At 41.0% G+C, this 272258-nt stretch overlaps 61 protein-coding genes, 1 non-coding gene and 1 pseudogene across 73 annotated transcripts; 32 read left to right on the top strand and 31 right to left on the bottom strand.

Moving 5' to 3' along the window:
- Positions 1-24747: 24747 nt before the first annotated feature.
- BDCG_17990 (uncharacterized protein) lies at positions 24748-25189 on the top strand. The gene has a single exon (XM_045427027.1). The coding sequence runs from the start codon at positions 24846-24848 to the stop codon at positions 24993-24995; it is 150 nt and encodes a 49-aa protein (XP_045282956.1). The 5' UTR covers positions 24748-24845; the 3' UTR covers positions 24996-25189.
- A 5081-nt stretch (positions 25190-30270) lies between these two features.
- Positions 30271-30501, top strand: BDCG_17989 (uncharacterized protein; the record flags this gene model as incomplete). The annotated part of the gene is made up of 1 exon (XM_045427026.1): positions 30271-30501. The coding sequence occupies one exon, from the start codon at positions 30271-30273 to the stop codon at positions 30499-30501; it is 231 nt and encodes a 76-aa protein (XP_045282955.1).
- Positions 30502-61393: 30892 nt separating this feature from the next.
- On the top strand, positions 61394-62549 carry BDCG_17988 (uncharacterized protein; the record flags this gene model as incomplete). Its single annotated transcript, XM_045427025.1, has 2 exons — positions 61394-61409; positions 62038-62549. 2 exons carry the CDS (start codon positions 61394-61396, stop codon positions 62547-62549), a joined length of 528 nt encoding a protein of 175 aa, XP_045282954.1.
- A 4239-nt stretch (positions 62550-66788) lies between these two features.
- On the top strand, positions 66789-66877 carry BDCG_17987 (annotated as a pseudogene). Its single transcript has one exon. The product of its transcript is annotated as a tRNA-OTHER (tRNA).
- A 26635-nt stretch (positions 66878-93512) lies between these two features.
- BDCG_09480 (uncharacterized protein) lies at positions 93513-94170 on the top strand (the record flags this gene model as incomplete). Its single annotated transcript, XM_045425274.1, has 3 exons — positions 93513-93802; positions 93862-93913; positions 93961-94170. The coding sequence occupies 3 exons, from the start codon at positions 93513-93515 to the stop codon at positions 94168-94170; spliced, it is 552 nt and encodes a 183-aa protein (XP_045273807.1).
- Positions 94171-94323: 153 nt separating this feature from the next.
- Positions 94324-99938, bottom strand: BDCG_09479 (viral A-type inclusion protein repeat protein). The gene is made up of 4 exons (XM_045425273.1): positions 99719-99938; positions 99192-99636; positions 96032-99125; positions 94324-95947 (listed from the first exon to the last, which is right to left on the bottom strand). Exons 1-4 carry the CDS (start codon positions 99725-99727, stop codon positions 95905-95907), a joined length of 3591 nt encoding a protein of 1196 aa, XP_045273806.1. The 5' UTR covers positions 99728-99938; the 3' UTR covers positions 94324-95904.
- Positions 99939-99941: 3 nt separating this feature from the next.
- On the bottom strand, positions 99942-102994 carry BDCG_09478 (uncharacterized protein). The gene is made up of 2 exons (XM_045425272.1): positions 102283-102994; positions 99942-102111 (listed from the first exon to the last, which is right to left on the bottom strand). Exons 1-2 carry the CDS (start codon positions 102326-102328, stop codon positions 100349-100351), a joined length of 1809 nt encoding a protein of 602 aa, XP_045273805.1. The 5' UTR covers positions 102329-102994; the 3' UTR covers positions 99942-100348.
- Positions 102995-103734: 740 nt separating this feature from the next.
- On the bottom strand, positions 103735-107468 carry BDCG_09477 (Ras-like GTP-binding protein RYL2). The gene is made up of 2 exons (XM_045425271.1): positions 106271-107468; positions 103735-106199 (listed from the first exon to the last, which is right to left on the bottom strand). The coding sequence occupies exons 1-2, from the start codon at positions 106314-106316 to the stop codon at positions 105334-105336; spliced, it is 912 nt and encodes a 303-aa protein (XP_045273804.1). The 5' UTR covers positions 106317-107468; the 3' UTR covers positions 103735-105333.
- A 79-nt stretch (positions 107469-107547) lies between these two features.
- BDCG_09476 (L-lactate dehydrogenase (cytochrome)) lies at positions 107548-109803 on the top strand. The gene is made up of 3 exons (XM_045425270.1): positions 107548-108080; positions 108153-108466; positions 108551-109803. Exons 1-3 carry the CDS (start codon positions 107954-107956, stop codon positions 109649-109651), a joined length of 1542 nt encoding a protein of 513 aa, XP_045273803.1. The 5' UTR covers positions 107548-107953; the 3' UTR covers positions 109652-109803.
- A 1-nt stretch (position 109804) lies between these two features.
- Positions 109805-113099, bottom strand: BDCG_09475 (phosphoric ester hydrolase). The gene has a single exon (XM_045425269.1). It carries the CDS (start codon positions 111126-111128, stop codon positions 109995-109997), a length of 1134 nt encoding a protein of 377 aa, XP_045273802.1. The 5' UTR covers positions 111129-113099; the 3' UTR covers positions 109805-109994.
- On the top strand, positions 109826-114395 carry BDCG_09474. 3 transcript variants are annotated; one of them, XM_045425268.1, is made up of 4 exons: positions 109829-111230; positions 111301-112516; positions 112592-112652; positions 112745-114395. In XM_045425268.1, exon 2 carries the CDS (start codon positions 111792-111794, stop codon positions 112401-112403), a length of 612 nt encoding a protein of 203 aa, XP_045282953.1. In that variant the 5' UTR covers positions 109829-111230; positions 111301-111791; the 3' UTR covers positions 112404-112516; positions 112592-112652; positions 112745-114395. The 3 variants fall into 3 exon arrangements, with proteins under 3 accessions (XP_045282952.1, XP_045282953.1, XP_045282951.1); XM_045425267.1 differs by having other exon boundaries at positions 109826-112516; XM_045425266.1 differs by having other exon boundaries at positions 109829-112516; positions 112592-112660.
- Positions 114396-114635: 240 nt separating this feature from the next.
- BDCG_09472 (CMGC/SRPK protein kinase) lies at positions 114636-119020 on the top strand. Its single transcript, XM_045425264.1, has 5 exons — positions 114636-115585; positions 115690-116513; positions 116583-116682; positions 116737-116968; positions 117047-119020. Exons 1-5 carry the CDS (start codon positions 115383-115385, stop codon positions 117500-117502), a joined length of 1815 nt encoding a protein of 604 aa, XP_045273800.1. The 5' UTR covers positions 114636-115382; the 3' UTR covers positions 117503-119020.
- Positions 114800-115083, bottom strand: BDCG_09473 (uncharacterized protein; the record flags this gene model as incomplete). The annotated part of the gene is made up of 1 exon (XM_045425265.1): positions 114800-115083. The coding sequence occupies one exon, from the start codon at positions 115081-115083 to the stop codon at positions 114865-114867; it is 219 nt and encodes a 72-aa protein (XP_045273801.1). The 3' UTR covers positions 114800-114864.
- On the bottom strand, positions 118511-121572 carry BDCG_09471 (pre-mRNA-splicing factor cwc26). Its single transcript, XM_045425263.1, has one exon. It carries the CDS (start codon positions 120398-120400, stop codon positions 119303-119305), a length of 1098 nt encoding a protein of 365 aa, XP_045273799.1. The 5' UTR covers positions 120401-121572; the 3' UTR covers positions 118511-119302.
- BDCG_09470 (methylated-DNA-protein-cysteine methyltransferase like protein) lies at positions 119039-121819 on the top strand. The gene is made up of 3 exons (XM_045425262.1): positions 119039-120740; positions 120951-121083; positions 121163-121819. Exons 1-3 carry the CDS (start codon positions 120626-120628, stop codon positions 121341-121343), a joined length of 429 nt encoding a protein of 142 aa, XP_045273798.1. The 5' UTR covers positions 119039-120625; the 3' UTR covers positions 121344-121819.
- Positions 121820-123130: 1311 nt separating this feature from the next.
- BDCG_09469 (uncharacterized protein) lies at positions 123131-123781 on the top strand (the record flags this gene model as incomplete). The annotated part of the gene is made up of 2 exons (XM_045425261.1): positions 123131-123318; positions 123388-123781. The coding sequence occupies 2 exons, from the start codon at positions 123131-123133 to the stop codon at positions 123779-123781; spliced, it is 582 nt and encodes a 193-aa protein (XP_045273797.1).
- Positions 123782-124235: 454 nt separating this feature from the next.
- On the bottom strand, positions 124236-127567 carry BDCG_09468. Of its 2 annotated transcripts, none has more exons than XM_045425259.1 (4): positions 127019-127567; positions 126870-126959; positions 125531-126766; positions 124236-125415 (listed from the first exon to the last, which is right to left on the bottom strand). In XM_045425259.1, the coding sequence occupies exons 1-4, from the start codon at positions 127248-127250 to the stop codon at positions 125384-125386; spliced, it is 1590 nt and encodes a 529-aa protein (XP_045282949.1). In that variant the 5' UTR covers positions 127251-127567; the 3' UTR covers positions 124236-125383. The 2 variants fall into 2 exon arrangements, with proteins under 2 accessions (XP_045282949.1, XP_045282950.1); XM_045425260.1 differs by having other exon boundaries at positions 125531-126757.
- BDCG_09467 (methionine permease) lies at positions 127458-129980 on the top strand. The gene is made up of 3 exons (XM_045425258.1): positions 127458-128860; positions 128939-129339; positions 129404-129980. Exons 1-3 carry the CDS (start codon positions 128060-128062, stop codon positions 129537-129539), a joined length of 1338 nt encoding a protein of 445 aa, XP_045273796.1. The 5' UTR covers positions 127458-128059; the 3' UTR covers positions 129540-129980.
- Positions 129594-132979, bottom strand: BDCG_09466 (C6 finger domain-containing protein). Its single transcript, XM_045425257.1, has 6 exons — positions 132425-132979; positions 131872-132343; positions 131545-131790; positions 131110-131489; positions 130899-131033; positions 129594-130835 (listed from the first exon to the last, which is right to left on the bottom strand). Exons 1-6 carry the CDS (start codon positions 132554-132556, stop codon positions 130098-130100), a joined length of 2103 nt encoding a protein of 700 aa, XP_045273795.1. The 5' UTR covers positions 132557-132979; the 3' UTR covers positions 129594-130097.
- Positions 132980-133030: 51 nt separating this feature from the next.
- On the top strand, positions 133031-133102 carry BDCG_17986. Its single transcript has one exon. It is a non-coding gene; the product is annotated as a tRNA-Met (tRNA).
- A 1271-nt stretch (positions 133103-134373) lies between these two features.
- BDCG_09465 (plasma membrane channel protein) lies at positions 134374-136783 on the bottom strand (the record flags this gene model as incomplete). The annotated part of the gene is made up of 3 exons (XM_045425256.1): positions 134374-136408; positions 136482-136635; positions 136699-136783. 3 exons carry the CDS (start codon positions 136781-136783, stop codon positions 134374-134376), a joined length of 2274 nt encoding a protein of 757 aa, XP_045273794.1.
- Positions 136784-137145: 362 nt separating this feature from the next.
- BDCG_09463 (nuclear envelope protein Brr6) lies at positions 137146-142343 on the bottom strand. Its single transcript, XM_045425255.1, has 3 exons — positions 142041-142343; positions 141077-141960; positions 137146-141010 (listed from the first exon to the last, which is right to left on the bottom strand). The coding sequence occupies exons 1-3, from the start codon at positions 142162-142164 to the stop codon at positions 140636-140638; spliced, it is 1383 nt and encodes a 460-aa protein (XP_045273793.1). The 5' UTR covers positions 142165-142343; the 3' UTR covers positions 137146-140635.
- Positions 142344-143268: 925 nt separating this feature from the next.
- Positions 143269-150123, top strand: BDCG_09462 (bZIP transcription factor). The gene is made up of 4 exons (XM_045425254.1): positions 143269-144622; positions 144703-144718; positions 144780-145132; positions 145225-150123. The coding sequence occupies exons 1-4, from the start codon at positions 144554-144556 to the stop codon at positions 145816-145818; spliced, it is 1032 nt and encodes a 343-aa protein (XP_045273792.1). The 5' UTR covers positions 143269-144553; the 3' UTR covers positions 145819-150123.
- On the bottom strand, positions 147127-150977 carry BDCG_09461 (chromatin remodeling complex subunit; the record flags this gene model as incomplete). Its single annotated transcript, XM_045425253.1, has 9 exons — positions 147127-147159; positions 147246-148058; positions 148147-149084; positions 149147-149467; positions 149553-149786; positions 150548-150632; positions 150703-150747; positions 150850-150906; positions 150975-150977. The coding sequence occupies 9 exons, from the start codon at positions 150975-150977 to the stop codon at positions 147127-147129; spliced, it is 2529 nt and encodes an 842-aa protein (XP_045273791.1).
- Positions 150978-151325: 348 nt separating this feature from the next.
- Positions 151326-151970, top strand: BDCG_09460 (chromatin-remodeling complex subunit ies6; the record flags this gene model as incomplete). The annotated part of the gene is made up of 1 exon (XM_045425252.1): positions 151326-151970. One exon carries the CDS (start codon positions 151326-151328, stop codon positions 151968-151970), a length of 645 nt encoding a protein of 214 aa, XP_045273790.1.
- Positions 151971-151990: 20 nt separating this feature from the next.
- BDCG_17985 (uncharacterized protein) lies at positions 151991-152280 on the top strand (the record flags this gene model as incomplete). Its single annotated transcript, XM_045427024.1, has 2 exons — positions 151991-152053; positions 152143-152280. 2 exons carry the CDS (start codon positions 151991-151993, stop codon positions 152278-152280), a joined length of 201 nt encoding a protein of 66 aa, XP_045282948.1.
- Positions 152281-153567: 1287 nt separating this feature from the next.
- On the top strand, positions 153568-154425 carry BDCG_09459 (Got1 family protein; the record flags this gene model as incomplete). The annotated part of the gene is made up of 3 exons (XM_045425251.1): positions 153568-153633; positions 153687-153713; positions 154117-154425. 3 exons carry the CDS (start codon positions 153568-153570, stop codon positions 154423-154425), a joined length of 402 nt encoding a protein of 133 aa, XP_045273789.1.
- A 901-nt stretch (positions 154426-155326) lies between these two features.
- Positions 155327-156190, bottom strand: BDCG_09458 (uncharacterized protein). Its single transcript, XM_045425250.1, has 2 exons — positions 155876-156190; positions 155327-155803 (listed from the first exon to the last, which is right to left on the bottom strand). The coding sequence occupies exons 1-2, from the start codon at positions 156008-156010 to the stop codon at positions 155690-155692; spliced, it is 249 nt and encodes an 82-aa protein (XP_045273788.1). The 5' UTR covers positions 156011-156190; the 3' UTR covers positions 155327-155689.
- Positions 156191-156492: 302 nt separating this feature from the next.
- BDCG_09457 (uncharacterized protein) lies at positions 156493-158350 on the bottom strand. Its single transcript, XM_045425249.1, has 6 exons — positions 158073-158350; positions 157877-157979; positions 157756-157768; positions 157558-157642; positions 157260-157415; positions 156493-157127 (listed from the first exon to the last, which is right to left on the bottom strand). Exons 2-6 carry the CDS (start codon positions 157914-157916, stop codon positions 156957-156959), a joined length of 465 nt encoding a protein of 154 aa, XP_045273787.1. The 5' UTR covers positions 157917-157979; positions 158073-158350; the 3' UTR covers positions 156493-156956.
- On the top strand, positions 158208-163571 carry BDCG_09455. 2 transcript variants are annotated; one of them, XM_045425247.1, is made up of 3 exons: positions 158208-158405; positions 158484-161672; positions 161739-163303. In XM_045425247.1, the coding sequence occupies exons 2-3, from the start codon at positions 160683-160685 to the stop codon at positions 163014-163016; spliced, it is 2268 nt and encodes a 755-aa protein (XP_045282947.1). In that variant the 5' UTR covers positions 158208-158405; positions 158484-160682; the 3' UTR covers positions 163017-163303. The 2 variants fall into 2 exon arrangements, with proteins under 2 accessions (XP_045282947.1, XP_045273785.1); XM_045425246.1 differs by adding an exon at positions 163474-163571 and having other exon boundaries at positions 158252-161672; positions 161739-163305.
- On the bottom strand, positions 158480-159770 carry BDCG_09456 (uncharacterized protein). Its single transcript, XM_045425248.1, has 2 exons — positions 159666-159770; positions 158480-159558 (listed from the first exon to the last, which is right to left on the bottom strand). Exon 2 carries the CDS (start codon positions 159297-159299, stop codon positions 158949-158951), a length of 351 nt encoding a protein of 116 aa, XP_045273786.1. The 5' UTR covers positions 159300-159558; positions 159666-159770; the 3' UTR covers positions 158480-158948.
- BDCG_09454 (activating signal cointegrator 1 complex subunit 3) lies at positions 163225-170039 on the bottom strand. The gene has a single exon (XM_045425245.1). The coding sequence runs from the start codon at positions 169754-169756 to the stop codon at positions 163682-163684; it is 6075 nt and encodes a 2024-aa protein (XP_045273784.1). The 5' UTR covers positions 169757-170039; the 3' UTR covers positions 163225-163681.
- Positions 170040-170366: 327 nt separating this feature from the next.
- On the top strand, positions 170367-171283 carry BDCG_09453 (palmitoyltransferase YKT6; the record flags this gene model as incomplete). Its single annotated transcript, XM_045425244.1, has 3 exons — positions 170367-170399; positions 170473-170588; positions 170683-171283. 3 exons carry the CDS (start codon positions 170367-170369, stop codon positions 171281-171283), a joined length of 750 nt encoding a protein of 249 aa, XP_045273783.1.
- A 629-nt stretch (positions 171284-171912) lies between these two features.
- BDCG_09452 (WD domain-containing protein) lies at positions 171913-177103 on the bottom strand (the record flags this gene model as incomplete). The annotated part of the gene is made up of 7 exons (XM_045425243.1): positions 171913-172695; positions 172872-173912; positions 173975-174884; positions 175074-175639; positions 175718-175992; positions 176045-176488; positions 176662-177103. 7 exons carry the CDS (start codon positions 177101-177103, stop codon positions 171913-171915), a joined length of 4461 nt encoding a protein of 1486 aa, XP_045273782.1.
- A 5820-nt stretch (positions 177104-182923) lies between these two features.
- On the bottom strand, positions 182924-188851 carry BDCG_09450 (lysophospholipase NTE1). The gene is made up of 2 exons (XM_045425242.1): positions 188036-188851; positions 182924-187944 (listed from the first exon to the last, which is right to left on the bottom strand). The coding sequence occupies exons 1-2, from the start codon at positions 188506-188508 to the stop codon at positions 183660-183662; spliced, it is 4758 nt and encodes a 1585-aa protein (XP_045273781.1). The 5' UTR covers positions 188509-188851; the 3' UTR covers positions 182924-183659.
- On the top strand, positions 188189-189020 carry BDCG_17984 (uncharacterized protein). The gene is made up of 2 exons (XM_045427023.1): positions 188189-188824; positions 188933-189020. The coding sequence occupies exons 1-2, from the start codon at positions 188598-188600 to the stop codon at positions 188979-188981; spliced, it is 276 nt and encodes a 91-aa protein (XP_045282946.1). The 5' UTR covers positions 188189-188597; the 3' UTR covers positions 188982-189020.
- Positions 189021-190685: 1665 nt separating this feature from the next.
- Positions 190686-191510, top strand: BDCG_17983 (uncharacterized protein; the record flags this gene model as incomplete). The annotated part of the gene is made up of 1 exon (XM_045427022.1): positions 190686-191510. One exon carries the CDS (start codon positions 190686-190688, stop codon positions 191508-191510), a length of 825 nt encoding a protein of 274 aa, XP_045282945.1.
- Positions 191511-191825: 315 nt separating this feature from the next.
- Positions 191826-192167, top strand: BDCG_17982 (uncharacterized protein; the record flags this gene model as incomplete). Its single annotated transcript, XM_045427021.1, has 1 exon — positions 191826-192167. The coding sequence occupies one exon, from the start codon at positions 191826-191828 to the stop codon at positions 192165-192167; it is 342 nt and encodes a 113-aa protein (XP_045282944.1).
- A 582-nt stretch (positions 192168-192749) lies between these two features.
- On the top strand, positions 192750-194756 carry BDCG_17981 (uncharacterized protein). Its single transcript, XM_045427020.1, has one exon. The coding sequence runs from the start codon at positions 193568-193570 to the stop codon at positions 194234-194236; it is 669 nt and encodes a 222-aa protein (XP_045282943.1). The 5' UTR covers positions 192750-193567; the 3' UTR covers positions 194237-194756.
- Positions 194223-197327, bottom strand: BDCG_09448 (IMP-specific 5'-nucleotidase 1). The gene is made up of 8 exons (XM_045425241.1): positions 196726-197327; positions 196647-196657; positions 196537-196557; positions 196457-196471; positions 196182-196329; positions 195305-196099; positions 195076-195215; positions 194223-194991 (listed from the first exon to the last, which is right to left on the bottom strand). The coding sequence occupies exons 1-8, from the start codon at positions 196748-196750 to the stop codon at positions 194893-194895; spliced, it is 1254 nt and encodes a 417-aa protein (XP_045273780.1). The 5' UTR covers positions 196751-197327; the 3' UTR covers positions 194223-194892.
- A 79-nt stretch (positions 197328-197406) lies between these two features.
- BDCG_09447 (RNA polymerase II mediator complex component SRB4) lies at positions 197407-200261 on the bottom strand. Its single transcript, XM_045425240.1, has 3 exons — positions 199732-200261; positions 199272-199657; positions 197407-199204 (listed from the first exon to the last, which is right to left on the bottom strand). The coding sequence occupies exons 1-3, from the start codon at positions 200106-200108 to the stop codon at positions 197793-197795; spliced, it is 2175 nt and encodes a 724-aa protein (XP_045273779.1). The 5' UTR covers positions 200109-200261; the 3' UTR covers positions 197407-197792.
- A 12-nt stretch (positions 200262-200273) lies between these two features.
- BDCG_09446 (6-phosphofructokinase) lies at positions 200274-203642 on the top strand. Its single transcript, XM_045425239.1, has 4 exons — positions 200274-200346; positions 200413-201566; positions 201647-202105; positions 202178-203642. The coding sequence occupies exons 2-4, from the start codon at positions 200814-200816 to the stop codon at positions 203384-203386; spliced, it is 2421 nt and encodes an 806-aa protein (XP_045273778.1). The 5' UTR covers positions 200274-200346; positions 200413-200813; the 3' UTR covers positions 203387-203642.
- Positions 203643-204141: 499 nt separating this feature from the next.
- On the top strand, positions 204142-207935 carry BDCG_09445 (mannan endo-1,6-alpha-mannosidase). 3 transcript variants are annotated; one of them, XM_045425236.1, is made up of 6 exons: positions 204148-204609; positions 204682-204981; positions 205089-205792; positions 205937-206544; positions 206834-207149; positions 207339-207935. In XM_045425236.1, the coding sequence occupies exons 2-4, from the start codon at positions 204858-204860 to the stop codon at positions 206513-206515; spliced, it is 1407 nt and encodes a 468-aa protein (XP_045273777.1). In that variant the 5' UTR covers positions 204148-204609; positions 204682-204857; the 3' UTR covers positions 206516-206544; positions 206834-207149; positions 207339-207935. The 3 variants fall into 3 exon arrangements, with proteins under 3 accessions (XP_045282942.1, XP_045273777.1, XP_045282941.1); XM_045425238.1 differs by lacking the exons at positions 206834-207149; positions 207339-207935 and adding an exon at positions 206676-206822 and having other exon boundaries at positions 204142-204981; XM_045425237.1 differs by lacking the exons at positions 206834-207149; positions 207339-207935 and having other exon boundaries at positions 204148-204981; positions 205937-206831.
- On the bottom strand, positions 207143-209855 carry BDCG_09444 (uncharacterized protein). The gene is made up of 5 exons (XM_045425235.1): positions 209392-209855; positions 208416-209291; positions 208227-208327; positions 208010-208132; positions 207143-207901 (listed from the first exon to the last, which is right to left on the bottom strand). The coding sequence occupies exons 2-5, from the start codon at positions 208560-208562 to the stop codon at positions 207763-207765; spliced, it is 510 nt and encodes a 169-aa protein (XP_045273776.1). The 5' UTR covers positions 208563-209291; positions 209392-209855; the 3' UTR covers positions 207143-207762.
- On the top strand, positions 209723-212726 carry BDCG_09442 (NmrA family transcriptional regulator). The gene is made up of 3 exons (XM_045425234.1): positions 209723-210999; positions 211112-211523; positions 211599-212726. Exons 1-3 carry the CDS (start codon positions 210826-210828, stop codon positions 211928-211930), a joined length of 918 nt encoding a protein of 305 aa, XP_045273775.1. The 5' UTR covers positions 209723-210825; the 3' UTR covers positions 211931-212726.
- BDCG_09441 (oxidoreductase) lies at positions 211962-213776 on the bottom strand. The gene is made up of 2 exons (XM_045425233.1): positions 213032-213776; positions 211962-212894 (listed from the first exon to the last, which is right to left on the bottom strand). Exons 1-2 carry the CDS (start codon positions 213431-213433, stop codon positions 212175-212177), a joined length of 1122 nt encoding a protein of 373 aa, XP_045273774.1. The 5' UTR covers positions 213434-213776; the 3' UTR covers positions 211962-212174.
- Positions 213777-214496: 720 nt separating this feature from the next.
- Positions 214497-215963, bottom strand: BDCG_09440 (FAD binding domain-containing protein; the record flags this gene model as incomplete). Its single annotated transcript, XM_045425232.1, has 3 exons — positions 214497-215156; positions 215227-215472; positions 215583-215963. 3 exons carry the CDS (start codon positions 215961-215963, stop codon positions 214497-214499), a joined length of 1287 nt encoding a protein of 428 aa, XP_045273773.1.
- A 186-nt stretch (positions 215964-216149) lies between these two features.
- On the bottom strand, positions 216150-218703 carry BDCG_09439. Of its 3 annotated transcripts, XM_045425229.1 has the most exons (4): positions 218269-218703; positions 216791-218215; positions 216246-216681; positions 216150-216169 (listed from the first exon to the last, which is right to left on the bottom strand). In XM_045425229.1, the coding sequence occupies exons 2-3, from the start codon at positions 217327-217329 to the stop codon at positions 216561-216563; spliced, it is 660 nt and encodes a 219-aa protein (XP_045282938.1). In that variant the 5' UTR covers positions 217330-218215; positions 218269-218703; the 3' UTR covers positions 216150-216169; positions 216246-216560. The 3 variants fall into 3 exon arrangements, with proteins under 3 accessions (XP_045282938.1, XP_045282939.1, XP_045282940.1); XM_045425230.1 differs by having other exon boundaries at positions 216246-218215; XM_045425231.1 differs by having other exon boundaries at positions 216246-218211.
- BDCG_09438 (salicylate hydroxylase) lies at positions 218119-219620 on the top strand (the record flags this gene model as incomplete). Its single annotated transcript, XM_045425228.1, has 5 exons — positions 218119-218163; positions 218229-218487; positions 218578-218822; positions 218996-219154; positions 219183-219620. 5 exons carry the CDS (start codon positions 218119-218121, stop codon positions 219618-219620), a joined length of 1146 nt encoding a protein of 381 aa, XP_045273772.1.
- A 364-nt stretch (positions 219621-219984) lies between these two features.
- Positions 219985-221540, bottom strand: BDCG_09437 (uncharacterized protein; the record flags this gene model as incomplete). The annotated part of the gene is made up of 3 exons (XM_045425227.1): positions 219985-220678; positions 220720-221222; positions 221493-221540. The coding sequence occupies 3 exons, from the start codon at positions 221538-221540 to the stop codon at positions 220021-220023; spliced, it is 1209 nt and encodes a 402-aa protein (XP_045273771.1). The 3' UTR covers positions 219985-220020.
- A 135-nt stretch (positions 221541-221675) lies between these two features.
- Positions 221676-223904, top strand: BDCG_09436 (uncharacterized protein; the record flags this gene model as incomplete). The annotated part of the gene is made up of 2 exons (XM_045425226.1): positions 221676-222791; positions 223046-223904. The coding sequence occupies exons 1-2, from the start codon at positions 222019-222021 to the stop codon at positions 223902-223904; spliced, it is 1632 nt and encodes a 543-aa protein (XP_045273770.1). The 5' UTR covers positions 221676-222018.
- A 273-nt stretch (positions 223905-224177) lies between these two features.
- On the bottom strand, positions 224178-226717 carry BDCG_09435 (sterol 24-C-methyltransferase). Its single transcript, XM_045425225.1, has 4 exons — positions 226157-226717; positions 226069-226103; positions 224596-225943; positions 224178-224523 (listed from the first exon to the last, which is right to left on the bottom strand). The coding sequence occupies exons 1-3, from the start codon at positions 226358-226360 to the stop codon at positions 225040-225042; spliced, it is 1143 nt and encodes a 380-aa protein (XP_045273769.1). The 5' UTR covers positions 226361-226717; the 3' UTR covers positions 224178-224523; positions 224596-225039.
- A 303-nt stretch (positions 226718-227020) lies between these two features.
- Positions 227021-229487, top strand: BDCG_09434 (pre-mRNA-splicing factor slt11). Its single transcript, XM_045425224.1, has one exon. The coding sequence runs from the start codon at positions 227107-227109 to the stop codon at positions 228316-228318; it is 1212 nt and encodes a 403-aa protein (XP_045273768.1). The 5' UTR covers positions 227021-227106; the 3' UTR covers positions 228319-229487.
- Positions 227025-229564, bottom strand: BDCG_09433 (mitochondrial zinc maintenance protein 1, mitochondrial). Its single transcript, XM_045425223.1, has 3 exons — positions 229297-229564; positions 229037-229219; positions 227025-228869 (listed from the first exon to the last, which is right to left on the bottom strand). Exons 1-3 carry the CDS (start codon positions 229370-229372, stop codon positions 228754-228756), a joined length of 375 nt encoding a protein of 124 aa, XP_045273767.1. The 5' UTR covers positions 229373-229564; the 3' UTR covers positions 227025-228753.
- BDCG_09432 (DnaJ like subfamily C member 2) lies at positions 229494-232118 on the top strand. The gene is made up of 3 exons (XM_045425222.1): positions 229494-229910; positions 230005-230145; positions 230209-232118. Exons 1-3 carry the CDS (start codon positions 229758-229760, stop codon positions 231250-231252), a joined length of 1338 nt encoding a protein of 445 aa, XP_045273766.1. The 5' UTR covers positions 229494-229757; the 3' UTR covers positions 231253-232118.
- Positions 232119-233805: 1687 nt separating this feature from the next.
- BDCG_09430 (uncharacterized protein) lies at positions 233806-234111 on the top strand (the record flags this gene model as incomplete). The annotated part of the gene is made up of 1 exon (XM_045425221.1): positions 233806-234111. One exon carries the CDS (start codon positions 233806-233808, stop codon positions 234109-234111), a length of 306 nt encoding a protein of 101 aa, XP_045273765.1.
- A 356-nt stretch (positions 234112-234467) lies between these two features.
- Positions 234468-239043, top strand: BDCG_09429 (choline-sulfatase). Of its 3 annotated transcripts, none has more exons than XM_045425220.1 (3): positions 234468-235627; positions 235703-237394; positions 237739-239043. In XM_045425220.1, the coding sequence occupies exons 1-2, from the start codon at positions 235214-235216 to the stop codon at positions 237083-237085; spliced, it is 1797 nt and encodes a 598-aa protein (XP_045282937.1). In that variant the 5' UTR covers positions 234468-235213; the 3' UTR covers positions 237086-237394; positions 237739-239043. The 3 variants fall into 3 exon arrangements, with proteins under 3 accessions (XP_045282937.1, XP_045282936.1, XP_045273764.1); XM_045425219.1 differs by having other exon boundaries at positions 237734-239043; XM_045425218.1 differs by having other exon boundaries at positions 235703-239043.
- Positions 238115-243310, bottom strand: BDCG_17980 (uncharacterized protein; the record flags this gene model as incomplete). Its single annotated transcript, XM_045427019.1, has 7 exons — positions 238115-239054; positions 239123-239829; positions 239895-240265; positions 240328-240596; positions 240667-240990; positions 241701-242904; positions 242989-243310. 7 exons carry the CDS (start codon positions 243308-243310, stop codon positions 238277-238279), a joined length of 3975 nt encoding a protein of 1324 aa, XP_045282935.1. The 3' UTR covers positions 238115-238276.
- Positions 243311-244092: 782 nt separating this feature from the next.
- BDCG_09426 (glycine dehydrogenase) lies at positions 244093-248573 on the bottom strand. The gene is made up of 2 exons (XM_045425217.1): positions 244974-248573; positions 244093-244888 (listed from the first exon to the last, which is right to left on the bottom strand). The coding sequence occupies exons 1-2, from the start codon at positions 248137-248139 to the stop codon at positions 244830-244832; spliced, it is 3225 nt and encodes a 1074-aa protein (XP_045273763.1). The 5' UTR covers positions 248140-248573; the 3' UTR covers positions 244093-244829.
- Positions 248574-249282: 709 nt separating this feature from the next.
- On the bottom strand, positions 249283-249908 carry BDCG_09425 (uncharacterized protein; the record flags this gene model as incomplete). Its single annotated transcript, XM_045425216.1, has 4 exons — positions 249283-249314; positions 249427-249513; positions 249637-249751; positions 249828-249908. 4 exons carry the CDS (start codon positions 249906-249908, stop codon positions 249283-249285), a joined length of 315 nt encoding a protein of 104 aa, XP_045273762.1.
- A 335-nt stretch (positions 249909-250243) lies between these two features.
- Positions 250244-253571, bottom strand: BDCG_09424 (hydantoinase; the record flags this gene model as incomplete). Its single annotated transcript, XM_045425215.1, has 5 exons — positions 250244-250451; positions 250517-250593; positions 250659-251049; positions 251150-251324; positions 251405-253571. 5 exons carry the CDS (start codon positions 253569-253571, stop codon positions 250244-250246), a joined length of 3018 nt encoding a protein of 1005 aa, XP_045273761.1.
- Positions 253572-253870: 299 nt separating this feature from the next.
- BDCG_09423 (uncharacterized protein) lies at positions 253871-255903 on the top strand. The gene is made up of 3 exons (XM_045425214.1): positions 253871-253903; positions 254060-255041; positions 255162-255903. The coding sequence occupies exons 2-3, from the start codon at positions 254239-254241 to the stop codon at positions 255685-255687; spliced, it is 1329 nt and encodes a 442-aa protein (XP_045273760.1). The 5' UTR covers positions 253871-253903; positions 254060-254238; the 3' UTR covers positions 255688-255903.
- On the bottom strand, positions 255742-258471 carry BDCG_09422 (aromatic-L-amino-acid decarboxylase). Its single transcript, XM_045425213.1, has 3 exons — positions 258147-258471; positions 257112-258057; positions 255742-256848 (listed from the first exon to the last, which is right to left on the bottom strand). Exons 1-3 carry the CDS (start codon positions 258193-258195, stop codon positions 256203-256205), a joined length of 1641 nt encoding a protein of 546 aa, XP_045273759.1. The 5' UTR covers positions 258196-258471; the 3' UTR covers positions 255742-256202.
- Between the last annotated feature and the right edge of the window lie 13787 nt (positions 258472-272258).

The raw sequence follows: 272258 nt of genomic DNA, 5'->3' as shown, positions 1-272258 counted from the left end.
TACTTAACTTCTGAATTCTTCAAGAACTTTTATTATAACAGATGTCTTCTCTTTCTATTGAAGGTATTCTATCAGATTCACTCTTATCTCATCACTTGCAAGAGTCTCATCTCTACTTGTCTTCATATACTCAATCTCATGCTGAAGTCTTGTAATTTCAAGCCTCATACAAGTCTTCTCACTCACTGAGCTATTGTTATTCTGATCACTTAAGTCTCTCACATTATCTGACATTTCACTGATGCCTTTAACTGAGTCTTTATATATATTAAACTTATCAGACTGTTCTTCTGTGATGATTTTATCTGGCTTAAATGTCTCTGAAGCTGCCTTCTGATTTATTATTAATATTGACAGTGATCTGTGATCTTGCATTTACTGCTCTAGCATTTTCTCATTTCTTTGTCTTAAAGATATGTATTCTTTTGTTAAGTCAGATGTCTCTTCAGATCTTAGATTAATCATGAGTTCAATTAATTAATAAAAAACATCTAGACACATGTAATAATACATGGAGATATAGTTGACATGTTATTATAGTTATTCATTGCTTGCAAAAGAGCTTCATAATCTCTTGAAGAATAACATTGTTATGTTGTAATCTAACTACGCGAGTTACACTAAATAGGTTGAGGTGGCACGTGACTAGAGTAGGTGTAGTAATCACCAACATCTACCCTAGTCACGTGCTACCTCAACCTATTCATTTAGTGTAACTCGCGTAGTTAGATTATAACACAATACAATAATATTATTCTTCAAGAGGTTATAAAGCTCTCTATGCAATGAAAAGCTGCAAAATAATATGCAATTGACATCTTCACATGTTGTTACAAGCATGTCTAGATGATTTATTAAGTGATTGAACCTATGATTAATCTGAGATCTGAGGGGATGCCTGACTTAACAAAAGAATACATGTCTTCAAGACAGAGAAATGAGAAAACATCAGAGTAGTAAATGCAAGATCACAGATCACTGTTAATATTAATAATGAATTAAAAGACAGCTTCTGAGATGTTTGAGCTGAATGACATGATTATGAAAGAATAATCTGACAAGTTCAACAATGAATATAAAGACCTGGTTAAAGATATCAGTGAGATGTCAGACAATGCAGAGAGCTTAAGTGACTGAAATGACAATAGCTCAGTGAGTGAGAAGACTCACATAAGACTAGAAATTGCAAGACTTTAGCATGAGGTTGAGTGAATGAAGATCAGTAGAGATGACTCTGTAGATGATAAGATGAGAGCAGACCTGACAGAATACCTTCAATAGAAAGAAAAGATATCTGTTATAATGAAAGTTCTTGAAGAATTCAGAAGTTAAGTAAGACTCATCAAAAGATCAATAGTTCTCACTAAATTCATTAACTACTTAATGTAGAAAGAGGAAATTCTTTTAACTGCAGAACAGTCTGAAACTGATGATATTCTTGAAGATAATAATCTTGATAAAAATATTACTATAAATATATAACATTTCTGAAAAGAATACAATCTTTGATTATATAATTATATATAGTCTGCAATTGTTCTGCAGATCAAGACTCATTTCACTATATCTAAGAAGTTCAAATTATCAGCTTATACTCTATAAACTATCATAGAAAATAACTTTTCTAAGAGACCTGCTATATGCAGAACTTGTTTATTTAAAGAGCTTATTAAAATGATTTTCAAAAGCAAAGAATCTGATAGAGCTTTCATTGAATGATTAATTATCATCAGAACTGATTATATCTGCCTGAGATATAAGATTGAAGATGTTATGTTTTTTGATAGATTACTGACAGAAGTCAATAGAGGTTAAGCATTCTTCATAAAGAATAGAATGAACCAGATCAATAAGAACAATTCAAGACCTTTAGAAGAAGACTTCATGAGATTATACTGTGACATACTTCTATGCCTTTCTACTGCGGAAAATAGTAGTACTGAATCCATGAAAAATCCCGCGAATAACGCCTAAGACAAGGATAAGAAAGACAAGAACACTGAATTCAAATCTGAACATAGAGATAATGATGTGAAGATCTGCTATCATTGTCAAAAGATTGATCATATTCAGACTGACTGTTGAAAGAAATACTCTGAGAAACATTCTTCAAACTTCAATACAAATAGAAACAAGAATAAAGATAAGAATGCAGAGAATATGAGTACTGCTTCTATTTACAATGTCATGAAGCAAGTATTTTGTATTAAGAAAAAGACCTATACAAGTGATCAGATAGAAAAAGATATCTGAATTCTAGACTCTGAATTGAGTACTCATGTCACATCTCACAGAGATCTTGTTGTGACAAAACCTCAGAAGATGAAAGTAATGTTGAAAATGACAGATGAAACAGTGATTTCTGCTGCAGTTATAGAAGATATGAAGATTTCAGTAAAAGAAATGAATATGCTGTTAAATAATGTCTGCTATGTTCTGAAGTTAGAAGTGAATCTCATGAGTATGAGTAAGCTTGTATATCAGGGTTATATCTATAAGCAGTTAATATATGAGAATAATCATACTATGTTGATTATATCTTCTGACTGTATATTCTCATTTACAGCAAGATTAAATGAGAATGATATCTATGAGATGAAAAGGCTGATTACATACAGAGACTTGATCCGAACTTACAATGATGCAATGACATTAAAAGCTAGAACATCTAAATTCTGTGAATATTGCAAAAATGGTGACAGACTCACATCTAGAGATGAGAATTATTGATCAACAAGCTTTACTATTCTGTAAAGTCTGTGTTCAGGCAAAAATGACATGTCCAACCTTCACACCTATGACATGAGCTGTCAAGCCGGCAATGAGATTCTTCATCAATCTGGCAGGGGGTGGAAAAACACTTTTCAATGGGAATGACACCCTCACTAGAAGGGGTGTAAGTTATTGATTGAGTATAACAGACAATGCAACCTGTTATATGACACCGAGTTGATGGATGATGAAAAAGTGAAAATATGCTCACACCTATGAGTTGACAATAAGGGAGCAATCAATCTAGCAAAGGGGGAATCCTTAATGCGAAGGTCGCGTCACATTGAGATTAGATATCATATTCTCTGTGATTTGGTTGAAAAAAGGGGAAATCATGATGGAACATGTTGGTTCTACAGTGAACATAGCTGACAGGCTCACCAAGCCACTGGCAAAGCCTGCATTTGAAGAATTTGTCAAGAGGATTGGCATTCAGGAAATTGAGAAGAAGGAATGATTGAATGGTAATGATGATATGACGGATCAATGGATTTTGCATGTATTTCTTGATTTTTATGGTTATTGCCGTACAGACGCCTTTCCTAATGAGGAAATCAGGGTCCGATTGATGTAATTAATTATTATTGCATTTTTGAAAGATTTGAGGATGGGGGAGGCCCCGGGTGGCGGCTTATTATAGGCCACGGTGTAGCAAGGGGGGGTGTTGGTGATTACTACACCTACCCTAGTCACGTGCCACCCCAACCTATCCATTTAGTGTAACTCGCGTAGTTAGATTACAACACAATACAACAACGTTATCCTCCAAGACAATACAGTAGAGGGATCCTGCAGCGCCAAGTCGCATGAAATATTTAGTACGCACGGCCTTCCTATATAGGCATAGATGCCACGATTCGGCGCTGCTGTGGCATAGGCCTTGTAAATATTGTATTCATCTAATTGAAAACCTCTTGTATGCCGGGTAATGAATATAATAAATCTGTCACTGTAATAAGCAGCTGCAGCTGCCACTGCCACTGCTGCCGCCACTGCCGCTGCCGCCGCTTGTACAGTTATTTTGAACTCCAATAATAATAATAAAAATGAGGTCTTTCATATTGATATCAGCCGCCTGTGCCATACACCCATTTTGATTTCAATCTTGAAAATATAAGAGCTTGATGGCAATAATGATGATGGTATGGCAATTGTGAATACAAATCAGAGGAATAGATAACATGAATAGAGAAAGGTCTATGTGTAGATGAACTTAATGATCAATCTGCCTTACAACAATAATATGAGATATGAGGCTAACTTGATGATGAAGCATCAATTATTATAACTAACTGAATAAGAAAGGCTGTACAGCACTAATTACATATGCATACTACATATGAATTCATGCAGAAACATCGCACATACAGATTCATCTGTGTGATAGTGATGTTAATTAAAAACATCACTGAATGTTAATTTACATGATGTTAAACTATACAAGAAAGGTCATTACTGTGAAAGATATAGACTGACTGTGTGATCATATCTGAGATCAGAATCAGATTTTTTAATAGTTTCATTATCAATTCAACTGATCTCATTACACAGTTTTAACATTAGATAGTAATTTCATACTGTCTCAGTGAGACTTACTGTCTACTCTTATCACATTTTTTAAATAAGATCATAATTTTCACTTCTCAATTTAAATTATTTTTATAGCTTTAAATGACTTTAAATCTTATTTAAGTGTTATCAAAAAGCATTACTTTTTAAAAAATTAAAAATAGTCTAAAAGAAATCTTAAAATGTCTAAAAATAGTAACTTTATATCAAGAATGAGACTAAATAAGATTAAATAAAATTACTTTCTTATTTTTTTAAGTTATGATTTCATTTTAAGATTTGATATATAGTCACTTTACATGTTTTTTTAATAGTCAGTCTCAGTGAGATTTACATCAAGAAATGTATGAGATCAGATTAAATAAGATTAAACATGAAATTCATAATTTCAGCAGTCAGTTTAGAAAGATGCTTGCAGAATCTCTCTAGTAATAATCAGTTAGTAATTAACTTTCAACCTTTTATTCACTCAGCTCATCAATCAATCAAAGTATGTATAATCAATTAAATGAACAGATAAATTCATAGAGAATATAAAGAGATATTTTACAGAATTTTAAAATATATTAAGATAAAAATATTTAATAATTAATTTTAAATTAATTTTAAATTGATTTTGAATTGATTTTGAATTGATTATTAATTGATTATAGTAATAAATATAGATTCAATCTATATATTTAAGGAATTAATAATTGATTGAAAATCAGTTGATAATCAATTCAGTGTAAATTATATAAATACTTACTTTATTATTAAATTCAAGAATAATTTCAGTATTAAATTAAGTTTAAATTAATTTTAAATTAATTGTTAATAAATTATAGTAATAAAAATAAATTCAATCTGTATATTTGAGTAATTAATAATTAATTGAAAATCAGTTGATAATTAATTTAGTGTAAATTATATAAATACTTACTTTATTATTAAATTCAAGAATAATATCAGTATTAAATTAATTATTAATAAAATTAGTAAAGTCTTCTTTATATATAAAAGTTATAATAAGAGAAGAATTGTTTTACAATTAATTAAAAATTATTTTACAATTAATTAAGAATTGATTATAGAATTAATTATAGAATTAATGTAACAAGCTACATCTGATCAATTATATAGTCTATTTCATTACACTTCACAGATTTCTATCACTTTGATTCTCAGTCATTAATTTTCAGCTAAAAACCTATAGAATTTCTATTCTTCTGTCTTGAAGTTTCATTATATATATCACTGTGTACATATATAAATATTCACTCTGATCATTGATTCTCACACTTTCTCTTTCTTTTCTTCTGTCACGCCTCTGGCCGCGCCAAGGCCCCGCTGCGGTTTCACATAGCTCATTGCTTTCATGCAGATGATTTCATTCTGTCTGAACTGGTTTTCAACCACTCTATAACTAGACTGACTGTGTGACCGTGTCTGAGACCAGGATCAGAATTTTTGATAGTCTCATTGTCAATTCAACAGATCTCATTACACAGTTCTAACTAGACTAGCCGCCGGGATCATGAATTTCATATTTAGTCTCATTTGATCTGGTCTCATACATTTCTTAGCATGAATCCCGCTGGGACTAATCATTAAATAAACATGCAAAGTGACTATATATCAGATCTCAAAATGAAACCATGACTTGAAAAAAATGAGAAAGTGATCTCATTTGGTCTCATTTAGTCTCATTCTTAGCATAAAGTTACTATTTTTAGACATTTTAAGGTTTTTTTTAGACTATTTTTAATTTTTTAAAAAGTAACACTTTTTGATAACACTCAAATGAGATTTAAAGTTATTTAAAGCAATAAAAATAATTTAAATTGAGAAGTGAAAATCATGATTCTATTTGAAAAATGTGATAAGAGTAGACAGTAAGTCTCACTGAGACAGTATAAAACTACTATCTAATGTTAGAACTGTGTAATGGAATCTGTCAAATTGATAATGAGACTATCAAAAATTCTGGTTCTGGTCTCAGACACAGTTACACAGTCAGTCTAGTTCTAACATTAGATAGTAGTCTTATACTGTCTCAGTGAGACTTACTGTCTACTCTTATCACATTTTTCAAATGAGATCATGATTTTCACTTCTCAATTTAAATTATTTTATTGCTTTAAATAACTTTAAATCTCATTTGAGCATTATCAAAAAGTATTACTTTTTAAAAAATTAAAAATAGTCTAAAAAAAACCTTAAAATGTCTAAAAATAGTTACTTTTATGTTAAGAATGAGACTAGATGAGATCAAATGAGATCACTTTCTCATTTTTTTCAAGTCATGATTTCATTTTGAGATCTGATATATAGTTACTTTGTATGTTTATTTAATGATTAGTCTCAGCAGAATTCACATCAAGAAATGTATGAGACCAGATTAAATGAGACTAAATATGAAATTCATGATCTCAGCAGCCAGTCTATCTATAACATCATTTGAATATATCATAGAAAGATTTAATTGATGAATATAAAAACTCTGCTTCTATACAAGATCAGTAGATTACTCTTTCTTAGCAGTGAGATACTGCTGAGATATTACTTCAGTTATTCTTACTTATGAAATGAAAGAAGAGTATCAGCTTATTATCTATATAGAATAGCTAGATGCTGACTTCTTATTAAAGAAGTCAGTGATTCATTTTTTTCTCTACTGAAATATATACAAGAGTTACTGTATTTCTTATATAATCTTCTTAGTATACTAAGTATCATATCTGTGATATTCTCATAATAACTCTGTAGTCTACAAGCTCACTATTTAAGCAAGATAGTTAAGCTCATTTATACAGCTTTTTAAATAACTATCTCTATATAACACTGCTGACTAGTCATCACTTTAGTTCTATATATTATAATTTAAATCACTTGATCTGATTATAAGTTTGAATTAGTTAAGCTCTAATAGACTGATATAATCTTATATATTTATACTGAAACTGATCTAATCTCACTCTCTGAGAGAAACTCTATATTATTCTCTAGAGTATGTATATCTCTATTCTAACAGAAATTCAAGATTTCTGAACTCACTGTATACTTTGATATAAGTTCTTCAATCACTCTGTTATTATCATAGTCTCTACACATCTATATCTATTATAAAGATAGAGAGATTAAAGTCAGAGATTCTTCAAGATATAAGAGAAATATATTATCTGAATTTCACAGCTTTACTTATATTCTTGAATAGAAATTTCATTTTAATCTGAGTCAGTATAATACTTATAAGATATAAGTAATATATATTATCAATCTTCTTGAAGACATCTCTGTAACTACTTAAGTTATTAAAAAGAGAGAGCTTGAGTATACTGATACTATAATAACTTAAAAAGAATTCAAGAACTTTCTACTGAATTAAATTAAAGATTACTATAACTGTGATTTCACAGTAGTACAGTGATTCAAATTATTATATTAATAAGATGATAAGAATTCTTCTGATTTCAATGTAAGATTTGAAGAATATTGAGAGAAATTAACTGATAATTTAAATCAATTAAAAACACAGCTTTATCTTATAAAGCTGACTCACAAGGTGTGAATAATAATATTATAGTATCAGAGTTCATTAATTAATTACATTGAGCTTATTAATCTGACTTCTCAGATCTATTTAAATAATTAATTCTCTGAGAAAAAGATTAATAAGATCTCTTCTAAGTAATTAATAATGAGATCTAAATAATGCTATAACAGCTTCAGTGTAAAGAAAGTAAAGAAGAATTTTAAGTATTCTGATTCTTCACTCACTGTAAAGAAATACTAAAAAAGATTTGATAAAGATCTTTATTTTAACTGTGAAGTTGATAATCACTATATCAGTAATTATAAGAAGCTGAAGAAGAGAAGAAACTGAGAAGATATCTTTTTAAAGTTAACTTCTCTTCTGATAAATGTATTCATAAAAGATAAAGAAGAGAAAGAAATAAAGAATTAATAATTCTCATATCTCTGAGTTCATATTACAATCATAATATATACTCTGAAAGAGAAGATATCAGTGAGATATCTACTTAACTTTAGAGTAGATATTAACTTCATATTCTATTTCTTTTCTTTAATGAAGAGTTAAAAGAAGATAGATCTGTCAGATTATATGAAATTTACTAATAAAATGAAGTATCACTGTTTTGACATAATTCAAGTGAAGTATATAATCACAGACTTAGAAGAAATCTGTAAGAAGAGCAGTCTGCTTCTTTATATAGTTAATATCATAGATAAGAATGTTATTTTAGATCTTTTATAATTGAGAGAAAACAGTTCTCTCATTGACTGAGTCACTCAGATATAACAGTACTGTCTTACTAATAAAGAGATAGTGATAGAGAAATCTGAAGAGTTTTATTGAAAGAATCTTGAGAAAAAGATAAAGTTAATATACTATATAGTAGATAACTAAGACTTAAGAATAGATGAAGAAGTCATCACTCTCACTGCAAGATTAACAGCAGTATCTGATATTAAAGACAGATAAACATGATATCTTTTTACAGATTATAAAAATATCTTTTCACAAAGAGAAGCAGTAAAGTTTTCTAATATCAAGATATAATATAAGATTCATTTTAAAGATGATGTAACAGTACTGTATAAACTTCTTTACAACTTATCTATAAAGAAATTGAATGTTCTGTACAAATATCTTGAGAAAGCACAATCAAAGAACTGAATACACTTATTAAAGAGTTCAGCAGAGACATCTATACTCTTTGTATTTAAGAAGAATAATAGATTACATCTATGCATAGACTACAGAGGTCTTAATAAAATGATAATTAAGAATTACTATTTATTACTGTTGATTAATGAGATGATTGATTGATTATCTGAAGTAAAGATATTCTTAAAGATTGATATACAGAATATCTATCATAGAATCAGAGTTAATAAAGATAATATTTGAAATTGAATTCCTTATTCAGAATGAGCATCTCTGGAAGTCAGCAGTAGAATCTTTGTTAAACACAACAATTCTATCTGAAAGAGATGAAAAGTGGGACAAATTCATTCTTCATAATATTCCAGTTGAAATTTTTGACTGTGAAGAAGAAATGCTACTTCTCAAAAATGAATTGAAAGAATACAACTCTATTCAACTGAGAAAGGAGCCTGTATGACTAAATTCAATTGAGTTCAGACAAAGCAGGAGAAATGCCTCTGTTCTAGTATATATAAAAACACTTGAACAGTCAAAGATCTCTGAAGTAAGAGTAGCAGGTTTGAAAATGAGAGTTCATGAATACAAAGACTCAAGAATGAACCTCAAAGCTCAAACACAGTGTTCAAACTGTCAAAGATATGGACACTTTGCAATCTCATGTTTTAGAGACTCAAAATGTGCATTCTGTGCCAGAGATCACAAAACTAGTGAGCATAAATGTGAAACATGCTCAAAAAGAGGTGAAATTTGTCAACATACTCTGCTTAAGTGCTCTAATTGCAAAGAAAAACATGCATCTAGCTCAAAAGAATGTATGTTTGCTCCTAGAACTCAAAAGAACTGGAGAAAAGATGAAGCTCAAAGTCAATCTAGAACTGAAGAAAAGAGTCAAGCCAGTAAACTCACAACTGCAAGCTCAAAAAGAAGAAACTCTCAACTATCTAAGTCTTCAAACTCCAACTCTCCAGCTAAATGTAAACAGAACTTGAATCCTCAAACTTCTGTTAAGATTAGAGAATTGAGAAATGACTCTAGTAATAAACTAGATATAATGCAAGCAGTTGAGATTCCTACTTTTCAGAACAGTTATAATCTACTATCTGATGATAGTGATTAGATTCTACTCTACTCTCTTTTAGTATGAATATACAACAAAAACAACAAAAAAAGTTTAAAAACTCTTCAAAAATCACATTTATTCAAAATAATGTGGATAGAAACTCAAATTGTATTTATTCTTATCTTCAAATTGCATTTGAATAAAAAGTTGATTTTATACTGCTTCAGGAGCCGAATTTTGATGCTGAGCAAAAATATGTTATTTCTCATTCAAGCTACTACTGCTTTTTACCTCAAAAGTCTGAGATAAAGTCAAGAGTAGTGATCTATGGAAGAAAGAGATCAAGATATTAATTTAATCTAAGATTTGATATCATGTCTGACCCTGATATTCTGGTGAGTGATATTATAGATAAAGAAAATGAGTTTGATACTATACAGCTCATAAATATCTATAATGAAAAGTTATTGAAGAAAAATAACAATATCTGAACAATTGATAGAGAATTTCTGAACATAACTTCATCAAGAAACTCTATAATTGCAGGAGATTTCAATGCACATCATCCCTGATGAAATTCAGAATGCAAGAGAGCAGTGAGAGCTGATAATCTGATTGAATGAATCTTTGAGCATTCAATAGATTTGGTTAATAAGTCTGATCAACAAACATTCTTTAGAAAAGGCATGAAACAGAAGTCTATTATAGATCTAATCTTCATGTCATAAAATCTAATAGAAAGAAGACTTGTAAACTGATTTATTAATTCAAATGAGACATCAGAATCAGATCATGAGATTATTCAATTTGATATTGAACTGAGTGAAAAACAAATAAGTGAAAATCCTCTTCTCTCTAATCAGTATAACTTTGAAAAAGCTGATTGAAAAGCAGTTGAAGAAAGCATAAAACTGCTAAAATCTGAAAGACAGAATGAGCTATATTGAAATTCTGATCAAGATATCTCAAATGAAATGCTTGAGAATAGAGTGAAGCTTATTGCATCTATTATTCTAACAAGTGTTAGAGATAATATTTCAAAAAGAAAATCTTCTGAGTATTCAAAACCTTGATGAAATGAGAATATCTCATCTAAAAGGAAAGAATTAGCTACTGCTAGAAGAGATTGAAAAAATGATGTAATATCTGATAAAGAGTTCAAAGCTGTCAGAAATGAATATTTTTCAGATATCAAAAGAGCTAAAACAGACTGCTGGAATAAATTTCTTGAAGAAGCACAAGAAAAGGAAATTTTTAAAGCTTTTAACTATACTAAAACAAGAAGTGTAGCAAAACTTCCAGCCTTAGAATATGAGTTTCAGAATGAATCATATACAGCAAACTCTTTTAAGGAAAAATGTCAAGCTTTTATGAGAATTCTCTTTCAGAACTCATCAGACTCAGATTCAGATTCAGAGAAAGAGAATATATCACTTCTCAACTACATTGATGAAAATGACTGAGAATGGCCTGATCTTACATAAGATGAATTAGAGTCAGCTATCTTCTCAAGTTCTGTTAAAACTGCTGCAGGTCCTGATTCAATTAATCACTTGATTATTCAAAATACATATTCCTACTTAAAGAATGAATATTTTGAGCTCTTTTTCAATCTCTTGAAAAATGGATATCATTCTGAATGCTGGAGAGAAGCCACTGAAGTGATTCTTGCAAAACCTAATAGAAAAACTTCAATTCCTAAGTCATATAGAGTAATATCTCTATTGAACTGTTTAGAAAAGGTTTTAGAAAAGATAATAGCTACTCAACTATCTTTTATAAGCTCTATAGATGATTCTCTTTTATTCAGTGAACAAATGAAAGGTAGAAAACAGTGTTCTGCAATTGACACTGTTCTCTCAGTTGTTCATGATATTCAAATAGCAAAGTATGAGGGTCTGGTCTCAACTGCAGTTTTTATTGATATAAAGAGAGCATTTGATCATGTTTCAAAGTCAAAGTTAATTCAGACATTGAAGATATTAAAACTGCCACTTTCTCTAATAAAATGGATTAACTGTTTTATATCTAAAAGAATTATACAACTCTTCTTTGATGGAATGAAACAAGACAAGACTGAGATAAAAATAGAAGTACTACAGAGATCTTCAATCTCACTCATTTTATTTGCAATATACACTGCATATCTATTCAAAAATAGAAATATGAGAATAGTGTGATCTCTGAGTTATATGGATGATATTGGTCTAGTCTACAGCTCAAAAACTATTAAAGAGAATTTAAAAGTAATTGAAGAAGCTGCAAAGAAAATCTTTATTAGAGCAGATATCAATCAAATTCAATTTGATATGAATAAAACTGAGTTAATTCATTTCTTTTCTAGACTCAATGAGAAAGAACTATCTCTAACTCTTTTAAATAGAGAGATTAAACCCAGTGTAAATGTCAAATAATTAGAAGTATGGTTAAACTCCAAGTTGAATTTTAAATATCACATTCAACAAAGAACTGTCAAGGCAGAAAGACTATTGAACAACATAATTAGACTATCAAATCCAGAGAGAGGTCTATTCTTCCAGGCTATGAGACAGTTATATATAGCCTGTATTACATCAGTAGCTGATTATGAAGTTCAAGTTTAATGAAATAATCAAGAGAATTTCACTGAACTCTTTCAAAGTCTGTAAAACAGAGTCTTGAGAAGAATTCTGAGAGCATTCAAATCATCTTCTATTAAAGCAATGGAAATTGAAGCTTCAATTCCTCCTTCTGCTATTAGATTTGAAAAGGCCTGTATAAACTATGCTCTGAGAGTTGTAAAGATGAGCTCAAATCATATAATCAGAGAAAGAGTCTCTTCTTCATTTCCATCAATTAACTCTGAAAATGAACTGGATTGGAATAGATTTCTTGATTGAAATGAAAATAATTCTTCAAAGAAAATGCCTTCTCAACTGTACAGACTATGCTCTCTGATTAAAAATCAATTTTCTTCTTTAAATGTTAAAAAAGTTGATCATGAGAAGTTATCTCCCTGGAGAGAAAAGCTTGAATCTCTTATAGACTTACAAATAAGTGAACTATCAAAAGAGAAAGAATATGAACAGCATTTGAAGAGAATTTCTACAATCAATATAAAAGACTCTATTCTGGTTTATTCAGATAACTCAAAAAATGAGAACTTGAATAGATTAGACGCAGGCATTGCTTATACTGAAGATAATATTAATTTTATCTCAGATTTCTGAAATCTAGGCTCTGAATGTGAAGTCTTTGATGCTGAACTATTTGCAATAGTGAAAGCTTTCAAACTCATTGAAATAAAATCTCATAAAAGAGGAAATTGTTTGAAAGAGGCATGAATATTCTCTGATAGTCAAGCTGCTTTAAAAAGACTTAGAAATAGTCAGATTTATAATGATCAAATGAATCTTGAACTGATCTTAAACTCTGTTTTGAAAATTCAAAAGAGAAGAATATCAAAGCTGATAATTCATCTACACTGAGTTCCTACTCACATGAATATTCATGGTAATGAATTGGCTGATTCAGCTGTAAAAAAGAGTGCAGAATTAAGCAGATCTATTCAAAAAATTATGTCCTGGTCTTTTATAAAGAGAAAAATAAAAGAATCTTGTTTAGACAAGTGAAATGAAAGCTGGCAGAAACAAAAGAAGAGTATACATTATTCAAGATTTGAAACAAAACCCAAGTGGAAATCTTGTTCAATTAAATGTAAAAAGAAAATATTCTCATCTATAATACAGCTGAAACTAGGACATGGCTATTTCAAATCTTATATACAAAGATTTGATGATAGATTTGACTCAATAGAATGCTCATTCTGCAATACAAATGAGAATTCTGAGCATATTGTAATGCACTGTGCATTATACAATAGTCTCAGAGCCAGATTGAAAGAGAAGTATGATCTAAATCAATTAAATATGAGATTCTTATTCTCAACTGAGACAGGAATTAAATACTTAATAGACTTTCTATCAGAAACTCAAGCAGCTACAAGAAAATGGCTAAATTCAGAATTATCTGAGTATGAAGAGGAGAAAATTAATCAGATATAGTCTGTTAAAACAGCTATATACTCTCTTTTAATAATTTGTTTTGTTATAGTCTCTCTTTACTTTATCTTTTTCTTTATCTTTTTCTTTCAATTTCTTTCTATCTATTTATTTAATGTGTCTATCTTTGAGACTGTGTTCTTTTTCTCTTTTCTTTTGTCATGATATTGTCAAATGGTTTCAAAGTATCAAAAGATGTTAAAACACTGCAATTTGTAAACAGTTTTTGTATTCTGGGCTGGAATTTTCTGATTTTGCATATCTGAAATTGATGAATGTATAATAGTTAACTTTACAGACATAGAAAAAACCCTGAGAACTAAAGTTCTCAGGTAGATGTCATAGTCTCTGACTGCATACATCTATAATTGAAGAATAATAATAATAATAATAATAATATTTGAAAAACATCTTTTCATACTAAGTACAGTAATTTTGAATATCTTGTTTTATCTTTTGATCTTTGTAATACTTCAGTCATCTTTCAGATCTATATAAATAAGACACTGTAGAGTCTTGTTAATATCTTCTATATAGTATATCTGAATAATATTCTAATCTTCTTAAAAACAGAGAAAGAACATGACACTCATGTTCAAGAAGTGTTGAGTTACTTGAGACAGTATTAACTCTATATAAATACTGAAAAATACTCATTCTACATACAGAAGATTGATTTCTTAGATTATATTATTAAGATAAACAGCATTTCAATGAACAGAAGCTAAGTCTTTATTATTAAGAACTGACTAATGCTGCAGATGTATTATAAGATGCAGATATTTCTAGAATTTACAAATTTCTACAGATAATTCATCTATATATATTCACAGATTACTGTCTCTCTTACAGATCTGTTAAAGAGAAGTATGAAAGATAGAAAAACAGAACTGTTTATTCTCACTCAAGATATTATACAGATATTTACAGAATTGAAATAAGCTTTTACAGATATTATAATACTGAATCACTTTAACTCTAACTTACTCAGTCAGTGTGAGACTGATATATTCAGAAATAAAGTCTGTGAAATCTTTTCACAGTTAATATTAAAGATCTTTCAATGTTAAAAGAATCAGAGAATAATCACTTCTGAGAATACAGATAATAAAATATCTGTGAGAGAAGACTTTTTCATAGAATCTATAAGATACTATGAATGAAGATCAGTAATCTTCTTTTTCAAGAAGTTATCACTCACACAGAGAAGATATGATACTTATAATTAAGAGATATTAATAATTGTTGAATTCTTTAAGATCTGATAATATTATCTTCACAGTAGTAAGTACTCAGTGTAAGTTCTCACTGATTATATAAATCTATGTTACTTCTTGACAACAAAGAGCTTGACAGAATGTCAAGTTAGATAAGTGAAACTGCTTTCAGAGTATGATTTCTATATCTAATACTGTTTATATCAGCTTAATCTCACTGATACACTGTCTAGATAACTTAATTATAATATCATTGATATAGAGAAGAATTCTATAAAAGAATCTCTGCTATTACTGCAGAAGAAGTTAACTACAGAGAGTTAAGATTCTCTGAAGCTCACAAACAGCATCAGTAAGACAGCTGTATAACTTAGTATAGAAGATAAAAGAAAACCTGAGTCTCTGCAGAGAACTGATACTGAAGATTATAAGCTTCTTATATTATATCTTACTATCATTGAATTGATAGAGAATAAAACAGTCTATAATCTTTCAATCTGACTATTTTTGAAATTTATTAATAAGTTATAGAAGAGAGATGTCTCTACTGCAGCTTAAATTCAGAAATTGAAGAAGAAAGAATTCAGTTTAAACTTGAAAGAGACAGACTCTGAGCAGAGTAGTACTGCTAAGAAACTAAGTCACTGATAACTAGAAGAATATGAACTTCTACTACTGAATAATTCAGTCTTTATTTCTTATAGCAGAGCAGTGCATCAGAAGTTATTAAGAATTCATTATAATAATTCTCATACAGAGCACTTCAGATTAGAGAAGACTGAGAAGCTTCTAAAATATAAATATATTTAAGATAAGCTTCAGATAGATGTTAAAGAGTATATTAAGACTCATAATATCTGTTAAAGAATAAAGATTCTGCAGTATAAGTAATATAGTAAGTTAATATCACTATCTGTTTTAAAGAGTCTATAACAGAATCTATCAATGAATTTTATAGTTAATCTACTGAAGTTGACAAGAGTCAAAGAATATAACTCAATTTTGATTATTATTAATTACTTTATAAAGATAACTAAATATATTTCTACTTATAAAAAGATTAAAGCCTCTGAATTAACTGACCTGTTTTTAAATATCATTATTTATAATCACAGTACTCTGAAATCATTGATAATAGATTGAGAATCTCTCTTCATCAGCAAATACTGATCAGCTTTTTACTATCATCTTATAATAAGATATCTTCTCAGTATCATATTTCATTCACAGACAGATGATCAGACTGAATGTCAGAATTAGACACTAGAATAGCATCTTTAAGTGTTCTATTCATATTATCAGAATGATTGACTTAAATATCTTCTAACTACTGAATTCATATATAACAATGTAAAGAATGTAATCTTAAAGATATCTTCTTTCTATACTTGTTATGAATATAATTCTTCATTACTCAGTAACATCACAGATAACATTTCAAAGAGAGAGATAGACAGTTAGAATGTTAAACAGATACAGAGAACAGAGTACTTGTCAGTATCAGAAGTAAAAGTAAGATTGAAACTTTTGAATAAAATTCATAAGAAGGCAGTGAAAAGCATTCATTATATTCAGAAGTGACAGATAAAATACTATAATTGAAAACATCTTTCAATGAAGTTCTTAATAGAGAATCAAGTACTACTTTCAGCAAAGAATATCAAGATAATAAGACTGTGTAAGAAGCTCAGTGAGTAGTGACTAGAATCTTTCTCAGTAATAAGACTGATGAATAAGCAGATATATAAGTTGAAATTACTCACAGAATTGAAATCAATTCATTCTATTTTTCACATTTTCTATTTAAAGCTCTATAAGTAACATCTCAGAGCAGAGTCATCTTAGTCAGATAATATTAAGATTGAGAGTAATACTGAATATCTTGTGAAGAAAATATTAAACAAGTGAACATATTATAATAAGCTTTAATATCTTATTAAATAAAAAGATTATTCATTGTCAGAGAATTCATGAAAACTACTTGAGCATTTGAAAAATACTGAGAAAGAGATTGTAAGCTATAAGATAGCTAGTAGAGACTGTCTCATTACATATCAGAGATGTTGAGTAAGAAATACTGCTTAAAACTTCTCATTTTTCTCAAAGAGTTTTTTTAGAGATGATCTCACAGTGATGAGTCAGCATCTTGTGAATAGCACTCTTCTTCTATTTTCTCTCAAAGGGTTTTTTAGATGTTTAATGAGACTATACAAGTGTAAAATTCCTGAAGCAGTTAATAAGAAAAGAAAGAAATATTTGAAATCAATAAAAAAGATTAATATTATTGACTCACAGACTGCTGCTATTCTAATGAGGTCACAGTCTGCTGAAAAAGTAAAAAGAGAGACTAGAGCTTACTTATTAATAATCACATTCTCATCAAACTCATTCTTCACTGTTAAAGTCTTCAGTATTAACATCTTTATCTGCTGAGAAGTTAGTACTGCAGCACTGCAGAAGAGCATAAGAAATATATAAAATATTAACTTATTAACTTATAAAACATCTCAGTCATCTGCTTCAATTGAAGCAAGATTCTCTTTAATCAGTAATTAATCTTCACAGTACTTTTAACAGCAGTACTGACTGACTTCTTCTTAAGATTAGTTATTTTAAGATGTTTTTTTATCTCAGAGATTCACACTTTCATCTTCTTTTACAGATGAGTAAGAGAGATCTTCTCAGTCTTGACAGAATTTATCAATACTTAAAGCTCTGAGATTCTCACTCTGTACTACTGTGGTTCGGAAGAACGTACGACCGTCGGATAATAACGCGGCCGCTTCCGAACTACTAGCGTACGAGTGTAAAGAGGCCATAAGCGGCCGCTAATTAATTTAGTGTACAATATTACAATATATAAGAAGTCAGCATACACCTGTAATCATACACTGACTTAAGCAACCTTTGAATCACATCTGATAGCATGTCTAAAAACTGGTGAGAAGTGCAGGCTTCTTCAGAGTGTGATAATTCTATCTATGAAGCAATTCATAGTTATCATGCCAGTGTGGTTCTAGAACATCTCAAAAGATAGTGTATGAAGAGTGATGAGTAGAAAAGCATCTGATTGATGCTGCTTTGCTTGTTGAGGGAAAACTTCACATTCAGATAAATGCCACATATGAGACGCGAATGAATGAGATGTGAGAAAGAGAATGAAAGTAATGAATCAGATTCAAAGAAGTTCACTCTCTACTTAAAAGAAGAATAAAAAGAGAGAGGTAATCATCACTGAAGTCATACAATGACAACAGAAATCACATAATAATATAGTGATATAATGATAGACATTGTATAATCAATGAGAAATCACTGAAATGAATACCTTTTCTAGTCAATATGAACAACATTCTTCTCTGCTACTTGAACTGAAAGATATGCAGAACCTCTTAGAGAGTTTACTTAAAGCAGTAAGAAAAGCAGCTGAGATTACTGAACTGGAATTGAAGCTCTGTATATATATAAGAATTCTAAACAAGATCAAGGTCTTGTGTATGCAGTGACAGGCTGAGACAGAAGTCAAATAATAATTGATATTTGCTGCAGATCAAGTATTCACTATAAAGAGCTTCACTGACACAATCATCATTATCAATAAGAATAGAGAAAATCAGATCTTAGGCCTGCAGCAGAAGATCAAACATTTACATAGATAGATAACTATACTGAATCTGAAGATCTCATCACAATCATGAGAAGTTATCATAACTTCTCATGATCAACTTTTTCAACATTTAAAGAAGAAAATTGATTTTTAATCAGAGAGCATAGTCTGTACAGTTCAGAAGACATTTTCTTTGAAGAATTATTTTCATTCTAATCAAGAAATCTATTCCAATCCAGTTCATTTCCAGAGTTAATTGATGGAAATGAAGAAGAGACTCTTTCTCTGATTATATGATTTGAGCTCATCTTTACAACTCTCAGAGCATAGTTCATACAGGCCTTTTCAAATCTAATAGCAGAAGAAGGAATTGAAGCTTCAATTTTCATTGCTTTAATAGGAGATGATTTGAATGCTTTTAGAATTCTTCTCAAGGCTCTGTTTTGCAGACTTTGAAAGAGTTCAGTGAAATTCTCTTGATTATTTCATCAAACTTGAACTTCATAATCAGCTACTGATGTAATACAGGCTATACATAACTGTCTCATAGCCTGGAAGGATAGACCCCTCTCTGTATTTAATAGTCTGATTATGTTGTTCAATAGTCTTTCTGCCTTGACAGTTCTTTATTGAATGTGATATTTAAAATTCAACTTGGAGTTTAACCATACTTCTAATCATTTGACATTTACACTGAGTTTAATCTCTCTATTTAAAAGAGTTAGAGATAGTTCTTTCTCATTGAATCTAGAAAAGAAATGAATTAACTCAGTTTTATTCATATTAAATTGAATTTGATTGATATCTGCTCTAACAAAGATTTCCTTTGCAGCTTCTTCAATTACTTTCAAATTCTCTTTGATAGTTTTTGAGCTGTAGACTAGCCCAATATCATTCATATAACTCAGAGATTGCACTATTCTCATATTTCTATTTTTGAATAGATATGCAGTGTATATTACAAATAAAATAAGTGAGATTGAAGATCTCTGTGATACTTCTATTTTTATCTCAGTCTTGTCTTATTTCATTTCATCAAAGAAGAGTTGTATAATTCTTTTAGATATAAAACAGTTAACTCATTTTATTAGAGAAAGTGACAGTTTTAATATCTTCAATATCTGAATTAACTTTGACTTTGAAACATGATCAAATGCTTCTTTTATATCAATAAAAACTGCAGTTGAGACCAGACCCTCATACTTTGCTATTTGAATATTATAAACAACTGAGAGAACAGTGTCAATTGCAGAACACTGTTTTCTATCTCTCATTTATTCACTGAATAAAAGAGAATCATCTATAGAGCTTATAAAAGATAGTCAAGTAGCTATTATCTTTTCTAAAATCTTTTCTAAACAGTTCAATAGAGATATTACTCTATATGACTTAGAAATTGAAGTTTTTCTATTAGGTTTTATAAGAATCACTCCAGTGGCTTCTCTTCAGCATTCAGAATGATATTCATTTTTTAAGAGATTGAAAAAGAGCTCAAAATATTCATTCTTTAAGTAGAAATATGTATTTTAAATAATTAAGTGATTAATTGAATCAGGTCCTGCAGCAGTCTTAACTGAACTTGAGAAAATAGCTGACTCTAATTCATCTTGAGTAAGATCAGATCATTCCCAGTCATTTTCATCAATATAGTTAAGAAGTGATATATTCTCTTTCTCTAAATCTGAATCTGAATCTGGTGAGTTCTGAAAGAGAATTCTCATGAAAGCTTGACATTTTTTCTCAAAAGAGTTTGCTGTATATGATTCATTCTGAAACTCATATTCTAAGGCTGGAAGTTTTGCTACACTTCTTGTTTTAGTATAGTTAAAAGCTTTAAAAACTTCCTTCTCTTGTGCTTCTTCAAGAAATTTATTCCAGCAGTCTGTTTTAGCTTTTTTAATGTCTGAAAAATATTCATTTCTGACAGCTTTGAACTCTTCATCAGATATTACATCATTCTTCTAATCTCTTCTAGCAGTAACTAATTCTTTTCTTTTAGATGAGATATTCTCATTTCATCAAGGTTTTAAATACTCAGAAGATTTTCTTTTTGAAATATTATCTCTAACACTTGTTAGAATAATAGATGTAATAAGCTTCACTCTATTCTCAAGCATTTCATTTGAGATATCTTGACCAGAATTTCAATATAGCTCATTCTGTCTTTCAGATTTTAACAGTTTTATGCTTTCTTCAACTGCTTTTCAATCAGCTTTTTCAAAGTTATACTGATTAGAGAGAAGAGGATTTTCACTCATTTGTTTTTCACTCAGTTTAATATCAAATTGAATAATCTCATGATCTGATTCTGATGTCTTATTTGAATTAATAAACCAGTTTACAAGTCTTCTTTTCATTAGATTTTATGACATGAAGATTAGATCTATAATAGACTTCTATTTCATGTCTTTTCTAAAGAATGTTTGTTGATCAGACTTATTAATCAAATCTATTGAATGCTCAAAGATTCATTTAATCAGATTATCAGCTCTCACTGCTCTCTTGCATTCTGAATTTTATCAGAGATGATGTGCATTGAAATCTCCTGCAATTATAGAGTTTCTTGATGAAGTTATGTTCAGAAATCCTCTATCAATTATTCAGATATTGTTATTTTTCTTCAATGACTTTTCATTATAGATATTTATAAGCTGTATAGTATCAAACTCATTTTCTTTATCTATAATATCACCCACCAGAATATCAGAGTCAGACATGATATCAAATCTTAGATTAAATTGATATCTTGATCTCTTTCTTCCATAAATCACTACTCTTGACTTTATCTCAGACTTTTAAGATAAAAAGCAGTAGTAGCTTGAATGAGAAATGACATATTTTTGCTCAGTATCAAAATTCAGCTCCTGAAGCAGTATAAAATCAACTTTTTATTCAAATGCAATTTGAAGATAAGAATAAATACAATTTGAGTTTCTATTCACATTATTTTGAATAAATGTGATTTTTAAAGAGTTTTTAAACTTTTTTTGTTGTTTTTGTTGTATATTCATACTAAAAGAGAGTAGAGTAGAATCTAATCACTATTATCAGATAGTAGATTATAACTGTTCTGAAAAGTAGAAATCTCAACTGCTTGTATTATATCTAGTTTATTATCAGAGTCATTTCTCAATTCTCTAATCTTAACAGAAGTTTGAGAATTCAAATTCTGTTTACATTTAGCTGGAGAATTGAAGTTTGAAGACTTAGATAGTTAAGAGTTTCTTCTTTTTGAGCTTGCAGTTGTGAGTTTACTGACTTGACTCTTCTCTTCAATTCTAGATTGACTTTGAGCTTCATCTTTTCTTCAGTTCTTTTGAGTTCTAGAAGCAAACATACATTCTTTTGAGCTAGATGCATGTTTTTCTTTGCAATTAGAGCACTTAAGCAGAGTATATTGACAAATTTCATCTCTTTTTGAGCATGTTTCATATTTATGCTCACTAGTTTTGTGATCTCTGGCACAGAATGCATATTTTGAGTCTCTAAAACATGAGATTGTAAAGTGTTCATATCTTTGACAGTTTGAACACTGTGTTTGAGCTTTGAGGTTCATTCTTGAGTCTTTGTATTCATGAACTCTCATTTTCAAACCTGCTACTCTTACTTCAGAGATCTTTGACTGTTCAAGTGTTTTTATATATACTAGAACAGAGGCATTTCTCCTGCTTTGTCTGAACTCAATTGAATTTAGTCATACAGGCTTCTTTCTCAGTTGAATAGAGTTGTATTCTTTCAATTTATTTTTGAGAAGTAGTATTCCTTCTTCACAGTCAAAAATTTCAACTGGAATATTATAAAGAATGAATTTGTCCCACTTTTCATCTCTTTCAGATAGAATTGTTGTGTTTAACAAAGATTCTACTGCTGACTTTCAGAGATTCTCATTCTGAATAAGGAATTCAGCACTGAATTCAGGCATTGTAGTCAGAATAATGAAGTTTTCAAAGAATGATGACTCAATTGAAGCTATAACTGGTTTTTGAACTTCAATATCAGTCATCAACTGAGAAAAGAACTGCTGATTAATTTCATTTCTGATTCTGAAAATGAGATTTGAGTTTAGCTTGTTTCTTTGCAGAATGTCCTGGTTTGAGACTTTGAGAATAAGTCTTCTATTTCTGAAGATTTGAAAGTTTTTCTCTTTTTGCATTTTCTTTTCTACTTTTCTATAAATAGAGGCATGAGCAGTATTCTTCTCAGTTTTCTCAGGATTTTGAGCAGATTTTGAGACAGCAGGTTTAGAGACAGCAGATTCAGCTGCTTGATCATATGTTTTCTTCTAATTCAAAGAAGAAGAAGAAGTAGGAAAAAAGAAAGAAGAAGAGCAAGATGAAGAGTCAGTGATTGTACTAGGAATTTTCAAGGTTTTTTGAACTGTGTTTGAGATTTCAAGTTTGAACTTGATTATCTTCTGTAGTTGTCTAGCCTGAGTATGAAGAATTAACAGAACTTCTTCATTCATCTCACTCAGACACTGCTTTTCAAGAATCTTGCTTGCTTTTTCAAGTTTCTGTATTTCAAGAACTTGTTATTTCTCTATTTCTTCTTTCTTTCTTCTCTTCAGAATTTCAATCTCAGAAATAGCATTTGAGAAAGCATCTTTTTCCACATCAGCTGAGTGTATTTTTGAACTCATTGTTTTCACTCAATGAAAAGTTGGTCAGACTGTTTCAATTGAGATATTTCTAAGTCTGTTTTCAATTGAAAAGTTGGTCAGACTGTTTCAAAAGAAGAATAAAAGACTTTTGTGTATAAAATATCTGATTTTTTTCACACTAGTTCAGTAACTAGGTTAGATTTTTGAAGAGAATCTAATAAACTAAAATTGATTTTTAAGATAAATTAATAAAATCTTTACCATCTCTTTCTTGGGATATAGTGAGAAAAAGTATGATATCAATTGATAATAAATCAGATAATATGACAGTTTTTAAGAGAAAAACTGACAAAAAATAAATCAATTTTTTGCAGAGAAATTAATTAAAACTATTCAATTTTATTCTAAATCATTCAATTCTTCTCACACAACAAGTGTGCAACTCAAATCAGTTAATAAAGAGTGTAAAAAAGAATTAAGTATTAATGAAAGCTCTTCAGCCACTGAAAAAGTAATTCTTACTTAAAAGAATATGAAATTATAACAGAAAATAACTCTGTTTTTAATTCTTTGTAAGAATATTGTGTAAAACCCAGAGAAAAACACCTTACTTTTTCAAGAGAAGTAAAAAACTATTTCTAAGATCTTTTTTTTTGCATTAACTGCTGCAGAAGAATGAGATAGAAACTGCTAAGATATACACTACTATATACTCTCTATCAAGACTTTCCCTCTTCAGAGTCTTGATATTATAGAGAATATAAGTCTGTTTCTATATGATAATATAAATATTGCCAGCGAGATGTAGAGAAACTGGTTATTTATATCTCAAAATAGAAGACTTTGTCAATGATTATATCAATATAGAGTTAATTCTCAAATTCAATAGAAATCTAGTGTTGCTGTTCTCAATCTCTTGCAGAATCTATTGAATATTGAGATATTAAAACTAGATTTAATATATCTCACTGTGCAGGGATCAAAGGCTCAGTCAGACCTTGAGATATACTGATTTTATAGTTGTTGTGTCTGCCGATTATGTATTGAGTACAGTTGCTGAGGTATCTTTTTGTACTTTTCTGTTGGGGATGGGTCAGATTGAGAGGGGTGGTACAAGGGTGAGACTTGGTGTTAGTGTCTAGATACACTGAAGACAGACCGCGGAGGTTGCACTTCAGAAGTGGCTGTTGATTATGTGCTTGATATTATCGCCGAGGTATCTTTTTGTATTTTTCTGCCGGGGATGGGCCAGATTGGGAAGGGCGGTACGAGGGTGGGACTTGGCGTTGGTGTTTTGGAACATCAAAGATGGACAGGGTTTTCGCGGAGGTCGCTCCTCAGATATCTCCACAACTACAGATCGGGGATCTTCCAAAATCGAGAAGATTGGTGCATATGGCTAGGTCTCTTCACCTTACAATTTGTATGGCAATTTGGCCCGGGGTTGTGGTGTGGTAGGGGAGAATGGGGGATAATCCCACGCAGGAGTTCTGAACGACGTCTGGTTCACGTTTGGCTGGATAACTCCACCACCACACGGGGTATGCGGTCGGCGATGGGGTCAAAATGCTCGTATGATCGAGGGCTTTTCGATGGATCTATCGGCGGGTTCTTATTCGAAAAATCGAGCGAGTTCGTGGTGGAGCGGTTGACTTGCCCTCTGGTGAGTGATATTTGATAGATCTGCTTAATTCTGCACCCTTTTTTGCAGCTGAATCAGCCAATTCATTGCCATGAATATTCATATGAGCAGGAACTCAGTGCAGATGAATTATCAGCTTTGATGTTCTTCTCTTTTGAATTTTCAAAACAGAGTTTAAGATCAGTTCAAGATTCATTTGATCATTATGAATCTGACTATTTCTAAGTCTTTTTAAAGCAGCTTGACTATCAGAGAATATCCATGCCTCTTTCAAACAATTTCCTCTTTTATGAGATTTTATTTCAATGAGTTTGAAAGCTTTCACTATTGTAAATAGTTCAGCATCAAAGACTTCACATTCAGAGCCTAGATTTCAGAAATCTGAGATAAAATTAATATTATCTTCAGTATAAGCAATGCCTGTGTCTAATCTATTCAAGTTCTCATTTTTTGAGCCATCTGAATAAATCAGAATAGAGTCTTTTATATTGATTGTAGAAATTCTCTTCAAATACTGTTCATATTCTTTCTCTTTTGATAGTTCACTTATTTGTAAGTCTATAAGAGATTCAAGCTTTTCTCTCCAGAGAGATAACTTCTCATGATCAACTTTTTCAACATTTAAAGAAGAAAATTGATTTTTAATCAGAGAGCATAGTCTGTACAGTTGAGACGGCATTTTCTTTGAAGAATTATTTTCATTTCAATCAAGAAATCTATTCCAATCCAGTTCATTTCCAGAGTTAATTGGTGAAGTAAGAGAGTTAAAAAACTAGCAGAATCAGTGAGCTCAGAGACACTCACTGATATTCTATAAAAAGTCTTCAAAGTGAAAGAGATGTCTGTGTTAGATGATTCTCTGAATTCTGCAAATATAAAGAAGAAGCAGGCTTCTGAATAAGATGTGAGTAAGAATGATGAAGTGAATGCTCATCTCAATGTCTTAAGGCCTGAAATGTTAATGTATAAGAGATACTTGAATAAGAATTAAGAGATGACTGCAAAAGTGTTAGCAGATACAGAAGCTTCTATATAATATATTAATGATTATATAATCTGAAGATTGAAAGAGGTTCACTGAGTGAAGAATTCCTGTTGCATAAGATTATCTGATAACTGATATTTGATATCATCTGTAAGAGTAAGTGTTCCCTTGCACTTCAGAGAATGATCTTGCCATATTTGAGCATGAGAGCTGCAGAATGTGGAATACAATCTTATTCTCAGACTTGATTGATTTCAAAGATTCAATTCACAGATTCAATGATGTACATGTCATATGCAGTTGACTGATAGAAAGAAAACAGTTCATACAATTCTATTAACTGATATGAGAAGGATATTTCACATCTCTGATATAGAAGGATTAAATCTGCTTACATATTAACAAGTAAAGAGAACAATTTATAAGACCTCATCTGAAAGCATTCTGTATATTATATAGAATCTGAAAGTGAAGAAAACTAAGATAAAAGATATATAAGAGGACAAGTGTATGAAGAAGCTTCTGAAGAAGCATGAGAAGATCTTCTGAACAGATCTTTTACTGAAATTACTGCTGAAATGAGGATTTGTACATGAGATTAACACAGAGGACATAAAATCAGTCAATCAGAATACATACTCTCTGTCACAAATGTATCTTGAAGAACAGAAGTGTCAGATCACAGATCTTCTAGAATATAGTCTCATACAACTCTTATTAAGCATGTGAGGCTTTCCAGTTCTATTTGTGAAAAAGGCAGGTGAGAAGTGACAGATGTGTATTAATTATCAAGCACTTAATAAGCTTATAATCAAGAATGAATATTCACTGTCATGAATTTAATAACAGTTGAATACAGTTGAAAACATCTGATATCTATTGAAGATTGATCTTCTCTCAGAATACTGATAGATCTGTGTAGATGAACTGTCAGTTCTGTGAACTGTGTTTAATATGCAATGAGAGAAGTTTGAATTTCTGACAATGTCATTCAGTCTGATAAATGCATCTGTCATCTTTCAAATGATGATGAATATGATTCTTTATAAACAGAATGAAACCTTATGTCTTATATACCTTGATAACATTCTAGTCTTTTCAAACTTATATAATGAATATCTGAAGCATCTTAATGAAGTGCTTACAACTCTGACAGAGTATAAGCTCTATATCAAATTAATCAAGTGTGTGTTTGAAACATAAGAGTTGAAGTTCATAGAATATGTAGTAAGTGATGACTGTATACACCTCATTTCAGAGAAATTGAATATCATAGTAAATTGACTGCAGCTGAGAAATGTACATCATGTACAACAGTTTCTTAAGTTAATCTCATATTACTGCAGATTTATCAAGGATTTTGCATGAATATCAGTATCACTCTCAGATCTCTTAAGAGAAATGAATGCAAATCTGCAAAAGAAGAAGTTTCATTTAATTATCTGAAATGCTGCATGTGAAGAGGCCTTTCTCACACTGAGAAAATGTGTAACAATATTCTCAGTGCTTATTCAATCAGATTGTGATAAATCTTTCTACATCAAGATGAATGCATCTGAATAAGCTATCAGAGACACTCTTCTACAGATGAATAAGAATGACAAGCTGCATCTGATGATGTATGATGATAGAAAACTATCAGGCATTGAGCTCAATTACTCAGTGTATGAAAAGGAATTGCTAGTGATCAAGCACACACTGATGTTATGAGATAGATATATTAACAATAAGCATATGACTAGACTGACCGTGTGACCGTGTCTGAGACCAGGATCAAACTTTACAGTTGTCACATTGTCTAAAAGCATTACTTCTGGTCATAATTTGTGTTCATCACATTGATCTCAAATCCTGTTATTTCAAATATTAAAGATTTCAGATTCACTTTTCAAATAAAAATCTAGTCTCAGATAAAGAATATGTTTGAATTCTTAGTCACATTTTCATTCTGATCTCATTATTGAAAATGATATTAAATGAGATCATGAAATCATTTCTCACTTACATAATATTATAACATAGTGCTTATTTGTTGAAAATTCAACAGAGAGTATTATCAAATATCATTACTTTTCTGAATACAGATTATAATCAATATCATTTTAATTAAAAAAAAAATGTAAAATACAAAAAATAATAAAAAAACAAAAAATAAAACAACAAGAAAAAATCACAACAAAAAAAAAAAAAAAAAAAAAAAGAGAAAGAAAAAAAGAAGAGAAAGAAAAAAAGAGATAGAAAGAGAAAGAAAAATAAAAAAAAAAAGAAAAGAAAAAGAAAAAAACAAAAAATAAAAATAAAAAAAAATCAAGATTACAGAGCTGCAGTATTCTCAAAATACTCACTTCTCAGAGTCTTCACAATATTCATTACTAATTATATATCTCTCACAGTGAGAGTAACACAGCTGTGATGAGTCATTGTCTTAATATTATCTAATAAATAATCAGTATATATCTATATAAATGTGAATAATTAGAAAACATACACTCAAAAAGTGTGACCAGGGTGAACTCTGCTGTCACTTGAATGACATCAAGAGCAGAACACTGAAATCAATGATTTTTCTCATCAATTTCACAGACAAGGCGTGTGAAGATGATCTTGAGAAATATAAGATTCTCTGACTTCTGATAGAAACAGATCTCATGAAGAGACTCTATTTTCATCATATCAGAGACTGAGTGTTATCAAAAAGCATTACTTCAATACACATACACTTACTGCAATGATTCACTCTCTGCATATATAGCTGAGAATTGCAACTTTCTCACATCACACAGCTCTCCCTGAGATGCTGTCACTGATTTACAACTCACACAGTCTCTCAGTTCAGCACACACTGCGCATATGCAGCCCTGCATACTGAGACTGTGTTGGTCATTATGACCTGGCATAATACTTGCTTTTCACAGGTCATGTTTCATTTGATTGAGAGGAGAAGAGGACACAACTGCTGTTTTATTTGAAGAGGAATGAGTAATTGAATCTGTAGAAGATAATTTAATTTCTTCTGCATTTGAAATTTAATTAGTCTATACTCTTCAATTTGAGGATTTCTGAGAGTGTTTTAATAGTTTTCATATCAGCTTGAAATTAGTGATTGATTGAAGAAGAGAAAAGAGAGAAGAAAGAAATGAGAATAACTTATCTTTATAATATGAAAACAGAGAATTGCTGCAATCATTTATTCTAGTAATAAAGATCTGTTTTCTGCATGTATCTCTGATACAGATTATATAATAACTGTATATAAAGAATATCAACAGTGTATGTATTGAATGAAGATGATATTGCTATACAACACTGTAGCTGTTTCTGTACATCACTGAAAGCTGTTAATATTTTCTTTAAGTCTCTTTATATTTAATAAGTCAGTAATATATTTCAATGCACTTCTTCTTTCATCATCATCATCATCATCATTATCATCATCATCATTATCACTATCATCATCATTATTACTATTATCATTATCATCATCATCATCATTATCATCATTATTATATCATTTCTGGCCGTCTCTTCTGCCTTTATCTCTCTTCAATACTCACTGAAATCAATCATGTCATTTCTCTTCAAATATTCTGCAGTTCTGTGAACCACCAAGGCGCGTGAGCGCTGTCACAGATTGAAGAGAGAGGAGAAGAAGGTGTTCAAGTAAGAGAAGACAGATTGTAAGACACATTATGATACCTTAAAGAGGCTCTGTAAGAGAGTAGAATAATAACAATTTTAAATAACACTTCTGATAGATTTAGACTGAACTAAGTATAGAAATAATGCAGATGACACTGCCTGTAAGAGATTGAAGAAGAAGATAGTGAAGAGTCTCATGCAGCAGCAGTGAGACTAGAAGAAGTTCTGAGAATGATTTAAGATCAAGATGAAGAGAGAAAGAGAGAAGAAGAGTATTACTGTAAATAAGTAATGATAGAAAGAGATTGAGAGAGTGTTGAAGTAGAAGATAAAGAAGTCAAAACTGATAAGTTTTTTATTTATTAAGAGATAATGATTTTTGATAACACTTCTATTCTCTAATTGATTAGCAGGAGCTGGCAGAGAAGAAGAGAATTAAGGTCTTATTCAGGTCTTGAATACACTTCATGATTCAGAACATTGAGAAGACAGCTCTGCTCTCTGAGCATGTCAATCTGCTTACTGCTGAGATGGAACCTGAGACAGCAGATCAGAAAATGCAGGATTTTGAGATACAGGTTGATCTGACTGAAGAGAAGCAGCAGAAACCCTCTTCTGAGAAGATAGTGAAGAGAGATTTTAAGATGATTATCATCTCAGATGAGAAGGAGAAGAAGAAGAAGAAAAATAAGAAGTAAATTATGAAGAATAGTAAGAAGAATAAGAAAGAGAAGAAAGATAATGAGTAGAAAAAGTTTTTTTCTTTTTATATTAATTAGTTATAAGTTCATAATTATTAATAATTGAAATTAATTTTGAGTTTTTAAAAATTATTATACAAGTTGTAATCAAGTCAGGAACAATATATATATATATATATATATTTAACTATCATGATTCACAAATCACTATAATATATAAGTATCAACATTTTTTCAACATTGATATTCACAATATTAATATATTTTTAATGATATCATCTGATAACACAATTTAGTAACACTCTCTTTCACAATATTAATATATTTCAAGAAATATGACAGAGATTAATTAAGATTGTTTATTTACTTTTATACATCAATGATATTCAATCTGAGTTAGTACTAAAATTATAACTAAGCTAAGAAACAAGATTATTTTCTCTTATATTAATTCTTCTTACACACATCAGTGATCAGTTATTGAAAATAAATTATCATCTTTCTCAAATTATTATCATATCTTCTGAATTCACTTCTTTCACTTCTTTTACTTCTATTGAAGATTCACAAACTCTTCAAGAAATCACTGTGAATCATAAAGTCTATGTTATTTATAATTTAACACAGAATACTCTCTTTCAATCATGATAAATGATTACTTCATTCTTCATATCTGATTTCAGGTTACAAAATTTATGAAAAACTCAACACAAATATCAAGATGAACTATGAAATAATTATCAATAGATTACATTGCAGATTACTGAAGAGTTATCTCTCTGCTACAATTACTGTAACTTCATTCAGAAACATTCATTATAAACTGATCATAACTCTGAAGAAATTTTCTGACATCTGAAGTTATCAGAATGCAGATAATAAAAGAAAAATAATCAGAAAATTACTACTGAGCTGATAAGTTACTCTATCAGATAACAATTTTTGATAACACTAACTTTCTATTTTGAAGAAAATCATACAAAAACAACTCTGTATCAGTACTCTGATTTCACAGCTCTTATCTGATAAGTTCTGTGAATAATTACTTCACATGTGTATATCTCTGAATCTTTCTCTTTAATCAATTGAAAACCCTGAATTCTGAACACTTCTTCAAATACTTAATTCAAATCTTTATATTTCACATCAATCCTGTCTTCAGTTCAACCTTGAGACACACTACAAAGTCAATATACAATATCTAGAATCAGAGTTGAAGAATCATTGAAGAGTGTCTCTCACAGTGAATGTATGAACTAGTACAAATAATCTTGCATTTATGAGAGTTACATGTTATTACATTGATGAGAACTGAACTTATCAAGAGACATTAATTGAATTTGAATCATTGATCAGTAGTCATACTGAGAATTATATGACAGAGATATTAATAACTGTGATTAAAAATGACTATTGAGATATTAGTCTCAGTCTTCTTATAATTACAACTGACAATGCTGTAAATAACTACACTATGATGAAGAGCTTGAAGCAAAAATTGACTTTACATTTCTGAAATGATAAATAAGGTCATATTCTCTGCATTGCTCATGTGATTCTACTTGTGATGCAAACACTGATAAAGAATCTTAATATCAAGATGAAGAATAATGAGATGACTGATTCTTAGAATGAGAATGAGATAGAAGTGATTACTTAAGTAACTTTTGCATTCACTTTGCAAAAGATAATGTTTTTTGATAATACTTTTTAATATTGCTTTTTGATAACACTTTTTGATAATGCTACTATTAATTTTGAATAGATTGACTAATAATTTAAATATCATAGATTTGAAACATTGCTAATACAATTTGTACCTCTTCTAAACAACAACAACAATTTCATGATATTTAATAAACAAACAAATCAGTTACATCACTGAATATGATACAGAATGTTAGAATATAATGAAGTTCAATATATAAGATAACTGTTCAGACTCTTCAATTGTATCAGATGATTGATCATTGAGTGCAACACTCTGATCAGAAAAAGATTCAGATATTGAAACTTTCTGATATAAAGTGAACTCAGTTGAAATATGTGATTGATTTACTGTTTCAGTTTTATAAGATAATAAAGACAGTCTCAATCACTCATACATCAATGCTGCAGTTAGTCTGATGAGTGTATAACAGTTTATTTACTCATCTTGAGAAGTAGTTGAATCACTCAAAAAGAAATTCAGTCTGAGATGATGCTATAGTGCAGGCTATTGTTACTGTAAGAAATAAACTAATATATTACTACAGCAAAACAGAACAATCTTTTACAGAGTACTATACTATAGAAGCTCTACTAGATCTCTCTTATCAAGTTAATATCTACACTTCTCAAGATTGAATAGAGGAGGAATGAGACTTATATATCAAATTAGCCTGAGACTACTACAATATCAACTATCAGAGATTTGAACAAGCAGATGTTCAAGATGTGAAGACAGTGAAATATAATTCTCTAGTAAGTAACAATCTTTGATAATACTTCATATCACATAGAACTATAATACTAACTTTGAAACAGAACTTACATACATTGATTACAACTGAAAATCAGGCAAAACTACATGCTTGTAAAACTGAATTTGACTGCTATCTTCAAGATAATCTGATGAATTTACACATCAAATCAATTCTAGAGTTATGAAAAATTGTTGAGAGTACATATTCAACTGTTACACTGATGATGTGTGATATTGTGACAATTTCATTGACAGAGGTGAGAATGAAGTGAAAGTTCAACTCAAGTCAAGATATTTATCACTATCACTGAGAACAATTACAAGGAGAAACAATCAAGAAACTCATGATTGTAAAACATGGAATTATCAGACAGTTTAATACCTCTGATCACAGTATATCAGAGAAGTGTAGTTTTCATGAGAAAGTGAAGAATAAACTTGTACAAGAATGTATTTAGTTGTTTCATGAGCATTATCAATAATCATTACTAAATTCTGATTATATAAGCAATCACTGAATGAACTGAATGAGACTGATTTTGATCTTCAGTCTCAGTCTCATTCTGATTTTGAAAGAATGATCATCTTTCACAGTTTATCCTGGAAAATTACTCTTATTTCACTGTTCTTGAATTAAATCTGGTCATTTTTCACGCCATTTCTCTCAGAAATGGTTCATTTTCAGATTTTTTTGAGGCTTGGTCCTGGTGGGACTCACGCCAAGAAATGTATGAGACCAGATCAAATGGGACTAAATGTGAAATTCATGGTCCCGGCGGCCAGTCTACATATGACAATAGTGATCACAGATCATGAAAGCCTTGTCTATCTATAACTAATGATAAAATCTTTCAAATACTTAGCATGTTAGATCTCAGAGTTTCAAGTGTACAATCTTCATATTAAATACTGAAAGAGATCAGATGCTGTGATATCTGACATAATCAGTTATAGATCTGATTTCATGAATAAGAGTTCTACAAATCAGGTATAAGAAACATTCATGTTAAACATGCTGAGAAGATGCAAGGAATCAGAATGAGTGAATATCATGATCTCTTGCTTAAAGAATGACAAGATGTCAGATAATAAGCATCTCATGAAAGTAGTAGAAGAGATGCTTCTGAACTTCAAGCTGAGAAAATTGAAAAATAATGTTATGCTTTATCATGATCTAGAATACACAGAAGCTCTCTATCTAGAATCTTCATTCAGATATGACTTGATGACTCATATATACAAGGAATTTAATCACTTAGAAAGCTCTGAACTCATGAGTGTACTTGAATCAAGAGTATACTGACTAAGCATGACTGAGAACATTCAGATATACACTCACAAGTGCCTGAATCACCAGGTTGTGAAAGAATCTAAGAAAGGATTAGAATGTGAGAAAGTACAATATCAGATGAAGTATATAATACAACTGTTTAAACAATGAGAGATGAACCTCATAGACATATTACTGTGAATGTCAAATGAAAACTGATGAATAATCACTGCTATTGATTATACTACTGACTGACCAGTTGTGAAAGCAGTTTCAGAGATGACAGAGAAGATGATGATGAAGTTTCTACATAATGAGATCTATATTAACTATGAAATGCTGCATGAGATTCTAACTAATAATGCTGTGAATGTCATAGAAGAAGCAGTAAGGCATTTCATGAGTCAGTTACAGACAAGGTATTATAGAATAATGTCATATCATCTGCAGATGAATGAGAAGATGAAATACTTAAATAAAATCTTGAGCAACATGCCGATGAAATATCTAGTGAGTAAGCCTATGAGATTATGAAATGAATATCTTGATCAGATGCTATTAGTCATATGAATTCAGCAGCATGCAGTCTTCAAGTGTTCATCATTCTATCTGTTATATGAATTGCATCCGCGCATCTTGAAGAATGCTTCAGAAAAGGTGAGAAAGGAAAGAGTAGTTATAAACACAGCAGTCACAGACATGGAATCAAGATTGAAAGAGATCAGTCATGCACACGCAAAAGCTAATGAGTTACTCCTGAATCAAGCAATTCAATTGAAAAGAATACAAGACTCACTAGTTAAGAAATTGAGTCTCAAGATGAAAATATGAGTTCTTATACACAATGAGAGTTCTGAGAAGTTTCAATCTAGATGGTTTGAGTTATATAAAATACTCAAATCACATTCTCTGAAAACATATGCATTGAAAGAATCAGAGAGACAGATCTTACACAACTTAATTAATAATTCATAACTTGTGAAAGTAAAGATACAAGATCTGAGCAGATTATAATCATTCACAGCACTATTATCAGTATTGAAAAAGAAGAAGCTTACAATTGAAAAGTCTCATAAAGTAAGAGAAATTATAGATACTTACAAATCAGATGATCTCACTTATTCTGATCTTTTCATGATTATAAGGAAAGAATGAGAAGAAATGAAGAAATCAGACAAACATCACACTTCAATAAGTGATGAGACTGTAGCTGATCATATAATAATACACTGCAGACAGTGAATGCAATGTGACAAAGAGTGATCTCAGAGTAGTAGACTTGAACATGAGTCAGATCACAGAAGAAAAAGAGATTCAGAGTTGAATTCAACTGTTTATATCAGTTTAATTACAGAGATCACAGAGAATGAACTATCTGAAACATTCATAGACATGTGAGACCAAGTCATCTTAATCTCTAAAAACACTCAGAGATTGAGTGAGATTAGTTTCAATAAGCTGTTTACTGTAGTGATCTGAGCAGGTGAAGAGAGACAGTATAATATACAAGACAGAATCACAAAAGATGAAAGCTGCTGAATCTAGTCACTGAACACTGTACTATATAGAGATTGCATAAGAGTAGTGACTAGCAGATAAAGAAAAAGTGTAAGAAAAGAAATAATGAATTGATCATCAACTGTAAGAGTCAGCTGTAAAAGACAAATGTTATTATACACATCTCATTCATTTTCATATGTCACACATTTAATCTATTTTCAATGCCACACCACCTGAAAAACACTAAAAAAGAAAATCTCAAAACTTGAGATCTGCAAGGAATTTGAGAGCTGCAAGCTGCTCTTACAATAACACTGTGCATATCTTCAATTCCTCTACTGCTCTGTGTACAACATTAATATCATTTATTGCAAGATTGACTGAAATGCTAATATAGAAATGTGCATGTATACATGTAGAGAAATTGAAGAAGAGCACAGAACCTGCAGAACTAGAAGTCAGAGCAGAGAGAATGAAGACAGAAGAAATAGAAGAAGAAGAAGACACAGAACTGAATAAATGATGAGAGCTATCTGAGACTGAACACTTATGACTCAGTGTGCACACAACCTTCTCTACAGAGAAGAGAGAGAAAGCAACAGAAGAAGCTTGAGAGTAAAAGAGAATAGTCTCAGCAGTATTATCATCTTCAATTAAAATGATCTCTGATACTGAAGCAACTAAGAACTATTATTAGCATATAAAACTGTAAAAAGCAGAGATAACAATTACTGAATAAACACTCACTGATCTTAGAATTGTACATGTAATTACAACACACACAAGGCTTCTCAGAAAGAGAGAGAGAAATACAGAAAAATGTAGAAAGCAGAATACAGTGTGTGAACAGCTCATTCTCATAACAACATCTCAGACAAGGTATATAAGTCTCACATTCACAGATGTAAAAGAGTATGATATCTGTGTTTTTATTTTTAAAAACACAGATATTCTTCACCTGCATCATAAAGTCAGATGACAAATGCCAGAGAATAGGCTGATACAGATCAATCATGTTGAAGATATTCATTAGAGTGAATGTATCTACAATATTGAATTTAACAGTTATGAAAAGTTTCTTAGTATCTGTGAATATCATGACTTCATGCATAATAAAACTCATAATGATTTCTCCTAAGAATAGGAACATCAGTGTTAGAAAGAAAAGATAAAAAGAAAAAGACTTACAATCTCAACACTCTTAAGAGAGGAAGTGATTCTCTGAAATGAATGAATAATTGTCTCATTATAAATATTTAAAATGAATGTAATAATCAGTGTCTGTGACTGAGCTCTAGATAGTCATGTTATACACTGTCTTCATATAATAAATCATTCTAGGAGTTGATAAGAAGGGTGGAAGTGTACACACTGAGAAACATGATTCACTGAGCCTACACAACATCTTCTTGAAACAGGAAGAGCTAGTAATGAAGATAGCAGCAGGAGCAGGAGTAGCAGAAGTGAGAATCACAGAAACAGAGGTAGCAGAAGCAGGAGAACCAGACACAGAGACAAGTGTAGAAGATTGAGAGAGAGCAGCAGGAAAAGAAGCAGTAGAAGAGGCAGAGAGAGACACAGAAGATCTGACTATATATAACATAGATAATTCCTTCATTATTGCATTCTTCAAGTTCTCAATCAATGATTCAACATTGAGTTCACTATCATTGACAGATACAGATCTGTCAATATGTGAAGATTCTACATGAATAAAAACAAATATATCAGCATCTGTGTTCATGCAAAATCATGTCAGAAAACATAATCAGAAACCTGCTGAGAAGGAAACAGTTAGAAGTGTATGAGAAGATGAAGAAGATGTGTCATTCATGATAATATATTCTAGCAATTGTTAGAAGATAAACAAGTTCTGATCACATTTCACAACATGTTATACTTACTGCTAATGATCTGCCTGATATGAGCACTATAATGATACTTGTTATGAGAATGAGAGGCCATTGCCAGGAATGTGTATAATATAATAGATGAACAGATAGAAAGAGTTGAACAGAAGAAGAGGTAGAAATCTTGAATGATAATAATGTTTGATAATGATAAAGAAGATGATTGAAGAATGAGAAAAGTTAGTAAATGAGTGATGTAATATAGTGAAAGTTTCTTTGTAAGAGTGTACACAGAATACTAGCCAAATCAGAAATAGGTTATATAATTGTGAAATACTAGTGACAAGCTAATCTGCATGAAGCTAGGGTGTATAACATGGTCATGTAAGCGTGACCAAATCTAGTGAGAAAGAATGTGATTTGAAAGAATGTATAACTGTCAGATAATAATGCGGCCGCTTCTGAACTACTAGTGTATGAGTGTAAAGAGGCCATAGCAGCCGCTAATTAATTTAGCGTACGATATTACAATATATAAGAAGCCGGCGTACGCCTGTAATCGTACGCTGGCTTAAGCAACCTTTGAATCACACTACTTAAGCATCTGAGCTTCTTGTCAGAGCTGATATAATATCTTTTTATAGAGTAGATAATACTTACAGAGAGACAGAAGTTATTGTTATAAGTATAACAGAAATAACAGAAGTAAGAGAAGAAGTAAGTGTATAAAATCTTTCTCTTCTTCAGCTGCTTAGCACAGTGCAGATAAGTAATAATACTAATCAGAGACTGTATCAGAGCCTCTTTATAGAGAGAAGACAAAGAAACTATAGAATTCTGCAGACTTAACTCAGCAGCATTCTGAGCAGAGCTTGAGTGTGCTGTGAAAGAGAAACTATAAATTGAGCTTCTCAGAGTCACTGTCTCTGAAATCAAGCTCTTCTCAGATTTCTCTTCAAATAATCATACAGAGTCATATGTCACTGTGTTAACTGAGAGAAAGAGCAGTGTTACAACAGCAGCAGAGAGAATAGAGAAAGAACTGAACATAGATACATTAACTGACAGAAGAGACAATATCTCACTACAAGACACAGCAACTATCACTGCAGCTGCAAGAGAAGCAGAAGAAGATGTAATAATAAAAGCAGTACTCTCACAGCTCATTAACACTGTTATTTCTGCCTTCAATCTGGCTTTCTTAGCAGTCATAGAGGCTGCAGCTGCATTATGAAGACATTTATTACTCACTAGAAAATGTCAGAATAAGTTCCTTATTATCTCTCAAGAATAATGCTCTCATGCACTCACTATTACAGATGAGAAGAGAGGGAAAGAAAAATATTTCATAGAGAGAGAGAATCTTTTCAAAAAATCCTATCACTACTGTTAACTTTGTCTCTAAAACACATTACTTTTACAGGGAATTTCATATATAGAATGAAATATAATGAGAGATCTGTAAGTCACTTATTAACTACATTTTTCACATTTTAAATCAATATATAAGAAACTCACTTACTATATATTTAATTTGAACAAAGATGAGAAAAGAAAGATCTATACAGTCAGCAGAAAAACTCATATATTTCTTTGTATTACACACAGTATACACACTGTCAAATCAGTGAGTAACTGTTACTATATAATAAAGATAATTTCTAATCTGATAATCTTGAGAGTATCAGAACTATACTTTTAAAGAGAAGAGTATTATCATATCTCTAACTGTATCAAGACTCTGCTGTGATTTCACACAGCTTATTACTTTTATATGAATGATTTCATTCTATCTGAACTGGTTTTCAATCACTCTATGATATTATTCAGATATATCATAGAAAGATCTGATTAATGAATATAAGAACTTCACTTTTATATAAGATCAGCAGATTACTCTTTCTTAACAGTGAGACACTGCTGAGATATTACTTCAGTTATTCTCACTTAGACTGACCGCCAGGATCATGAATGTCACGTTTGATCTCATTTGATCTGATTCCATACATTTCTTGGCATGAATCCCGCTGGGACTGGCTATTAAAAAAACATGTAAAGTGACTATATATCAGATCTTAAAATGAAACCATGACTTGAAAAAAATGAGAAAGTGGTCCCATTTGGTCCCATTTAGTTCCATTCTTGGCATAAAGTTACTATTTTTAGACATTTTAAGGTTTTTTTTAGACTATTTTTAATTTTTTAAAAAGTAACGCTTTTTGGTAACACTCAAATGAGATTTAAAGTCATTTAAAGCCATAAAAATAATTTAAATTGAGAAGTGGAAATCATGGTTCCATTTGGAAAATGTGACAAGAGTAGACAGTAAGTCTCACTGAGACAGTATGAAACTACTATCTAATGTTAAAACCGTGTAATGGGATCAGTTAAATTGGTAATGGGACTATCAAAAAATCTAGTCCTGGTCCCAGACACGGTCACACGGTCAGTCTATTCTCACTCATGAAATGAAAGAAAAGTATCAGCTCATTATCTATATAGAATAGCTAGATACTGACTTCTTATTAAAGAAGTCAGTGATTTATTTTTTTCTTCACTGAAATATATACAAGAGTTACTGTGTTTCTCATATAATCTTCTTAGTATACTAAGTATCATATCTGTGATATTCTCACAATAACTCTGTAGTCTACAAGCTCACTATTTAAGTAAGATAGTCAAGCTCACTTATACAGCTTTCTAAACAACTATCTCTATGTGACACTGCTGACTAGTCATCACTTCAGTTCCGCACATTATATCTTCTCTAATGTTTTTCACTTTGTTATATAAGTTCTATTTATTATACTGATTTATTTAATGTAGGTCTCTTACACTTGAAAAATGTTCATCATCTTCTTATTAGAAATAATTATTTATGTATTATCTTCTTATTAGAAATAATTATTTATCAAGAAGATATCTGAACATGTAATAATATATAAGAAATAGAGAAACAGTTAAGCAGATATCAAGTCTTAATTAGTTAAGTAGATACTGAGTTCTCAGATAGAAGCTTACTTATCAGTCACTCTGACTCTGTAACAAGATCTTATAAAGAGAATATCAGTAAAAGGCCTAAGAGTTCTGATACTACAGATATATAAGATATTCATATAATTACACTTCTTTCAATTTCACAGATATTATATATCTGATAATTGATATAATCATGTCTAACAATAGTATGAGAGAACTTTTAAACACAAGTATAGATGCAGTGTCACAGTAACTCTGAGCAATATTGAAACTACAATAATAATAAATAGCTGATATGTATGTAACTTAATAATGTTAATATAAAAGATTTAACAATTATCTTAACAAGAAACTCATGCAATTTCAACATCTATAGAATTAAATATAAAAGTACTGAAAGAATACTTAGATGCTTCTGTATATTTTAATACTTCTAATCTCACTCTCTACTTATTATAAAGAATGAAAATGCTTATAAAACTGAGTGTAGATGAAGATATCCTCAGTTCACTAATTAATCAAGATTAATATATCAATGAATAATTGAAGAATTATATAAAATAGAAGTTTTATTCATGAATAAAAGCATATGAATCAGTGTTATAAACATCTGATAATATTATCAAATATCTTGATATTCTGTTCTGAAACACTGCTATATAATAGAAAGTATTAAATTAATTACAGAGTATCTCATAGAGAAATACTTCTCTCATAATATTTATCTCTGACTTTGACATCAAGATTCTAGAAGTAGATGATCAATCTTGAGAGAATTGAATGAAAATTAACATACTTAAGAAGATATTAACTTTTAAACTCTTACAGACTCTTATAAGTGTAGACAAAGATCAGACTTATGAAGATTTCTATATACAACTTCAGACATTGAATAACTGTCTTATCAAGCTCAAGAGTATACAGAACAGTGATAGAAGATATTATACTTATATATCTATACTAAGAAATAACTCAGTTACTTATACATCTGTGCTGAAGAATAATAATAATGCAGATGCTATAAATTAAATAGACTTGAATATCTATATATAAGTAAGAGTCTTTACTGTCTGAACAGGCTTTTAAGTTCCTGAAATCACTTCTGAAGAAGTTGCTAATTAATGTCAATGAGAAGTATATATTAACTGTAACTAATCAGAATACATTGCTTTCAACTGCTAATTAATCTATGTATCTTCTTACTTAAAGAATGAATCAGTGTCTGTTTACATTAATCACATTGCAGTGAAGAAAGATTCAGAAGATAACTATGAGAATATCTTAATAAAACAGGAAAAATATTAGCTTCTATTCAAATTTACAAACAGAAGCTTAAAGAGGTCAGATAATAATAATTTAAAGAGAAAATAATAATAAACATAATTCTTATATCTACTGTAGTTGATAACATGTATAATATGAAAGTTATAATAGACAGCAGTCTATGTTATTATATAATAATTAATCTTCAGTTATAAAATATTATAATCTTCAGTGTATTCTCTTATTAAAACTCTGACTTCTTGCAGAATTTAATAACTCAAAAAATGTTTGTATCTGTTATATAATAAAGTTGAATATAGATGTTAAAGAACATTAATATGAAGATATCTATGTATATAAAGTTAAGAATCTTAATTATAATCTTATATTAGAACTTGTCTGACTATCTAAATAAGATATCTTATTAAATACTTGAAATAGAAGCTTAATATTCTCTAACAATAATAGAGTTTATAAAGATAATATTTATAAGACTATTAATCTGATATAAATCTCTGTTAATATCTATAAAATGCTTTGAAAAGAAAGTTGCTGAAAAGATCACTGATAGTAGAATTATATAGCAATCTATTCTGTCAATCTGATCAATATTAAGAAAGTTCTAGAGAAGTTATCTTATACTATAATAACAGATTCTCATATAAAACTCTCTTAATAATATTATAAATATCTAGATGTCTTCTGATAAGATAATATTATAAATATATCTCTCTTACAAGACTCAGAAGCAGATCACAGTATTAAGTTAGAAAAAAAGAATGATAAGAACTCTGAGTTATTATAAGACCTTCTTTATAATATGTCTTAAGATGAACTTCTTCTTCTTCAGAAGACACTCAATAATCTGTTAAATAAGAAATTTATACATATTAGTAACTCTTTCACTGCAGCTTCTATTCTCTTCACAAAGAAATCAGATAAAGAACTTCAATTCTATGTAAACTATTAAGAATTGAACAGATTAATTAAGAAGAATCACTACTCTTTATCTCTTATTAATGAAACTCTAGCTCATATCAGAGAAGCTTAATAATTTATAAAACTAGATATTATTACTGTATTTTATAAAATCTATATCACTGAAGAAGATGAATAACTTATAGCATTTTAAACATATTATAATCTCTTTGAATAAATAGTTACACTTTTTGAACTGATTAATACTCTTAGTACATTTCAGAAGTATATCAACTGAGTACTTCAGAATTTTCTTGATGAATTTGTATCTATATATCTTGATAATATTCTCATCTTCATTAATAAGTTCAGAAAAGAATATCAAGAATATTGTGGCGGGCTGCGCCTGATTAATCATATAAACTATTTCATTACACTTCACAGATTCCGTCGAAAGCTCCGATTCTCAGTCATCAATTCTCGGCTGAAAAAAACTCATGAAATTTCTATTCTTCCGCTCTGAAGCTTCATCACATAAATATATAAATATTCACTCTGATTGCTGATTCCTGTACTTTCTCTTTCTTTTCTTCTCTAACATTTTTCACTTTGTTATATAAGATCTATATATTATATCAATGTATTCAGTGTAGACTTTTTACACTTGAAAAACATTCATCATCTTCTTATTAGAAATGATTATTCATATATCATCCTCTTATTAGAAATAATTACTCACTGAGATATTCAAATATGTAATAACACATAAGAAATAGAGAAACAGTTAAACAGTTAAGCAGACACTGAGTCTTCAGATAGAAGCTTACTCATCAGTTACTCTGACTCTGTAACAAGATCTTATAAAGAGAATATCAGTGAAAGATCTGAGAGTTCTGACACTATAGATATATGAGATATTCATACAATTACACTTCTTCTGATTTCACAGATATCTCATATCTAATAAATGATATAATCATATCTAATGATAATATGAGAGAACTCTTGAACATAAGTATAGAAGTAATATCACAGTGACCTTGAGTAATATTAAAATTATAACAGTAATAGATAGCTGATATACATGCAACTTAATAACTTTAATACAAGGAAATTCAATAATTAACTTAATAAGAAACTCATGCAATTTCAATATCTATAAAATTAAATATAAAAGCACTGAAAGAACACTTAAGTACTTCTGTATATTTCAATACTTCTGATCTCACTCTCTACTCATTATGAAGAATAAAAATGCTTGTAAAACTGAGTGTGAATGAAGATATTATCAGTTTACTAATCAATCAAGATTGATATATCAATGAATGATTGAAGAATTGTGTGAAATAGAAGTTTCATTCATGAATAAAAGCATGTGAACTAGTATTGTAAATATCTGATAATATTATCAAATATCTTGATATTCTGTTCTGAGACACTGTCATGTAATAGAAAGTATTAAATTGATTATAGAGTGTCTGACAGAGAAACACTTCTCTTACAACATTCATCTCTAACTTCAATACTAAGATTCTAAAAGTAGATAAGCAATCTTGAGAGAATTGAATAAAGATTAACATGCTTAAGAAGATATTAACTTTTGAACTCTTACAGACTCTTATAAGTGTAGACAAAGACCAGACTTATGAAGGTTTCTGTGTACAACTTCAGACATTGAATAACTATCTTATCAAGCTCAAGAGTATACAGAACAGTAGCAGAAGATATTATACTTATATATCTGCACTGAAGAATAACAATAATACAGATACTATGAATTGAGTAGACTTAAATGTCTATATATAAGCAAGAGTCTCTGTCATCTGAACAAACTTCTGAGTTTCTGAGATCACTTCTGAAGAAGTCACTGATTGACATTAATAAGAAGCATGCATTAACTGTAACTGATCAGAACACATTGCTTTCAACTGTTAATCAGTCTATATATCTTCTTATTCAAAGAATGAATCAGTGTCTGTCTGCATCAATCATGTTACATTAGAGAAGAATTCAGAAGATAACTATGAGAATACTCTGATAAAATAGGGAAAAGATTAGCTTCTGTTCAAATTTACAAGCAGGAGCTTGAAGAGGTCAGATAATGACAATTTAAAGAGAAAATAACAATGAATGTAATTCTTATATCTACTGTGATAGATAGCATGTATAATATGAAAGTCATGATAGACAGCAGTCTATGTTATTATACAATGATTAAATCTTCAATTATAAGACATTATAATCTTCAGTATATTCTCTTATCAAGACTCTGACTTCTTGCAGAATTTGATAATTCAAAAGATATTCACACTTATTACATGATAAAACTAAACATAGATGTTGAAGAATATTAATGTGAAGATGCCTATGTATACAAAGTTAAGAATCTTGACTATAATCTCATACTAGAACTTGCCTGACTATGTGAACAAGACATCTTGTTAAATGCTTAAAACAGAAGCTTAATATTCTCTAACAATAATAGCATTCATGAAGATAATATTCACAAGACTATGAATCTTACACAGATCTCTGTCAATGCTTATAAAATGCTCTGAAAAAGAAGTCATTATTAAAACTACTGACAAAGTCACTAATAACAGAATTATATATCAATCTATTCTGCCAGTCTGATCAATATTAAAAAAGCTCTAGAAAAGTTATTCTGTACTGTAATAACAGATTCTCACATAAAACTTTCTCAATAATATTATAAATATCTAGATGTCTTCTGATAAGATAACATTATAAATATATCTTTTTTACAAGATGTAGAAGTGAATCACAGTATTAAGTTAGAAAAGAAGAATGATAAGAACTTCAAGTCACTATAAGACTCTCTTTATAATATGTCTCAAGATAAACTTCTTTTTTTCAGAAGACACTCAATAATCTCTTAAATAAGAGATTTATATATATTAGCAACTCTTTCACTGCAGCTTCTATTCTCTTTGCAAAGAGGTCAGATAAAGAACTCTGATTCTGTGTGAACTATTAAGATCTGAACAGATTAACAAGAAAGATTGTTATCTCTTATCTCTCATCAATGAAATTCTAGCATGTATTAAGTGAGCTTAATAGTTTACAAAGCTAGATATCATTGCTGTGTTTCATAAGATTTGTATCACTGAAGAAGATGAATGACTTACAGTATTCTGAACATATTATAATCTCTTTGAATAAGTAGTCACACTCTTTGAACTGGCTAATACTCTCAGTATATTTTAGAAGTATATCAACTGAGTACTCTGAGATTTTCTTAATAAGTTTGCATCTGCATATCTAGATGACATTCTCATCTTCACTGACAGATTCAGAAAAGAATATCAAGAACATATATGAAAGATATTATAATAATTACAAGAGACAGAACTATCAATAGACATTGACAAGTGTGATTTTAAAGTCAAGAGTATAAAATATCTAGACTTTATCATAGAAGCTGACAAGAGAATTTAAATGAATTCTGAGAAAGTCTCTGCTATTCTCAAGTGAAAGACTTCATATACTGTGAAAGACATACAAAGCTTCATTGAATTCACTAACTTCTATCAGTGATTTATACAAAACTTCTCAGATATTACAAGATCACTTACAGAACTCACTAAGAAAGACTCAGTATTTCAATAATCAATGAATGCTGAAGCTGCATTTATATAGATGAAGAAGATATTTATTAATATCTCTTTACTGATAATATTTAATTCTGATTATAAGATAGTTATTGAAGCTGATTTCTCTGACTATGTTATAGAAGAAGCTATATTACAATATGATAATAAAGATGTCTTATAATCATGTATCTTTATGTCTAAGAAACTGAGTCCTGCTGAATGTAACTATAAGATCTATGATAAGAAACTTCTCATAATTATACACTGTCTAGAAGAATGAGACTCTGAACTCTGAAGCATCTCTGAATTTAAGATAATCACAGATTATAAGAATCTTAAGTACTTCATAACTATCTATAAACTCACTGAATGACAGATGTGATAATCTAAGTTCTTAAGCTGCTTTCATTTTACAATACACTATCATTCTGACAGTCAGAACTCAATGACAGATACTCTCTTATAATAAGAGCAGAATATGGCATCTGATATAACAGGTACTCACTGAATGAACTAAGAGCATCAGCTCTTGAATCTGAAGATACTAGTTAATCAAGATAAAACAGCTCATGACACTATATATACTTCTTTAATTAGAACTGTCACTGATATCTCAACTTCTCTCAAATCTATATTAGATGAACTATGACATACAGTAGCTCAAATCAATGAACTTCTCTAAACACTCACTGAAGCAGTATGACAAGAAGTACTCTGATTTCCCTCAGAACTTCATATAAGAACTAACATCTCAGAATGTTTAATTAATGATAATAACACTCTATGATTTCATGAACAATGCTGAGTTTCTCACTCTGAACTCTTACACATCTGAATAATGCAAGAGATGCATGACTCTTATATAATCAGTTATTCAGATCATGAACAACTGTATCAAATGATCTCTCAAGAGTTCTACTGATCTGAGATATTAAACAGTATCAGATGTTTCATCTGAAACTGTAACTATTATTTCTTCATCATCTTATGAAAGAACTGTAGAAAAGACCTGCTGAAATCACTTGATATCTCTAATAGAATCTGACAAGATATAGTAATTGACTTCACTGTTAATCTCTCTGAGAGTAAGAGTTGTAGAAATGTCCTGGTTATTATGAACTAATTGAGCAAGAGTATAATATTGAAATCTTGTAATAAGATGAATACTGAACAAGTTACTGAAGCTTTTCTACAGAGCTCATTCTATTGAATGCATGAATTGCTGAGATTCATAGTATTAGATTGAGACTGTCAATTCATGAGCACTCTCTGAATAAGAATCTGTTAAATTCTTAAGATTACACACTGTTTATGTAAGAATAAGTGCTCGCAGGCGATTATTCAGATGTTTGCAGCTTGGCGTGATATATACTGTTAACTACTAGAAGTATTCACAGTAGAAAGATAAAATATAGAAGTTAAATGTATAATAGCATTTAAGCTGAGTTGTGAATAGTATTCACAAACTCCAGTCTATATAGTTGTGTGTAGCCAAGGGCCGCTAGCTCTATTGATTATATGAGAGATAGAAATAGAGATAAAGAATTCATAAGAAGTGAGATTTCTTACATATTTCTCTCTCTCTAAGACTTTGTCTGTGAAGTCTTTCACTGAGTGACTTCATAGAATCAGCTTAACACTGCAGTGATACTTACTAAAAATCCTTCATATCTATAAAAAATCTCAGTGAGGAAAAATCCCTTGTTATTATAAAGAGAAAAGAGTCTATCACTCAGTTTCTTATTTTATAAGATTCTTTATAATCTACAGATTCTTCTCTGACTATTATACAGATTCATCTCACATCTTTTATATAGAAGAGTTTCAGTTGACTCTCAATCATTTTCATAAGATTCTTGTGTGATCATTACATAGATTCATCTTACAGATGAATCACTCTTTGTAAGATTATCTTTATCAAAGAGAAGTATTTATGAGTTGATCTTTCACTTATTCTCATAAATCATTGTTCTTTAACACTGTAGAATTGTGAGGAATTTTTCATTCTTTCATTAACTCTGTAGAATTATAGAATCAAGATATTCACAGTCTACAATCACTCTTTATAGTCACATAGAAAGATTCAGATCTGTGATTTATAATCACTCTTATTTACTAGAGTGATCTGACTGTTCTGTGAGATCACTCACAGTGTAAGCAAATCTCTCTAGAGTAGTATAAATATCTCAGATCTATCTATAAAATCTCATCTTCTTTTCTCTTTTTCTATAACAGCTCTCATTTTTATAAACTGTGAGTATCTTCATTCATCTGTAAAGTATTTTTATTCAAATGATAGAGAGAGAGTATTTCTGATAATATTCATATATTGATTCAAGAACTTTTCAAGAATAAAATTTTTTTTTCAATTTTAACATCTTTATAAACAATGTCTGACTGCTGCTGAGCTTCTCATGAGTGTCTCTGTAACTTCTCTGATTACTTTTTACTGACTGATGAAGCAGAGATATCACTGTTCATAACTGTATCTTCATCTCTCTCAGCTCTGTCACTGCACTCAATCTTCAGATCAGTGATTAATTTCATACCTTTCTCAGATCAGTCTCTGACTTCAAGTAGTGCAGTTTCTCTTTTTACTGTAAGACTTCTTATAAGTAATTTCTTACAGATTCTAGCTGACAGTTCTTACAAAGCTTCTGATATTATCAGTGTCTTCTATGACTCTGCAAGTCTATGATTATCTTTTCCCTGCCTGCACAATCTCTGACCAGGCATATATAAATATGTCTAGGTTTCTCATCAATGATTCTCGCACTGTGGTGCATTTCTGTAATCTCATTGTCAATGAGAGATGAGTCTCTGAGTACCTGTAAAATCCAGGTAATTAAGACAATACAAATGTTATGAATTCATAACAGAAGTTAATCTGAGCAGATGAGCTCTCTCTCTGTATTTCAATTGTTTCTGAGCTGAATACTTCAGCACAACTGAGAGAGTGAATATAGCTTTGTAAGAAGTATCTAATCACACATGCAGATAGCCAGCTCTCAAGATTCTGTTATAACTATGTATACTCTGATATCTGACTTCTCTGAAGTTTGTGTATTTCTGACAGTCTTCATATCAAATGCAACAATTATCTATACTATGAATATGATACTCTCTGCTTCTTTGAAGAGAGAAATTGATAGTTATAAGAGAATTGAGTATTATAGATGATGAGAATGTGAGTTTGAATTTTCTTTGTTTTTTCTTTATTAATCTCTAAATTGTGTTCACAGCTCTGTTTTTATTTTTTTTATTTCTTAGCTTTAATAAGAGTATGATTTCTTCTTTTCTTGTGTATATTATGAACTGTTCATCTCAGTAGAAACTCATTATCTTGTAGACTAGAGCTTATAAATGACAGTGTTAATATCTTTATCACAATCAGATTCTTAGTGAAGATTATATCATTCTGACTTATTAGAATTTATAATATAAAAGTCATGTCTCAGCTTCTGCAGATGTCTTATCTGTCTGAATAATTCTTAAGTAAACTTATTCATCTTATCAGAATATTCTTATCACTGAATCTTGAATCAGAGCTTATAATCTCACTTCTCTGAGTCAATAATCTCTTTAATCTGATATTCTCTTTCATTCTCTAGTGCTTTATGAACAGAGTGATGAGTCACAGAATTCTCTTCTAAGAATTTCTTATATTCACAGAGTAAAGAGACATAAAAAACATTGTATATCTGCAATTCAGATGATAGTTTCAATCTGTAGAACTGTAAGCTAACTTTCTTTATAATCTTATAAGACTCTGTCTGTAAGAGATTCAGCTTCTTACTAGATCTTTATATAGTGATATTTTCTAGACTCAGTCAGACTCTATTATCTTTCTTGAAACTCTTTATAATATACTTGAAGTCATAGTATCTCTTCTAATACTCTTAGATCTTTCTCAAGAATTCATGAGCTTTCTTCTGAATCTTCTGAATTCTCTCAGTCTGTTTACAGACATCATCACACTCTATAGTGTACTCTCACAGATTCATTAAGATTATTCATGAATAAGTCTCAGTGAGCATCTCAAAGAGAATTTTATCTATACTGACATGTTTTGAGTTATTATATATGAACTCTGTGAGTGATAATCAATGCACTCAGTCATTCTGATTGTAATTAACAAAGCACTGCAGATACTGTTTTAATATACTTATCAGATATTCTGTCTGATTATCTGTCTGTTGATGAAAAGCTGTGCTTAGATCTCATAAGATCTTTAGTATAGTCATCAGATCAGATCAGAACTCTTCTACAAAGATTGATCCTCTGTCTGAGACAATGTTCATAGATAATTCATGTAACTGAATCACATCACAGATGAAGATATAAGTTAAATTCTTTGACTTCAAGTTCTTACAGATGAGTATAAAGTGTGTCATCTTAATGAAGTGATTTACTATCATCAGTACACTGTCAAAGCAGGCATTATATATGTTCTTACTTTCAAAGAGACTTATAAGAGCATTCATTTCTAGCTGTTCTCAAGGTTTCTATGAAATGAGTAGAGAAGTAAGTTCTTCATATAATCTGAACTGCACTATCTGCAAATTCTGATAAACAGTATAAGAATTCACTATCTTCTTTATAAGTTCTCACATCTTCAGTCAGAAGTATTTTCTTGTAAGTAACTTATAAGTTCTAGTATCTGTAAAATGATCTGCTAGAGAAGAGTTATAATACCTTTTAATGAGTTCTATGTATAGAAACTCATTCACAGGCACATAAATCCAGTTCTCTCTTTGCAAGAGACTATTTAAGTCTCTTTAATTCTTTATTTCTGCAGGATTGATCTCTGCTGTGAGCAGTTTCTGAATATACTAAGCATATTCATTCTTCAATTACAGTTCAGACAATCTGAATAGAAGATCTTATGAAGACTTATACTCTGTTTTCTCTTGTATCAGATCTTTCACAGTACTTCTCAAAGTCTGCAAACTCTTCAAATTATAGATACTCTCTTCAAGAATTCTCACAGAGATTCTCAGAGTGTTGACTCTCAGTGTTGTAGAGAGTAGTTATACAGACTTCTTCTCTCTCTCTCTTCTCTTCTCTTGTGAGGAATTGAGAGACTCTTCAGTCAATCTCTTTATAACACTCAGTTTAAGCATTCTGTAAAGCTTTTCTATCTTCTCTAGTCTCTCTATATCTGTCATTCTGATCTTCTTAACATAGTCTGATCTGTGAGAGAGTCTATCTGCTGAGTTCTTAGTTCTCTTGATATATTCTATCTTAAATCAGAACTCACTCAGTCTCTGAACTCAGTGAATCTGTTATTATGAGAGTTTCTTGATTGAAGTAAACTGTTATAAGCTGTCATGATCAGTTCTAACAGTAATCACTGTTACAAGGCTCTCAAAGTAGTGATATCAGTGATGAAAGAATTTCACTATTATAAGAAGCTTCTGATTATAAATACTATAGTTAATCTCTGTGAGTTACATCTTCTGTAAGAAAAAGATCACTAAAACTCAGTTCTTATTTAGCTGTAGTTACAAGACTATTTCTGAAATTATAAAGAAGAAGACATCTGTCTTCAATCTAATTAAGAGTAAGAGATTAAAGTGAAATAGTATCACTATATCTATAAATGTCTGTTTCAATCTTGTAGAGACTTCATAAGCTTCTGAGATAAGAAAGTTCTTACAGTTCTCTCTTCTTAATAATCTTTTTATTCTCTATTCACAGAATGACTTCTTCTTGTTTTCACTCTTCAGCATGTCTGTAAGAGTCAAGAAGATTCTTATGAATGTAAAGATAAACTATCTATAGAAATTCACAAAGCTCAGAAAGATCTGAATCTCATGAATACTAGTTAACTTCAGTCATAATAGAATAGTCTCAATCTGTGAAGATTTCATCTGAATATTATCTGTGATGATTATATATTCTAGAAAATTAATTCAGTGAGCACTGAAGTTACACTTTATAAGCTTAATATACAGTTCTGTCTTATCTAGAGTCTTCAATACACTTCACACATACTCAGTGTGTTCTTCCTTCTTCACAGAGTACACTATCACATCATTCAGATATATTATCATGAAGACATTCAGATATGCATGAAGTGTTTTATTAATAAAAGACTGAAATGCTGCAGAGACATTAGTCAGACTAAAAGATATCACTAGATATTCAAATAATCTCAGTGCAGTTCTAAAGACAGTCTTTTATTCATTCTCAGACTGTATTCACAGCTGTGTATATGCATTGATCATATTTAGTTGTATGAATATGACAGCTTTATTATTATTATTATTCTTCAATTATAGATGTATGTAGTCAGAGACTATGACATCTACCTGAGAATTTTTAGTTCTCAGGGTTTTTCCTGTATCTGTAAAGTTAACTATTATACATTCATCAATTTCAGATATGCAAAATCAGAGAATTCCAGCTCAGAATATAAAAACTGTTTACAAATTGCAGTATTTTAACATCTTCTGATACTTTGAAACCATTTGACAATATTATGACAAAGGAAAAGAGAAATAGAACACAGTCTTAAAGATAGACACATTAAATAGATAGATAGAAAGAAATTGAAAGGAAAGGATAAAGTAAAGAGAGACTGTAACAAAACAAATTATTAAAAGATAGTATATAGCTGTTTTAACAGACTATATTTGATTGATTTTCTCCTCTTCATATTCAGATAATTCTGAATTTAGTCATTTTCTTATAGCTGCTTGAGTTTCTGATAGAAAGTCTATTAAATATTTAATTCCTGTCTCAGTTGAGAATAAGAATCTCATATTTAATTGATTTAGATCATACTTATCTTTCAATCTAGCTCTGAGACTATTGTATAATGCACAGTGCATTACAATATACTTAGAATTCTCATTTGCATTGCAGAATGAGCATTCTATTGAGTTAAATCTGTCATCAAATCTTTATATATAAGATTTGAAATAGCCATGTCCTAGTTTCAGCTGTATTATAGATGAGAATATTTTCTTTTTACATTTAATTGAACAAGATTTTCACTTGGGTTTTGTTTCAAATCTTGAATAATGTATACTCTTCTTTTATTTCTGTCAGCTTTTATTTCACTTGTCTAAACAGGATTCTTTTATTTTTCTCTTTATAAAAGATCAGAACATAACTTTTTGAATAGATCTGCTTAATTCTGCACCCTTTTTTACAGCTGAATCAGCCAATTCATTATCATGAATATTCATATGAGCAGGAACTTAGTGTAAATGAATTATCAGCTTTGATATTCTTTTCTTTTGAATTTTCAAAACAGAGTTTAAGATCAGTTCAAGATTCATTTGATTATTATGAATCTAACTATTTCTAAGTCTTTTTAAAGCAGCTTGACTATCAGAGAATATTCATGCCTCTTTCAAACTATTTCCTCTTTTATGAGATTTTATTTCTATGAGTTTGAAAGCTTTCACTATTGTAAATAGTTCAGCATCAAAGACTTCAGATTCACAGCCTAGATTCCAGAAATCTGAGATAAAATTAATATTATCTTCAGTATAAGCAATGCCTGTATCTAATCTATTCAGATTCTCATTCTTTGAGTCATCTGAATAAATCAGAATAGAGTCTTTTATATTGATTGTAGAAATTCTCTTCAAATGCTGTTCATATTCTTTCTCTTTTGATAGTTCACTTATTTATAAGTCTATAAGAGATTCAAGCTTTTCTCTTCAGAGAGATAACTTCTCATGATTCACTTTTTCAACATTTAAAGAAGAAAATTAATTTTTAATCAGAGAGCATAGTCTGTAAAGTTGAGAAGACATTTTCTTTGAAGAATCATTTTCATTTCAATCAAGAAATCTATTCCAATTCAGTTCATTTCCAGAGTTAATTGATGAAAATGAAGAAGAGACTCTTTCTCTGATTATATGATTTGAGCTCATCTTTATAACTCTCAGAGCATAGTTCATACAGGCCTTTTCAAATCTAATAGCAGAAGGAGAAATTGAAGCTTCAATTTTCATTGCTTTAATAGGAGATGATTTGAATACTCTCAGAATTCTTCTCAAGGCTCTGTTTTACAGACTTTGAAAGAGTTCAGTGAAATTTCCTTGATTATTTCATCAAACTTGAACTTCATAATCAGCTACTGATGTAATACAGGCTGTATATAACTGTCTCATAGCCTGGAAGAATAGACCTCTCTCTGTATTTAATAGTCTGATTATGTTATTCAATAGTCTTTCTGCCTTGACAGTTCTTTGTTGAATGTAATATTTAAAATTCAACTTAGAGTTTAATCATACTTCTAATCATTTGACATTTACACTGGGTTTAATCTCTCTATTTAAAAGAGATAGAGACAGTTCTTTCTCATTGAATCTAGAAAAGAAATGAATTAACTCAGTTTTATTCATATTAAATTGAATTTGATTGATATCTGCTCTAACAAAGATTTCCTTTACAGCTTCTTCAATCACTTTCAAATTCTCTTTGATAGTTTTTGAGCTGTAGACTAGATCAATATCATTCACATAACTCAGAGATCTCATCATTCTCATATTTCTATTCTTGAATAGATATGCAGTGTATATTGCAAATACAATGAGTGAGATTGAAGATTCTTATGATACTTCTATTTTTATCTCAGTCTTGTCTTGTTTCATTTCATCAAAGAAAAGTTGTATAATTCTTTTAGATATAAAACAGTTAACTCATTTTATTAGAGAAAGTGACAGTTTTAACATCTTCAATGTCTGAATTAGCTTTGACTTTCAAACATAATCAAATGCTTCTTTTATATCAATAAAAACTGCAGTTGAGACCAGATCTTTATACTTTGCTATTTGAATATCATGAACAACTGAGAGAACAGTGTCAATTGCAGAATACTGTTTTCTATCCCTCATTTATTCACTGAATAAAAGAGAATTACTGACAGAGCTTATAAAAGATAGTTGAGTAGCTATTATCTTTTCTAAAACCTTTCCTAGACAGTTTAATAGAGATATTACTCTATATAACTTAGGAATTGAAGTTTTTCTATTAGATTTTGTAAGAATCACTTCAGTGGCTTCTCTTCAGCATTCAGAATGATATTCATTTTTCAAGAGATTGAAAAAGAGCTCAAAATATTCATTCTATAAGTAGAAGTATGTATTTTGAATAATCAAGTGATTAATTGAATCAGGTCCTGCAGCAGTCTTAACTGAACTTGAGAAAATAGCTGACTCTAATTCATCTTGAGTAAGATCAGATCATTCCCAGTCATTTTCATCAATATAGTTAAGAAGTGATATATTCTCTTTCTCTGAATCTGAATCTGATGAGTATTGAAAGAGAGTTCTCATAAAAGCTTGACATTTTTTCTCAAAAGAGTTTGCTGTATATGATTCATTCTGAAACTCATATTCTAAGATTGGAAGTTTTGCTACACTTCTTGTTTTAGTATAGTTAAAAGCTTTAAAAACTTTCTTTTCTTGTACTTCTTCAAGAAATTTATTCCAGCAGTCTGTTTTAGCTTTTTTAATATCTGAAAAATATTCATTTCTGACAGCTTTGAACTCTTCATCAGATATTACATCATTCTTTCAATCTCTTCTAGCAGTAGCTAATTCTTTCCTTTTAGATGAGATATTCTCATTTCATCAAGATTTTAAATACTCAGAAGATTTTCTCTTTGAAATATTATCTCTAACACTTGTTAGAATAATAGATGTAATAAGCTTCACTCTATTCTCAAGCATTTCATTTGAGATATCTTGACCAGAATTTCAATATAGCTCATTCTGCCTTTCAGATTTTAACAGTTTTATACTTTCTTCAACTGCTTTTCAATCAGCTTTTTCAAAGTTAAACTGATTAGAGAGAAGAGAATTTTCACTCTTTTGTTTTTCACTCAGTTCAATCTCAAATTGAATAATCTCATGATCTGATCCTGATGTCTCATTTGAATCAATAAATCAGTTTACAAGTCTTCTTTTCATTAGATTTTATGATATGAAGATTAGATCTATAATAGATTTCTGTTTCATATCTTTTCTAAAGAATGTTTGTTGATCAGACTTATTAACCAAATCTATTGAATGCTCAAAGATTTATTCAACTAGATTATCAGCTCTTACTGCTCTATTGCATTCTGAATTTCATCAGAGATGATGTGCATTGAAATCTCCTGCAATTATAGAGTTTCTTGATGAAGTTATGTTCAGAAATTCTCTATCAATTATTCAGATATTGTTATTTTTCTTCAATAACTTTTCATTATAGATATTTATGAGCTGTATAGTATCAAACTCATTTTCTTTATCTATAACATCACCCACCAGAATATCAGAGTCAGACATGATATCAAATCTTAGATTAAATTGATATCTTGATCTCTTTCTTTTATAGATCACTACTCTTGACTTTATCTCAGACTTTTGAGATAAAAAGCAGTAGTAGCTTGAATGAGAAATGACATATTTTTGCTCAGCATCAAAATTCAGCTTCTGAAGTAGTATAAAATCAACTTTTTGTTCAAATACAATTTGAAGACAAGAATAAATGTAATTTGAGTTTCTATTCACATTATTTTGAATAAATGTGATTGTTGAAGAGTTTTTAAACTTTTTTTGTTATTTTTGTTGTATATTTATACTAAAAGAGAGTAGAGTAGAATCTAATCACTATCATCAGATAGTAGATTATAACTATTCTGAAAAGTAGAAATCTCAACTGCTTGCATTATATCTAGTTTATTATCAGAGTCATTTCTCAATTCTCTAATCTTAACAGAAGTTTAAGGATTCAAATTCTGTTTACATTTAGCTGAAGAATTAGAGTTTGAAGATTTAGATAGTTGAGAGTTTCTTCTTTTTAAGCTTGCAGTTGTTAGTTTACTAGCTTGACTATTCTCTTCAGTTCTAGATTTGCTTTGAGCTTCATCTTTTCTTCAGTTCTTTTGAGTTCTTGGAGCAAACATACATTTCTTTGAGCTAGATACATGTTTTTCTTTGCAGTTAGAGCATTTAAGCAGAGTGTGTTGACATATTTCACCTCTTTTTGAGCATGTTTCACATTTATGCTCACTAGTTTTGTGATCTCTGGCACAGAATGCATATTTTGAGTCTCTGAAACAGGAGATTGCAAAGTGTTCATATCTTTGACAGTTTGAACACTGTGTTTGAGCTTTGAGATTCATTCTTGAGTCTTTGTATTCATGAACTCTCATTTTCAAACCTGTCACTCTCACTTCAGAGATCTTTGACTGTTCAAGTGTCTTTGTATATACTAGAACAGAGGCATTTCTTCTACTTTGTCTGAACTAGACTGACCGTGTGACCGTGTCTGAGACCAGGACCAGAATATTTGATGATCTCATTATCAATTCAACTGATCTCATTACACTGTTTTAACATTAGATAGTAGTCTCATACTGTCTCAGTGAAACTTAGTGTCTACTCTTATCACATTTTTCAAATGAGACTATGATTTCCACTTCTCAATTTAAATTATTTTTATTGCTTTAAATGACTTTAAATCTCATTTGAGTGTTACCAAAAAGCGTTACTTTTTAAAAAATTAAAAATAGTCTAAAAAAAACCTTAAAATGTCTAAAAATAGTAACTTTATGCCAAGAATGAGACTAAATGAGATCAAATGAGATCACTTTCTCATTTTTTTCAAGTCATGATTCCATTTTAAAATCTGATATATAGTCACTTTGCATGTTTTTTTAATGATTAGTCCCAGCAGGATTCACGCCAAGAAATGTATGAGACCAGACCAAATGAGATCAAATGTGAAATTCATGATCCCGGCGGCCAGTCTAGTCTGAACTCAATTGAATTTAGTCATACAGGCTCTTTTCTCAGTTGAATAGAGTTGTATTCTTCTAATTCATTTTTGAGAAGTAGCATTCCTTCTTCACAGTCAAAAATTTCAACTGAAATATTATGAAGAATGAATTTGCCTCATCTTTCATCTCTCTGAGATAGAATTTTTGTGTTTAACACAGATTCTACTGCTGATTTCCAGAGATTCTCATTCTGAATCAGGAATTCTGCACTGAATTCAGGCATTGTAGTCAGAATGATAGAGTTTTCAAAGAAGAATGACTCAATTGAAGCTATAACTGGTTTTTGAACTTTAATATCAGTCATTAACTGAGAAAAGAACTGCTGATTAATTTCATTTGTGATTCTGAAAATGAGATTTGAATCTAGCTTGTTCCTTTGTAAGATGTCCTGGTTTGAGACTTTGAGAATAAGTCTTCTATTTCTGAAGATTTGGAAGTTTTTCTTCTTTTGCATTTTTTTCTTCACTTTTCTATCAATAGAAGTATGAGTATTATTCTTCTCAGTTTTCTCAGGATTTTGAGCATGTTTTGAGATAGCAGGTTTAGAGACAGCAGATTCAGCTGCTTGAGCATATGTTTTCTTCTGATTCAAAGAAGAAGAAGTAGAAAAGAAGAAAGAAGAGCAAGATGAGAAGTCAGTGATTATACTAGGAATTTTCAATGTTTTTTGAACTGTGTTTGAAATTCTGAGTTTGAACTTGATCATCTCCTGTAGTTGTCTATTCTGAGCATGAAGAATTAACAGAACTTCTTCATTTATCTCACTCAGACACTGCTTTTCAAGAATCTTGCTTACTTTTTCAAGTTTCTGTATTTCAAGAACTTGTTATTTCTCTATTTCTTCTTTCTTTCTTCTCTTCAGAATTTCAATCTCAGAAATAGTATTTGAGAAAGCATCTTTTTCCACATCAACTGAGTGTATTTTTGAACTCATTTTTCTCACTCAATGAAAAGTTGGTCAGACTGTTTCAATTGAGATATATATTGAACTCTTTTGAAAAGTTGATCAGACTTTTTCAATTAAGAGGTTTCTAAGTCTGTTTTCAATTGAACAGTTGATTAGACTGTTTCAAAAGAAGAATAAAAGACTTTTGTGTATAAAACACCTGATTTTTTTCACACTAGTTCAGTAACTAGGTTAGATTTTTGAAGAGAATCTAATAAACTAAAATTGATTTTTAAGATAAATCAATAAAATCTTTACAATCTCTTTCTTGAGATACAGTGAGAAAAAATATGATATCAATTGATAATAAATCAGATGATATGACAGTTTTTGAGAGAAAAACTGACAAAAAATAAATCAATTTTTTGCAGAGAAATTGATTAAAACTATTCAATTTTATTTTAAATCATTCAATTCTCCTCACACAACAAGTGTGCAACTCAAATCAGTTAATAGAGAGTGTAAAAAAGAATTAAGTATTAATGAGAGCTCTTCAGTCACTGAAAAAGTAATTCTTACTTAAAAGAATATGATTATTATTATTATTCTTCAATTATAGATGTATGCAGTCAGAGACTATGACATCTACCTGAGAACTTTAGTTCTCAGGGTTTTTTCTATGTCTGTAAAGTTAACTATTATACATTCATCAATTTCAGATATGTAAAATCACAAAATTCCAGCTCAGAATATAAAAACTGTTTACAAATTACAGTATTTTAACATTATCTCATACTTTGAAACCATTTGACAATATCATGACAAAGAAAAAGAGAACACAGTCTTAAAGATAGACACATTAAATAGATAGACAGAAAGAAATTGAAAGAAAAAGATAAAATAAAGAAAGACTGTAATAAAACAAATTATTAAAAGATAGTATATAGCTGTTTTAACAGACTATATCTGATTGATTTCCTTCTCTTCATATTCAGATAATTCTGAATTTAGTCATTTTCTTGTAGCTGCTTGAGTTTCTGATAGAAAGTCTATTAAGTATTTAATTTTTGTCTCAGTTGAGAATAAGAATCTCATATTTAATTAATTCAGATTATACTTCTCTTTCAATCTGACTCTGAGACTATTGTATAATGCACAGTGTATTACAATATACTCAGAATTCTCATTTGTATTACAGAATAAGCATTCTATTAAGTCAAATCTATCATTAAATCTTTGTATATAAGATTTGAAATAGCCATGTTCTAGTTTCAGCTGTATTATAGATGAGAATATTTTCTTTTTACATTTAATTAAACAAGATTTTCACTTAAGCTTTGTTTCAAATCTTGAATAATGTATACTCTTCTTTTGTTTCTACCAGCTTTCATTTCACTTATGTAAATAAGATTCTTTTATTTTTCTCTTTATAAAAGATCAGAACATAATTTTTTGAATAGATCTACTTAATTCTGCACTCTTTTTCACAGCTTAATCAGTCAATTCATTATCATGAATATTCATATAAGCAGAAACTTAGTGTAGATAAATAATCAGCTTTGATATTCTTCTCTTTTGAATTTTCAAAACAGAGTTTAAGATCAGTTCAAGATTCATTTGATTATTATAAATCTGACTATTTCTAAGTCTTTTTAAAGCAGCTTGACTATCAGAGAATATTTATATCTCTTTCAAACAATTTCCTCTTCTATGAGACTACAGGCGCTAGTCACCTGCAGAATGCATCTTAAGCTAATTACATTTTAACTCTCTATAATTAACTGATCACTGCGTCTGTTCTCTCAGATCAGTCACTAATTTCCAGGGGCATTAGTTAGTGACTGTCACTGCTCACTTGATAATGTACATATCAAGCTTCTGATTGCTGATCTCAGCCTCATTAGATGCTCATAGGTCTATCAATCAGCTGTCATAATCTTGCTCTGTGTTAGAGACTAATCATAGACTTGATGACTGCAGTTCTCTCTGTCAGTATTAGAGCTTGACAGTGAGCTTGCAGGCTCTAGCCTATCAGAATGCCCTGTCTAGAGTCTAGATACACATCTAGACCTGCTAGTCAGATGATTTTCAAAATCATTCTCTGTATTTGAGAGAGAGCTAGGCTTCAATGACAGCTCTAGTTAGAGACTCACTTAAGTAGTGTATAATTACTACATTAGGCTTGGCTCTATATCATTAGAACCTTGACAGGTGCACAGTAGAATAGTGAGACATTGACATCTTATACCAGCCCTGATGAGTGTTCGCAGGATCTTACTTAACTAGTGACTTGACTTGCAGTAGAGAGTTCTACCCCGCATCAAGCCTTACTAATTAGACTCAGCTTCTATTACATGAGGGCTTTCATAGGTAAGAAGTGGCAGATGCCAGCAGTGGGATTCAAACTCACACACCTCTAATGTGTGCGGCCTTGGTTACCAGTCTTACCAACTGGGCCACGCTGGCAAAAGAATATGAAATTATGATAGAAAACAGCTCTGTTTTTAATTCTTTGTAAGAATATTGTGTAAAACTCAGAGAAAAACACCTTACTTTTTCAAGAGAAGTAAAAAACTATTTCTAAGATCTTTTTTTTGCATTAACTGCTGCAGAAGAATGAGATAGAAACTGCTAAGATATGCACTACTGTATATCTTCTATCAAGACTTTCTCTCTTCAGAGTCTTGATATTATAGAGAATATAAGTCTGTTTCTATATAATAATATAAATATTGCCAGCAGGATGTAGAGGAACTGGTTATTTATATCTCAAAATAGAAGACTTTGTCAATGATTATATCAATATAGAGTTAATTCTTAAATTCAATAGATATCTAGTGTTGCTGTTCTCAATTCCTTGCAGAATCTATTGAATATTGAGATATTAAAACTATATTTAATATATCTCACTGTGCAGGGATCAAAGGCTCAGTCAGACCTTGAAGTATACTGATTTTATAGTTGTTGTGTGAGGATGAGACTTGGCATTGATGTCTAGATACACTGAAGACAGACCGCAGAGGTTGCACTTCAGAAGTGGCTGTTGATTATGTGCTTGATATTATCGCTGAGGTATCTTTTTGTATTTTTCTGCCGGGGATGGGCCAGATTAGAAAGGGCGGTACGAGGGTGAGACTTGGCATTGGTGTTTTGGAACATCAAAGATGGACAGGGTTTTCGCGGAGGTCGCTCCTCAGATATCTCCACAACTACAGATCGGGAATCTTCCAAAATCGAGAAGATTGGTGCATATGGCTAGGTCTCTTCACCTTACAATTTGTATGGCAATTTGGCCCGGGGTTGTGGTGTGGTAGGGGAGAATGGGGGATAATCCCACACAGGAGTTTCGAACGCTGTCTGGTTCATGTTTGGCTGGATAACTCCACCACCACACGGGGTATGCGGTCGGCGATGGGGTCAAAATGCTCGTATGATCGAGGGCTTTTCGATGGATCTATCGGCGGGTTCTTATTCGAAAAATCGAGCGAGTTCGTGGTGGAGCGGTTTTGAATATGACAGCTTCTGTGAGACAGTTGATCACATTCTTAATCAGAGATAGAGAATAGCAGCTCTTTATTATCTTGAAGTTCAGATCACAGTAGTCTATACATAATCTGAGATCTTCATTCTTCTTCTTCACAAATATCACAGAGACTCCCACAGAGGCCTGTGAAGATTGAATAAAGTCATTCTTCAGATTCTTCTTCACATAGGTCTGCAAGACCTCTGTCTTATAATAGAAGAGCTTATAGATTAATTCTCAGAAGAGTTTCTACTCTTCTATTAAATCTATTACTAGATTCTTCTTACAGTGAGAAAGAAGCTCAGCTATCTTTGCTAAGCTGAATATCTCTGTGAGATCTCAGTATTTCTCTGATATCTGAAGCTCAGTTTTCATGACTGTGAGATTCTCAGACACTTATAAAGTCATTATATAGATGAGCTTGTCTTCTCTAATTAACTCTGCAGTATCAACTGATTCTATCTCTATAAGTGAGTCTATCAACACTGATTAGAAGTATAAACCTGACTCATAGACAGCTATATGCAGATTGTGTCTTTAAAGTTATATAAGTCTTAAGTACATATTATCTGTGATATCTGTGATAATCACAGTTTCTGTAAATCTTCTTCAGGTTTCAGAGAGATCTTGTAATTCAAAGATGACTTTTATAAGTCTCTTAGTTCTCAGATCTGAGTTCTCATATTCTGCTTATTATAAGAGCAGATTCTCAGTTTTCATCTTTCAGCTTATTTACTCTGTGAGCTTTAGAGACACTACAGTGATCTGAGATTCTGAGTTCTTTAATACTTCTTATACTTGTGAGATAGTAGTACTATGATGCAGTCTCTCTCTGCAGATAAGTATTTTTATCAGAGAAGTAACAGATTCAGATATCAGTTTCAAGACTCTTAAGAAGGCTGTTACTGACTCTGTTTATAACTTCTCAAATTTCTATTTTGATTTATCTGAACAGTTTGTGTGAAGATGTTCTGATTTAGAACAGATAAAGCAGAGTTTCTTTTTCTTAATCTCTCTATTATACACTCTGTTTATAGAAGCTTGTGAAACTCTTTCTCTCTGCTCAGCAGTCAAATATAAATCTCTCTATATCTTATCATCTTTTTCTAATAAATCTGTTCTCTGTTATTCTGACTCTCACAGAGTCAGTCAGTGATTCACTCTTTATAGATCTGTGACTCTCACAGTGATCTATAAGCAGTGAATAAGAGTCATCAGTTTCTTCAGAGTCAAGAACTTAGAGTCTTACTCAATGAGCTTGTTCTACATATCTTTATTCAGTCTCTTTATAAATATCATTATTCAGGTCTTATTTCAGAGCCCTGTTTTCACAGATTTCAATTCATATCACAATTTCATGAAGTGCTGTAAGTAGTCTTTATCAGATTTCTCACCTCTTTTTCTAATATTAATAATTGCAGCTCAGGTATTCTCTGTTCAGCTCATAGAGTTTCTTAACTTATTCTCTAGATAGATCTTGAGAATGAATCAGTGAGATCTCTTATAATCATTCTCTAGATAATTCAGTCAGTTCTTGACTTCAGTGTAATAGAGACCTGTCATTGCATAGATAACAGCTTCTTCATCTTTCATATCACACAGCTGAGCTTGTGAGTCAATTTCAAATACAAACTTGCAAAAGCTTTTATTAATTGTGATTTGATAAGTGATCTTAAGTAGTCACAGCTTAAGCAAGTTTCTTTTTAATTCATAGATGTCTCTGAAGATCATGTCTAGAGACTCAGTTCAAGAGTGTTTGCAGACAGTAAGTATTTCTTGTAGAAAAATAGCTTGATTCTGTGAAAGATGCTCAAGAATGTTCTTCACTGAGATTAATTTATTCATGAGTTCAGAGAGTTTCTCTGTCACAGATGCAGAGAATGATGTTCTGTAAGTGATTGATAAGTTCTCTGAGACTTCTTTCACAGAGATTATTCATGATTTAGATGACTACTTCTGAGTGTCTGTAGTAGAGTTCACAGAGATTGAAGTATGTGAGTTTCTAGTTCTTTCAGTCATAATGAGCAGTTACTGACTGACTGAGCTTGAAATATAAGAATAAGTACTCACAGGCAATTATTCAGGTGTTTGCAGCTTGATGTGATATATACTATTAACTACTAGAAGTATTCATGATAGAAAGATAAAATGTAGAGATTAAATATATAATAGTATTTAAGCTGAGTTATGAATAGTATTCACAAACTCCAGTCTATATAGTTGTGTGTAGTCAAGGGCCGCTAGCTCTATTGATTATATGAGAGATAGGAATAGAGATAAAGAATCCGCGAGAAGCGGGATTTCTTACAGTTTATTAACTATCTATCACTCTGAGATCAATGATGCATCAGAATAAATAATTCAGATTATAAAGAATTATCTTTATAAGTTCTGTAATTACTTATAAGATAATTGACATGATCTTCTTCTACACACAGAGATTACTATCAATGATTGAGATGCTGTCTCAACAGATGTAAGCCTGTTCTTTCTTATATATAGTTACTACATGAAAGTGCTGAATCTTCTAGAGATTACACAGTTCACACTGAATCTCTGCAGTCTGATTCAGATCACTGATAATATAGTAATAAAGCTCTGAGACACTTATAACTGAGTAGAAGTCTTCATGATAAGTGCTAAACAAGATTAAGAGAACTGAATTAATATTCACTGAGATCTCACTGAGTAATATAAGATAGAAAATCTGATATAATTGAATCTTAAAAATATACAGATCACACACTTATCTTACACACTGAATTACTACTATATAAAGTATAAAGTGATAGAAGTTCTAGACAGTTATAACTACTGTTTTAACATATCATTAGAAATTCATAATATCTTTCATACAAGCTTACTCTGCTGTACTATCTAGACTGGCCGCTAAGATCATGAATTTCACATTTGATCTCATTTGATCTGATCTCATACATTTCTTGGCGTGAATCCTGCTGGGACTGGCTATCAAAAAAACATGTAAAGTGGCTATATATCAGATCTTAAAATGAAATCATGACTTGAAAAAAATGAGAAAGTGATTCTATTTGATCTCATTTAGTCTCATTCTTGGCATAAAGTTACTATTTTTAGATATTTTAAGGTTTTTTTTAGACTATTTTTAATTTTTTAAAAAGTAACACTTTTTGATAACACTCAAATAAGATTTAAAGTCATTTAAAGCAATAAAAATAATTTAAATTGAGAAGTAAAAATCATAATCTCATTTGAAAAATGTGATAAGAGTAGACAGTAAGTCTCACTGAGACAGTATGAGACTACTATCTAATGTTAAAACTGTGTAATGAGATCAGTTGAATTGATAATGAGACTATCAAAAAATCTGATTCTGGTTTCAGACATAATCATACAGTCAGTCTAGTACTATCACTGATCTGTTTTCTTCTCAACTGACTTTCAACTGACAGTCATCAGAAATCATAGAAGAAGATAATAAATTTAAATAAGAGATTGAAGACATTCTTAATAAGAGACTTCACAGTCACAGCTGATAATATCTTATGAAATGAGTCAGCTATAATTAGACTGATTATGTGACCATGTCTGGGACCAGGACCAGATTTTTTGATAGTCTCATTACCAATTCAACTGATTTCATTACACAGTTTTAATATTAGATAGTAGTCTCATACTGTTTCAGTGAAACTTACTGTCTACTCTTGTCACATTTTCTAAATGAGACCATGATTTCCACTTCTCAATTTAAATTATTTTTATTGCTTTAAATGACTTTAAATCTCATTTGAGTGTTACTAAAAAGCATTACTTTTTAAAAAATTAAAAATAGTCTAAAAAAAACCTTAAAATGTCTAAAAATAGTAACTTTATATCAAGAATGAGACTAAATCAGATCAAATGAGATCACTTTCTCATTTTTTTCAAGTCATGGTTTCATTTTAAGATCTGATATATAGTCACTTTACCTGTTTTTTTGATAGTCAGTCCCAGCGGGATTCACGCCAAGAAATGTATGAGATCAGATCAAATGAGATCAAATGTGAAATTCATAGTCTCAGTGATCAGTCTAGCTATAATCATCTGATCTGAACTCTGAGCTCTGTATTATCTGAGACAGCAGCTCTTGACTGATGAGAACTATGTGCTTATAACTCTATATTACTTCTGAAAAGAGAGAACTAATATGACAGACTGTGTCTGATCAATCATATAGACTATTTCATTACACTTCACAGATTTCACTGGCCCCGGTGGCCGAATGGTTAATGCGGCCACCTGGTAGCACCTTGGCTTGGGAAACCAAGGCGCGTGGGTTCGAAACCCGCAGGGGATACATTAAATCCGGAACTCAAGCACCTCAGGTTTCTAATAAATACAGAGGTGTACAAATTGCTTCAATGAATCGCTCTATGTTCCTGGGCTGGGAAGTTATTATCGCATGTATCTAATTGTCACTTCTTTGTATTTTCCTATGTTCTTGTTATCTTGACATGGTCTCAACACCTGTATTTCCTTCTGTATAATCAACACTTGACCTGTATTTAACATCACGCAAGGACTCATTATAAGCTCCGCTTGCATATGAGTATAATGAAAGAATAATAATAAAAATAAAACAGATTTCACTGAAAGCTCTGATTCTCAGTCATCAATTCTCAGCTGAAAAAAACTTATGAAATTTCTATTCTTTCACTCTGAAGCTTTATTATATACATATATAAATATTCACTCTGATCACTGATTCTCGCACTTTCTCTTTCTTTTCTTCTCTAACATTTTTCACTTTGTTATATAAGACCTATATATTATACTGATCTATTCGGCGTAGGCTTCTTATAAATATGTATGAAAGATATTATAATAACTACAGAAAGCAGAACTATTGATAGATATAGATAAGTGTAATTTTGAGATTAAAAGTATAAAATATCTAGACTTTATCATAGATTATTATTATTATTATTCTTCAATTATAGATGTATGTAGTTAGAGATTATAACATCTACTTGAGAACTAAAAGTTCTCAGGGTTTTTTCTATATTTATAAAGTTAACTATTATACATTCATCAATTTCAGATATGCAAAATTAGAAAATTTCAGTTCAGAATATAAAAACTGTTTACAAATTACAGTATTTTAACTAGACTGACCGTGTGACAGTGTCTGAAACCAGGATCAGATTTTTTGATAGTCTCATTATCAATTCAACTGATCTCATTACACAGTTTTAACATTAAATAGTAGTTTCATACTGTTTCAGTGAGACTTACTGTCTACTCTTATCACATTTTTCAAATGAAATCATGATTTTCACTTCTCAATTTAAATTATTTTTATTGCTTTAAATGACTTTAAATCTTATTTGAGCATTATCAAAAAGTGTTACATTTTAAAAAATTAAAAATAGTCTAAAAAAAACCTTAAAATGTCTAAAAATAGTAACTTTATGCCAAGAATGAGACTAAATGAGATCAAATGAGATCACTTTCTTATTTTTTTCAAGTCATGGTTTCATTTTAAGATCTGATATATAGTCACTTTACATGTTTTTTTGATAGCCAGTCCCAGCGGAATTCACGTCAAGAAATGTATGAGATCAGATCAAATGAAATCAAATGTGAAATTCATGATCTCAGTGATCAGTCTAATTTTAACATCTTCTGATACTTTGAAATCATTTGACAATATCATGATAAAAGAAAAGAGAATACAGTCTTAAAGATAGACACATTAAATAGATAGATAGAAAAGAATAGAAAGAAAAAAGTAAAGTAAAATAAAGAGAGACTGTAATGAAACAAATTATTAAAAGATAGTATATAGCTGTTTTAACAGACTATATCTGATCAATTTCCTTCTCTTCATATTTAGATATTTCTGAATTCAGTCATTTTCTTATAGCTGCTTGAGTTTCTGATAGAAAGTCTATTAAGTATTTAATTCCTGTCTCAGTTGAGAATAAGAATCTTATATTTAATTAATTTAGATTATACTTCTCTTTCAATCTGACTCTGAGACTATTGTATAATATACAGTGTATTACAATATACTCAGAATTCTCATTTGCATTGCAGAATAAGCATTCTATTAAATCAAATCTATTATCAAATCTTTGTATATAAGATTTGAAATAGTTATATTCTAATTTCAGCTATATTATAGATGAGAATATTTTCTTTTTACATTTAATTAAACAAGATTTTCACTTGGGTTTTATTTCAAATCTTGAATAATGTATACTCTTCTTTTATTTCTACCAGCTTTCATTTCACTTATTTAAATAAGATTCTTTTATTTTTCTCTTTATAAAAGATCAGAATATAATTTTTTAAATAGATCTGCTTAATTCTGAATCTTTTTTTACAGCTGAATCAGTCAATTCATTGTCATGAATATTTAGACTGACTGTGTGACCGTGTCTGGAACCAGAACCAGATTTTTTAATAGTCTCATTATCAATTCGACTGATTCCATTACACAGTTTTAACATTAGATAGTAGTCTCATACTGTCTCAGTGAGACTTACTGTCTACTCTTATCACATTTTCCAAATGAGCTCATTATTTCCACTTCTCAATTTAAATTATTTTTATTGCTTTAAATGACTTTAAATCTCATTTGAGCATTATCAAAAAGTATTACTTTTTAAAAAATTAAAAATAGTCTAAAAATAGTAACTTTATTCCAAGAATGGAACTAAATGGGATCAAATGAGACTACTTTCTCATTTTTTTCAAGTCATGGTTTCATTTTAAGATCTGATATATAGTCACTTTACATGTTTTTTTAATAGCCAGTCTCAGCGGGATTCATGCTAAGAAATGTATGAGACCAGATCAAATGAGATCAAATGTGAAATTCATGATTCTGGCGGTCAGTCTATGAATATTCATATGAGTAGAAACTCAGTGTAGATGAATTATCAGCTTTGATATTCTTCTCTTTTGAATTTTTAAAAGAAAGTTTAAGATCAGTTCAAGATTCATTTAATCATTATAAATCTGACTATTACTAAGTCTTTTTAAAGTAGCTTGACTATCAGAGAATATTTATATCTCTTTCAAACTATTTTCCCTTCTATAAGATTTTATTTCAATAAGTTTGAAAGCTTTCACTATTATAAATAGTTCAGTGTCAAAGACTTCAGATTCACAGTCTAAATTTCAGAAATCTGAGATAAAATTAATATTATCTTCAGTATAAGCAATGTCTGTATCTAATCTATTCAAATTCTCATTTTTTAAGTCATCTGAATAAATCAGAATAGAGTCTTTAATATTAATTATAGAAATTCTCTTCAAATACTGTTCATATTCTTTCTCTTTAGATAGTTCATTTATTTATAAGTCTATAAGAGATTCAAGCTTTTCTCTTCATGAAGATAACTTCTCATGATTAACTTTTTCAACATTTAAAGAAGAAAATTAATTTTTAATCAGTGAGTATAGTCTGTACAGTTGAGAAGACATTTTCTTTAAAGAATTATTTTTATTTCAATCAAGAAATCTATTTCAATTCAGTTCATTTTCAGAGTTAATTGATGAAAATGAAGAAGAGACTCTTTCTCTGATTATATAATTTAAGCTCATCTTTATAACTCTCAGAGCATAGTTCATACAGGCCTTTTCAAATTTAATAGCAGAAGAAGGAATTGAAGTCTACGAGCGCTAGTCACTTACAGAATGCATCTTAAGCTAATTACATTTAACTCTCTATAATTAACTGATCACCGTGGCCGTCCTCTCAGTAGACTGACCGTGTGACCGTGTCTGGGACCAGGACCAGATTTTTTGATAGTCCCATTATCAATTCGACTGATCCCATTACACGGTTTTAACATTAGATAGTAGTCCCATACTGTCCCAGTGGGACTTACTGTCTACTCTTGTCACATTTTCCAAATGGGACCATGATTTCCACTTCTCAATTTAAATTATTTTTATTGCTTTAAATGACTTTAAATCTCATTTGAGCGTTACCAAAAAGTGTTACTTTTTAAAAAATTAAAAATAGTCTAAAAAAAACCTTAAAATGTCTAAAAATAGTAACTTTATGCCAAGAATGGGACTAAATGGGACCAAATGGGACCACTTTCTCATTTTTTTCAAGTCATGGTTCCATTCTAAGATCTGATATATAGTCACTTTATCTGTTTTTTTGATAGCCAGTCCCAGCGGGATTCACGCCAAGAAATGTATGGGACCAGACCAAACAGGACCAAACGTGAAATTCATGGTCCCGGCGGCCAGTCTACCTCTCAGGCCAGCCACTAATTTCCAGAGATGTTAGTTAGTGACTGTCACTACTCACTTGATGATGTACACACCAAGCTTTCAGTTGCTAATCTCAGTCTCATTAGATGCTCATAGGTCTATCAATCAGTCATTGTGACCTCATCTTATGTTAGAGACTAATCATAGACTTAATGACTGCAGTTCTCTCTATCAGTATTAGGAATTGACAGTGATCTTGCAGACTTTAGTCTATCAGAGTACTCTGTCTAGAGTCTAGATACATGTCTAAGTCTGCTAGTTAAATGATTTTCAAAATCATTCTCTGTATTTGAGAGAGTGCTAGGCTCTGATGACAGTTCTAGTTAGAGACTTGCTTAAGTAGTGTATAATCACTAGACTGACTGTGTGACCGTGTCTGAGACCAGAACTAGATTTTTTAATAGTCTCATTATCAATTCAACTGATCTCATTACACGGTTTTAACATTAGATAGTAGTCTCATACTGTCTCAGTGAGACTCACTGTCTACTCTTATTACATTTTTCAAATGAGACCATGATTTTCACTTCTCAATTTAAATTATTTTTATTGCTTTAAATGACTTTAAATCTCATTTAAGTGTTATCAAAAAGTGTTACTTTTTAAAAAATTAAAAATAGTCTAAATAAAACCTTAAAATGTCTAAAAATAGTAACTTTATGTCAAGAATGAAACTAAATGAGATCAAATGAGACTAATTTCTCATTTTTTTCAAGTGATGATTTCATTTTAAGATCTGATATATAGTCACTTTACATGTTTTTTTGATAGTCAGTCCCAGCGGGATTCATGCCAAGAAATGTATGAGATCAGACCAAATAAGATCAAATGTGAAATTCATGATCTCAGTGACCAGTCTAATAATCACTACATTAGACTTAACTCTATATTATTAGAATCTTGATAAGTGTATAGTAGAATAATGAGACATTGACATTTCATACTGACTCTGATGAGTGTTCACAGAATCTCACTTAACTAGTGACTTGACTTGTAGTAGAGAGTTCTACTCCGTATCAAGCCTTACTAATTAGACTCAGCCTCTATTACATGAGGGCTTTCATGAGTAAGAAGTGGCAGATGTCAGCAGTGAGATTTAAACTCACACATCTCTAATGTGTGCGGTCTTGATTACCAGTCTTATCAACTGAGTCACACTGGCACTTTATCATAGAAGTTGATAAGAGAATCTGAATGAATTCTGAGAAGATCTCTGCTATTCTTGAATAAGAGATCTCATGCACTGTAAAAGATGTACAAAGCTTTATCAGATTTATTAACTTCTATCAGTAATTTATACAGAACTTTTCAGATATTATGAGATTATTTATAGAACTTACTAAGAAAGACTCAGTATTTCAATAATTAGTAAACACTGAAGCTGCATTTATATAAATAAAGAAAATGTTTATTAATACTTCTCTACTGATAATATTCAATTCTGATTATAAGATAGTTATTAAAGCTGATTTCTCTTACTATATCATAGAAGAAGCTATATTATAATATAATAATAAAGATATCTTATAATTATACATCTTCATATTTAAGAAACTGAGTTCTGCTGAATGCAATTATGAGATCAATGATAAGAAACTTCTCATAATTATATACTATCTAGAAGATATGAAACTCTGAACTTTAAAATATCTCTGAATTTGAAATAATCACAGATTACAAGAATCTTAAGTACTTTACTACTATCTATAAACTCACTGAATGACAGATATAATAATCTGAGTTCTTAAGCTACTTTTATTTTATAATATACTATCATTCTGACAGTTAGAACTTGATAACAGATACTCTCTTATAATAAGAGTAAGATATACTTTCTAATATAACAGATATCTATTGAATGAACTGAGAATATCAGCTCTTAAATTTGAAGATATTAATTGATTCAGATGAAACAACTCATGATACTATATATACTTCTTTAATTAGAATATTCTCTTTTTGAACTGATACTGATACTGATATCTTCACTTCTTCTACACTAAATGAATTATAGTATATAACAGCTTAAACTGATGAACTTCTTCAAGCACTCACTGAAGCAGTATATTAAGAAGCACATTGCTTTCTCTCAGAACTATATATAAGAACTGATATCTCAGAATACTCAATCAATGATAATAATACTCTGCAATTCTATAAATAATATTAAGTCTCTTATTTCAAACTCTTGTACATCTGAATAATGTAAGAGATATATAATTCTTATATAATCAGTCATTCAGATTGTAAACAACTGTATTAAATAATCTCTTAAGAGTTTTACTGATCTGAGATATTAAACAGTATCAGATATTTCATTTAAAACTGTAACTATTATTTCTTCATTATCTTATAAAAGAACTATAGAAAAGACCTGCTGAAATCACTTAATATCTCTGATAAAATCTGATAAGATATGATAATTGACTTCACTGTAAGAGGCCTACGCCGAATAGATTAGTATAATATATAGATCTTATATAACAAAATGAAAAACATTAAAGAAGGAAAAGAAAGAGAAAGTGCGAGAATCAGTGATCAGAGTGAATATTTATACACATACACAGTGCATACACAGTGAAGCTTCAGAGTGAAAGAATAGAAATTTCATGAGTTTTTCAGCTGAGAATCAGTGATTAAGAATGACTGAGAATCAGAGCTTTCAGTGATCAGAGTAAATATTAATACATGTATGCAGTGTGTACGCAGTGAAGCTTCAAGGTGAAAGAATAGAAATTCTGTGAGTTTTTCAGCTGAGAATCAGTGATTAAGAATGACTGAGAATTAAAGCTTTCAGCGGAATCTGTGAAGTGTAAGAAAATAGTCTATATAATAATTGAGTGCAGTCTGTTATATTAACTCTCTTCTTTTCTGATCATGCATAGTTCTCATTGATTAAGAGCCGCAGTCTTGAATAGCACAGAACTCAGAGTTCAGATCAGATAATTATAGTTAACTCATTTCATAAGATATTATCAGTCACAGCTGTGAGATCACTTATCAAGAATATCTTCAATCTCTCATTCAAGTTCATTATTTTCTTCTATGATCTCTGATAACTGTCAGTCAGAAATCAGTTAAGAAGAGAATGAATCAGTGACAGCATGACAGAGTAAGCTTGTATGAAAGACATTGTGAATCTCTGATGATATATCAAGATAGTAGTTATAACTATCTAGAACTTCTATTACTTTATACTTGATATAGCAGTAGTTCAGTGTACAAGATGAACATGTGATTCATATATTCTTAAGATTCAATCATACTAAGTCTTCTATCTTATATTGCTCAGTGAAATCTTATTAAATATTGATTTAGTTCTCTTAGTCTTGTTTTATAATCACTATAAAGATCTCTGCGCAGTTGCAGATATCTCAGAGCTTCATTACTATATTATCAGTAATCTGAATTGAACTGCAGAGATTCAGTGTGAACTGTATAATCTCTAGAAGATTTAACACTTTCATGTAATATTCATATGTAAGAAAGAACAGACTTATATCTGTTGAAATAATATCTTAATCATTGATAGCAATCTCTGCATGTAGAAGAAGATCATATCAATTATTTTATAAGTGATTACAGAACTTATAAAGATAATTCTTCATAGTCTGAATTATTCATTCTGACACATCATCAGTCTCAGAGTGATAGACAGTTAACAGATAACATGTAATCTTGAGAACTTGACAGATTCTTATTCAGAGAGTACTTATAAATTGACAGTCTCAATCTGATACTATAGATCTCAGTAATTCATGCATTTAATAGAATAAGCTCTGTAGAAAAGCTTCAGTAACTTGTTTAATATTTATCTTATCACAAGATTTTAATATTATATCTTTACTTAATCAATTCACAATAATCAGAATGTTTCTATAACTCTTACTCTTAGATAGGTTAATAGTGAAGTCAATTACTACATCTTATCAGATTCTATCAAAGACATTGAGTGATTTCAATAGATCTTTTCTACAGTTCTTTTATAAGATAATAGAAGAATAGTAATTGCAGTTTCAGATAAAGCATCTGATACTGTTTAATATCTCAGATTAGTAGAACTCTCAGAAGATCATTCTATACAGTTATTCACAGTCTGAATAACTAGTTATATATAAATCATGCATCTCTTGCATTATTCAGATGTGTAAGAGTTTGAAGTGAGAGACTCAGTATTATTCACAGAATTGTAGAGTATTATTATCATCAATTAAACATTCTGAGATATTAATTCTTATACATAGTTCTGAGAGAAATCAGAGTGCTTGTTGATATACTGCTTCAGTGAGAGTCTGAAGAAGTTCATCAGTCTGAGCTGCTGTATATCACAGTTTATTCAGTGTAGAGAAAGTGAAGATATCAATATCAGTATCAGTTCAGAGAGAGTGTGTTCTAATCAGAGAAGTGTATATAATGTCATGAGTTATTCTATCTTGATCAATCAATATCTTTGAATCTAACAGTCAGTGCTCTCAGTTCATTCAGTATGTATCTGTTATGTCAGACAGTATATCTTATTCTCATTGTGAGAGAGTGTCTGTCATTGAGTTCTGACTGCTGAGATGATAGTGTATTATAAAATGAAAGCAGCTTAGAAATTCAGATCATTATATCTATCATTCAGTGAGTTTATAAGTGATTGTGAAGTACTTGAGATTCTTATAATCTGTGATTATCTCAAATTCAAAGACACTTCAGAGTTCAGAGTCTCATTCTTCTAAACAGTGTATAATTATAAGAAGTTTCTTATTATAGATCTTATAATTGCATTCAGCAGGACTCAGTTTCTTAGATATGAAGACATATAATCATAGAACATCTTCATTATTATATTATAATATTACTCTTTCTGTCACATAGCTGAAGAAATCAGCTTCAACAACTGTTTTATAATCAAAGTTAAATGTTATTAGTAGAGAGATATTAATGAACATCTTCTTCATCTATATAAATGCAGCTTCAGCATTCACTGATCACTGAAATACTGAGTTCTTCTTAATAAGTTCTGTAAGTGATCTTATAATATCTGAGAAGTTTTATATAAATCACTGATAGAAGTTAGTAAATCTGATAAAGCTTTGTATATCTTTCACAGTACACAGAGCTTCTTATTCAAGAATAGCAGAGACTTTCTCAGAATTTATTCAAATTCTCTTGTCAGCTTCTATAATAAAACTCAGATATTTAATACTCTTGACTTTAAAATCACACTTGTCAATATCTATCAGTAGTTCTGCTTGTTATAGTCATTGTAATATCTTCTATACATGTTCTTGATATTCTTTTCTGAACTTATTAGTGAAGATGAGAATGTCATTGAGATATACAGATATGAATTTATCAAGGAAATCTCAGAGTGCTCAGTTAATATACTTCTAAAATATACTGAGAGTGTTAGCTAGTCTGAAGATAATAACTACTTATTCAAAGAGATTATATCATGTTCAGAATACTGTAAGTCACTCATCTTCTTCAGCAATATAAATCTTATGAAATGTGATAATGACATCTAATTTTATAAATCATTGAGCTTGTTCAATATAAGCTAGAGTTTCATTAATAAGAGATAGTAGATAGTGATCTTTCTTTGTTATTCTGTTCAGTTCTTAATAGTTCACACAGAATCAGAGTTCTTCATCTGATTTCTTTGCAAAGAGAATAGAGACTGCAGTGAAAGAATTACTAATACATATAAATTCTTTATTCAATAGATTATTGAGTGTCTTTCAAAGAAGAAGAAGTTCATCTCAGAATATGTTATAAAGAGAGATCTATGATAGTTCAAGATTCTTATCATTCTTCTTCTCTAACTTGATACTGTGATTCACTTCAGAACCTTGTAAGAAGAGTATATTTATAATATTATCTTATTAAAAGATATCTAGATATTTATAATATTATTAAGAGAGTTTTGTACAAGAATCTATTATTATAACACAGAATAACTTTTCTAGAGTCTTTTTGATATTAGTCAGACTGATGAAATAGATTACTATATAGTTCTATTATCAGTGACTTCTTTTTCAGAGTATTTTATACATGTTGACAGAGATCTGTATCAGGTTCATAATTTTGTAAATGTTATCTTCATGAATTCTATCATTGTTAGAAAATATCAAGCTTCTGTTTTAAGTATTTAATAAGATATCTTGTTCAAATAGTCAGATAAGTTCTAATATAAGATTATAATCAAGATTATTAACTTTATATATATAGATATCTTCATATTGATATTCTTTCACATCTATGATTAACTTTATTATATAACAGATACAAATGTCTTTTGAGTCATTGAATTCTGTGAGAAGTCAGGATTTTAATAAGAAAATATACTAAAGATTGTAATATCTTATAACTGAAAATTTAATCATTATATAATAACATAGATTACTGTCTATTATGACTTTTATATTATACATGTTATCAATCACAGTAGATATAGAAATTGTATTTATTATTATTTTCTCTTTAAATTATTATTGTCTGATCTCTTCAAGCTTCTGTTTATAAATTTGAATGAAAGCTAATCTTTTCTCTGTTTTATCAGAGTATTCTTATAATTATCTTCTGAATCTTTCTTCACTGCAATGTAGTTAGTACAGACAGACACTGATTCATTCTTTAAGTGAGAAGATATATAGATTAATCAGCAGTTAAAAGCAATGTGTTCTGATCAGTTACAGTTAATACACACTTCTCATTGATATTAATCAGTGACTTCTTCAAGAGTGATTTCAGAAACTCAGAAGCCTGTTCAGATAGTGAAGACTCTTACTTATATATAGATATTTAAGTCTACTCAATTCATAGTATCTGTATTATTGTTATTTTTCAGTGTGAGTGTATGAGTAACTGAGTTATTTCTCAGTGTAGATGTATAAGTATAATATCTTCTATCACTGTTCTGTATACTCTTGAGCTTGATAAGACAGTTATTCAATATTCAGAGTTATACATAGAAATCTTTATAAGTCTGATCTTTGTCTACACTTACAAGAGTCTGTAAGAGTTCAAAAGTTAATATCTTCTTAAGTATACTAATCTTCATTTAATTCTCTCAAGATTAATCATCTGCTTCTAGAATCTTAGTGTCAAAGTCAGAAATGAATATTGTAAGAGAAGTATTTCTCTGTCAGACATAGACTGACCGCTGAGATCATGAATTTCACATTTAATCTCATTTGATCTGGTCCTATACATTTCTTGGCGTGAATCCCGCTGGGACTGACTATCAAAAAAACATGTAAAGTGACTATATATCAGATCTTAAAATGAAATCATGACTTAAAAAAAATAAGAAAGTGATTTCATTTGATCTCATTTAGTCTCATTCTTGACATAAAGTTACTATTTTTAGATATTTTAAGGTTTTTTTTGAACTATTTTTAATTTTTTAAAAAGTAATGCTTTTTAATAACACTCAAATGAGATTTAAAGTCATTTAAAGCAATAAAAATAATTTAAATTGAGAAGTGAAAATCATAATCTCATTTGAAAAATGTGATAAGAGTAGACAGTAAGTCTCACTGAAACAGTATGAGACTACTATCTAATGTTAAAACTGTGTAATGAGATCAGTTAAATTGATAATGAAACTATCAAAAAATCTGGTTCTGATCTCAGACACGGTCACACGGTCAGTCTAGTCAGACACTCTGTAATCAATCTAATACTTTCTATTATATAGCAGTGTCTCAGAACAGAATATCAAGATATTTAATAATATTATCAGATATTTACAACACTGATTCATATACTTTTATTCATGAATAAAACTTCTATTTCATGCAATTCTTCAATCATTTATTAATATATCAATCTTGATTGATTAACAAACTGATAATATCTTTATTTATACTCAGTTTTATAAGCATTTCCATTCTTCATGATGAGTAGAGAGTGAGATCAGAGATATTGAAATATGCAGAAGTATCTAAGCATTCTTTCAGTACTTTTGTATTTGATTCTGCAGGTGTTGAAATTGCATGAGTTTCTTATTGAGTTAATTATTGAATTTTCTTATATTGAAGTTATTAAGTTGCATGCATATCAGCTATCTGTTACTGTTGTAATTTCAATATTACTCAGAGTCACTGTGATATTACTTCTATACTTGTATTCAACAGTTCTTTCATATTATTATTAGATATAATTATATTATTTGTTGAATATGAAATATCTATAGTATCTGAAGAAGTGTAATTATATGAATATCTCATATATCTGAGATGTTAGAACTCTCAAATCTTTCTTTCTCTTACAAAATCTTGTTTTAAGATCAAAGTAACTGATGAGTAAGCTTCTATCTAAGAACTCAGTGTCTACTTAACTGTTTCTCTTTCTTATGTGTTATTACATGTTTGAATATCTCTCAATAAATAATCATTTCTAATGAGAAGATAATACATGAATAATCATTCTTAATAAGAGAACAGTGAATATTTTTCAAGTGTAAGAGACCTACACTGAATAGATCAGTATAATATATAGATCTTATATAATAAAATGAAAAATGTTAAAGAAGGAAAAGAAAGAGAAAGTGTGAGAATCAGTGATCAGAGTGAATATTTATATACATACACAGTGTATATGCAGTGAAGCTTCGGGGTGAAAGAATAGAAATTTGATGGGTTTTTCAGCTGAGAATTGATAATTGAGAATGACTGAGAATCGGAGCTTTCAGCAATCAGAGTGAATATTTATATGTGTACACAGTGCATACACAGTGAAGTTTTGAGACAGAAGAATAGAAATTCTATGAGTTTTTTAACTGAGAATCAGTGATTGAGAATGACTGAGAATCAGAGCTTTCAGTGAAATCTATGAAGTGTAAGAGAATAGTCTATATGATAATCAGGCGCAGTCTGCTACATTCACTATTAATCTCTCTAAGAGTAAGAGTTATAGAAATGTTCTAGTCATTATGAACTGATTAAGTAAGAGTGTAATATTGAAACCTTGTAATAAGATAAATACTGAATAAGTTACTGAAGCTTTTCTACAGAGTCTGTTCTATTAAATGCATGAATTAGTGAGATTTATAGTATTAGATTAAAGCTGTTAATTTGTGAGCACTCTCTGAATAAGAATCTGTCAAGTTCTCAAAATTATATATTGTTTATCAACTGTCTATCACTCTGAGACTAATGATATATTAGAATAAATAATTCAGACTGTAAAAAATTATCTTTATAAATTCTGTAACTACTTATAAGATGATTGACATGATCTTCTTCTATACACAGAGATTGCTATTAATAATTGAGATGCTATTTCAACAGATATAAGTCTGTTCTTTCTTATATATAGATATTATATGAAAGTGCTAAATCTTCTAGAGATTACACAGTTCACACTGAATCTCTGCAGTTTAATTCAGATTACTGATAATATAGTAATAAAGCTCTGAGATACTTACAACTGAGCAGAAGTCTTCATAACAAGTACTAAACAGAATTAAGAAGATTAAGTTAATATTTAATAAGATTCTCTGAAGTAGTATAAGATAGAAGATCTTGTATAATTAAATCTTAAAAATATACAGATTACACACTTATCTTATACACTAAATTACTATTATATCAAGTATAAAGTAATAGAAGTTTTAGATAGTTATAACTACTGTCTTAATATATTATCAGAGATTAGACTAGCTGTCAGAATCATGAATTTTATGTTTAGTCTCATTTAATCTGATTCTATACATTTCTTGACATGAATCCCGCTGGGACTAGTCATTAAAAAAACATGCAAAGTGACTATATATGAGATCTTAAAATGAAATCATGACTTGAAAAAAATGAGAAAGTGATTTCATTTAATCTCATTTAATCTCATTCTTGACATAAAGTTACTATTTTTAGACATTTTAAGGTTTTTTTTAGACTACTTTTAATTTTTTAAAAAGTAACACTTTTTGATAATGCTTAAATGAGATTTAAAGTCATTTAAAGCAATAAAAATAATTTAAATTGAGAAGTGAAAATCATGATCTCATTTAAAAAATATAATAAGAGTAGATAGTAAGTCTCACTGAGACAGTATGAGACTACTATTCAATATTAAAACTGTGTAATAGAATTGATTGAATTGATAATGAGACTATTAAAAAATCTGGTTCTGATCTCAGACACAGTCACACAGTCAGTCTATCAGAGATTTATAATATCTTTTATACAAGCTTACTTCACTATATTATTACTGATCTGTTTTCTTCTCAACTGACTTCTGACTGACAGCTGTCAGAGATTATAGAAGAAGATAATAAGCTTGAATAAGAGATTGAGAATATTTTTAATAAGAGATCTTATAGCTGCAGCTGATAATATCTTGTGAAATAAGTTAACTATAATTAACTGATCTGAACTCTGAGCTCTGTATTATCTGAAACAGCAGCTCTTGACTGATGAGAACTACTTCTGAAAAGAAGAAACTAATATAATAAGCTGTGTCTGATCAATTATATAGTTTATTCTATTACACTTCACAGATTTCTATCACTCTGATTCTCAGTTGATGATTCTCAGCTGAAAATCTACAGAATTTCTATTCTTTCACTCTGAAGTTTCATTATGTATGTCACTACATACATGTATAAATATTCACTTTAATTGTTGATTCTCACACTTTCTCTTTCTTTTCTTCTCTAATGTTTTTTACTTTGTTATATAAGTTCTATTTATTATACTGATTGATTCAGTGTAGATCTCTTACAATTGATAATAAATAATTAAAAAAGAAAGAGTGATTTCAAATTATAAGAAAAGAGTGTATACAGAAAACTTAATCTTGTTAAGTGTATTACTTAATCTTATTACATAATCATGACTCTAATCTCATACAATATAGTAATAATTAGTTAATAATTAACTTTCAACCTTTCAATTCATTTATTCACTCAGCTTATCAATCAATTAAAGTATGTATAACTCATTTATAATCAATTAAATAAACACTGAACAGATAAATTCATATAGAATATAAAGAGATATTTTACAGAATTTTAAAATATATCAAGATAAAAATATTTAATAATTAATTTTAAATTAATTTTGAATTGATTCTGAATTGATTATTAATTAATTATAGTAATAAAAATAAATTCAATCTGTATATTTAAGTAATTAATAATTGATTGAAAATTAGTTAATAATCAATTCAGTGTAATTTATATAAATACTTACTTTATTATTAAATTTAAGAATAATTTCAGTATTAAATTAATTTTGAATTGATTTTGAATTGATTCTGAATTAATTGTCAATTAATTATAGTAATAAAAATAAATTCAATCTGTATATTTAAGTAATTAACAATTGATTGAAAATCAGTTGATAATTGATGATGAATAATTGAGTGGTTTCAAATTACAAGAAAAGATATATTGAGCGAGGTCAGATATCTTGAAGAATAATGTTGTTATGTTGTAATCTAACTACGCGAGTTACACTAAATGAATGAATAGGTTGGAGTGGCACATGACTAGAGTAGGTGTAGTAATCATCAACACTCTCTCTTGCTACACCGTGGCCTATAATAAGCCGTCACCCGGGGCCTCCCTCATCCTCAAATCTTTTAAAAATGCAATAATAATTAATTACATGAATCAGACCCTGATTTCCTCATTAGGAAAAGCGTCTGTATGACAATAACTGTAAAAATCAAGAAATACATGCAAAATCCATTGATCCGCTGTATCATCATTATCATTCAATCATTCCTTCTTCTCAATTTCCTGAATACCAACTCTTTTGACAAATTCTTCAAATGCAGGCTTCATCAGTGACTTGGTGAGCCTGTCAGCTATGTTCACTGTAGAATCAATATGTTTCATCATGATTTCCCCTTTTTCAATCAAATTGCAGAGAATATGATATCTAATCTCAATGTGGTATGATCTTCATGTTAAGAATTTCCTCTTTGCTAGATCAATTGCTCTCTTATTATTAACTTGTAGATGTAAGCATATTTTCACTTTTTCATCATTCATCAACTCAGTGTCATATAACATATTATTCAATCAGATTATCTCACAAGCTGTCTCACTAGCTGTAATATATTTGACTTCTGTAGTTGATTTGATAATAGATGTCTGTCTCTGTGACTGTCATGAGATCAGTGACCTGTTAATCAATATAATATAGCTGATAGTCAATTTGTATTGAGAATCTGCCCTCACTCAGTCTGAATTGCAGTATGTCACAGAACTCAGGTCATCTTCTATCTTCTTCTTATATAATATATCATGATTTTTTGTCTTCTTGATATAACATAGGACATGCTTCAATGCTGCTCAACATGCTTTGTGTGAACATGAGTTAAAACATGAGAGATAGTTGACTGTAAACACTAGATCTGACTGGCTGCTTGAGATCAAATACTGCAATGATCTCAATTCTTGATAATATCTCATAGCTGTAAAGTCATCATTCAATTCATCATCTTCATCAGATGAAAATTTCAGTTGTATGTCTGTCATCATAGAGGTTCTCACAGGATTCATCTTATTCATGCTAAAATCTTCAAGAATCTTCTCAATATAACAGCTCTGTGTAACTGCTAGATCATCATTTCTCTGACATTTGATCTTCATTCTCAGATAAGATTTATCCTGTTCAACTTCTTTTATCTCAAACCTTTTTCTGATTTTCATCAAAATTCACTCAATTTCACTCTCTTCAGGCCCTGTGATTCAACAGTTATTGATATATAGTGTCAAGAATAACTTATGAATTGAATGATAAAGAAATCTACTGTTGTAAGATAAGATCTTGAATTCTAGATTCATCAAGTGTTCTGTTGTAAGGAAATATCATGTTCTTGCTATCTGTTTCATTCTATATAAGCTCTGACATACAAGCTCTACTAATTCACCACAACTGTGCTTGATCCCTGTGAATAGTTGCATAAATATCATCTCATTCTGAGGCAATACCTCATTCAAAAATGTAGATACATAGTCAATTAATCTGACTTTTCAACTTCTTGCTGTTGATATAGTAAATAAGCTCTGTGACATAGGTTCAGACATTACTGCTGCATATAACTTATTATAATAAATATCTTATTATTGTAGGAATTCTCTAATCACTTAACAAGCTCTAAAGTGAATGATTTCACTCTTGTTATTCAATTTCTGATCATACACTCATTTGTCTGTAAGAATGTTCATTTCCAGAGCCTTTTCAATGACAATATATGTCTTCTTCTGTTCAAAAGTTTTCACTTTCTTTCTCATTGTCTGATGTCAATGTTCTCAGTCATGGCTTCTTTTAGTCTCTGTCAGTGTGATTAGACAGTCATTAAGAACACTGAGTACAGAATCTTTGTCATTCACAGAATTATTCATATCATCATTGACAAGTTCTGTCTCATCATCTAGTAAATATATCAGTTCCAGTATACTATTCATATCATCATCAGCAAGCATCTTTAAAACATCAGATTTATTCTTTGTGAGTCTTCTTAGAAGGCAGTGCTGTCATCTCTTCATAGTGTCAAGAATATTCAATTTCTCTGACAGTTTGACTACTTCTTTAATGATATTCATCAGTGCTTCTTCTGTTGTCAATTCTTCATTAAAAATAATATCTCTTACAATCTCAAGCTTTCAGGTTGCAGGGTCTCAGATATGATATTGATACAGTTCTTGATATTCAACTAATCATCATTACTTATCATCAGCTCTATCTGTAAGCTTATTGATAATCTTCAGATTCTTCTTATACATCTTACATTCTCATCTATGTATTCAATGAGCAGAAGATTGAACATCTGTTCAAGCTTTAAAAGAGAATAATGAAGTCTCTCTCTGACACTTATAAATCTTTGTTGATGTTGAGAACATGTTGATCATCATGATTATAGCTTGAATAGCTTCATCTCAAAGTTCTCTTATAAGCTCACTGTTAAATAGTAAGCTTCTTGTCTTTTCATGTATAATATGATTAACATGTTCTGCAGAGCTGTTGAACTGTGATGTATCAGATGTAGTAATCTCATATGTGATCTCTTTTCACTGACAGTAGGTCTTTAATTCATCACTTTTAAATTCATCTTCATCATCTCAGTGTAAAGTCTCAATTCAATGTTGAGTAGTGACCTCAATTTCATCAATAAAGATCATCAAACATGCAGTGATCTCACTCTTTGATATTATAAGAATAATTCACCTGTAGTGTGTGACATTATCTGTAATACTCATTCAATAATTAGCTCTCTCATGAGTAGAGAGATTGATTTCATCATATAGTATATGATTATCATCTGCAAGATTCATAAAGAATCTTATCACAGATTTAACAGTTCTTGTCATTGATGTAAATATTGAATGTGTCATTTTTGTCTGTACACAGATCTTGTAGAATGACAAAGCTCTGTCATTCTTAATTCTCATTCTCAGTTGTGAATCTGCTGCTAATTTAGCAATATCTGCAGAATTGAGATAATCAAGCTTTTGATGTCATTGTAACATTGTGTGTTCAACAATCTTGATATTCTTATTAAGCAATGCTAGCAGGGGATCTTTTTTCTCTGCAGATCATAGAATTTTCACATGTTCAAACTTATTATTTAATATTGTAAATTGAATCAAGTCTCTAGTCATTGATTGTTTTTCCAGAATGTAGATGTTCTTATTACTCAATTTAGCAGTAAAACTCAACATCTTGTCAGAAGAGATTAGCAAGATTAAATGAGTGTTTTCATAGATCAGTTACTTATATGTATAACCCTGATATACAAGCTTCTCAAAACTCATAAGATTCATCTTCAGCTTGGAAATATAGCAGACATTCTGCAGCAGCAGATTCACTTCTTTAACTGATATATTCATCTTTTCTATAGCTGTTACAGAAGCTGTCAATCTGTCAGTTATCTTCAATATGATATTAATCTTCTGCAGCACTATTGATATGAGATTCTTATAAGATATAGCATGAGCACTGAATTCAGAGTTCAGAACCCAGGTATCTTTGTCAGTTTAATCAGTAGAATAGACTTTTTCTGTTGTATGAAATACTTACTCAATGATATTATGAACTGATACTGAGCCTGTTTCATTCTTATTCTTATTCTTATCACAGCTAGTAGAGTGTTTTTCAGGAAATTTCAATCAGTAATCTGTTTGAATGTGATCAATCTTCTGATAATGATAACATATTTTGATAGCATTATTACTCTTTCTATTCAGCTTGATGAAATCTTTATTCTTATTCTCAGAGATCTTCTCTTTCTTCTTATTCTTTTTATTCTTTCTATTGAAATCTTGAGCATTATTTACAGGGGTCTTTTCATCAGAGATGAGAGATTCATTAGTAGCTGATAATTATAGAAAAATATCTTAATATAATCTCATGAAATCATCTTTAAGTGTTCTAGCATTCTTATTCTTCTCTATTATATTCATTTAATTCTTTATAAAAGATGATCAATCTTTACTAATTCCTGTAAGAAGTCTGTTGAAAAACATGAAATCTTCAATATTATATTTCAATTGAATATAATCAGTTCTGATTGTGATTAAATATTTGATAAATATATGATCAGAATCTTTTGATTTTAATATTATCTCAATTAATTCTTGAAACAGATGAGTTCTGCAGATAGCAGATCTCTCAGTGAAATTATTCTCTATAATAGATTATAGAGAATAAGCAGATAGTTGAAACTTCTTGAATATAATAAAGTGAGATTTGATCTGTGAGATGATCACAGATTATATATAGTTATATAGTCAGATATTCTGTTCTGATCAAAAATGTTGCATATTTATACTGATATTCTTATCAGAATTAATCTGCTTATCATTAAAAATATCATCTGTTTCAGATTATCTTACTATGAGCAGAATCTCTTTCTTTTCTATAGAGTAATTTACAGAGTCAGTGAGTATAACAGACTTTTTTATAGATCTTACTTAATCTCTGAATTCATTAAGAATCTTCATCAATGCAGATATTCTACTCTTCTATTAAAGATAGTTTATTAAATCTATACTAAGCTCTTCATTTTCACTTCTGTCTGTCTTCATTTGCTCAACTTCATACTGAAGTCTTGCAATTTCTAGTCTTATATGAGTCTTCTCACTCACAGAGTCATTGTCATTTCAGTCACTTAAACTCTCTGTATTATCTGACATCTCACTGATGATGTCTTCAACTGAGTCTTTATATACATTGAACTTGTCAGACTGTTCTTTCACAATTGTGTTATTCAGCTTAAATGTCTCAGAGACAGTTACTTTTCAGTTCATTGCAGATGTTGATAAGCTCACACTCAATTCTTCTTATACTTCAGATGTTTGTGAATTTCTTCTCCTATATATTGACATGTAATTCTTTATTAAGTCAGGCTTTTCACCTGATCTCAGGTTCATTATAAGTTCAATTAATTAATAAATCATCTAGACACGCTTGTAATGATGTGTGGAGATGTCAATTGCATGTTATTTTGCAGCTTTTTCATTGCATAGAGAGCTTCATAACCTCTTGAAGAATAATGTTGTTATGTTGTAATCTAACTATGCGAGTTACACTAAATGAATAGGTTGAGGTGGCACGTGACTAGAGTAGGTGTAGTAATCACCAACAAGATAGTGGCACAGGCCACATTTGTGAGGTCAGCTTACATAACAAGGTCAAGTGACGCACTTAGTAAGGTCAAGTTTTTGTAGAATAGTTAAAGATTGTATTGATAGATCTATCTACAGAAACATAATATAGTGATGAGTCATGTGATCTAGTGAGATCACTAACTGCAATAACCGTAAGAGTTAACACTTCCTCTCAAGATAACAAGAATCACATACAAAAAAAAACACTCAAATCACTAAGATAGTCTGTCAAAATTAAATACAAATATAAAATTAAACATTCTCAACTTTTGTGCCTGTAAGACCTAGTAAAATCATGAATTGTGTAAATATTACATTGTCTAGAGGTTTAGTGAGTTCATTCACTGTCATCTGAGCAGTGAGAATATATTCTAAATCAATGATTCTCTGATTCAACTGTCAACATGAAAAATGAAAATATATATCAATATGCTTACTTTGAGCTGTAATGACTGTTACCTTTGTGAGATCTATGACACTCTTATTATTAGTGAGAATCTGTATTGAAGATGTAGTGATGAAGCTGAGCTTAATCATGAGATTCTGAATTCATGTTACTTCGCAAACTGCCTCACTAAGAGCCACATATTCAGTCTCATTGAAACTTAGAGATATACAAGATTGCTTCACTGAATGTCATGAAATTGAGCTATCTGCAAGCTTAAAAATGTAGCCGGATGTTGATTTCCTATCATCATTTAAGGGACCGGCTCAATCGGAATCTGAGTAGTCAAAGGGTAGGTAGAAATCATCAGAGAAATCAGGGATAACAGAGGAATCAGTAAAAACAGTAGAAATGATAGAAACAGAAGAAATGAAAGAAACAGACCTCTCATATAAGCCATGTCTGTAGAAAATGCCCAGATTCATGATCTCTTTCAAATAACATATAATGTGTAATAGAGTCTTTCAATATTGAGGTGTTGAATCAACATTCTGTTGAGTGAGTAGTAAGACAGTATAAGTGATATCAGAATGTGTTTTAACTGCAAGATATTGCAAGCAATTCACATCATGTTAATATTACTGAATTGTGAAATCACTCTCTTTCTCAGATATAGAAGAATCATCAATATGAAATTCATTCTTTATTAATGTTCTAATGACAGCTGCATCATCAAGATAGAAATCTTTAACAAGATATTTAATATATTGACAATGTATTAAATTAATTCTCTTATCTGAACAATTGATCTTCATACTCAAATACTTGATTAACTGGCATAGATTCTTGACTTTCAATTTCTCACTGAGTATACTCACTAGCTAATCAGTATTCTCAGAAGCTTCAGATATGATGTTGAGATTGTCAATATAGATTATTATATAGAGGTAACATCTGAATGTATGATATCAGAGTGTCAGATCATGAGTGCTGACTGTAAATCTGAGATCACTTAACAGAGCTGTTAAGTAATTATACTAGATCTTCATCACAGAGTTCAGGCTGTATAGACTACTCTCAACTGTGCAGATAAGTGTTTTCAGTGAATCTGTCTCAAATTCAGTGAGTTATCTTATATAGATCTTTCTAGTGAGATGCTTATGAAGATATATCATCACTATATTCATCTGATGAAATATTCAACTGCATAGTACTGCTATTATAAAAAGAATATAATTGACAGTATCAGTGATAACAGAAGTATAGATCTCTTCTCTAGAATTCTTCTTAAGTCAGTTATCACAAATCACTCAATGCAATTTTCTAAGAATATCATCAGAATTGACATTCAGGTTCACAGGTCTATCTTTCTCAAGAAACACTCAATGATCTGAAGCAATTGATTCATCTCTCAGAACATCAGATCTAGAGATCAAACTTCATGTATTGTGTCTCTTCAGATTGATAATCTTGCATTGCATGAACTTCTTTCAATAATCTCCTACTCTCCCTGACTGAGATGTGGCATTCTTGTAGAACTTTGAGAGGTTGTCTGTAATGAGGCTTGAAGTGTAAGTAGCCAGCGATTTCGCGGGCTGCAACTATGTAGAATTCGGATCATCAATGTCAGAGGCATCTTCATCATCAATCAGATGAATATCAGGCTTCAGTTCAACAATATGATTAATAAGTTTCACAGATGTAACAACTGGTTTTCCAGTGATCAGAAATCTCACATCACTACTGACAATAATCTTGTCAGATTTGAGATGTTATAGACAATATATCAATGTGTCACTGAATTCAATAATACAATAGGAATTGACATGTGAAGAAAGCTTATTCACAGGCTGCTGAGATTCATGCAAGTGAATAAAAATCTCTGCACTCAATTGATGAAAATGTCTCACATTCAGCAGGGTATTCATAAGTGCACATCAAGAAATCTTATGTGAACTTAGAATCACAGAGATCTCTGCAGTAGAGAGTCAAAATTTTGAGTTATAAAGAACTGTAGATGTGAGAGTATTATTGATTATTACAATCACTGTCTCTAGAACATCTGCTCAGAACTTCTTAGAAAGATTATCTTTCAAAAGAGCAGCTCTAACTCATTTCATAATAGTACAGATCTTATGTTCAGAAATGCCATTCTGATATGATGAATATAATGTCATTGATTTTCATTTGATATTATATGAATTCATAACTGTGTGTATACATGTGAATTGGAAAACATCATCAATATCAGTCTGTAGAAAAGCAGAGACTATATATCTGAGATTATTCATGAATCTGAGTCATAACTCAAAGTATTGAACAGCCTCATTCTTGAACTTTAAAAAATATACTCAATGATAGCAGGTTGCATCACAGATAATGAGCATTCAGTATTTAATTCTCTGACAGAACTCTAAGAAGTGATCAGAGAGATCTTTCAATGTACATTCATTATCTACAAGATCAATATAAACCTTCTCAATGAGTTGAATAAATCTAGATATTAGTGTTTTCAAATAATCTTGTATTATACCTGTCTTGACACATTTCTTGTAAAAGAACTTAGTCTTAGAATTCTTAATTATGACTTCAGTATGAGAATCCTTGATCATAGCAATTATAGCATCAGTGTGAATGTGACTGAGATCACAGTGTCAGTTTAAAAGAGTCTTTGATATTCTTGTATTCTGTGTTCTCATATCTGCAGAATCAATGTTATTAACAGTAGTAGCAGCAGCTACAGAAAGATCAACTTTTCAGTCAAAATCATACTTATATAGCATTGTAATATACTTGACTGCCTTGTTCAGATAATTGAGATTCTCACTGAACTTTCATTCATCAATCTTATATATATTATTCTGAGCAGTCTGAACTGTATGAAAAATAACATCATTCAGAGCTCTGCAAATGAAAAATGAGAAAATAGTGAAAAACAATGTAAATTGAAATTCCTGATCTTCAAGCTTTGCAAATGAGAGCAGATTAACTGTAATATTAGAAATATAGTAAATATTCTGTAAGTTAACATTATCACTCTTAATTTTCAAGGTGACAGTCTCAATCTTCTTGACAAACTCAGTTCTCTCAGTCACTGAATCAACAGAGATATTATCATTAAAAGATTTGATATCTGAAAAAGAATGAAGCTCATCTATCATATTCAGGCTTACACATGTGTTCAAATATCAAGATCTGAAGAATGATTTTCTGGTGACTGTGAAAGAGAAATAGAACTCAATCTTCATAATTGCTGCATTTACTGCTGATTGAGAACTTATTAAGTTATTCTTCTTCTCTTTCTTCTTATCATTCTTCTTATTATTCTTCTTTTTCTTTTTATCAGGGTGTAAGATGAAACATCTGTTAATAGTATGTTCATATCTTTTACAGTGAGTGCACTTTTATACAGATGTGTTTTTATTCTTATCTTTATTCTTATCTTTATTCTTATTCTTCTTTACAGTCACAGAATTGATCTGAGACTGCTTTTTCTGCTTAGTGATAATCTTCTTAAATGTATAATTAATCAGTTGCTTTATCAAATTATCAATATCAATATTGACAATGAGTCTCTGATCAGTGAAGAAAAACTCATTCAAACATGTCTTAATAAATGATCTTTGATAATCTTGTAGATTGTTGAGAAAAAGATCATGATATACATTCTCAGTGCTCTGACAGAGCTCTTTATAACAGATAATAAGATAGTGAAAACATCTCTGAAAAGTAAGATAATCATTCTTCTTAACTTATAATTTTATTAATTTCTTGAAGATATTAACTCATTCTTCTGTCAGTGATATTATATATTCAATATTAATCTTATCTCACAGAGTCACAGCATTGTCAGCTTTCAAGATTTTAATAGTAATTCAAATATTTTTAATAAGACTTGATAGTATACATCTATATAGAGACTTGAAACAGATTCTTCACTTCTCAGAGTTGATATAATATATAAAAGAGAATTCTCATTGAGTTCTCAATAGAATGTCAGTTTTATCAATAACTTTCATATCAGTCAATATATCAACATGCTAGGCTTTATAATTAGAGTTATTAAATGTGATCACTGATTTTATATCTAGTGCATATTTAACTTTCTTCTGATATTTTCACAACTCATCTCTTATAGTGTCTCTTTATACAGATGTAGTGAGATATTGAGTTATTTCAGTCATAGTTATCTAGTTCTATAGTATCATCTGTATAAGATTCATAAGATTGTCTGTGATACAATAGATAGATTGATTCAGATCATCATTAAAAGTCAGCATTCTAAGAATAAGAGACAGTGAAGAATTTGAAGAGTTAAAATGAACAGATTCTATAGATGAATATTAACTCTGCTTTTCTTTGTTCTGAAGTTTCTTCATTGTCTCATCATTAAATTTCATACTCTGATGAAAACTGATCTCAGTTTCATCTTGCAAGTCAGAAGCCTTCTCATAATAAGTGATCATTCTATCAATGAGTTGTCTAGTGAAGTGTGTGATTCTGAGCCTTGAGCTGAACTCTGAAGTAACAGGTGTATCACTCATATCAAGATGACTCTGCTTCTCCTAGGTGTGTAAAAAAAAAAAAAGAGATAAAAAGTGATATTCTTCACAATGAAGAACACACTTTCTTAAAAAAAATAAAGTATATGAATCTGCTGACTGACAGATTCAGGGAAAATGAAATATCTCTAATAATGAGTAAGAGTCTTTTCAAAAAAGATGAACTATCTGTGTCAAAAATGTTGGTACAATGTTTTAAAAAGAAAAATGTGCCATCCGGGCTATAACCTGTAGAATAGTTAAAGGTTGTATTGATAGATCTATCTACAGGAACATAATATAGTGGTGGGTCACGTGATCTAGTGGGATCGCTAACCGCAACGGCCGTAAGGGCCAACAGTTTTCTGGTTCCTGTACAGCAGGGCGGTCATTTTGGTTTCCTTGCTTATGTATCATTTTGATACTTTGATACACCTTCTTCGTACGACATTTGGGCCGGATTGATAGATTTAACTTACAGAGAAAGATCCATGTGCTTGGAGTAATTTTGTGCGAATTATTTACTGTTCATTATTATTATTCTTCTTCTTCTTCAATTATAGATGTATGCAGTCAAGGACTATGACATCTAGTTACCTGAGAACTTTCAATTCTCTGGGTTTTTCTAGTATCTATACAGCTAATTATTATACATTTATCCACACAACCGCTCCACCACGAACTCGCTCAATTTTTCGAATAAGAAACCGCCGATAGATCCATCGAACAGCCCTCAATCATACGAGCATTTTGACCCCAACGCCGACTGCATACCCCGTCTAGTGGTGGAGTTATTCAACCAAATGTGGTTGGAAGCCCCCCGCGTGGGATTTTCCCCTGTCCACCCCTACCACACCACAACCCCGGGTCAAATTGCCATACAAATTGTAAGGTGAAGAGACCTAGCCCTATGCACCAATCTTCTTGATTTTGGAAGATCCCCGACCTGTAACTGTGGAGATATTTGAAGAGCAATCTCTGTGAAAACCCTGTCTGTTTTTGATGTTCTAAAACATCAATGCCAAGTCTCACCCATGTAGTTAAATATCTTTATGCTCAATCCAGTCACTTTGAACAATCAGCCCACTTCCTCTCAATAGTTCAAGACCTAACAGTGCAGACCCTAAGATACAACCACACAACAACACAAAAGGCAATGTTGTTTCTCATTGATGTCCTTTGGGGTTTAGGGCAATTGAAAAATTGCATCACAGTGCAGAGCCAAGTTGCTGAAGCTCGGAACAAGCGCTTTGGCCCTGCTCACCGTGAGACTGTTCAGGCTATGGCGAAATTGGCTCATTCATCCTGGTTAAATGGCCGATATGCTGAGTCTCTTCGCGTGCTGGAAGGGACTGCAAGAGCTTCAGGGGAGGCATTGGGTCCTGAAGACCCCGATACATTGGCCGCCCTGGATCACCTTGGAGTAACCTTGGGTTCATGGCAGAAGTATGAGGAGAGCAAAGCATTGCATGAGCGCGTTTTGAACGCGCGAAAGATCATTTCAGGCGAGGCCAACTCGTAGACTCTAACGACCATGAGCAATTTGGCGATGGCCCTGTTAGATCTTGGGCAGAGAGAACAGGCACGACTCATGATGCATCTAGTGTACGAAATGCGTTAAGGAAAAGCAGGGTAAGGAACATCCGTACACCTTGTGGGCGCTCTGCTACCTTTCAAAGAACCTCGGTGAAACGGAGGATATGCTTGTGGGTGGGATTGCAGCAGGCAAACGTAGCCTTGGTGATGAGCACCTGGTGCTTAATGGGATGGATGTGGGGAGCTTGAACGGATATACGCACGGCAAGGGCGCCTAGATGAGGCTGAGAAACTCACTCTTGACACACCCCGTGGTAACACTAGGATTATACTACAACAAAAACCCAAACGCGCTTTAGATACATATCGAATCGCATATGCAAACACCAAATCGTGGTTGACTCAGGAGCATCCTTTCTCGGAGCAAATCAAAACACGGATAATTTCACTTGAAAGTCTTGTTGGCGGAAGATGACGAGTAACTTAATTTTTAAATCACTAACCACGGTTTACTACATTTCTATGGTTATATAGTAATTAATTTTACTTTTCTTGCGCAGAAACCGATAATGAATGCGATGATAATATTAGTTGTAATCGTTGCGTGCATAATTTACAAATGTGATATTATCATTCTTCCGAATACAGAACCACGCAAACAGCGCAGTGTTTCCTCTAGTTTATAGATGGCCGGTCATGAGAGGCCAGTACATGCTAAATTGAGCAAGCTTGTTTGAAGTCTCTCTAAGACTGTATCCCAACCTTCAGCACAGGTCGAGGACCGTGGTTCGCGGCCTCCTAGATTTGGGTCGAGTCAACGCCAAATGGATTTCTCTTAGAAATGAGAAAAGCGCCTGATACTTACTACTAGCATCAAGCGTCCAGCTCCTAATAAATTAACCCAAATTTTTTTCTTTTTTGGTGGCTTGACGAGCTGGTACGGAGGGGATTTATCATGTATGCGTGCACAGGTTGTTTATCCTCACCTGTGCAGGGAGGGCTTTCAACAGGTTTGTCTCGCGCATTAAAGAATACACTAATCCAGAGTTTTCAAAACAATCTTAAGGAGTCCCTACACTGATTCCGCTTTAAGAGAGAGTACTTCTTAGCTCTTGTGGATGGTGATGAGCTTAGAGCACTTGGCTTGAATCCACCTGGCAACTCTTGCACAGAGTGAAGTTGATTAACAAGAACGGGCTGTCACTAGATGTCACGGCACACAGGAAGTTTAAAGGCTCTTCTTAAACGGGTGCAAGGATTCGTTATATCAAATGTGTGTGTAATCATTCTTGATTTGTATCATATTTACTCCTAAAAGCTTCGCACGAGGGCCTCCTGTTTACCCTCCGGGATGACAATTATCGGCTATGAAAACATCCACGATGGCATACCGGCGGTGTTACGACTTACAAGTGAGACAGGGAATACAAGAAGCCGGGGGCAACAAAAGTGAATTGAACGTAACGAAGTCCGGGGGCATGCCACGAGTCTACTTGTTCCCCGTCCAAATGATCGATACCCAAAGTGTCAATAATTGAGTCTAGCCTGCGGAGTTAAGAGGTCTGTTAAAGTAGCAGAGTGGACATAGAGCTTCGATTTCGCTAGAACGCATTGCAGTGTCGTCAGGTTGCGAAGATAACCTCCAGCTAAAATATGACATATGGGGAAGATACGGAATTGAGGTCATTGGTTGATTGGCGCTGCATCTTATATATATATATATATATATATATATATGCGCCCAGGAATATCTCTTGTCTGGAAAACATGAGCATGCTTCCGGACACTTGCGCCAGTACTCTCTCCGCAGAAATGTACGTCACGAGCATGTTATATTACATTGCACTAGTCTCAATCATGTTTCAAGCACACTTAAGAGGTAAATGAGGAAAGGGCGTCAACGATCTTTGCTCTGCTCCACAGCTTTGGCCGCCTAGAGCTGTCGCGTTTGGTATATGTCATTTTCAACGAAGTGATAGCATTTGCGCAGGTCAGGTAATGGGCTTGCGACATTATCTAGATGAGATGGCTGACATCCATTTCTGTTCATCACTCCTATATACAGCCGAAGATATAATCGTTAGTAACCGTCCTGCACAAATACATCAGAGAAGATATAGGGTAGTGAAAAAGACATACGTATCGAAATGCAGCAACATCCCCAATACTGGAATGAGCTGCTTCTGATAATTTTTATCCTTCTGCTCCAGAAACTGTAGCAATACATTCTTCAAATACACATAGTCAACTCCACCCACGCCGGGACCCTTGGGGGTCGGACTCCTATCCTGAGGATGCGGCGAAACGCCCTTGCCACCGCGGGGTTGCTGCATCCCAGAATCCAGCGACGGCCGCGGCGATCGACCAGAACTAGTATTATTCGAATCGAATGCACGCCGCTTGCTAGCTTGAAACGCTTTTACATCCTCTGTGAGCGCCTTGTTGGACTTACGTAGTTTTTCTAGGCGTTGGTTCGTTTCCTCGACGGAGCGGCGAAGTTCGGTCTTCTCCTTCTCCAATTCCCGTATCTGCCTCTCGCTCTCGTCGAGGACGTCACGTAGCTGCGTCATCGCCGCCTGCATGTCGGCAAGATCCTGTTTCGATCGCTCTGTTTCGGCTTCTAGTTCCTCCCGTCGCCGTTTCCAATCCCTCTGCTCATGTTCTAGTTCTTCTTTGTCCAGTTCCGCTCGCCGTAAAGTGCGCTCCATATCGCGTGCCTTCGTCTTCAGCTCTTCGACCTCTCTCGCTCGTTTGCGTCCGACAAGGCTAGCCTCATCTTCCGCCCGATCACGCTCTTCAATGGCGGCTTCTAGTCGATCTTTGAATTCGCGGACCTTGGCATCTGTCTTCATCTCGACGTCTGCTAGCAGCCGTCGCATTGTTTCGCCCTCTCGGGTGCGCTCTGAGAGCAGACGGTGAGCATCAGCAACTTCCTCCTCGAGGCTGTCACAGCGTTCGCGGGCTTCTTTAACCTGCAATGCCATCTCAGATGTTTGATCGCGCATGCTATTCATGAGGCTTTGCGCGCTGGCATGCTGCGCGGTTTTCAATTGGATTTCATCTCGTAAGCTTTCGATGTCTCTATTCAGCTGTTTCACGTGCTCCTCTACCTCTGCCAATCTCGTTTGTGATAATCTTAGCTCTTCCTGTGTGTTCGAGAGGCTTTTCGTTGTCTTCTCGTTCGTCTCTAGAGCCTCCTGCTTTTTACTTTCAGAGTAGCGCAGATCAGATTGCGCAACTTCCAACGCTTGCTCTGCCTTGACGCGGCTGGTCATTTCCTGCGTGACATTTTGATTCAGGGCTTTGATTTCTGCTTCTTGTTCCCCAATCCTACCTCTTAAACTCTTCATTTCAGATCGAACGTCTTCGTGTCGTCTCTCCAAGCGCTTCAGGTCATTGGTTTTGTTCTTCAGTTCCTCCTTTGACGTTTTAAGTTCGGCTGATTCAGCGCGGAGATTCCTCAATTCCGGCTGAACTTTCTGAAGTGTTTCTCTCAGGTCAGTTAAATCTTTAAACCGCGATGCAGCGAGTTGTTGAGCAGCGGAAAGGTCTGTTTGCAGTGCTGTGGCTTTTATCTTCAGCTCTTCAAATTCGGCGGCTAGGTCTTTGTGCGCGTCCTCAGCTTGACAAGAGCTTGATGCTGCGCTTGATCGTAGATCAATTAACTCCTTTTCTAGTTCCTGGATAGTCTTCTCAAGAGCCCTCTTCTCTGTCAGAAGTTCCTTGACCTTATCCTTTGCCTCGACACAGCTTTGTCCAATGTCACGTAGGTCATCACGTAAAGAATCAATCTCTTCCCGTAAATTGTCTTCACCCTTAAGCTTGGAATCTAATCGGCTTATGGCGGTTTCCTTCTCTACTAGTTGTGTTGTCAGCTGTGCTATTCTCTTCTCAAGTTCAGCAACAAGATTTGTAGTTTCGGGGGAAACGAATGATCCCGTAGTTGGAGTGACCGCAGATTCAGGGACTTCATCTGCTCCGCCCTTTCCACCCCTCTTCTTCTTCTTGCTCCTCTTTTTACCACTGCCTGCAGCAGGGGCATTTTGAGCAACAACACTAGCTTGATCATTGATCGTGACTAGACTCTTCCGGAGTTCGTCGAAATCGGCAGCTTGTCCGTCTGATATACGTTTCTTAGCAATCTGCCATGTTTGGTTATCCCTGAATCCGTTGTCGATGAAATCAATGATCCTTTGAGTATCTTTCGCCTTAGCGTCTTTAGAAGAAACCTCGGCCTTCAAAGATGATATAGTAAACTCGGCATCTTTCAGCTGCGCTTTCAAGGTTGCAACGAGGCTGTGTAGTATACTCAGCCGTTTTTCGCCAGAAGCATTTTGCTGTTCTGTCGCGGCTACGTTGGTATTGTGGTCATCTTTCTCGTCGCTTGCCTGGCTCAATTCCTTCGATTTTTCATCCAATTGGGTCTTCAAATTTTCCATTGCAGCACTTGATTTCTCCACATCCGCCTCAGCCACAGAAAGTTTAACCTTGAGATTAGAAATCTGCTCTTCCAACACTTTCCGCTGACTCTCCAGGTTCCACTCGAATCGATCCTTTGCCTCTCTCAGTGTAGTCAGTTCCCGGGTAGCCGATTCCAAACTCTGTGCCATGCCCTCCGTCGATTCACGCGCAACGGACAAATCCCCTTTAAGTGTTTTCACCTCCGATTTCAGCACCTCAACCTCCTGTTGTCTCTTTTCCAGTTCCGATTCTAAACGGGGTATCTCGTTATCAAAGGAGAAGAACTCTTCGTTCTCTTCCACGGGAGGAGGTGATGTGACAGCCTTCGCTCTTGGCGAAAATAACAATATTCCAGGAATAGATGCGATCGAAAGGGTTGGGGATTTCTGTGAACTTTCCAAGGAACTGCCTTCTGCGGACGCAGATGGCGTCTCGATCGTGGGCGCAGTCTTTCTGTTTACTCCTTCGCCGTGCGTAGAACCTTTTCCATCGGAAGAAAAGCTCCGCTTCCTCAAGTTAGCCACCTCTTCCTGAGCATCACGAGCTGATTTCTCAGCTTCAGTGAACTTTTTCTTATACTCATCCCTCTCAGTGGTGACCCTCTTTAGCTCCTCCAATACCATATCACCCTTCAGGTTGACCTGATTCAGGTACTCTGTCAAAGCGCGGGGGTCACTTATGGAGGTTAATGGAGTATTCTCGCGTAGGCATGCTTCGAACGGTTCGATAGACACTACGCGGGCCTGCGCAATTCGGTAGGCCTTCAATAATTCTATGAATAACAATAAACGTATGAGTTTAGTCCAAGCCAGAATAAACAGGAGCAATCTACACCGACCTTGATATCTCCCTTCTATCTTGTCGAGCCTCCGTAATCTCACCCTCACTGCAGTCGGAAGCTCCATCTGTGCAGGTTCCTCCGGTGTGGCGTCCTGGGATCGTGTGGAGTCTATTTCCCTTTCCTTCGTCCTCCCCTGACCCCCTTCCTGGTCTGCTGCAGTCCCAGCATTTCCGTCTCTCCCAGCTTCGGGCATTTGAATAGGAGTGCTGGTTCTGGTTGATGAATCATCGTCTCCTACAACGAAATCCACATCGAATTCAGCAGGATCCGGTGTTTTCGTGGAAACGCTGTTCTCTCGCTTTAGCCTTGTAGCGCGAGACGCTGCACGGGTATGCGATTGGCGTATGTGCGAGTTGGATCGGGAAATGGAACTGGACTCTTGCGCTGCTTTCTGGCGGGCTTGCTCCTCTGCTATGCGAGAATCTATGGCGCCCTTGATCCGCTATTTTGTCGAACGTGGTCAGAACCGAGCGCCTATCTGTCTGGGGTTTTCTGGGGGTTATGGATTGTCATATGAGGCTTACCTGGAACATTGCCGCTGTAAACCGCGGGTTTATCAATCAGCGGACGGAGCGAGATGTGTTGTGCTTTATGCTCTATATAATATTCAATTATTAGAAACCTTAGAGACAACGGATGAAGACCTGAATTCAGCTGTGTTACAACCTACGGCTGAGTAAGCCCAGTTGGATAGCGTTGGCTCGCGCTGTTCTTGGCAGCCACCGTTAGTCTTAAGCCTTTGTGGAGTCAGGGGCAGAATTTAATTATTTTTGCCAATTGACACGACATATCATGCTGAGTGGAGAAAGGGGAGAGGGGAAAAAAATTCATTCGTAGGCTCGATTTCGAGAAAGCTGTACAATACATGAAATAACGACAAAAAATAATCATCTATGGTAACATGAATTAAAAAACATAAATCACCAAATTCCTCACAAGCAGAACAAGAAATACGATGTGCTACATGGAGTGTTTAAGTGTGCAGTGGATGATGGAAAATATAAAAATATAATGAAAAGCAGAGAAAGAAAAAGGAGAAGTTAGGGCACTTATAAACATGGCCTGTCAAAGAGAGGCCAGATGCTCCAACCGAGAGGATTCACCCCAAGCAGATAACCATCGTCAGACTGCGATAACCGGTATTCCCCAAAAAATCAACCCTGAACCTCTGCCAAAACAGGGGGAATGTTAATATCAAACTCCTCCTGGTCATGCGCCAGCCTCCCCATCAGGCATTTTGTCCGATTCAGCAACTCCTGTTCCGGCCTTGTCTTATGTCCCCGAATATTTGCTCCGTCGTGGGTGCGCAAGTGTTCCATGAACGTATCCACATTCCCAAATATAGGCGCCGGTCCCCGCTGCTCGGAACAGCAGTAGATGCATCCATAGCTACATGTTGACCCGTCAGTGGTCGGTGGCACTTTCTTGCAGTACGCGTGAGATTTAGCAAGGAATGCCCAGCGGTAGCGGATACCTGTTCCCTGGTGCACTTGGACGCGCTGGTCAAATGAGCGGGATGGTTGGTCCAGGGGTGTTGTGCGCGAGAAACTGGGTGTGTGCATGCTTGTGGAAGGGGGGTTTTCGGAGGAGAGGTTCATGGGGCCTTCAAAGTTACACTCCTTACAGCGCCAGAAGAGGACTTGCGAGAACATCCCTGCCGGCCGTTGGGCGACGCGCATGGCCTTTCTTGTACCGGTTTGCATTTTCCAGGCACCTTTACAGAACCCCGCGTATTTGTTCTCTTCGCTAGGTAGGTACAGGGTCCCTGTGTCGTTTTCCGAGATGGACGCGCTTGTACCGGAAGACCCTGACATCGACGGCGGTCGTCGTCTCAACGTCGGCAAGAAGTTGGCTCTCGAGCTTGATATGGAAAGCGTGAGAGTCATATCTTCTGGTGTTGATGCTGAATGACGGTGTTTGAACCCCCAGATATTCGATAGCGCGGCGGATGGTAGCGTCGTGGGTTGGGTTTGCTGTATGATTCCGGGAGTATTGTTTGGGTCTTTGCTCTGCTGGGTTTGCTCAGAGCCGTATTGTGAATGTTGAAGCTCCTGCTCGAACCCTGGCGGCCTCGCGTCGGTAGGCAAACCTCGGGAACTCAGTGGCTGTGGAGCCCTTAAGCTCGGGCTATATAGAAGCTCACCACTAGTTTCCCTTATTGTCGGGATGGGGTATTGAGTCCCATTGTTTCTATTGTTGGAAACAGAGCCCCCGCTGTATCGATTCCGATTCCCTTGCAGCTGCTCGCTATCAGTGGTTGGTAGCTCGATGCTCCCTTTTGGCAAGTAGGGCAGTGAACGTCGGCAAGCCAAAATGCCGGTTCCCCTTTCCGTAGTGGTTGGGCTGACGACACCATCTGCGGCTGACGTATTCTCTGAGTCCACGGTCAGTGATAAGGAGAGTTCAGTCTGGCTCCTTGTATCTCCGGAGGATACGCTTTTGGCTACCGAAAGACATGAAGATTCCGGGTCGGACAAGTCACCATATGCAGGCATTTCCACAGTTCCAGGATCCGGGGGTGAAAGGATCGACGCTTTATATCCTGGAACGCTAGGGGCCAGGCGTTGACCCAGCTGACTCAAGCAGATTATCGAGTCGACACGACTGCTGTCCGAAGACGCCTGCAAACTGCTATAGTCTAGATCGAGATTGTCCATCAATGCCCGCTGTAGGCCGACCAGGAGCGTCGCCTGTAGGCTCGACAGAATAAATCTCATATCTTCCTGGGCAATTTCGTCCCCGTACACATACTTTTGGCCAATGCGCTTGACGTCCAAGTCATATTGGCCCTGTACTATGGGGGGTCCAAGGGCAAGCGAGATTTCCAGGCTTGCCAGGGCATCTTCAGGTAAAGGGCGGCTGTTGGTCCGCTTAATGCGCTCGACCAAATTTGTAGCATTCAGATAAGTAGTCACGACTTAGTTAAGCTTGTCAGCACCAAAATAGATGGGGTAAATCGATCTATCTCTAAGAGAAACTCAAACAGCGATTAAAGATCGGGTGTGCAGCCGGGGGGCTATGGCGTGAAGGGTGTATGTATGTATGTAGCACAAAGAAATAATGGGGAATGAAGATAAGCACTCCATACCTGCAGAAATGCAGTCCACTACCGGAGTGCGCTCGGGTCGCGACATTCTTTGTCGCACCGGCGCTTCTCCTGTGAGGTCGTGACGGCCTTCAAGTGGCCAAACTGCGTCACGGCGTGTTGAGTAAGAGGGTGAAGCGGGTGAAGCGGGTGAAGCGGGGTGTTTTCTCAAGAGCGCCGCTTGCAATATTCTTCTAGGAGAAGTATAGAGTCTTATGAAAATGTCTATCTCAATGCAGAGAGAAACGGAAAAGAGCAGTCATCAGGGCCAGGAGCAGACATGAAATCCTCAAGCGCTAGCACGAGGCTCAGCGAATTCGCTGCTGGTAGGCAGTGCAGTGCAGATGCTTGCGGGAACGGATTAAAACGCACAAGAATGCAGGAAGAAATATCCAACTAAATTCAAGAACTCAGAAGCCGAAAACTCGTAGGTGATGGGCAACAACTTAACTTTTGTGCTCTCTCTTGGATTTAAAACCAGGGGAGCTGAGAGAGAAGACAAAGTTCCCCATTCTGCAAACTTATAAGTTACTTAAATCGTTAGTTAAATAAGTTATGGATTGCCTAACTAGTTAACTAGTTGGTTTGGTGAGCTCATTGTCAACTGAGCCCAGTCCTTGGCTCGAATAACTGGTGTGAGAGCTTCAACAAAGACAGCGTTGTCATGTTGTTCAAAGTTGGTCGCTGAGGGGCGAGTCCGTGAAGAGTGTTCAAGGTTCAATGTCGCTCACTGGAATAAATATTTAAGGAGACCTTGGTGCGCAATCGATTCTCATTGGCATTGCACAAAGAGTGCTGTTCAAACATTCAACGATATTTCCATATGCTGATACCCCCACGATGCACTAATTAGAGTAATAAAATTCTTGATTTGCAGAGTACAGCTTATTCCTTGAACTCTTTGAGACTGACAGTCGATTCAGTCGATTCCCAACACATTTGATATTGCAAGAATCCGTTGTTCCATCTTCCACGGGCCCTGTATAGCAAGGCAGCTAGCTAGCTAGCTAGCTCTATGTAGAGAGGAGTTTGGAGGCGGCTGCTTGCTCTCTGCCACAATTCATGGCCTTAAATATCATGGCTCAAATTGAAACAAAGAATCGAGCTGTGCAACCCACTCTCACTTTAACTTCAAAATGAAACCGATGTTGGAGTAACAGAAATAATCTATTGTCCAGTTCCGTAGTATGAAAAAGCCAGTAACTATGTAGAAAGTAAAACGTAATTCCTTCTCGTTTTGACATGTTGGTGTATTTAGATGGAATAGTTCGGCCCCTTAACTACCAGTATATACAAAATATGAAAAATAGATTACTTCTACTTAGAATGGAATGATATCATATATTCAAGATAGTTTGAAGAAGGGGGATGAGTCTATTATTATATACTATATCTAAACCACCAGAAATCAATATCTAACCCATTTGATATAAAGGAACATTAATATACTCAGAACTCTGCAGTTTAATGAATCTCTCTGATTATCAATAGAAAAGAAAATACGGCATTACTGATATGTAGATGGATGTAACTATCAAATTAATCGAAGATTTTCAGCACTATCTATTCTACTACAGACTATCAGAATAAACAATAAACATAAGACCAACCCACAGCTCATGTAGTTTTATATGCAGCGGCCCGACCCCATTTACAGAACAGAATGTTTGAATCAAACTTTCAATTTTGATATTGCCTCAACATGACTATTTCTACGGTTTCCCACAGTTTGTTGTGTCACTCAAGAACCGGACAACACCCACGGGCACTGTTCGTTGGATCCTCAACCCTCCCCTCAATGATCTGCAGTTGGGAGCAGTGAGATCTAATGCAGGATTCTGTATGCCGCGCGTTTATGCAAGTTGTCAATATGATCGGATCAGATCGTGTCCTCATCCATATCGGCATCGACGGCTGAAGAACTGGATATCAGCGAATATTGATACTTATACTCCCTTGTGGCGTGTGGTGGGGATGGGTTCAGGTGGGTGATCGATCTATGGACGAAAGGGATAATAGGCCGATTGATGCACCAAAGGAACGTATGTGTACGTACGTTACCAACGACAGTGGTTTTGTACACATGTACAGTACATGCATGCATACGTCCTGGCTTAAATGTGGGATGAGGTTGCTATGTGTTGTTGATCGATCTACGTCCACCCAAGGTTTCTTCCAACAGCTTGGTAGAGCTGTGGTGTTCCATTGGGGACAATTGTAAGCATCCAATTAAATCCAAAGGAAAAGATTCGAATCGAAATATACGATCAAAGATAAATATCAAGCAGCATATGATAATACACTTAGAATTGGTATATCAGCGGCCTGGGGTCGCAAATATATAGAGGATGACGAATGAGACAGGGAGAGAGACGACCTGGACGCCCCTCCCATGACCCATGATCCATGACCGAATCCCTAGCCAGCCCGACAAAACACATCCATTAGTTAAAGCCCGTATTAACAAATACGCTCTCAAGGAGATCGTAGTGATTCATACAACACGCACACCTTTCATCCACCCCATGAACAAAGGCTAAGCAACACCGGCCAACAACGCCCGCAAGCACAGAAATTTAGGATAAATATATAAAACATGAGCGGAAAACAGGAAGCAAAAACAGATTTATAGAAACACATCCTTTGAATGGAACACGATGGAAACTGATTGAAACACGGCGAAGAGGGAAAGAAAACAATGTTGATGCAAATCCGGAAAACTCCGTGTGTAAATGCACGGTTGAGTTTTTGGAAGGCGAGTGGGAATCCTCCAATTTTCCCGTTTTAACGGGCCTGCGTTAGAACGATATGGAGAGAGGGGGCGGAAGGGAAGAAGGGGGGGGCGGAAGAGAAGAAGTGGGGGGAGGAGGAGGAGGACGTAATTCTATACATTAATGCACCGATAAGTGGGCAAAGAAAGTGACAGAGACACGGAAGAAGGAATAGAATACAGCGGTCGGTTAACGGATTGGAAGAGGGACTCGTGAGCATAATGGCAAGAGGAATATGGTATCAAAGGGAAAAAAAGAAAATATAACCGTTAAGGAAAATTCATCAGCAGCACCTCCCCTGCCGGCTCTGAGTCGATCCAATCGGTACATCGATAGGTTCCTCACCCAGCACGAGACCGGGCGGGAACCCAAGCCAGCTTCGTCGTTTATCTGCCGTCCCACCGCGCACACTATTGTTGCCATCAGACACAGCTCCTTCCATGTGTGCGGGCATTCTCTCCGCGCCACCTGATCCACCCCGATGTGCTGAGTCGGCGTCTAGTGATTTGTTCCGCTGCTCCACGAGCTTGCGGGTGATGACACGGAAGACCTCCTCGATACCCTCGCCATCCTTGGCGCTGATCTCATGGCAGCAGTCCCAGCCGATATCCTGGCCCCAGAAGCCGCTGCTTCGCTTGCTTTCCGCGCCGGGATTGTAGTTTGGGTTTGAGGTGCCAAAGGTGGAGCTGCTGATCATGCCTAGGCCGGAGCTGGGCGGCGGGGTGGATGCTTGGGATGGGTAGAGCTGTTCCGCGACGTAGGCAATGGTGCGTTCGAACGGAACTTTGCGTAGATTGGGGTCATCTGCTACAATATCTGATTTCGTGCCCACAACGTGGATGACGATGGGAGAGTCTTCGCCAAGGTTCTGTTTCAACTCGACGAGCCAACCGGCCATTTCCTGGAAGCTACTTTCGTCTGTGATGTCGTAGCAGAGCAGGCCAGCGTTGGCACCGCGGTAATAGAGACGGGAAATACTTCGGAAACGTTCCTGCCCGGCTGTGTCCCATATTTGCAAGCGGACGACGGTGTCTGAGGTGGTGTCGAGGACGCGTTTAGTGACGAAGGAGGCGCCGACGGTGGAAGTGGTTGTAGCAGGGTTGAAGGAATTTTTCACGTAGCGTTGGACGAGAGATGTTTTCCCAACACCTAGGCCGGAGTTAGTACAAGGGAGGATGGATGGGGAATGAGAATGGAGAGCTGAATATGAAAGAGCGTACCTTGGGCACCCAGGACGACGATCTTCGCCTCGAGACTGGAGCTCATAGTGAGGGCGGAGTGCAAGAGAACAGGTGCATCATATAGCAGGGTATACCGGGAGGGAGGTATGGGAAGCTATGAAGCTATTTTTTTTATTTTTATTTTCTTTTATTTTTCTTTTGGTTGTACGAGGGTTTACTTGGGAGCAAAGACAAAGAAAGCAAGCAGCTGCGCGCGTCAAGATGAGGGAAGAGAATGACGAGTCACCAGCAAAGAAGAGAAAGCGGTGTATAATTTGGTGAGTAACGTCTACTTTTGGATAAGAGAAGAGAGAGAGAGAGAGAGAGAGAGATACAGCCAGGCAGGCAGAGGGGTTGAGAGCTAAAAGACAGCGACAAGCAACCCGGCTGAGGCCAGCGAGCGTGACTGTTCTGCGTACAGGACAGCGACTTGGTCACCAGAGAGAGGATAGCCTGCACGTGAGGAGGGAGGAGAGAGGGAGAGAGGGAGAGAGGGAGAGAGGGTTGGTTGGGTTAAGTTAGAGACAGAAAGAGACAAGAGGAGACAAGAAGAGACAGAAGGGCTACGGAGCGAATCAGCCAGCATTGACCCGGGTAACTATAGTCCATCCGGGCATCCCTAAGCACATATCATAGGGGCTGTCTGCGTGTCTGTATATCCAGATGCCCTGTGGATGTCACTGTTCGTCCGTTCGAGCTGGATGGTTGGATAAACAGTTAACTAGGTTAACTTAATTAACTACGCAGTAACTTAGTTAACTAAAGTTAGTGATAGAGTGATTGATGAGAAGGTTGATTGACTACGACCCAGCCCAAACAAGAAACAAGGGCAAGGGCTGGGTGGGTCATATGATCCCTGGCCAATGACGTCGTCGTTACCTAGTAACTAACTAACTTAACTAATCAGCGGCTGCCGAGGCCCCAAACATCAGAAGAAGAGACGATGAAAGAGATGAAGTCCCAGAGATAGAGACGCGGAAAAGACGTAGATAATCCTCGTTATGCACATCTGTGAATTATTCACGCTGTCAACTCGATTAGAATCATTATTATCGAATCGGCCGAGAAACAGCCATGGAGCTTCCAAGGTTTTTTGCCTCAGTGGAGACGATTCTAGATATCGGAAATGGGAAGATGAGGATGGAGAGGGGATGCGAAAAGGAAAGGAACCAATAATAATAATAATAATAATAATAATAATAATAATAATAACAATAATAATAACAATAATAATAATCAATGCAGCACAGATGAGACAGACTATTATATCAACATGAGAAGAGTAACTTACTACTATCATAAGTAATAATCATAATAAGTACACAAGAAGACGTAGAAATACTTTGTTACGTGGTTGCAATCACTCTCTATACAGAGTACGGAGTACATGTATGTACATACATACATCGATGATATCGTCATGATCCGATCCAATCCACGCTCTCCGCATCTCCGAAACCAGAAGAAACTTCTCCAGAACTTCTCCCCCGTCCGCATTTCTTTCCGCCGCCACTTAAATAATAATATCTCGCACGAGAACAACGAGCTGGCTCAACAATCATCTTTCGGCATTTTAATTTAACCCTCCTCCGTCTCCCAGCCTGAATCGCTGACCTCTTGAACTGAACTACCGGCCCCTTTCTAGAGCTCCCATTTGCGCCGCCCTCTATAGCTTCCGCTGCAATGCCCTCGGACGAAAAACACGGGGGAAATCTCCTTACAGGCCCAGAGATACAAAAACACAACTCCAAGGACTCATGTTGGGTCATAGTTCACGGGAAAGCATACGATGTCACCGAATTTCTACCTGGTACAAAGCAAATCCCCCCTGCGGCTAAACCAGCTGCCACCTGCACATGGATTTTTACTAATACCAATATAGAGCACCCTGGCGGTCAAAGCACTATTCTGAAGTATGCCGGGAAAGATGCCACGGAGGAATTCGAGCCCATCCACCCCCCGGACACCCTCGACAAGTACCTCGACCCTTCAAAACACCTAGGTCCAGTGGCAATGGACACTGTCATGCGCGAGGACAAAGGTGTCGATCCCGAGGAAGAAGAGCGCCAATTACGAATCAAGCATATGCCTTCGCTAGAACAATGTTATAACCTGCTGGACTTTGAAGCCGTCGCCCGTCGTGTTATGAAGAAGACAGCCTGGGCTTATTACTCCAGTGGCGCTGATGATGAAATAGTTCGTCTCCTCCTTCAACATACCAGTCAGTATTAACTATATATATATATATATATATATATAGCTAACGCAAGGCCATCATAGACCCTCCGCGAAAACCACTCCGCCTTTCACAAAGTCTGGTTCCGTCCGCGCATCCTCGTCGATGTCGAAAATGTGGACATCTCCACCACAATGCTAGGCTCTCCCGTCTCCGTCCCCTTCTACGTCTCGGCCACCGCCTTGGGCAAACTCGGCCATCCAGAAGGTGAGGTCTGCCTCACCCGCGCTTCAAACACCCACAACGTCATTCAAATGATCCCCACCCTGGCCTCCTGCTCCTTCGACGAGATCGTCGACGCTCGCGGCCCCGACCAGGTCCAATGGCTACAACTATACGTCAACAAAGACCGCAACATTACCAAACGTATCGTCCAACACGCCCAGCAACGGGGCTGCAAAGCGCTCTTCGTCACCGTTGACGCGCCCCAGCTCGGCCGCCGGGAGAAGGACATGCGCTCCAAGTTCTCCGACCGCGGGTCCGCGGTGCAGGCCGCAGATGGGGAATCGACATCCTCCATCGACCGCTCGCAGGGTGCTGCCCGCGCAATCTCCTCCTTCATCGACCCGTCGCTCAGCTGGAAGGATATCCCGTGGTTCCAGTCCATCACAGACATGCCCATCGTGCTCAAGGGCGTGCAGCGGGTCGACGACGTGCTGCGCGCGGTGGAGATGGGGATCCCCGCCGTTGTGCTATCGAATCATGGTGGGCGGCAGTTGGATTTTGCGCCGTCGGCCATCGAGCTGCTGGCAGAGGTTATGCCGGAGCTGCGCAAGCGCGGGTGGCAGGATCGCATCGAGGTGTATATTGACGGCGGGGTGCGGCGGGCGACGGATATCCTTAAAGCGCTCTGTCTAGGCGCGAAGGGGGTCGGCATTGGACGGCCGTTCCTGTATGCTATGGGTGCGTATGGCGTGCCGGGCGTCGAGCGGGCTATGCAGTTGCTGAAGGATGAGATGGTTATGAATATGCGCTTGATCGGGTGTTCGAGTATTGATCAGTTGTGTCCAGATTTGGTGGATACGAGGGGCCTGGCGGTGAGGACTGTGCCGAATCCGGTGGATTCGCTGGGGATGGGGGTTTATGATCCGCTCTCGTTGCCGGTGGATAGATCGCCAGCACCGGCGGGGAAGTCGAAGCTGTGATTTCTTTTTTCTTCCCTGGCTTCTAAATAAATTCGGTCTGGGATATCATGATGCTGGGGTTAGATTTTTAGTTTTATATCTTCGCTGCATATACATTTTTCATTCGCGTGTTGTATGTACTGTACATATCTGCACATACTCTTTTTTCTTTTTTTCTTTTTTTTTTTTTTTTGGCGGAGCACATCTTGTGCCTATAGAATTATATTCATTCATAGAGTATTTTTGATTTTTGTTCTTCGCATATATACATATATATGTAGTTTGTTCGGAGCTCTTCAAGCTCAGATGTTTCCCCGCAGCGCCCCAATTCCTCCAAAATAACATATATAATAATATGACCCCCCTATATCTCAACCACAGTCGGCCCCCGCAAGACCTTCCCACTTCCATCCAAACAAGCCGCATTAACCATCCATCCCTCCCTCCCCAAACCCATACTATCCCACAACCTTCCCACAACCACAGCTTTAACACCCTCCCAAACAACCCTCCCCGCCATACCCCACACCCCATCTACCCCACACAGATCCCTCCACCACCCGCCGCCCGCCACAAAGCTCCAAATTCCGCTTCCACGCTCCCACAACGCCCCGTTCTCCGCCCGCGCCCTGCACAACGCCTCCCACGCGTCCTGCGCACGGTCATAATACGCCCTCTCCACGCCGCGGCCGACGTGGACGTGTCCAAAGACATGTAGGAGCGGGCGGATGCGCCAGGCTGCGCGAAGGAGATGGGGGCAGCCGGCAGAGTAAGGGAAATTGTCGAGGTGGTGGGCCGGGGGCGTGTGGGTGACTAGGATGTCGGTGTCCGGGGGGATGGGGATTGGATATGGATATGTCGTGCCGTGGCCGTCCCCGGGTGTCGTCGTCGTCGTCGTCGTCGTGGGAGGGTATTGGAAGGCGTGTATTGAATCCGGTGAAGGGTCCAGCTGTGGGATTTGCGGGGCACCGTGTATTGTCAGCGTTCGCGATGAGGGGCTAATGGTTGTGGATTTGCCAGCTGTGTCGTGGGCGGTGGAAGTGGGTGTAGGAAAAGGAAAAGTCAGCGTCACGCTGCTGTTTTGTAGATAATGTATTGAGCCCCAATCTATGCCTTGTCCATCCCCGTCCTCCGCATTACAAGCCACAATAATCCCCCGAACCTCCTCATCCAACCACCCGTCATGATTCCCCGCCACAACCACCTTCTCCGTATGCGGCAGCGTCTTCAACCAATCCACCGCCGCCTGAATATCCGCGCGCGCCCCGCTATTCGTCAGATCCCCCGCATGGATCAGCAGGTCCCCGTCCGGCACGCCCAGTAGGTGGTGATCGTGGGTATCGGAGATACAGACGACGCGGATAGGGCGTTGGGAGGGCGTTCGGGTGCGCGGGGCTGGGCGGAGGTTGAGGAGGAGGGTGTGCAGTGGACGGAGGAGGAAGAGGATCGGGGAGGAGAGGAGGCGGGTTAAGAGGGGCGGGGGGTCGAAGGGGCTCATTACTGGGGATATGTAGGGGTTGAGAAGGTTTTGTTTGAATTTAGAATACGGCTATGGCGTTGGAAATGGCATGATTGGAGTGGTTTGTTCGGATAGAGGGTTGTGAGTGCTGCCCTCGCAGTTTGTGTTTTGCTAGTTGGTTGTTCATTCATGTTGGTGACGGTGAATGCAGCGCGCTGGGGTTGAATATTATTCAGGGGACCAATAACGCAACAACAGCCCAAAAGCTGGCTTCTACTCGCACATTTACGAGGCTCTCGATCTCCAAAATGAAGCCCAGAGCCATATTATGCTTAATAATGGCCTTGAGGCAAACTCGGCAATATGGTATTGTTCGCTCTATACACACGAGTGTCTACTAGCGGCCAGATAAGCTAAATACTTGGATCTATATAAGTCCATTGCAAAAACGCGCCCTTCGAGAAATGTCATGCGAGATTATGCTCTTTTGCATTTCTACTCCCTATTTCTAGCTCCGTTCCTACTCATTCACTTTGCCATCCCCAGCCGGTACCAATCGGTCCGGTGTTATTGGGATCAGAGCAGGTATATAACCCATCAGCTCCAGCTCCAGCTCACACAAACTACGAAAACCCCAGTTGCAAGCAATAAACCAAAAACTACAACGCACGACAACTACCAAGTCACAACAAACCACCATCCATGATGGATAGCTTCGAGGCACAGTTCCGGAAGGCAGAAATAGGCGATGTGGACTATACCGCTATACCTGAAAAAAAGCTGAAAATGCCGGTGTACAAGGACTATCCACCAATCGTCGCAGAGAAACTCTGGGGTCTGGCTCAAGCTGTCAACGAGGGCAAAAGCATCGCAGTTGCAACTGGGTTTGAAGGAGCGCGGTACCAGGAGAGAGATCCGGTGAAGTTAGCATCGTTCACCCCTCAGGAAAAAGAACAATATAGTGCATGGTGTACCGGGAGTGTGAGCCTCCCAGAATTTGACTGGACAGCCAACATCGACGATTCCCAAATGCCTCCAAGTGTTGCTAGGAAAATGGAAGAGCATGTCAACGCGATGAACATTATGTGGCATACGAATAAAGCCAAAACAAGCCACGCTCACTGGCTCTTGAACAACTGGAGTTACATGCTGCCCCTTGTGACTGCACTCGCCCGGATAGAAAAGGCCAAGAAAGACCTTGTTGACGGTTCGGAATATGCTACAGCCGAAGAAATGGCAGAAATCCAAACAATAGAGAAAGCATTCTCAGAAACCCATCAGGCTTTACGCCGCGAGAAGAAGTCGCTTCTCTGAAAAATGGTAACCCGCGATATTGCATATTCACAGGTGACGTTGGCCAACCGCACACTCGCTATCAGGAAGAAAATTGCAGAGCGTATCCCTATGGGTATCACCCCACCCCAGCGGTGCGTTAAGTTTACCAAGTCAAAGCCTTGTTTCCACCCCAGAAGAAGTAGAGTGGGAGGCTGACATTCCTCAAGGGATATCGCTCTCCTCCAACAAGAACCCGATTTTTCCGCCTTAGCGGAGATAGTATCTTAGGTATGAAGGTTATTATCTACCTGTTCTTTCACGGTTCCTCCTCATTCTCAAGAGCTAGGTTGGCTTATAAATGAACATGTTGTTTCAAATAGCTCATTTCGCATGCATGTCTCTGATCGGGCGCGCGGGTTGTGCGACATGGAACACGGAACATGGGATCTTGTATCGAAATTGTGCTTCTGGGACAAGCGGGGATTCAGGGGAGCTGACGGTTAGGGGACTTCTGCATTGGGTCGTTTCAACGGAGACGTTGTCTTGAGATAGGGTGACTCTGCGGTGGTGACTTGTTATCACGGGTAGGGTAGTTTAGCTACAGGAGACTGGACAATCAGAAATACAACAACAAGGCTATGACTTCGCTTGCCATATCCACACATGGTGCAAATAAGGCACAAAAGACTGTATTGTTGATTGCTCTCGAGTGTGGGTGGTTGTACAGAGAAGTCTGTGGAGGTTGGAATACATAAGTCTATGGCCCAATTAAATCTTGGCGTCCGGATGTTGGTGTGGTGTCAGGTGATTCCCGCCAAGCCATTTCTCCGTATACACTGTACATACATACAAGGGATATTTACACACTCACTCAGGCAACCGAGTCAACGTTTAATTAGGGGCTGCCACGGGCGGCCACAGCAACAGAAGGAATTAGATTGCGGGCATCCCGCCAATTCTCCTTGCGGGGATGCGTTATTTATTTGGCACCCCTCTCAACACCCCCAAGTGTTCCTAGGTTGATAGGGAAGAGGTACTCCGTATAGAGGTTGTTCTTGGGGCAGCGATAAACCTGATGAACCTGATATATCTGAGGAACCTGAGGAACCTGGCCAGATGCCCCCCGCAAGTTAGGTGAATACCGCAAGGCTCATATCTCTCAGATGTTCCGTTAGTTCAATGCGGCCGTTCCATAACTCTCCATGCTAGCTACGGCCGTGGAAGGGGGAATGAACTTCTTGCTGGAAAAGCTCTAAGCTCCGGATTTTTACATCTGGCAATAAGAATGCCTGATATAAACCGTCAATCTTCCAGTGGGTGGGTGTCTTGAGACCGAGTTAGTATCTCTTTTGTCCGGTGCTACGAGATTTGCGTATGGCAGTTGAAGAGGCTGCTACCATAGCAGAATTCAAAGGGATAGAGAATGAAAGCAACGGCATTACTACCGTTTCAAAAAGCTCCGTCCTTGAAGCTTCATTCTCTGTGTCTTTTTTTGTTTTTTCCTTCTCTTATGCGGTATATGTATTCACATTTATAGTCGCGGTCCTCTGGCTACTCTCGTTCCATCTCCAGCTCTTGTTCTCGGATATATAATATGAGCACCAAACCCTTTTATGTGAAAGCAGTAGAAGGTTGTTACTGCTGACCAGTCCAGTCCTATTATGTTTTGGTCAGCGACGAAGAGCACAGGAAGGACATGGAGGGGTTGCAGCCGAATGCCCCTAACAAAGCAAAGCGGGTTTTGGCTGGGAGGAAGACACCTGGTTCAATAGGATAGCCCGTCTAGCTGGACAATCCGCCCTGTAGAGAGCCTGACACCCGAGCAGCGGCCAATCGCTTTGGCTGTCGAGGGCATCGTGGAGAATAGCCTGCTGCACTTTATTCCAGAGCGTGTGGTGTCTGTGGTTGCATCACGAAACGTAGTATGTACATGTATGTACCTTGGAGGTAACAAAAGAAATATATAAACTGCTAATCACCGTTATATATGTTTTAAATCGCAATATCCACATGATGGTCATTCTAAGCTCCTCTTATATAACTGATGGTTGTTAATGTTTTAAACCTTGTCCCTCGGATGCTTGGAACAAGGTACCAGGTACCCCCCGCTCCCCGCACCGCTCTGTGCACAGCTGAGGTACAGAGTACTCTGCCCACTGTCCTTGGCTACATCATTGCTTCAACCCTGGTTGTTTGTCATGATTTTTTATTTTTACTTTATTTTTCTCTTATTTTTCTCGTTTCTTTTTTTACTTTAACTACACGCCCAAGAAAGAATCCAATGCCTCAACCCTCACTCAAAATTCCTTTCCACTCTCCTGGTTTTTATGCCTCACTCATATTGAAGTGATTAAATAACATTTTTTTTATTCTATTTTATTCCTCGCCACCCCCCATCTTCCCGCTGAGCTGTGGATAATAGAGCTGGCTGGAACGTGGTGGTTACCGGGCGTCATTGGCTGTTTGTTCTGTCTCCTGCCAACCTCCCCCCGACCCCAAGTCAACCCCAAGCCAACCTCATCGCTTCATCTTCGCCGTCTTCCATCATCCGCAGCACCAACTCCCTCTTTCTCTCCCCTTTCGCCAGCTCGATCATCTGCATATCCTGACGCCGCGTTATAATCATTTCATTACTGCTCCTCTGGCCTGGCGCGAGTCCAGCTGTTGCCTTCGTTCCGTGGGCATCTTCTCGGTGTTTTTCCCTCCCGTAGAGTGGCATTTTGCCCGTTAGGCCGCCCTACAGACCCGCCGCCAGCCCACCACACACCTCTCGTCACTCACCTATAGGCTATCACCTATCGCCGATCACCAGCCACTCTGCTCTGGGCAAACGCTTCCAAATATTCCCCTCATACTTCGCACACTTCTTTCTTAACCGCCACCGGTAGACACGGGAAATAGCTGAGATTCCTCGCACCGCGGCTCTCAACCTGGCTTCACCAGGCTTTCCCCCCCCCCCCAGAATAGACGACGGCTGGAGGTGATATCAAGGACGCTGCAATTAACAGGGCAAACCAGATGGCCAGCGCAGCGGCCAACTTGAACAACACCGCCAACGGGAACGGCGGAAACAGCGGGAACGGCGGGAATAACTCTCTCAAGAAGCGGAGGAAGGGCACTGACCTTTGGCCCATTGTCACAAACGAGGCGGTTCCATCTTCTGTGATCGTTGAGCCCATTTCTGGCCCCACCATGCTCTCGCCGGCATCTAAACATCCAGGGTTAGTATATCATTCTATATCTATACTTATCTCTGCGTCTATATTTTATCTACCATCAATTTTTATATGCGTATGTATCTAAACTAAAAATACACTCCATGCAGGGCTTCTATCAATACCCATACACTTAAAACTAACTACGGCTCCCCCCTCTCCCTCTCCCCTTCCTCCTCCTCTACTGAAGACCCCGAAGAAGAAGACTTAAAGGACTACTGCGAGGGTGGCTATCATCCCGTCTATCCCGGCGAAACCTATAACGAAGGTCGCTACATCGTCCTCCGCAAGCTAGGATGGGGCCATTTCTCGACCGTTTGGCTGTCGCGCGATACTACAAATGAGAGACACGTTGCCTTGAAAGTCGTGCGATCGGCTAAACACTACTCCGAAACGGCTAATGATGAAATCAAACTTCTTAAGAAAATCGCAGAGGCTAACCCGAGCCACCCTGGGCGGAGGCACGTCGTTAGCCTTTTGGATGACTTTGTACATTATGGACCCAATGGCGACCATGTTTGTATGGTGTTTGAGGTGTTGGGCGAAAATCTGCTCGGGTTGATTAGGCGCTGGAATCATCGCGGCATCCCCATGCCCCTGGTCAAGCAGATTACGAAGCAGGTCCTGCTAGGCTTGGATTACCTGCATCGCGAGTGTGGCATTATCCACACCGATCTGAAGCCAGAGAATGTTCTGATCGAGATTGGCGACGTCGAGCAGATTGTGAAATCTTTTGTGAAGGAGGAAGAGTCTAAGAAGGAAAACAAGGAGGATTATCGCAGTGGACGACGACGACGAAGAACCTTGATCACCGGTAGCCAACCGCTTCCAAGCCCGCTCAATGCCAGCTTCAGCGGTTGCGACCCTTTCCGCACCCACGCCACGAATCAAAGCACTCATGGCAGCCTCGACCATATTTTAAATAATACATCAGGTCAGCCTATAACTTACTATCTTTTTTTAAGTTTGATGTGCGCTAGTTAACTGTTCCTCTCTTGTGTAGCTTCACCAAGCACATCCAATCTCTCCATGAAAGATCGACTGGGGATTAAAGATCAGGAGTCGCTGGAGGATGGAAAGCAGAAGCAGAGGGAAAAGACAACGTAAGTTTTTTTGGGTCGTTGCCGTGCGCAGTTTTGTCCTAACGATGTTTTCAGAGACATTTTGGAACGGGAGGTCTCGGGTATATCCCTTGATAAGAACTCTACACCGAAGACTCCAAATGACGAAGACATGGAGATCTCAGTGAAGATTGCGGATCTGGGGAATGCATGCTGGGTCGAACATCACTTCACGGACGACATCCAGACGAGACAATACCGCTCGCCGGAGGTTATACTTGGCGCCAAATGGGGTGCCAGTACCGACATATGGAGTATGGCGGCAATGGTACGTCAACAACGCTTCAATATATATATATATATGTATATGTCTATGAATTTTTCCCGTTTGCTAACAGCCCAAAAGGTATTCGAACTCATCACGGGCGACTACCTCTTCGATCCGCAATCAGCTGCCAAATACGATAAGGATGACGATCACATAGCCCAAATAATTGAACTTCTCGGGCCTTTGCCCAAATCCCTCTGCTTCTCCGGTGAACGGAGTAAGAATATCTTTAACCGCAAGGGCCAATTGCTTAAAATCCACCGACTCCGCCACTGGGCGCTCCCGGACGTCCTCACAGAGAAATACCGCTTGTCCCTGGAGGAGAGCAAAGCTCTTTCCGACTTCCTCCTGCCGATGCTTGAGCTGTTGCCTGAGCGCAGAAAAAATGCGGGATGTATGTCGAACCATCCGTATCTGGATGGTACGAAGGGGATGGAGAATGTACATCTAAAAGACATCAATGTCGGGAGTCGTGGGGAGTTCATAGAAGGCTGGGCACAAGTGGTTAAAAGGAAAAAGCATAACGTGGTATGAAAATATTAATTTCAATATGGATGAGTGACATGACATGTGAAAAAAGAAATTATAGGAACGAATATATATTGAGCGGCAGGACGGGGGGCGGGAGGAACTAAATGATACTGGAGCGGAAATTTAAATGAGACAAAAGAGTTGGAAAAATCTAATATGCCATGATTCCCCCGCAGCCCGCCCAGCAGCCTTTTAGCGGTTCATTTGTATGTGTTACATATCTTGTTTCCCTTGGTTCGTTTTTTTGGCCTTGGCCTTGGTCTTATATTTATTTTTCATTTTCCCAGCCAAGTTTGTTTATGGATTGTCGTGGTCTGATATTCGCCTCCTTCGCCCCCCTTTTTTTTTTAATTTTTTCTCACCTGCCCACTTCCTTTTTCACAAAGGTTTTTTGTTTTTGGAATGATCGTCGTCCACTTTTGATTGCTCTACTATCTCTTTGGTTGCTGGTTGTGGTTGTTAGGTCTCCCCTTTTCCTTCTACGAATCTTTCGCCACATCATACCATATTCTGCACATCATCTCACATTTTCCCCCTCCCTTTTCCCCCCTTTTTTCCCAGTCTCAGCAGCCTGTCATCCGCCATCCTTTAACCAACTATTATATAGTTGACTTGCTCTCCCCATCACTCTCTATTAGTTTCTATCATTTATTACCCCTTGGTTTTAGCTGTTCTGATTTCATTTTTTAGAAACATCTTGAATCTTCCGAATTGCAGTATCATTTTGAGTGGCTGTCTGTCATGACATGACATGAACACGCTGCCAACTGGCTGACTGGTGGATGAAAAGGATTGGTGGAATGATTTTGAGTGATGGATTTTCATCGATTGATAGAATGATAGACGCCATTTGTTGTTGTGCATGTACGTATGTGACTTGTGGAGAGAGTTTAGAGGATATCTTTTTGAGGGGAAGAGAGGAGAAAGGGATGAAGGAAGCAGGGAGCGGAGTAGAGTCTCCTTCCTATACACACTTATCTCCATACGTTTCTTCACACTCCACCCAATACCTATTCATTGCCTAGCCCCCACAACCCATTTGCCTAATATATATATATAGACATATGTCAGTATGTAGGTAGGTAGGTGGTGGGTAGGATTAGCGAGAGACTTGAACATATGGTTAGGTTTTATCCTTCTTACTGGCCCAATCTCTTCGCTTCCTATATATAGTTACCCATTGTTTTCCTCTTCTTGTCCTCCTTTTTCGCTACCCTCACCAGTTCGGATTGTAATTGTGTTCTGACCGACCTTCTGTCCCGCCTCCCCCCCCTGCTGTTCAAGCACCTACTCCTTAGTGTGCTAGGCTGTTCTCTTTAATGACAGAGCCTTACCATTTCCATCTAGGCATCGTTACATTTTGGATAGTTAGCAGGGTGTTGAGGGAGTTTTGTTAGAGATTATTTATACCACTTTATAATCACATTATCGTATATTAGGAGGCCGGATCTGGTGGAATTAATAATGTGTACTGGTGTAAATATATATTCATGCCATATTACGTCATGTCCAATGAATGGGCTTAGTTAACTGGTCTTGCTGAGCTACACTTCATGGCAAGTTTGCAGCGTCTGCTGCTCTAGGTCTTGGGAGTGAGAAAGTGGTTTCCTTTATGATAACTCCGTACGTTTCAAGAAATGGGTATATCTAATAACTAACCCGTAAATCATCAAATTCCTGCCCTAATGTTCCCACGAGACCAGCTTCGCAATTAATTAAAACCTGGTACAAGGAAATTGAAGAAGAGAGACCTCCAAAAAAAAAAAAAAAAAAAAAAAAAAAAAAAAAGCACAACCCAACCCCCTACTCGTCCATCGTCCAAGCATACTCTAAGCCTTCCCGCATCTTTATCTTATTCCGCGCTTCAAACCATTGTTGCTCAAATCCATTCCCCCGGTCTACCCCGTCCCACCTATGTCCGGGCCGTATCCCATACCGATTCGGCGCAGCGGGCCCTGTATATACCTTCCTCCCACTCTTCCCCCTACCAACACTGACACCAGCACCAACTGAGCCAGCGCCTTTGATCGAAGTCAAAAACTCCGCAGCGGGGTCATTCCATCTCACCCTAGCCTTCAGCTCCGCATTCATCTCTTCATCCTCGACTGTCCTTGCCAATGGCATATATTTGGCCTCCCGCACCGCCTCCCTCCGCGCCTCCCTCTCACGCCGCTGCACGTCGCCCTTCAACGCCTCTTTGGCCGCCGCTTCGGCTGCCGCCGCTTCCTCCGCCGCCCGCCGTGCCTCTGCCCTCTTCATCGCCACGTTGATTATCCGCCCGCTCGCGTCGCGGTAGATGGTCTCGGACTCTAGTCCGTTACCATTCCCGCCCGTCTTGCCGGATTTCTTCTTCATCGCAAGAGATTCCCGCTCCCGTTTCCGCTGTTGGGCAGCTACCATGGCCTCCGTCTCTTCAGCTGTCTGTAAACCCGCCCGCGCACCGGACTCCATTCGTAGCTCGCCATCGTGTTCCGCATCGGCAATAACAGGCTTATCTTCGCTCTCTTGTGCATGAGCAGCTTGCTCCGCGGCAGCTGAGGCAAGAATGGCGTCTGCCGCCGCCTGCTCGGCATTTGACGGCGCTGCAGGCCCGCCTACCGTCTTCCAGCTGGATTTTTTCGATTTGCGGAATTCGGCCGAATGACCCGCACTGGCTATTGTGTATGGGGAGTCATCATCACCACCATCATCATCACCGCTGCCGCGCCCGTATCCATGGCTCCTGGACTTTATAGATGAGCTGCGGAGGTCTGGTGGGTCGTCGTCTGCGATTATCAAGCCACCCGATTCGGTGTCCCGGTCGGCGTGTTTATTTTTCTTTCGCTTCTTTTTGGGGCGGTCAGAGGTTGAGGGTGTGTCTGCAGTGAGGTAGTTTTTAGCTAGGTAGGCGGCTAGGGACATTGCGAGCGTGGATGTGAGTATTCTTGTGGTTTAGTTGTACGCTTGGTTTGTCCCCGTTCACAGCAATCTATGTAAGAGCTTCAGGACACGGAACATCAATTATCCGATAACTCACAAGATACGAATACGAGATGATATCAACTTGTTTGTAAGGCGGGTTTATTTCCTGTGCTTGAATGGAGGCTTATCAAACATAACACACTCTACGAATTGGAATTCCCCGTCATGGCTCGCTCCGATGAGGCGGAGTGGTGGTACAATGCCGTTTATGATGCTGTACAGCAGATTCCCCGTGGTAAAGTGAGCTCGTACGGCCATATCGCATGGCTCCTCGGGCAGCGTGAGCTTTCATTCATTTCCCCCTACTTTTCCCACCGCCTATTTTAGATTCAGTCATATGTAATTTTGTTATAACGAGTGTTGGTGATTTCTATTCTTGCGATATTTAGCAGAAGATGTGTCCAGCTACAGATAGAACGTTGTGATAGAAAGGATTAACTTACTAGTTAAATATCTACGTTATACTGACATGACAGCCTTCTCTATTTAGCTCAACGGTCGCGCCAGGTAGGCATGTGCCTCAAATATCTCCCGTCCAACAGCCCGGGGACAGACCACTTCTACCACGACCAGAACGTACCGTGGCAGCGTGTGCTAAACGCCAAGGGAATAATACCTCATCGGTATGCATTCACAGTTTCCTTTCCATTGATCATTATACTTGTTATATCTCTATCTTGCATACTAAAATCTAGGGTAAAGTGGCCCCGGTTCTGCCGCGAGACAGGCGGCCGCACTTGGGGAGGAAGGGGTGGACGTGCATGTGAACAGCATGGGCGAGTATTCTGTTGAGCTGGGACGGTTTGGATGGTTCCCGGATCGCTTACCGCGGGAGGAGGTCAGTGACGCATCCGATGCGGAAGCGGAGGAAATTGAGAGATGACGTGCGTTGACATGACGGGAAATCAGAGAGTCATCAAGGACGGGCTCTAAGGCTTGGAGGCCTAACGCTTCCAAGATGGACGAAATAACTTACGCTTGAACATCGTACCAGAGGGGGATTAACGGGGTTCTACACTAATTAAGTTACCAGCGTTGTCTCAGACGGGGTGGAAGGCCGATTGCCTAAGAAGAGCATGAACCCTCCACCCTTGCCTTCTGAGAGTTTATAAGGAAACAAAAAAAAAAAAAAAAAAAAAAGGTCCACGTTAAGAAGAGCGGTCATCATTATGTTACATTAACTACCTTTGTTGTAAATATCTAAATTACGTAGCTTTCCTTTATACCACCCCGGTTTGATATCAAGATAACAACTACAAGTCGGTTCAATAAAGATCCATTCTAAAAATGTTCTGGAAAACACAACTCAGGAGACAAAATCCGACGGGTGGTGTCAAACTTTTTTTTTTTTTTTTTTTTAATAATTATCGAGAGTCAAGCACAGCCAAGATGATTTGCCCGCGCAGTGTGACAACATAGGGTTGTGAGTCACGTTATTATGAGGAGATATGGATGTAGGAATGGAATTCCTGTCTGTGAAATGGGATGCTTGACTGTGTTGCTCTCCTCGGCGATTGGCTGGCTACGTAACTCTGGCGAAGAGAAGATGGATGATTGCTGGCGAATGACTGGAACACGCGCGAACCATCGACGCCTGGCCCTGGAAGTTTGCAACCTGGAGTCATCAGTTGCGATCACGGCTTTTTAGCGCCATGCCTCTTGTTTGGCGGGGAAGATCCCGATGTATTATTATTATTGCGAGAGATTGCACGGTTCGCTTGCCCGGCGTTAGACTCAACGAAGGCCCGCAGCAGCGGGGACCAAATGGGGGGAAGTCTCATAGTCGAGAGCCTAGCCGTAGAACCAGTTTGAGTCATTCGGGAAGATGATGTCGCAAGAAAAATCACGCTTGGAAGTATTCCAAGGTTTCAATCAACCCTGAGTATTCTATGTTATTCAGTCCAAGACAACAGATCACAATGAAATGTCGTGATAACTATTAATATATTATTATTATTATTACGAACCTAGTTTGTAGCTTGCAGTATTGTATTGACGCATCCAGTCGCGGCCAAGGTAGTTACCGATGTATATATATGTATGTACATTACATGTATAAGTTACGGAGTAACTTACTCCGTACGTTATTAGGAATAGAAATCCCCACCACCGCCACTACCAGCCACACGCTAGGCCCGAATAGGATAGCTTCTGTCAGGCGGGTTGAACCTTCTGTAAGTTTCCCTGTACCTATGTATTGTATTTATAGATCCAAGGCAATGAATGACATGAACAACAGCTTCTATATAACCCATAATCTGCGCTTCGTCGTCTTCTTCTTCTTTTTATATTCCCTTATTCTTGATATCACCAACTTCATTCTATCAGCTTCATTCTACTACCACATACAACGGTTGCTATTGCTCCTGTTACTGAACCAACGCTCTTTTGTCATCACCTAACAGCTGTTAACTGAGACCTCCCCCTAACTAGCACCTTCTGCTATAATAACTATATACTGTCCCCAGATACCCGCTTCCTACAGCATCTTGTCCGCCTATCAACATATTCAAGGCTATTATATAGATATACCTTCTCGTAAGCACCGGGTGACTCTGATATCCTCTGCTTATACTGGAGCATATCCTCTACCTTGTCTCTCGTTTCGTCTATCCACTTCATACTAGCTACTACAATCTTCATCGAAAAACACCGTCACCAGACCTCAACATGACTACTCAAATCTTCTCTCTACCAGAGTCTGATCTTCGCCGTGCTGCTACTGAGTCCAAACGGGTTCGTGATCATAACGAAAAATGGGCTCTGGGCTCCCGCGACCCCAATTTCACTCCACTAGGCCAGAAGATTGAGAATCCTGCTTATACCCGTATTCGCCCTATGCTATCTCAGGGTAGCAGGTAAGCCAGGCTCATCTCCTCTCCTTTTTCTGTATATGTAGCCCCTTGGCTAACAAATTTCACTCGCAGGGCTTGCAAGTCCCGTCGGCACCTTAACCAATCCGACATTAACAAAAGCTTCGCCGCTCAACGGGCCCATTTCAGCTACATCGTCGACCAAGTGCTTTACGACGACCACAACATCTCAGACTCCTCTACGGACTCCGACCACGCACCTGATCATTCCGAAGCTGTGAATGACCCAAACATCTTCTACTCCTTCGACGCACCCACAGGCCCCAGTCAGGGCACGGATATCCTCAGCGCTGCCCTGGCAAATGCCGTGAAGAAGTTCGAAAAGAAGGAGACCGAGAACCTGGCTCGTGAATACGAGTTTGTTGCCATCGAGGAAACTTCAAACAGCCATGGCGACGGATATCTGGCTGATGATGATTTTGAGTTCATCAGCCGTGCGGACTTGTAACTTCAATAACAGCATCGGCCGGCCCTAATGAAGCTGCAAAGCCTTTTTTTAGCTTGCGCTTCAACCTAGTGATCGTTACCTATGATTCATTCTAGTGTCCCTCTTTGTTCTGATTTTACTTCCTACTACTTAGCGTGTTGTTTCAGTTTCGGTCATTAACCGTTAACGGGATGAAACCCTTTTTGTTCCACGAGGCTGGCAGCAATGTAAGTCTGTTGGGGATTTCATCTCTCAGCTTTTTTTTTTTTTTTTGGCTTGGCTTTTTTTCTCCGGCTCTTTCTATAGAAATTTGGTTCTGGCATATTTAACTACCCCTAGCGTTTATATACCTAGATAGACGAGAGATCTCCCGCGTGCATGGATGGAATTGGAACTGGATCTGGGATTGTTTTAGAACTGGACGAGCATCATGAGAGGGAGCAATCCGGCGCAATTTGCTTCTTGAGGACTTGAGTCTGTATCATGTAAGTACGGACATACTTTGGTATTCCGTACATCTATTTTTATTTTTATTTATTTATTTATTTATTTATTTTTTTTAGCATCCGAAGCGACTCCTACCCCTGAACACAATGGAAGCTTGATTGACGATGAGATTTTGAAACCTTCTGTCGCTGCATTCTCCAGCCCTGCCATAATTCAACCCAACGTCCATAAAGCTTGACTTGCTGCAGCTGGGCAAAAGCCGCTAAACACTGCAATACTAGCTAGATACTAATTCAGGTAGTGGAATAATCCTGGTAACTAACGGAAAATTGAGGGAAAATGCCCGGCCGGCAGTGATCCTGAATAATCTAAATTGCCCTTCTGTAATATCCTCATACTTTGCCTGGTTTTCGATAACTATCACCGCAAAAGAAAATGCACGCCTAGCTATACTTTCAGCAGCCCAACTCCCCAACTAGCATCTAAGCGGTTGAGTTGCACTGCTCAGGACCCTGCATTTCGGTAGCTTTGGTGGTGGGCGACGTCGCTAAGTTATCCCGCTGATAGTAGTTGTAATCAGTAGCTTCCCTCGCCGGCCTCACTTCTTCCCGCCAATCGCCACCAGCAGCCCCGCCTTCAACCATACATACGCACCGCAAACTACAAACAACCTGAAATTTAATATCACCGTAAATAAATATGAAAGAACGTATGCAAACGAATGCATCTATCAATCACATCCTGAGCTTCTCATATTCTGCCTGCCGTCTCGCCGGGCGTTATCCACGTGGACGAATAAGAAATCCCGTGGTAGCACTGGGCCTCTCTCTAGGGCTCCGTTTGCTGAGCAGGGGAAGCCAACGAACATTTCTTGCATTAGGAACTTCTATGAGGGGCTTCCCGCAAATGGCACATGCCCCATGTAGTTTATGATTGCGCAAGTTGACAAGCTGCAGAATGCTTGTTTTGGCATGGATAGCACGTTCCAGACCTGGCAGAATGGACTGGGGGCTGCTGACGAGAGGTAAATTGCTCGAATTGAATGTGAGAAGCTCATATTACAGGTTTAACTTGGAACGGTGGAGCGTGTAGACCCGGTGTGTGCGTAGTACCCTTGCCTGCTCGTTCTATAGGATGTTCCCCAGATACCTGTAGGGCGTTCATGGTTCGGTCGACTTAGTATGCTAGTAAATCTAGCCCTTTTTCCACTAATAATACAACTAAGTCAGTAAAGAGCGGCCGCAAAACGGAATTTTTATATTCAATAATGTATAAAATCAAATAAAAATAAAGATAAAAATGAAAAATACGAGGTGACCATACCCATGACTTTATCCCACCTCACTCTCCCCTCCGAATCGGAGTTTGCATCTCGCATATACCAGAGATCCTCAAGAAAACCAAGCGCACTCCGCACATTTCCCATGCCATAGCGTAACCCCATTCGACAGAGAAGGATGCGTATGTTCTCTCTGTCAGCCTCCTGGTATGCCTCGCAACCCGCGCTAAACAGCGGCTGCAGAACAGCTACACCCGGACACGCCTCATCGAGAAAGTGCATGGACGAAATGCGGCGGATTATCTGGCCGACGGAACTCTGCACCAGGAGGTTTGATGATGGGAGGTTAAGAACACGCCGATAGAGCTGCAGAAGAGCGGCGTGGTGGTATGTTTCGTCCAGAGCAGTAAAGTCACTACGATGTACAGATGTGAGCGTGCTGTCAACGTTGGGACGGAATCGAGGCACTTTTGCGGTCAAGAGCATTATGTTGATCTCGTTGATGATTTGGTGACATCGGTCGATTATGGAGTTGCTGGGTTGTGAGGGTTGCGTGGTGCTGGTCGCATTTATGTTTCCAGGCTGATTTTGGGTGTATCCTGACTCCATTGTCAACCGGTTTATGTTCTTGAAAATGGGAACCAGAGACGACGGGAAGCCGGCCAGGTCATCAATTTCATCATGCTCGAAGATGTCTTGAATTAACAACCCTGCTCGGGAGCTAGGAGGGACTGACAGATTTCCACAGAGTAATGATACCGTTTCCATGGAGAAGTACCAGCGCCAGAGCAGTGAGGTGGCAGATGGCAGAGAATCCAAAGGGACCTTCACTGTCTTTAGGTGCTCTGATATCATTGCCGCTGCACCCTGCAGATGGAGCCTCCACGATCCAGGACTCCTCCCATCGGAGACTATCTCTGTGAAGCAAAGGGTCAAAGTTGTTGCTATCGTTGCGTCGTCTAGATGGAAGTTAGGCTGAGAAAGTACATTCTGCAGTTGGTTCAGGCTGGTGGTGCTGAGGAGGTCCAATTCAGTTAGGTTTTGTTCAATGCCTAGAGACACGCGATGCGTTGCTGCTAGGCTAAGGAGCGCTACCAATAGATAGGGCGTCTGGAGTGCCATTGGAACCAAAACAGCGCAGAAGTCCTGCTGTACCACCTTATGGCAGGAAAGAGCCCTGGTGGTGGAGGATATAAAATGGTCTAATAGGGACCGATAAGTTGGGTGAAGCCAGCTCAATAGATCAGGGTTCCTAATAATTTGGTTCCCTGCTGTGGTTTCTGAGTCAATATCTAGTTAGTTTGCGTGCCTCCCTCCTCATCTGCTTGACATAAATATCCGCGAAGTTCCAGAGGTGTTGCTCGGGATTGGGATTGATCATACCGGAATGAGTGAGAATAGTCGCCTTCGGATGAGATAATTGCCCTGATGATTCACATCCAGATCCGTACACAAAAGCTCTCCCGCTGAAGTCTAAACAAATGGGTTAGCCGTCACTTAAAATGTGAGTATGTCAGGAACACTGCTCGTACCAGATGAGGTCGAAACAGGCACCCGAGTCAAGCTGGGGTCCTGGCTTAGGCAATCTCCAAATCGAGATTTGCGGAATGGCCGTCCACCCCATGACAGCCGGACCTCGTAGGAGCATTCTCTGCCTGTTATTCTACAGCTTGAGCAGCTGGGTCGGGTTTCGTCACATTTGCGGTGACGGCGTCGGCACTCAGTACAGCCGGACCGAGATCTTCGTTTCTGAGACTTTTTCATAGGTTACTTTGTTACAGTGACAATTCTGGCAATTTGGCATCATCACACAGCATATGCCAGTTGACTCTGCTCTATTTATATTTGAGGGAAAACGCCAAAGTTCATGGCTTCCTGGCTTCCTTGGATGCGCTTGTTAGCCGTAGGCGCTTATATAGACAACAGGTTTCCGTTAAATTTGCCTGCTGGGTAAACACCCTTGTAGAGTACTTAGACGGCCATCGTTTGCCAAAGTTAAGTATCCTTATCAGGTTGAAGAACAATACAGAATAAATGCTCTTCTATGACTCTCAACACCCACCCAGTCGAGAAGAAAATAATTCCTCATGAATAACCTGTAAGTTAAGGACAAGTGAGGGGCCAAGTGGGATGTCACGTGGATTTACCCGCTTCTCGTTTGGGCAAATTAGCCCTAATTAAATCCAACTCCGACCTCATTCTCCTGAAATATCTTGCTCGTCTACTCTCTTGTTGTTATATTCCCTCCGTGCTGTCAGAGGGAGATTGAAAGTAGGACTCTTGTAACCTAGCATGAAAAACACTATCGACCCTCTTCAGCGTCCCCTTCTTCCTACCAACGCATCAGAAAGTGAGAACTTCAGTATGGGGGTCTACTACCGCAGCAAGGCGACCATCAACAAAGCTTGGACAATGACGTCCCCCGCAACAAAGCAGCCTATAGGGCCAGGACGCTTTCTCGGACCAGCGCATATATCATTGTGATTTCCCGGATCTTTGGCACAGGGATCTTTGCAACGCCCGGCATCATTACTAAGTCTGTTGGCAGTATTGGCCTATCACTCTGTGTATGGATGGTTGGAGCCGCTATTTCAGCGGCGAATCTGGCTGTCTGGTTAGAGTACGGTTGTATGTTGCCGCGCTCAGGGGGCCATAAAGTCTATCTTGAATTCACGTATCTATACCCGCGATTCCTCACATCAACCTTAGTTGCTGTCCAGGCTGTTCTCCTGACCTTCACGACGGGAAACTGTGTTGTGTTTGGTCAGTACTTGATGTTTGCCCTGGGTATTGAAGCGACGGACCTTAATAGGAAACTCTTTGCTGCTGGGTTGTTGACGGCCATTGTTCTCATTCACAGCTGTTTTCTTAGGGCTGGGATATGGATCCAAAATAGTCTTGGATGGATCAAGATTCTTCTTGTTCTTGTTATCGCGTGTACTGGTATCTATGTCGTCGCTTTGGCGCAAGGAACTCCTTCCGGTTCCGCTCCCCAAAACGGAGGATATTCCTGGGGCTCCCTATGGCAAAACTCTGACTGGGGCCTCTTAACTTTGTCAACTGCGATGTTCAAAGTCAGTTACTCCTATGCGGGATTGAATAATGTCAATACTGTTCTAAGCGAGGTGAAAGACCCCATACGGACATTGAAGGTCGTGGGCCCCGCGGCTCTTGTGTCTGCTGTACTCTTATATCTACTCATAAACATTGCCTACTTCTGTGTGATACCGCTTGAGGACATTAAGCGCAGTGGAGAACTTACTGCTGCGTTATTTTTCGAAGGGGTGTTTGGATCAGGCTTTGGAAGGACGGCTCTACCCCTGGCGATTGCAATTTCTGCTGCCGGAAACGTCATGGTCGTGGCTTTCACTGCGGTAAGTCAACATGTTTCTAGCCCTAGGCTTTAGCCTCTGGCCCTCATCTAGTTAATAATATTGCTTCCCATCGTACAGGCTCGTCTCAACCAAGAAATCGCTCGCCAAGGTTTCCTGCCCTTTTCACGCCTCCTTTCAACGTCCAGGCCTTTCAACACGCCGTTGGGCGGATTTATAGTCCACTACATCCCGTCACTTCTAGTGATCATCCTCGCTCCCTCTGATGACGCATACAGTTTCATCCTTGATGTAGAAGGCTACCCGATCCAAATCATCACCTTAGCACTTTCAGTTGGCCTTCTCATATTGAGATATAAGCCCCCAGATCTACCTCGTCCGTTCAAAGCCTGCACCTCTGCTGTCTGGATCTCAATTGTCTTCTCCATCGGACTTCTTGCAGCTCCTTTCTTCCCGCCCAAGGATGGGAAAGGGGATGTGAGTTTCTTTTACGCTACATATGCGATCGTTGGTGTAGGGATGTACGTTTCCCCCCTCATCTCTGGTTGCCTGCTTATACCTTTCTATTTGCTAATGATATTGTAGATTGACCCTCGCTGCGGTTTACTGGTACTTGTGGGCGGTTCTCATTCCTCGCTGGAAGGGGTATGTTCTAGAGGAAAAAACAGAAATTTTGGAAGATGGTGTTAGTGTCACGAAGGTTGTCAGATTAAAAATATAATGGTTCTCTATGGTGTTTGGAAAATAGACTCGGGTGTTCGGGTGTAGGGCTTATTACGGATTCAAAGTTTTATTCCTATTTGTTTTCGGCTGATAGTTGATAACCAGTTGCAGGATGCTTATATAGATTGAACGATATTTAATACCTACCAAATACATAAATAGCCACTCCGGGATAGAGAATTATGAGATTCCAGTTCCAAACTCTCAATTCACCTCCCCGAAGTTAATATCGTTTCAACCATCTGGGTAACCGGTCATTCGCACATCACACTACAGCCAGACAGGTTTCGAGGGGAAATAACCTTGTCGTGGAGTGGAAGGTAGGGAAAAAAAATAGGCGCAAAGCATGAGTCATTATAAATATACATTAAAAATTTGAGAATTAGCTAGCCGTACACCACAACGGGATATATAGAGGTCATTAACATTTAAAATCAAAGGGAACAACCAATGCCACCCCGCTAATCCAGAACGAGCAAACAAACCACCAAGAAAATCCCGTCCCAAACGCCATGCTAAACCAAAGGGAGAAAATAAAGCAAAGTAATGGATATTATCACCCAAGTCTTCGTTTAGACGATATTTCCGGGATTGTAGTACCCCATAGTTTGAGCTTGTACCGGTCATTCACCAAGCGAAATATGTCGATAATATACCTTCGCTCAAGGCTCGACTCTGGCATTACATCGAAGGCAACACGTAGAGGAAACGCCATCCGATTAACGAGGTTGCCTGGAATTTTACGGATGAAATACTCCATGCTCCGGCAAATATTGCATGCAAACTCGTATTGCTCTCTAGGTTGCAAAGAGGCCGATGGTCTCGTATCGGCTGCTGAAAGGATGAGATGGGAAGCATAGTACACACACATTGTATGGGCAATTCGTAGGTCTGGATACACTAGAGTGGTTGGGGTGATTATATCCATTGAAGTGAGGTCGCGGCAGCGGAATACAGGAAATGGGTCGCTGCCTTGGTTTGTTACTTCGGTGGGTTGGCGAGCGGTAGCTGTATCAATCCAATTTTTCTTCCATTGGCGTAGTCGCTGATCAAGGTCGCTGACCCAGGACCAGAGCATCCTTTGAGTAGCTGCTACTTCAGCGTAATTTATATAGCCCGAATTGAGACCTTCCATGAACCGATCAAATTGTGCGAGGTATGAAGGGATGTCCACCACTTGATCTAGGAGATGGTGCATCATGTCCTTGGAAGACGAACCGGCTGAGAAAGGTATAGTTTTCCATTCTTCTCTCGCGAGAAATGTCGGTCTTCGGGTGATTAGGGCTAGAGATACCTATATCCAGTTTAGTTGGTCACTCTATATTAAGGAGGGAAGCCGCAAATACCAATAACCTACCCAGTATGGTCGAAGTTCTGCGAAACAAGAATGATCTATGCCAAACATATGGTTCTGCGGGCCTCGGTACTCCAAAAGTTTCAGGGCTCCGTAGGCGTGATTCACCAGAGATTCACTTGTCGTGCGTCGAAAACTCTGTCGAACACGTGCATATGTTAGAGACATGGATATACGATCATAGGGTAAATATATCAAGGAGGGAAATCCATACTTCGAAACACATGAGAAGGCAAACAGTTAGTAGGATACCCTGGGAGTTGGTCTGGTGCATATTATATATAGCCTCCTGCAATTTCCGAAGCACAGAAACATGGATTTGGGAGCCAGTCCGTTCAATTCGTTGGTCACCGACCTCGTGCCCAAAATAGCTCAGGGCAACCGCCTTAAACGCATCGGACAGAACTGGTGAGAACATTCTTATGCCTGCAGCGGAACGAATGGTTTGCGACGTTCCGATGGTTTCGCCGTCGACTTCCGGGCTGAAATCGTCTAGAAAGCGGTTAAGAAAACCTTCCATCAAGAAATTTTTCTGTGAAACAGGGGTCATAAACGCAGCTGCGTCGCGTCCCCGTTTTCGCGGAGGAGGTTGTACTTTACGAGAATGTCAGCAAAAGAGTCTCAGGGTACATGCAACCGATGGTAGTACCTTGACTAAGGCCTTCAGATTCCCGAAAAGCCTGACCAATGTTACTGGCCTTGTTGCTCTCAGGTGTAGGGAGGGTCCTTAAGCAACTATCCCCACTCTCTGGTTTTCTACGCATTGCAAGGGAGACTGAAGGGATCGACAGGGAGCGCGTGGAGGAGTCATCACTATAGGCGTTATCGGCGGGTTCACATTTTAGCCCGGCTTTGGACTTTTTGAACTGTCTACATTCCTCATCATATACTTGCACTGCAAGCTGTTGGCATCAGCCATGAAAAACAATTGCTGGAAGAGCTTTAACCGCGGGTAGAGGGCAGGGCATGAACAAACCGCCACTTTGAGTATCACTAAAGGTGGATTCTGAGGAGAGTATCTGAAAATCTGCAGGAGAAAAAGGCTGCTTCGGTAGCGGCGGGGAAGGTACGGTTATGCCCTCCAGCAAAGTGCCCTTTCTGATTTGGGCAACTGTATTTGCCACGATATCTGGAGGCGCAGTGGCAATAGTATTAACAATTGCTTCTAAAGTTGCGTACTTTTCATATGGGACCGAATTGGCGAACGGGCTCTTCCGTAACGATGGATTTGGCGTATGACTGCGATCCTTTTCTACTGTATCAAGCTCTGAGCCAGGAACGTGGCCAAGAGCCGCCAGTTGTTGTTTTAACCTCCCAACTTCTTTCCTTAGGCCCGCAACGGCGTCAGCCTGGGTAATGAGGAAACGATCTTCGTTGCTGGCAAGGTATTCGCACTCGGAAGGCAGCCCGCGAACACAACAGGCGTGACATGGTTTTATTCGATCGCACTGTGAATTACTCGGAATTAGCTGGGTTCATAGCTCGAGGTGTGCTCTTGGGGAGAAAGGGGGGAGAGGGGGTCAGCCCACCTTGACCTTGCGAGTCCTGCAAGGAATACAGGACTGCTTGGCTCGGCATTTGCTCCTACCAGCCTCTGAGGATGGAGGCGCAACTTGAGGTTTTGACGCATCTTCCGCGGCCGTTTCTACGGGTGATGCCATCCCTTGCGTAGGGCCTGCTAAAGAATTAAGCCCCAACGGATTCGCTATGATGGTTTTCTCTTCTTTATAACTGTGTTAAATTACTTTTCTGCTTCCTCCTTGTCGGCTGGGTCGTGGTGGGCTGATTCTGGGGAAGAACGTGTAGGAAACCGGCCTGGAGGTAAATCATCCATCCATGACTGCACCGCAGTGGAGTTGACGTTCTACATATAAGCCTGGGTACGTGGTTAGGGGGAGCAAGTTGTTGTTCGGGGTCAAAGCTTAATTCCACATAAATGGACAATCAATGACACTAGCCCTAATATAATTAGTATACAGCGTAGTGCTATAATGATTTAGTCAGTCTTGGCTTTCAGACCATCTTCTCATCTGACCTATGCCGTATATAATATAGTAACTAGATGACTAATAATACATCGAGTCGCTGTAGTGTAGGTTAGTATACTGCTATCTGCGCCACTTTATCACCAGCCGAGCATGTTGGCGCAGCGGAAGCGCGCCGGGCTCATAACCCGGAGGACCTTGGATCGAAACCAAGACATGCTAAAGAAAGATTCCTTTTTCCTTGCTTTAAAAATAAATCTCTTGCTTAGTTACCTCACATAATTCTCTCTCTTCTCTTTTTTTTTTTTTTTTTTTTTTTTTTCTTTTTTTTTGATCTCTGCGCTTTCTGATCCACGAATGATATGTGATGGTAGCTACATGTTACTCTAGGAAAGAAAAAGAAGGCGGAACTCAACGCAGAATATCAAGACATCAGACTGACTAGGAAAGAATGACGTGCAAATGAAACCTCTGCACTCTCGCGGAACCAACATGTATGTTATCTCAGCGGGCTCAGACCCTCTGGCTCGGTTTGAACAGGTTGCAGCATTATTATTAACTAGTTAATCCAGCATGACACTAACCTACTTTTGATACAAGTCATGTGCTCAGAGCAATCCTCACCAGAGAATCTGAGAAGAAATGATTTCATCTTCAATGAAGATTTCTGAGATTTACAAGGATTTTTCAGATTCTTCAACTTTGACTTTCTATTACTATATATTCACATATCTTTGAGATTTGAAAATCACCTTAGCTTATAGCTAAAGAGAAGAAGAATAGAAATATTTCTTTAATATTTTAAAAAAATCTATATTTAAGATAGATATATACTCTTGAAAATGATCATATTTTTTGATCTCAGAATTTCTAAGAGCTTTTTTTTGTATGAGAAATTGAATTAAAATTCCTGTGTTTAAAAACACACTGATCAACTTTGAGATGATACTTCTATTCTAAGAACTTGAGATATGAATATAAAAATCAGATACATCACAAGAACATTGTTATTCTAAGGTTTCAAGATGATACAGAAATGATGAATCTATGAAATTGAGTTGAAATTCTCTTTCATACTCAGAGTACTGAGTAAATCCTTCTCATGTTGCTAATAATCAGAAACTGTTTCTTCTCAGACACTTCACAAGATATCATCACTCACATGACCTGATTTTACTATTTGGGTTAGCTTATTGCTTATTTGAGGTTAGCTCATGACATAATCATCAATCCAGTGTTAAAACAGCAATGAATATCTGGAGAAGCGTCTGAGCTTGCTGAGATAACATGTATGCTGCATGCTCGAGAAACCGAAAATCAACCCTCAAACCCCACCAAAAAAAAAAAAAAAAAAAAAAAAAAAAAAAAAAAAAAAAAATCAAAGTCAAAGGAACAATGCTAGCCCTATCCTATCCATCGGTGCCAACCACTCACTCATCTTCCAAAAACCTATTTGCCTCCTAACATTCACACCCCAATCCTAACAAGAATACTTACTGCACTTTTTTCTCCTCCACGCCCGTGCTCAACTCCGCCTCAATAATACCTTCCCCGACAACGCTCACCTCCCAGGTACCCCGCTGACGGCCCCAGAACACATCCCCCACCGACGAATCGTGCTGACTCATCCGCCGCGCATCCTCTTCTAGTGATTCCCGCGTGACTGTCGACTTCTCCTGTCCATTGTCATGCTGAGAACTATGCGCATGGCGTTCCGTATCCACACCCGCCACCCCACTATCCTGCTTCTCCCGCGCCGGCGTTGCGTCGAAATACTGCTTACGCACTAGATACCGCTCCACACGCTCCTGGCGCGTGGCCGGTGTCTCGATCTTGGATATCGCTACCTGCACCACCAGCCGTATGATAAGGTATATATGCTCCGCGAAGAATATGACAAGCAGTAACACCCACCCGGTAATCTGTGAGGAGCTGCCATCCGGCCCAAGCCCGTCGTTGGAGAACATGTACACCAACGCCGCATTCGTGATACTGCCCAGCCACGCGAGGAACTCGATCGACTGCACCCAGGAGCCGATGCTGTCGGACCGGAAGGGGACGGGCCGGCGGCATTCTATGCAGATCTTGACCAGGTCAGAGCGTAGCTCGACCCAGTTGTTTACCAAGAAGGAGAGTGGGACAAGCGGCCAAATGACGGAGAAGAGGGAGAGGTAGCCGAATTGGACACACATTTCGCGCAAGTCAGCGGCGACATCGTATTCAGTGAGTGAGGCCTCATCGCGGACGCGGGTGAGGAATTCAGATTCGCTGGGGACGTCTTCTAAGATCGCTGCAGCGGGCGTAGCGGAAGCTGCTTCAGGCGTGGACGAGCCACTGCTTTTCGTCGATTTGGCTTTTTCTTGAGTGTATTCTTGGTACTTGCGCATGAGCTTCCGTTTGGCATATGGGAGGACGATCTCGAGGCCCTGGTTGACGACCTGCGCGGTGACGGTGAAGTAAATTACTTGCTTGCGGAGTCGGGATGGGTTGATCTGAAAGGCCGATGCGGACTTCTGCAGCTCGTCCATCTCCGATGATGTTGTAAATGGGCTGACAGTCAGGTGGAATACGTCGAGATATGGGACTATCACTCGGCCGCATGGCACGTAGACGAAGGCTGTGAGGAAGATTGGGAGGTAGGATGTGATGAAATTCAGAACGAAGATTTTGTGGGTTAGCGCCACGTCGTAACTGTCCTGCGTCTCGTAGTTCTCGTAGTCGGTGAGACGCTTCGCGATGTTGGTTAAAACGGCGGAGATAGTGGGAACAAATAAAGAGAGCAAGATTGTGGGGATGAAGACGAGATATGACTTGAAGGGCCCAGCATAAATTTCGGAAATGAAGATCTCAATCGCAAAACAAGTAGCTATTAGAGTACCCAATGCAAGAACTGCGACAATTGCAAAGGGTGCCTGGAGAAGCTGTCTGCCTAGACGCGTGGTTGACGGGAATAGCAGCAATTCCTCTCCAGTCGCAGGATCAACGGATTTCGAAAGATACTGGAACTCCCTTCTCTTGGTACGGATTTCGGAAACATTTTTCACTTGCCAGCGAATCCGCAGGTCTCTTTCCTGTCGCTTCCACATTTCGGCAAACAGGACGCATGACAGACAGTTCACGATCGCATAGACGATGGAGAAATTGCCCAGAAGAACCCAGCACGCAACACCAAAGGCGGCGGGAAAGACGAGGAATGAAAAATACGACTGCAAGAAAGCGAAGTAGAAGCCGATCTTTTCACCGTGGTGGTTCCGGATTTGGTCGAGGTCATCCGCCGTAAGGAATGTTTTACTGGTCCAGGCTTTTATCCACGTCTTGTTGAGGAGCTTGTCGTGCAATGGGAAGACTGAGTCTACATGGTTCCACTCGCCGTATTTGGGAGTGATTCCTGCACCGCCTTCGTTGCTGGGAGCAGTGATCATATTGTGCACCATGAGGAGCCGTTCTGCGTCGGTCTCAGGGGTATATGAGCCCTTCGCATTGGGATTTGGTTGCGAATTGCGCACACCATGCAGCCAATCCCGTACCCTATGTATGTGTGGGCAGGTTAATTTGAAAAAGCGCACAATGAGTTCATAAATCAGACCGGAACGGAGCGTACCTGGATCGATATAAAGCTTCACCCAAGGATTTCTCTTGGGCCTTTACAAATATCAGAAGGCTCTGGTCTGTTCCGGGACGCACCTCCGTCTGCAGCCCGACATCTGATAGAACTCGGATGAGCTTCTTGAACTGCTCCTTAGCTTCATTTTTGTCTACGCCCGTCAGCTATGGGGTTTATCTTGTACTAGTAAAGACTGGAAATATTTCACACGAACCAACTTTGGAGAAGCGGTAGAGCACGACATAATCCACCTCGAAGTTCTCCGTCAGCGTGTTTTGGTGAGGAATGCCAGCACCCATGGTGGGCTACTACCAGGGGCTAGTGTACGCCGCACAGATATGCGGCTACTGTAGTAATAAGTTCATAACGGGAGGGATGTGTGGTATGTGTGGCGGGAAGTGAGTGTGGACGTTGTCGTCTGGATGTTGATGCTCCCGAGCTCTGCCAACAAATTCCCTGTTTCGAGCCTAGCGTTGTGCCAAGACCAGATCCTCAGCTACATAACTACGTCATCGGCAGCGGGCCGATCGAGCTAGCCCAGTATGGACTGGTTAGGGCTACGCGGGAATGGGCCCTATAATAATTAATAAATGTCTCCCCGGTTAGTTGAAGTGTATCCTGAACACCTGAGAAACGGAATCAAGTAAACTAAGCAGGGGTGGGAATATCAAGCTTTAATCTGTGGTGTAACTTAGCTCCCAAATTCTGCCTATGTTTGCAGAGATCAACATCTCTAGCGAGCAGAGTCATTCGAGGTTAACAGTCAATCTGCAAGACGGCAGTGACGCTGAAAGGGGCCAAATTTTATTTCCATGTTTCCCATTGTACTATACGATGCTAGAGCAATCGACTTAGCGAAGAGCAAGGAGGACAAGACCTCGTTTCCATGCCAATGCGAAAGGGAATCTGCAAACCTCCAGACCTCCCACCCCCTCTCAGGCAATAGACGACAACCGCTAATTCTAAACCCATCCTCAGTCAAACTCAGTCGGCTTTGGCCAACGCAGTTTCCCCTGCAGCTAGATTCTAGCTAATTAACCACTAGGGATCAGTCTTCCGCCGCCAGCTTCGTCAACTCCTCCCCATCCACCATCATCTTCATCCACTCCTGGAATGATGGAGTGGCAATTGGAGCAATGATGCCTGGGATCGGAAAGATTTTCAAACAGAACAGATACCCTGCCGCAAGGGAGTCAGTCTATAAGCGGCGACGCAGCAGACTTTTGTCATAGTTAACCCTTGTTGCTGCCCCTTTTTAATAGACATTGGTCATTGCATGATCGCCGGTTATAGCAGAGATTTCCAGGTTGTAACTCTATTAGTTATGTGCCCGAGTGAAACACTGCCCGGCACTTCATGCCGCACTTTCTCAGCTTTTCTATTAAATGATTCTTCTGCTGCTGTTGGAACATTTCTATACTGTCTAAACTTTCTGACTATGAATTGTCCATAGTCTTTGTTTCTTTTTCCTAACCGTTGCCTTTACTTCTGCTTCTTTTCTTTCTTCTCCCCCCTTGGAGTCAACACCGCTATCATACATAACAAGTAGCCTGCACTGCCCGTACGGGGGGTTCGAGGATATGATGATTACCTGATGATTCGCAATGACTCAGAACTTGCGGAACCGTGTGGATGCGGAGCTTCTCGGCCTCTGTGATATCCTCCTGTCTTCCTGGGGATTTTTTCCTGCCGTCATCAAACTGACATGTCAGCTCTTAACTAGCCACGATGGGCTATAAACAGGAACTTCGATGTCATTATTCCTCAATTCAAAACATTTGCTATTGCATTTAGCATCATTGGCCTTGTGCCATCGATTGTAGCCGCATCATCTTTCTCACTCCCTGCCGGACCTGTGGGTATGGTTTGGGTGCTTTGCAGATATAAACTCGGTGAGAAAGTTGAACATGCGCCAGTTCACAACTCGGTGCTATGATCTTTCAGGGCGAGTGGCTTTATTTTTGTTGTTGGGCTTGCGATTGTAAGTCAACATCTATGCTGCCGTGCGCTACCTATAACATATTTTCCAGTCCGATCTTGCATCGTCTCTTCCCACATCTGGTGGTCTATATTGGTGGACACACTATCTCGAGCCGGAAAAGTTTAGAAAGCCACTCAGCTTCCTTGTTGGATACAGCAATACCATTGGTCTCATTGAGGAGATATGTTCCATTGACTTGTATGAATCCTTATCTCCCATCAGACCCTTCTATGCATTTGGTTCCTACTGACGATGCACAGATGGGTTCGCTCTGATGCTCTTGTCCATTCCTTCCATTGCATATGAATGGTCGGCGTCCTCACCAGCTGTGTATGGAGTTTTTGTGGGATGTGTGATAACCCATGCAATTGTGGCCACATTCGTTCAAATATCATGCACAGAATCCAAACTGGTGTCATCATGGCCAAATTCACACTGGTCATAGCCACCATAATTGCCTTGCCGGTTGGGAAATCCAGAACTGCACAGGGATTGAATTCTGGAAGCTATGTGTTTACTCATGAGGAAAATCTCTCAGCTTGGCCTACTGGTTGGGCCTTGATGCTTGCGGGCTACCCCCAATATGGACAATTGGAGAGATGGATTCATATGCTCATATGAGTGAGAAGGCAAGCAATGCAGCAAAAGCAGTTCCTTGTGGCATTCTGGGATCTATTTCTCAGAAGCATGTTGGATCTTTGAGTTTATCACAGTTTGTGTGATAGTGACTTCAATGAATCAGGAGATTAGAGCCTAGATGGACACTCCTTTGAGTAGCCGATGGCTTAGGTCTGTGCTGCTGTTGATTCATAATGCTCTAGGAAAGACCGCTCTTGGCTTCATGGTGGTTTTGACATCCCTTCAGTATTGGATGGGTTTGAGCTTGGTAAGGCCATGCAATTCAAATCAAATATAGCTAGCTTCTGTAGAATTGATAGCTTGTGGCTGCATCACGGCAAAGTTGGGCCTTCGCCCGAGACCGTGCACTTCCTTTTTCCAACTCTTTTAGAAAGCTTCAGACGCAAAGCAGCTTGCGTTTCCAACCAATACAACAGTCTGGGATGTGCATTCACAGCTATCATCCTCGGCGTTATTTTTTTTGATCAATTCGACGGCTGCTAACGCTCTCTTCCCGCTGGGTTCTTCGCGAAATGCTTTAGCATGGGCCACTCCTATTTTCTACTGCGTTGCCTAGGGCCAACATAAATTTAAGCCAGGTCCTTTTGTTTCGCTCTTGTATCCCGCATTTGAAATTTCAATCTGCATGTTCCTGCTACCAAGGCCATCTCCAACAGGTAAATGGTTCAGACGTTATGGTCTGGGGGAAAATGAACACAAGCGACCAATCTTCAATAAGCATTGCAATTTAGTGCTCAATGGGACTAGGAGAATAGGGCTTCTCTCACATGTTCAAAAAAAAAAAAAAAAAAAAAAAAAAAAAAAAAGCAATTTGATTTGATTTGATATCCTTTTTGGGTCTGTTGGTTGTTCAATGGTAAAAAGCTATAGGAGGAAAAATATGAGTGATGCATTACTTTTGACCTCGCAAAGGATAGTTAAGGACTCATCTGCGTCACTCTAGAATACTAGAAAACACAATCACGGGCTCGATTTGAATGTAATACACTATGGAATGATGATAAGGCAAAATACCATGAACTAGAAACCCCCTTCGGGGTTGGGACTGCCCCTGAATAGCGAATGATTTAACTTACCCTTATGCCGCGTTCGGTTCCGCTTGGGGTAGATCAGGTTTCCACTTAGGATAGCCCCAAGCAATGGTTATAGCTTGCTACTCCAAAGCTGACTCCGGCGACCAAAGGGACTTTTGCTGATGCCAAATATTAATGATATAGTTAAGAATAATAGAAAATATCCGGGTTTTCGTTGGCTTGTGTAGTAGCTCAGCAGATTTTAAAGTGGGAGAGAGAGAGCGAGCCACATCTCCTGCACAGCGCCCATGTATTCGCCACATATTGGCAAGGGGCGGTTACCCGGGCGCTCAACCCATTCAAATGAGAAATTGGTGTGGCTATGAGGACTACGGAGAAGTGGAGAGTCATGACAAGTAGAGTGTACTGGCAAGGATAGAAGATGTGCTTATAGGGTGCGCGATTTCGTGGTGCCTGAATAAGATCACTGTCTCCCATGAACGCGTGTTGTATCGATTTCAAGCAAAAGTTCTCTCACGTTTGACGGGACTTGGCGTTTTAGGATCATCGCGATCCCCGTGCTCTGAAGTGGAATGCAGAGCAAGTCGCCTCGGCTGCCAGTCGTCTTGATTTTTCTTTGGTTTTCGATGACTTATGTTGGCATCTTGATTAAAAGCGTGGTTGGACGGGGGATCGAAATAGTGGCCATGCCCATATGATGGAAGTCCGGAAGAATAGGGGATGTGCGACTGCTGTTGGTGCATTGATGGGGATGGATAGGGCATGTATGGATGCGACGTCGGGGAAGGGGGGTTATTTGACTTGTTGCGAAAGAAGGAAAAGGTTAAATTTGAAACGGCGAAACACGACGTTATCGAGGCGATGAAGAAAAACTGTGAATCCTCGTTTAGCAGAAGTAAAAATATAACCAGTCTAGTTGTAGGAAATATGTTTCATACCATAGTTTTAAAACTTATCGGCTCGATAAAACCGTTGAAAATTTCCGCCAGAGTCTGCGCGGAGACTTTGGCTCTCCCCACTTTGGCAGGGTCACGGTTCATGCATCTCTCCCAGTTCTCACAGATGGCCTCCAAAGCAGGTAATCTCCGTCCATCTTCGCCGCCGCATCGATTTTCCATATAGTTTTTCGCGCAAACAGCCATATCAGCAAGAATATCGGCGGACACCTTTTCGCTCTCCCGGTCGACGTCTGCCTGAATCGCAAGTAGGAACGCGATAATGATGTAGAGCGTTAGTAAGGCGAGGACAAGATTGAACATAAACTGAGCGTAGTATGAAAGAATGCGAGGTATGTGCGGATGTGATTCTAGGAAAGTGAAGAGGCGAGAAAAGAAAGCGAATTCAAGCCCCTGAGGGACGTTTTGCTTGGGTGTCCGGGAATGCGCCGCGTCTTCGCTGTTACTAGGTTCGTTGTTGGCGCTTTCATCACTGGCCCTTTGTCGCTTCCTATCGATTTCACGGTCTCGACGTCGCTTTTTATGGACCCTGGTAACAAGGACGTTCGAGTACTTGGATTTCGGGATCTCACCCCGTCCTGGGCTGGGTGCGAACCGTCCGTAGAAATTAAACAGAGAATTCCTCCTGTCTGCTCTGCCTCCCTTTTCGGGCGTTTCATCATTATCTGCATTCTCTGGAGAAGAAAGGTTTTCCGGACCAGATGAAAAGTCGACGTCCGCCTTATGGCGAGGGGTCATAAATGGAGAGCTGCGGGGCCCTGTGGTGGACGAAGCGGGCGGTTGAGAGAAAAGGAAGGGCTGGGAGGATGGCTCACGCAGGGCCGGAGTTGACGACTTTGCCGGTGAATCGAAAAGGCTATAAGGACCTTTAACAGTCAAGCAACCACAGTTAGTAAACGGAATAATATGCGTAAGTTTGAAGCCATTTCAACATCAGTAAGCTCACGTTTCTTGTCCTTGGTTCGATTCTGATGCTCCAATGCGAGCTGGTAGAATGGAGATTTGGTATCTCCAGTGGTACGGCTCTGCCATTCGAAGTCCATGGGTGTTTCATTTGCTCGTCTGTCCATGCTTATTGACCCTGGAGGCAAAAGATGATTCCTAGAGTTGGAGGATGATTGTCCAGCGAAGGATTTGGCTGGAGGTTGAAGTTTGAAGTTTGTTGATGGCTTGGCCCGACAACCGGGGGATATTTTAGTTGGGACTAGCCGCGACTCTCCCAACGTGGGTACTTGCGGCCCTACCCAATAGTACTCCGTAGGTGGTAACTTATTTAATCATTAACAAAAAACGCTGTAACGTGAGCTCACGTGCCCCCATCAAAAATCCGTAGTGGCGCCTTGCTCAGTGGCTTATCTCAGCAAGCTCAGACGCTTCTCCAGATATTCATTGCTGTTTTAACACTGGATTGATGATTATGTCATGAGCTAACCTCAAATAAGCAATAAGCTAACCCAAATAGTAAAATCAGGTCATGTGAGTGATGATATCTTGTGAAGTGTCTGAGAAGAAACAGTTTCTGATTATTAGCAATACAGAAAGAATTTACTCAGTACTCTGAGTATGAAAGAGAATTCTAACTTAACTTTATAGATTCATCATTTCTGTATCATCTTGAAATCTTAGAATAACAATGTTCTCATGATGTATCTGATTTTTATATTCATATCTCAAGTTCTTAGAATAGAAGTATCATCTCAAAGTTGATCAGTGTGTTTTTGAACACAGGAATTTTAATTCAATTTCTCATATAAAAAAAAACTCTTAGAAATTCTGAGATCAAAAAATATGATCATTTTCAAGAGTATACATCTATCTTAAATATAGATTTTTTTAAAATATTAAAGAAATATTTCTATTCTTCTTCTCTTTAGCTATAAGCTAAGGTGATTTTCAAATCTCAAAGATATGTGAATATATAGTAATAGAAAGTCAAAGTTGAAGAATCTGAAAAATCCTTGTAAATCTCAGAAATCTTCATTGAAGATGGAATCATTTCTTCTCAGATTCTCTGGTGAGGATTGCTCTGAGCACATGACTTGTATCAAAAGTAGGTTAGTGTCATGCCGGATTAACTAGTTAATAATAATGCTGCAACCCGTTCAAACCGAGCCAGAGGGTCTGAGCCCGCTGAGATAACTCAGTGGCATTGTCCTAGCAATTGCTCCTACCACCACCCCTACCGCCTCTACCGCCCCACAGCACCCCCTATCACTTCCACTTCATACCTCTACCCCCATCTTACCACTCACTCTCTTACCACCCCTTTCACCTCTACTCTCTCTATCATCATCACTGCCTCTACCGCCTCACAGCACTCTCTATCACTTTCACTCTCTATCTCTACTCTCATCTTATCATTCTACTTCTCTCTTACCATCTCTATCACCCCTCTCACTTCTATCACCTCTATCATCATCACTGCCTCTATCACCTCTCTCTATCACCTTTTTCACTCTCTAGTCTCTCTATTATCACTGCTATCTCTACTGCTCTGCAGTCTCTTCTATCACTTTCACTATCTCTATTTCTCTCTTACTATCTCTACCACATTTTGATCTCTGTGTTTATAGTATATAGTTACTGCTAAGTACTCTGTAATAAAGTCTCATATGATGTCATGTGCATCTCTTTGAATTCATGAATGAGATTGAATAGCTGACTCTGCAGTCTGTAGTAGTACAGCTCTGATTAATCTGATAATAGTGATAGAGATGATACAGAGTGAAAGAGAGTAGTAGAAGAAGTAGAGGTGATGATGGTGGTGATAGAGAGTGAAAGGGGTGGAAGAGGTGGTAAGAGTGAGTAGAGATAGGGGGTGGAAGTGGTAGAGGGATAGGGGTAGAGAGTGGAAGTGGTAGAGGGGGCTGCGCAAGCAGCAGAGCGAGCGTAAGCGAGCATTTGATGCTTGTAAGTAGTTACGGAGTATATTATTAGTTAACAGAATTTCCCACCAAGATTAGTCACTGTCTAAGCTGCTCTTTTGGTAGCGCCCTCCCTCGCTCCGTCCGTACGGTGTAAATAGATGTTCGGAGCTTCGGAGCCCGGAGGCTCTGATTTGTCAGCTGCCGGATGCTGAGTAAGCCTCCCGCTCCCGATTTGGCGACTTCTTAATAATCCAATGATTCATCCGCTGCTGACTGATCCGTATTCTTCTTCTTCTATACAACTGGCTCGACTCGGCCTTGATGACAGCGACAGCGAGGTTGATATCCGCATATTGGCTTGTTCATCGATCGATAGTAGGATATTGTGCTTCCAGGTGGGCTATTTGCAAACACACGCAGACATACACAGGGACAGGGCCCGCCTACAACCTCCTCCCGTAGCCCCGTTGCTGACTACGCCTCCGCCCGCCGATTAAATAACACCTTACTCATCGCCTCTGCCTCCTCCATTCGCCACCCACCAAGATCCTCCAGAGCAAAAAGTATCTCGAGAGATCTCCTCGACTTGATTATGACCCTGCAGCACGCGCTAGCTCCAGCGCCCCATCCCCAAATGCAAGACCTCAAGAACCAAGTCCAGGTATGAGTCCTCTCCTTTCCCTGTCCACTGGCTGGTGCAATTGTTTTCCGGACATTTTATTAATTAAATTGCCCTCACAGGACCATGCTGATCAGGGTGAGCTTCCGTCTTTCATCTATATAAAAAAGTACTCCATAGCTAACAGCTATGATACCAGTCCTCCACGACCAGCTCCTGGCTGCCCAAGCCCAACACCTCCATCAATCCCACCCTCACCCCCATTCTCACGCCCACCACGCTCCTCCTCCGCCCCGTCCAACCCCCGGCGCATCGGCCGCCTCCCCGCGCGACCAAACAAACACAAGTAACGCCAACGCCGCAAACATCACCATCGACCCCGCCATCGCTGGCCCCTCTGCCATGATCCCTCCGACTGCTGCGCCGCCCACGGCTCAGGGTCAAGCACCCGGGCCCGACATCCCCATGGAAGATCATACGGACGGGCGTAAAACTTATGGCAAACGCGAACTGTCCACCTCCAAACGCGCCGCGCAAAATCGGGCTGCCCAGGTATGTACTTCACACCCATCATCTTACCCTATCCTACCCCTCTGCGCCACTTGCCGACGCGACTTCTAACACGTAACGTAAACAATCCATAGAGAGCTTTCCGCCAGCGCAAGGAAGGCTACATCCGCAAACTCGAAGAACAAGTAAAGGACTACGACCTTCTCGTCGAAAACTACAAGGCCATCCAGGCCGAAAACTATCAGTTGCGCGAATACATCATCTCCCTCCAATCGCGTCTCATCGATTCACAAAACGAAGTCCCCGAGCTACCGGGGAACATTGACCTGTCCCAGCCGCGGAGCGATCCGCCCGCACCTGCCATTAACGCCGCTACTACCTCCGCCGCCGGTGCCGCTGGAAACGTTGCTACCACCACTGCTGGCAGTGCAGGGGCAGGTGGGGGCGACCAGGCGGAGGTTAACGCGTTGAACCGCATTGCCGTGGCTGGGCTTGGAATGCGGAAACACCAGCATGAGGAGGCCGCGTTTTTAGGGAATAATACCAACGACAACACTGCGGGCAATAATGCCAATGTCGGCGGCGCGAATGTGAACGTGAATAATGGGAATATGAATGTAAATCCGGAGGCAGATTCGCCGTCAAAGAGGATGCGGTTTGATGGGTTGCCGGATGTGGGGATGGGCGTTGGCATGGGGGATGGTGTTAAGGGGGATGTCACGTCGTGACCATGGCCGTAACTGTGATGTGGTCGCTGTGGCAGCACGGTAAATTTGGAGATCAGGCGGGATCCATTTCTCTTTTCCCCTTCTCCCGTTTTGTGTATATCACAAATGTGGCATGGTATCCCCAACACAACCCTGCCCACCTGCCCATGCCCATACCCATACCCATCCCGTTTCAAATCTCCTGGCCTAATACTTGTCCTGTAATCCCTCTTTGGCGTTTGGAGGTATATTTGTTTTTCCTTATTCTTTTCCTCACGTCTGGTTTGTCCAATCAAATTTATCCTATCGCGTGTCCCATCTCATCCTTGTCTGGCACACAACATATCCATCCCGGCTCGTTTTCATTGTTCGTTTTCTCCTTTACTTATATTTTGGTACTACCGGCTATCCCCTTCCTGCTAACACCCAGTGGAATCTGGTATATCCGTTCCTGTTCAGCGTTCTCCACCCCTACCTTCTTACCCTCCATATGTAATCGCTTCACCCCGATAATTCTGTTTCCCTGTTCTGGCTGGTTTCCTTCTCCTGTTGCGCAGGTGTTTGTTCCATTTCCTTTCGCCTAGCCTGTCTGTTGTAAGTACTTGTGCACGTATGTATCTATCTATTGGATCTGAGCATCCCGCGTTTGATCTGCTCTCCGGCTCTAACGCCGGCTCGAGCTCTTGAGAGCCATGACTTCTGGAGTGCGTGGGAGGGAGCTTGGCGTCTGCTGCGGCGTTTGGAGGGCATTATGTTATGTTTCTTTTGTCACTAGCTTTATTAGTTTATTTCTTGTCTTCCTTTCTACCTTTTTCTTTTATAAAAAAATATCTCTTGGTATTTCCTAAACGTGAAATTTTGTGATTTGTACCTTAATTTTTGGTGTAGGAGGCATTTCTTGCTTTTCGATCCGATCTAGAGAGACCCAAATGAACTCAGTTTTGCGAGGGGATGCTAGTTAGTAGCGAAAGGAGAGCGCTCTATATATAGCTTGTTGATCGTGGCGCGCGGGGGAGTTGACCAAAACTTTACAAATTTTCACTACTTGATTTTTTACCTCTTTTCGTCGTCTCTTTTGTGACTTGAGTGAGAATGGAATGTCCCGGTTTTCATGAGCAGGACTTATCATGCAAGGAACACGGGCAGCCGTTAATTTATCTATTCAGCCTCCAAGAAATGGACATAGTAGAGGATAGTTAACTAAGGTAAAAGTCGTCAAATCCCATTCTTATAGTTAGCACCCGAATTTTAAATCCCATGCCATCCCGTCCCATACTCCAAATCCCATCCCGATATCAAACCACATTTGCACAAGATGAATTAACATACCTACGCATACCCTGCATTTCCCAAATTGTGTTCCTATCACATCAAGCACCATTAGCAAATTCAACCATATAGAACAACAGCTTAAACAAATGCAAAGATGGAAATGACGAAAGACATACCTTAATATAATCTCCCCCTTTCTCCAACCATTCCTGCCTACTAACCGCCGCACTCTGGAACTCGCTACCACCAGCCCACTCCGCTGCACCCCTCCAAGCATCCAACATCGAATCCCCCGCTTTCCTAACATTCAACACCGACCCCATCTCCACCGGTAACACCGTCCGAAACTCCGCCGCAAACCTCTCCTCAAACCCTTTAAACAGCGAATTACCCCCCGTAATAAACACATCCCTCAACAACTTTGCTCGCTCCTCCCCCGCCGAAAACCGCTGCTGGTTAACAATATCCGCCGCGATTTCCACGAGACCCGCTTGGTCCAGCCCAGCAATCGCCGATGGCTGGAACAGGACTTCGGGCACCCGTATGCGCTCCACGTTTAGATGGAGCTGGTGCGCCTCGCGCGTGCTTTCCGGATCAAACGGCCAGGGACCCCGTAGGAACATGTGGATCAGACTCTTGGTCCAATCCGACTGGGCGTCCAGGGTGTGATTCTCCGTGAAGTGCGGGTCATGCTCCAGGAGCTGCTGTTCGATCGCGCGGAGTTGGTTGGGGATGTCCATTTCGTCGTTGTCGTCATCGTCGGAGGCGGCGCCTGCTGCGTCCGGGCCCGTGGCGACGGTGCGATAGACGCGCCAGTCGTCGTCATTGGCACCGAAGGTGTCGTCGTCTGCACCTCGCCGACGTTTCTTGGTGGGTGTGTCGGAGGCGAGGTTTGCGAGGGTTTTCATGCGCATTTGGCTTGCAAGGGATTTGCGGTTGCCTAGGTCGGCTTTTAGGCGCTCTCTCTCTTTCAGTTTTTGGAGAAGGGTCTATACGGTTAGAAATTAATATGCCGTTTTGGCTCTATACAGGTGGGGTAGGGGACCTCTTCCCCGCCCCTAGGGGTAAGGTACATACCTCGCGAGCTTGCCTCCGCTCCTCAATCCACTCTTCAAAATTATTTTCACGCTTTTCATTATCCAGCCGCTCTTCCTCAGCCACCCGGGCCTTCTCCATCTCCTTCTCCGCCTTGGCACGTTGTCGCGCTTCGATGTTCGATTTCATGAGTCGTTGGTGGCGCTTCTCCTTTAAACCGGCCTCATCTAGCTCTTCGTCGGGAATATCCAATAATGGGAAGGTGGCTTCCTCCTGTTCCTCTGTTTCCTCATTTCCCAGATCCTTATTGCGGGATTTCTTAATGGACTTCTCGAGATCGCGTATTGTGCGCTCCAGATGTGCTTCGTCCTTCATATCTTCCGCATCGAGGATGCGCTTGACTTCTTTCTTTGATTCGGATGCTAGTCCCTGCTGTAGGTCCTTGTAATACTCCAATTCTTGCTCCTTTTTCATTAGTTTTTCCAGCCGCATCTTCGCAGCTTGTTCCTGTAGCCGTCTGCCGCTTTCTTTTTTCCTTTCTGCAATTCTCGCCAGCTCTTCTTCCGTCTTCTCCACGACAACATGTTCTGTAAACGGGTATTGGATGACACGGTCGCGCTCCTCCAAACCTGTCCAATCAAGATATCCCGATACCTCGCGGTCGTAGTCAGTCGAAACATAGCAGTGTTCATGGACCAGTTGTGTCATTTGATGCTCCGTCATGCGGTCAGGGAAGGTAGGGTATTTCAGTTTTAATAACTTCATCATGAACTCGGCTGCTTGTTGGCCGCCCCAATTCAACCGTGAGGAATTCGACAAGAGCGCCTTGGAGTTAACAACGGGGATGACGTGCGTAGAGGAGTGAGAGGATGAGATTACCAGCCCGTCCGTTCCGCGGTTATATCGGTATGAGAAGAGAGAGTCAATGCCGTAGGCGACTGAGGGGGCAGAGTAGCACTCAAAAAGAATTTCATTCATCACTATTTCCCGTTAGACCGTATATGAGAAGTAGATATATATGTAAAGAGTATATGAGGCATACTTCTCCTCGTGTAGCCCAGGTTAGCAATAGGCTCTGTCAGGACAATTGGCCTATCAACACCGCCATTCGCCCCGTCCACCCCCAGCTTCAGGAATATATAATCCAGCACGCCTTCCATGACGTCCCAGTTGCCAACGATATTTGTTCCCGGGTCGAAAGCATTCCGCACCTGGCCGCGCGTGGTCGCATCGACGTAGGCATCATATCCCGCAAAGTGACACGTCCGGTTAACCTTGCGATCGCGGTACTTGGCCATGACGGGCGGGATGATGAACCGAGGGGATTTGTCAAAGGACCAGCCTGCCTTGACGAGGTAGGAGCCTAGGCAGAGAAACACCATGTATATATAAGTAAAGCGGTCAAGCCAGATTGTGCATACGGGAATAAAAAACCAAGATATGCATACCGTTGTCAATCACGATGGCGCTGGAGCTCGCTGTCTCTCGGCTCTGTTCGTAGCCCTCCGGCTGCGGAGGCATGTAGCCCTTGAACGGCGGCTCTTGGATAGGATAAAGCTTGGGAGGCGGTTTTGGGTCATTTTTTTGGGAAATGTTAGCCGCCGCTCGAGGCGCGACGAGGGCGCGGGTAGAAATTATAGTCATGGCGACAGGGAAGAATGAGATTTGCGGAGGATGGAGCTCTCATGCGCAGTTCAAGTTAGCTTTGAGATGGGAGGTGGGGGCGCATTGTTTGAGATAGGATGGTTAGGAATTGAACTGGAGTGGTTTTGAATTAGCAGTGGTTAGATTTAACAGCTGAAGTGGCCGACATGAAGTTGAAAAGTTGAAGGTTTGGAGCTGGGAGGCGGCGTTTTCTTTCTTCTTCGGCCGCACCACAGGAAATATTTATGGAATAAAATGGCGCTCTTTTGAAATACTAACTAACTAAATACATCAATTTTGATATTTCAATGATTTACCTAAATATTCAGTAAATAGAGACATTATAATGGATACTACATTCATTCTACGCCCGAATTTAAATATCCCACGCAGGAAATCACTATGCCTATACACGCAGAACGTGAACAGTGTGAACTAGATGCATTCAGTGTATTCAACTAAATATTTAAACAGAAATGAAAAAAAAAAAAAAAAAAAAAAAAAAAAAAAAAAAAAAAAAAAAAAAAAAAAAAAAAACCCTCTCTCCCAACTCCATGAATCATTACCGCATTTCTAGATGCCCATCAATTCATTCAGAAGTAATACGCCATAAATAGCCAAACCAGAAGAATATGAAAGAAACTCATACTGCCCATCCAACTAAGCAGCCCGCAAGTTCCTTAACTCTTCCGTGGCTGTTCACGCAGAAGACAATTAATTAGCAGAGCGAGGAGTAATCAACCGAGCATAGTTCTAAACATCCTCCAGGGTGCAAAAACGTAAGGGGCAATGCACACACCTTCGAGATGGAAAAGCACATTGGACTGATAATTCTTAAACATCTGCGCAACTAGCTCGACGTTCATGTTTTGCACGTTGACCTCCTACTCAACCACAAGCATTAGTCCCATCCTTTCCCACAGTTAAAGACGGGTATTTTATGAACATACGGACCTGAAGGTTCTTATTCAATACCATGATCGCTTCGTTGAGTTTCTCCTGGAGTTTGGATGTTATTATTAGGATCTATGCGTATACCAATACAGCCAGCCCTGCCTGTGAGGAGACCATGCAATGTATGAAGGTAACATAGAAACATACAACATTGGTGATGATGCGCGAGAGGAGAAGGCTCTGCTGGTGTTCATGGGGGCTCTCCTGAAGAGTAGTTAGTAGATGCGTATATATATAATTAGATACTGGGCAGAAGGGGTTATGTACTGTACCATGGTTGCTGTGGTTTTGTTAGAGGAGGGTGGTCCTCTAGCCAAAAGAGAGAGCGATTAACTAAAATGATATAGCTGTCCCTTATTCTGTAATTTGCTGTCTCGATTCTCTCCTCCCTTTGCTGGTCTGTCTTGAACTGTTGATGGTTTGATTGTTTGATAGAAGCATCTCAAGCCTGTGTTTAGCAGATGTTTGCAACCTTGACAAACATCCAATCTATTTATCAAGCTCTCTCATAACCTCTCTTTCTTTCATCTTTCATCTTCATTCTAATCTTCAATTCTTTCCACGATATAACGCTGTTTTACCACTCTATCCAAGTCCATACTTTTCAATCCTCATCTACAATCATGGCCCCCGTCTCCACCGCCACGGATGACTCCCACCAAAAACTCCTTGACCAGCTCGATATGGGCCGCTTCCCACGCCCTTTCCGCAACCCGCACTGGAAACCCTCCGCTCGCCGCAACAAAAATGTAAAGCAAATCCTCTCTGAAACATCGCGCAAGGAAGCCTCCGTTCTTGCCAGCCAGAACAATTCCGGCGCCTCCACCCCATTCGCCCCCGTGTCTAGCACTCCCGTCACCGCAACCCCTGCAACGGAGAATGGAACCGGTGACGGCACCCCCATGACACCAGCCGCTGGAACAGGTGCAGGCGCGGCCTCGCGACCACCCAACATCGCCCAGGCGGCCCAGAGCCTCTCAACCCTGGTGCTGGAGAAGAACTTCCGCTCTCTAGCCCAAATGGGAAGTGGAATGGCAAATGGGATGGGTCCAGCAGTAACTTACACGAACATCGAATCTGCGCCTTCTTTGCACCCATCTTCGCAGAAGCGATACTGCGATATCACAGGCTTGCCCGCACCATATACGGATCCTAAGACGCGGCTGCGATATCATGATAAAGAGGTGTTTGCGGTTGTGAGGACGTTGGGACAGGGGGTTGCGGAGAGTTATCTGGAGGTTCGCGGGGCGCATGTTGTGTTGAAGTAGAAGGTTTGTTTTTGCTATTCATGAAGATTTTTCGATATTTGAATGACGATGACTCTGCGGTCTATATGTGGATGGGCCCAAAGGTACGTGTTGACTAATATTTTACTTTGCGAGACATGCGAATATCTGATTATTCTAGCTTATATTGATATTGACTTCTATACATATATAGAGAGAGAGAGGGCAATTGAACCCCACAGTCACGAAAAAATCCGAACAGACAAAGAAATGTCAGACCAACAAAGTCAAGCCTCACGCAGCCCACCCCACTCCTTTCGAGACGGGGTTCAATAGTGATGCTCCGGCTTAATCGTGACCTTTATTTTTGATCTCCGCCTGCAATATATCAATGATAGTACATGCAGAAAATCCGACGCGTTACCGCTATCCCATGGGGGATGGCAGTTACAGTGGCATAGGAGCAACTGTGGTCGTAGCGGCTTGGGGATCGGGATGGGATGGGGATGAAGATTGAGGATGTATTGGGCAAGCATGAGGCGGGATAGCGATGAGTCTGCAGGTGCTATACAAACATGGGGCACATGGGTTTAAATCGAGGAAAGTGTACAGAAGCGGACATTCTATTGCCTAGATGCAACGGGTGTTCCAATCACGTATTTTCGCTCAGAACATGATGGGGGTTGTCTGCTAGTTTCTAAACGATAAAACGTGAACATAGTGAATGTTTACCTTAAGGAGTCGGACAGGTCCATTGGCATATGTTCCTTTTCATAATCAATTCTTCCAGACAGTGGCTGTGGTTGTCGTTTAGCCCAGTTGGAGGAAAAAAATAAAATAAAAAGAGACGAGGAAACGAAAATTGAAGTTGGTGGAACATGTTTGGTTTTATTTTGGCGCGGTTAGCTTAGTTTAGGCGGGCGGGTATTCAGCAATCCACCGCCAATCAGTTGCCAGCAAATATTCTAGTTCATTTAGCGGCGCTGCCAGCCGCGCGTCTGGGATCCTCTCCCCAGAAAGCCAAAAGATAAAATAGAAGTAAAGCAAGATTATTTCAAAAATAACCTACAGTTATGTATGCTTTCTACAGACAACCCCCGTGTCCCTCTCCTTTTCAATTGCAGTGATTATTACACACTTCCCGATGCGTTGCCCGCTTATTTCTGCCAATCTCATCCAGATACTTCCCAAAGATCTCTACTACCTACCCAGCTGCCTACCGATCTACGTCTGCGCGGAACGAGATATCCCCTGAACATCCCTAGTCCGATAGGCCTCGAGCCCAATCCTGACAACCTCCATATCCTGCCATACTCGCCCGCGCTTCGTCGTGCCATACATTACCAGCACTAGCTCAAGGGTTTCGAGCGCCGGAAGGAGAGTAGCTGGGAATACACCGTAGCGTAAGAGCACAGTACTCGCGCCCAGCGGGGAAAGAAACAGGACAACCCCCCGCGGGTTGGAGAGAAATAAGAATTATAGACCGTCAAGATGCCGACAATGTGGTTATCAGATATACAGAGTGAGTACACTTGTTGTTAAATCGCTGTATTCCTTGGACATACGTTTGTAAGATTCGGAGGTGCATAATATGATGCTTGTAGAGGGAGCTGCGAATTTAAAAACATGTGCTTGCAATATGCGCCCGCGGATGCTGGGCCCATTGTGTTCCGCAGCAGGGCGGATTTTGTTCTCCACTTTGCAGGTCTGGAAAAATCGCATGCGCTACACATTGCTAACATAATACCTTTTTAACAGAGTTCGGGGTTGTGTTTTGTTCTGGCGGTATGTGAGGCATATCTACAACCTCCCCCGTTGCCCTGCGCTCGCCGTCCCTTGCGATTGGCAATTGGCGGCTGTAGATCCGTTATGGATTTTTCGCATTCGCAGCGAAACACGAAGTGAAAAGCTGGAGGCTAGCGTTTGACCTATTGTCTCTGATCGATTTTATATATGTAGGGGCATTATTCCTCTTTTTGGGCATTATGATGTTTTTTGATCGGTCACTGTATGTCCCCTTTCCCATACGCACGTACCTACAGAATTGAAAACCATCACTAACTATTGACTCTTTCAGCCTGGCAATGGGAAACGTAAGTACCGCTCTCTCTACTGTCCCATTTCCAAAGATTAGGAGAACAAAACATACCTACGTACCTCCAGCAGCACTTCTAACCAACCCCAACAGATCCTCTTCCTAATCGGCCTCCCCCTTATCCTCGGCCCTTCCAAAACCCTCTCCTTCTTTGCCCGCCGCCAAAAGATCACAGGAACCATAACCTTCGCGCTAGGAATCCTTCTAATCCTCTTCCGTTGGCCGCTGATCGGCTTCTGCGTCGAGCTGTACGGTCTCTTCGTGCTATTTGGGGACTTTTTGGTTACCTTGAGTGGGTTTGTGGGGTCTGTCCCGGTGGTGGGACCGTCGTTGAAAAGGGTATTGGTGTTTATCGGGACGGCGGGCGGGAGGAGGGGCGGGGGTGGGGAGTTGCCGGTTTGATTTTGGTTGATTAATATTAATTGATACGTTTTGGGGTGCTGTTATGGGTCATGTTTGATACTGGAAGGAACCGGAGAGGAAACGGGAGGGAGTACGTGATATCCTGTTATATATGTCCCCTGTTTCCTTTCTTCTTAATCTTGCTATTTTTCTTCATACTTTTCTCCGTCTATTTTCATAGTTATTTATATCTGTCTCGTAAATTCTATTGTGAAGCCGGCGGATGGATACGTTATATATCACTATATCTTCAATGTCATCATCACACTGTACATATAAGAAGACACAAGGAACGAGAAAGCCACCTTTGGCCACATGATCAACTACATCTTTGCGGCATTTGTAACATGATAAGGTATAATTCAGTATAAAAAATCGGACGCTCTGCGTAAGAAGAGCCTAGAGGGTATTATTTGTAGAAGCGATTATACGACCAGAGCGTCTGCATTGGATGGTCCAGGGAGCTTCAGAAACAAGCAGGATATTTTCAAGGATCCAGAGAATATTCTGTTCGGTCAATGAGCCCGCTTGGTAGCATCCGCCAAAGGGTTGACCTGTCGACGCGTCGAAGAAGTGGACATTCCGGAATGCTGTGCGATCAATAGGCATATTGTGTTCCCCAGCCGGAAACAGAACTCGCACTGACAGAACAAGAAAAGAAACGGATGTAGATAAATACTAGCATCACTAAACACAAGAGGTCCTACTACGTTCCTTTCGAAGTTTCGGAGTAAGCGCGCGTAGCTTAAGCGGGCGGCAACGGTAGTTAGTTAGCTAGTTTACTAGTTAACTGCCGCAGCGGGCATAGTTAGTGGGCAGACAAATGGACCTCGGCACCATCCGCTAACAACCAACGTACCGTACCGATCCAACAGACGCCGAAATTTCCCTGCTGATAACGGTGAAGAAGCCCATGAGCAAGCAGACATCGGAGGTCAGGTTCGGAATGCCGCATAATCAGCTGCAGGGGTGCTCGAGGCCGCTGTGAACGGAGCCATCTATATTGAAATTCTAATTGCTCCGGCCCTGAGCAGGCACGCATTGCCTTGTGCATCGTGCTGTTCTGCTGTTCTGCTGTGGGAATATGGTTCACATCGGTTTTTGAGACACCACACAGCCAATATCACCAAATCCATTGATTACAGCAATACAGGTATAGCTCCACGGGACAAGTCGTGCAGGCTTGGTATATGTGTAAAAACCTGAAGATCAGCCTTTGAATCGAATCGCCCAGCAAGCCGCGGGCGAGTTAGTATTGGCATACTCAAGCGGTACTCTCAAGTTGCGCCAACGAGGTGCTTATAGCACCGTCATCATCATCATCATCATAACTAGTAGGTTTTAGGTGGGCAAGTGCATGATGCCCAGGGAATCGGCACTGGAGGCGAAAAAAATTGGCAAAAGGCGGTCACGTTCCCCTTTCGCCTTTGCTATGCTGCAACTACGTAACCGTCCGGCGTCGGGAAGTAGTAGTTGAGTATCCCAGAGGCCGTTTCATTGCCTTCACTGAGTCTTTGGGGGTGGGGTCATTTCCAACGATTCGAGCGAGCTCGTCGAGGGTTGGCAGGACAATGTAGACAGCCATGCCATGGGTATGAAATGTGACTTATTCAAGGAAGGGTGGGACAATTAATGGAGGCAGAAATAAGAGCGTGATATGGAGTTGCTGCTGTGCCGCTGGCTATACAGGCAAATCTATCTACCGCCTATTAAATGCGCAGATTAGCGCAATCGTTGCGACTTGTTGGACTTCAAGGGCTTCGCGGGAGAAAAAAAGATTTGAGTTGATGACCTGTGGTATTTAAAGATGCCCCTCTTGGCCTCCTCGTACCATATATAACGTTGTTTTCACCATTTCTGCTAGACTTGTAGCTCTTATTCATAGTAGGCGGGGAGTGCTGAACTACGCGATGCCATTGCCATGGATGTGCTGTAATGTCGGCTGCCACTTCAATACTAGCGAGGCATAGATGCTCAGAAACTAATATTCCTAAGGAACCCAACTAACTACCTAGATCAAGAAATGAATGCTACAAACAGTGTTTTAGCTGATGATAGGTATTAACATTGAAGTTGGGCATAAATGCAGGTTGTCTAAAAATAGAAGGAATTTTGAAATTGATTGAACCAAAATCCATCTTTTAGATATTGAATATATTATATAACTTAGATGAGTTCCTATGTTTAAGGTAGCCTAGATAACAGGGCATAGGTTAACTAACTATAACCAGCCTCATACAATATTCCAGCACATCCAACATGAACAGGGGGGAGGTGTAGGGGGTACAATTTGAAAGAAAGAAAAGAACAAAGAATTGCAAAGGAAAATGCTCAAATCACTTCATTTGACTTGTATCTAGTCATAACAATGGACAACATAATTAGTTAACTAGTTATGTATTGGTTTGTCCATTTGTTTGTTTAATTTGTTTGGTTTGTTTCCATGCCTTCACTTCCTGGGATTGCTCAATTCCACTCTCCCATCGCTTATGGTAAACCGGTCATATGTTATATTAATCCTGCTTAGCGTTCTAAGCGCCCCCCTGACCCTTCCTAGCCTCCTCCTGAGCGACCTCCGACCTGATTAGATAAGTAGCCCAGCTTTTGACATGTTCGTTGACTTGGAAGATGGGGATATCGGGTGGCTGGTGCGCGATGAAGAGAGTGGTCAAGGTTTTGCAGATGACGATTCCTTCTCTGAGCTATTTGTGAGAAAAACAAGGCGAAGGGTCGCACGAGTTAGCATTTGTCCCTTGGTATAATATGGGATACTTGTTAAGACGCCCGTGATAGTCCTAGATAGAACAGAAATGAAAATGAGGTGTGGGAACAACCTTCCGGCCGATGAGGCAATCTGGGCCCGTCTCTGCTCTCACGAAGAAGTATTTCTCTCCAGCGAACGAGAATCCATTCGTTTCCACTTCCTTGGGCTCATCACCGTTGGTATTCTCAAAGGCCTTAAGGATGAAAGGGATCTCATTTGGCAAGGCCTGGTTTTGGTATGTAAATTAGCCTTCTTCTCTATTTGGAATGATTTTAAAAAAGGGATGCTGATTTATTTCCGGTGCTGGCCGTTTCCTCCCCTCCAGTTAAATGGGAGCGTGGGAGAGTTGATATGGAATCTTTGCATACAGTGAACCCCGGAGTGGCGGCACAGGGCGACATGGTCTCTATGCTGTAAATAGCCGCCTTGTCGATTCCCTGGTACTGCTTTAGTCTACAGATGGATATGGGATATTAGCTTTCTTGCAATGGACGATGCTGCCCCGTAAGACGGTGAAGACAAAGGGGTAACGAAAGCCCTCCCGGGGGGTGATTCGATCGACATACCGATCGTAAAAGTCTAATCGAAGCAAACGGAGGTCAGTTTCCAAGGCTATGAAGTGAACATATATGCATCGGCTTCGTGTGGATTCGAGTGCCACCGCAACCAGGGATACGAGGGACTTACCTTGCCAGCTCGCGGGCCCTTCAGCGTATGCCTCCGCCATTTTATCGGAATGATATATGAAAAAAAGACAAAAAATCGATCTATAGAAACCGGCACGGGCTTGCTACAAAAGGGGGTGGGGGGATATGATGGCATGTATTAGCAGGGGTCAAATGAGAGATGGGCCGAGGGAGGATGGGGGGATTGATTGGCTTACCCTTAGAAATAGCTAGTTGGTGAAAAGGGGCTTGACAATCAAGAGAGACTGTAAAAGCTGGGAGAAGTGATGGGAATGAGATAGAAGAGCGTGGGGGAGGAGAACAACAAGATATGGTGGCGGACGAAAACAAACAACAACAACACTCAACTAGACAAAACTTGGAATATAAATCCATCCACTTGTCCTCTTTAAATTTATCCGTCCAAACCCGCAGAAAAGAGACAGCGCGACAGAAGAGGGGCAGCAGGCCGTATTACCTAATCCTGGCAGCCCTAACTTACCCCGCCCATCCCACACACAACGCGCAGACACTCATCAGACACACACCGTGTAGGTTTTTTCTATTCTTATCTACCTACCTACATGGTATCCCACTACTGCTGGCTGGTGCTGACAATTATTCCATAGTTACTCAATGCTGCTTCCTGCCCATTGCCAAGGGGATATAACGATCCAGCTTCTCTCTCGTCTCTTGCTTCGTGGTGGATAAACTAGCTGGACTACAACCTCTATACGGAGCACCTTGTACGGTTTAGACATAACGCGATATACCGGGCCCGCTACTGGAAAACACCACGGGAGATCTCTTTCAGGTTGATTTCGTCACATGGCTGCATGTTTTCCGTCAAGAATACGACCTGCGGGGAAGACAGACGGGGGAAGGGCTGAATGGGCCGTGCTATCAGCCCTTCTTCCCACACCTGAACTGCAATGGCTATACTATACTAGAAATCCTTGACACCATTCCCAGCTATAATATTGCATCTGCACAGATGGTCGGATGATGGGCCCAATAGTCATATCGATAGGATAAAGTGGAAAGAAATAAACACTCTCTATCTCAAGAACTCTGTCGATACACATACATTTGACCTAAGGGCCAGCCAGTGGTAACCGTGCCCCCGGATTTCCCAAAGGGTCGGCGTCTTTCATCAGCTCCTGGCGGTCATCAATGTGATAGTGACGGGGAGTCTCATCATTGCTCCCAAATGCATGCTCATGCCAATGGCCTCCTGCTGCATGGTATTCATGAACCAAAGAGAAGTGCAATCCAAGCGTAGTCGATTCATGACCCTTCTTGTGGTTTCCAGCGAGGAGTTTGTACCATTGACGCCTCCTCCGACTTGAGATGCAAAGGAACCATTGATGGATTTCTATCGCCTTTCGAGGGAATAAGTTGGTATCTTGTCTCTGATCCTGGAAATCATGGTTGCCTGTCATCATGAAACTCTAGTCGGAAGCCCTCCGTGAAGCATTCCGAGGCAACTTATATCGTTGACCCTGTGTTCACGGCTCATCGTGCGGTATCTATTATGAAAAAAGTGAATATATTTTCAGAAAGAGGGACCAACAGGGTATTAGGGGGAGTCCCTTTCATTTAATACTTTATCAGATTCATCCATGAGACCAGTGGGCGGAACAGTGGGCAAAGTCGGTTTCATGGCAATCCAACTCCGCTAGTCAGTCATGATGTTTCATCTGGCTGGTATTGAGACTGTCAGCAAATTTCTTCCAATAACTACGCTAGAAGACACTTGGAAGCCAATAAACAAATTCAACACCTAAACAGCGAATCAAAATTAAACTTGCCTCAAAATAAATCGTTGGCCAAGCGGAGCGGGTAACTTAAGTTACCGCTAACTAACTAATTGGCCGCGATAACCCTGTTCTGTCTTCAAAGTAGGCAAGGTCTGAATACAACCGTCTCAAAACTCCCCCACCCCCAGGGACCTCGAAGGCGCTGAGCCATTGACGAAGCGACGAGATGAGTGAATTGCATCTGAGATCTTAACAAATGGGTGACAGGTGCACTATCTCTCCCCTGCTGAGTCTGGCCATCATCAGCATCCATAGATGTAATATGGCATTTTGGCACGAATAAATATTCGACCAGCGCGCGTGGACAGGGAACCTTGCAGCGCCAGGAAGAAGACCCTTGGGGGCTGGTGTGATCTCATCTCCTTCAGCGCCTAGTTACCATTGCTTACGCTCCGAAGAGTTCGCTTCGAGAATATGTGGCATCTAGGGTATCTATCATCAGTGGGATATGCCGCTATGATAATAATTGCTGACCCTAATGCAATTTCTTATTCTCTCAGCAGTCGAACCGTTCCAAGGTGTGTTTCAGCAGTCTAGATTGCTGCAACACCCCAATCCACCCCATACCCATGTCCACGCAACCTGCGACATGGCCTGAATGGTCGAAGTAACTACTGTAAATGGAGGAGAACACCGACCAGCCTCCTGTCGCAAACTCCACTCCTCCCGCCGTGTACCCTCTCCTCTGAGCCTCCCGTAGTCGTGACACTTACGCTATTTTTGTCCCTCATTTTGGCTTCTATTCTTTCTATTCTTTCTATTGTTTAGATCCTACTTTCCTTCTTTTTTATTCTGTGTTCCATTCCTCCGACTTCCGCTGCCTTCTTCAATTCTCTACATTCATTTTTCACTCGATTATCGCTTTCTGGAAAGCCGTCCATTCATTTCCTTTTATTTTCTTATTTCTATTCTTGACGCTGGGCCCTTTCGGTATTCTTGTCCGCAAGTGTCATTCATTATCCAATAGCCAGGTTTAAACCAACCTTATGAGCAACCATTGAAATAACCATGAAAGCCTTGAACACCAGGCAGCGTGCAAATACAACTGGTGACACCATACCACGGCCAAGATTCAATAACCCAGATGCTTTCCCCCAATCTGGCCTACAGGATAATGGGCAGACCTCTACCAGTAACACTGTCCGTAAACGAAACAATACCGTTAATGCACATGCTGGCTCGCAACGAGCGGGCTGGAATGCCCCTCACACTCCCGCCTTTGATTTCCAGCTGTCAACAGCACCGGAAGCAGCACATTCCTTACAGTCCCAGGAAAATATTTCATCGGACGATAGCACGACGATGATAGGCGTGGCAGTTGGGAGCCCCACTATGCACAGGACCGCCGAGTATGCACGGTCGCATGCAGTATCCCCAGTGGCCATAGATTTCGATTCGATGGGCGTAGCGGGCTCTGCAGAATCAGAAAGTTCGGGAACTAAACCGAGCAAATGGAAGAAAATCAGCGACTTTTTCAAGGCTAAGAATTCACTGCAACAACACCAACAACAAGAACAACAACAACTTGAACATCATTCTGATGATCGACTAGCAACCTCTCATGAATGCCGCACTCCACTAGCGGATTCTCGTTCCGTTCAGAACCGTGAAGCGTCATCTGAAGCTCACACGCCGTGGGATGATCATGAATTTGAACACCGTATGGGTAAACCTTCACGGGAGTTAGCGAAAGATATGTCGAGATCACCTAGGGGGAAGGAACCTAGGAAATTGGTCAAGTATGTGGAGCCACCGAAGCCTAATAAAAGCGCTCCTCACCGTGATAAACCGATAGCGAAGCTTTCGAAACCAGAAGAAGTATTTCAACCCTCGGAGCCAGAGCATGTCTCTCGTTCGTTGCTAAATGTTGAAATCCCTGAGGTTCGCTTGGAAAGATACAGTGTGATGTTTGGAAGTGTCTTGGGCAAGCCGCCTTCTACAACGCTATTAGCTAGACGTAGCAAAACGCTTGATATGCTGAAGACTCACTATGAGGAGGTGAATGCATCATATTTTGGTTTTTCCCAAGCCTTTTTTATTGAACGCTAACCAATGATGCAATAGGATGAATTGGGACACACCGAAATACCATTGACCAGGCGAGCAACCTCTCCAGCTCTGACAAAGTCGCCGGCATTTACCCTTTTTCCTGCAGCACCAACATCCAAGCCGACTAAGGCACTCCATAACACAAACTTCCCCCGCCCGAATGTCTCATTGCAGCTATCCAATGCTACTTCGCAATCGCCTAACAGAGAATTGAACGAGAAGTCCATGCCTGCAAAGGACAGCACACTCCCTCAGACAGGGACATCATCCATGGCGACATCTTCAAGCTCTCGCAGTCAGTGGGTATCGGAAGGGGCATCATATTTGTCAATGGTATCTACATCGTCATCATCATCTGATATTAGTTTATCATCCGAGGAGGATGAAGTTGTGCCATTCACCTACAAAAAGCCCGTACCGATCTCTACTGATGAACCCATGTGGGAGATACTGAACCCCACTGCAAAGGCTGAGCCGCCACCAACCAAATCCAAGAGTCTGCTGCAACCCCAGAGGCTACGAACAATTCGATCGGAGGAATCGTTTGCTGCCATAACGGAGCAGACTTATGCCCCTTCAACGCGAATGACAAATGAAGAGACGCCCGTTTACCCTAAACAGTCAGATCCAAAGTCCGAAGCCAGGGTTGAGGCACCATATACCGAATTCATGACCCCCCCACAACCCCAAAGACTCCATATAACCCGGTCCGAGGAACCCTTTGTTTCAGCTGCACAAGGACCTCACGATTTCCCCCCCAAACATATGGCATCGGAAGAGCTGCAACCCCCGCCCACCAAACCGCATCCAGAATCCAAACCAAAATCTGAGCCAAAACCTAACAAACCGATCCGCCCCCACCCAATAATTGATATTGAACAGTGGCTGCCGCAGTTGCGGCCACCACCTCCTCAGCGAGAACCGCCCACACCACCTCCAGCTCCATCCCCCACCATTGCTCTGCCGCCCGTCCCAGTCCAACCACCACACGCACAAGCCCGGATAAGGCCAAAACCCAAGTCCCGACCACCCCCGAGCACCAAAATCAATCCCAACCGCCAAGCCATGAAAACCATCGAAGTCTCAGTCGCGCGTTCAGTTTCCGTGACAAAACAACCAAAGCAGGTAATCGTGCCGATGAGCGCGATGCGAAGTGATTCGTTGCACCATTCTGATGAGCGATTTGGCGACAAGAGGTCGGCTACGCCTATGCTTATTTCGGCGCCAAGGGGCCACGAGCGGGAGAAGTCGCAGGCAGTTCCGATTGAAGTTGCGGAGCCGGAGTTTATATAGTTATTTATTTTGGGGTATTGGAGTATGATTGGCGGGAATCTTTTTTTTTTTCTTTTTTTTGTTTGTTTGCTTTGGGGGGGGAGGGGGGCCGGGCCGTGATGGATTTCTATTTTTGGACGGTGAAAGCTTGATTATGGATGATTTTTGTTATATATGTTCTGTGTAGCTAGCGGTTTTGCGTTGGACGGGTATCGTGTTTGGGCATCCTAACGGATGTTTTGAAATATAAAAAGAATACAATGATATTATAGTAGTGATCCTGGAAAGGCGATGGTTATATTCTCTAGAGGTATATTCTCTTTTCTATCAAATTTTCCTCGTCTTCATCTTCCCTTACTATCACAATAGCATTTGCATAGCCCATTTCTCTGGTATATATATACATATATACTTTAGCATTGTCAAAACACGCGGCTTAACTAGCCCGAAACCTCACCTCTGACCTCGATCTAATTAGATTCTCATCGTTAACTGCAAACTAACGTGGCGTCAAACTGGGGACAAAGAAGTTGACACTCTTGAGATACCTTGATGCAACATCTCATAAAGAAAGTGTTTGATTCGTTGAATCATTCATGAACTCCTCTTTCTAACACAGCATTGTTTCACGTTTCATATATGCACCAGACTCCCACCCAATTGTTGTCGCCCCTATTTACAAATACTTAACAGACCATACTCCACTCCAACCCAACATACGCATCGCTAATCACGCGAACCTTCACATTCAATTTCTCACCCCCCAACCCATCCCTAATATCCTTCCCTTTGCCCTCCCGCGTGCCCTTGTCTTCACCCTTCTCAACAGCACCACTACTTCCTGAACCAACTTCAACACCCTCGGCGCGACTAGCATCTCTATTCCACCCCTCTGGAAACCTCACCTTGGCTCTCGCCACGACATAATCCCGCCCGTTTGCCCGAGAAGCGCCAGCCGAAGATGCCCAGGAAACCCGCTTGAGAGCGAGGATGTCCTCACGTGCCCCGGCACTCAAATCTGCGTTGGAAGTAACAAGCACAAACCAGCCCTCTGTCTGTGGTTTTGGGAAATGTGGCGCGTAGATGCGGAACGATTGATCGCCATCTTGGGTGGTGGGTTTCCGCTGTGCACCGCGCAAAGGGATGGGAGATTTGCGCGTGAGAAATAATGTCAAACCGGCGGATGAGTGTTCTGACAGGGAGATTGAGACGGTAGGAAGGAGGGATAGGGCTTTTAAGAACTGCGTGGATGTTTGTTGGGAGAGGTTGAGGGTGCGTGGGAGGGTAGTGAGAGTTGATTGGGGGAGGGAGAGCAGGGAGGGCAGAGACGAGGGAAGATGTTTTCCGGATGCTGTTTCGCCAGTTATTGTTGGGTCGACGCCAGGAAGAATGGAGAGAGGGTGGTCATCTGGCCAACGGGCAGATTTTATGCATTGGAGCAATGTCATCATCATGGTGCATGCATTGGGGTAACCCAGTTCGGCAAGCAGGTCAATGCAAGCTTGAATAATACGGATGCCTTGGTCAAGAACAGAGATTTGGTCGCCCACGTAGTCGGTTATCGGCAGATCGATGCGGGACATGAACGCCTGAAGTAAGAGGAAGGCTTTGATGTGTGGGTCCCACATGGGTAGTGAGGAACCCATCGTGGTGATTGGGAGGGGAAGATTCTGCGCCAGCTCAGCGTTGATGAGATCCTCATTGTGACGCACCGGGAGTTCGTCGAATTCTGTGGCGGAACACATCCAACTGAGTGCATCGGCAAAGGTTGGGTTCGGCTTTGCATGAGACATGACGTATCGGATGGTTTTGTGAGAAAGATAGTAATAACTCATTATCTTGCCGTATGGAGTCGGGTCCACATAACCAGTTGCAGAATCCAATAAAACACAGGAGGACTCTGCAAGTTCTTCTAGAGATTTGTCGACCAGATCTATCATGAAATCGGATGCCATTTGCTGCGCCGCCATGGTGTTGTGTTCTTCGGCGGAAATTTCAAGGCCGTAGTAAGAAGGGTTCTTATGCAGACGGCGGAAAAAGAATGTCCAAGTTAGGTAATCCAGAGCATCCTGTTTCGTTGTGATGGTTCCTGCGGAGACTTCTGCTCCCAAATGGTCATGAAGAACTTGATGCAAGGTAGATTCTACAGGGAAGCCAGTGTGGAGGAAGTGCTTGTAGAAAGCCTTTTTGGAATCCTGTGTGAAAATGCGGGCGATACCTGAAGAATCAAACTGGGGACGTCCAGCACGGCCCAGCATTTGAAGAACGTCAGTCAGGTCCATATCTTTATAACCTTCGATTTTCGCGTCGAAAAACTGTGTCCCTTTCACAACTACCAGATGGGCGGGAAGGTTAACACCCCAAGCGAGCGTGCTGGTTGCAACTAGGATTTGGACTTTATTGTTCGCAAAAAGCTCTTCTGATAATTGCCTGTCCGATTCAACGAGACCGGCATGATGGAGACCGATTCCAAAGCTGAGCGCTTCTTTAAGCGCGTCATCTTTGACGCGAGAAAGGTTCAGCTGCAAGTCGTCTTCAGACATGTGAAGGAACCGGCGTGGGTTATCTTCCATGCCGCAGAAGTTAATCAGATCTTTTGCGGTGAGACGTGTTTGTCTCCGAGACGCTACAAAGACAATTACGGGTTTCTCTGGAGAATGGTTCTTTATCGCAAGGAATGTGGGTCGGTTCATCGACTGCATTAGTGGACAGAAGCCACGCTGTTCAGGGAAGCCGTCGATGAATATTTCTAGTGGAACTGGTCGGACAGAGTGACGGAAGTTGAACAGTCCTTCCTTAACACCTAGCCAATTTCCAAGATCGGTAGCATTGGCGCATGCCGTGGACATACCAAGTAGCCGAACGGCGCCCTTGGATTGAGAGGCAATGTAATTCATCCGGGAAACGATAATCTCCAAAATGGGCCCTCTATCACCGCCGAGCAAGTGGATTTCGTCTATAATAACTAGGCTGACTTGACGAACATATCCTCTTGTTTGCCAACTTCGAGAAATTCCGTCCCATTTTTCAGGTGTGGTGATAATGATGTCCGCATCGCGGATTGTTCTCGTGTCTGGTGTGTTGTCGCCCGTGAGTTCAACTAGCTTCAGGCCCATGGGCGCAGTCAACCGACGTCGCCAGTCATGCACTCGCTCTCGAACGAGGGCTTTCATGGGTGCAATGTAGACAACCTTGGAGCCTGGCTTCTCGCGAAAGGCCCACCACATTGCTAGCTCCGCGGCGACAGTTTTACCACTGCCCGTTGGCGAACCGAGGAGAACATTGGCAGGTGTGTGATAAAGGGTATGGAATATCTGCGTCTGCATAGGGTTGAAAAATTGAAACCGCTGCGCATATATCTCCTCGAGAATGGGGTTTTTAAGCGCGGACACCGGAAGGGGTTGCAGATCAAGTAAATCCGTATACACGCTTTCTGTATCCGGTCGGATAAGATGCTGGAATGAGACAGGAGTAACAGTTTCTGCACCAAGCCATCGATCGGAGATAGCGCGAACATATATCTGGCTAGGCAATGGATCAGAAAGAGGGATTGTGAAATTCATCTCATGGTTATCGTTGAGCTTTTTCCTACTCAGAATGAAATATTCGTGATGATAAATCTCAGATGTCTCCGAGTTCTCAACCCAGATCCAGTAAGGCTCGGAAGTCCCGTGGTGTCTATCATTCCAGCGAAACTCAGGATATAGATAAAGACGAATACGGAGAACATCACGGTTCAGTGGAGCGATCTCAGCCTCCACGCTTAACGTTGGAAAGTTATCTAGCAGCTTCGAGATGGTGGTCCCCATGCGATGGTTATGGACAAGTTGTCCGATTTCAGGCGGTTCCATGTCCCTCAACGATTCGATGGATGATGCTGGGAATTTTTCATCCAAGTTTTTCAGGATCGGTTGTGGGAGATCAAATTGGTGAAAGGGATGTTGGAATGGCCATAATTGCTTCTCTATCGATTTGCACGTGGACAATAATACTTGACATTGATATCCCCAACGTCTATTCAGAGCAACCATGAACAAGGCGCGACAAATACGCGCGGAGTTCTGAGCCACATAGGCTGAATCGGACACCAGGGCAAAATCTTCGATCCTAGCTCGAGAAATGTAGGCCTGAAGTAATATATTGGTTTTCGCATGGGCGGTGTCAATCGTTCCTTCAACCTCCGTTTTCAACGCCTCTAAACGGAGCCTTTCAAGCTCTTTGAATTCATTTTCCCGGGACTGGATATTGTCAAACTCCCCACTCATGCTGATCATTTTCATAACATCCGCATCGCTGGCCATCGGCTTCATCATGACGTTGAATATTTCCACACTCGTTTGCAATACATAGTATTGGCTAGCAATTCTACCAACATCCTTTGCGCGAAGCTCCTCAGTTCGCTCGTTAAATATAATCATTTGGCTCTTCTGAAGGGTGCGCGCGGCTTTGATAATCAAATCTCGCCTTCTAAGGACAAGTTGGGGATCGTCTCGAATTTCAGCCCAGTCAATTCCATAGCTGTGTGGATTGCGACGCATGCGTACGAACAGATACGAATATCCAAGCCATTGAACAGCCTCAGAAACAGATGTCACAGTTCCCAGAGAGACCTCGGCGTTCAAATTATCAACCAGTTTACGAGAGAATCTCGACTCTATGGGCTCCTGGGAAGTTACGGCGGACAGGTAATGTTGCAATTTGTTATGCGTTGTGCAGATAAAGCCAATACCTGTGTCTTGGAACTGAGGGCGACCAGCTCGACCGAATATCTGAAGGACATCTAGAATGCCAAGGTCGATGAATTTTCCTTCCTGAGCGCTGTATAGCTGGGTTCCTTTGATGATGACCGCGGCAGCTGGAAGATTGACACCCCAGGCAAGAGTCGCTGTACAGCACAGGACCTTTAGCACGCCCTCAGCAAATAGACGTTCCATGAGGTTGCGATCCGATCTAGCCATTCCCGCGTGGTGGGTTCCAAGGCCTTTGGGGACGAGGTCACGAAGCTCCCGACCACGACTTGTTTTCACATCTCGTAGCGCTTGCGAGTAATTTTTATGTTCTAAGGGGCTAAAGAGGTCTGCACACTGGTTCTCTACTGCCATCTGATACAAAAGCCGTGCAGCATTCAAAGTTTCTTTCCGAGAATGAACGAAGACCATGACTTGATGACCCCTTTCAAGCATATCTCGAACCTTCTCGAAGCAGACAATATCTAAGTTTTCTCTGGACTTTTTGGGGTCACCCTTCACGCCAACAAAATGTTGTTCAAGGGGCACAGGTCGGAACGAAGCATCAAAATAGAATAATCCCGCCATCCGGTTGACTTTGAGGAAATCTGCGACATCGATATAGTTTGGCAGGGTAGCAGATAGTCCTACTATGCGAATCAGCGACTGCGTACTCTCAACTTGTCGCTGGGTCCTCGCAACAAGAGATTCTATCACAGCTCCTCGCTCGTCGTGCAACATATGGACTTCATCAATGATCAATAAGCGGACTTTTTGCACCAACTCCGTATCACCAGTTCCCTTGCGGGTTACCACATCCCACTTTTCCGGGGTTGTAACGATGATTTGAGTCTGCACGATTTCCTTTTTGGACAGTTGCATATCTCCAGTTAGCTCGCGAACCTCGATCCCAAGCCAGGCCAGACGCTTCCCTAACTTCTCCGTTACTTCTGCGGCCAGGGCTTTCATGGGTGCAACGTAGACAATTTTGAATTCATCCGTCATTACGGCAAACTCCGTGGCATCCTGGTTTTCAATAGGGCTGGGAGTGGTGTTTTTGGCAATCACATTCAGAATAGTCAGCATGGCAGCATCTGTTTTACCAGCACCAGTGGGTGCGCAGATAAGCATATTCTCATTTGTCTTGTACGCAACCTGATAGAGCAAACTCTGCATGCGGTTTAGTGACTTGTATCCACTGAATGTGCCCCGGCAGAGACCATCCATTTCTGAAATAGCAACCAACTTCTGCCCAACACCAAGTGTTCCAACTTTGGCAGCAGGAATGGCGTACTCTGTATATCTTTGTTCCTCAATGTGTCTACTACCAATGGGAAGACCGTACTTTCTCCCATTGACTGAGAGGGTATTCCCAGCCTGATGCGACTTGTATACATGTGGATAGATAGGCCCCTCACGATCCTGTTTCGGTGCTAATCTTGCGTGTTTATGCTCGTAGTCCTGTCGGCGTAAGGACTCCTCCCGCTGGCTCTTAGTTTGCAACCGGCTAAGTATATGCTCATGGTCATGTAAACCTTCCGGTGAGGTTAATTGATGTCGATGCGCAATGAGGTCAATGACAAAATCCAAATCGTTGAATCCTACAATTTCAGTTAATGATATTTGTAATTCGTCAGGCGAGGCATCTGCGGCCAGCACAGACATGAGTTGCTGCTTAAGTTCGGAGGCATTGAGGCTAGAATTCCGCGCTGCAACCGCCTGACATTTGTCTTCAAGCCATTCGTGGTTGTACATCCCTTTTTGTTTCGGGGTTTCCTGCCCATTCACTCTGCTATCCACCATCACATCAGAATCGTCGCTTGTTCTATCGTCATCGTCATCCTCGCTTATGATATCCCACAAATCTTCAACCGATTCAGGTGCGGAAGAAAATTCATCGTCGTCGAGGCAGAGATCCTGCCCGTAGGGAATTGAGTCTCCTGTCTTGGGGAGGTTTAGGTCTGCCATGGCTTGCCTCATGGCGGCTAGCTGAGAGAGCCATTGTTCCTCCGCTGGTTGGGTTACGGGGGCCATATTTTTTGGCTTTTGGCTGATGGGGGCTTAGGACGGAAAGGCGTAAAAGCGTGGTGATCGATATAGCAAAGGTTTCGGTGGCTATCTAAAGGGCTACCAATACAGCCTCACCTCAGAGAAAGAAATGGCTATGAGAAGCTGAGCTGGGATGTCGGGGTCGAGGCAACTATATGCAGGCACTGCTGATAGCATTTGATATTGGATCGAGCAGGAATAAACGTTTCCCTAAACCGGAGCAGGTTAGTGGCAGTCGTCATAGGCGCGATCCCCGCGTAAACTGGCGGTTATTGTTTGGTACCAGCTGAAAACGGCAATAGGTGGCGGGAAAGGGTTGGGAGGCGCAAACGTTACCGCTTCAGCATCAGACGAATCCGGCAGCCTGGATCTTGATATCAAGCACACCAACAGCCCCTTTAATACCGGTGAGAGATACTGGAAGAGCATCGAGCATCCCATATCCTGGGCTACTGTATATACGCTATTGTTCTTACTTTACCATTTAAATTCTACCTAGAGAACAGCTCCTAAATCAACAACCCCTGACAACGCACCTCAGCACCCTTAAATAACTTGCAACCTTGTATGAGAACGGCGTAATAAAATCACAGCCATGAGCACTACTAACCCTTTTGTCTACATTGGGGTATGTTGCTTTCGAGCTTGAGCGTGACCCCTTATTACAGACCCTGCTAATCAATACCATTTCCACTGCATAGTTCTTCCGAACCTATCGTGAACCTGATTATAATAGGGATCCTACCCGGCCTCCCGTTGAGCTCTATGGTGCAGATTCCATTTACAATACCTTAATGACCAGCTTCATCAGGAAAAGGTGAGCAGCAGGCATTTCTCCTTCTGTTTTACCAACTGTGTTTCTGGCTGTTCCATGAACACTAAGTTCTTGCCTCTCTTGTTCCTCCTTGTAGTCAGCTCGAATTGATCGCATTTACCGCCCAAGAACTTTGCAAAAACGTCAAGCCCAAAGTTATTACCAAGATCACAGAAAAGATTGGGACCATATACTTCCTCGACCCGGGAAACGGCGTTGCTACCTTCCTCGTCACATCCGCTGAGTATGAGAATCTCCCTATCAATAGGTCGGACACCGGCCCTAATCGTCAGGACACAGCGGCGGAGACTATAGTAAAATATGTCCGTCGGAAGCTGGAGAGCAAGATAGGCGTCGATTTCGCTCTGACACTGAAATCGAGAGAAGAGGTTGACCCGAAGGATTCCAAGAGACGAGAGGAAGTTATTGCCCTGGCAAAGAACGAATTGAATGCGTATCTTACTCGCGCAAACCAGGAACCTAATAACGTTCGAAGAATCACCCTGGATGATCGGATTACGGAAATCCAGGATCAGCTCGATGATGTAAAGAGAGTGATGCACAGGACAATCGACGAGGCTTTGAGGAAGGGAGAGAAGCTGGATAGTCTGATCGCCAAGAGTGATAATTTGAGCATGCAGAGCAGAGCATTTGCTGCTCAGGCAAAGAAGCAGAACTCGTGTTGTGTGGTGATGTAGCGTTGTCTGCGTGTTCGTCCATGGGTGGACGTGAATACCCGGGGTCGGGGGTAAGGGTCTGGAGCACCCGTCACTTACTACTTTTTCCTTTAGGCCCCTTTCGTCTGTTAATATCGTTTAAGCACACAGTTTTCCCATAAACCCCTTTTTTCAAGCACCCCTATTTCTTGACAGTTGATATCTCAAGAGCTTGCTTCAATTTTTATGTTTTCTTACATTATCCAAGCCCATTCGTTTAGCAAACTCAACTTTTGAATTTCGTACATATTGACTCTCCTCGAATCCATCTGTTCCTCTTACCCCTGTCTACTGGCTGCTTTAGAATAATTCTCTGTTGATTGAATAATTAGAGGTTGTTAACTCGCCCCTAAGTATCATTAATTAGTACGGAGCCCCAGCCCAAATATGATTCAGCACCAAGTGGTTTATTAATTTTCATCAAGATAACTAGGGTTACACCATTGGGTTAAGTCAGTTATGCAACTACTTATATTCTCTTCTACTATATATTCTACTAGAAAACCTTGGGAATCTAACGCGGTGACTCGAAACAGTAAAATAACCCAGAAAGTAACTAGTAACGAACACAGCCCTCCGATAGACAATCCGGCAGGCAAAGCGAAAGTCATCTATCCTATTCGTATCGTCATAGAAACCATGTTAACCGTGTGTTTCTCGACCAGAGTTTCAATGGATGGTGACAAAGACTTGAAGTCGAGAACCTCAACTATTTCTTCAGACCTGTCTACATATTCTAGACCACGCTTGACAACCGCAAGCTCAATCCCCCGACCTAATACTAGATCACCTTTCGCTGTGACAGCATATAGAGCACGACTCTCGTCAATCCAGTCCCTAGGAATAAAAAAATGGCGCTGGTAGGGCCCGTGGATGTTTTCTAGTGGCGAAGAACAGACCCATCCATCCTTATTGCAGAAAACGAGTTTCGATTCACAAATCCCGAGCACTAGATAGATAGCATCCGATAGGGCAATAGGCGCTATGTACGGTAGGACAAACTCGTCTGGGCCGATGCCAGCTTCTAGAAACGACCAGTCGAAACAGTATGCGGGTTTCAGATCACCAGCCTCGGGGTTTCTCAAGTGGACAAGCATTTGATTCCCGTATGTGGTATAAAAGTCCGTAGGTGAGGTTTGAGAAGGGCAGAGGTCAACGTCAAGGTGAGCAGAGGCTAGGAGCGCCAAGTCACTCCAGGTGTGTATGCTAATGACACTCGTTCCGCTCCCAGTCCCTTCTGCCACACTGATGATATGAAGTGGTGAGAACGGATGTTGAATCCATTGTACCGGGCCAAATTCCTTTATAACCTGTATTTCCCCAATAACAGATACGAGGTAGGAATTTTTCTTGGTTGCAAGAAGGCATTTCCCGTCGTCTGGGCTAATTAAAAGCTGACAGGTGTAAAATTGGTCAGGTGGGAGTTTTACCAAGAAGCCTCCCTCTCTATCAGCTTCCCAACCGTGCTTTTCCCATTGTGCAGCCTTCTTTAATTTGGTAGACACTAACCAGCCGTTTTCATAATCTTTTGTATGGAAAGCTGTAAGGACGTCGCCCTCCGGCCACCAACCAACAGCATGGACAACGTTGTCACCGATCTTGTAGAACGGACACACCAGGCTTCCAGTCTCCAGCTCATATTGGAGAACAGAGGCATCGTTGGTTCGTTGGTGCCGCAAAACGCAAATTTCCCAGTTGAATCAACGGTCATGGAGCAAATCCAAAGTAGTCCTTTGGCCACCACAGACTCCACAGTGGGCTTACTCCAGGCAGTGCCCGGCGGCCGGCGTTGGCTCAGCACTACCGGCTCCCACACGTTACAATAGCGTTCGTTGAATTCAAAAAAATGTAGATTATCGTTTCCGAAGATAGCGGAGTGGTAACCCAAATATTCTGTCGTAATGTAGTATAGCACATTTAACGTCTTGAATTCATAAACGACGATGTCGCGTACTTTACATGTACGCAGGAGTATATGGCCATCAGAACTAGACGAGAGACATTTGACACCCTTCGCTACCGGGACCGATTGGAGGGTTATATTGGTAGAGGTGTTGAGAATAATGAGTTCTCCATCGGGATCCGAATTGTAATATACTGCGAGGAGTCCACAATTGGGATCTGGATTGAAAAGAAGACATCGGACATCCATTTCACCGCCTTCTTTTCCACATCTCCCAATGTATGTTTCGTCTTCGAGGCCCCAGAGCGTAATAGGCCAGCATTTGTTGTCAACGCTGTGGTAAGCGACAGCTAATGTTTTCCAGTCAGGCGAGATTGATATGCAAGAAACACTTCCTCGCTTTCTAACCGCGCTTCCTCCTCGAAGGTCATCGAATGCCTGAGCAGCTTGGGGCGATCCATCAGCCAGGCTCCAAGATGAAATGCAGCCCCCGCGCCGCCCCACAGCCAAAAGATAATCTTTGTAGAAACTCAGCCAGAAGATATCCTCAACGAGCTCAAATTGATAGAGAATCTCTCCGTTGCGAATATTCCAGATCCTGACAGTGCCGTAGTCCAAAACTGGGCGTACGTGTGATGCCATTAGATCTGTTCTAGGTTTGAATACCAGGTTCTCTAAAGGCTGTTGGTCATGATCAAGGGTTCTGTACTGCTGGTAAATAAGTAGCTGCATGGTAAAGGACAATTAAATAAACCAGACTCGAAACCAACTGCGAAGTATTCGTCTCCACGCGCTATGACTGTCCCTCTGGCGCCCTCGGTGAAGTGAATACGACAAAATAGGTCATCCCACCGAGCGTTCGAATGACCAACGATCGAGAGCATATTGTTTCTGGTGTCTGTTGGCTCGTCCATCTTTGATTCTTTAGGAAGGGATTGGAATATCATGCCAAAAAAAATCGCCAGCCAACTGAGAAACGTAAGTCCAAACTGTAATATCACGAAAAAGAAAGACGTCATTCTATTCCACAGACTTCTTTGGTTGTCTTCAAACTGGTAAGTCTCTAATCGCTTGATGGTACTCAGACTTCCGAGAGTCAAAGCACCCTTGTCGCCGACCGCTGCTCCGTACACTGAAGATTCCACCGGACAAAATGGGAAGACTACCCGATGAATCGCACAGGGCGAGCTCAACATAGCATCACCAAATTTCGTTGCGATCCGGATGAGATCTTTTGTCCAATCACGAATAACCTGGCTTCTACTATCCTCCAAACGCCGAGCCCGTAAAAGGTTGTCAAGATACGTGCTAAGGTTCCTCGAGACACTGAACATCGGGGTGAGGTCTTGGTTCTCGGCAATAGCCTGCACCCAGGAGAGTACATTCTTGCCCAGGAATGTCTCCAGAAGGTCAAGAACTTCATCGGCAACCGGGTTAGAATGAGCAAGGTGGTCCGAAAATGAGTGAATGGCATATACTGCAAATTCCGATCTCCTTTTCCGTTCGACTAAAGTAGGAGTGCGCATGCGGGGTGGAGGAGGGTCCATCTCTGGACCCGTCAGGTAGACAAGGCAAGTTTTAGCTATCCGGGTGTGTGTTTCTTCTACATCGACTGCGAACTCAGACTGGAGCCCGCCCTTTACGAGGAATTCTCTTACTGTGATATACACTATTTGAATTCTATCAAAGATATCAATACTGATGAGCTGATTACAGATGTCAGTGATACTCTTTCTGAAGTATAGAAAGATATTATCAAGATCAAGATTCAAAGCTGATTCAAGCTTCAGCACAGTTAAGAGTCACAGAACATAAATTACTCAAGCTAGAATAGCCTGGGCCAGTTGCTTTCCATGTTTTGTCTGTGACATTGATTCAAGTATTCTGAGATAGAGTGGTTCCATCTCTTGAGGCACTTCTTCCAACACTTGATTGATATCCTCCTGACCGTGAACTTTTAGTAGCTCTTGGAGAACTATTGCCGTCCATAGAAAGCTGTCATTCGATTTTTCCAGAATCCGTTCAACCAAAGAAACCCTGTGATTCGAGTCTACCTCGAGCAACATTGACTGGTCGTCAACAAACACTCTGATATCATGCAGTGTATCTGCTGCAGAAATTTGTTCACAAAAAAGGCGCTCACTGCCAAGACTAGAAAACTGTCTCTGCAGGCCAGCAGTTGTTCGGCTTGTAATTAGGATACGAAGCGGTAGAGAATCATCCAGTTTAGCTAGCATTAGGCCGAAAAAGGAAGCGAAATCGGCACACTCGTCAAGGGCGTCAATTATCCAATATTGCGGCGAAATGGTAGTCTGAAATACCCCGGAGAGGAATACCTTTCTCCATATGGTACGCTCATCTCCTTTATCAAACTCTACACCATCCGAATGCATTCCCAGTAGCATATCTTTCACCCTTTCATTCCTACTCGCCATCTGGAAAGCGATTGACCGGAGGCAGGTATTCAGCCTCGATCTCAAACCGTCTCCGAACTTAAAAAAAAAGTAACTGACATCTGAGCCCATCTCTTCTAGCATTTCGATCACGTAGCCCGCGAGAACAGATTTTCCGACCCCTGGATTTCCACTTAGCCAATAAATGGATGGGCCCTTGGTGGAATTGTTTCTCCACCGAAGGTAGCTAGCTGTCGTGGAAAGCCATTCACAGGTTCCAGGTAGACGAGAATCTTGGACAGTAGTCAGGTCTTCCTTTGGTGCTGAGGACACCCCCAAGTATTCTCTTAAAGTTTTCATTTGTTCGTACTTTCGCTTTTCCTTTAACCGTTGGCCTAGATAAATCGCTCAGTCGAGCTCATGGTAGATGATCACGGAGATATGTACCTGATTTTGTAAGACCACGAACGGTCAATGCGAGAGCATCTCGAATAGTTCTGTAGTTCGTATCAGCTGCCGTGTTGAATTTGCAGATTGACCGGTGATCAGCAGTCATAGGGATTTGTTTCTCCGACTGGTATCCGAGTATGGCAAAGTCTTTGCTAACAATAATTTTACTGAAAAACCCCATGGTAAGAGGCATAGTTTCGTAGAATGACCAAATCTCAAGATCGCTTGCATAAAGGCGAAATTGGCCATTGATGTCCATAATCGTTGACGAGCGTCTTTCAAGATCCGAGACATAGGAACGAGAACCGTACGCGACATGGAAAATCTTGGTCAAAAGCTCGGCCGAATCAGAACCCAAATGCGGAGTGGCGATGAAATAAAAAGTGCAAATCCGTTTAGCTATATCGTCGTCTGTGGATTTAATCGAGCAAGCATGTATGCCTACGATTTCATATTAGCTCCAGCCGTTTTCCAGAGCATCGAAGGACCTACCTTCTTAATAACCAATCCCCCCATGCTATGTCCTATGAGAACTATAGGGGTCTACGATCGTTCTACCGTTAGCAGACACGACACCTATTTCAGGAGAGGAGAAAGACATACATCTTCCGTACCAAAGCCTGGGCGTAGCTCTATCGCCGTGAGTAATGACATAGCATAGTCAAGGATGTTCATTGCATTATCTTTGCCCTTGTGCCAATCGGAACTGTACCCAAAGCTATGTATGCGTACATCCTTGAATGCCGGGTCCTCTGGAAGCCAACTCTTCGGCCAAAAGTGCTTCATCTCTTTCGTTAGGCTCCAGGTCTTCCTCGAGCCACCACCTAGGCCATGAACGAAAATAAGATCAACACGAGGGTTCTCGGGTTCATGAAGAAGATTTAGTCCAATAGGCCCTTTCCAGCCGTCATCGTTGTTACTATCCGGGTCCTCGTGCGCATCGAAATGCTCTTTATCACCGTCGTCATGAATGAGCGTGGAACTCGCGGATATGTTACTGGATCCATTGGTAAATGGTTTTTGTAAGACTTTGAGATTGCGTCGAAGAGATTTCATAACTGGCGAAGTCAATCAATAGCTCGACATAAAAGAACGGGGCGTTTAGCATGTCACAGTAGTTTTATCCTACAAGACATGTATATAGAGCAAAAGAGCGTGGATATTGGGACGTATCCGACAATTCACAAAAGGAATAATTCCAAGAATCCAACGAAACGATATATCAGCTGAAGCACAACTGTAGCAGCGCCTGAAAAAAAGTTCGTTGAAAAGCGGGGGAGCGATCCCATAAGACACGCATTTATTAAGCGCCCGCCATGTTTTGGATCGACCAGATCCCGCTGCCTCACTTCCCGCTATGTTACCACCTCAAGGGGATCAATGACCAATGGGCCATTTGAACCACCCCCGTTTGGATGCATGGCAGGGAATCCTAGGCTGGAGATACGCGCCAAGGGTACTCCGACCGTTTAGCGCCTGACCAATTCCTGTCGGCGAGAGAGTTAAATGCGCTCTGTTTGCTGCCCATGGACATGGCCAGGTCCAATTAGCCAACGCGCAATGAGATGAACCTTGTTGGTCCTTGTGAATTTCCGTGTGACTGCTCGCCTTCAACGCAGCGGCAGAAGGTTAGCTGCATATCGTTAAGGTGACCAGGTTCCATAGGCACCAACGGAAATGGCTCTGGGACCGACTGGATATAGCGCTAGAAAAGGGTTCCATCAAAGAATTATTCCTCCAAAATGGCGTCTGAGAAGGGAGGCTGGGAAACGGATACATAGGTGCTGATTTGGTGGTGATTGTTGTTTGTCAAGGAGGTTGTAGTTAAGTTGTCGCAGCCCTAACCTAAAATAATGTTAACCCAAGGCGAGTGAGCACCCTCGCTTAAACTAGTTTAACCAAAAGTTATGCAACTTGGCACCAATTCAATTATGTGCGCCCTCCTAGCATGAACTAATATCCGGCTAAATAAAAACTATTTAGTTCATACCAAGAATAGTTCAACAGCTTTTTGTCTTTCCACACCCTTTGTTAGGAAGGGAGGCTCTTACCTGTGTCATCACTTGTTAGCGCTCATGCACTATTTGCCTTCTTCACACGACTGCTTCTACTAATTATAATTTGAGGGTTCACGTCAAGTTATACTCCATTCATATCTTATATATATATGACATCAGGACCTTAGCGAGATTGTCCGTTTCCCTGCCTATCTGATCTTCGGTAGCAATCCTCCAGTCCAATAATACATTTAACGCCTTGCCACTCATCTATCTCAGGATGTTGCTGTGAGATGCTTCGACGAATGTGCAGAATATTTTCCAGTACAGTATCAAATCATGAGCTTTCCCCATGCCATTCTTTTTATGTATATCATACTATTATTTCGTGGGGTTCTTCCGGATTGGCTTCCATAGGAAGAAGTTTCTCTCTTGACAATGATAAGGTTTGAACTCTCCATGTTGGGGAAATGAGTTGCTAGCTGTTCTTTCTATAGACATTGATTCTAACAGCTGATTACAGTCCATTGGGAACGTTCCTGCTTCCTTCTTAATGCCTTTACAGTCTCTAGATTCAGCCCCACAATGATAGCTCCTTTCTGTGTATTCAGGTTTATATTGATGGTGTAATTGAGTGCATGTCTATAAAACAGCAAGTCTACAAGGAATGCAGTCTGTTTGCGGTTTGTTTGCCTTGGTAAGCACTTGCCTACGAAGCAGTGACAGTGTGTTTCCCCCTGCAATCTAGCTGGCTCCGTTGTATCTCCCCCTTTCACTTGCTAACACTTACATTCGTCAGTGTCAAGCGGATGAGAATTACGCACATAAGTTTAGATACCTACAATTGGGCAATGAGTGACGCTAAATGTGATAGTATTATCAGGTCACATTCTTGCTGGAATGTGGAAATTCGCCCAATATCTCACATGAACCCTGGGGAACAGAGTACCTGGGATCATCCATTTCTCATGTACATGTACATCCGAGCCAACCGACTGGAGATCAATGAAAAGAAAAGGGTTGTAATGATGTTTCATGATATTGGTGTGTCCCTGAAATAGAAGTGTGAACAGCCCATGCAATATTTGCCTTTTACCTTTTACTGGTGCGAAAGATTAGTGTAACTGTGCTTTGAGATGCATATATTTATTTAACTGCCTAAAGCTGATCCGGAAAGATGATGGCAATATTGGGTATGCGCCAGGTGTGTGGCCTCTTACTTGCTAGACTTGGACACCTCCCGCTTGCGTTAATAATGGCCGAAAGTGATAATCATGATGAAGGGCTTGGTTTGCTGCTGGCTCATAGCCTGAGCCTTGTCTGATAATTTCTTTCACCACAGGCTGTGTAAACTAGAACTTAGATTTGCTTATCGAGAGGTAAGAGAGACCAGACCTAGCATAAACATATAGAAAAGATTGGAACAAAATAATAGTATATCAAAGTTGATAGTAATTTTGTCAACATGAGGACATGGTTTTCTCTACGGAGTAAACTAGGGATTCATCTGCCCAAAGAGATTACATAAATAAACAAAGCCATACTTCCATTTCTCACGCAGATCTCTGATTTAAGCATGTTTTAAGTTGCGGCACGAAACTGAACTAAACTTAAATAGGAATGATGCAAGTGAGCCCCGGGCGGGCCCACACTTGTCTCAAGTGTAGTTAGCTCGATCCTTTCCGATCCCCATACACGCTGTAGATTGGTTTGTCGTGACAATCTCTTCGCTTTTCTTGCACAACAATACATATGTGAGGACAAATATTGAGAAAACTCGGCGTTTGGTTAGATAGTTGAAGTTGTCAGAAATCGCAAAACAAGAACCAATAAGAGACAAGAAGGGAAACCGTGATCCCAACCATGTTGAATGATCACTGTCGTTCCATGACCTGATATTTGTTCATGTGTGCGCAACTATTAACAAAATCGATTTTTACAAAGATTTCGCCCATTCAACCATGGGTTCAGGGTATATATGAGCAGCACCAATGTCCGTGGGCTACCTACTCCGTACACAGTCGGACTTTGTGGTTAGGTTGTGGCTGGCTGAGCTTGTAACTAGAGTTTATCCCCTAATAGCCAAAACCGGGATATCGGACCTAAACTTTGGGCTTTCACCGCGCTGATGATCTGGCAGGCATTGAGCCTGTCACCAAAAGAGATAACGTAGGTTGCAAGCCTAACGCTGATTTGACTAGTGCAGGGATGGGCCCACAAGACGCTCACCTTTTGAAGGTGGCCACTCCTAGATTGTATCTCCACCCACTGGCTTTGACTGAAAGAGAAAATCCCCGTGGAGGATATCTGAATTTAGTGCTCTTCATTCATGACTTCCATCAGGAGTCGTAGATGCAGTGCGCTGAAACATATATACATCGCCCAACTGGGGGCGCAAAACAGGTATGCGCTTTCAGTTCCCCCTATGAGAATTTCCCTGGACCTCCACTGCACATTGGATGACTAGTGCAGTCTATGGATACACCACCTACTGAGGATTTCTACAACATTATTTTTTTATTTTAATACGTGGAAAAAACGTGTCTTTGAAGCGAGATTCCCTATTTCAGGCCTGTCGAAATTTTCTGTTTGTTTCTGCAGGCAGTTTCTCTGCGACAGAGGGTGTAGAATTTTTAAGATCAAGCAAGAGCACTTGCACCAAAGGATTAGTCCTTAAGGTAGGGAGGGGATCACTCATCTTCAGCTTGAAAGAACCAGATGAGGTGGAAACTACACGGCAGCAGAAAAGTTGAGATGCACACCACTCAGTTTACATATCGTACAATCCGATAACGAAGGATGGCTCAGAACAATATCATATCAACGGTCAAAACTATCCCTTTTCAGCAGCGAAAGGCCTAAATTTCTTTCTCTCTAGGCAGCCAACTGGAATGGTGACTAAGCCATTACTATAACTAACTACCAGCCAATCAGCTGGCTCGACTTCACCTCTTCTTCCATATCATTTCTGTGACATATATAGCATCTAAGGAATCAAACATCCTTCTTACACGCCCACCTACCCCCAGAATAATGTGCTGAAATGAGATTAATTATATAGAGGGCCTGCAAGCATGGTGTCCCTCTGGCCATGGAAGGTAAAACCACGATTCTCCTTCCCCGCTCCTCCTGATTCGTGAGCTCCCATGTTGACTCTTTCATTCAATCGCAGGGTTCCGGTACTTCACCAGCGGAGTTCGAAAAGACGCTGTCCAGCTTATCTGCGAAGATTACGCGCGCAACTACTCGGCTGGACAGCCACAGACAACGTTCTCGACGATATAGGGTCTTGTGGACCTTGTACACCTCATTCGCATACCTTCTCTACTCGATCATCGTCATACTAGTGCTCGGATGGCAAAATTGGGGTCCCTGTGAATATTCCACTGTGGCAGGTGGTCCAGTTGTGTGCGTTCTTTAATTCTGCACCGAGTTGCTGTGATCCAGAGTCTAATTTTTGTGTAGGATCTACGTCGTGCGCCTTGGCCTCGATAAATATTACCAGTACCGCATTTCCGGCACGCAACATCATCTCGATGAGCTCCACAAACAGCGGGATGCAACCATCGAGAAACTAAAGGAGGCTACAAAGTATAACTCCACCCAGCAACTTTTAGAAAAATATGGCGGGGACTCTCCCAAAGGCCCAGCTTCCGGAGCAGGGGGGGCAGCAGCTAATAAGAAGAGGGATCCGCGAATGAGAGCGTCACTTCCACTCCCAGGCACAGGTGGAAGAACGGGGATCCCTCCACCTCCAACTGCAAATATCCCACGAGTCCAACCAGACTCGGTGCCGGCATCGCCAATTCGATCTCCCCCCATCCCCGATCCGCGCCACACGCCAGGCCCATCCAACTTAAACCCGAATCCGCGTCAACAAGAACAGTTAACTCAGCACCTTCCACATCCAGTCGACGAGCCAGGCTTCGCTCCTAATGCTTTCCCCCCTTCCCAACCCCACCAACAACACGCTGGCTCACTACAACCTCATTGGTACGATCGAATTCTCGACGTCCTACTAGGCGAGGATGAAACCCTTCCAAAGAACCGCCTGGCACTCATATGCACCCAATGCCGCCTTGTGAACGGACAGGCTGCCCCGGGCATTCGCAGCCTGGAAGAGATTGGCCACTGGCGCTGCGGATCCTGCGGCGCCTTGAACGGGGAAGAAAGCGAAACGAATAAGGCTCTCGCAGGAATCCAAGAGGCAGCAGCCGCCAACGCTGCTGCCGCCAGCCCATGTACAGACCCTAGCCGCAGTGGTGGCGAAGCCGGTGCCGGTACCGGCCAGGCTGCCCGCAGTTGGGATCAGAACCCATCGCATCATCCACCTGGAATTCATGAACCTTCGCGGTCATCTAGACGTGGTTCGGGAATGGATGCGGAGGGAGTTTGGGAGCCAGCTTCAGGACGGGGAAGCCATAGCAGTGAGGTGGAGTCAGCGAACTTTTCTGCGGGAGAGGGCACGGATGCGAGCATGGGTATGCTCGTTGGCCGTACAAGTAGCGAAGGGGAGGAATATTATGACGACGATGAGGGAATTGAAGATTCCGATGATGAAGAAGAGGTGGAGGTGGAAGAGGCGCATGAAGTACATCAAGAGAAGGGTTTCGAAGACAGAAAGGGCCTTCGCAAGCGAGGGGGGATATCGGACAAGAAGAAGTCTGGGAGCCCGCTGCTGCAACCAAGGTCTGATAATGGAATAGCAACTCGGACGCGTTCGAAGTCACCGCGGAAAACGCCATAGGGGTAGTCACCTGGTGGACGAGACGGCGTCTGCAGGGATTTATATATCTAGCCATAACTGCATATGAAGCGAGAAAATTCGGTGAAGTGAGCGAGAGACACGCAGGATTGCTACAACCAGTAACTATTGTATGGCTACTATCATCATTCCACCTTTCCTATTTTTTTTAATTATTTTTATTATTTTTTTTTTACCTCCACACTCCAGCATTGACTACCTACATCATTTGAACCGTGCTTTGGCGTGACTTGTTTGTTTACTTGCATGCTTTGTACTCATATACTCACACGTTCCTTTCGGCTTTCTGTTGTCCAATTAGTACCCAGCACGACTTAGGCTGTTTTGTCCTTCATATGTTTTTTCCCTTTCACGATGTATTTAGCTATATCACTCACCATTCCATGATATACAGGAATTCTAAACTGCAACTATCATCCGCCGACCTTCCTAATGATGCAGTTATTGGTACGCGTCTACCCTAGCAGAGGTTTTTTTAAACCTATTTCATACATCAGAGAAGGGTCATGAAAGGTATGGAAGTGCTCAGCAGAACATCATTCTTATCGATAAACTGTACCATTGGAATTGAGGCAAAAGTAAACTCGAAAAGTGCAGAGTGAGCTCGGTATTGAAACGAAAAGAGACAAACGGAAATAAGAAAGGGCGAAAAAAAACACAGAAACGCTCCAATTGAGTGTGGGGAGCAGGGATGTCAGTGTAGCTTGCAAAATGACGTAGAAGCCAGCCATGACAAAATAGTGATTTGTTGGAAGGTATATATCCATTGCATGCGCCACACATTCTAATGTATTGTACACGTACATATATGCGAGACGCACTTAATAGAAATCAAACAGAATGAAACAGCTTAAATACTAGCCCTCCTAGGCGCCATGGTCCTTCTTAAATTCTTCTTCTCCTCCGTCTCCTCCGGCAACGGCAGCCCTCCCTCATTCTTCAACCTCTCCAAAAATTCCTTCCCATATGCATACCCAACCTGATAAATCTCATCGAACTTAGCAAACTCCAAGGTCCCAAACGCGTCAATCGGCGGCCGCATATAGAGACAGCCAGGCGTATTTTTCGCCGTCTCTAGCGCGCTGAAGGAGGAGACGTATGCGAGGCGGGCCTGGATTTCAGAAAGCGTGGGTGGGTTAGCGAGCGAAGAGAACGGGTTCCAGCGGTTGACGAGCGCCCAGAAACCGGATAGCGAGTCGCCGTAGGCTTGCGGGGTGTTGTCGTCGATGGAGCCGACGTCAATGGCAAAGATGACATCTGCCCCAAGTGACTTCATGCGGGCGACGGGCAGGTTGTCGACGTAACCGCCGTCCAACAGCATGTTGCCCTCATCGCACAAGGGCGGGAGCAGGCCGGCGAGAGACATCGATGCGCGCACGTAGCGCCATACGTAGCCGGAAGAGTGGAATTCGTTGCGCGATTTGCTGATATTTGTTGTGTTGCAGTAGAATTCGAGCCAGAAGTCCTCCATCTGGCTGTCACCGAAAGCTTTGAAGATGCCGCGGTTGAATTCGTGGCCGGTGGTGTACGAGGCGGAGGGGTAGGTGAGGTCGAGGGCGAAGCGCCAGATACTTCCCATGCGGCCGGCAAATTTCTTCGCACGACCGTACATGGGTACGACATCCGCATCTCTCGCGTACAGAGCGCCAACAAAGGCACCTATCGATGTACCACCAACGATATCGATGGGGACGCCGGCTTCTTCTAGAGCTTTGATGATTCCGATGTGGGCAATGCCCCGTGCCCCTCCACCTCCTAGAACTAGTCCAACCGATTTGCCGCAGAGTCGGCGGGCGAGCCGGTGGAAGTCACCGTTGAATGGAGTTGTGGCGGAGTAGAGTGGGGTCTGGTGTATGCGACGAGAAGTATACTTTTGGATTTCAGCTTGCAGAACTTGAACTCTCTGTTTCAACACAGTGCCGAAGCGCTTGGTTACAGGATGAGTAGGTTCTGTGGTTAAGCGGAACGACATTTGAATGTGGTGGTGTCCGCCATTAATCCACATGCGGTTTTTTAACCACTGTCTGGTTAGGCCTGGCGGGGAGTATCTTTCTAGATGTAAGAGCACGAGCTCTTTCCTAGCAGTGGTTTTCATTCCAAGAAGGAACCGTTCATACTCACCAATACTGGGAGAGCCTTCAGCGACCCCGACCAAAAGAATGCAGTCTGCCTGGGTAATACAAGTTTGGGTCCATGGCGCATTAACATTTGTGTCCGCGATGTAAAGTACCATGCCGTATCTCTCCTCTAAATCCGCTAGATATTGAGAGAGCTTCAATTTACCCATCCTGCTGAATGCATGGCGTCCAAGATGATTCAGAATATCAGCCTGATGTAGAGCAGCTACCCCGTTTGTGACTCCGATCTGGTTGAAGGCAGTCAACAGACGGTTTCCAAATTCAACAACTGGAACTCCAGCTGTAACTGGCAGCACAGCAACTGTGCGGAGATTCAAAGTCGACGTCCCAGTCATGGCGCTTTCGTGCGTACCCTTGTCGGTAGGTTTCTCCATAAGCGGATTATGGATAAGATGTCTCATCCTCTGGGCAATCAGCTTCGAGATCTGTATAGTAATACTGGGATGTTCCTGTGCAAGACTGTTAAAGAGCGTTCTGGGAAATTTCGCTAATTCCGTATCGCGGATGGCATGAAGGGTCGCAGGCCTGGTCGACTCAGTCATGACTTCCAGCTCTCCCACACTATCGCCTTGTCCATACTCTCCCATGACGCTCACATTCCCATCCCCTTTTTCCCAAACAGACCGAAGTCGACCATTGAGGACAATATAAATCGCATCACTCTCGTCGCCTTGATGATGAATAACCTCTCCAGCATTGACTTGAACCCATTCCAGAGCAAAGTCGATGTGCAGAATGAGGCGAGGAAGAACGTTGGTCAGTCTCTTGGCCATGGTTAGCAGGACAAGCGGGTGTCTGTCAGCAATCCTCTCGAGGCATGCCCGTGGCAAGAAGCCAACATAGACGTCCGTTTTCGCTGTAACATCGGTAAATGATCTGTATGAAGTAATAGACCCTAGATATCCATCGATGCCGCCAGGCTTTACCATATATAAAGATTTGCGCCTAGTGGGCCCTTTCCGTTGGCTTTGACCACCCCGGATGGCGGATGAAGCTCGAGAAGCTGCAGGTCGCTTAAGAGGTTCAAATAACCCACTTGACTGAAGGCGGGAGGCATCAGGCGAGTTCAGCAGGTCTTCCCCTCTCTCATTAACCGGTATTCCAACGTCCAAGAATCCATCTATCACATAGTAAAGGCCCGGATTGCGTTCTCCTTGCTCGACAAGCAAAGAGTCTTTCGGAAAAAATACAATTTCGATCTCGTCCCGCAACTCTGCTTTTAGGTTGGCCACAGGCGATGTTCCACCAGCACTGGTCACAGACATCGACATGAGAGATTCAGAGTCGGCATCGCCAAAAGAATCGTACGGGTCGATAAAACCAAACGCATTATTAAAGACGGCCTTCTGCCGCTTGTAATCATACGAAACTAATTGAGGAGATGCCTCTCCAGAATTATGGGTTTTTCGTAACGCATCATTCGTGCTTCCTGTAAGGCCGAGAGCCGTCATCATACAATCAAGAATAGATTCACGGAAAACAAAATCCTCATCGATCGACTCTTGTCTATGAAACTGGGGACTTTGGGCCGACAGGCTGAATGGTTGCGGCTTCACCTGTTGGGCGGGTGAAGGAAATGCTTCCCTAGGGCTATTTAAAGGCGGGGGATATTCATGGGCATGTGTGAAGCCCCTGAGGCGCTCAGATCCATATCGAGGACCGTATCGAGAAAGTTGAATTGTAGAAAGTAAATCACCAGGACTCACACCACTGCTTTCTTTCTCAGATGCATGGGATGCATTGTGTATTGAATGCCTTGCTTGGGCAGCAGATATCTTGGCATACAATGCGGCATCTTTCCGCAAAGAGCTACTAGATCGGCGCCTTCCGCTCGCCGAGGGATTGTGGAGCGCGATGCCCTTTGTGACTTCCTCTGGGCCGAGTCGATCCCTCTCATTTGTGAATTTATCTTTGAGTCTATCTAGCGCGGCGCCGCGGAGATGATTCGGAAGATCATATGAGGTGTACTTATTCATCTGCCTCTCAATGCCCAGGACCTCTGTTGACAAGCCTAAATATGAATGTGCCGTCGCGAAAGTGACCCGCTGAAGCCTGGTAAGAATCACTTGGATGATATGAGCTGTAGCTCGAGGATACACTCGGGTCAAACGGCGGAAGGCGCTTGCAGGTATGATGGCAATCGTGGTGTCGACCATTGCGCGTGCTACAATGTCAGGGTGGACGGATTTCTTCTCCTTCGGCTTTCTCGTCTTCTTTGGTCTATACTGGTGCGCGTGAGGCTCACTTTGGAAGGACGTATGGCTGTCTTCAAGTGCGAGATGCGGAACGGCTGGTAACGGCGCAGGGTTTCCATTCGCTCGTGGAGGCGTTTCTCTAAATCCTTGGAAATGAGGCGCTACTGGACTCTCCGCCAAAGGAGGGGAGGTCATTGGCATAGGCGGCGCACTTCGTGTTGGGTCAATACTCGAGGTGCTTGATTCCATGTCCTCACTATGACGCAGCTTGATATCCTCAGTAAAAAGGGATAAAATCGAGAATAGAGACGACATTGAGGCCCCGTTTTTGACCTCTGTTAACAATTGATACCCTTGATGTCGGCGATCGCTAGGTTCTTCCTCTTCTTCCATTGATTCTTCCGCATCGTTACTATCCGCATTGGGGCTTCTCCTATATTTATCTTGGCTCTCTCGAATGGATTTTACGAATATCTGAACAGCACCATCAACCACAAGACAGAAACCTTTCTCTTCTTCCAACAACAAAGTTTCCCCAGCAATCAATTTCTTCGTTTGCATGGTGCGTGTCAATTCATGGAAAACGGGGCGCTCCAGATATCCAAAAACTTTGATTGCGCTGAGGAACTCGTCTAGATAGTTGGCTAGTCCGGGCTTCGAGTCACCAGCCTGGGTATCTGGGAAAAGATCGATTTGAGGTTCCTTTCGTTGAGGTTCGGGCGGAAGGCGGGAGTACATATTCAGGAACCGGTAGCGAACAAACCAGCTGATCGTCGACACAAGGACCAGCAGAATGACGAGACTGATTATGAGCACCATTTTAGCTACGGGAAGAGCAAAACTAAAAAGGAAACATATGTCCAATGGCGGGTTTTGAAGTGAGGTATACGTACAGTGTTGTGAAGTTCATGGTGAACGTCAGGCTCATTGAAAACAGCGTAAATAGCCAAGTTGGGAGGGTGATTGTGGTGAAAGTAATAACCCAATACAGGACGCCGGGGACGATATGGAACAGAAAGACGAACACACGCCCGGCGAAGGACGCCATGGCGAGGAGAGCGGAGGTGTCACTTAGGAGCGATGAGGTGGGGGAAACATGCGAGCAGATGAGGGCGGAGGAGTGAGAAGAAGAAATGGTCGAGGACGGGAGAGCAAAAGAGGCCTGGAGTGGGTCTAGAGTAACAGACTCGGTGGGGGAACCAGATGACGTCGAGCCGGGATGGAGCGTAGGCCCGACATCCTGCTTGATGCTAGCATCGATGATGCTGTGATCCTCAAATTGTAGACCGGCAGGGTCGTGAGCAGCAGAGGCGCTGTGGGATGCTAGATGTGAAGAGATCGAGATGTGGGCGGATGGAGTAGACATTGTCCAGCTCGTTGTCCGGCATAGTTGAGGTGGAAAAACAAAAAAAGAAGTAGAGTGAGTTTGTTCCGATTTCTTAGCTGAGGGCACCTATGACGGTCCCCAAGGTGGGGGAAATTAGAGTTAACTGGGTCCAGTCACGGCGCCGTGAGACTGCCCACGTTGTGCCAGCTTCAGCTAGCAGAGAACGAGAGGCTGCTTCTGAATCCGCCGCAACGTTGATTGTAACTGATGAAACCTGCAGATCGGTCGATGCCAGAGAAGGTGGAGTAACTGCTGGGCAGGTATGGATGTCGTTAAACGTTGTTGGACGTACGACGTACGTTGGATGTCTGCTCTGTCGTCGTTGGCGGTGGACAAGAGCCGCATCCCATGTGACAACGCACGGGAGTTATCAGCGATCGCTAACCTTATCGGGGGTTGTTAGGGCTGGGGACCGCCGCAGCCCCTATCAATCAGCCGGAAGGCCCCTATAAGAGCTCTTATCAATCTGGCGAACACCAACGACTTTTCATCCGACTTCATGTCAAGAATGAAACAAAATCATAATAACACACCACGAATATACTTACAGCATTCTCTGCTTAGTGATTTGAGTCATCGCTTCCCTTGTATCTATTGTGCCAGCTCCTCATTACACTCACTAGCTCACCAGCAAACCATTCTCACTTGATATGGAGAGAGCTCAACATTTGTCAAGATCTCCTGTGAACACATTCAGGAAATGCAGTGGGTGTTGTCCTTTCACACCAACAGCATGAATCTGATATGTATGATAAAAAGAAGAATTGAAAATAATCAAACTTATATAAAAATCTGATTTAATAAAAAGAATGAAAATGAAAACATCTATACACACTTAGGCCCCTACTATCTCCTTTCTTATTATAGCCCCCGCGATCCCTCCTTCTTTGACTGCAATGGGCATGTTTGTATATATGATTGCACCTTGCAATCACTCCTTCCGCGATGGCAAGGAGCATGTTTATTTGTATAGAAAAGAGGTCGTACGTCCCCCTCTCTTAGAAGAATCAGACAAGATTTAGATTACCTTAATTACTACATATAGCATCCACGCGCACGCCGCAAAAGCTTTGAATATAATAATAAAATCAATTAAAAAACAGCAGCGAGAGTGTCAGAATGAAATGAGAAAATTAAAGTTATATCAATTATCTGAATCTCAGTTAAAGTGAAAATAAAAGAAGAAACAGAAAAGCTATTTTATGAATTAGAGAAAAAATAAATTGATATTAATATCAAATTAAAATTCTCTTTTTCTCTCTGTAGAAGAGTGTTAAATTACCTGTTTAAATATCATTATTCAGAAGAATAAAATCTCTGTTCATAATCACTATATTTAATATCATATATATGAAATTTATAAGATTTGGTAATTGTTCTGATATCTCAACTTCTCGAATCTCTAATCTCAATAAGATTGAACTCACATGATTTAGTTAACTAATAAAGTAAAAAGCAACAGTCAAGAAGCTCTCAAGAACTGTGCAGAAGCTATACAGATATGAGAAAAGATATGAAAGAAGCTACTTCAGGAGCAGATTCAGACATGAATAGAGCATATTTCTATCTATATCATGAAGATTATTGAGTTGGAAGGTGGCAATGAATATCATGAGAATTGCAAGAGATCTAAGCTATTCTGATATACCATCAGACTCAGGTTTAGCTCATTATTGAGAAACTGACTCTGCCAACTCATCAATCAATTACTGGGGATAGAGAGTACGCAGACGACATGTTGGTTGAATTGCGTTATGACCTCCCTGAAGTCGAGTGAGGCATACTACCCTACTTCCTTTTTTTATTTATTTGCCCTTGCTTCCTTCACATCCCAAGATCTTGTAACTCCACTGCCATGGTCTAAGAAATACACTGTTTCCGGTGAGACGGACATCAGTCAGTCGTTTCAAACTACCCAGCAAACGAGTGAGACCGCCTTGAATTCTTGAATTTTAAAAGACGACCTCCCAGCCTTCACATAAACTGCCTCCTCGCCAGCCGAAGCCCCTCGACGCCCACAGTGCCAGAGTTTACAAGGAGCCAACGCAGCCATTGGCGGGACGGAAAATGACTATAGTTCATTTTGCGAATGGCCGGACGGATGCCCCTGTGTCGAAGCGGAAATTGAGGTTGAGACATCGTGATTACACGGTTGCATGCATCTGTCCATTGCCGGTGGAGCAAACTGCCGCATTGGAGATGCTAGAGAGGAGCATGAACGCCTAACCCAGCCCCGGAACGATAGCAATGCTTACCACCTTGACAGCATCAATGGGTACAACGTGGTTATTTCAGGGCTTAGCACTCCTGGGTGTACGGCTGCGGCTAATGTTGTCGCTCAAATGAAAATGTCATTCCAAAATGTGAAATTTGGATTGCTCGTTGGTATCGGCGGCGGCGTTCCTGTGAGGACTGATTGGGGAACGGTCCGTCTTGGGGATGCTGTGGTCGGCAATCGAGCGAATGGGTATCCAGGCACAGTGCAATATGACCGTGGAAAAGTGGAAGTCAACAGCTTCAAATGTACCAATTCCCTATCCCCACCGCCACCAGTGCTCCTAGCTGCTGTGAACGCCTTGGAATCGCAACGGGACAGAGAGAGAGACGATCCTGTGTGGAAGGCCATCCAGATGATCGACACAACAAAACGAGGCCTCGTAAAATATAGATATCCTGGCAGAGGCCAGGATCATCTATTCAAGGGATCATCTATTCAAGCCGGCATACATCCACTTGGACTCTCTAACTATACTTGCGATGAATGTGGATGCGATCTTTCGGAGCAAGTCCAACGGCCCGAGGACAACGAAGGCGACATACAATATGTGAAGGTGCACAGAGAAAACATGGCAACTGGCGAGAAGGAGAAGGTTATAAAGGCTGCTGTGGAGAGGGATCGGAAAGCAGAGCAGTGCGACGCTCTGTGTTTCGAGACGGAGGCAGCAGGCGTTTTTACCGACTTCCATTTCCTCGATCCGTGATATATCGGACTACTGCGATTCCCACAAAAATAATAAATGGCATGGGATATGCAGCAGCAGCAGCATATGCGAGGCAGCTTTTCTTCCATTTGCCGGTTTCTAAAACTTGAAACCCAAGAAGTACGTTTAGAACAGAATACGACAATAGTACGTGTAACGCTTCTTCTAACAACTTCTCCATATCTGTCCCCCAAACAAACGCCAGAAAATATCCCTTTCCAAAGGCGCAATATCTAAGATTCTAAAGTCGTCGAAGTTTGATCAAGTAGATGATGCCTGATGTCCATTGTCCATCAAGACTGCCCACACAGAAACATGTGGGTGGCTCCTGAAGACGCCGGAGTATCGCGACTGGTTTTGGGTGCCTCTGATGATCCATATCATGGATTTTTATGGATCAAGGGAACACCTGGGGCGGGAAAGTCGACGTTGATGAAATTCATCGTCAAACAGGCGATGAAGATACAGAACAGAACTGTCATTTTCTTCTTTTTCCGCGCACGAGGCGCCGCCCTGGAGAAGACTGTTGTTGGAATGTACCGATCTTTGTTGCTACAGCTTTTCACAAAATTGCCGCAGCTCACACAATTTTTTGCTCTGCCGAGTTTGATACTTGGAAGAGCATGGACAACTTTGAGTGGAACGATGAATTGCTGAAGGATCTCTTTAGAGATGCAGTATCCCGTGGGATGTTGTCTGTGATATATTTCATTGATGCGTTGGATGAGTGCGATGAGTCAGGAGCCAGAGAAATAGTGAAGTTCTTCATTCATCATTTATCGGTGAAATCTGCCATCAAGCAAAATGGAAACTTTCGGGTTTGTTTTGCAAGCCGACATTAAATATTTAAATACCCCAATATTTACCCCAATATTTCATCCTCTGCCACGTTGAACTTCACCTCGAGCGCCAGGCGGGTCATGCCGACGACATTACCAAATACATAGCAAGGAATTAAGAATCAGTAAAGGTAATACTGCAAAGGAAATTAGAGACGAACTTTGGAGGAAAGCTTCAGGCATATTCATGTGGGTTGATCTTGTGGTGAAAAGGTTGCTCTCCACATCAACAGCAGACCAAGCTGCAAGCCAACCTGCACCAGTTCTTCCGTGATATTTTGACGTGGGATAAAAACAAAAACGAAGAGTTCCTGCTCTGCATGCAGTGGTTGCTTTTTGCAAAGCGGCCGTTGAAGCCCAGAGATTTACACTTGGCGATACTATCCGGCACAAACTTTAACGTTGAGGACCTAAATAGTTACAGGAGGAGGGCCATATTTACCCCGATTGATACGATAATAACAGTGAAATTTCTTCTCAAATGCTCCAAAGGGCTAAATAGCTGAGAAAACCATGTCCGAAGAACTCACTATGCAATTCAATTTATACACCAGTCAGCGAAGGACTTTCTTCTTGCGGAGGATGGACTGGAATTACTTTCGCCCGCCCTGAGAACTGACGTCCTAGGACAAAGCCACGAGCGACTGAAGCAGTGTTGTCTCAATTACATTGAAACCGATACCATTTCTCCTTCCGGAGGATGGAGGAAGATTTCTTCAATGGAAGAAGCATTTCCATTTTTGGTATATGCTTATACTAGTGTGCTGTATCACGCCGACGTAGCAGCGGGAGCTGGAATATTGCACGAGGACTTTATTACAACTATCAGGGGCGACAAATGGTTTCAAGTTTATGATGACTGACTACCTTGTCAAGGCCAGTTGTTATGTTTGTATTAGCTTCGGACAATCTGCCAAATCTCATCAGAATTCACCCGTCCAGCCTGTCATATCTCGACGACGAAGCTAGGAGGTGGAGTACCCCTTTTTCCATAGTGAGCACCAGGGGGAACAAAACCATCAAGGCATTCATAGAAGTATAGGCAAAAGCTCTCCCCGACAATCCTCACATCCAAACCCTCGCCCGAAGTTTGTGCGAGGACATCGATCGATCGATCTCGTACCGGCCGGCAATCCGTGGCACGCGCCGCACTGTATCACCCCCCGACACTCATTGATTTCCTGCTGGAAACCAGAAGATGGACGCTAGACAGCAAGCATGACAATGGTCGGACACTGCTGTCACAGGTCATTTGTCTTAGACCGGGTACAGATGTTGTCAAGTTGCTGCCTGAGAAGTACAAAGTTGATCCTAACTCATAGGATAACTTGGGCCGCACACCACTGTCACTTGCTGTTGAATATGAACAGAATGAGAAGGTTGTTGAGCTGCTACTTCAGAATCCCCAAGTCAATCCTGTGGCATCAGATAGCAGAGGTCGCACACCACTGTCATATGCTATTTGTGCTGGGTTTAATAATGGAGAGTCGGAGAGTTGATCCTAACTCGCGAGGTAATAGTGGTCGAACACCACTATCCTATGCTGCACAATATGGGCACCGCCATGCTATGAAGCTACTACTTAACACTAGCAAAGTCGATGTTGATTCAGAGGACAATATAGGTCGAACACCTCTATCCGATGCTGCACAATATGGGAAGCAGGAAGTTATCCCGCTACTGCTTCACACCGACAAAGTTGATATTGACTCGGTAGATAATAATAATATGACACCACTAAAGTACGCCGAGAAGTCCGGAATACCGAGACTGTCAATTTGTTGCTTGAAATTCGCAAAACTTTATCGAATCCACCACAGTTGTTCAATGAAATGGGTCGTCACATGCCAGAAAACGAAGAGTATCATATGTTGGTTTAACAGGTAAATTAAAAATGTTAGTAGTCAACACGGACACAGATAACGATCTGTAATTCCATTCTCTGCTGTGGGCGGAAACAATCGAGTGAGCAGCACACGACGGGTTTTATTGTTGCTTGGTAGGCACTTTTAAGGAGGATCAAGAAGATGCTTATATGGTCGGCGTTTGGTGGATGTCCGGGATGAATTCGTTCTAGTGGTTTGTTGGGATTGAGAAAGAGTGGAACTGGACTTGGATTTTCAAGAAGTATTTCAAGAATGTCGTCTCTTTGACTGGGGAAAGAGAAAGGAAAGGAATGGAATTCATAGATTTACGTGGCTTCTCTACATGTACGTACTTCGAAGTAGTCCGAAGGGTAGCATACATTATGGGGAATAAGGTAGTAGATATTACGTTGACTCGTGCAATGGACAGAGGAAAGAGGTGTCCTTCGTTCAGAACGTTGACCTACAGAACAAACTCATTTCCGGCTACAAAAGTATGGAGAAACTTTCATTCGTCGATTTCATTAGATTTGGGAATATAATTGCCGCAACAAGACTCTCGTTGACATATGAACCATAAAAGCTCCTTCCCGGAACGTTGAAGCTAGGGAGCAGCCTGCAACATAATATCCTGCACTCTTAACTGGAAAGACAGATCAAAGCATGTGTGGGTATCATTTAGATATGATGTTGTTTCTCCAATTCATCGAGCTCATCTAGTAACTGCACCGTTTCACCGGGATTAGATACCCAAGATGTGGTGCATGCAAGGCGGGCCTGCAAGGATCATATGGGCAGCAAAGACGATGTTAGAACTAGGTTATCAACACGCGGAGCAAATTGGGAGGGGGTGGATCATACCTTGAAATCATTAGAGCCCGCAGAAAGGAACTGGTCGCCGATATGCAGAGTTTTGGACTGCGGAATACCGCCAAAGTAACGTTGGCAGGCGCGCACACCCCAAGATTTATCGCCAATATCAATGAATACGTCGTTTCCTCCTAGGAGCAGTCGTTAGTTGTGGAAATACAATGACAAGAAGGAGCGATCCTAAAACTCTTGGAAGCTGCTAGGAATATCATTGGCTTACCATTGAACGCACAGAACGGTAGACGTTCGCCTACCGATGAAAATTCAACCGTTTGTTGTGCTACTAAAACCGTCTCCTCGAGCTGCTCCCGGTGCATACGGCTGCCCTCGAGTGGAGATATGCCAACCGCCCGCGGTTTGCGAACAAGGGTAGCTGGAAGTTTCAACTTAGCCATGCAGTCACGGAGTGCAGTTTCAGCAATATCCAGCAACTCGGTGATATCCTCCTCTTGCCACAGCTTCATGTCATCCAGGAGCCATTCGCTCCGTTCGACAGGTGAGAGCAAATCAGGGGATGATCTGTCAAACTTAAACAGGAAATTGCTCTCGCCACCCATTACTATAAGATTATTCTGCTGGTGCTCATTAAGGCCTGGGTCGTTTTTCACGTTGTCTAACAGACCGTGAAGACGCTCGTAATACCTGAGTGCCTCAGTGTATCCAGCAGCGGTTACGATACCGACCCTCTTCCCCTGGCGTAAGAGACGGATTATCCGTTGAATGACTGGGTTGTCCATAGTAAGTGATGCTCCATCGTCGTAGAGTGTCACGTCGCCGTCAAAAGTGATGAGGTCAACCCCTCCGCCTTTGATAAGGCCTAAGAGTTGCGCTGTGTTGAGGATGTTGCGAATATCGTTGAACGATGGTGGCACAAATCGCCGACTGCTGATGGATCGTTTCTTATCCTGATATCTGAAGGCATCGACCAAAAGTAGAGGAGTGAAGAAAGTTCCAATGCTAGGAACTAGAAGCTTCAGTTTTGAAGGACGTTTGCTTTTACCCTTTTGGTGACTGACTATATTACGAATTAGTGAATTTGAAGTTTTACATCGCTAGTCAGTTTGACAAGCAGTCTTGGAGGTACGGCGTTGAATTACTATGGTCGTTGATGAGATTTTCAACATCATGCATGATCTCCACATAACGGTCATGAGTTTTAGCAGCTGGCTGGGCAAGGTTGGGACTGTGCTCTTGGTATAGCGCAGTTGGTTGCGAGTGTAGCACGAAAGGAACGGCGAGCAGTCCCTATAGCTGAGATTAGCTATTGCCTTATGCCACAGCAAATAGTTAACCAAATGATGGTTGCTTGGATCCGGCGCGGGCACGATATGTGGGGGGCGCATAAAAATATAATATGGGCGACGCATCTTACCTTGATCCATTCAATCTAACCATTCCCAATGTTAGTCATTTTCTATGGAAGGTTCGATAGCAATGAAAAAAGAAACTTACTAACTGGTCCCTGCGATGAGACTATCTCTCGGAACAGTGGGCGAAGTTAGCCATGGGATTATAGTCTCTCCATGAACAGTACAGCAGACCGGGAAAAGCTCAGTACCAACCTTAAGGGCGTCTAAGCGTCGAAAGTTAGCCGAACTCAAGTTCCAAGGATACTAGTACAACGTAAAGGAAGAACCTTACATTCCACTCTATATCGAGTTGTCATGGTTGAGGTGATGGATGCCGGGCCGGAAACTCATGAGCGGACTGATGCGAGAAGCCGAGTGTCACAAACCGCAAGAATTCTTCCGGCGAGATAACGGGTTATATTTATATATGTTCCCTATCTTGTGATGATTGGACTCCTCCTCCCAGCCGGTTGTTTGTGGAAATACAATGAGTGGCTGGGCGTGTCTGTCTTTGGGGGGGGATTACTGAAGAGCAGATGGTTCACAATCTTATGATTAAATTAATGCTTTGATTCTTCCATCAGCGGCACTGTAATAAGTTGCCTCAAAATTTGGTCTTATCCAGGTATCAAACCAATAAGACGAATGAAAGATGGGGGGGAGAGAGAGCAGCAGGCTGGCTGGCTGTGAGGTGTAACTGGGTATGTAGACTCCCAGAGCTTGATGTCATGAGCGTGGGTGTACTGCGTCCTCCTGCTGAAACTAAAAAGGAGAAAGAGGGAAAAATAATTTCGAAATGTAAGGGCTGACTTCGAGATGTTGCTGTTGCTATTGTTGTTGTCGTTGTTGCAGGTTATACGTTACAGCTGGTTGTTTGCTGAGGTTGAAGTTCGATCTCAGCCACGGGTTTGTCGACCCTAATTCGGCAAAGAAAGCCGAGAGCCGGTAACTATAGCTACGCTTACTCAGCCATCGGAGGAGGCCGATCCAATACTGACTATGTTTAAAAAATGAAAGTGTTTTCAGTTGATTTAGTTATTCTAGAGAGTAACTACTCTATAATTCTTATCTTTAATATCATTTCCCTTTCTAACCATACTCAGCTTTTCTCTAACCATGTTCAACTAGAACCTGATATATTGGGTAACCATGCTACGAAGTTGTGCAGAAAATACTATTGCATGGGATAGTATTGAATGTAAATATGTACTAAGTCATATATGGCTTTCCTTATATCAAGAAAGCTCTCCGATCCCCCAGACCATGAGGGTTGATAAAGTTACACAAGACCCAGTGACCCAATCATACAGAAAGAGATGAGAAGCTGCAAATCACCCGTTCCCAATCCGCCCGCATCAACTACAATTCAGGCCTAGTCTCCCACTGACTCAGAAGGCCCATAATACTCTGCAATGTCTTCTCTTCACCCCCACCATCATCACTCCATGAATATATTACATTCCCTCCACGAGCCATTGACTCCAAGGCCTCTCCTAGATCAGCATCTAGTCCAGCACCTAACCATTGACATTGAATAGTCAACCTCTCTGGCCGCAGGTCAATATTGAGCTTCTTACTACGGCGCTGCGTGGGGGAGGAGGCAACCAGTTCCCCGTTCTCAGGGGATGTGGGTGTCCATGGCGTTGGGTGTGAGGCACGGGGTTGGACAGGGGTGTTGAAATGAGTCTGTTCTGTTTGTACCTGCGCTTGCCCTTGTTCTTGCTTCTGCTGCGAGGAGATGGGCGGTGGAGACGATTCCGTACCCGTATCCCACGCTAGTGTTGGAATAAGGTATACCAAATCGATCGTGAAGCGGTGGAGGAGGAGCTGTTGGAGATCATCGCGGAGGCCAAAGCGGGACGAACTGGATTTAGTGCGCGAGCCGGAAGTCATGTTCGTTGCTATTTCGAATTCCGTCCCGTACCCATTGGGGCTTATATTGGTTACGATGCGGATCTTGAAGTTGGAGGTTGGAGAGAGGAAGGTGCCGGTTACGATGGACTCAAGTGGTGTGAGGAAAGTGTCTACAAGTCTTTCGACGAAGGGCAAAGTGTCCGGCTCCGAGGGAGAGGGAATGGTTTTGTTCATGGGTGGGAGTCTCACGAATATTAGCGGGGAGACATCATGTTTACATTTTAAGCCGGCTAGTTGTAATGTACGTGTTATGGTGCTAAGAAAAGATCTTAACCATTGCAGCGCTGATTTGTGTTGCAGATAACTGACAATTGGTCGTATGAGGGAGTATTCTGGATTTGGCCGGCGTTTCAATGTGACTGGTGGCGGAATTCGGGCCCTGCGTCGGTACTTCTTTCGATGGGCATGGGAGAGTAATAGTCGTAAAGATTGCGCCACAGCCTCTGCTAGAGCGTCTTCTGCATGTTCCTGCTGGTTTAGATCCGAAATATTGTATGCATCTAAACCGACCATGTCGATAAGAATTTGCTGATTATCGCTGGCCTGGAACTGGATCAAATTTTCCTTGCTCTGGATTCCATGTTGTAGTAGAGTGCGCGCTTCACGATTAAGTTCATGGAACAGCTCTTCTTCATACAGGACATCTCTAGCCAAACGAATGCGGTGTTCGATTGTGTCGTCACCAGGCGCCAACTCCAGGGAAATCAGCTTTGAGCATCCGACTATTTGGTCGTGTTGCTGTACACGAACCCGTAGAGAACGAGGTTGGGACGGCTGTAGCCCGCGGTCCAGGATTAGATCACCTCCATCCCCTCGTCTCAGGGCAGCAAGACCACGATCACGGAGAGTAGGCGTAGCTTTTCAAAATTCAATTAGCCGATGGATATTAGTCACGAGGGCACACTTTAGAATAATAAAACGAACCTTCCAAGAAGCCACATTGTACGCCTAACGTCTGTCTTTCCCGCGGAATTCTACAAATCTTCCACCCTTTCTCCTTGATACTTAGGACGTCCGCCCAGTACTTTGTCTCCGCGGCAACCTCCTGCTCCAGCCGGGAGGCAGCCTGTAGCAGCTTATTGGCTGCAAAATCAAAGGTTTCCAACTTCCAACCCCGCGACAAATCGACGATTTCCTTTTGAGCAGATTCTGTCTTCTCTGGCGTTTTGATGATATCGATGCCCAATGAACCTAGTGGTGCCTTTTGCTTGAGATAAGGAGACATGGAAATCTCAGCCTGGCGCGGTGTATATTTGGAAATAAGCAGGGACACGAGGTCAAGGGCGTAGTTGGCTTCAGCATGGGCTTGCCTATATGTGGTCGCGTTAGCCTAAAGCAGTCCTTGATTTCATGAACAAAATAAATATCTGGGGGCAAGGCGCACGCTACAAAGTCTACAATTTCGGCCCTGCTTTTAAACAACTGCTCCAACCTGTCTGTTGACTTGACCTCCTGTGATTCAGTTTCTTCAGTTTCCTCAGCTTCCAGGCCTGCAGCCGCTCTAGCCCGCTGCGCATCTATCTCCGCTTGGAGGCTCTGTTCAGTGACATTGCGAAAGGAGCCGCGCTGACTATTAATCTGGGCGATTCGAATGGGTAACGAGTCCGGTTCTCTCGCTGACTTCTGGATGAAGGGGCGCAATGGAAGAGGAAATGATTCCTCCATTTTGACAGCCTGGGGGGTGGGAGGCAGTTGATTGGGTTTGGGTTGTTCAAGGACCTCGAGAGCTTCCTGAAGGTCCGTTCTGTGGTATCTGTGCATAGCTGCTGGTGCTTTAGGGAAACATTGTGTAATCTGGGGGGGTTAGCGGAAACATCGGCACAATCGTACTAAGCTTATAAGTATGTTAATCCCGTAGTGAGGGTTCAATGTGCATGCATTGTATGTTCTTTGCTTAATGTAGTTTCAGTTCAGAGCCAGCAACGATGATCATGTGATGATGACGACGGCAAACGGAAGTAAAATTATCCGACTTCAGGGTATGCACGGACCAACCTGGGTAAGTCTTCCAAGCTTGGGAGCTCTGCCCCGCACTAACCTCAATTGAGACTAGTGATTTCTGCAGGAAGCAGAAAACTTCACCTTATACACTGATTTCTGGTGTTGATTTCTGTTTGCTCACCGAAATAGCCCCGCTTAATCATCATGACGCCGTCATCGAACCTCTTTGTCTTTTGGCTGGGTGAGACGAAATTACTTTATATCCCATCAATTAAGGCCAGTTGCCATTGTCTTTGTCTTAATTGTTGCTCCTGTGCCAGCATTGGATTGCTATGCTCTGCTAGCGTCTTACGGGGGAATTCTCCTAGGGTTACAACGTTGCATCACCGCCAACCTCCCTCCTTGCCCAACATATAGTCAGGTAACATCTCAATTGCTAACCATTACGAATAAAACACCATACTATCGCAGGGAATTCTATCTTTTCGATATTTCGCCAGCTTCAGCCAACAGTCCGCCAACACAATGGCTGACACTGCCAGCGCTAGTAGCACTTCAGTTATGCTCTCCAAGCGTCGCCGTATCGCTGTGCTCACAAGTGGTGGCGATGCCCCCGGTATGAATGGCGTGGTCCGCGCCGTCATCCGCATGTCTATCCACTGTGGTTGCGAGGCTTATGCTATCCATGAGGGTTATGAAGGCCTAGTTCGAGGCGGGAAGTTTATTAAGCGGATGCATTGGGAAGATGTGCGCGGCTGGTTGTCGCGGGGAGGTACCCTGATTGGCTCTGCTCGCAGCATGAGCTTCCTGACACGAGAAGGACGTCTACAGGCGGCTAAGAATTTGGTTGTGCGTGGAATCGATGCGCTAGTTGTATGCGGTGGTGACGGCAGTTTGACCGGGGCAGATATCTTCCGTGGAGAATGGGCCGGTTTATTGGGCGAGTTGGTTCAGAAGGGGGAATTGACCTTGGACCAGGCGAAACCGTACGATTCCCTCAATATTGTTGGCATTGTAGGTTCTATTGATAATGATATGTCGACAACTGATGCTACGGTTGGTTGTTATTCATCACTCCATCGTATATGTGAGGCTGTCGACTATGTGTTCGATACGGCTGCTTCCCATCAACGTGGCTTCGTGATTGAGGTGATGGGGCGGCATTGTGGCTGGCTGGCCCTAATGTCGGCCATCAGTACGGGGGCAGACTGGTTGTTTATCCCGGAGAGGCCTCCCCGAGACGGCTGGGAAGATGACATGTGTGACATCATCACCCAGGTTCGTGTTGGTGCTGATCAAATACTCGGCTCCTGTACGAAGATGCATACAGTGCTAACCAGTTTCTCGTTTGAGAATAGAATCGGAAACGAGGCAAGCGCCGCACTATCGTAATCGTAGCTGAAGGCGCACAGGATCGCAACTTGAAGAAGATATCCTCGGAATCCGTGAAGGATCTACTGAGCAACAGGTTGAAGCTTGACACTCGGGTGACCATTCTCGGCCATACACAGCGAGGAGGCCCTGCCTGTGCTTACGATCGGTGGTTGGGCACACTTCAGGGAATAGAAGCTGTCCGAGCTGTTCTGGAAGCCAAACCCGGCTCACCTTCACCGATCATAACCATTAGAGAAAACAAAATCGAGCGGTCGTCCCTCCTCGACGCTGTTCGAGTCACGAAAATGGTAACCCAGGCCATCAAGGATAGAGACTTTGCGACAGCGTTGGAATTGCGAGATGCGGAATTTAAAGCCTATCACAGGGCGTACATCAACACGGCGACTCCTCACCATCCCAAGTTGCAGCTACCAGAGAACAAAGTAGGTTTAAATTTTTACTGCAGGTAGTAGGCTCTGCTTGAAATTATACTAACCAGGACATCGTCGTGTCAGCGAATGAGAATCGCAATTATTCACGTTGGTGCGCCCGCTGGTGGTATGAATCCCGCAACGCGCGCAGCTGTAGCCTACTGTATCGCCCGTGGTCACACACCAATTGCGATTTACAACGGCTTTCCAGGCCTTATTCGACACCACGCGGATAAGCCTCTAGGTTCAGTCCGAGAAGTTACATGGCTTGAATCAGACACGTGGGTAAATGAAGGCGGTTCGGAGATCGGCACAAACCGCGGCCTCCCCTCCGAAGACTTTGAGAAGGTCGCCGAATGCTTCGAGCTATACAATTTCGATGCCCTCTTTGTGATTGGCGGCTTCGAAGCGTTTACTGCCGTAAGCCAGCTCCGCAAAGCCCGAAATGAATTCCCCGCCTTCCGAATTCCCCTCGTCATCCTCCCGGCGACTATCTCCAACAACGTTCCGGGCACTGAATACTCCCTCGGTAGCGATACCTGCCTGAACGCCCTCATCAACTTCTGCGACGTAATCCGCCAATCGGCGTCCTCCTCCCGCCGACGGGTCTTCGTGGTTGAAACCCAAGGCGGCCTCTCAGGCTACGTAGCCACAATGGCCGGGCTCGCCATCGGTGCCTACGCCGTCTACATTCCTGAGGAGGGGATCGATTTAAAAATGCTCGCGCGGGACATCGAGTACCTCCGCCACAACTTCTCTACCGACCGCGGAGCTAGCCACGCGGGCAAGATAATCCTCCGCAATGAGCACGCCTCAGCCACGTACACCACGCAGGTAATCGCCGACATGATCAAAGGGGAAGCGCACGACCGCTTCGAATCGCGCGCCGCGGTACCGGGCCACTACCAGCAGGGCGGGAAACCGTCACCGATGGACCGTGTGCGGGCACTGCGCATGGCTATAAAATGCATACAGCACATGGAGACGTTCTTTGGGCTGGAAAAGGAGAAGATTGCGGCGGATCCCATGTCCAGTGTCGTTATTGGGATTAAGGGAAGCGAGGTTGTTTTTGGGCCGGTGGGTCCGGGCGTTGACGGGCGCGATGGGTTGGATAAAACAGATACAGACTGGGTTCGTCGAAAGCCGAAGAATGATTTTTGGATGGGGCTGAAGGAGCTGGTGGATATATTGAGTGGGAGGCCTGGGGAGGATCATGATGGGGTGCTGAGAACGGCGGAAGAGGAAGGGTGGGGGGCGTATGCGCCGATGGATCCATGTCATTTTACAGAGTAGCTCTAAATATGTTCAGATGTTCGGGTGGCTGGTGCTGACTTGATGGATATATATATTTCCTTTTACTATTAGTTTTCAGCTGTTTTTCGATTATTCAGTTTGATTAGATTGAGGGTTGATATTCATATTTCAGCACAACAATCAACTAGATAAACATATTAAAAATTATCAAGTCTTTACACCTGAATAAAAAATATTCCTCTCTGCTTAGATAATCTTTTTGAGTAGGATCAAAAAATCTATACAATACTCTAACTCTCCGCCTTGGACTGTTCAAGTATCCTACCGTGCCCATCCTCGAGTCAGGGCTCAGATGGGTGAATGGGATCGGGGATAGGGAACCAAGAACCGGCGAGGACGATACGTTAAACAAATAGCCGTAAGTGTTGGGAGAGAAGATGATGATCCAAATTGTTATACCGAGTACATACATAGGTATTGAAGGGGCTAATAAATAAATAAATAAATTGTCATATATGTATAGGTTTACCGTACATGTCTGTCCTTCGGGCTAACTTCCAACGCCCTAACTACAGCAAATGAAATGGCTAGCAACAGGACTAACTTACGGGATAAGTTAACTAACTAACTTAACTAGTTATACAAACTTGAACCCTACAATTGACTTTACCAACCAACCATTGTATGATATGCTCGGCCCACACATTGACATTTGCCACTTTCGGGCCAGAAATCTGTACATACATCTAGTTACCCTACCTACCGCAACACTCGCACCTCGCTAATTAGCGCTCGGCCAAGCAGCTTCGGCGATGCTTTAAAAAAAGGCTTGTTTTCTCTCGGCTTCAAGGAAACATTGCTTGCGCAAAGAAACAGCGGGGAAAGAATGAAACGAATGAAACAAAAGTCATATGGCCACGCTTCCCATACATATATTATAGTTAGGATTTCGCCTAGGAGGTAACTTAACTTAATCAATTCATGATTCAATGCATGCGAGTGACCTTGTGTCCCGCCGCTGCTTGGGTTGCGGTAACGGGTACCTCCTATGTGCGGGATTGCGTGTACTCTGCCGCCAGCGCTGCCAGCTTAGTTTCAATAGATAGCAGCAGATGTCTGTCGGCGGTTGGTTTTCTATTCGTCCTTCTCGGTGTATACATGGTACCCATGAGTACCCATGATAGGGGTGATATAGATAATTATACATATCATTATCATATCCCCAGTTCAACCGTGCATCTGATATGTTAGATGAATACGGAGTATACTTCCCTTCATCCGCTCATGCCCGCCCGCTGGCCTCGACGGTTCAATCTGATCTAATATCTCGATAGCATCTCGCTCATCTCCTCCTGAACTCTCTCCTTGCTCCCGCCCCCCTTCCCCTCTCCCCTCTCCCCTCCCCGCGCGCGCGCGCCCCCCCCCCCCCTTCCCCCTACTCCCCTACTCCCCTACTCCCCTGCTCCCCCACCTAAAACCTCCGTAGCGCACTATTCGGCGACATTGTAGGATGCGCTTAAGGGCATCTTCATCTCCGCCTCCGTCTCCAGCCCAGTCTTGGCTATTAACGAGCCAAGCCCTCCTCCTCCTCACCGTTCTCATACATGCCGTTAATTTGAACGTAACTAACGATGGTATTTCTAATCCAAATTTCCTAGAATCCCCTTTTACTTTTATATCAGTACATATAGATCTAGCGCATCCACTCACATATGAAACCCAACCCTCCCCCAAAAAATAGAATCCGTCATAAAAGTCGCCCAAGAGCTCGCAAAGGGTCTGAGAAGCTACTACACAGGTGACGCTCCCGGGAATGTCCCCGGAACCCTGCCCCCGCCCTACTACTGGTGGGAAGCCGGCGGGATGTTCGGCGGCCTGATCGACTACTGGTTCTATACCGGCGACTCGACCTACAACAGCATCATCATCCAAGCTATGGTGCACCAAGCTAGCCCGACCCGCAACTTCATGCCGGTCAACCAGACGAGATCCGAAGGCAACGACGACCAGAGTTTCTGGGCCTTAGCCGCCATGGCCGCGGCGGAGCGCAATTTCCCCAGCCCGCCCCCGGACCAGCCAGACTGGCTTGCCCTCGTGCAGGGCACCTTCAACTCGCAGGCGGCGCGGTGGAATACAGAGACGTGCGGTGGCGGGCTCAAGTGGCAGATCTACCCGTTTAACTCCGGGTACAACTACAAGAATACCATCTCGAACGGGTGCTTTTTTAACATCGGGGCACGGCTGGCGACGTATACCGGCAACAAGTCGTATGCGGTCTGGGCGGAGAAGGCGTGGGATTGGATAGAGAGTGTTGGATTGGTGACGGACAATTACCAATTCTTGGACGGCGCGGATGATGAGCAAAATTGCACGAAGCCCGATCCGATCCGGTGGACGTATAACGCGGGCGTAAATATGTTGGGCACCGCGCATATGTATAAATTCGTCTGTTCCCCCTCTCCCCCCCCCCCCCCCCCCCAGTATCTCTACCTCTGCCCATTTCTTGCTTCTTCTTCAAACCACTCCGTGCATCACAAAAAAAAAAAAAAAAAAAAAAGAAGGTTAACCCCGCAAATCAACCGCAAACAGACCAATGGCAGCGACAAATGGAGAACCCGGCTACAAGGCATCCTCGACGCCCTCGACATCTTCCTGCGGCCGGAAACATCCATCCTCTTCGAATCCGCCTGCGAGCCCTACAACACCTGCAAAACAGACCAGCTCTCCTTCAAAGCCTACCTCGTCCGCTGGATGGCCGCCACAACCCAAGTCGCCCCCTTCACAGCCAAGCGGATCATGCCAATCCTTGCCGCCTCCGCCGCCGGCGCCGCGAAGGCATGCGCGGAGGGAGCCGGCCCGGACTTGACGACGGCGTGCTCGCTGAAATGGGACGTGGGCAAGTTCGAGGGGGTGACGGGGGTGGGACAGCAGCTCGCGGCGCTGGAGGTGGTTCAGTCGAATATGGTCCGGAGCGTCCCGCCGCCTGTGTCGGCGTCGACGGGGGGAACGAGTAAGGGAGATCCTGGCGCGGGGTATCGACACAACAGTGATGTTCCGCCGGAGATTGCGACGAGGCGGATCACGGTGGGGGATAGGGCCGCCGCTGGAATTTTGACGGTTATATTGCTTGGTAGTATAGTTGGGGGAGCGTATGTGTTGTTTACCTAGGGATGTTGAGTCTCTTCGTTGGGTTTTTTGTGAGTAGATTTTTTCTTTTTTTCTTTTTTTTTGTTTTCTTCGGATTTTTGCAGTTGGTGGAGCAGTGGTTTTTCTTTTTTTATTCAATATTTAATACGTCTGACTGGCTTGCCTCTGCGGTATTATGCAGATTAACCACAGAGTAATCCGGTTTTAGTAGAAATAAAGGTTTTTTCTTCGTGATGTTTGGAATTCAGGAATTGATTTATTTATTATCGTCGAGAGTTGTACGGAGTAGACACACATCAATTACGTATGTTACTATATTTATATAACTAATTTAATCAGTCTTGACTTTCAGATTATTAAGCTCCATCTCGCAGCTTCATCTCACAGATCTCTCAACATTCTCAGAATCTCAGCTATAGAATTCTCTCAGATGTATAGAGATTCTCAACAGATAGAGTCTCTTTGAATATAGAGTCTTTCTGAGTATAGAGCTCTCTTAAATATAGTCTTCTCTCAGAACGGAGATTTTCAGATAAGAAATCGTCAGATATAGAGACTTTCTAAGTATAGAGAGTCTGAAAGAATAGAGATCTCTGAGTATAAAAACATTCTGAGTATCTAAATAGACTCTCAGATCTACTCAATATTAAATAATGTGAGTCTCTATTTCATACAATCTTTGATGAGAAGATCTTGATTACTTAATACAATCTTTGGAACACTAGTATAAAATACGAGAAAAAGGGGTAGAAAAAGATAAACAGGTTAATTATTAGCTATTATTACTAAATCAAAAAAGACGGAGGCGGGGGGGATATATAATAACTAATAAGAATAATGACAGGTCACCAAAGCCAAACATTGATAAGAGCAACTACAACTTTTTCCCCGAATACTGTCGGCTCCTTGTTCGCTCTGCAAATGTTGAAGCAATCAAGCTCAGAATTTGAACAGTGTGGGCAAAAGCTTGAGAAGAGAGATATATATAACCCAACAACAGCACAAACAAAAATGGGGAGATAAAATTTGCATTTGTCTGCGTTACTACTGCCGCAATCGCTCACTCGCAGCCTGATAAGTGCCATATTATTATCGATCAAAAACCATAAGAATCATGTCATGTCGCATCTCGCATCTCGCATCTCGCATCTTCCGTGATGGTCCCAACATCGCCTGGACGTCTCAAAAATTACCATCATCTTCATTCTCCTCTCCTCAAGTCACCACCTCCCCACGTGTTTCGATCTCGAACATCAAATCAAAATCAATCACACGGTCCCCGCCGTACCCCCAGTCTCAGCCGACTGTCTGGGGACTTCCTTGGTAGGGTGCGTGGCTGGGGAGCGATTCTTGTGGTACGTCCAGAGGTTGTAGATTTCAAGCATGGCGGCAGCAAGGCAGCCGAAGCTGGGAAATATGTTAGTCGTAAGATTTTCTTCTAAAATCAAGGGGGGGGGGGGACTCCAGTGCGCCGCGGGGTGTGTGTATTAGGGGGGGTTCAGGGGTTAATCTTACAAAGCCAGGAAAGTAAAGGCCTCGAGTGCGTATTTGAGAGAACATCGGCCGCCTGGTGGTGCGTTGAATGCACAATCGTTCTTGTTGTAGTCTTGCGCAGTGAAGATGAATGATGTCAACCACCTAATTCAATTAACAATGGGGTGTTGTTTCGTTAGCAGAGGTTTTTATTGCGTTTGGGATTGTATATTTCCTGATGTGGAGAGAAGATACGTACAGATAGGAGAATATGATATCAATAGGAAATGCGAAGCTCCCAATCACGGGGATGAAGGGCGACAGCAGGCCTGGTATGAAGAAGGCGACAGATAGTACAGCCTGGGTTATATCTCATGTTAGTATAACATGAACAACATTCGTATTTTGACCGTCTTCCTATACTTTAAAAGGAGGGCTATTGACATACGATAACAATCTCGTACTTCAGATGTCCACCCTTAGGACCCTTATTGAGAAAATAGGCAACGATTCCCATGACGATAACTGCACTGCACCATTGTAGCAGGCGAGTGGCAAAGAGGGCGCCGCGCAGAGCAGTATTGACGAGAGTCATTGTCGCCGGCGCAGGTGTGAAACACTTTAAAATTAGATGATAAGACTTATATATAAAAGGAATATGGAATATGGAATATGGAATATAAATAAATATAAACTGTTCTGATAGCGAAACCGGGGGGCGTCTTGTGTATGAATATACTCTCGCACCGCGAGAATAGGGGGGTATCTCCTGAGTCTGGGTACAAGTAAATCAAGTGGAAGAAAGATAAAATAGAAGATAGGGGAATGTTTGTAAGTTCCACGGAGGCAAAGCAAACCCTTTATACCCTCTCTTACGAAGGGGAACAACTCCTAAATCAATTCCCCCGCAGCATCAGCAGCAGCAGCACAGCAGCAGCAACAGCAGCAGAAGAAGACGAAAAGAAATGTAGTCCATCACGTCATAGAGCGCCGGGGGGCTTCTATTTGGAAGCAAAGGCCCGATTTGCCATCGCCCATTGGCCGCGACGGGCGAAGGATGTGACAAAAGTTGCTCACATGGCCCTGGAGAGGGTTTGATGCGTAACCGGGTGTGCCGGGGAAACCCAATAATGCGCTTTTTGGACATTTGACATGTCGCAGAGACGGCGTCCAGGACAATCGCTCAATTGCTTCGCAGAGGGCGCCAACCCGGGTTCGGCGTGGGAAGGCTGATGGGGGTTGTTGGTATGTGGGTTGATTGGCTGATATGACGCTGGTTTGACGTTTTGATGAACTTATTATTGCTGCCATATTCGATTTATACCTGCGTGCAAGTACCGTAATGTATGTAAGTATATGTAAATGTATATATGTACATGTACAATATACATGTAGACATTATTATGATATCTTAGTCAACTTACATTCCTGCTCCAGTGGCGGCACGTCATATGATGATTTGGATGAATGGGATGAATGGGATGAACGGGATGAACGCGGTGAACGGGGTGAACGGGAGGAATTTGTGCCACCAAACCAATCTGTAGTTAGCAGTTATGTAGCTAATAAACTAACTATCGATATCAGCACAAGAAGATGTATCTCCCGTTTGCTGACGGATGTTCGGCAGTCTCGTCGTCAGAACTCTGTATCATTACGATGAATCATGGCAGCCATGATCCCGGGGTCCAGCGAGTTATTGGCTGTGCTGGATTAATAATAATAACTAATAATGGCTGTGATATGGATGATAAATAATAACTATGTTATTATTTAGTTACTGGACGATGTTTGTGACAACCAAACCCGGGCTTGGGCAGCAAAGTCTCTCGCCCTCCGAGAAGTCAGAACCCGGCAAGGTCGGCAGCGGCATGGCATGGCATCTGGACCCTGTCGTCTGGCCATCTTACTTTATCAAGTCTATTATTATATTATTATTTCAGAGGCTTTGTGCTGTTATCAAGGCCGCCGTGTCGGCGCTAGTTATTTAACTAACTGGCGAGCTACGGTGGAAGGGCGTTTTAGCAGCCTTGGACGGAACTTTAATCCAACACCCCCCCCCCATCTCCATCTCAATCCGCCGGAAACATCAGGGGGAAAGCTGGAGCAAGCTGGATGGACGCTGGATGGACGCTGGATGGGATAACTAGTTGGATCGCGGTGACTATTCTACCCTCTTGTTTTGTTGTCTTAACCGGGGCAGAGACACCTCTCCTAATCCGCCTGACAAATGATATCTAGATAATAATAATATCCGCAGTATCAAACCAAACCAACCCATAACTAACTTAACTAGTTATGTTACCCCGCGCTCCGCAGCCGTGAAAAAGCTTCAAGCTCACCGATCATGCAATCATGCAATCATGCAATCGCCTGTGTTCAACCGTGATCAACATCCACAGACAGCTGCCAACTAGCCAACCGTCCACGGTTCGGAGACAGTTTTGCTTTTTTGAGCAACCAGCCGGCGTCCTGTGGCACCCACCGGCACCGGCACTGGCCAGCCATCGCATCGCAGTAGAAAACATAGCTAACTTTACGTTACTTAGGTAACTATGATGATGTCACGAGCTGTGGACTTTAATCCAAAACATGCGGACATATGCCATCAGCATGCCTATCCCTGCAATTGCTATAGATAGGAATGCAGAATAGTAACTAGCTATATATCTCCTGAAAATTAACGAACGCAGGAACAGATTAATTCAAGATCCCTCTATTAATTTATTTCTCTTCATCAAACCAAAGCCAGCAATCCCCTCACTCCACAGATCATCCAAAACTGCTAGCAGCAGCATATTTACGCTTCTTCAATTCGACAAACAAACACCCAAGCACCGCTCTACAACTTATGCAAAATGTCGAAGCTCATCACCGTTTTCGGCGCCACTGGTAATCAGGGTGGCTCCGTGATCAGAGCCATCCTCGCCGACCCCACGCTGTCCAAGGAGTTTAGAATCCGGGGCATCACCCGCGATCCCTCCAAGCCTTCCGCACAGGAATTGACGAACCAAGGGGTTGAGATGATGAGTGTACGTTCACACCCCTCCTCTCGAGATATCAATTCCACCTCCCTTCTGCGATATCCTATACAAAAGTACCTTACCCTGATTTCATTCAATATCTAACGAGGCGAAACTCCAGGCGGACATGAGCTCCGTGTCTTCCCTCACCCCAGCCCTCGAAAACGCCCACACCGTCTTTCTCGTCACCAACTTCTGGGAATCCGCCAAGGAGGAGGTCGAAATCGCCCAGGGCAGAAACGTCGCCGACGCCGCTAAATCCGCCGGCGTCTCCCACCTCATCTTCTCCTCGCTGATCAACGTCACGGAGGCCACAAACGGCCGCCTGCCGAATGTGAGCCACTTCGACAGCAAGGCAAATGTTGAGAAGTATATCCGGACCATCGGGGTGCCGGCCACGTTCGTGTTGCCGGGGTACTTTATGAGCAATTTTGAGACCGCGTTGAGGAAGGGGCCCGATGGGGTGTTTACGTTGAACATGCCCGTGAGCGATAAGGCGCAGTTCCCGCTGTTCGATGTTGTTGGTGATACGGGTGAGTTTATACTTCTAGTTTCCTTAAATATTGAGAAACGATCCAACATCAGAACTAAATTACACAAACCCCCAGGAAAATTCGTGACCGCCGTCATGAAGAAATACCCCGCCACCCTCGGCAGAGACATCTACGAGGCTACCGACTACTACACCCCAAGCCGCATCGTCTCCGAATTCACGGAAGTAACAGGCTACCCAGCCAAGGCGGTCCAGATTACCCCTGAACAATACAAGTCCTTCATGCCCCCGCACGCCGCACAGGAAGTTTTGGAAAACCATCAACTGCTAGAGGGACCCGGGTACTTTGGCGGCGCAAGTTTGGGTGAGAGTCTTGCGCTGTTGGAGCAGAAACCGACTAGTTGGAAGGGGTTTGTAGAGAGGGCGAAGAGTTACGCTTGGAAGTAATGAGAGGGTGGGTGCTGAGTTCAGTAGGCTGGGGAAAAGTCATTTGATTTTTTTTAACCTTTCAAGTAACTATAATACTGATGTACGCTTTAGTTGTGGATGGTTTATTTTCAGCTGTATAAAATTGAGGAGGAACTCCTCTCTGACTTGAGTACATACTTAAATAGGCATTCGTCGATTATTGACATAAATTAATGGATTTAATATATCTAAATACTTATATCCCTTTTCTGAACCAACCCCCTCAATCATCATTAACATACCTCTCAAAAACATCCCCATAAAACCTTTTCCCAACATCCCGGTGACTCCTTACCTTCGTCCTCAGCTGCGACTCACCCCACGTATCATACTCCCCCCTCAAAAACGGCGAATCAATCCCCCTCCCCTCCTCAGACTCTCCCCCGTCACCACCACTACCACCCAACAAACCAACCTCCCAAAACTCCTTCAGCCTCCCCAACGCCTCCTCCTTTGTCAAATCCCCCCTCACCCCCTGGAAAAACGGCACGCTAAACCTCTCCGCCGACCCAGGTTCCATAACCACCCGGTGCGTCGTGGCCTTGCACACCCCATTCGTAACAACCTCAAACGCCTGCCCGATATTCACCACGAACGTGCCCGGCACGCAGGGAACGTCGATCCAGCCGCCGGCTTTATTCAGCGCCTGCAGCCCCTTCACGGAGGGCGGGGAGGCTTGAAGGAGGAACGTCCACCAGCCCGAGGAGTCCTTGTGCGGGCCGACGCCTTGCGTGGGTGTTTCGCCGGAATCGGCGGTGGGAGCAGTGGTGCCCGGGTAGCGGACTAGTTTTAGGCGGTGCTGGTCGGAGAGGAAGGGGAGGAATGTTTGGGGAGGTAGGGCGAGGGCTTCGGCGACGAGGTGGAGGAAGCGCTCGCCTAAGGAGGTTAGGTGGGAGATATAGGACTGGACGATTGGTTTTACGGTTGGGAGGCGGGAGGGCCACTGGTTGGTTGTTTTTTGTTCTGTGTTAGTATCAGTATGCTCAACAATGTATGTATCTCTGTGAGCAGAAAAATTGGGGGGGAGGGGGGGGCATATATAGTAAATAAGCGTCCGAAAGTTGTATGGTAAATAAATACCTGATTCAGCCCCCTCAATCGTTCATACAGTGGCTTGCCGGGCCCATACGTGACATCCAACTCCGTCGCAAACTCCACCTGCTCCCGTCTATCAGCTTTTCCCCCCGTCGTCTCCGTACCTACCCTACTATATCCCAAGAAATGGGGCGAATTGCGCAATGCAATTTCATCTTTGGCCGCCTCGGGCAAACTGAACAGCTGCGGGAGCACGTTGGCGAGGTCTGCGATGACGTTCTCTGGAACGCCGTGGTTGGATACGTAGAGGAACCCGACGGAGACGAGGGCGTAGTGGAGTTTTTGGAGGAGGGCGGGCTTTGTAGCGGGGGAGTCGGCGAGGGAGAGGTCGATGGTTGGGATCGAGGAGAAGGGGAGGGGGGCTGTCATATTCATATATATATTCATATATTCAGGAGGGGGATAGAAGATGTTTCCGTATACCAGCAACAATGGTAGTAGACAAGGAAGTGAGGTTGGTATTGACACCCCGTATCACACTGGGAATACATATGTCCGCAATTCGGTCTACCGTTCGCGCATGTAATCAACTTGAAGCATCTAAAATGTAAGCCGGGACACTACTCAGCCTACATCAAGGGGGTGAGCCAGGCCAGCCGAGACACATCCGCCGGGATGCAGAGTTGCTGACCACAATAATACTAAGTGCCGGAATGGCGTCGGGAGGGTTGAGAGGGAAGCTCGGCTATGCATTCCAACTGCCGGGCATGGACGGGCCATTCGCCGGCTATTGCTGGGAATGCCGAAAGTTATATCAATGAATAAATGTCAGGAAAAAGAGGTTATACACTACTGAACGCCACCAACATCGTATTACTAAACGCCACCAACATCGTATTACTACAATATTTCTCATCATCATCAGCTTACTACAACGCTCGTCTAATACTCGCTTATGCTAGCTCTCTTGGCTCGCACATATATTTTACTATAAATAGCTCCATCTTTTGTATGAAATAGATATATTAGATAGTGTACGGATAATATAACAAGCAGATCTTGATACAGATAAGATTCATATGTCTTCAACATATTCATCCGTGACACCCAATCCGACAATAAATTATATAAATAAACAAATAGATAAAGTCAAATAGGGGGACACCATTCATTTACAAACAACGCCCAGCAAGATCTCTATCAGGCTTTGGCGCCTCGACAGAGCAATTAAAACTAAACTGTCTCTGTGATGAGTTATGGTATTACATTCCTAAGACGCCCGAGCTGTGAGGGCGAAGAGGGGTTTCGAGATGTAGAATATAATAACCAGTCAACGGGACAAGCTATCTGTTTTAAAACAACCATTAATTTGCGCTACCAAGATCACAAGAGAATCCTGCCGCCTGTTGTTCTTGGTGATACTTGGCTTCCGTTTTTAAAGAAGGGAGATTTTCGATTTTCCGTCTAACCATATTCCGGAAGTATAGCAGATATCCCGATTTTAGAAGAATCACGAAGCCCCATCCAACCCAAGGCAACCACAAATTCGAGCATCAGGATCCCATCGCCGTTGAATTTCCGATAGTTTCTTAGTCTGCTCAATACCCCAGACCTCCGATCTCCGTTCCTGAAAATCAAACTCCCCCCCATACGCTCCAACAGAATGTGGTTCAATCCCCTTCATAACAGCACCGGCCCAGGCTTTACATGTTGAGTCCTCACTTTCATGACTCCATATGCCGTAAAGTGCGAAGAAGTGATCGGATTGGAGGCTAAGGGCCATGTCCGGTAGCTGTCGTCTGCTGCAAGGCTTCATCCCCGTCCAGAACACTTGGGACGTCTTGGTAGGTAATGTCGTGAACGCTTGCGCGAGAACGGCGACGACATCCGCATCGTTTTTGAGATAGGCATTATCAACATAATACCTGTGTCCGTGTGGATAGGCATCGGCTTTACTCTCCAGTAATTCGCTGAGGCTTGTTTCTGTGCCGACAGAATGAGTTAATGCACCGGGTGGGCGGGAGTCTTCGGCCTTCTGCAATGCCTGCTCTAGAGTATGCTTATCCTCGCCAAAGCCGACAAGCGCAATTGTAAGGCATGGCTCTTCTTCTCCTGGAGGATAGCTGCCAATGGCAATAGCTTCGATACCGTCTTCGGGAGTAAATGGGACCTAATTCATATCAATATAATGAGCTCCAAAGGATGGAATCGGGCTACAGTGCAATCAATAGGGTTTATACCTTCAGTATCCATGAAAATGCAGCGTGATAATCTTTCATCGCGTACACATATCGCGATAAACGCACCTCTTTTATAGCCGGCCGAGTCCGCAGGTGAAATCGAGTGACCACGCCAGGGAATCCAGGGCCCGCTCCTCTGGCAGCCCAAAAGAGGTCGCTATTTTGTCGTGCGTCTGCTCGAATTAGGGCCCCGCCAGCTGTCACCACATCGATAGAGAGTATTTTTTCGCATGACCAGCCCCAGTTCTGCTCCCACCCAGTCAGTCCATCCCCATGAAGAATAATATCCGGGAAACCAGGCATACATTGCAATTCCAGCCCATCCCGCCCGCTAGAAGAAATCCCCCCATACCTACATCAGGACAGTGGCCAACCTGGAACATCCGACCCCTCGCGGTGAGGTACTCATTCAGAGCCCGAGCGGTCGTGCTTGGAGAAACGCTGACAACCCCCGTCTCTTCGTCAAAGGAGGTATTCGAATAATTTCCAAGGTCTAGTAGCATAGCATCATCGCGAACGCTCCAGGCAGGAAAGCTATGTCCGCCGGAGAGGACTGAAACTCGACATCCTTTCTCAATAGCTAGTTTTACCGCGTCAACAATGTCCGACTCGGCTTTTGCGAATGCAATGGCTACTGGATATCTTTTGGGTATGGCGGGGTTAAACAGGCGTTGAGTACGTGCTTCTTCATAGGTTTCTGGCTTTGCAGAATGGCGCCACACAACGGATAATGACATGTTTTGTCAGGGAATGAATGGTGGGTTTTCTCTAAGGTACTACTCAGTCGGCAGGGGACAAAGGGACGAGAAGCATGGCTCGCATATATTATTAGAGTTGCAGAGGAGGTCAGAGACGATGCTCTAGACCAAGCTCAGTCTACACTCTCTTGATGTACTGCGTATATTGCCAAAGATCATTGCGGGGAAAAGCGCTTGCCCGAGGTCTAAAGGAGTGTGTGGTTAACTAGTTAGTTTCCACAGCCTGGCTGATTTCAAGCTTTATTGATATCTCCAACTTACTCTCAGATCGTTTAATATCCTCTTACCGAACATCCATAGGTGCATTCAGTCCCTCCCATACATTCAAATTGCAGCTTGAAGCTAATATATAAATTATGCAGGATATATGTTCCTTATCAAACATGAAATAGCTGAGCTGTAGAGCCTACTAAAACTCTTGAGTCTTGGAAAGATGGTTTAAGTAATAAGATACATATATATGCATACGGACAACAAAGGTTTCAAAATACCACTTGTCTACTCGGTTTGACTTTCCTTCCATTCCCCGAAGGGCTTAACCTTCGCTTTCTTTGAAGACATCTCGGATTCACACACTCACAAACACGAAAGGGTGATACGGTTGTTTCTTTTGTTATCCGCGCGCTCTTTTTGTGCGTGACGGCACGCTCTTTTGTGCTTTGGCCAGTCCGAAGATTGGCATGCCCTCGAGCAATACCTACATCTCGCAGCATGCCACTATGGTCAAATTTCTCTCACTTCAACAACAAATAGAAAGGAAATTCTAGCACCAGAGAGCCTGGGGAACCGCAACTGCAGTAGCTTACCAAATCCGCTTACAGCCAGCGCAGCGCTTCACATTTTTCACAATTCCGCAGCTCTCACAGCCATATTGAGAGCAGGTGATGGCTTTTGGCAACACATCTCTAAATGATTGCTTGGCTACCTCCTCCGCCTGAAAATCACACTCCCCAGCGGTAGTGCAAATAGGGACGACGGAGTCCCACACCGATGGCTGAAAGTCACTCGATGGCCCCAGTTCGGAACATAGAAACGGCACCATACCGTGGTATAGTACTTTTGCTGGTTTCCCGCAAACCTGACATATCCACCGACGCGCAGAGAAAATCTCCTCGTTATAGACGGCCATCACACTCTGAAGGAATTGATTTTCAGCACCATGGTCGACGGCCTTTCCGGTTGGAAGATTGCAAAGGGCAAGCGGGCAATCCACAGTGAACTTGAAAGCGTAGGTATCACCCTTATAAAAGGGCGCACTTGGAATGCCACATACTCCTTGGTAAGTGATCTGAGTTGTAAGGGCCTGAAGCTTTTCCCTGGGGATATATTTTTGTCCACCATCCATCGCAGTGGTTTATTTTTCAGCGGCCCGATTGGAAAACAGAGAGAGATTTGACCACTGCAAATAATTCAAAGTAGGCTTGCAAGCGATGACAATGAGCGAGTTGGATTGTCCAGAATTACTTTTTGGTGTCGTTGAGATTGCGTTGAGGATGTCGACGTCCTTGTGTGCTGTCCATTTTGGGTAATCTCGACGACACCCCTTAAGCCTCCCCACATACAACGCAATTGTTGGCAATATATTGTCGGGAATTTTGGAATAACGACACTTTCAATATACAGCATTATATTAACTGTGGGATGTCTTGCATCCTCCCCTAAACTCATGCATACAAACGCAATGGTTGTGCTGTCGTCCCTGGGAGACCTGACTAGCAACACAGTCATTTAGAACTAAACTGCCACCACCCGCCCTCTTCGTGTTCAATAAACTTAACTCCGAGCCTATGGCACCCGGAATGTCACGACAACCGCACATAAGACTGCAGAGACGGGTTTACTCTGCTAACAAAGCGTTATTCAACTTCGTGGATGCGCTCGTTTGATGTCTGGGTTCGGCTGCATTGAATACAAAACCACAGATTCCGCAAGCCACGGCGAGGGCCCCTCTCTGTGAGGACAGATTTGGTTAGATGTTAAGCTACAAACTGAGGAGATCTTGGACAAGTTCTCGTTCTGATTAAGCAGAGCTCAGTCAGGCCACATATTTGAGGTGCCGTGACGGATAAAACAGATCCCTTCAAGCTTATATTGTCAATAAATAATCTTTACCATTCCCGATCATAGCACAGTTATGGAGCTTCCTCAACACGTTGCTATAGTTGGTGGGGGTCTTTCTGTATGGCAATTTCCACCCCTCGCCTTTCGAAACATGGGACAGACATGACTAACTGTTCGTATTAGGGTTTAAGTCTTTCACTTGCACTACAGAAAGTTAACATACCATGCACCGTGTATGAAGAGCGCGCTGAATCTTATGAGACCGGCGGTGGAATAACTCTCTCGCCCAACATTCTCGATGAACTGGGTGTATACGACCGTGTCCGCGACAAGGGTTATCACTTTGACACTCTAGCCTTTAGTGACAACGATGGAGCGATCAAAGACGTCTATCATTTTGGCTCTGAGAAGTTGTACGGCTACAGAGGCTTCCGTATTATGTGTCAGTCACTCATTAATGAGATGAAGTTGATGCTTCGGGAATACGGGATATAGATCCATATCAACAATATCAACAAGCAATTCATGAAAGCCATCAAGGACTCAGAGAAAGAAGTCGCCATTGAATTTGCTGATGGATCGGTCGAATCTTCCGATATCGTGGTGGGAGCTGACGGCATTCATTCAGCTATCCGGAAACATATCGTTCCGGACGTGAAACCTGGTTACTCTGGTTTGATGGCTATTAACAGTGCCTGCTCTCGGTCTGGATTTCTTATTCCCGAGAACTTTCACCTCCCTGCAACTGTTATGTCCAAGGTTGATGCATTTTTGATGGTACTGCAGGAGGCAGGAGGTTGACGGCTCTCATGTCCTCATTGGTGCACAGCAGCGTTTCCCCGAGAAGGATAAGGAAGGCTGGGATGCTCTGGCAGCGGACAAGCAAGGACTACTGGACATGCTACGAGATAATTAGTCCAACTGGCCCGATATCGTCCAATCGGCACTAGAGAATGCACGCGTTGAGAACATGGGCATCTGGCCGTTCTATGGGATCCCGAAGTTCAAGCAAGTGGGCCAGCTCCACCGACAGGGTTATCGTATTGGGCGACGCTGCACATGTTATTCCACCCACAGCCGGCCAGGGGGTTAACCAAGCGTTCGAAGACGTGAATATGCTAGCTTTACTTCTCTCAGAACCTATCTCCTCAGACGCCTCTTGTGGAGGCTTTGAAATTTTGGCAGGACTACCGCCAGCGCCAGATCGATAAAATCCTAGAGCTTACCCAGCAAATGAACCCGAAGCATTTACCCCCTGCAGAACAAGCCAACCTTCCGCCAGGTGCAATCTGGACTGACGATTCAGCAACAAGCGGAGAAGGCGGCCAATTGGGGTGGTTGTATGAGCCGGACCTCGATGAGGACGTTGCGAAGTGGCTTGCTGATCATGGTTCATCGACAGGAGATTCTATTTACTCTCGGCTTTTTCTTACAATTCCTCTTGTGTCTGCGGTAATATCGAGACGTGAACTGGGAGGCCTTCTAGTGTTCCCCGGGGGGGGTATTTGGGCCTCTCAATGTGGGCTACAGTCGAAAATGATTTGGCAGCTGATACCAGCCCTTCCGCATGAATAACTGACTTCAATATTGTACCGCGTATTTCTTGATGTTGCCATGAAGAAATCTACTCTGGCCGCCTTTTATTTTTTATTTTTATTTTTTATTTTTTTTGGTGGTTGCAATCATGCTGCTAGGGCTTTCACATATTAGCCGATTTGGAAAGTGTCCACAGGTACTGCATGATACCTTTATCATCATCTTACCCTGTCCTGTTCGCTGTCAAAAGAATGGTACGACGTGCTGGGCCACGATGCCCAACGAACCCGCCCCTATTACAGACTAATACGTAAATAAACTTTTGATACACAGTTGAGTGTTCCATTTGTGAAATGATACTCTGTGCATGTATTGTAAAGGTGAGCAACTATCTGATCATAATCAAGGTTCATTTTAGAGCCATGTTAAACTTTTCTAATCATTCGCAGCTATAAAATTGATTGAAACTGGGACTTAATCTCGTCAAACCATTAAACGCAATGAAACACTCGGGAGACACCCAATTGCAAAGGCTAATGGCCAAGCTCTGTAAGAATCGTGGAGGGTCATACCAATGGCATCTGACTACGGTCCCGTCCCTCCTGGAGCTCCCCGTGATAATAGAGCCACCTCCCCTAGCTATCGGACTATCGTGAACATCATCATAGACAAACTGCGTCGTCCGCCGTGCTTGTTGACGCGTCTTCAGACTGGCGGACAGCAACGCCCAATCGTCCCGCTTCGTCTCGCGAATAAGGTCATTGGCCATGTCCAACCTTCTGTCATACTTTATTGACTTCTCCATCGCAGAGATTCTCCTGCCATGCATGTGGAGTTCTGACGTCATTGCATTGGCCGAGGCTAGTAGTGTAGTTGAGAAGACAAAAAGCGCTAGAATTAAAATCTGTCCCGATTTGCTGACATTACTGACGAGCGCGACGTCAGTGTACACAAGCAATGTCGCGAACGCGGTGGCCGAGTCTTCGAGAAAAGAGCAGTCGCGCAACCATTGACCAGACGTCACTGCCTTTAAGCCATTCCACCGCGCCCTGAAGTCTAATCCAGCGATCTTGGCTAAGGAGAATGAGCAGATCGCCCTGAACACAAGGCTCGGAGGCGCCTTTCCAGCCAATCGTACTTCGTCGGTGGATGACGAGCACATTGCAGAGGCGAGCGAAAACTAATGCGAGCAGGACGGAGACCCCACCAGTCCCGCGCAATAATTAGGACTACTAGCACCGCTAGGGACGTAATGGGGTAAAGGAAGTATGGAACGCTCGAGAAACTAAAGGATGTAAGGGTCAATGTCCGACTGAGTTTAGTATTTGTTTCCAAGGTTGGGGTTACTTTTAGATAGGTGAGATGACCGGTAACGCCCATCTTCTGCAGGAAGAGTACCGTGGCAGGATTTTCAACACGGAATACATGTCCAGATGTCAGCGCGGCGACTGCTGGTGCCTCGCCATTGTGGAGTTCAGTTGCCGACTGTTGTCGATGGATGCCAGGGCAAAGGACGAGTATGTCGAGAAGAGTTGTCCGTTTGGCGAGAACGGAAACTTCTGCAATGGCCACAAGGCCCGCGACGTTTAGCGCCACCCCAGAAATCTGCAGAAAGTTCCAGGAGCGGGGATAAATTTCAAACTGTTCGAATCCGTTATTAGTGAACTGGATATTTTGTTGGCAAGCATTTCAACAGCCTTCTCGGGCTGCGTAACAGGCGCGGGATGAACATGTTCGGATGAGGGTCAGGGACCACAGCATATTTGAGACACGACCATTTCGGCCAATCTACGGCGATCTGACTCTTTGTCAAATTAACCCAATTCCCACCAGCGAGTAAGATGTAAATACGTTCGGAACACTCTTCTGCACGTTCGATTGGTGAAGACCTGGATGTCTCGGCCGCCTCACCGGGCTTGCGAACTTCGCCACGCGCGGGCCGGAATCCGAGGGAGGCATATCGAGATCTGCTTGGAGAGAAAGATAGGGTCTAGTCAATCTGGCTTATCAAGCGCCTAGAGATGGCGTGCGCAGATATCTAAGTTCCAGCCGCCTTGCGGCTCTTATGATTCTATGAACATAAATCAGCCCACAGAACGCTATACAGGCTATGCTGTGCCTTTCGCACTCTAGCGTTTTATTGACAATGCGACGGGCGTTTGTCAAGTCTACGATATCCCCGAGCCCATGTGCATAATACACTTTTGTAGCTCAGGGCTCTCCAGGCTAACTACTTCCAGCAGAAGCGAAAAGACGAAACTAAAACACTATCAGCAATTGTTCCTCGAACAAATTGCGATAACCACACATGGCGTCATACGACTACGCAGACAGTTACCTTTACGGCGAGGAGAATTTCGATTATTACGACTCCATGGAGGAACAGGGAATGCTGAACTCGAATGCGATCTGCTAAGGCGCTCCTTCCCCACCGACGATGACCCAGAACCTAATCGCTTCGGCTATGGGGTCCGGGCGCCTACTCCAGAGCCCTACGTCTTACACCTGGGGCCCCAAGGGGCAGAACTGCCAGATTAAAATCCTCGAAGGTAGCAAATCGCATCCGATGGAAATAAGGCCGAATCTCAAAGCAGCATTGTTACGATTTCGACTCCCGAGTTCGCCTAGATACTTGTGGGTGGATGCACTCTATGTGGATCAGGCGAACCAAGAAGAGAAAAGCACGCGAGTAAGCATGATGTTTCGAATCTTTGATACTGCCGATAATGTGTGTGTATGGCTCGGCGAAGAGACGGATGAAAGTAGTAGAGCTATGGAATTTATTCGAAGTCGCTTAAAACCATCGTTATTGAAGGAGTGGATTTCACTGTCTGCCTTGATAAGGCGGCCTTGGTTTAGTCGGCGATGGATTATCCAAGAGATAGCCCTGGCAAAGAAAGCTACCGTGTATTGTGGGAGGGAATGCGTGGAATGGGAGGAGTCCGCTAACGCGATCTCCCTTCTCGTCCACAGCAAAGAGAATGTTCAGCAACTCTTGAGAAAGTCGAGTGATTATTGTAATCATCCGGATTGTCACGGAGATGTTAGTCAATCGGCCGCCGCCCGATTGATAGATGCTTCTGATAATATGTTCAGGAAGTCAGAGCAGGGGCAGATCCTCGAGCGACTCCTTTCCCTCGAAGAGCTCATGTCCTCTTTGTCTGCATTCGAGGCATCAGACCCTCGAGACGTCCTCTATGCGATTTTATGGTTAGCTCGTGATGCCCGCCCGGGCTTCAAAAGCGGAAAGTCATAGCTTCCGATGATCAAAGCTTGGTCTCAGGACCCTCTGGATGCGCGGAGTATCCGATATCACCAACGAACAACTCGGATGTATTACCTGGTGTTGTTGTGCAGTTTGAGTCCGTGGAAGGGAGTAAAAGAGCGCTTTCAGATATTACATACAATGCTGGAAGTCGGAAGTGATTGGACCAGCACTATCCGATCCCGCATATTTTCGTTAGCCCCGATATTATGGATGAACCGGCGATGATATCTGACCAGATCAATGGCCATGGCCGTGAAAATGGGCCACTGACCCAGAACACCATGCTACCCGAAAAGAACCTCGGACCTCCTCCAATCCATCTACACATCCCATCCACCCAAGGATCCGTTGACTCAAATCAAAGCCCAAGGGGTGACTCGGACCGAAGCTCAAGAACAGACTCAGTAGAACCGAGAGAAGTCCTAGCGATAAAAATTGCGAGATCACTCCAGGCCAAGCAGCGAAAAAATAGAATTCCAGTTGACTATAATAAAAGCGTCCTGGATGTGTATAAAAATGTTCTAAGATTCATATTTACTCGGTCGGACTCACTGGACATGCTGTGTCGACCCTGGGCGCCTGCTGGCTTGAATCTACCTTCTTGGATGCGGCCTGTTTCGGACAATCCCTTTGCCACGGAAAGACATGGGGTTTATCGTCGGGTTAATGCTGATCCCCTAGTGGGTAAGCCCTGGCCTAGCCCGAATCTTTACAGGGCTGCACATAGTATCCCCGCCGACTGGAAATTTGACCCAGATGTGAACGAAAGCCTCAACGTTCAAGGATTTGTGCTGGACGCAGTACGGAAAAAGGGATCAGCCGCACGCGCTGGGGTTATTCCATCTGACTGGAACACTATTGCCGGCTGGGACAACTCAAGCTCGCCACCTCCGGAGACTTTCTGGAGGACATTGGTTGGGAATCGGGATTTTTCAAGCCACAAACCACCGCGGCATTGGCGAAAGGCGTGTCAGGATGCCTTTTGCCTCAGAACGTCAGGTGGAGATCTCGATATTAAGGAGGTAGTTGTATATGAATGCCCAAAATTCGTGTAGCAGTATTTAGAACGAGTACAATGCACTGTCTGGTCACACAGACTCGCAGTTCTAGCGAAAATACGAGCACAAGAATCACTGTGTCTTGTTCCCATGAGGGCGAAGAAGGGAGACAAGGTGTGCATTCTATATGGATGCAACGTTCCCGTCTTGCTTCGCGAGAGAGATAGGGGTAAACGGGGTTGCTGTGGTGTTTTGGAAAATGGTTGCGGCTGTGGTTGTCAGAACTGCAAATCAGGCTCTGAGAGCGGACCTGTTAGTTATGAATTGATCGGAGAATGTTATGTGCATGGTATGATGGACGGGGAGGCCTTGGTGTACAAGCAGAGGAATAAAATCAAGGGCCAGAACTTCGACATCCGATAGGCAAGAATGAGCTAGGTTGGAAAATGGAAGAGAAGCTGTGCATGTTGGGTATCGTAAACACAATGGTAATGTTAGGAAGTGTTAGATAGGGTTAGTAAATCAAGTTGTGTGTGCTAGGTAATCTGTCGTCTTGCTTCATCAACGTAAAGAGTGATGAGATGACGATGAAACGAAAAGTTGGAAGGTATCCATAATCTATAGCCCGAGGAAAGTTGGAAAGCATATATTGGACCGGTCGCTCTGGGACACCCTGCTTGGAGCTTATTAGCAACACCAGGTCGGGGTGTGCGCCTGACTTAAGATATCAACATCAGGAATTTCAAACCTCATATGCGTCTGGACCATGGAGTGTCAACTTGAAATAGATGGGCTCTACCCCCAGTGCTCAGAAATAGGTCCAAGGTAGCAATGTACAGAGCTATTATATTTAACATTTCAAAGCAAAATAAGTAAACAAATGGCAAAATGACATGTGAAGACGAGCAAAAATGCGACACAAAAGAACAGAACCTCATAACAGAGAAATACAATGATACAGAATTAATTAGCCCCTCTTTGTCTAGAAGGTGGGGAAAATGACATAGTAAGGGCCTGTCTATATAAGCATGACTCGCAAGGTGAGAATAAGGGGATGTGGTGGCGGAAGAAGGGTAATGTAAGGAAGAAGAAAGAAAGTTAAATATTAGAAGAAGAGTAAACAAAGTACTACTCCGCAAACGCACATTACTCCAAATTTCTCAAATCCATTCCCACAGAATAAACGAGATGTTTACTTTTTATTTTCGGGCTTGCGTCCAACCATCAAAAACATGGGCGTGAACAACTTCTTCTCACCACCTTTGACCAAACAGTCAGCTGCATATGCCAGGCTGTCACCAGTCTTCTGGGCGCCATGAGGCATGATGCCAACTTTCTCAAGCCCACCGACAAAACGGTGCACGATCGCACGACCCCACCAGGTCATACGTAGAATGGTGAAAAAGTCTCCCATTGAGGACATATGTTTCCACGATCCAGCCAGCGGGTAGTACCAGGGGATGTCATCGGGCCGGTCAGCTAGATCTTCAGCGTGCACAAGTTCAAACCCAGCCGCTTTGATGGCCGCCAGGGCAACTTCTGCCTTGACCATATTGGAGATGCCGTCACCTTGCTCAATCCCCAGACGGATCTCGCGGTGCTCCGGGTTGTCGTTGTCGTACTTGTCCGTCATGACCCATTCGTAGACACCAAATGTGCCACCGGGTTTCAAGACGCGGTAGATTTGGCTATAGACACCCTCCAGCGATGGGGCATGGACGGTAGCTTCGATGGCATAGACAGCGTCAAAAGTCTCCGGCTCGAAGGACATCTGCATGAAATCGCCCTTCGTGAAGCGAAGCTTATGTGACAGACCCTCCTTTGCAGCGTAGTGGGTGGCGCGATCGATCTGGTAGTCGTTGTTGTTCAGGCCGATGACGTTGACACCGGCAAATTTGACAATTTCTCTGGCAGGACCACCAACACCGCAGCCCACGTCAAGAACAAGTTGGTCCTCCCGAAGGCCGATCTGGTGGGCGAGGTAATGTTCGTGTCTGGCGATGGCCTGGCGGAAAGGCTCTCCGTAGGCAAACCGACAGAAATGGAAGGATGAGCCCCAGCCATACTCATAGAAATCGGTGGCAAGATTGTAGTAGCTATAATTGAGTGATTGTATTTTAGCATAAGTAACAATGTCTGCGCATATTTTCTTTGGCTTCCTTTTTCCCTCGTCTCTTTTGTTGGTCGTTCGTGTTGAGTCTTCAAACCAGGTGGTACTTACTGTCGAGTAAGCGTAGCATATTCCGCTCTTCGTGCCTAAAGGGCCATGTTAGAATTTGCTCCCAAGAGACAGAATTTTCTAGACTAACCTGTCTTATTTCTTCCGTCTCTTCTGCGGATGATTTCTTGTCCCAGTGTTTGAAGTACTCCTCAACGGCGGCCTTTTGCGCCGTATGGTCTTTGGCGCTCATGGCAGCCAGGCCACCACGTCTCTTTGCTGATGAGCCATGAAGAGCCTTATTGAAAGCAGCATCGCGCTTGTGGTCCTCAGCCTCGAGAGCTGACGGTGCCATTTCGCTTGATATGGAGTAGTAAGAGTGAGTGGAGAGGAAAGGGGGGAGAGGAAGAGCGTTTGGATGGGTTTCCAGGAAGGTGATACAAACGGAGTTGGAAGAAGCCAATTGAACGGCAAACACACTCAATAGTATCTGGAACCCTGAAACTGTACTTTGTATAAGTACGGAGTATATAAGCGAGAACTGCGCTTCAGGGGAACGGGATGAGGTGTTGAGAACGCTGGAAGTTATTTCGAACTTCGAAACCCTGAAAACAATAATATCCCCAAAATCTTCTTTCGGCCACCAAAGGAAAATTGCCGGGTTTACGCAGTAGGAACAGGGGGAACACACTAGACCGGATATGGAATAGCGGATGGGTGAACAGGGAAATCATGAAGCGCTCATGGCCAATCAGAGCTTGATAAACTATGCAGCCCTTCACAAAAGAGTTGGCACTAAGCTGTATGTGGATTAACACTAGCCCTGGTTTATCGGATCTGGCCAGAATTGGGTGACGCCACATTGTCATTAGCCAATAAAAGGTCGGCATTCATAATATTGGACCCGGATAAAGTTGTTCTTCCATCCCGAAATTAGTCATCATTGACTCAGCAATCCATGTGATCTTGCCAAGACATTCCACCTTCCAAATTCCAAATGCGGTAAAGTGAAATATCGGAATCATTTGCCATACAAACGAGGAGTGCCTTATGACAACAACTATATCAACTACGACAAGATAAGTGCAGGAGACGCCTACCATGCCTCCTCCTCAAATAAAACAAGATATCAACCGCTCCGGCTGGGAAACAACAGACTTCCCCTCCGTCTGCGAATCATGCCTGCCCGACAACCCTTACGTCCAAATGCTCAAGGAGGACTACGCTGCTGAATGCAAAATATGTACTCGCCCAATGACGATGTTCCAGTGGAAACCAGACCGCACAGCACGCACAAAACGGACAAACATTTGCCTAACATGCGCCCGGTTGAAGAACTGCTGCCAGTGCTGCATGTTAGATCTCTCCTTCGGCTTGCCCATCGTTGTTCGAGACGCGGCGTTGAAGATGGTGGCTCCCGGTCCACAGAGCTCAATAAACAGAGAATACTACGCGCAGGAACACGAGAAGGAGATCGAGGAAGGAAGAGGGGCTGTGGAGGAATATGCTAAGACCGATGAGAAGGCTAGAGACTTGTTACGAAGACTGGCGAATAGCGAACCGTACTACAAGCGACAGCGAAGGATGGATAACAGCAACAGGGAGAACGAAGAGCAGCAGGGGAGGGAAGGCTCAGGACAGAGACAAATAGGATACGGACCAGGGCCAAGCACGGGAGGATCTACGCCAGGACCCATTCGAACCAGCGATATTAGACGTGGTGGGCCGCATGGTTGTGGAAGAGGGGCGGGGATGCGGCGTGGGCGCGGTCGTGGTGGTGGACGAGGATTCCCTAGCGTCGCCCAACTTCCCCCAGGGCCTCAAGACATCCTCCCGCCCGATGACCCCAACATAACCTCCCTCTTCATCACCGGCGTCGAAGACGACCTCCCCGAACACGCCCTCCGCACCTTCTTCACCGAATTCGGAACCCTGCGCTCCCTCATCTGCTCCCACCGCTCACACTGCGCCTTTGTCAACTATGCCACGAGGGAGGCTGCGGAAAAAGCAGCGAACCATTGTCAAGGCAAAGCAGTGATACAGGGCTGTCCATTGCGTGTACAGTGGGGTAAACCGCGGCCCTTGGATAATATGGAGAGGGAGGAGAGGATGCGATATGCACGGCAGGGACGTACGGCGGTTGCTCCTAAGAGGAACACGGGCGCAGGTGGTGCGGGTAAGGCTGCTAATGAAGCTGCTCAGGGTGGGAACGCTGGAGCAGTTGGGCAGGAGGAACGGAAGCAACCGTCGTATGCCGTCGCCCCACCACCGGGGAGTGGGGATGTGCAGTATGCTAGTTTGGCGGGCGATTGATATCACTATGAGCGGCTTTTCATGGGTTATTTGGCGTTTGTCAATACTTTTCTTGCTTTCATCGGTTGGATTTTGGGATCATGGGAAATGTGTAATCTTTTCCTTTTTGTGTAAATTATATACAAGCGGGTGCCGTTGTCGTTTTTCTATGCATATCTTACACATCGCACTCTCGCTCAAATGTAACAGACAGATACCCTCAAAAATTAGTGTACAAAAATCCCGGCCATCCCCACCGTATCTGTATCATGATTAGGGTATATCCAACCTCCAAACTCCCATCAGTCAAAGGCCCAGTGACATACATCTCGTTTCCAGAAATACCTTACCTGCCGTCCAAGACCACGCCCGGTGCGACTATGTATCAGGGATTCTTCCGAGTTCCTCCCTCGATTAACATCCGTAACTCATATTTATGTATTAGGCCACCGGTTCTCACGACTGCGTGTTCGAACACGTCTTCCCAACCGCGACCTTAACTTTCTTATTTTTCCCCGCCGTCTTAATGGTATCATTATCACCGCGCTCGATGTGTTCGTGGATTCGCAATTCTACAACGTCAACACGTCAATACGTCAGCATACTATTCACCTCTTTTCCTTCCTTTCCTTACTTCCATGGTCCTCGTCAGCACACCGCAACCAACTCACGGCAAGCAACCCGAGAAAACCCCAATCCCCCCAACAGCATACGATACGAACAGAAATATATAACATACCATATCGATCCGTATCCTCCCCAGCATCAGAAACTTTAATCCCCTGCACAACATTCGTCCTCAATATCTCTGCCGTCTCGACTGCATGCTGGATGCGCATGGGTGTATCCACACCCAGTTCGCGGTGTTGGTCGAACTGTTTTCGCGCTTCAGCGCGAGCAGCATGGAGGGTTGTAAAGTCACCTGTGGGGGGGCTTGGATGTTAGTTAAGCTAGAGGGTAGATAGTGAGTTACATATACAGCTGGGGGGGTTATGTTACCGTGGAAGGCAATGCGAGTTGCCCGGAGGAGGAGGCGGTAGGCGCCTAGAGCGGTGGGGACGGGTGTTGCAGCCATGATCGGGAGTTATATATTACTTTTCGCTATGTATATCCTCGGTGAATAATAGATAGCGGGTGTAATAGGCGTTAATGCATAAAAGGCTAGAAATGGCCAAGAATCACCAGATTAAAATCATTATTGGCGTAGTTTAGCCCCCCCGGAATCATTCAAATGAATCTATAAGTTCAACTTGGAGATGTTAAAAAAGTCCAGGATTGCAGCCGGGGATTGACTTCTACGTCCCAAACAGGTTTAGCGTTATCTGGTCTCGCCTAAACAAATCTGCATCATTTTTTTTTTCCAGCTTTTTAGTCCTCGCTTCGGTTGTCGCAACTCTCATATCTACCTAATATCTATAGACAAGCTCTAGATATTATATACGAATTGAAGCTGACACGGGATGGCTACTGCTGAGATTGTACACCTGCCTCTTCCCGCCCTCCCAGAGGGCTGGAGTGCAGAGAAAGACTTCAAAGTCATCGGCTCGCTCTCTAGCGCTACGCAGCGCAATGTCGAGCCTGTTGGACCGCACTTTTTGGCTCATGCCCGAAGAGTACGTTATTTTGTCATTTACCTGTTTGCCTTTATAACTTTCTTTTCTTGCTGTGATTTTGTTGCGGAACTAACTGAAAATCCCCCATTAACAGAAGCGCCACCACCGGACGTTCTCTGAGGATGACAGAATCCAGGCCCAGGAAAATGTGAAGAAGATTGAGGAAGAGGAAGTTGACGAAATCAGTGAACCCGAGGATCCTATTATGCTTCAGCGGGACGCCAAGGATTGGAAGGTATTACTTCTTACAGCATTTCCCTTTATTCAATTACAGCCTGGATTCTAACTATATAAGTAGGGCCAAGATCACTATGCTGTCCTCGGGTTGAGCAAACACCGATACCGTGCCACAGACGAGCAAATTAAACGCGCTCACCGCAAGAAGGTCCTCCGTCATCATCCGGATAAGAAGGCCGCGTCAGGCAACGCCGACGAGAACGACAGTTTCTTTAAGTGTATTCAGAAGGCTACCGAAATTCTGCTTGACCCTGTCAAACGCCGTCAATTCGATTCCGTCGACGAACTTGCCAATGTACCCCCACCCGGCAAAAAGAAGGGCAATTTCTTCAAGCTCTGGTCTCCTGTCTTCGAATCAGAGGGCAGATTCTCCAAGACCCAACCAGTCCCTAAACTTGGCGATGAAAACAGCACAAAGGAAGAGGTCGAAGAATTCTATAACTTCTGGTACAACTTCGACAGCTGGAGATCATTCGAATATGAAGATGAGGACGTCCCCGATGACAACGAGAACCGCGACCACAAACGCCACATCGAGCGCAAGAACGCCAATGCCCGCCGGAAGAAGAAGACGGAGGACACTGCCCGTCTGCGCAGACTTGTAGACGACGCTCTTGCTGCTGATGAGCGAATTAAGAAGTTCCGTAAGGCGGAGCGTGCCCACAAGGACAAGCGCAGGCTCGAGAAGGAGGCCGAAGCGAAGCGCCTAGCTGAGGAGAAGGAGAAGGCCCGCCTGGAGGAGGAGCAGCGGAAGAAGGAAGCAGAGGAGGCTGCCAAGGCTGAGAAGCTAGAAGGCAAGAAGGCCAGGGAGGCTGAGAAGAACGCTGCGAAGAAAAATAAGCGGGTGCTTAAAGGCAGCGTTAAGGATGTGAATTATTTTGCTGAGGGAGGGGATGCCACTGCGGCGCAAGTGGATGGTGTGCTGAATGATGTTGACCTAATTATTAGCAAGATTAGCAACGGGGAACTTGCTGCGCTTGCTTCGAAGCTTGCGGCTGCCGGCAAGGATGCGGCTTCTGTCAAGTCCACTTACGGTGAAGTTGTGAAGGGGCTTATTGGCGCTGGGAAGCTGAAAGAGGGGGAGACAAGATTTTTGACTGTCTAAAAATTTTATCTAGAAAGAGGTTTTATCTTTTATGACCAGTTTCTAATTTATATATATTCAAGGTCTATCCTATTATTTTTTCCGCCTTCGATCGGCTCATTGAGCGTGTTTCTACTTCGCAAAGCAAAACAAAAGTAGATTTCACTCGATGATCTCCACGTCGTCCTACCGTATGCACATAGATTTTATATTATTAGTGCGGATTGGTTGTGCTTGGGAATCTATGGTGGTTCTAGAACTCATACCTCCCTTATTTTTACCCCTTCGACCCGTCACTAGTTAGATTTTCACTAAATTCCCAGCGGCTTACGGCTTACTTGCCATAAAGCGAGCGAATCTTTTCACGGTTCATAAACCCAAGATATTCATACTATGCTCAACGCTACATTCTCCTCTAACCTCTCTATACCATTTCGTTTCCCAGCTATGATCATAGCTGTCATATATTTTACACCATATGTCCCAAATAACTAGACTCTACATCAAACGCCTTATTGTCCAATCTAGATCATGGACATCCCCTTGGAGAAAGATGACCAACTCGAAGCCTCCAAAACTTCACCAGGCCTCTAGCAGGCAATCTGCGTGCAACCAACCAAGGACGATGATCCCGCCAACAAACGTCTGAAAGGTTTCTGAGTTCCCAGCCCGTTGGAACAGGCTCCATGGGCTTCGCAGGAAGTGCCCATAAACCCCAAAACCCAAACCCTATAGAATAATGCACATACCCTATTCTCACGGATAGGGACAATGAAAGGAACTCATAGAATACCAACCTAGAGGATTCTGTTAGATAAGTGAACTATAGTGCATTCTGGTTAGCGGGCTATTTTCCACTTTTTCTCCCCTCAGAAGAGAATCCAATCGTCCAGATATAGTTGTAGAAGAAGTGGCCCACATTCCCTGGATCCTGGTCTACGATGATGCGTTCGCGTCGGCCTTTCTGCTAGCGGATTGGAAGGGAACCTATTAGAACACGCCCGCCATAGCTCTCACAGATTTTGCCTAGCTGTTCCGTATCGCGTTGGTATATGGACAACCAACCGTGCGCTTTGAGCCATGATATATTATGCTTGGAAAACTGGTGGTTACGCAAAGTACTTTGCCGCGGGAGAATCGAGGCCGAAGTTGGTCCCCTCGGATCACCTAGTTCCGTTTCCTTGAGCCTTAAGGGGGTATCTTAAGGACAGTGTCGCCGACTGGCCTACACTAAAAACAAAGGAGAAACAATCCGCAGTCGAACAGACTGCCTTTGTTGCATTCGCCTTGGTGCGGGCTCCAGAAACCTGCCGTCCAACATCGACGCGTGTCCCGTTAAAACACATATGTTCTCTAAAAGGGAGACGAAGGAAAAATAGAGAATAATGAGCCAAACGACTAGGTCGAACATCAAATCAATCTGGCCATTGCCATTGAAAACAATGTTGCATGCGTTTCATTGCATAGACATGTTCCACAGCACCGGGTGTAACACCAGATAAGCTATATCAAAGAAGGGTGATGGGGGACAGACATTAGCAGTGGATAGGAAATTTTTATGCCATTGGTAGCAGGACAAGGCCCGCCAATTTCGTGGGTAAAAATGGCCATTTCTTTTTTTATGGTGGGGGAAGCTGAGAACTACAGTCATTGATATTGGCAGGATTGCTTTCCCGAATCTTCGAGACGACTATTGACCACTAAGGACACCAAGGCGATGCATATCCCGTATGTCAAAATGTGGAATTTCCATATACAGACAATTTGCCGATTGCCTCACAATATTTTAGCTGGAGAAGCCCCAGCTTTCACTCAGTCTCACCACGAATGCAAAGCTCGGGATATGTTTTTATTTCATCTGTGACCAATCCCGAAAGAAGCCGTGATTCAAACATACCGGCCACAATCCAAGAATTGGAGCCGGTTCCATTTTCAACACGCAAAAGATGTCAGATAGTATTTAAGCCAGGACTGGACGACAATATTCACTGATTGCGGAAAGGCGCCCTTTTCGAAATCGAGAAACGAGTTTGACGGACACCCTCCAATAAAGAATATCCCCGGTTTTGACGCTGTAAACACGCCAGAGACTCGCATCGGTAACCACACTAGAAGCTAAAATTCAGCTTCAAGCCGGGATCTTATGTATAACCAGAGCAATGCCGCAGCAAACATGTTGGGGGATCGATGCCCAGCTGCCGAAATATGCGTGGCCATTCAGCAGTATCAAAGTAGAATTATATTAAGCCCCCCCACAACAGCAGGACTTGCCACTCGTACAGCGAAGGGAATTTTCAACAACGCCATCTTATCAGTCTATCACCCATCTCTGCGCCATGATTGGCACGGATCCTCGCACTGAAAGCGGAATCAGTTCGTTGCCTTCAATAATTGAGGGGCAATGGAATGGAGCAATGTCAACTGACATTATGATTCAGCCGCATCCGCAGTTCCATCCGTTGGACGGCACACATTGCCCAAAAACTTGAAGAAATAGACTATTAGGTAATAGGAAACTGATATCTTGCCGGGTCTGGACAGTCGGGCGATGGCAAGAGGTGCTGGACAGTACAAATGTGTCTAGCGTATGTGGGGAAGCGTCCATGGCAGTGTAAGGAATTGCATACTTGTCTGGAACAAGTATGTGCGGAAGAGAACTCGACTCGAGCACACCAAGCTGAGCCCTTTGCTACGAGAAACGGCCCTTCGCAGGCTGGTTCGTTCGGTGCCGCAAACACGATAGAAAAATCGCAGGTCCACAGTCTTCAGGAGAAATGGAAGCTCCAGGCTGCATGTTTTGGTATTACGGTAACTCTCCGCCTAGACATGTATGCTGGCCGTATTGAATACGCGCCAAGCTTATTTCCGACCAAGCCCTAACCCTAACTGCATCCCGACCCCTGGAGATCGCATCTTTTTGCTTTTTCTGGCCTCTTAAATCAACCGACTGATAAGCTTATGAGACAGACTATCACTGCCGCTAGTTAACCAGTTTTGCACTTCTCCTTGTGGGTTTGGGTTTATGGCTCCCACTAGCCCCGAAAAATTGGTTGGATTTGGACCGTGGCCCATCTAGGTGACATCAGAAAGCGCGGGAAAGAAACCATGGGCCCAATGCAGCGTTGGGTGCGATGATAGGTGGGCCAAACCCGAGAAACTGCTCAAGAATCGGGCGATTGGAGTTTCCAAGGTTGGTCCAAGGGTGGAGGCGAGATGCGTAATGCGGAAAAAGGGAGCCCTGGAATATGCGAGGACAAGATCTGCTGGCAACTTTTTCAGAGATGCAACACACACCTCTTAACTATACATACCTAGTTACGACTTAAATGGACGGGAACTCTCAACTCGAGTACGGACTTGCCGAAACAGCAGCAAACATAGGAATTGCAATTATTGCAAGGCAGGCAGCATACATAATAACTGATCCAGGAGATTGAAACGCCGCACTGCACTGTCGCAAACCAGGCCCGTCAGCACGCAATCGCGGACTGGCGGTGAATCTGCTGCACCTTAATAACTTATTATTATCAACTGGACAGGACTCAATTTTTTGATCCACGGAAATAATCTAGTTGAGCGCAAAATAATAGCCCAGCCATCTTTCGGTCCCATGACTCCCATCTATGTGGGACGGTTTTGCTCTGGATGATTGAAGAGCAATTACGCAGCGTATGGGAAAAAGTTTCCCCACATTCACATCCGACTCTTGTTCTTGTACTAGAAAAATGTGTGGCCTCCAGTTTTGGTTCATAAATGGCGAAACCTGGCCACCGGGAAGATTTTTCTTCTACTTCTTTACTCTCTTTTCCTTTCATTCTCTCTTTTCCTCCAAGAAGCGTAGGTTCATATCACCTACCTCTATTTAATTATAATACTTCAAAGCCCTGCCTCATTCGTTCTATCTGCTCCCTATTCCCGTCACATCATTATCCAAGAAAGTCAATCACTGTTAAAAAGAAAGGCACGCGACACATCTCTCATCATGACTGACCGCAAGAAACCAAACATTCTCTACATCATGGCGGACCAGATGGCCGCTCCTCTTCTTTCCCTATACGACAAAAACTCCCCGATAAAGACACCCAACCTTGACCGTCTCGCGCGTGAAGGCGTCTGCTTCGAATCTGCATACTGCAATTCGCCACTTTGTGCCCCATCTCGCTTCACCATGGTGACTGGGCAGTTACCATCTAAGATCGGAGGCTATGACAATGCAAGCGACTTGTCAGCGGATACCCCTACTTACGCACACTACTTGCGCAAGGAGGGGTACCATACTGCGCTGGCGGGGAAAATGCATTTCGCGGGACCGGATCAGTTGCATGGATACGAGCAACGCCTGACGAGCGATATATACCCAGGAGATTATGGATGGACCGTTAATTGGGATGAGCCTGTAAGTTACCCGCTGACTTTTAAGGGAAATTTTATAGAATCTGTGAATCTTATGTTTAACTGACACAAAGTGCAGGAGGTTCGCCCGGATTGGTACCACGACATGTCCTCGGTGATGCAAGCTGGACCCTGCGTCCGCACAAATCAGCTTGATTACGACGATGAGGTGATTTACAAGTCAACCCAATATCTGTATGACCACGCTCGCCACCGGCGTGACCAGCCGTTTTGCCTCACGGTTTCCATGACCCACCCTCACGACCCATACGCCATGACTAAGGAGTACTGGGACCTATACGAAGATGTGGAAATCCCTCTTCCCAAAACCTCAGCCCTACCACACGACAAGCAGGACCCACACTCCCAGCGGGTGCTAAAGTGCATTGATCTCCTCGGCAAGGAAATCCCCGAAGAGCGCATTCTAGCTGCGCGCCGAGCATATTTCGCCGCCTGCTCATATGTGGATGCGCAGGTTGGCAAGTTGATGGCAACCCTGAAGGCTTGCGAGCTTGATGATAACACGATCGTCGTCTTCACGGGCGACCACGGTGACATGCTTGGTGAGCGGGGCCTGTGGTATAAGATGGTATGGTACGAACATGCCGCTCGAGTGCCAATGTTTGTCCACGCGCCGGGCCGCTACAAGCCAAGGCGCGTCAAGGAGAACGTCTCCACCATGGATTTACTCCCTACCTTCGTAGCAATGACCGGTGGCGAAATGAACACCGATCTCCCCATTGACGGCGTCTCGCTGATGCCCTACATCCTTGACGAGGGCTCGCCCGAGGCAGTTTCCGGCGTGAAAACCGACACCGTTATCGGCGAGTACATGGCTGAAGGTACCCTCGCGCCGGTTGTTATGATCCGGCGGGGTCCATGGAAGTTCGTATACTCACCCATCGATCCGCCAATGCTCTATAACGTTGAGAACGACCCAACCGAGTCAAACAATCTTGCGGCTGGTCTTGAAATACCAACAACAAAGCCGCAACTCGAAAAGTCTCTCCCAACAGGACCTGCTGCACCACCAACACCGCGTGTTTCGCCACTACCAGACACGCTCAACGTCCCCTTCTTCTCCAACCACAAGGTCAACCCAGCACAGGTCCTGACACCTCCACGTACACCAACCCCAAGCGCTACCCCCGCGGGCGGGCTCACCAGCCCATCCCAAACCGACATCCAAGCAATCCTCTCCGCCTTCATCTCCGAAGCCCATTCGCGCTGGGACTTCGAAGCACTGCGGGCGCAGGTTCTGCACTCACAGCGGCGCCGACGGCTTGTCTACTCAGCCTTAGTGAAGGGGCAGTTCACGCCATGGGATTACTCGCCCGTCACCGATGGCAGTGCGCAGTTTATCCGCAACAATGGCAAGGGGGCGTTGGGAGATGTCGAGCTGCTCAGCAGGTACCCGCGCGTTATGCAGTGGGGTGGAAACGGGGCCCGGAACGGCGTGTAGAGAAGACGCCTTGGAGGGAAGGTTTTGGGGGGGGATAAGGTGGTGAGTTTTAAGTGAGTGTGCGGTTTTTATGTGTTGGAGCGTATTTTATATATCTCACTATATATATTGTTCGAAAATCGAACTCTACGAACGACGCCCGCCTAGTTTGCCAGAAAAGCCAAGGGAACCCGACAAAAAGGAAACGAAGAACGAAAAATGGAAAAGATACGAGGCCTAGAGCCCATCTCAGGTTGGTGGACGAGGTGATAGTGATATGATACATATCAGACAAGTTGGTCTATGAGGATATGAGGCCAGGGTTTCTAGGTACGTACAAAAGACCTTTGTTCATAAAAACAAAAATCACCATCACGTCTCATCCCCGGGTAACTGTATCGTATATATATGGGCCATTCCATATATGCCGTACGTATGTGTGTTTGTTTATTTACAACACCACGGGAAAGCATACCCCCGCGCCCGTACAAACAAGGTGGGGGAAAGGGGATCGATGAGATAAGAGACTGTTTTCCTGTGTAGTCTGACAACATATATATATATATATATATATACATTGATATATATAGCTATTTACATATACATGTCCTGCACGTGTATATGTATAAAAACACGCGTCTCGATAATATGACTAACGGAATAGACAAGTGTAGCGATTTGAGGTATAGATAAACTATATACATATATATATTCGTATATTATGATTTGAACCGGGAGGAAATAACGAAAGATTGAACCCGGATCAAACCCTCCCCTAACGAAATTGAACAGAAAGCTTCTCCATTGACTTTTTATTTTCCTTCTCTAACATGCTTTCCGCCGCTTAAGCCGCCCATGCTTTTTACCGCCGAATTATCGTTGCCGTTTTTCCCTCCCCCTTCTTAACAGAATGTTCCGTTGTTTCCCACGATATTCCTTCCTCAAGCGACTCCTGGTTATCGGACATGGTTTGGTTGCGCCGTCTATCCTTGCCTCGGAATTTAGTTAAACAGTATACAGTATAATAAATAGTTTTTTCATTCGAATCTAGATCCATTAAACAGGGGGTGAAAAGTAGAGAGATGTAAAATTATCTATATAATCTCTACACAACAACCCTCACGAGGGCAGAGAGTATGAAAACCTTAGGCAGTTACTTTATATGTATGGTACGACTATTTCCACAAACTCGCTGAAAATCCGAAGCTGCTATTATTTCAGTTTATCCCCTCTTACTTTCTTGAACAAAACCTTCGCCATCTTCTCCTCCCGCCAATACCAAACAGTCGCCGCCGTTGCCCCAGGTCCAACAGCAACAGTACCCATCATAATGGCCCCAACCGCCACGCCTATGTTAACCCGTGCCCTGCCAACACGATTCATATCCCACACGGCTAGAACGCACCAGACCGTTGTAGCGATCCAGAAGACCCCAAAGTCCACAAGCCAGAGGGTGCGGGTACGCGTCTCAGGCACAGAGGGAAGTTCCAAACTGCCGATGGCGAGTGGGATGAAGATATCCACGATGGATATGCCTGGATAACTAGGCGCGAGCGCCGCGGAGAGGGTAAAGAAATGTGTTAACGCGGCAACATTGAAGACCAAAAGGTAGACGCGGTTCAGGAATGGAAGGTCTGGCATGGGTTTATCTGCCGGTGGAGTTCGAGGGCTGTCCGGGTAGCCTTTGGCGTATACTGTGGAAAGAAGGCTGAGGATGATGTTGACGTATATAGGGGCTGGTTTCCAGATTAGGGACATGACTTCAGCGAGGCGGCGGCCCGAGTATCCGTGATATGAAAATAAGAGGGTAGGTAGGAGGTAGCCGAGTAGGAGTGCTGGGAGCAGTGCCTTCGCGTAGGATGTTGGAACTTGACGGGAGACTGGCCACCAGTAATTCGTGTTTGATGATGTTAGAATGTATGCTATATAGTACAGGGGCCCAATAATGGCAATGCCAAAGACTTGATATAGGATGGCCCAAAAGCTTGTGCTAAAAGATATTAAATGTTAGTTAACACTGTTGTACAGCAGCAGAGAAACGACTCAGGGGTAACTCACAAGGTAAGTAAGTTCAAGCTGTTGCGTTTCCTGACAGACTCAATTGTGTATATGGCAACCATAGGGAAAAGCGAAATAACAAAATACAGATGCAGAATACATTGACCAGGTGCAAGCATCCTGTTGACAGTTTCATGACGTGGAAGGGAACTGGACAGAGCTTTATAAAGGAACTCGATTCCTAAGGACGGAACCATGTTGGCATTTTCAACCGAGCCTGATGCCCGTTCTGTCGTATCCCAGACATCTACCATCCCAAATCGAATAGCTGAGAGCGCTAGGAAAAACGAAGCCAAAGCCCAACCATACCAGCCTCTCCTGTAAGGGGGGTTGAGGATGTCAGAGTCAAATGGAACAAGTCGTGGCTGGTGAGGTAGGGCGACATTCTCCAACATTTGCGCCTGTGGACAAAACTGTGAGTTATTGTCAAGGACGCGATCTACATGGAGTCGCGGGAGTAGGTGTAGTGTGAAAAATCTGGCAAAGGGACTTTCTAAACATTGTACGCGCTGGTGGGTGTGAGACACTGCAATTAGCCTCTTTACTGTCTTATGGCGCAGGTTCTGGACGCCCTGGAAGATATCCGAGATTTGCGAATTGGATAGTGCATTGGAAGTTGATCCCTTGAGCGCTCGTGCCAAAGCATTGGTTAGAGCGACACCAGACTCGAGGGCTGAATTGCCCCCATGACCAGCAATTGGATGAAACTGCCCAGGAGTCAGTGGTTATATTCAGATGTAGAACACACGATGTCAATATGTGCACAGCTAACCTTGTGCGCAGCGTCACCAATTGTTATGAGCCGGTTGTAATGCCACTGCTGAAAAGTGTATTCTGGAAGCGCAGTCATATTATACACGATGTGCCCCCTTATAAGGTCCTCGAAGCTCAAGCCAGGGGCGAGTATATCGCTTTTATGCTTCTCAATATGTCGTAACTCATCCTCCTTAGTGAATCGTGGGATGCCTGCCCCATAGGCGGGCTTCTGCAGCTTAAAAAAGTGAAACCAGTAGACATGGCCATGGAGACCGCCCAGAATTCCATATGAGTTATTGTGTCGAGGCGCGCTAGTAAAGCAGCCCGCAGGTATAGGGGTAGGAAGCTTGGATATGCCAAAGACGCAGCCATAGTCACACGGCATATCTTCCCAGGTCAGTAGCCAGCTTGTGATGTGGGTTCAAGAACCAAGAGCGAATGCTACTCACCATCATATTCTCTGGAAGGGAAGTATCCAGGAGAGGCTTCATTTGCCAGTCTCACCATCTCGCGGCGAACTTCGCTGTGGATGCCATCGCATCCAACAACAATATCCCCTGAATACACACTCCCATCTTTCGTCGTGACGGTGACGCCATCGTGTAAAAGCGCAACATTGCACACTGCCTTTCCCGTCAAGACCTTTGATTTATCCAAGTGCGAGTAGAATATTTTCAAAGCCAGCTGGCGCTCGAGGAATATGAGAGGATATCCATGACTGCGAGCCATAACAAATTTAGCCAATGACCATATACCACTGGACGGACGGAAAGCGAAGCTGAACCCACCGCTGGACGAAGCCGTTCTCAATATCAGGGAAGGAAGCCAGCAGCTCGCCCTTATCGCCTCGCATGTCAAACTGATTGACAACAGTGACCTGTCTGCAGAAGTCCTGATACATGCCCAGCTGGTCTAGGATTCGAAGCCCATGAGGCTGGAATCCGATGCTGGCCCCGACCTGGGGAGCAATGTCTGGGTAAGCTTCCAGCAGGAGGAACTCGATGCTCTTCTCCTGGAGCATATTCGCCAGCGAGAGGCCAGAGATTCCTCCTCCTACTATGAGAACGCGAAATGGCTTTTTGCTCTCCATCGCGCTTTCAATGTTGTTTCTGCTGGAAGGGGAACCGGCGAAATAGTTGGCACCGCGATAGGTTGATCAGACCACAGAACAGGGTGATGTGCTATAGCAAATCAACTCCTAGAACGTAGAGAAGGGAATTGATCCTCAAAAGAAGGATCCTGGGTGTCGGGTTAAACTGATATCTCATGGTACCATATCGTGTTGCAGCGACGGCGGCAACAGTTCGCAGTGAATGCAAATAAATCAATGGCAACATTGCCAACAGTCACAATGGGGACAATTAAACGTAGCAGAGGCAAATGATTCACAAGGCTACTATAACACCAGATACGTCCAGACTTTGGTAGCAAACAAGATTTGACGGTGGTACGTATATGTGTTGGTCATATATATATAAGATGGAAGAATGAAGAATGACGTCTCAAGATGGATGCCGATATAGGAAAATTTATAGCGCAACATGGAACACAACGCCATAGCTCTAGGGATTTGCTCTCATGGCGAGGTTATTGTATTTGTAAATATACATAGTAAATATACATAGTAGAATACAATTGGATTAGCTCTTTCTAGCATCACGAGCGAGAAGCTGACTTGATAAAGGGGCCTTTCTCCCAAAGAGGAAACGAGAATGAAAAGAAGAGTAAAAAACCCAGAACAGCAAAATGTTAGAAATGTTTCAGATCTACTTTACTCTATCTATGTGTAATTCCTCTATATAGATATGTTTATCAACAAGACTCTCCATGTACTAACCTCCCCGCAACCCATACAGCCTTTACATTCCTATCATCCCCATTCCAAACCCATTTCGCGATTTTCTCCTCCCACGACTCCCACCCAAAAATATCCACATTACTGGTATTTCCTCCTCGACTGCAATCACCACAGGCATCAACCTGCTCCCCGATCTCTACCATCTGCGCATCCCAATACATGCCCACCTCAAACCCACCAATTACATCCTGCAACCCAACAACCCTCGCCCCGCCTCGGGTAGCCAAATACAACCCTTCCTCAACGCTAATCTTCTCACGCCCATTCCCCGTTCCGCCCGCAGCAGCAGCACTGGTATTACCAAACCGCACAAGCCGCGAGACAAGACATGCCTGCCGCACCGCCTCAAGGATACTCGGGCTCCAGCCGCCAGATACATCCGTTCCCAGGCCGACCGTGATGCCATCATCGAGCAATTCGCGCACGGGACACAGCCCGGAGCCGATCGCGGAGTTAGAAGCGGGACAATGTGCCACGGCCGAGCGACGCGCGGCGACAAGCGCGCGCTCGTCGGCGGAGAGATGCACGGCGTGCGCGAGGATGGTGTGTGGGGTCAGCAGGCCTGCGGAGTCGTAGACGTCCGCGTAGGATTTGGCAGTGGGGAACAGCTCTGCGACGAGGGAGATTTCATTGAGGTTTTCGGAGATGTGGGTTTGGATTGGGGTGGGCGGGGAGGTGGAGGCAGCGAGGGCGCCGAGTTGACTGAGCGCGGCGGGGGTGCAAGAGGGGGCGAAGCGCGGGGTTATGATTGGTCTGATGAGGGTGGAGGATGGGTCGAGGGTGTGGATGTGGGCGATTGTTGCTTTTGTGGCGGCGAGGGAGGAGGCGGTGGAATTATCGCGGTAGTAGTCCGGGCAGAGGTCATGGTTATCCATGCAGACGCGTCCGACGAGGGCGCGCTGGCCCTTTGTGTGGCAGATTGTTGCAAGGAGGTTGGTAGCGGGGACGTGGATGGTTGCGAAGTAGGCGGCGCAGGTGGTGCCGTGGGAGAGAGTTTTGGATACCACACGATTATAGGCTGTGTGAGCAGATTGCGGGGCTTCAGAAGGGTTGTCCTTGTTGCCGAAGGACGATTCCAGGGGAAAAGTGTATGTTTCTAGCCAGTCTAGAAGAGTAGAGGAGCCGAATATGCCGGAGTTGGGATATTGAGGTGCATGGATGTGGGAGTCTGCAACAGGAAGTTAGTTTATGGCTAAACGTCAAGGAGGAGATATACAAAAAAACGAGAAAAGGTAAGGAGCCGGCAGCATACCAATAAATCCCGGGAAAAAGAAGCCATTCCTTTGCTTCCGAGACTTTACAATTCTCACCAACTCTCCTGCTCCTGCTCCATCGCCCTCACGCTCGCCTTCCACCCTCCAACCCATCCTCTTAATCAACTCTCCCAGTCCCGCCTCATCCTTCACCTCCCAGTCAGTTCCGGCAATCTTCCCATCTGGCTGCGAAACCCACAGAGCACCGTGGTTGATAGATAATTTATGTTTTGGCGGCGAAGTGGGTGTGGCAGACTGCTCCGGCAGAAGTGGGAGGTGGATGAAGGTACCGTAGTAAACGGCATAAGTGTAGTCTGCCATAATCACTGTTATAGATCAACGGCAAACGGCCCGATTGTTTCTATATGCTCGAAACCGAAGCAATATTGGGAGCCTGTGGCTAAGTGAAAGGGTTCAGGATATAAACTATCCTGCTATCATGAGTCTGAGGTGAACCGAGCAGCAAAAGAACTATGACAAATAATTCTCCCGCATACGCAGGGAATAGAATAGTTATATATGCCGAACAAACGAAGCAGAAAATATAAGACAAAAAAGTTGTTTTCAAACTTTCATCCCTTCAGAATGTTTCAGACCGAAGGAAGAGATACCGCGTGTGGCAAAAAAGAAAGGACACTTTCAAATCCAAGCAGCGTGGGTGTTATGAGATTAACCCGTCTGCAGGATGCAATATCTAGATATCTTAGCTTAAACAAGAGCAATTGAACTCCGGACTGAGCTGTGAACCGCCAGCACGGCGGGGTGGAGGGACAGATATAAATATAGAGAGAGAGGAACTAAATTCTTTCTTTTTCTGATGACTTGCTTTGTAGTATTTAACTGATGACCGCAGTAGTATCAGCACGGAACAACCTAACAGATAGACACGCGGAGAAAGCCAGCCTCCGACGTCCAATTTGTATACAATTGACGTGACAAGTTGAAGTTCAAAAGTTCAAAAGTGGCTTTTGATATCTCGGGCTTCGGCGCCTCCTGCCCTTTTTAGGCTCTCGGCTCGGGCAGCTCCGAGTCTCGGCAAATCACATCGGCGGCGGCTATCGGGGACACGTGATATGATGTGAGCAGGTAACCCTTGTCGGTATGTATGTTATGCTGTGAATAGGTATTTTATCTACTGTGATTAATGATTGCTCTGATACTATCCCGAAAAAGCCGGGATGTGTAATCATGCAAGGACTGCATTTGAGCGTGAGTAGGGAAATGGTTCCTTAAGCTTAGGTAAATATAAAATATACATAGGTAATAGATGTAAATGAAGCCAACATCGAATCAGAGTCAATTCAACACCAGAAAACTAAGACAAAAAGATAAATATAAAATACCTCATTACACCATTTTAAATCATACGGCGATTTTTTGTTGTTATATATGCAAGAAAAGGGAAAAAACAAAAAACAAAAAAGAGCGGCCGAATGAGGCAAGACAAGCACGGTTCCAACAACACTAAACCGTGGGCCGTGGAATTAAGGAGGTAGGAAAGGTAGTGGGGGGGCCGCGGGGGGCATTTGGAAATTGAAATGGAGGTTAAACGCCATGTCATACCGTACGGATACGGGAAGAGGAATGTAGTTTCGTTGAAGAAGGTAGTGTATATTTTTGTGTATTTGTGTATGTATGCGTATGGTTTATGTCTAGGGGTTTCATTTCGTTGAGATGGTGGGGGGAAGATAATCTAAGTGGAGGGGTCTATAGCGAGGAACAAACTCAGGGGAGATAATTAAGTAGGAGGATGAAAGAGTGGTGTACGGCATTGAGGGAGGTATTATTACCTCCTTGCTCCCCGAGGTGTTACCACTCGCATTACCGATAATTTATACTTTTACTCGATAGTATCATCCACAGGCCCGCAGGTGCAGAAGAGGTTTTGATCACCAAATGCTAAAAAAAAAGCAAGTGTCCCGTTAGCAATCATTCAAGCGGAAAAAAATGTTGGAATCAAACTTAGTAAAGCCGCAACACTCACCATCATCCACCCTGGTCACGCTCGGCCAAAACTTCTTCTCCAACAACCATGGCACAGGATACGCAGCCTGCTCCCGTGTGTATGGTCGATTCCACTCTTCCGCCCCCAACAAATCCCTCTGCGTGTGCGGCGCCATCTTCAGCACATTGCCCTCCCGCGGCTGCTTGCCCGCTTCAATAGCCGCGATCTCCCCGCGGATAGCAATAAGCGCATCGCAGAACCGGTCCAGCTCTGCCTTGCTCTCCGACTCCGTCGGTTCGATCATGAGCGTGTTAGCCACGGGCCAGGACATAGTGGGCGCGTGGAAGCCGTAGTCCTGCAGGCGCTTGGCGATGTCGATCGCCTCGATGCCCGATGTGGCTTTGAACTTACGCACGTCGAGGATGAACTCGTGCGCGCAGCGGCCGTGTGCGTTTGTGTAGAGGATTGGGTAGTGCGGTTTTAGGCGGGAGAGGATGTAGTTTGCGTTGAGAATCGTGATTTTCGTAGCGTGTGTTAGGCCCTTCGCGCCCATCATGTTTATGTAGGAGAATGTAATGGGAAGAATGCTAGCGCTACCCCAGGGAGCGGCGCTGATGGGTGGGGCGGGGTTGGACGTTGAGCGTCGGGATTGTAGGTGTTGGCTGAGGGGGTGAGATGGGAGGAATGGGCGGAGATGTTCCGCTACGCCGATAGGACCGACACCAGGTCCGCCGCCGCCGTGGGGAATACAGAAGGTCTTGTGGAGGTTAAGATGGCAGACATCAGCGCCGATTTCGCCAGGTGAGCACAGACCGATCTGTGCGTTCAGGTTGGCGCCATCCATGTAGACTTGGCCGCCATTTTCGTGGACGATCTTGCAGGCTTCTTTGACCCCTTCCTCGAAGACGCCGAATGTGCTAGGATATGTGATCATAATCGCTGCCAGTTCGTCTTTATGCTTCTCGCACTTGGCCTTGAGATCAGCTAGGTCGAGATTGCCCGAAACCGGGTCACCTTTAATGGACAGCACTCTCATCCCAGCCATAGCGGCACTGGCTGGGTTGGTTCCGTGAGCAGACACGGGGATCAGGCAAAGGTTTCGCTTCCCTGGGGTACCAATTGAATCTTGATACATCTTGATAGCCCTGAGACCAGCGAATTCACCCTGTGCTCCAGAGTTAGGTTGCACAGTAACCTCTGCCATGCCGGTAATATCAGCTAGCTGATGTTCAAGGTCCTCGATCATCTTCTGGTAGCCGGTAACGATCTTTGATGGGGTAAATGGGTGCATCGTCGAAAATTCTGGCCATGTAATAGGAACCATTTCCGTGGTAGCATTCAATTTCATCGTGCAGGACCCTAGTGGGATCATCGAGTGTGCCAGTGACAAGTCCTTGGATCCAAGATGTGTAATGTATCGCAGCATCTCCGTTTCCGAGTGGTGAGAATTAAAAACCGGATGTGTCAGATAAGGCGAAGTTCGCTTGACGCTGGCGGGAATTTCCAACTCAGGAACATCTTCGCTGATATTAAGCAGGTCCGCTGGGGCTCCCTTTGGTGCAGTCTTGGCGAATACCGAAAGCAAGCCCTTAAGCTCCTCAACACCAACACTCTCATCCAACGAAACGCCAATTGTAGTGGGGTTTACTCTTCTCAGATAAATGGAAGATTGAAGTGCAACTTCCATGAGCGAGTCAGCTTCTCCGCTGCTTCCTGTTTCCACCGTCAAAGTATCGAAGATTGCGCCGTCGCTTGCAGTGTTCCCCTTAACTGGAACCGTGTACCCTAAAGCGCAGAGCTTCTCCCGAAGGAGCCCAGTCAACGACCGGATGCGTTGAGCAATCGCCTTCAGACCTTCTGGGCCGTGGTATACGGCGTAGAAGGCGCTCATGTTCGCAAGCAAAGCCTGGGCAGTGCATATATTGCTAGTCGCCTTTTCACGACGGATGTGTTGTTCGCGAGTCTGGAGAGCGAGACGGAGAGCACGATTTCCAAGTCTGTCTTTGGAGACGCCTACAATACGGCCGGGAATTTTACGCATGTATTTGTCGGCGCAAGCGAAGAAAGCAGCATGAGGGCCACCGAATCCCATGGGAACACCAAATCGTTGGGCAGTTCCGAAGGCGATATCTGCACCAAATTCTCCTGGGGGCTTCAGCAAGGTCAAAGCGAGAAGATCAGTTGCCACAGAGAAGGTACCACCAATTTCATGAATTTTGTCGCTTAGGGATTGGAAATCATAAATGCCCCCTTCAGTGTCGGGATACTGTGCGAGAACACCGATGAGGCAGTCACCCTGGTCCTTGACCAGCTTAAAGTCCTCAGCCATAATGTCACCAACCACTAGCTTGATTCCGAAACCCTCTGCTCGCGACTGCATAACGGCAATGGTCTGCGGATGGCACAGGTGGGAAACGACATATGACCTCCCTTCCTTCTTCTGCTTTTGGACCGGCATTGTTGCCCATGACATGGTCATAGCTTCAGCAGCGGCAGTACCCTCATCCAGGACGGAGGCATTGGCAACAGGGAGGCCAGTCAGATCCGCGGTCACTGTTTGGAAGTTAAGCAACGATTCCAATCGTCCCTGGCTAATCTCTGCCTGGTAAGGAGTATAGCTGGTATACCAGAGAGGGTTCTCTAGGACATTCCGCTGGATGACAGGGGGAACAACGGTATTGTAGTATCCGCATCCAATATAAGGCTTCCCACTTGCATCGATGTCTTTTGCGTACTTCTGCAGCAATTTGATCATATCAGACTCCCCTAGCCCACCATGGACGGAGTCCGCATGCAATCCGGTCGAACCATCGGGCTTCACAATTTCTAGATCCCTCGCGGACACGATATCTGCGGGTAGAACCTGCTTCACGAATTCGTCTAGGGAATTGACTGGCGGGTCAAGAGCAGCTAGCATCTGTTCCGCCGTGTCTGGAGTAGGGCCAATGTGTCTGCGAGGGAAGGAATCGAGGGGCTGGATGAGATTGCGGGGTTGCGGTGTGCGTTGGTCAGACAGCGAGCTGCTGTGGACATATCTGCGGGAGGAATATGAGGACAACAATCGAGGCGTTGCCGATTGCAAGCATTGCCTGCAGGCAGTCAATGGGGATAGTCGAAGGACTTTCGAAGCAGCCTCAGCTCTGGGATAGCAACGAGCTAGCCGTCGACCTCCGCCACGCAGCAGAATGGAGGACGGAGCTGCCATGATGCTGCCCGGGGAATCAAAGAAGGATGAAGACTCCTCGAAACGAAGGTGTCAAAATGTAGTGATGCAAAACCCTGGAAGATCCAAAACGAGGGGATAGACAACACGGGGCTTCGAAAAGAATGAGACCAGACACAAAGAAGAGAAGAAGGAGAAGAAGAAACCCAGAATGAGAAAAAAAGCAAGGAAGAAATTGAGACAGGAATGGGCTGGCGATCAGATAAGGGAAAAGAAAGTCCATGTATCGCTGTGACAGTACGTAAATTACCGAGAAACTAGGATAAATACGCGGTATTACAGCCCTATTCCAACTGTCTCGGCCGACATGGAGCTTGCTGATTGGCGGGATACTCATGGCAAGCCTCGGCTCGGGAAAGTCATGTGATTGCCACGCGACCGGCGCCAAGGGCGGGGAATTGTCAAGGAAGAAGTAAATAAATTTTATTAAGGGAAGAAGAGTAGAAAATATCTCCAACATTCGTTATTATTGCGTCGAACAAACTATTAAGTTATTGATACTACTGGGGGTCAATGGGAGAGCAATAGAAGCAATAGAAGCAATAGCCGTGTCAGGGGCGTTTTTTCATCAGATAACCGACAAAACCGACACCCATTTTCGTTCCTCACGGAGTTCAAGGCTCGGGGTGTAGCTACGCTAACTACCCCAGAAGTACAGTGCTTACCATACCATACCATACGCCCTCATGCCCAGGACCCGGGAATTCTCGGGTCAGATTCGACAACAAAAGCAAGTCGCAGAATAATAAATAATATAGTTAACCATTGAAGATTTGTTTGATGTTGTTATTTACTATTTATTTATTATTATACAGCATATGAACAGACTAGAATAATACGCGCAGTAGGTATGAGAAGCAACTGCAAGAGTAGAGTAGGCGACTCGTGAGGCTACGGGGGTCAACAGAAGCAAATGAGATTCCATCCCATATCAAGATCAATGTCTGTCAGATCACATCAGATCAGTTTAACTCTCGTACATATATCAATGACATTCATTCAACTCAACACTCTGGCCCCAAATAAGAGAACAACGCTCTCAATGTCCCATATCTCATATTGCCGTGCAAAATACCATCCCTCCTTACGCCACGCCAAATGACCCCAGCCCAGTCGACCGCTTTACTACTCAACAACGACGCGGACCTTCGTCTTATCTGCATCGCAAGTCACAAAGAAATGAGAGACAACTTCTTGATAGCCTGAAAAGACATAACGCTCTTATATAGAATATAAGAATAGAAGAAGAAAAAAGAATCCACAACTCACAAAAAGCAACATGATCCCTAATATTCTGCGCCGCCTTGGACGGCTCCGGGTAGTACCATGCTACATCAGAGATGACAGTACCTGACTCTGTGTGACACATTGATTGTTATATTTTTGGTTGTATCAGCCTTTTATCTCTCTCTCTCTCTCTCTCTTATTTCCGATATACATTCGTGTAAAATAAATGGCATGCATGAGACATGTACACACCCTGCAGAGCAATACCATAGTACAACGCAGTCCCCTTCCAAGGGCAGAAAGTCGATGCGTCGGATTTTATCAGCGTAAATGTCCCCGTGGAATCTTTCAGGGAGGAGCGGGGGAACTATGCATATCAATTATTTTAGTATCAAACTGTAAGTTCCTTGAGAGTAATAGGGGTAGATAGAATCTTTGCTTACATAGACGTTCCCCTCGACGTTCTCCCACTTATCCGTCTCGGCAAGGACGGTGTTTCCGATCGTTGCTGTGGCACGAGGCATAACTGAGTATTCGTTTACGTGTATGAATAGCTGGTATATGAAAGAGAGACCGTGAAATAGACAGAATGAATGGAGATAGCTTCGTGAAATGCTGTGTTGGACGATTAGATAACTACATAACTTAGTTAGAGAGGGAATAATGACGTCAGAAATTGTTGGCAGTGCCCCAAGTTTGTGATCCCTTCGAAAATAGATACTAACTTCCACTTGAAGATATTTCGATTTACGGCGTTAGGTTATTCTATTCTATATTTAGCTAATCTTTGCCCCTTATCTAATCAAATCATTCAAAATAAGGGATTAGGGATTAACTTAAAATACAAAGGCCCCTGAACTCATGCACCCGTAGTGTAGGCTAAGTTGAACTCGTCACATCTAACATGCCTATACTCTTCAATTACACTTTTGGGCTTTACGTATTGAAGGTCAGGTTTGTATTTGATGTTTAGCCCAAAGGCAGGCGGACCTCCAATCTCGAGTCCTCGTTCGGTTGTCCAGAGCGGGTGCGGGGCGGCTACCATGAGAATGATCTTGAGGCCATACCTAAAGGTAATATAAAGGGTTAGAAGTTCCGTTCGGGGGAGATGGTGAAGTTTATTTCAACCTACCTATACTCTGGAGTTCCTACTGCTTCGCCTGTATCCATGTCAAGGAGCATGATCAAATCCGGAACGACGGCGAGGTACTTGTAATAGTTAGTTAATGAGATATGGGAATATATATAGCAATAAAACGTGGGAAAATACTCACCTCCTCAGATCCGTCGTAATAAATTCCCCTCGCGCTCAGGTTCTCATTGACAAACTCAACAACTACCCTCTCAGGCCCGTTGGACAACCCCGCCCCATCCACCCCCAGCTCATCAGCAGACAATTGCTGCAGAGCCACTTTCCCAGTCGTATGAGCAGTGGCAGACAAGCTATGCTCAACGCTGATGATCTTGCCGCGGAATATCACCTTGGCACTCGGCGCGCCGCCAAACTCGCGGATTATCTCATCTGCCACCGAGAACAGATGGCCTCCCTGTTTCGCCAGGGAGACTGCGCGGCCAAGTCGCCATGCTAGGGAGTGGGTGTTAAGGATACCGAAACGGCGCATGTCTGAACCGCTTATGGGGACTCCAGTGGCACCAGCGGCGGAACTAGGAAGAAGGGTACGGTTAGATTTAAGATCCCCAATGATGGAAGCGTTTGGGCAAAGATAGGAATAACATATAGATGGGTAATGGGGGAACCTCGTACCCCATTTCAACACATGTAGACCGTATTGCATAATCTGCTGCCTGAACATCTGGTTGAGTAGGCGGGATGATTACATTCCTGCCTGTGCCACTGGACAACGCCACGGGGAGTAGTTTGTTTATATCCGTTGAGTCAATGAAGCTTGTCATCTTCTCGAAATTAGGGTATGCCCTTCCTATATTTCCATGTTATCAGCAGGTGGAAAAAGCGAGAGCGCAGGTTAAAAAAAAAAAAAGTGTAAATGAAGCTCCCTACCCATCAGATCGCCATCGACACAAGGTAGATTGTAATACTTCGACGAGCCCCATATAAGCGGCTGTAGCCCATTGCTTCCTCCAATCTCCACAGCCAAAATGCTGTCATATTTCGTCCCCAGCTCCTTTTCCATTGTTTGCAAGGCATGCAGCACCAGGTCTCCACCAGGTCTCTCATCCGCAACAGCTGGGGATCCAACTGCACCAACGGGGACGAGAACCGCATCCGGATCAAGCGATGAAGCTTCGACTATAGCTATTGTTCTTCCTTCCTCCACTAGGTTGACGACTTCGAGATATGTCGAATATGGGGAGCCGCCGCCACCGCAACCGAGAATATAGCATCCGATGGATATGAATTGAACATCAATTTTAGACAGGAGCCATTTTCCAGAAGGGTCAATAGTAGGTCTATATTTGGAAATGTCAATCGCTGGCTCTGCTATACCGTCTGACCCTATGTCGTTGTCGATGGCTTTTGTTTCCTCATATCCAGGCACATTTTCGGTAGCCGGGAGCTCTGACATGCTCTTCTTATAGGAGGAGTAGAATCGTACATGATTTGCTGGGCAGGCGACCTCGATCAGAACCTGCTTTGCATTTTCCATATAGGGGACACCCACGACCTCGTCCTTGGTAACCACAGCCCCGGATATGTCAGCACCCCGCGATTCAGCGTCGGCAAGAGCAGCAGCTTTCACCTCAGCCTTAACTAACTCCACAGAGGCACTGTCGGTCATCTTTTCAGCTCTGCCGCCTATCTGAGCGATAGCAGCACCAATTGCATTCGCCACCTCTGCGAACTCAGGGATGACTGTTTTACTAACCCCTGCTAAACGTTGCGGACATAACACCGCCCCTCCGCCAACTAGGATCACGGTGCATGGATCTGCTGAGGTTTTCACTCTGTCGATGAGGTTTTCTAGCATTGCCTTTATACAGGCTCTCGCCTTGTCAACTGTCGTTTCTGGGAGAACAGGTTTGGTCGTGCCAATAGCTGCACCAGACAGAACAGCAACGTCCGTGGCTGTTGGTATTGTGCCTCCAAAACAGAGCGCTTTGGTAGTGATCTCATGCCCGACACTGCCCGGTCCCACAAACACTTTTGCTCCGTCCGGGCTGGTGCGTACCAATGAGCCTCCCCCAAGCCCAATACTCTCAACTTGCAGAACTTCAAGATTGACTTTGATTCCGGCAACTTCTGTGTGTGAGCTGGCGAGCTTTGGGTAACCATTCCGTAGAAGGAAACCCACATCCGTTGTTGTGCCGCCCACATCAACCACCACAGCTCCGCTGCTGTCTTTCAAGGATTGCCCTGCCAAGTACGCAGCACCACGGATAGAATTTGTTGCTCCCGATGAGAAAATTCGAATCGGGAACTGAACCGCCTCTGTAAAAGAGAGTAGATGACCGGTGTTAGCTGTAAGGTATAACGGACACCTAAGTCCCAGTTGCGACATAGCTTGCATAAACCCGCGGATCGTTCTCCGTGCGAAGTTAATAATAGATGCATTAAGAATCGCCGTATTCTCCCGGGCCAACAACCCGCTCCCAGAAATCTCATGAGAGCAGACAATATTGACATCTTCGCCTAGGTTGGTTTGGAGGATTTCCCGAACTTGCGCTTCTTGTCTATATTTCGTATCCATTGGAGACCCGATACCGGCAACGACAACATTTCTCAGGTTCTTAGAGCGAATAATCTGAGCCTGTTCTGCAATTGACGCTGTGTCAATATCAGTAATGCGTGTCCCATCAATGTTACAGCCCCCAGGCACAATTGCCGCATGGCCGTTGATTATCCGTTTTAGTGCCGGAGGCCAGTCGATGAACGAAGGAGTCTGGCTGGAGAAATTGTAAGACGCAAGACGAATAATAGCAACTTTCTCCAGCCTTGATGCATCGTGTTCAAGAATTGCATTGAGGAAATGCGTTGTCCCAATCGTCACTGCGGCAATATTCTTCTCATTGTGCGGTGCCATGCGGAGAAGGTCCTCTAGCACCCTCCTGACGCCCAGGGTGACGTTTGCCGCCGTGGGGGATTTGCTCCATGCAATTACTGCCTTCGATCCGGTATCTTTCGTGTCTAATAAGACGGCGTCAGTATTTGTTCCTCCAACATCTACCCCGATGACGAGCGAAGGACCAGCTGGAAATTCCGATGCCATTTTCACAAAATGTTAGTAATTAACCAGAAACGAGTGGGGACGACAAGAATGTTCGTGTTCAAATGGAAAGCATCATGGGGATAAAAACGAGAGTGTAAATTAGCCAACTAAAAAAAAATCAAACTGTAGAGGAGAGATGGTATAAGTTGTTGTTCACCAGAGTCGTGCAACTATTAGAACCCTTATCGCCCCGCTAGTTACGGTTGGCACTGAAATAAATAGTTAACTAGGCGATCTGATTAGATTAAATTATCTCACAGCCGCCCCTGCCGAGCCTATGGCGAACCAACTCTATTTGGGTCATCCACGGTCCCAATCTTAATATCTTAAGGGTGAGGACCCAACTATGGCTCCCCGCATGCGAAGGATTTATTTGCTTTTTTCGTATTTAGGTGCGGATTTTTTTTTTTTTTTTTTTTTTTTTTTTTTTTTTTTTTTTTTCCTCTTCGTGATGGCGCACAAAAGTTTCTTTCTGATCTGGAACCCAGCGAATTAATAACAGCAGAGTTGCTGGCATCTAATCTGTACTCGGCCTGCTAAGATGGCGCTAATATAGCTTTGAGCCCGTTTTTGAGCATCGCGGATGTGAGGCTGAGAGCAGAGGATAACTGGACCTTGGAAGAAACAGAAGGCGAGTAGAAAAGGAGAGGAGCGGGAGATCACAGCAATGAAGCTTAACATATTTATCCCATACCTGGCGGTTGCTGTCGCGATTGCATTACAAGGGATAACGCTCATTTACGTCCCCCCGAACTCCTACAAACGGATATGCATGCTTCCGGTGATTCTGCTCCCGGTTGCGATCGTCTGCCTGACAGCTCATCATGCTAGCTATGTCCAGCCATGGAATATCTTCATCGGATTGGAGTTTGGAACTCTGCTTGCGCTTGAGGTGTTGGACAACGTATGCCTGTCTAAGATCTCATATCCTACAGGAGAGGCGGGCGATAGAAAAAAGCACGACGGTGACAAAGACACAGCCGATACACACGCTGCCTCTACAAGGAACTGTTTTTACGATAAAGTCCGCTGGTCGCTTGACATAGCCATTAACAAAAGACGGATTAATCGCGCCGACCAGACCCGAAATGTGCCCTCTTTCGATTCTGGCAGGCTGCATCACATTCCATCGCGTCGCAGCTTTCTCCTCTTCCGCACCGCACGCTTCATTCTGCTATACCTGGTTTTCGATCTGATTACCAGCCAACCACTTGAGGATGCGCAGGCGAAATTTGGTCCAGGCAAGGACCGAATTTTCGCCCGGATAATGGCGAATGACATATCGCCCGCTGAAATCGGGGAGACGGTCGGCATTCTTGTGGGCCATTGTATATGTGCCTATATCTCGCTGCTTATTGGATATGACTTTTTCTCGTTGGTTGCTGTAGGGCTGTGCGGGGCCAAGGTTTCAGATTGGAAGCCGTTGTTTGGAGATTTTCGACAGGTTTATTCCATCAGGACATTTTGGAGGTATGTATAGTATATGTCCAAGGAATCCCAGTTTCCTCCAAATATGTCTCTCCGTGACTTGCACAAGAAGCAACAAAGCAAGCAAAAACTGACACCGCGCCAAAATATGGCAACCAACAGGCGATTCTGGCACCAGCTCCTTCTCCGGCCCCTCGAATCAGGCGCCTCCTTTATCACCCATTCAGTCCTTGGTCTCCCAGGCCTCCCTACCCGAAACACCAGCCGCATCACCAGTACCGACGAGAGTAATGGTAAAGCCTCTACCGCCAAAACACACCTCCGATTGCAAGACAGACTCCTGCTCCTCGTAACCGCCTATACCAAACTCACCCTCATCTTCCTGATATCGGGCCTCGTCCACATAGACTGCGACCGCATCCTGGGCATCCGGCTCCGCGACTCCCGCTGCATATCCCTGTTCCTATCTCAGGCCTGGGGCATCATGTTTGAGGACGCGGTCCGGTGGATATACCGCAGTGTCACCGGGAGCAAGGGAGATGGGCCTGTGAAGATGTGGCACCGCCTTGTTGGGTATGTGTGGCTCGTTACTTTCGCGCTGTGGGCGGGGCCCGGGTGGGCTTTTTCGGTTGTGAGGCTGGAAGTGCCCGCGGTTGTGGTGCCGGTCATAATCTTTCCTAGAGGTTGAGAGGCGTGTTTTTTTTGGTTTATTTATTCTCCACGAAGACGTTGGATTGGGGTTACGGTATTGGATCAATGGGGGATATATCTATAGCAATTTGGATAAACATTTGGAATAAAATATTTTTGGATAATAGAGGGAGCATGTTAGATACGGATCTATTTGGATATAACACATATATATATGCATATATAAACCTAGTCTCTTTATTTCAATATTCTGTCAGACTTGTTCCTGAAAGTATCTGGGTACGGGCCAATGCTCAGCAGTCGTTGCAGCTAAGTTGTATATGTTGCCGAGCCTGGTGTATCTCAAACAAGGATCCCGGAGACTTACTGGAATCTGACTGGGAGGGTACGGTGATATCCTAATTAGATACGTCCCTTCATTTGCGTCGTAAAAGAAAATCTATCTAAGTCTAACCAACACTTTTTTTTTTTTACCAAATAGCTGTCTCAGTAGCCAACATTAACCACCCTTGTTTTAACTTCTATTGCTAAGTGAGATCCATGTGCAACCTTTTAGTTTCGCAAGCTCTGTCCTTGCATCTTCTTGCGCTCTTCCGCCAACACTTCCTCAGTAACCTTGACCAAAACCTCGAATGCCTGGCGGACATACTTCTCTTGCGCCAGCGGATTCCCGCTCACGACCCGTATCACCGTATACCCACCAATCACCGAAGACGTCAGGAATAATTCGCCGCCGGCATTGATCTTTTCACAAACCTTCTGAGTAAGGGCCTGCGTCGAAATGGTTGACGTGTCCTTTGACCCTACTGTCTTGGCCACCCCGTCGTTCAAACCGGACGTGCCATTAGTCAAAGATGCAGTCGAAGCGGGGGAGGCCTCATCCAGGCCTCTAACCCTTACCGTGGTCAATCCGATCGAAGGCCCTGTGACTATCTCGAATAGATCCGGTCGCGTTTTAGTGAGGTTGGCGAAGACGACGCCGTTCTTTATGCCCTTGCGGATATGCGCTTTCATGCCAGATAGCCCGTAGGTGCGCATGACGAACCAGACCTTGAGTGCGCGGAAGCGTCGGCCCAGTGGGATGCCCCAGTTGCGGAAGTCTGTCACGGGCGTGGTGAGGCTGCTGGGATTCCGCAGGTAGGCAGGGGTTATGTCCAGAGCGTTGGTGAGGTGGATGGAGTTGGAGACATAGAGTAAACTATAGTTGGTGACAAAAGGGTGTGGGCGTTAGCACTGTGGCAGACATGAGGGAGAGACGAGAGTATGAAGCAATATGTAAAGAACATATTTTCTTTTTCTTTCTTCTTTTTTTCTTTTCTTTTCTTTTCTTTTCTTTTCTTTTCTTTTTCTTTTTTTCTTTTTTTCTTTTCTTTTTCTTTTTCTTTTTCTTTTTCTTCTTTCTTCTTTCTTCTTCTTTTTTTTTTTTTTGGAAGAAAGCAGCAAAAGGGAAAAAAACATTACCTGGCGTCGAAGTTAACTAAGAGCCACTTGGACAGATTCACCATGAAGCTATCCACTCCCTCCGCAAACTCCTGCGCAATGTGCTGCCATTCCTCTGTCACGAGCGCGGAACCGGCATACGCACCATCGATATGGACCCATATCTTCTGCCATGCCTCCTTCTCCTTCAGCACCGCCTTGATCTCCGAAAACCGATCAATGGCGCAGGAATTAGTAGTGCCCATCGTGGCAGTCAGGTAGAACGGCTCCATGCCCTCGCGCTCACACTGCTCTAGCATCTTGCGCAATCCATCCCCCGTCATGGCTAGACCATCCTCCAGCCGTGTGGGGATAGCGCGGTACCGCACCCCGGCAATCCGCGCACCTTTCGCCGTGCAACTGTGCGTCTGGTCAGTGCCCACCGCCACAAGCCGCGTCCGCAGCTCCATGGTCCGATCTTCCCACTCCGGGGTGCCCTCCACCAACCCCTCGGCCAGCGCCTTGTCCCTCACATGTCTTTCCCGAGCGGCAACGATGACGGTCGCAACGATCTCGCTTGCGGTGCCCTGAATAGTTCCCCCGCCGGTACTCTTCCCTGACTTCGACGACGCAGCGCTGAGGAAGCAATCCGGCAACCCGAGCGCCTGCGCCATCCAGTCCATGACGATGATTTCCAGCTCCGTGCACGCGGGCGAGCACAGCCAGTTGAACGCCGGCGCGGTGAAGGCTGCTGAGTACAGTTCGCCGAGAATGGAAGGGTACGTCACGCCTGCGGGGAAGTAGGCCATGAACTTTGGGGACTGCCATTGGGTCAGCCCGGGCATGATTTTGGACTCGATGTCCGGTTGGATTTTGCTCCATGGCTCCGGGTCGTTGGGGGCCGATGTGGGAATGAGCGGACGGAGGTACCCAGGCTCTATGCTGGGGACGACTCTTTTCGAGTCGATCGAGTTGAAGTGTTCGATTACTAGAATGCCAGGTTAGTTGCGGGGAGTCGAAGAACGCACAAGGAGAATATCGCGGTGTAAAAATAGAAGGAGAAAAAGGCTTGCGTACTCTCTTCAATGGCAGCATGGGCTGCTTCCCTGAATTGCACTCCATCCATCGCGGTAATATTTTCTTTTTCTCTTTTTTTTCTCTTGCTCTCTGTTTCTTTGTATATCTATTGCAGGAACTCTGCGGGGCTCAGGATGGATGGGAATTGGTGCGGAGAAATAATGGAGCAGAGATCGCAATCCTCAGTAGCTACGTTTGTTACTGATTAATTTAGGTCTAAATAAGTTAGGTAATGCCCAAAGGGACGATCCGTAGGATTAGCAATTGGGATTTCATTGGATTTTATACACAGGCCTGAAGATCTCAACATTCGAAAGGCGCAAAAAAAAAAAAAAAAAAAAAAAAAAAAAAAAAAAAAAAGCGTGATGAAGTTGAATATACTATCTCCTAATAATAGAGATACAAGATAGCGGGTGGGGCCGCAAGTACCCTGGCATTGATTAATAGAAGTAAATTCGGCCAGACGGACTGTGTTTGAGTTGTTGAGAGCTCCACCTGTAAAAACTTATTCAAGAAATAAAAAAAAATAAAAAATTCTTACATTCAGTCTGTTATTCTAACTTTTTTTTATCTTTACTAAATTTCAACACTGTAATTAAACTGAATAGTGAGAGATTATAACTGTAATAGAGAAAATTAAAAATATAAAAAAATATATATATAATTAAATTAATTAATATAATATTATTTTATAAAAAATTATAGTATTAAAGAAATCAGATTTGTAATATAATATAAATAAAATTAAATGTTTTTTTATTCAATTATACAGTTATACTTATAAACTATAAAATTATATTAATATTATAAGTATATTTATTATTTATATTAAATAAAAACTATTAATATTTTAATATATAAGTATTTAAAAATTAATTCACTAACAAACTAAGAAAATAAACTGAATTGAAATAAATATCTTAATTAAAATGAAAACAATTCTTTAAAAGAAAACATTTTCACAATTATACAGACTATATTTATTAATTAAAAATCAATTTCCTTTTTTAGATATTAAGAAAATTGAATATGAAAAAATATATTCAGAGAAAAAAGCTGAAATCTTTCATAAATATATAAATAAATATACTGTTTAAAGAGAAAGAATATAAACAATATTTGAAAAAGATTTTTATAATTAGTATAAAAGAATTAATCTTAATTTATTTAGATAACTTAAAAAATAAAAATAAGAATTTGAATAAATTAAATACAGATATTATTTATACTGAAGATAATATAAGATTTAAAAAGTTTAAACAGTAAATGTAAAGTTTTTATTACTAAATTATTTACAATAATAAAAGCTTTTAAGTAGATTGAATTATAATTGTTACACTGAATAGATAAGTATTAATATATAGATTTTATATAATAAAAGTAAAAAACATTAAAGAAGAAGAAAAAGAAAAAGTATAAAAATCAATAATTAAAGTAAATATTTATATATATACAAGATAAAGCTTCAGAATGAAAGAATAGAAATTTTATAAGTTCTTTAATCAGAGATCAGTGACTGAGAATCAGAGCTTTAGTAGAAATCTGTAATTCAGAAGAATGTATGACTGCTGAATAATAACGCGGCCGCTTCCGAACACGCTTCTCAACACGCTTACAAATGTAAAGAGATCATAGCAGCCATCAATTAATTTAGTGTATAATATATAAGAAGTCAGTGTATATCTGTAATTATATACTGACTTAAGCAATCTTTGAATCACATCTGATAGCATGTCTAAAAACTGGTGAGAAGTGCAGACTTCTTCAGAGTGTGATAATTTCATTTATAAAGTAATTTATAGTTATCATATCAGTGTGATTTCTAGAATATCTTAAAAGATAGTGTATAAAGAGTGATAAGCAGAAGAGTATCTAATTAATACTGCTTTACTTATTAAGGAAAAACTTCACACTCAGACAAATATCACATATAATACATAGACTGACTGCTGAAACCATGAATTTCATGTTTGGTCTCATTTGGTCTGATCTCATACATTTCTTGGTGTGAATCCGCTGGGACTGACTATCAAAAAAACAGATAAAGTGACTATATATCAGATCTTAAAATGAAATCATGACTTGAAAAAAATAAGAAAGTGGTTCCATTTGATCTCATTTAGTCTCATTCTTGGCATAAAGTTACTATTTTTAGACATTTTAAGGTTTTTTTTAGACTATTTTTAATTTTTTAAAAAGTAATGCTTTTTGATAATGCTCAAATGAGATTTAAAGTCATTTAAAGCAATAAAAATAATTTAAATTGAGAAGTGGAAATCATGATCTCATTTGAAAAATGTGACAAGAGTAGACAGTAAGTCTCACTGAGACAGTATGAGACTACTATCTAATGTTAAAACTGTGTAATGAAATCAGTCAAATTGATAATGAGACTATCAAAAAATCTGATTCTGATCTCAGACACGGTCACACGGTCAGTCTAATAATACATGAATAGATGAGATATAAGAAAGAAGATAAGAGTAGTGAATAAGATTCAAAGAAGTCTGCTCTCTATCTAAAAGAAGAATGAAAAGAAGAAGATGATTATCACTGAAGTTATACAATAATAATAGAAATAATATAGTGATATAATAATAGATATTATATAATTAATAAGAAATTATTAAAATAAATATCTCTTCTAGTTAATATAAATAATATTCTTCTCTGCTATCTGAACTGAAAGATATACAGAATCTCTTAGAGAGTTTACTTAAAGTAGTAAGAAAAGCAGCTGAGATTACTGAACTGAAATCAAAGCTCTGTACATATATAAGAATTCTAAATGAAATTGAGATCTTGTGTCATTCAAAGATTGCTTGAGTCAGTGTATAATTACAGATGTATACCAGCTTCTTATATATTATATACTAAATTAATTAGAGACCGCTATGATCTCTTTACATTTATAAGCAAGTTCAGAAATGACTATGTTATTATCTGACAGTTGTACATTCTTCTGAACTACATTCTCTCTTATCAGATTTAATCATGCTTATATAATTATAATATCTGTTCTAGCTTCATACAGATTAACATGTTACTAGTGTTTATAATTATATAATCTATCTCTGATTCAGCTAGCATTCTGTATACACTCTTATAAAGAAACTTTCACTATATTATATTACTTATTCACTAACTTTTCTTATTCTTCAATTATCTTCTTCATTATTATTATCATTGAATATTACTATCTTATTCAAGATTTCTATCTCTTCTTCTATTCAACTCTTTCTATCTGTTTATCTATTATATTATATGCATTTCTGATAATGACTCTCTGTTCTTATAATAAGCATTCTTATAGTACTTATATCAGACAGTTCATTAGCAGTAAGTGTAATATATTGTGAAATATAATCAGAACTTGTTTATCTTCTAATAATTGTCAGAATATACTATTATGAATAATATATCTTTTTCATCTTCTTATATATTTCTGACTCTCTTTTCTTCAGTAGTATCTGATCATGTTTTTCTGATTATGTTATATAACTGCAGATGCAGATGTTTTAATTTATATAGAATCTTCACATATTAACAGATCTACATTTATTAATAATTATAATCTCAGTATTGAATCATTGATTGAGAACTTGAAGAATGTGATAATAAAGAAATTATCTGTGTTATATATAACTAAGTCTTCTGTATCTTCTTCTACTCTCTCTATTTCTTTCTCTGCTACTCTCTCTTAATCTTCTACATCTGCTTCTATGTCTGATTCTCCTGCTTCTGCTATCTCTATTTCTGCAATCTTTACTTTCACTACTTCTGTCTTCTCTGATTCTGCTGTCTCTGCTTTTATTATCAGCTCTTCTCATTTCAAGAAGATGTTATGTAGACTTAATGAACTATGGTTTTTAATACATACACTTCTGCTCTTCTTACTGACTTCTAGAATAATTTATTGTATAAAGACTGTGTATAACATAACTATCTAAAGCTCAGTCATAGATGCTGATTATTATATTTATTTTAAATATTTATAATAAGATAAATATTTATTCATATCAGAGAATCATCTCTCTTCTCAACAGTATTAAGATTATAAGTCTTTTTCTTTTCATCTTTTCATTCTAATACTGATTTTTCTATTTTTAGAAGAAATCATTATAAGTTTTATTATATATAAAGTTATAATATTCACAGATATTAAGAAACTTTTTATAACTGTAAAGTTCAATATTACAGAGATATTCACTCTGATAAATTTCTTCAGAATAATAGATCTGTATCAGTCTATTCTTTAGTATCTATTATCTGACTTTGTAATGCAGGTAAAAGATATCTGTGTTTTTAGAAATAAGAACATAGATGTTATACTCTTTTACACTTATAAATGTAAGACTTATATATCTTGTCTGAGATATTATTGTGAGAATGAGCTATTCACACACTGTATTCTACTTTCTATATTCTCTCATATCTCTCTCTCTCTTTCTGAGAAGTCTTGTGTGTGTTGTAATTATATATATAACTCTAAGATCAGTAGATATTCATTCAGTAACTGTTTTCATCTCTGATTTTACAATTTTTATATACTAACAATGATTCTTAGTTGTCTCAGTGTCAGAGATTATTCTAATCAAAGATAATAACACTGCTGAGACTACCTTCTTTTATTCTTATACTTCTTCTATTACTTTCTCTTTCTTCTCTGCAGAGAAGATTGTATATATACTAGATTATAAGTATTCAGCTCTGAGTGACTTCTGTTATCATTCATTCAGTTCTGTGTCTTCTTCTTCTTTTATTTCTTCTATCTTTATTTCATTCAGTTCTGACTTCTGATTCTGCAGATTTTATGCTCTTCTTCAATTTTTCTATGCATATATATACATATTTCTATATTAGCATTTCAGCTAATCTTGTGATAAATGATATTAATGTTGTACACAGAGTGATAGAGAAATCAGAGACATGTATAATATTATTATAAGAGTAACTTACAGCTCTCAAATCTCTTACAGATCTTGAGTTTTGAGATTTTCTTCATTTTTAGCATTTTTCAGATGATATGACATTGAAAATAGTAATATATAGTGTATAAAAATGAATGAGATGTGTATAATAATATTTGTCTTTTACAGCTAGACTGACCGTGTGACTGTGTCTGAGATCAGAATCAAACTTTACAGTTATTATATTATTTAAAAGTATTACTTCTGATTATAATTTGTATTCATTATATTGATCTCAAATCATGTTATTTCAAATATTAAAGATCTCAGATTCACTTTTCAAATAAAAATCTAGTCTCAGATAAAGAATATATTTGAATTCTTAGTCATATTTTCATTCTGATTTTATTATTGAGAATGACATTAAATGAGATCATGAAATCATTTCTCACTTACATAATATTATAACATAGTGCTCATTTGTTGAAAATTTAACAGAGAGTGTTATTAAATATCATTACTTTTCTCAATACAGATTATAATTCATATAATTTTAATTATGAAAAAAATATAAAATACAAAAAAAAACAAAAAACAAAAAATAAAAATAAAAAAAATCAAGATCATAGAGCTGCAGTATTTTTAAAATACTTACTTCTCAGAGTCTTTACAATATTCATTACTAACTGTGTATTTCTTACAGTGAGAGTAATATGACTGTAATAAGTTATTATCTTAACATCATCTAATAAATAATCAGTATATATCTGTATAAATGTGAATAATTAGAAAATATATACTTAAAAAGTGTGGTCAGAGTGAACTCTGCTGTCACTTAAATAATATCAAGAGTAGAATGCTGAAATTGATAATTTCTCTCATTGATTTCACAGACAAGATATGTGAAGATAATGTTAAGAAATATAAGATTCTCTGACTTCTGATAAAAACAGATCTCATAAAGAGACTCTATTTTCATAATATCAGAGACTGAGTGTTATCAAAAAGTATTACTTTTATACAATGTATATACACTTACTATAATGATTCACTCTCTATACATGTGATCAAGAGTTGCAGCTTTCTCACACTGTATAACTCTTTCTGAGATGCTGCTGTAGTCTGTCAGTTTATAACTTATATAGTCTCTCAGTTCAGCATGCACTGTATATAGACTGACCGTGTGACCGTGTCTGAAACCAGAATCAGAATTTTTGATAGTTTTATTATTAATTTAACAGATTTCATTACACAGTTCTAACATTAGATAGTAGTTTCATACTGTCTCAGTGAGACTTACTGTCTACTCTTATCACATTTTTCAAATAAGATCATGATTTTCACTTCTCAATTTAAATTATTTTTATTGCTTTAAATGGCTTTAAATCTCATTTGAGTGTTATCAAAAAGTGTTACTTTTTAAAAAATTAAAAATAGTCTAAAGAAACCTTAAAATATCTAAAAATAGTAACTTTATGTCAAGAATGAGACTAAATGAAATCAAATGAGACTACTTTCTCATTTTTTTCAAGTCATGATTTCATTTTGAGATCTGATATATAGTCACTTTGCATGTTTATTTAATGATTAGTCCCAGTGAGATTCATGCCAAGAAATGTATAAGATCAGATTAAATGAGATCAAATGTGAAATTCATGATCTCAGCGGTCAGTCTAACTGTATGTATACAGCTCTGCATGCTGAGACTGTGTTGATCATTATAATCTAACATAATACTTACTTTTCACAGACTATGTTTCATTTAAGAAGAGAGAAGAAGATGCAACTATTATTTTATTAAAAGAGAGATGAATAATTAATATTATTAAATATAATTTAATTCATCTGTATTTAAAATTTAATTAGTCTATACTTTTCAATTTGAGAGTTTCTAAGAGTGTTTTAATAGTTTTCATACCAGCTTAAACTTAGTGATGTATGATTCAAAGATTGCTTAAGTCAGCATATAATTACAGGCGTACACCGGCTTCTTATATATTGTAATATCATACACTAAATTAATTAGCAGCTGCTATGGCCTCTTTACACTTGTACATGTATACTAGTAGTTCAGAAGTGACTGTGTTATTATTCAACAGTTGTATGTTCTTCTGAATCACATTCTCTCTCACTAGATTCAGTCACACTTATATGACTATATTATACACTCTAGCTTCATGTGAATTAGCTCATTACTAGTGTTTCATAATTGTGTGATCTATTTCTGATTCAGCTAGCATTCTGTATATACTCTTATAAAGAAACTTTCACTATATTATATCACTTATTCACTAACTTTTCTCATTCTTCAATTATCTTCTTCATCATCATCATCATCAAATGTCATTATCATTCAAGATTTCTACTTCTTCTTCTATTCAACTCTTTCTATCTGTTCATCTATCACATTGTATGTGTTTCTGACAATGACTCTTTGTTCTCATAACAAGTGTTATTGTAGTGCTCATATCAGACAGTTCATTAGTAGTAAGTATAATGCATTATGAAATATAATCAGGACTTGTTTATCTTCTAACAATCATCAGAATAATATATTATTATGAATAATATATCTTCTTCATCTTCTCATGCATCTCTGATTATTTCCTTTTCAGTGAGTTTCTGATCATGTTTTCTGACATGATTTTGCATAGACACAGATGCTGATATGTTTGTTTTTATTCATGTAGAATCTTTACATGTTGACAGATCTGCATCTACTGATAATAGTGAATCTGATATTGAATCATTGATTGAGAACTTGAAGAATGTGATAATGAAGAAATTGTCTGTGTCATGTGTGACTGAGTCTCTTATGTCTCTCTCTACCTCTTCTGCTGCTTCTTCCCCTGCTGCTCTCTCTCAATCTTCTACACTTGCCTCTGTGTCTGGTTCTCTCACTCTCTCTACCCCTGTTCCCGCGACCTCTACTCCTGCTACTTCTGGTTTTGTCATCTCTGCTTTCATTACCAGCTCTCCCTGTTTCAAGAAGATGTTGTATAGACTTAATAAATCATGTCTCTCAGCATGTACACTCCCACCCTTCTTATCAACTCTCAGAATAATTTATTATACAAAGACTGTGTATAACATGACTATCTGAAGCTCAGTTGCAGACACTGATTATTATGTTTGTTTTAAATATTTGTGATGAGGCAATTGTTCATTCATATCAGAGAATCACCCTCTCTCTCAACAGCGTCGAGATCGTAAGTCTTTTCCATTATCTCTTTTCTTACACTTTTCCTTTATCTGCTAGCCACTACTCTTACGCGACCTCTATATGATACAGCGTTCAGTGACTAGGTTCGGCAGCTTTCACCTTTTGTGATTCTGTCTCGCGCATTATACTGTCTCTCTTCGCCCGCTCAGACCACTACAGTGAACAGCTCATCAAAACTAACCTCACTCAATCTCTGAGCATTCTCAGAGATTGAGATGGCTTGGTCTCATGCATTCACAGATGTTTCAGATAGTTCATTCTCTGTAGTCTCTGTGATTGAACTGATGTAGACAGTTAAATTCAACTCTGAATCTCTTTTTCTTCTATAATCTGACTCATATACAAGTCTGCTGCTCTAAGACTGCTCTTTATCATGTTATGTCTGCTATCTGCAGTATGTTATCATACAACTGGCTACAGTCTTATCACTTATTAAAGTGTGATGTTTATCTGATTTCTTCATTACTTCTCATTCTTTTCTTATAATTATGAAAAGATTGAAATAAGTAAGATTATCTGATTTATAAGTGTCTATGATTTCTCTTACTTCATAAGACTTTTCAATTATAAGTCTCTTCTTTTTCAATACTGATGATAGTGCTGTGAATAATTATAATCTACTTAAGTATTATATCTTTACTTTCATAAGTTATAAATTATTGATTAAGTTATATAAGATCTGTCCCTCTGATTCTTTCAATGTATATATTCTCAGAGAATGTGATTTGAGTATTTTATATAGCTTAAATCATCTAGATTGAAACTTCTCAGAACTCTCATTGTGTACAAGAACTCATGTTCTCATCTTAAGACTTGATTTCTTAATAAGTGAGTCTTGTATTCTTTTCAATTGAATTGCTCAGTTCAGAAGTAACTTGTTAGCTTTTATATATGTGTGACTGATCTCTTTTAATCTTGATTCTGTGTCTGCAACTGTTGCATTCACAACTGCTACTACTGTGTCTGTAACTGCTATTTCTGCTATGTTCACAACTGCTGTTCTTACTGCATTTATAACTGCTCTCTCTCTTATCTTTTTCAAAGCATTCTCTGAGATGCACAGATGCAATTCATACAACAGGTAGAATGATGAATGCTTGAAGACTGTATACTGTTAAATTCACATAATTAATAGTATCTGTCTGAGATATTCATTTCATAGTCTTATAGACTTACTCACTAGATATTTTATCAGCATGTTATCTAAGATTTCATTCAAGTGTTTCATCTTTTCATTCATCTGTGAATAATATAACATTGTTCTACAATGTCTTATCTGTAACTAGCTTATAAAATGTCTCACTACTTCTCTCATGAGATTTACACTGTTATCAGTTAGAATCTCACACAGTATTTCATAGTTGATATAGATCTCATTATATAGAAACTTCACTATTATCTCTTCTATTATCTCTGAAACTGCTTTTATGACTGATCAGTCAGTAGTGTAATCAATAGCAGTGATTATTCATTGATTTTCATTTGATATTCACAGTAATATGTCTATAAGATTTATTCTTCATTATTTGAACAGTTGTATTATATACTTTATCTGATGTTGCACTTTCTTGTGTTCTAATTCTTTCTTAGATTCTTTCATAACCTAGCAATTCAGACACTTGTGAGTATATATCTGAATGTTCTCAGTCATGCTTGATCAGTATACTCTTGATTTGAGTATATTCATAAGTTCAGAGCTTTTTAAGTGACTGAATTCCTTGTATATATAAGTCATCAAGTTGCATTTAAATGAAGATTCTAGATAGAGAGCTTCTATGTATTCTAGATTGTAATAAAGTATAACATTGTTTTTCAATTTCTTTAACTTGAAGTTCAGAAGTATCTCTTCTACTACTTTTATAAGACACTTATCATCTGATATCTTGTCATTCTCTAAGTAAGAGATTATAATATTCACTTATTCTGATTCTCTGTATTCTCTCAGTGCATTTAACATGAACATTTCTTGTATCTGATTCATAGAACTCTCACTTATAAAATCAGGTCTGTAACTGATTGTATCAGATATCACAGCATTCAATTCTTTTCAGTATTTGATATGAAGATTGTACACTTGAAACTGTAAGAAATCCCGCTTCTCGCGGATTCTTTACCTCTATTTCTATCTCTCGTGTAATCAATAGGGCTAGCGGCCCTTTGGCTACACACAACTATATAGACTGGAGTTCGCGAATACTATTTACAACTCAGCTTGAATGCTATTATACATTTAATCTCTACATTTTATCTTTCTATTGTGAACACTTCTAGTAGTTAACAGTATATATCATATCAAGCTGCAAACACCTGAATAATCACCTGTGAGCACTTATTCTTATATTTCAAGCTCAGTCAGTCAGCAACTGCCTGTTATGACTGAAAGAACTAGAAACTTGTATACTTCAATTTCTATGAACTCTACTGTAGATACTCAGAAGCAGTCATCTGAACTATGAATAATCTTTATAAAAGAAGTCTCAGAGAACTTATCAATTACTTACAGAACATTATTCTCTGCATCTGTGACAGAGAAACTCTCTGAACTCATGAACAAATCAATCTCAGTAAAGAACATTCTTGAGCATCTCTTATAAAATTAAGCTATTTTTCTACAAGAAATGCTTACTATCTGCGAACATTCTCAAATCAAGTCTCTAGACATGATCTTCAGAGACACTTACAAACTGAAAAGAAACTTTCTTAAGCTATAATCACTTAAGATCACTTATTGAATCACAATCTATAAAAGCTTTTATAAGTTTGTATTTAAAATTGACTTATAAGCTCAGCTGTGTGATATGAAAGATGAAGAAGCTGTTATCTATATAATGACAGATCTCTATTACACTGAAGTCAAGAACTGGCTGAATTATTTAGAGAATGATTATAAGAGATTCTACTAATCTATTCTTAAGATCTATCTAGAGAATAAGTTGAGAGACTTTATAAGTCAGACAGAGAACATCTGAACTGTGATTATTAATATTAGAAAAAGAGATAAGAAATCTGATGAAAACTACTTATAATACTTCATGAAATTATGACATGAATTAGAATCTGTGAAAACAGAGCTCTGAAATAAGACCTGAATGATGATATTCATAAAGAGACTGAATAAAGATATGCAGAACAAGCTCATTGAGTAAGACTCTAAGCTCTTAATCTTGAAGAAACTGATGACTCTCATTCACTACTTACAGATCACTGTGAGAATCACAGACTCACAGAGAGCAGATCACTGATCAGCTCTGTAAGAGTTAGAATAATAGAGAACAGATTTGTCAGAAAAAGATAATAAGATATAGAGAGATTCATATCTGACTGCTGAGCAGAGAGAGAGAGCTTCATAAGCTTCTATGAACAGAGTGTATAACAGAGAGATTAAGAAAAAGAGACTCTGCTTCATTTATTCTAAATCAGAACATCTCTGCACAAACTGTGTGAATAAATTAAAATAGAAATTTGAAGAGTTATGAACAGAGTTAGCAACAGCCTTCTTAAGAGTCTTGAAGCTGATATCTGAATCTGTTACTCTCTTAATGAAAATGCTTGCTTGTAGAGAGAGACTGTGTCACAGTACTGCTATCTTACAAGTATGAAAAGCATTGATAAACTCAGAATCTCAGGTCACTGTGATGTCTCTAAAGCTTATGAAGTGTATAAGCTGAAAGATGAAGACTGAGAATCTGCTCTTATAATAAGCAGAGTGTGAGAACTCAGATCTGAGAACTGAGAGACTTACAAGAGTCATCTTTGAATTACAAGATCTCTCTGAAATCTGAAGAAAATTTGCAGAAACTGTGATTATCATGAACATCACAGATAACATATACTTAAGACTTATATAACTTTAAAGACACAATCTGCACATAGCTGTCTGTGAGTCAGGTTTATACTTTCAATCAGTGTTGACAGACTCACTCACAGAGATAGAATCAGTTAATACTGTAGAGTTGATTAGAGAAAACAAGCTCATCTATGTAATGATCTTATAAGTATCTGAGAATCTCACAGTCATGAAAACTGAGCTTCAGATATCAGAGAAATATCAAGATCTCACAGAGATATTTAGCTCAGTAAGAGCAGCTGAGCTTTCTTCTCATCATAAGAAGAATCTGATAATAGATTTGATAGAAGAATAGAAACTCTTCTGAGAATTAATCTATAAGCTCTCTCATCATGAGACAGAGGTCTTATAAATCTATGTAAAGAAGAATCTGAAGAATGACTTTATCTGATCTTCACAGATCTTCACAGAAGTCTCTGTAATATTTATAAAGAAGAAGAATAAAGATCTCAGATTATATATAGACTACTGTAATCTGAACTTTAAGATAATAAAGAGCTGCTATTCTCTGTCTCTGATTGAGAATGTAATCAATTATCTCACAGAAGCTGTTATATTCACACAACTGAATATAATTAATATATATACACAACTGTGAATACAGTCTGAGAATGAATGAAAGACTGTCTTTAGAACTGCACTGAGATTATTTGAATATCTAGTGATGTCTTTTAATCTGACTAATATCTCTGCAGTATTTCAGTCTTTCATTAATAAAATACTTCATGCATATCTAAATATCTTCATAATAATATATCTGAATGATGTGATAATGTACTTCATGAAGAAGAAAGAACACACTGAGCATGTATGAAGTGTATTGAAGATCTTAGATGAGACAGAACTGTATATTAAGCTTATAAAGTATAACTTCAGTACTCACTGAATTAATTTTCTAGAATATATAATTATCACAGATGATATTCAGATAAAATCTTCACAGATTGAAACTATTCTATTATAACTGAAGTTAACTAGTATTCATAAGATTCAGATCTTTCTGAGCTTTGTGAATTTCTATAGACAGTTTATCTTTATATTTATAAGAATCTTCTTAACTCTTACAGATATACTGAAGAGTGAAAATAAGAAGAAGTTATTCTATGAACAGAGAATGAAAAGATTATTGAGAAGAGAGAACTGTGAGAACTTTCTTATCTCAGAAGCTTACAGAGTCTTTACAAGATTGAAACAGATATTCACAGATATAGTGATGCTATTTCACTTTAATCTCTTGCTCTTAATCAGATTGAAGATAGATATCTTCTTCTTTACAATTTCAGAAATAGTCTTATAACTACAGTTAAATGAGAACTGAGTTTCAGTGATCTTTTTCTCACAGAAGATGCAATCTGTGAAGATTAACTATGACATTTATAATCAGAAGCTTCTTACAATAGTGAAATTCTTCTATCACTGATATCACTACTTTGAGAATCTTATAACAGTGATTACTGTTAGAACTGATTATAACAGCTTACAATAGTTTACTTTAATTAAGAAACTCTTACAGTGATAGATTCACTGAGCTCAGAGACTGAGTGAGTTCTGATTCAAGATAGAATATATTAAGGAAACTAAGAACTCAGCAGACAGACTCTCTCACAGATTAGACTATGTTAAGAAGATCAGAGTGACAGACACAGAGAGACTAGAGAAGATAGAAAAGCTTCATAAGATGCTCAGACTGAGTGTTGTAAAGAGATTGACTGAAGAGTCTCTCAATCCCCTGTAAGAGAAGAGAAGAAAGAGAGAGAAGAAGTCTGTATAACTACTCTCTATAACACTGAGAGTCAACACTCTGAGAATCTCTGTAAGAATTCTTGAAGAGAGTATCTATAATCTGAAGAGTTTGCAGGCTTTGAGAAGCACTGCAGAAGACCTGATATAAGAGAAAACAGAGTATAAGTCTTCACAAGATCTTCTATTCAGATTGTCTGAACTACAACTGAAGAATGAATATGCTTAGTATATTTAAAAACTGCTTATAGCAGAGACTAACTCTGCAGAAATAAAGAATTGAAGAGACTTAAATAATCTCTTATGAAGAGAGAACTGAATTTATATACCTGTGAATAAGTTTCTATATATAGAACTTATCAAAAGATATCATGACTCTTCTCTAGTAAGTC

The sequence above is a fragment of the Blastomyces dermatitidis genome, assembly GCF_000003525.1.
Source record: "Blastomyces dermatitidis ER-3 genomic scaffold supercont1.15, whole genome shotgun sequence".
NCBI classification, from domain to species: domain Eukaryota; kingdom Fungi; phylum Ascomycota; class Eurotiomycetes; order Onygenales; family Ajellomycetaceae; genus Blastomyces; species Blastomyces dermatitidis.
This window is presented reverse-complemented; position numbering and strand designations above follow the sequence as displayed.

Bases quoted from the DNA above. Each gene is read 5' to 3' on its own strand.
- BDCG_17990 (XM_045427027.1), top strand. From the start codon at position 24,846: ATGGACAGGGTTTTCGCGGAGGTCGCTCCTCAGATATCTCCACAACTA.
- BDCG_09479 (XM_045425273.1), bottom strand. The intron at 99,126-99,191 runs GTCGGTGTAGAT...TGTTATTCATAG, and splicing joins GATAGAAGGGAGATATCAAG to AATTATTGAAGGCCTACCGA. The intron at 95,948-96,031 runs GTATGTCTTTTT...GGCTGTATATAG, and splicing joins ATGTTGCTGCATTTCGATAC to GAGTGATGAACAGAAATGGA.
- BDCG_09478 (XM_045425272.1), bottom strand. From the start codon at position 102,328: ATGTCGCGACCCGAGCGCACTCCGGTAGTGGACTGCATTTCTGCAG. The intron at 102,112-102,282 runs GTATGGAGTGCT...AGCTTAACTAAG, and splicing joins AGTGGACTGCATTTCTGCAG to TCGTGACTACTTATCTGAAT.
- BDCG_09477 (XM_045425271.1), bottom strand. From the start codon at position 106,316: ATGAGCTCCAGTCTCGAGGCGAAGATCGTCGTCCTGGGTGCCCAAG. The intron at 106,200-106,270 runs GTACGCTCTTTC...ACTCCGGCCTAG, and splicing joins CGTCGTCCTGGGTGCCCAAG to GTGTTGGGAAAACATCTCTC.
- BDCG_09476 (XM_045425270.1), top strand. From the start codon at position 107,954: ATGCCCTCGGACGAAAAACACGGGGGAAATCTCCTTACAGGCCCAGAG. The intron at 108,081-108,152 runs GTACAAAGCAAA...ATACCAATATAG, and splicing joins TGTCACCGAATTTCTACCTG to AGCACCCTGGCGGTCAAAGC. The intron at 108,467-108,550 runs GTTCGTCTCCTC...AGGCCATCATAG, and splicing joins GTGGCGCTGATGATGAAATA to ACCCTCCGCGAAAACCACTC.
- BDCG_09475 (XM_045425269.1), bottom strand. From the start codon at position 111,128: ATGAGCCCCTTCGACCCCCCGCCCCTCTTAACCCGCCTCCTCTCCTCC.
- BDCG_09474 (XM_045425267.1), top strand. From the start codon at position 111,792: ATGATGGATAGCTTCGAGGCACAGTTCCGGAAGGCAGAAATAGGCGAT.
- BDCG_09472 (XM_045425264.1), top strand. From the start codon at position 115,383: ATGGCCAGCGCAGCGGCCAACTTGAACAACACCGCCAACGGGAACGGC. The intron at 115,586-115,689 runs GTTAGTATATCA...CACTCCATGCAG, and splicing joins CCGGCATCTAAACATCCAGG to GGCTTCTATCAATACCCATA. The intron at 116,969-117,046 runs GTACGTCAACAA...ACAGCCCAAAAG, and splicing joins TATGGAGTATGGCGGCAATG to GTATTCGAACTCATCACGGG.
- BDCG_09471 (XM_045425263.1), bottom strand. From the start codon at position 120,400: ATGTCCCTAGCCGCCTACCTAGCTAAAAACTACCTCACTGCAGACACA.
- BDCG_09470 (XM_045425262.1), top strand. From the start codon at position 120,626: ATGGCTCGCTCCGATGAGGCGGAGTGGTGGTACAATGCCGTTTATGAT. The intron at 120,741-120,950 runs GTGAGCTTTCAT...TTCTCTATTTAG, and splicing joins CGCATGGCTCCTCGGGCAGC to CTCAACGGTCGCGCCAGGTA. The intron at 121,084-121,162 runs GTATGCATTCAC...TCTAGGGTAAAG, and splicing joins AAGGGAATAATACCTCATCG to TGGCCCCGGTTCTGCCGCGA.
- BDCG_09468 (XM_045425259.1), bottom strand. From the start codon at position 127,250: ATGAAAAAGTCTCAGAAACGAAGATCTCGGTCCGGCTGTACTGAGTGC. The intron at 126,960-127,018 runs GTACGAGCAGTG...CCATTTGTTTAG, and splicing joins GCCTGTTTCGACCTCATCTG to ACTTCAGCGGGAGAGCTTTT. The intron at 126,767-126,869 runs GTATGATCAATC...ATATTGACTCAG, and splicing joins GACTATTCTCACTCATTCCG to AAACCACAGCAGGGAACCAA.
- BDCG_09467 (XM_045425258.1), top strand. From the start codon at position 128,060: ATGGTTGGAGCCGCTATTTCAGCGGCGAATCTGGCTGTCTGGTTAGAG. The intron at 128,861-128,938 runs GTAAGTCAACAT...CCCATCGTACAG, and splicing joins TGGTCGTGGCTTTCACTGCG to GCTCGTCTCAACCAAGAAAT. The intron at 129,340-129,403 runs GTACGTTTCCCC...ATGATATTGTAG, and splicing joins GCGATCGTTGGTGTAGGGAT to ATTGACCCTCGCTGCGGTTT.
- BDCG_09466 (XM_045425257.1), bottom strand. From the start codon at position 132,556: ATGGCATCACCCGTAGAAACGGCCGCGGAAGATGCGTCAAAACCTCAA. The intron at 132,344-132,424 runs GTGGGCTGACCC...AGTAATTCACAG, and splicing joins GCAGGACTCGCAAGGTCAAG to TGCGATCGAATAAAACCATG. The intron at 130,836-130,898 runs GTAGGTTATTGG...AACTGGATATAG, and splicing joins CAGAACTTCGACCATACTGG to GTATCTCTAGCCCTAATCAC.
- BDCG_09463 (XM_045425255.1), bottom strand. From the start codon at position 142,164: ATGGACAGACGAGCAAATGAAACACCCATGGACTTCGAATGGCAGAGC. The intron at 141,961-142,040 runs GTGAGCTTACTG...TGACTGTTAAAG, and splicing joins TCGAACCAAGGACAAGAAAC to GTCCTTATAGCCTTTTCGAT. The intron at 141,011-141,076 runs GTATGAAACATA...GAGGATTCACAG, and splicing joins CGATAAGTTTTAAAACTATG to TTTTTCTTCATCGCCTCGAT.
- BDCG_09462 (XM_045425254.1), top strand. From the start codon at position 144,554: ATGACCCTGCAGCACGCGCTAGCTCCAGCGCCCCATCCCCAAATGCAA. The intron at 145,133-145,224 runs GTATGTACTTCA...AACAATCCATAG, and splicing joins CGCAAAATCGGGCTGCCCAG to AGAGCTTTCCGCCAGCGCAA.
- BDCG_09458 (XM_045425250.1), bottom strand. From the start codon at position 156,010: ATGGCTGTCTACATTGTCCTGCCAACCCTCGACGAGCTCGCTCGAATC. The intron at 155,804-155,875 runs GTTACGTAGTTG...TTTCGCCTCCAG, and splicing joins CTACTTCCCGACGCCGGACG to TGCCGATTCCCTGGGCATCA.
- BDCG_09457 (XM_045425249.1), bottom strand. From the start codon at position 157,916: ATGGCGGAGGCATACGCTGAAGGGCCCGCGAGCTGGCAAG. The intron at 157,416-157,557 runs GTATGCAAAGAT...TACCAAAACCAG, and splicing joins CCGCCACTCCGGGGTTCACT to GCCTTGCCAAATGAGATCCC. The intron at 157,128-157,259 runs GTTGTTCCCACA...TCTCACAAATAG, and splicing joins ATTGCCTCATCGGCCGGAAG to CTCAGAGAAGGAATCGTCAT.
- BDCG_09456 (XM_045425248.1), bottom strand. From the start codon at position 159,299: ATGATGACAGGCAACCATGATTTCCAGGATCAGAGACAAGATACCAAC.
- BDCG_09455 (XM_045425246.1), top strand. From the start codon at position 160,683: ATGAAAGCCTTGAACACCAGGCAGCGTGCAAATACAACTGGTGACACC. The intron at 161,673-161,738 runs GTGAATGCATCA...ATGATGCAATAG, and splicing joins TGAAGACTCACTATGAGGAG to GATGAATTGGGACACACCGA.
- BDCG_09454 (XM_045425245.1), bottom strand. From the start codon at position 169,756: ATGGCCCCCGTAACCCAACCAGCGGAGGAACAATGGCTCTCTCAGCTA.
- BDCG_09450 (XM_045425242.1), bottom strand. From the start codon at position 188,508: ATGTCTACTCCATCCGCCCACATCTCGATCTCTTCACATCTAGCATCC. The intron at 187,945-188,035 runs GTACGTATACCT...GCTCATAATCAG, and splicing joins ACCATGAACTTCACAACACT to TCTCGTCATTCTGCTGGTCC.
- BDCG_17984 (XM_045427023.1), top strand. From the start codon at position 188,598: ATGACGGTCCCCAAGGTGGGGGAAATTAGAGTTAACTGGGTCCAGTCA. The intron at 188,825-188,932 runs GTACGTTGGATG...GGGGGTTGTTAG, and splicing joins AACGTTGTTGGACGTACGAC to GGCTGGGGACCGCCGCAGCC.
- BDCG_17981 (XM_045427020.1), top strand. From the start codon at position 193,568: ATGACAATGGTCGGACACTGCTGTCACAGGTCATTTGTCTTAGACCGG.
- BDCG_09448 (XM_045425241.1), bottom strand. From the start codon at position 196,750: ATGACAACTCGATATAGAGTGGAAT. The intron at 196,100-196,181 runs GTAATTCAACGC...TTCGTAATATAG, and splicing joins AAATCTCATCAACGACCATA to TCAGTCACCAAAAGGGTAAA. The intron at 194,992-195,075 runs GTATGATCCACC...TGATCCTTGCAG, and splicing joins CGGGCTCTAATGATTTCAAG to GCCCGCCTTGCATGCACCAC.
- BDCG_09447 (XM_045425240.1), bottom strand. From the start codon at position 200,108: ATGCACAGATACCACAGAACGGACCTTCAGGAAGCTCTCGAGGTCCTT. The intron at 199,658-199,731 runs GTGCGCCTTGCC...GACCACATATAG, and splicing joins GAAATTGTAGACTTTGTAGC to GCAAGCCCATGCTGAAGCCA. The intron at 199,205-199,271 runs GTTCGTTTTATT...AATTTTGAAAAG, and splicing joins ACAATGTGGCTTCTTGGAAG to CTACGCCTACTCTCCGTGAT.
- BDCG_09446 (XM_045425239.1), top strand. From the start codon at position 200,814: ATGGCTGACACTGCCAGCGCTAGTAGCACTTCAGTTATGCTCTCCAAG. The intron at 201,567-201,646 runs GTTCGTGTTGGT...GTTTGAGAATAG, and splicing joins TGTGTGACATCATCACCCAG to AATCGGAAACGAGGCAAGCG. The intron at 202,106-202,177 runs GTAGGTTTAAAT...TCGTCGTGTCAG, and splicing joins TGCAGCTACCAGAGAACAAA to CGAATGAGAATCGCAATTAT.
- BDCG_09445 (XM_045425236.1), top strand. From the start codon at position 204,858: ATGCGCTTAAGGGCATCTTCATCTCCGCCTCCGTCTCCAGCCCAGTCT. The intron at 204,982-205,088 runs GTATTTCTAATC...CCCAAAAAATAG, and splicing joins TTTGAACGTAACTAACGATG to AATCCGTCATAAAAGTCGCC. The intron at 205,793-205,936 runs GTCTGTTCCCCC...AACCGCAAACAG, and splicing joins CCGCGCATATGTATAAATTC to ACCAATGGCAGCGACAAATG.
- BDCG_09444 (XM_045425235.1), bottom strand. From the start codon at position 208,562: ATGACTCTCGTCAATACTGCTCTGCGCGGCGCCCTCTTTGCCACTCGC. The intron at 208,133-208,226 runs GTACGTATCTTC...TAATTGAATTAG, and splicing joins GATATCATATTCTCCTATCT to GTGGTTGACATCATTCATCT. The intron at 207,902-208,009 runs GTAAGATTAACC...CATATTTCCCAG, and splicing joins GCCTTTACTTTCCTGGCTTT to CTTCGGCTGCCTTGCTGCCG.
- BDCG_09442 (XM_045425234.1), top strand. From the start codon at position 210,826: ATGTCGAAGCTCATCACCGTTTTCGGCGCCACTGGTAATCAGGGTGGC. The intron at 211,000-211,111 runs GTACGTTCACAC...GCGAAACTCCAG, and splicing joins AAGGGGTTGAGATGATGAGT to GCGGACATGAGCTCCGTGTC. The intron at 211,524-211,598 runs GTGAGTTTATAC...ACAAACCCCCAG, and splicing joins CGATGTTGTTGGTGATACGG to GAAAATTCGTGACCGCCGTC.
- BDCG_09441 (XM_045425233.1), bottom strand. From the start codon at position 213,433: ATGAATATATATATGAATATGACAGCCCCCCTCCCCTTCTCCTCGATC. The intron at 212,895-213,031 runs GTATTTATTTAC...ACAACCAACCAG, and splicing joins GATTGAGGGGGCTGAATCAG to TGGCCCTCCCGCCTCCCAAC.
- BDCG_09439 (XM_045425229.1), bottom strand. From the start codon at position 217,329: ATGGATGGTGGACAAAAATATATCCCCAGGGAAAAGCTTCAGGCCCTT. The intron at 216,682-216,790 runs GTAAGCTACTGC...TGCGAGATGTAG, and splicing joins GCTGGCTGTAAGCGGATTTG to GTATTGCTCGAGGGCATGCC.
- BDCG_09435 (XM_045425225.1), bottom strand. From the start codon at position 226,360: ATGGCACCGTCAGCTCTCGAGGCTGAGGACCACAAGCGCGATGCTGCT. The intron at 226,104-226,156 runs GTTAGTCTAGAA...ATGGCCCTTTAG, and splicing joins AGACGGAAGAAATAAGACAG to GCACGAAGAGCGGAATATGC. The intron at 225,944-226,068 runs GTAAGTACCACC...ACTCAATTATAG, and splicing joins TATGCTACGCTTACTCGACA to CTACTACAATCTTGCCACCG.
- BDCG_09434 (XM_045425224.1), top strand. From the start codon at position 227,107: ATGCCTCCTCCTCAAATAAAACAAGATATCAACCGCTCCGGCTGGGAA.
- BDCG_09433 (XM_045425223.1), bottom strand. From the start codon at position 229,372: ATGGCTGCAACACCCGTCCCCACCGCTCTAGGCGCCTACCGCCTCCTC. The intron at 229,220-229,296 runs GTAACATAACCC...GCCCCCCCACAG, and splicing joins AACTCGCATTGCCTTCCACG to GTGACTTTACAACCCTCCAT. The intron at 228,870-229,036 runs GTATGTTATATA...TTGACGTTGTAG, and splicing joins GGAGGATACGGATCGATATG to AATTGCGAATCCACGAACAC.
- BDCG_09432 (XM_045425222.1), top strand. From the start codon at position 229,758: ATGGCTACTGCTGAGATTGTACACCTGCCTCTTCCCGCCCTCCCAGAG. The intron at 229,911-230,004 runs GTACGTTATTTT...CCCCATTAACAG, and splicing joins TTTTGGCTCATGCCCGAAGA to AAGCGCCACCACCGGACGTT. The intron at 230,146-230,208 runs GTATTACTTCTT...CTATATAAGTAG, and splicing joins GGGACGCCAAGGATTGGAAG to GGCCAAGATCACTATGCTGT.
- BDCG_09429 (XM_045425220.1), top strand. From the start codon at position 235,214: ATGACTGACCGCAAGAAACCAAACATTCTCTACATCATGGCGGACCAG. The intron at 235,628-235,702 runs GTAAGTTACCCG...CACAAAGTGCAG, and splicing joins CCGTTAATTGGGATGAGCCT to GAGGTTCGCCCGGATTGGTA.
- BDCG_09426 (XM_045425217.1), bottom strand. From the start codon at position 248,139: ATGGCAGCTCCGTCCTCCATTCTGCTGCGTGGCGGAGGTCGACGGCTA. The intron at 244,889-244,973 runs GTGAGTGTTGCG...CTTTTTTTTTAG, and splicing joins CGTGACCAGGGTGGATGATG to CATTTGGTGATCAAAACCTC.
- BDCG_09423 (XM_045425214.1), top strand. From the start codon at position 254,239: ATGAAGCTTAACATATTTATCCCATACCTGGCGGTTGCTGTCGCGATT. The intron at 255,042-255,161 runs GTATGTATAGTA...GGCAACCAACAG, and splicing joins TCCATCAGGACATTTTGGAG to GCGATTCTGGCACCAGCTCC.
- BDCG_09422 (XM_045425213.1), bottom strand. From the start codon at position 258,195: ATGGATGGAGTGCAATTCAGGGAAGCAGCCCATGCTGCCATTGAAGAG. The intron at 258,058-258,146 runs GTACGCAAGCCT...CTGGCATTCTAG, and splicing joins CCATGCTGCCATTGAAGAGA to TAATCGAACACTTCAACTCG. The intron at 256,849-257,111 runs GTAATGTTTTTT...CACCAACTATAG, and splicing joins TTAGTTAACTTCGACGCCAG to TTTACTCTATGTCTCCAACT.